The sequence below is a fragment of the Schistocerca gregaria genome, chromosome 11 (genome assembly GCF_023897955.1).
Source record: "Schistocerca gregaria isolate iqSchGreg1 chromosome 11, iqSchGreg1.2, whole genome shotgun sequence".
NCBI lineage: Eukaryota > Metazoa > Arthropoda > Insecta > Orthoptera > Acrididae > Schistocerca > Schistocerca gregaria.
The window spans coordinates 135,531,394-135,759,176 of NC_064930.1; the positions used below are offsets into that span (position 1 = coordinate 135,531,394).

At 44.0% G+C, this 227,783-nt stretch overlaps 1 protein-coding gene and 1 pseudogene across 1 annotated transcript; one reads left to right on the forward strand and one right to left on the reverse strand.

Moving 5' to 3' along the window:
* Positions 1 to 75,282: 75,282 nt before the first annotated feature.
* LOC126295061 (lateral signaling target protein 2 homolog) lies at positions 75,283 to 209,422 on the forward strand. The gene is made up of 6 exons (XM_049987308.1): positions 75,283 to 75,478; positions 76,480 to 76,646; positions 140,775 to 140,983; positions 150,660 to 150,987; positions 170,312 to 170,492; positions 209,235 to 209,422. The coding sequence occupies exons 1-6, from the start codon at positions 75,283 to 75,285 to the stop codon at positions 209,420 to 209,422; spliced, it is 1,269 nt and encodes a 422-aa protein (XP_049843265.1).
* LOC126295542 (5S ribosomal RNA) lies at positions 90,964 to 91,081 on the reverse strand (annotated as a pseudogene).
* Positions 209,423 to 227,783: the final 18,361 nt, after the last annotated feature.

The following is a 227,783-nucleotide window of genomic DNA, read 5'->3' on the forward strand; positions in this document are numbered from 1 at the left end:
CAATTGTTCCCTTATGCTCTCTCTGAAACTCTGTACAACCTCTGGTTCTTTCAGTTTATCCAGGTCCCATCTCCTTAATTTCCCACATTTTTGCAGTTTCTTCAGTTTTAATCTACAGGTCATAACCAATAGATTGTGGTCAGAGTCCACATCTGCCCCTGGAAATGTCTTACAACTTAAAACCTGGTTCCTAAATCTCTGTCTTACCGTTATATAATCTATCTGATACCTTTTAGTATCTCCAGGGTTCTTCCACGTATACAACCTTCTTTCATGATTCTTAAACCAAGTGTTAGCTATGACTAAGTAGTGCTCTGTGCAAAATTCTACCAGGCGGCTTCCTCTTTCATTTCTTAGCCCCAATCCATATCCACATACTACGTTTCTTTCTCTCCCTTTTCCTACTACCGAATTCCAGTCACCCACGCCTTTTAAATTTTCATCTCCCTTCACTATCGGAATAATTTCTTTTATTTCATCATACATTTCTTCAATTTCTTCGTCATCTGCAGAGCTAGTTGGCATATAAACTTGTACTACTGTAGTAGGTGTGGGCTTCGTATCTATCTTGGCCACAATAATGCGTTCACTATGCTGTTTGTAGTAGCTTACCCGCTATTTTCCTATTCATTATTAAACCTACTCCTGCATTACCCCTATTGGATTTTGTGTTTATAACCCTGTAGTCACCTGACCAGATGTCTTGTTCCTCCTGCCACCGGACTTCACTAATTCCCACTATATCTAACTTTAACCTGTCCATTTCCCTTTTTAAATTTTCTAACCTACCTACCCGATTAAGGGATCTGACATTCCACGCTCCGATCCGTAGAACGCCAGTTTTCTTTCTCCTGATTACGACATCCTCCTGAGTAGTCCCCGCCCGGAGATCCGAATGGGGGACTATTTTACCTCCGGAATATTTTATCCAAGACTACGTCATCATCATTTAATCATACAGTAAAGCTGCATGCCCTCGGGAAAAATTACGGCCGTAGTTTCCCCTTGCTTTCAGCCGTTCGCAGTACCAGCACAGCAAGGCCGTTTTGGTTCATGTTGCAAGGCCAGATCAGTCAATTATCCAGACTGTTGCCCCTGCAACTACTGAAAAGGCTGCTGCCCCTCTTCAGGAACCACACGTTTGTCTGGCCTCTCAACAGATACCCCTCCGTTGTGGTTGTACCTACGGATTGCAGTTTCTGCAGACAACCCTAACACCAATTTTGGTGGTAAGCAGAGGAAAGGAAAAAAAACAATTTGTTCTATAAACTGCGACAGAACACAGTGAATAATATAGTAGGAGTTGGCTGTCCAGCACGTGTGGTGCACAATTCCTTACAAACTGGCTGTAAAATATTTGCTTATTTCAAAAGTAAAACCATTAACATTTAAAAACATGATTCATTTGGTGGAGTTTTTTCTGGCAATTCCTGTGTCAAGTGCTGCTGCGGAACGTGTGTTTTCGTTAGTGAACTCTTTGTGGTCAGATGAAAAGAACAAAAAAAAAAAAAAAAAAAAAAAAACAGAATGAAAGTTGAGACAGTGAGGGCCTTGCTCTTTGTCAAAACACACTTTAATGCTGTATCATGTACTGACTTTCATGTTACAATTTCAAACGAAAATGCACTTCCTGATAAAGCACATAAAAGTGAAAAGTACGGTGTGGCAGAATAATTGTAAAAAGTGATCTGGGATCTTCTGAGTGCACGTTGTAGGGGTAAACTTGTATGTGTTTTAAATTTACTGAATAGAATATTTAAGTCCGGTTTTTTTCTTCATTGTCCCAGGTTTTTCTCTAATCTATTTTAAATGTCCCTTTTTTCAGTGAAAATGAAATGGGCACCCTAACCAGTGTTAATGAAACGTTGCGCTACACAATCAATAAAGTCGCCATGACACAGCACTCGATAATTCGGCACACCCGGTAGCCCGGAACGCATCTGATTTTTTTTCCCCCGTTGTTTTCAGCTCGGCGCATTTCGAAGCGCAGTCGGGCACCTTGGACAAACATCGGGATCGACACTGACAAATATTTAGCTACCGATGAAGCGCTGACTCGCGGCGTGATAATACAAGGTGTTTTCAACCCATAGTGAAAGATCCCCTTTGAAAAATTAATGAACTTCTGTGCTGGTAAATGCCTAACGTTATTTGATTTTCAAACAGCTGAGCAAAACTGAAAGTACTCAGACATTACTCTCTTTACTTGTTCTGATCAACACTAAACTGACATACAATATTTTTAACGCAAAGCAATCTGACTTTCAGTAGTCCCTACAAAAGAATGGCCCTCACTAACAATAACCTATACCTTTCATGAATTCTTACCTCACAGAAATCTTCGTTGCTCGAACTACTGCAATACAGCGAGCGCCAATACTGCCAGCTACATAAAAGTTTCTAACTACTGAAGGCACTAACTACTGAAAGGCATAGTTAGCAAATGAAAGATTCCGACAGAGAACAAATAATGAATTTACCTTAATAGTGTTCAAAAGTCATTATATATACATATATATATATATATCAGTTCATGACATCCAGCCTTACAAATTTACTCTCCTTAATGGACACACGTCCAGATCGTCCGCTCTCTAAACTCCGCCATCTCTCTCCCCACATCCACCACTGCTGGCGGCTCACCTCCAACTGCGCAACGCTACGCGCTGTTCACATCCAACTGCCCAACACAACAATAGCGACTATCCCAACAATGCAAAATTGTAATAACAATGCACTGTTGTCTGAAACGTGTTCCTCAGTGCTATTCGGCAGTGCATTTGAACCGCCAATATTCAAATTTTGAAAAGCAGAAAATGTGTCTTGACTTATTTGAGAAAACGGTGAGGACGCAAAACCTGAATTTACAGTATTTGCAACATTGTGTCCTGTGATTTCGGATTCCTGAGGTGAGCTGTTGCCGACCGATCGATCGATAATGCTTCCCTGTTCAATAATTGTTTCACTGTCTACATCATTATTTATTGCCTGATCCATTTCCCTATGCACAATTACCAAATTACTACTTTGAACATTAGTTAATTCATTACATAGTGGCGCTAACACCCTACTCTCGTCTTCACCGTCATTTCTCAACTTACTTTGCAGCCTAGTGTTACGTCTTTCACACTCCATAATTGTCACAATATTTCACACGATAACACAGAAAAGCACAATTTGAAGAGCAGAAAGAGAAAAAACATTAAAATAGCACTGAAAATAATATCCAATTAATTGGAAGCGCGGCTGCGAAATACTTGGTGCAGATCTACATGCATGCCACAACTGTTTTACTATACAACAATGAAAAACTACAACTACAAAGGAAATTCTGTCTATAATTACGCGCTAGCAATAAACAAAATCTACATTAATTACACAAACTACAAGAAAAAATCAGAAGATTCCAGTGAGGTACCCTCGGCTAAGGGTCGACATATGAAACGTCCCCTTAGAAAAATTAATGAATTACTGTGCTGGAAAACTCTTACGTTATTTGATTTTCAAACAGCTGAGCAAAACTCAATGTACTCAAACAGTTTTCTCTTGACTTTTTCTTATCATCACTAAACTGAAACACAATACATTTAGCGCAACGGAATCTGACTAAATAATCGCTACAAAAGAATGGCCCTCACGAACAATAACCTCTACCTTTCATGAATCACTTACCTCACAAAAATCTTCATTACTGGAACTACTGCAATAGAGAGAGCGCCAATACTGCCAACTAAATAAAAGATTCTAACTACTGAAGGCACTAACTACTGATAGGCATAGTTAGCAAACGAAAGATTTTGACAGAGAACAAACAATGTATTTACCTTAATAGTCTTCAAAAGTCATAATATATATATCCAGTCTTACAAATTTACTGTCTCTGATGGACGCAGGTCCAGATCATCCGCTCTCAAAACTCCGTCATCTCTCTCCCCACATCCACCACTAGTGACGGCTCACCAACTGCTCAACGCCACGCGCTGTTCACATCCAACTGCCCAACACTACAATGGCGAATATTTCAACAATGCAAACTGCACAAAGCGCAGTCAATGATTTTCATACAGAGCGCTACGTGGCGTTACCAGCATAAAAACCTAAACAGCCTACTTACATAGCCCCTATATTCCCCACTAAAAATTTTACAAATTGTTCTGGGCAATGGCCAATAATGATTGGATAAAAGTTTTATATTTACAATAACAAAGATATCAAATCCACACACTTATTGATGCAATGTTGGTCAAAAGCTAAAATTGTTCTCATAAAGACAGTCCTCATCATTCATCACAATAGTAATTACAGTTTTCTTTTTTTTCTCAATCTTAGCAGTAAAAGAAAATGCACACAGAAGTAGTGGATTTCCATGCAGTCTTGAGGAAGTAGTGTTGTCCTTCCAACGGAAAGACAGTGCTGACTCTTGACATCCAGCCAGGTAATGGGCCACAGCAAAGCAAACCCACAGCAGAGTCAGTCGAAGTTTTGAAGAATATCGGTAGGTAGGTCATCACAGAGTAGACCCACTGTAGTCCTGGTAGAGATTACGGTATTGGTGGGCCACCAGAGGTGCAGACTCACTGCAGTCCTTGTAGAAATAATGGTATTGGTGAGTCATCAAAGGTGCTGACCCACTGTAGTCCTTGTAGAGACGGCCAGCAGCCATCTGTTGCGACAGTGCAGGTGCACAATCACCATCGAAGAGTCTTGCAGACAATATAGCAAGTCCATAAACCACCACTTGTGCACTCACAATTTTTTTTGTTTTGAAATGTCGTTAGAACCAGCAATGCTGTTAACCATTCTCTTGGTGACTTATCAACACACTTGCAAACACCAACAGTCCCAACTTTTCGTATATTGTGCATATACTATGACCAACAGAAATATGTGCACTGAAATGAATGCTTACAAGTTACTTAATTTGATGAACTGGTGTTGGGGTTGGGTTGTTTGGGGAAGGAGACCAGACAGCGGGGTCATCGGATTAGCGAAGGATGGGGAAGGAAGTCGGCCGTGCCCTTTCAGAGGAACCATCCCGGCATTTGCCTGGACCGATTTAGGGAAATCACGGAAAACCTAAATCAGGATGGCCGGACGCGGGATTGAACCGTCGTCCTCCCGAATGCGAGTCCAGAACTGGTGTCAATTACAATTTTATAACATGAGAATACAATTACAAAGGTACAGAATACATCATTAAAAACATAATAATACTGATAACATTTGTAGTAATACAGGCTTTACAATCAGTTCATAATATCCAGTATTACAAATTTACTCTCTCTGATGGACACACGTTCAGATCGTCCGCTCTCAAAACTCCGCCATCTCTCTCCCCACATAGAACACTGCTGGCGGCTCACCTCCAACTGCGCAACGCTACGCGCTGTTCACATCCGACTGCCCAACACTACACAAGCGAATATTCCAACAATGCTAACCAGCCACAGACTGCACACAGCACAGCCAGTGATTTTCGTACAGAGCGCTACGAGGCGTTACCAACATAAAAACCTAAACAGCCTGCTTACAAGTGGACGCTGGATACCTCGGACCAAGGAGAAACGCCTGCACCTTACGTGTCATGGGCTGAGGCTTCAGAAGCCTTACACACTTTAGTGAAAATCGCCAAGAGTACTCAGCAATACAACCCATCTGAAGTTGTGACTCTGCAACATCGTACAAAATAATTTTTATGAAAAAAAGAGCTCAATCCAAGAAACAGTTAACATTTCCACAGTGTTGCTGACGGGCTGTGTGTTCTATTCGTAACGACAGTGATTCAAATTAAGTGTAGCAAATTCTCGGTAACATTTTTTATTAATTAGTTTCTTCTCGGTCTTTTCAAATCAGTAATGATTATTTTATGTCTTAACTGACTAAAAAATGTATTTGTATGTATTGAAATTTTCTAAAACTTGGAACCTTAAAATTATTTACTAGAGCATTACAGTATTCGACTTTTAATTCAATTTTTTTTACAGGGAAGTAATACATACTTTTAATTTTTTGATACTGGATGCTGTAATCTCTCCTGTTGTATTTAATAAATAACAGTCGCTTGTTTTTGTGCGTTAAAACTGCAGGATTTCCTTATATTCCATTTTTAAATCGACGTTTTTAAAAATAACCTTCATAAAACGGCATATTCGATAACCTGGAACTGACAGGTCCCCGAGTATGTTTGATTAGCAAGATACTACTGTATATAAAAGTACGAATTTGCTGTACAAATTTCAAGTAAATAAGTATTATAGACATGGCCAAACAGTTAAAAAATTTAGAGAAGGAAAAAAGAAGAATAACTCGAAAAGCGTTGGGTCCCAAGTACGGTATTTGGAAATTTAGAAGCAACAAGGGAGTGTATCAAAACATTGAGTATATAATATACGCACCTAAAAAACTTTTGCATCACCTCGGTTTCGAGAGTTCCGGAACCTGTACATAAAATTGGAATAGAGATCAAAATAAATATCATTTCCACCCTTTTTATTGCTCATGAAAACCACACATTGCATGTTGCACCACCATACAGCGAGATCTTCAGAGGTGGAGGTCCAGATTGCTGTACACACCGGTACCTCTAATACCCAGTTGCGCGTCCTCTTGCATTGATGCATGCCTGTATTCGCCATGGCATGCAATCCACAAGTTCATCAAGGCACTGTTGGTCCAGATTGCTGTACACACCGGTATCTGTAACACCCAATAGCACGTCTTCTTGCATTGGTGCATGCCTGTATTCGTCGTGGCATACTATCCACAAATTCATCAAGGCACTGTTGGTCCAGATTGTCCCACTCCTGAATGGCGATTCGGCGTAGATCCCTCAGAATGGTTGGTGGGTCACGTCGTCCATAAACAGCCCTTTTCAATCTATCCCAGACATACTAAATTTTTAATGCTTTCGTGGCCACTTGTCAACAAACTGCCTATTGGGTTCTGTCTCAGGTTCTTCGGCCGACGTTCATCTAATGATTTCACTAACGTTTCCCCAGCACGAGTGGCTATCATTGTCAAAGCTTTACCCCTCCAGTTCACCACCGGCTATGGAGGGTGAAGCTTTGACAATGCCATCCACTCGTGCTGAGGAAACGTTAGTGAAATCAATAGATGAACGTCGGCCGAAGAACCCGAGACAGAAGCCAATAGGCAGTTTCTTACCCCAGACATGTTCGATAGGATTAATGTCTGGAGAACATGCTGGCCAATGTAATAGAGCGATATCGTTATCCTGATGGAAATCATTCACAAGATGTGCACGATGGGAGCGCGAATTGTCGTGCATGAAGACGAATTCCTCGCCAATATGCTGCCGATATGGTACCTATCGGTCGGAGGATGGCATTCACGTATCAAACAGCGGCTACTGTGCCTTCCATGGCCATCAGCGGCGTACGTCGGCCCCACAGAATGCACACCATAACAGCGGGGAACCTCCACCTTGCTGCACTCGCTGGACAGTGTACTAAGGCGTTCAGCCTGACAGGGTTGCCTCCAAACACCTCTCGGACGATTATCTGCTTCGGGGCATAAGCAACAGTCATCGGTGAAAGGAACGTGATGCCAATCCTGAGCAGTCCATTGGGCATGTTGTTGGGGTCATCTGTACCGCGCTGCAAGGTGTCGTGGTTGCAAAGATGGACCTCCCCATGGACGTCGAGAGTGAAGTTGCCCATCATGCAGCCTATTGCGTACAGTTTGAGTCGTAACACGACGTCCTGTGGCTGCACGAAAAGCATTATTCAACACGGAACCATAATCCGTAGGCAGTGGTCATCAACTGCAGTAGTAGCCCTCGGGCGGCCTGAGCGAGGCCTCGACGGTTCCTGTCTCTCTGTATCTCCTCTGAGTCCGAACAGCATCGCTTTGGTCCACTCCGAGACGCCTGGACACTTCCCTTGTTGAGAGCCCTTCCTGGCACAAAGTAACAATGCGGACGTGATCGAACCGCGGTATTGACCGTCTAGGCACGGCTGAACTACAGACAACACGAACCGTGTACCTCCTTCCTGGGGGAATGACTGGAGCTGATCGGCTGTCGGACCCCCTCCGTCTAATAGGCGCTGCTCGTGCATGGTTGTTTACATCTTTGGGCGGGTTTAGTTGCATCTAATGGCTCTGAGCACTATGGGACTTAACATCTATGGTCATCAGTCCCCTAGAACTTATAACCTAACTAGCCTAAGGACATCACACACATCGATGTCCGAGGCAGGATTGGAACCAGCGAAGGTAGCGGTCACGCGGTTCCAGACTGAAGCGCCTAGAACCGCTCGGCCACACCGGCCGGCTTTAGTGACATCTCTCGACAGTCAAAGGGACTGCGTCTGTGATACAATATCCACATTCAACGTCTATCTTCAGGAGTTCTGGGAACCGGGGTGATACAAAAATTTTTTTGATGTGTGTAGATTCATAGAGAAATCGGAAGATTACATTTTGGGCCCAGTTACAAATAATAGATAAAAAAACATTTAGCATCTTCGACAAAAATTCATAAACTCGAATTTCATGTTTTATGTAAGTTAAGAAGGATCTACCGGGGAACACACAAAGACATAGAAAACAGGCACGAGTGCAGCGAAAAGGTACAAAAGATCAAATGTTTCCAGAAGGAACCACAATAGGAGAGAGTTAGAGAATAGCAGAAATCAATATTTAAGAAGTACTGGGAAGCCAAACAAAAGGGGAAAGAGGTTGCATCTTAAATCGTCTGTTTTACCTCGTGCTGAGTTGGCCAAATTCGGGTAGCAATAACAGTTAACAGATTTTGTGAGGCGTGAACGGAAGGTGTGCACGAAGAAGGAATCTTGAATAATTAAGGAAATAAGAGTGTATCATCAGCCTGTGAAGTTGCTTTTCACAATAGTGCAGCGATCCACGTACACAGAGAGAAAGTGCAGGTGCTTTGAGTCTTGTCCGTGGATACTGTCTTCAAAATGGGTTCCGTACAGGACTTCGTGCTGAAATTTGGTTGCGTGATCGGCAAAAAAATAGTACTCTATAAACTATTTTCTTTCCGACATTTTGTGTTTCCTGAAGGATTGAAAATGTGAGTAAAGTTTTCTGGAAATCACTCAGGGCTCCCATTCTCAAATATAATGCGAACAAAGTGCGGAACGTGAGCTGGGTGTGTCAATGCCAAACACTTTAAATTTCATGCAATGGCCCTACCTCACCCACGTCTGTGGGGAACTGAACTGCAATTTTTTGTGGGTATAAGGTATCAGATGGTATGCCACATCCTGTACACAATGTTATCCACTTGTCTTTTGAAAACAGTTCCGCGATTTAGATTGCGATCAACTATTGAACATCAGTCTGTGTCACGATCTTTGGGTGTGTCATGCTAGGTGATAGCTTTTATCCCAGAAAACATGACAGTTCAGTTTGCTTGGCGAATAGCCACTCTGTGAAATTTAAACTCTATGGTGGAAGCATATATACGATGTTTCTAACTTCAGTGCTTGAACTATTGCGTTTAACCTTCAAAGTGTCAGCCCTCTGAGCTGACTGGTTTGCAGCGGGCGCGGGTTCGATTCCCGGCCGCTGTAGTGTCCTTTTTGCAATATTCACCATTATCGAGGTGAAACATAAATAAAAATGACTGTATGTGACTCAAAGTGAACTGCAAACATCGATTTATCTGCGGAAGGTGATAACACTAACTGTAAAAATATACAATATAGATCGATAGATGCAGAAAAGACATTATTTTTATTGTATGAGATTATAATGTGTAAGTAATTAAAAGAAGTATTATTATCTTTGTAAGACCATGAAACACAATGCAACGCTCATTCTTCTGTCAGGTCTGTTTTGTTCTGTTCGTTCTGGTGTTAGCTGGAACAAGGTACGCAAGCTAGTGTGCTGAATTAGCATCTGTTTCTGTCGTAACGTAATTGCAAATATTTAATGGTGTAAACTGTGTCCTAGTAAGAATATATTAGTATAAAGTGATCTCCGTGTGTTATTTCAAGAACCTACGCCACATTTATCTGATGAAAAAAATTGAAAATTATTTAGCACGTTTCCAGCTACTGCGGAGCGAGTAACAGTGATCTCTGACTGTTAACAATTAGCCGCCATTACGCGGTACATTTAAAAATATTTTCTCACAGCACAATGTCTGATAGCCGGAGCGGAAGAAATTATCTAAAAATATTCAGTGAGATTAACTGAAGGAATCCAGTGAAATAATTTTATTAAAACTTGTCTATTTCCTGTGATAGTGATAATTTCAGATCAGTGAACTGGAGCTGAGTAATACTTCGCTATTGCATTTACAGTAATTTATAGGGAGCCTGGCGCTCGATAAAACCAGATATAATACGTAATTGGCAACCTACTAAATTCATTATTTTGCTTATTATATCTCTTTCGTAATTTTTTGAAAGCTAAACGTAAAAACTGACGATAAATCAAAGGACAAACAAATTTAGTAGGAGAGTGTTTCCTCTAAATAAACAGTTATATCTTTTTAAGAGATATAATACCGCGTCGGAAGTATTTTCCGCTCCGGGTCTCGGGGTTGAGCTGTCCTCGTCGTGACTGCATCATCATCAACACGCAAGTCGCCCAATGTGGCGTCGACTGAAAAGACTTGCAACGAGGCGGCCGAACTTCCCCAGGTGGGTACTCCCGACAATCATTGCCACTTCACCTTCAAACTGAGAGTATACCAATTAATCAGTAGCTGAATTTTAGGAGGGCACGAGGGTGTCCACAATGAGGAAATCAAAGAAAAACTGGGAATGAACTCTATAGATGTAGCAGTCAGGGCGAACAGGCTTAGATGGTGGGGTCATGTTACAAGCATGGGGGCGAACAGGCTTAGATGGTGGGGTCATGTTACAAGCATGGGAAAAGCAAGGTTACCCAAGAGGCTCGTGGGTTCAGCAGTAGAGGGTAGGAGGAGTCGGGGCAGACCAAGGAGAAGGTACTTGGATTCGGTTAAGAATGATTTTGAAGTAATAGGTTTACATCTACATCTACATGACTACTCTGCAATTCACATTTAAGTGCTTGGCAGAGGGTTCATCGAACCACCATCATACTATCTCTCTACTATTCCACTCTCGAACAGCGAGCGGAAAAAACGAACACCAAAACCTTTCTTTTCGAGCTCTGATTTCTCTTATTTTATTTTGATGATCATTCCTACCTATGTAGGTTGGGCTCAACAAAATATTTTCGCATTCGGAAGAGAAAGTTGGTGACTGAAATTTCGTAAAAAACGTCTATGCTTTAATGACTTCCATCCCGACTCACGTATCATATCTGCCACACTCTCTCCCCTATAGCGTGACAATACAAAACGAGCTGCCCTTTTTGCACCCTTTCGATGTCCTCCGTCAATCCCACCTGGTAAGAATCTCACACCGCGCAGCAATATTCTAACAGAGGACGAACGAGGGTAGCGTAAGCTGTCTCTTTAGTGGACTTGTTGCATCTTCTAAGTGTCCTGCCAATGAAACGCAACCTTTGGCTCGCCTTCCCGATAATATTATCTATGTGGTCCTTCCAACTGAAGTTGTTCGTAATTTTAACACCCAGGTACTTAGTTGAGTTTAACATCAGAAGAGGCACCAATATTAGCACTGCATAGGGGATCGTGGAGGAATTTTATAAGGGGAGCTATGCTGCAGACTGAACGCTGAAAGGCATAATCAGTCTTAAATGATGATGATGATGATGATGAATTTTAGTAGAATTTATTCGAACTGGCCACGAACAATATAAAATCACGATTTCCCCTTTTAAAATAGAGCAAATTAAGTAAACGAATAACAAAAGCTAATTACACTGAAGAGCCAAAGAAACTAGCACACTTGGCTAATATTACGTAGCGCCTCCGCGAGCACTCAGAAGTGGCGCAGCACCACCTGGACTCATGTCTGGAGTGGTGCTGGAGGGAACTGACACCATGAATCGTGCAGGGCTGTCCGTAAATCCGAAAGAGTACGGCGGGGTGGAGATAACTTTTAAACAGCACGTTGCAAGGCATCCCAGTTAACCTCGAATAATGTTCATGTCCGGGGAGTTTGGTGGCAAGCAAAAGTGTTTAAACTCAGACTGAGTGTTCCTGGATCCACTATGTAACAATTCTGGGCGTTTGGGATGTCGTATTGTCCTGCTGGAATTGACCAAGACCGTCGGGATGCACAATGGACACGAATGGATGCAGGTGATCAGACAGGATGCTCACATACGTGTCACCTGTCACAGGCGTATCTAGACATATTAGGGGTCCCGTATCACTCCAACTGCACACGCCTCACACCATTACGGAGACTCGATCAGCTTCAACAGTCCGCTGCTGATATGCAGGGTCCATGGATTCATGAGGTCGTCTCCATGCCCGTACACGTCCATCCGCTCGATACAATTTGAAGCGAGACTTGTGCGACCAGGCAACATGCATCCAGTTGTCAACAGTCGAATGTCGGTGCTGACTGTCCCAGGCGAAGAGTGAAGCTTCGTGTCGTGCAGTGATCAACAGTAAACGTGTCGGCCTTCGGCTCCAAAGCCCATATCGAGGATGTTTCGTTGAATGGTTCGCACGCGGGCATTTGTTGATGGCCCAGCATTGAAATCTACAGCAGTTTATGGAAGGGTTGCACTCCTGTCACGCTGAAAGGTTCTCCTCGGTCGTCGTCCATCCCAGATACAGGCTCCCAGGTAGATGCCGTTTTCCTTGACTTCTTGAAGGCGTTCGATACAGTTCCGCTGATAAATAAAGTAAGAGCCAATGTAATATCAGACCATCTGTGTGGCTGGATTGAAGAGTTTTCAGCAAACGGAACACAGCATGTTGTTCTCAATGGGGAGACGTCTACAGAAGTTAAAGTAACCTCTGGCGTGCCACTGGGGAGTGTTATGGGACCATCGCTTTTCACAATATATATAAATGACCTAGTAGATAGTGTCGGAAGTTCCGTGCGGCTTTTCGCGGATGATGCTGTAGTATACAGAGATGTTGCAGCATTAGAAAATTGCAGCGAAATGCAGGAAGATCTGCAGCGGATAGGCACTTGGTGCAGGGAGTGGCAACTGACCCTTAACGTAGACAAATGTAATGTATTGCGAATACATAGAAAGAAGGATCCTTTATTGTACGATTATATGATAGCGGAACAAACACTGGTAGCAGTTATTTCTGTTAAATATCTGCGAGTACGCGTACGGAACAATTTGAAATGGAATGATCGTATAAAATTAATTGTTGGTAAGGCGGGTACCAGGTTGAGATTCATTGGGAGAGTCTTTAGAAAATGTAGTCCATCAACAAAGGAGGTGGCTCACAAAACACTCGTTCGACCTATACACGAGTATTGCTCATCAGTGTGGGATCCCTACCAGGTCGGGTTGACAGAGGAGATAGAGAAGATCCAAAGAAGAGCGACGCGTTTCGTCACAGGGTTATTTCGTAACCGTGATAGCGTTACGGAGATGTTTAGCAAACTCGAGTGGCAGACTCTGCAAGAGAGGCTCTCTGCATCGTGGTGTAGCTTGCTGTCCAGGTTTCGAGAGGGTGCGTTTCAGGATGAGGTATCGAATATATTGCTTCCCCCTACTTATCCCTCCAGAGGAGATCACGAATGTAAAATTAGAGAGATTTGAGCGCGCACGGTGGCTTTCCGGCAGTCGTTCTTCCGCGAACCGTACGCAACGAACAGGAAAGGGAGGTAATGACAGTGGCACGTAAAGTGCCCTCCGCCACACACGGTCGGGCACACAGTTTTAATCTGTAGGAAGTTTCATAAAGGTAGATGCAGATGTAATCCTACAGGATCTTTTTTAGGCCGCAGCGATGTCGGAAATTTGACATTTTACCGATTCCTGATATTCACGGTGCACTCGTGAAATGGTCGTACGGGAAAATCCCCACTTCATCGCTAACTCAGAGATGCTGTGCCCCAACGCTCGTGCGCCGACTGTAACACCACGTTCAAACTCACTTAAATCTTGACAACCTGCCGTTGTAGCAGCAGCAACAGATCTAACAACTGCGCCAGACACTTGTATTATACAGCGTGTTACAAAAAGGTACGGCCAAACTTTCAGGACACATTCCTCACACACAAAGAAAGAAAATATGTTATGTGCACATGTGTCCGGAAACGCTTACTTTCCATGTTAGAGCTCATTTTATTACTTCTCTTCAAATCACATTAATCATCGAATGGAAACACAGAAACAGAACGTACCAGCGTGACTTCAAACACTGTGTTACAGGAAATGTTCAAACTGTCCTCCGTTAGCGAGGATACAGGCATCCACCCTCCGTCGCATGGAATCCCTGATGCACTGATGCAGCCCTGGAGAATGGCGTATTGTATCACAGCCGTCCACAATACGAGCACGAAGAGTTTCTACATTTGGTACCGGCGTTGAGTAGACAAGAGCTTTCAGATGCCCCCATAAATGAAAGTCAAGAGGGTTGAGGTCAGGAGAGCGTGGAGGCCACAGAATTGGTCCGCCTCTACCAATGCATCGGTCACCGAATCTGTTGTTGAGAAGCGTACGAACACTTCGAGCGAAATGTGCAGGAGCTCCATCGTGCACGAACCACATGTTGTGTCGTACTTGTAAAGGCACATGACCTAGCATTACAGGTAGAGTATCCCGTATGAAATCATGGCGGTGAATCGAGGAAGTATAGTACATACTGACGAAACTAAAATGAGCTCTAACATGGAAATTGAGCGTTTCCGTACACATGTCCACATAACATGTTTTCTTTCTTTGTGTCTGAGGAATGTTTCCTGAAAGTTTGGACGTACCTTTTTGTAACACCCTGTATAGGCGTTGCCGACTGCAGCGCCTTATTCTGCCTGCTTAGATATCTCTCTACTGGAACACGCATGCCTGTACCAGCTTCTTTGGCGCTTCAGTCTATGCGCAAAGTAGCAAGCGGCTTTATTCAAAGAGTTTCTGACGAACGTCCCTTTTGTTTCACAACTACTCTAGACAGCCGATACACGTATTGTTGACATCTCTATCATCTGTGAGTCTTTAGCATCTGGCAATCTTTGTGTTCCAGATTATAGTGTCCGAGCTTTTAGCGTTTGGGTCGGGAGCATTCGCGTCTCCTAAGTTCACGCGTTGCTCTGTAAAATAGGTAACTTTATTGTAAGCCGGACTAATTAAAAGTAAATTTCTGTATGTTTAATTTATTGTCAGAAGTACTGACAGAACTCAGATAAAGCTAACATCCAGCGGACATCTCAATCGATAAAAGAATGATATCATTAATTTCAGTTTAAGAACTTCAATTGTTGCCGGACTTTCTAATACATCCCGTCGCAACTTAGATTTTCGATCATAGACCCTGTTTGAACTTTTATTATCGCGGTAAGGTGTGACCACTCAGAGTAGTGAATCATATCAAAGACTCTGTGTTAACAAAGACCGAGTAAACGAAACACGATAGCATCCTACGATTCCGAAGAGAGTCTTACGAGACGTGAACAACGTATTGGATTGTCTCTGGACAGTAATAATAATAATAATAATAATAACACAGCCACACATCGATCAAGACGCATCCAACACATGGCTAAGGAAAGGCAATATATACAATGAGACGGAAGGATTCATGATTGCAATACAGGATCAAACAATAAACACCAGATATTACAACGAGCATATTATTAAAGATCCCAATACCACAACAGATAAATGCACACTTAGCAAACAACAAATAGAAACAGATCACATCACAAGCGGATGTACAATACTAGCAAATGCAGAATACCCCAGAAGACATGACAATGTAGCAAAAATAATACATCAACAACTTGCCATACAAGATAAACTAATAAAACAACACGTTCCCACATACAAGTATGCACCACAAAATGTACTGGAGAATGATGAATACAAATTATACTGGAACAGAACCATTATAACAGGTAAAACAGCACCATATAACAAACCTGACATCATACTCACCAGTAAAAAGAAGAAATTAACACAACTAACCGAAATATCCGTACCCAATACAACAAATATACACAAGAAAACAGGAGAAAAAAATTGAAAAATACATTCAACTGGCTGAGGAAGTAAAGGACATGTGGCATCATAATAAAGTTGACATTATACCAATTATACTATCAACTACAGGAGTCATACCACACAATATCCACCAGTACATCAATGCAATACAGCTACATCCAAACATATATATATATATATATATATATATATATATATATAGAGAGAGAGAGAGAGAGAGAGAGAGAGAGAGAGAGAGAGAGAGAGAGAGAAATATGTAATTATTGATACATGTTCAATTACACGAAAGTTCTTAAATGTAATGTAACATACACCGTACAGTTAAAAGGAAGTCACGGGTGATCAAGGTCCGCGTCACTTTCCATTTTTAACCAGACATAACCTCTGAGAAAGGAAACGTAAAAAGAACGCCCATATAGTACTAGGAACAGAAAGTTAGCTGAAACAAGACGTAAACAGTAATGAAATCCTAAACTCGGAATGGAATGTATACCGCAGAGATAGGCTGGACAGTGAAGGGGGAGGCGTGTTTATAGCGATAAGAAGTGCAATAGTATCAAAGGAAATTGACGGAGATTCGAATTGTGAAATGATTTGGGTGAAGGTCACGGTTAAAGCAGGCTCAGACATGGTAATTGGGTGTCTCTATAGGCCCCCGGGCTCAGCAGCTGTTGTGCCTCAGCACCTGAAGAATAATTTGGAAAATATTTCGAGTAGATTTCCCCACCATGTTATAGTTCTGGGTGGAGATTTTAATTTGCCGGATATAGACTGGGAGACTCAAACGTTCATAACGGGTGGCAAGGACAAAGAATCCAGTGAAATATTTTTAAGTGCTTTATCTGAAAACTACCTTGAGCAGTTAAACAGAGAACCGACTCGTGGCGATAACGTATTAGACCTTCTGGTGACAAACAGACCTGAACTATTTGAATCAGTTAATGCAGAACAGGGAATCAGCGATCATAAAGCGGTTACTGCATCGATGATTTCAGCCGTAAATAGAAATATTAAAAAAGGTGGGAAGATTTTTCTGTTTAGCCAAAGTGACAAAAAGCAGATTACAGAGTACCTGAGGGCTCAACACAAAAGTTTTGTCTCAAGTGCAGATAGTGTTGAGGATCAGTGGCCAAAGTTCAAAACCATGGTACAATATGCGTTAGATGAGTATGTGCCAAGCAAGATCGTAAGAGATGGGAAAGAGCCACCGTGGTACAACAACCGAGTCAGAAAACTGCTGCGGAAGCAAAGGGAACTTCACAGCAAACATAAACATAGCCAAAGCCTTGCAGACAAACAAAAATTACGCGAAGCGAAATGTAGTGTGAGGAGGGCTATGCGAGAGGCTTTCAATGAATTCGAAAGTAAAGTTCTATGAACTGACTTGGCAAAAAATCCTAAGAAATTTTGGTCCTATGTCAAAGCGGTAGGTGGATCAAAAAAAAAAAAAATGTCCAGACACTCTGTGACCAAAATGGTACTGAAACAGAGGATGACAGACTGTTGTTGTTGTTGTCATCAGTCCTGAGACTGGTTTGATGCAGCTCTCCATGCTACTCTATCCTGTGCAAGCTGCTTCATCTCCCAGTACCTACTGCAACCTACATCCTTCTGAATCTGCTTAGTGTACTCATCTCTCGGTCTCCCTCTACGATTTTTACCCTCCACGCTGCCCTCCAATGCTAAATTTGTGATCCCTTGATGCCTCAAAACATGTCCTACCAACCGATCCCTTCTTCTAGTCAAGTTGTGCCACAAACTTCTCTTCTCCCCAATCCTATTCAATACCTCCTCATTAGTTACGTGATCTATCCACCTTATCTTCAGTATTCTTCTGTAGCACCACATTTCGAAAGCTTCTATTCTCTTCTTGTCCAAACTAGTTATCGTCCATGTTTCACTTCCATACATGGCTACACTCCAAACAAATACTTTCAGAAACGACTTCCTGATACATAAATCTATATTCGATGTTAACAAATTTCTCTTCTTGAGAAACGCTTTCCTTGCCATTGCCAGTCTACATTTTATATCCTCTCTACTTCGACCATCATCAGTTATTTTACTTCCTAAATAGCAAAACTCCTTTACTACTTTAAGTGTCTCATTTCCTAATCTAATTCCCTCAGCATCACCCGATTTAATTTGACTACATTCCATTATCCTCGTTTTGCTTTTGTTAATGTTCATCTTATATCCTCCTTTCAAGACACTGTCCATTCCGTTCAACTGCTCTTCCAAGTCCTTTGCCGTCTCTGACAGAATTACAATGTCATCGGCGAACCTCAAAGTTTTTACTTCGTCTCCATGGACTTTAATACCTACTCCAAATTTTTCTTTTGTTTCCTTTACTGCTTGCTCAATATACAGATTGAATAACATCGGGGAGAGGCTACAACCCTGTCTCACTCCTTTCCCCACCACTGCTTCCCTTTCATGCCCCTCGACTTTTATGACTGCCACCTGGTTTCTGTACAAATTGTAAATAGCCTTTCGCTCCCTGTATTTTACCCCTGCCACCTTTAGAATTTGAAAAAGAGTATTCCAGTCAACATTGTCAAAAGCTTTCTCTAAGTCTACAAATGCTAGAAACGTAGGTTTGCCTTTTCTTAATCTTTCTTCTAAGATAAGTCGTAAGGTCAGTATTGCCTCACGTGTTCCAACATTTCGACGGAATCCAAACTGATCCTCCCCGAGGTCTGCATCTACCAGTTTTTCCATTCGTCTGTAAAGAATTCGCGTTAGTATTTTGCAGCCGTGGCTTATTAAATTGACAGTTCGGTAATTTTCACAACTGTCAGCACCTGCTTTCTTTGGGATTGGAATTATTATATTCTTCTTGAAGTCTGAGGGTATTTCGCCTGTCTCATACATCTTGCTCACCAGCTGGTAGAGTTTTGTCATGACTGGCTCTCCCAAGGCCGTCAGTAGTTCTAATGGAATGTTGTCTACTCCGGGGGCCTTGTTCGACTCAGGTCTTTCAGTGCTCTGTCAAACTCTTCACGCAGTATCGTATCTCCCATTTCGTCTTCATCTACATCCTCTTCTATTTCCATAATATTGTCCTCAAGTACATCGCCCTTGTATAAACCTTCTATATACTCCTTCCACCTTTCTGCCTTCCCTTCTTTGCTTAGAACTGGGCTGCCATCTGAGCTCTTGATATTCATACACATGGTTCTCTTCTCTCCAAAGGTCTCTTTAATTTTCCTGTAGGCAGTATCTATCTTACCCCTAGTGAGATAAGCTTCTACATCCTTACATTTGTCCTCTAGCCATCCCTGTTTAGCCACTTTGCACTTCCTGTCGATCGCATTTTTGAGACGTTTGTATTCCTTTTTGCCTGCTTCATTTACTGCATTTTTATATTTTCTCCTTTCATCAATTAAATTCAATATTTCTTCTGTTACCCAAGGATTTCTAGCAGCCCTCGTCTTTGTACCTACTTTATCCTCTGCTGCCTTCACTACTACATCCCTCAGAGCTACCCATTCTTCTTCTACTGTACTTCTTTCCCCTATTCCAGTCAATTGTTCCCTTATGTTCTCTCTGAAACTCTGTACAACCTCTGGTTCTTTCAGTTTACCCAGGTCCCATCTCCTTAATTTCCCACATTTTTGCAGTTTCTTCAGTTTTAATCTACAGGTCATAACCAATAGATTGTGGTCAGAGTCCACATCTGCCCCTGGAAATGTCTTACAACTTAAAACCTGGTTCCTAAATCTCTGTCTTACCATTATATAATCTATCTGATACCTTTTAGTATCTCCAGGGTTCTTCCACGTATACAACCTTCTTTCATGATTCTTAAACCAAGTGTTAGCTATGATTAAGTTGTGCTCCGTGCAAAATTCTACTAGGCGGCTTCCTCTTTCATTTCTTAGCCCCAATCCATATTCACCTACTATGTTTCCTTCTCTCCCTTTTCCTACACTCGAATTCCAGTCACCCATTACTATTAAATTTTCGTCTCCCTTCACTATCTGAATAATTTCTTTTATTTCATCGTACATTTCTTCAATTTCTTCATCATCTGCAGAGCTAGTTGGCATATAAACTTGTACCACTGTAGTAGGTGTGGGCTTCGTATCTATCTTGGCCACAATAATGCGTTCACTATGCTGTTTGTAGTAGCTTACCCGCATTCCTATTTTCCTATTCATTATTAAACCTACTCCTGCATTACCCCTATTTGATTTTGTGTTTATAACCCTGTAGTCACCTGACCAGAAGTCTTGTTCCTCCTGCCACCGAACTTCACTAATTCCCACTATATCTAACTTTAACCTATCCATTTCCCTTTTTAAATTTTCTAACCTACCTGCCCGATTAAGGGATCTGACATTCCACGCTCCGATCCGTAGAACGCCAGTTTTCTTTCTCCTGATAACGACATCCTCCTGAGTAGTCCCCGCCCGGAGATCCGAATGGGGGACTATTTTACCTCCGGAATATTTTACCCAAGAGGATGCCATCATCATTTAATCATACAGTAAAGCTGCATGTCCTCGGGAAAAATTACGGCTGTAGTTTCCCCTTGCTTTCAGCCATTCGCAGTACCAGCACAGCAAGGCCGTTTTGGTTAATGTTGCAAGGCCAGATCAGTCAATCATCCAGACTGTTGCCCCTGCAACTACTGAAAAGGCTGCTGCCCCTCTTCAGGAACCACACGTTTGTCTGGCCTCTCAACAGATACCCCTCCGTTGTGGTTGCACCTACGGTACGGCCATCTGTATCGCTGAGGCACGCAAGCCTCCCCACCAACGGCAAGGTCCATGGTTCATGGGGGGAGGGATGACAGACTAAAGGCCGAAATACTAAATGTCTTCTTCCAAAGCTGTTTCACAGAGGAAGACTGCACTGTGCTTCCTTCTCTAGATTGTCGCACAGTTGACAAAATGGTAGATATCGAAGTAGACGACAGAGGGATAGAGAAACAATTATAATCGCTCAAAAGAGGAAAGGCCGCTGGTCCTGATGGGATACCAGTTCGATTTTACACAGAGTACGCGAAGGAACTTGCCCCCCTTCTTGCAGTGGTGTACCGTAGGTCTCTAGAAGAGCGAAGCGTTCCAAAGGATTGGAATGGGGCACAGGTCATCCCCGTTCTCAAGAAGGGACGTCGAACAGATGTGTAGAGCTATAGACCTATATCTCTAACGTCGATCAGTTGTAGAATTTTGGAACACGTATTATGTTCGAGTATAATGTCTTTTCTGGAGACTAGAAATCTACTCTGTAGGAATCATCATGGGTTTCGAAAAAGACGGTCGTGTGAAACCCAGCTCACGCTATTCGTCCACGAGACTCAGAGGGCCTTAGACACGGGTTCACAGGTAGATGCCGTGTTTCTTGACTTCCGCAAGGCGTTTGACACAGTTCCCCACAGTCGTCTAATGAACAAAGTAAGAGCATACGGACTATCAGGTCAATTGTGTGATTGGATTGAGGAGTTCCTAGATAACAGAACGCATCATGTCATTCTCAATGGAGAGAAGTCTTCCGAAGTAAGAGTGATTTCAGTTGTGCAGCAGGGGAGTGTCATAGAACCGTTGCTATTCACAATATACATAAATGACCTGGTGGATGACATCGGAAGTTCACTGAGGCTTTTTGCAGATGATGCTGTGGTGTATCGAGAGGTTGTAACAATGGAAAATTGTACTGAAATGCAGGAGGATCTGCAGCGGAATGGCAATTGAATCTCAATGTAGACAAGTGTAATGTGATGCGAATACACAGAAAGATAGGTCCCTTATCATTTAGCTACAAAATAGCAGGTCAGCAACTGGAAGCAGTTAATTCCATAAATTATCTGGGAGTACGCATTAGGAGTGATTTAAAATGGAATGATCATATAAAGTTGATCGTCGGTAAAGAAGATGCCAGACTGAGATTCATTGGAAGAATCCTAAGGAAATGCAGTCCGACAACAAAGGAAGTAGGTTACAGTACGCTTGTTAGCCCAATGCTTGAATACTGCTCAGCAGTGTGGGATCCGCACCAGGATGGGTTGATAGAAGAGATAGAGAAGATCCAACGGAGAGCAGCGCGCTTCGTTACAGGATCATTTAGTAATTGCGAAAGTGTTACGGAGATGATAGATAAACTCCAGTGGAAGACTCTGCAGGAGAGACGCTCAGTAGCTCGGTACGGGCTTTTGTTAAAGTTTCGAGAACATACCTTCACCGAAGAGTCAAGGAGTATATTGCTCCCTCCTACGTATATCTCGCGAAGAGACCATGAGGATAAAATCAGAGAGATTAGAGCCCACACAGAAGCATACCGACAATCCTTCTTTCCACGTACAATACGAGACTGGAATAGAAGGGAGAACCGATAGAGGTACTCAGGGTACCCTCCGCCACACACCGTCAGGTGGCTTGCGGAGTATATGTAGATGTAATGATAATAATACGATCTGGCACTACTCACAGAAAACGAAACCACAGCAAGAAGTACTCAAAGACTGCGCGGAAAAAGTAGGGCTACCGATCTCTTCTGAAAAAACTGAAGTCTTCTGCACGAAATTAACCATTCCAATCTAAACACAAAGTATGGCAAGATGAACAGGGTCACACACTTTAAGTACCTAGGTGAAGTGCTCGAACCGACAGGAAAGGAGAAAATTGCCGAGAACACTAGGTTAGATGGCCGCAGTGGCCGAGCGGTTGTAGGGGCGTCAGTCTGGAATCGCGTGACGGCTACGGTCGCTTGTTCGAGTCCTGCCTCGGGCATGGATGTGTGCGCTGTCCTTAGGTTAGTTAGGTTTAAGTAGTTCTAAGTTCTAGGGGACTGATGACCTCAGATGTTGAGTCCCACAGTGCTCAGAGCCATTTTAAGACGTCATTGTGTCCTGACCTTCATTGCTTACATATTCCGCCCTCACAATCATATTCCGCACATCAAGGCGCTTCATTCGAACCCAAACTCGATAAGATAAAGTCAATGTTGTATGAATTCATGTAAATGATATGCAAATAACTAATAAATAACAAATAACCGCACCGTGATTGAAATACTCTAGACTGGCGTGCAAACGCGCATTCAAGACACGACAGTCACAAAAGCTATTAGTTCGGGAGAGGCAAAAACCGCACAACGGTACGCCAGTACCCTCAGAGGATGACTCAGTCTATCTATGTCGGCCGGTGACCGCCCGTAGAGCAGACAGCGGTTGCCTGAATGAAAGAAGGAACAACCCCCTGTTCGGCTTAAAAGCAAATTCCGCTACATTGTGTGGGAGCGGCCAGCCTTCGCATTCTTTACACATAGCACGCAGTTTCAGAGATTTTCACAGGAAGACAGCAAACGCCAAACGCCGATGCTACAGATTTCCAGATTAGCCGCCTTAAACGAAACGTCATTCTCCCATTTTAGAAGAGCAATGCTGATTGGCAGACAATATTCCTGACGCCTGGAACTGAAGGAGTAATGGAAGAGACTGAAAGATATACCCCTTCACGTCTGGCATGGAGAGGGCCCGTTCTGTCGTCGCTCTTGGAGCGAGAACATGTAACGAGAGCATGTGCATTCGTACATGTACTCAAAGAGCGAGGAACAAGTCTCTCCTCAGTACTTCACTGGGAGAGCAGCACTGTCGAGAGCGAATCAGAGTGCAACTATATATTGAGTCCTTGCGATGAAGTGTTGTTCATTGTGTTGGCCACCACACTTATTGTGCGTTGTGAACGGACAGAGCTATAGTTAAATGCCTGTGAGCGAATTTTTGAGTGGCATCGCGGTGGACTGGTTATCTGACCGGTGCACCACGCCAATAGTTAGACTAGGGGCGAATAGGAGTCCTAGACTTCATCAAGGCGTAGGGAGAGTTTGATGGGCGAAGGTCAATCCAGATAGAACGAGAGTTATGTTATTTGTGAGCAGTGAGCGGCGCAGAAAGCAGTCATCGCAGCTTACGGTATTGTGCGCTACAGCTCTTGCGAGCCCCATATTTCCTCCACAACAGTACACTTCACTGCATTTCACATGCGACGGCCTCGACCGTGTCTAGCAAACATTCTAAAGGATAATTATTCAAGTTGAGTAGGCGCGCCTCTCAGCCATTCTGCCAAGTTAACAACCATCTTAAACTTTGTATACAAATTTCATTAGCGAATCATATCCTCGAAAGGTAACTTCACATTCCAAAAAGAACCAGGATATAACTTGTTCAATTCATAACTAAAAGGGCCATTGTGATTTCTCAGAATTTTCGCAAAGTAAATAATAATTTTCGTTAGTTTCCTGTTTTTCTTACACTAACTAGCACTACTCCAGTACCCAAGTATCCCACTAGTTATGTAAGAAATTTTGTGAATTTTTGTGTCCTTTCCTTACAGCAGACGACTCCAGAAGATATTTATTGCTGGAAGTTTTTCAGGTATTTCTGTTTAGAGTGTTAGAAGCGTCTGTCTGACTTCTGTAGTACTGTCGGGGTGTAAATTGCATCATGCAGGAGCCACAGGGTAAAGGGTAGATCTCAGATCAATCCGTTGCGCAGAATGACAGAATAGCAACCCCACATGCTCACAGGTTGTGTAATGTGTTGTTTCTTGGTCATAAAAAATGGAAAAGTGTTTGTTGGTTTAATTAATTTGCCACCAGAGAAATCTTCCTCTACCGATCTAAATACTCCTCATAGGGAAAAGTGACATTGGGGGAAAATATTTGTTTTGGTGTCCCCTACAACCTCCCAGAGTTTGTCGGTTTAAATACTTCTCACCCTGTATAACCAAGCGGAACTTTCATCTACATCTACATGACTACTCTCCAATTCACATTTAAGTGCTTGGCAGAGGGTTCATCGAACCGCAATCATAATATCTCTCTACCATTCCACTCCCCAACAGCGCGCCGGAAAAACGAACACCTAAACGTTTCTGTTCGACCTCGGATTTCACTTATTTTATTTTGATCATGATTCCTACCTATGTAGGCTGGGCTCAACAAAATATTTTCGCATTCGCTAGAGAAAGTTGGTGACTGAAATTTCGTAAATAGATCTCGCCGCGACGAAAAACGTCATTGCTTTAATGACTTCTGTACTAGAGTGGGGGTGGAAATTGCATCTTGCAGGAGCTACAGGGTAAAGGGTAAATCTCAGATTAAGCCGTTGCGCAGAATAGCGGAATAGCACATCAACCCCACACACCACAGACTATTTGAACTATTTTTTGAACACTATGTTATTGAAAGTGAAGAGAGCCCTATACAAAACACAGGGTATTTACAACAAGAAATGTCTGTCCACCTCCACCAAAATTCGTTACTACAACACTGTAATCAAACCTGAGGTGTTATACGCCAGTGAGACGCTGATGTTACACACAAAGACCGACCTTGAGAACATTCTCACACAAGAAAGAAAAATTACTAGGAAAATTGTTGGACCAAAACTCACGGATGAAGATATAGGCTTCACTCCAGGGACACCACAGAGAGGTTCTCCAACATCGCAGCAGAAATTAGAAGCACTCCGTCGTCAGGTAACGAGTGGCCTACCGGGACCATCCGACAGCCGTGTCATCCTCAGTTGAGGATGCGGATAAGAGGGGCGTGTGGTCAGCACACCGATCTCCCTGTCGTTATGATGGTTTTCTTGAACGGAGCCTCTACTATTCGGTCGAGCAGCTCCTCAATTGGCATCACGAGGCTGAGTGCACCCCGAAAAATGCCAACAGCGCATGACAGCTTGGATGGTCACCAATCCAAGTGCCGACCACGCCCGACAGCGCTTAACTTCGGTGATCTCACGGCAACCGGTGTAGCCAGTGCGGCAAGGCTGTTGCCGGACATTAGAAAGAGGCGACTAAAATTTTACGCGCACATCAGCAGATTCCCAGAGACCAGATTAACCAACAGAATCCTCAGATACTCAAGACCACTACACCTTGGATGACGCAAGTCACAATTGCTCTGGAACGAGCTCAGATAGATCCAGCATAGACAGAGGCGTCTATATACACAAGGTGTACAAGTGGGAAGTGATGTCAGGGAAAAAGCAGATAGAAATCAAAGGCGAAAGTGGACTGAAGAAAGGAAGGACCCTTTAGTGAACGAATGAAGGAATACGGGAAGAACAGCAAGAACAAGTAGTCATGAATGTTTCGCGTGGTTTCATAAAAGGCGTGTAACGTGCGTAATAATAATAATACACTACTGGCCATTAAAATTGCTACATCACGAAGATGACGCGCTACAGACGCGAAATTTAACCGACAGGAAGAAGAAGATGCTGTGATATGTCGAATTGTAGCCTATCGCGATTCCGGTTTATCGTATCGCTACATTGTTGCTCGCATCGGTCGAGATCCAATGACTCTTAGCAGAATATGGAATCGGTGGGATCAGGAGCGTAATACGGAACGCCGTGCTGGATCCCAACGGCCTCGTATCACTAGCAGTCGAGATGACAGGCATCTTATCCGCATGGCTGTAACGGATCGTGCAGCCACGTCTCGATACGTGAGTCAACAGATGGGGACGTTTGCAAGACAACAACCATCTGCACGAACAGTTCGACGACGTTTGCAGCATCACAGACTATCAGCTCGGAGACCCTTTCTGCGGTTACCCTTGACGCTGCATCACAGACAGGAGCGCCTGCGACGGTGTACTCGACGACGAACCTGGGTGCACGAAAGGCAAAACGTAATTCTTTAGGCTGAATCCAGGTTCTGTTTACAGTATCATGATGATGGATCCGTGTTTGGCGACATCGCTGTGAACGCACATTGGAAGCGTGTATTCGTCATCGCCACCTCTTGTTCGCATTTACGGCACTTTGAACAGTGGACGTTACATTTCACATGTGTTACGACCCGCGGCTCTACCCTTCATTCGATCCTTGCGGAACCCTACATTTCAGCAGGATAATGCACGACCACATGCTGCAGGTCCTGTACGGGTCTTTCTGGATACAGAAAATGTTCGACTGCTGCTCTAGCCAGCACATTTTTCAGATCTCACACCAACTGAAAACGTCTGGTCAATGGTGGCCGAGCAACTGGCTCGTCACAATACGCCAGTCGCTACTCTCGATGAACTGTGGTATCGTGTTGAAGCTGCATGGGCAGCTGTACCTGTACACGCCATCCGAGCTCTGTTTGACTCAATGTCCAGGCGTATCGAGGCCGTTATTGCGGACAGAGGTGGCTGATCTGGGTACTGATTTCTCAGGATCTATGCACCCAACTTGCGTGGAAATGTAATCACACGTCAGTTCTAGTATAGTATATTTGTGCCGTGAATACCCGTTTATCATCTGCTTTTCTACTTGGTGTAGCAATTTTAATGGCCAGTAGTGTATTAATAGTAGTAGTAGTAATAGATTATTCCACATTAACATTAAACGGAATAATTTTCAACCGAAAAAACACAGTGCTGTGTTAAGCGAACTCCGTCAGTTTTGAAGGAATTAATTCGGTGTACATGAGCTCCGCAAGGCAAAGATATCAATTTATTTTGAAACGCGAATCGGACGCCTAGTAACTGTGAACCCGCATATTTGGCGGCAACCGCTAAAGAATGCAGCTAACACATAGTAATATTTTGAGTCTAAACTTATTAATAAGAGAGTCTGACTCAAATTAGTACAAAAAGCGGATATTATAAATAAATATTGACTGTAATAACAGACAGTGCGGTGTCGCTTGGCTTTCACGTATCTGTACCGGGTGAATACTGGCTGGGCATAGAATAAGGACATTGCACTTCAGCTCCAGTAGAGAGCAGCAGGAAACCTGACATTGGGTACACTACTGGCCATTAAAATTGTTACACCAAGAAGAAATGTAGATAATAAATGGGTATTCATTGGACAAATATATTATACTAGAACTGACATGTAATCACATTCTCACGCAATTTGCGTGCATAGATCCTGACAAAGCACTACCCAGAACAACCACCTCTGGCCGTAATAACAGCCTTGATACACCCGGCCATTGAGTCAAACTGAGCTTGGATGGCGTGTACAGGTACAGATGCCAATGCAGCTTCAACACGATACCACAGTTCATCAAGAGTAGTGACTGGCGTATTGTGACGAGCCAGTTGCTCGGCCACCATTGACCAGACGTTTTCAGTTGGTGAGAGATCTGGAAAATGTGCTGGCCAGGGCAGCAGTCGAACGTTTTCTGTATCCAGAAAGGCCCGTACAGGACCTGCAACACGCGGTCGTGCATTATCATGCTGAAATGTAGGGTTTTGCAGGGATCGAATGACGGGTAGAGCCACAGGTCGTAACACATCTGAAATGTAACGTCCACTGTTCAAAGTGCCATCAATGCGAACAAGAGGTGACCGAGACGTGTAACCAATGCCACCCCATACCATCAAGCCGGTTGATATGCCAGTATGGCGATGAGGAATACTCGTTTCCAATGTAAATTCAGCGTGATGTCGCCGAACACGGATGCGCCCATCGTGATTCTGTGAACAAAAACTGGATTCATCCGAAAAAATGACGTTTTGGCATTCGTGCACCCAGGTTCGTCGTCGGGTACACCATCGCAGACGCTCCTGTCTGTGATGCAGCGTCAAGGGTAACCGCAGCCACGGTCTCCGAGCTGATAGTCCGTCCTGCTGCAAACGTCGTCGAACTGTTCGTGCAGACGGTTGTTGTCTTGCAAACGTCCCCATCTGGTACGCATTTCTCCTCCTTACACAACAACGTTTCACCAGGCAACGCCGGTCAACTGCTGTTTGTGTATGAGAAATCGGTTGGAAACTTTCCTCATGTCAGCACGTTGGAGGTGTCACCACCGGCGCCAACCTTGTGTGAATGCTCTGAAAAGCTAATCATTTGCATATCACGGCATCTTCTTCGAGTAGGTTAAATTTCGTGTCTGTAGCACGTCATCTTCGTGGCGTAGCAATTTTAATGGCCAGTAGTGTAGATATGTTCACTGCAGCCAACCACACGTAGCTGTCCGTGAAACGACAGGGCGGTGTGAACCTGCGACTTACGGAACTGTCATTTGCAATCGGTCTTCCTTGGTCTCTTTGTGATTTACGTCCCCTAGACTGCAGATGTAGATGACGATAACGCCGGGTCCCCGACCTAGAGGGGCGATTACGTGTGTGTGTGTGTGTGTGTGTGTGTGTGTGTGTGTGTGTGAGCGCAGCGGAGCGGCGCCGGCAGTGGAGCGTGGCGGAGGGTGGTTCGTGCGGTGCAGGTGTGTGGCGAGCTGCGGTGGGGTCGGCGGGCCATCTGCCGTTATCTGCGAGGCGTGACCCCTGACCCCTGACCCCGGCCGCACGCGATACACGCCAGGGGGAGCGCGGGGCGGGATGTACGTGGGCCTATCTGTATCCACTGTCACTGTCCACTGGCAGTTGTAAGAGTAGAGGGACATGAAAGGGACGCAGTGGTTGGGGAGGGAGTGAGGCAGGGTTGTCTGTATATTGAGCAAGCAGTAAAGGAAACAAAAGAAAAATTCGGAGTAGGTATTAAAATCCATGGAGAAGAAATAAAAATTTTGAGGTTTGCCGATGACATTATAATTCTGTCAGAGACAGCAAAGGACTTGGAAGAGCAGTTGAATGGAATGAACAGGAGGATATAAGATGAACATTAACAAAAGCAAAACGAGGATAATGGAATGTAGTCGAATTAAGTCGGGTGATGCTGAGGGAATTAGATTAGGAAATTAGACACTTAAAGTAGTTAAGGAATTTTGCTATTTGGGGAGCAAAATAACTGATGATGGTCGAAGTATAGAAGATATAAAATGTAGACTGGCAATGGCAAGGAAAGCGTTTTTGAAGAAGAGAAATTTGTTAACAGGAAGTCGTTTCTGAAAGTATTTGTATTGAATTTAGCCATCTATGGAAGTGAAACATGGACGATAAATAGTTTGGACAAGAAGAGAATAGAAGCTTTTGAAATGTGGTGTTACAGAAGAATGCTGAAGAGTAGATGGGTAGACCACATAACTAATGAGGAGGTATTGAATAGAACTGGGGAGAAGAGACGTTTGGGGCATAACTTGACTATACCCCCGCTGGCGAAACATTGCACTTGACAGTTCGTTTTTTGTCTAGTTAGGTTGGCTATACTGTAATAGCGATGTTGCAACAGCAGCCTCTATACACACAGCAGACGATACAGTTTTCCGTCCCGTCTCGTGAATGCAAGCGATTGAGCAATTACAATGTATATAAAAACTCGTTTTTAGTTGTACTAAAATGACAGGAAGTAAACAACCGTATAATAATGCATGTAAAAGCATAACAATGCGCACCCTTTCGTTAACGGAGCAAAGAAATACAAAAAACAAGCATCTGACGACTGGTACTTTAAAACCAATAATGTACGTAGTTTACAAAATAAATAATAACCGAGACTGCAATAAATAACCAATATTAGAATTTTTTCACTCACCAATTTACAGCGATAATGGCGCAATTCCATCCAGCTCGCCATCGTCACTGTTGTCCGATTCATCGCTAAAACCGTCTTCATCGTCGTCATCGGCAAGACAAATCATTAATTGTTCATGGCCACTGATAATGCCTTCTATTGTCTGTGCTGCTCGTATAAGCTTCTCGACGTGCTCTACTTTTTTTCTCCATGAGGCTGCATCCACAGTCACAAGAGCTTTACGCAACAGCTTTTCCACCTCTGTTATTGTAAAGAACTTGTTGTTGTTCCTTACATACATTTTTACATCACTCCATACTAACTCAATAGGGTTGAAATGGCAGTGATATGGTGGCAGCCTTATTACAGTATGACCCTGCTCCTTGGCAATTTCGTCTACTACGTATGTAGGTGTCGTAGGCTTATTTTCTTTAACAAGAGAATATAACAGAACCTTTCTCATACCCATATCCGCTGCAATATTTCGAGCCTGTAACCACTGCACCATAATTTCTTTCCGATCATTTGTAGTTGGGGCTTTGTTCTGTATCACTGAATGATATGGAGCATTGTCCATTACAATTGTTGTAGGGACAGGAAATTGTTTTAAAAGGTTCCTGAACCACTCAACAAATCGTGTGTGATCCATATCTTCATGGTAATCACCAGTCTTTTTTGATCTAAAAACTAAAAGTGCGTCAGGGACAAAACCACTGCAGGAGCCTGCATGGACCACAATTAATCCAGCTCCTCTTCCCGTCGGCTGATGGCCGCTACTGCTGGGTGTGTTATCCGTCCAACATTTACTGACAGCTTCCCCGGCATTAACCCACGTTTCGTCTAGCCAAATTATGGAATGAATGTCTCTGCCCATAATTTTGTGCAAGAAAATGCTACGAGCGGTAACAATACGTGCCCTCTCTAACAGTACTTTGCGTCCGTCTAGCGTTTTGTAACGGAAACCCATATTTTTTAGCACAATTTTTAGTGATGTTTTACCACCCCTGAAGAGTTCACTTTCTTTTAAAGAGATTAATAACTTAGCTACAGTCGGATACTCTTTTCTGCTGTAGTAAGCATAAACGTGCCTACGAACTGCATCAGTCTGGAAAGAATCTAAATCTGTGATAGGACTACGCCGCTTTTTCTTCTTTCCCGGGGTTGATAAAAATGTATTATTTGATCCAGACAGCTCGGAATCATTACGGCTCACTTCAGTATCTTCCAAGTTTTGTAGTAATACTCCCTTACTTACTACCGTTCTTGCACTAATACCAAGAGTTTTCGACGTACGTTCCACCACTTTGTCGGCAGGAATTGATGGCTGTCCATGAATGCTTACGTAGTTTTTCTCCTGCTCGTAAAACTCACGAGTTCTGCGTAGCAACTCCAGTGCCTGGCTGTTTAGCGGTACCCCTCGACGCAAAGGATTGTCACTAGGTGAACGAAGTCTTTTTGGTGGCATTTTCCAAGTACGTAAACTCACAACGTAACAAAAGTCACAACGATATAGCACACAGTACAACGAAAACACGCGGTAAACAACACACAACTCACGTTGTATACACATTCACTAAACAAAGCCGGCAACGCGGGAACTCTGACGTCACAGCACGTGAGTAACAGCAGTGCTCACTGCGCTGTGATTGGCTGGCGCCCCACGCTGAACGCCTAGCGCCTATCGTTCTTCACATGTTACTCTGTTACGCTGCCAACTTCATACGCAAACGTCAAGTGCAATGTTTCAGCGGCCCGGGTATAGAAGAAGGGATCGGTTGGTAGGACATGTTCCGAGTCATCGAGGGATCACAAATTTAGTATTGCAGGTGGGTGCCAACAGAATGTTTTCGCAATCGGAGGAGAAAACTAGTGACTGAAATTTCATGAGCAAGATCCCGACGCAACGAAAAACTCATTGTTGATGGTGTTAGGACAGCAACCATTCACAAATTTACTTTCAGTTCCTTTATTCGAAGGGTACCGTTACCGGTTTCGAATCGTTGTGATTCATCCTCAGACGGTTTATGACATGTGGTGTGTTTTTTATAGCTTAATTGTCCTAAAATATAAATAATATATAATTATAAACACGCCACAACCAGATGGTTGCGTTACAGATTTTCGTTGCCTGTCACTTACGTGAAACGTCGGTTTTGAGTGTTTGTTTTCATAACATTCGTCCAACACATGTGAATACATTCCCACTGCATTCTTATTGTTACACACGTAAATTATTCTCACTGAGTAATTTAGATTTGTCCCTGAGAAGATTTCTACCACGCACCACATGTTTTGACACATACAAAGAGCTTACAAACATGTGAGTATCAAAGATGCTACGATATATCTTAACATTTGACAATGATGTCCTATGTTTGGAAAGGATGATATATTCATTTACGCAATTGAAATGCCTTTTAAGCTAGTACAGAGACATTGAATTTTTGAGTTGATATTGTTAAATTAATTATAAAGTTTCTTTTTTCTTTTTTTGATACTCATATGTTTGTAAGCCCCCCCCCCCCCCCCCCAAGAACCATGGACCTTGCCCTTGGTGGGGAGGCTTGCGTGCCTCAGCGATACAGATGGCCGTACCGTAGGAGCAACCACAACGGAGGGGTATCTGTTGAGAGGCCAGACAAACGTGTGGTTCTTGAAGAGGGGTAGCAGCCTTTTCAGTAGTTGCAGGGGCAACAGTCTGGATGATTGACTGATCTGGCCTTGCAACATTAACCAAAACGGCCTTGCTGTGCTGGTACTTCGAACGGCTGAAAGCAAGGGGAAACTACGGCCGTAATTTTTCCCGAGGGCATGCAGCTCTACTGTATGATTAAAATATTCCGGAGGTAAAATAGTCCCCCATTCGGATCTCCGGGCGGGGACTACTCAAGAGGATGTCGTTATCAGGAGAAAGAAAACTGACGTTCTACGGATCGGAGCGTGGAATGTCAGATCCCTTAATTGGGCAGGTAGGTTACAAAATTTAAAAAGGGAAATGGATAGGTTTGACTTAGATATAGTGGGAATTAGTGAAGTTCGGTGGCAGGAGGAACAAGACTTCTGGTCAGGTGACTACAGGGTTATAAACACAAAATCAAATAGGGGTAATCCAGGAGTAAGTTTAATAATGAATAGGAAAATAGGAATGCGGGTAAGCTACTACAAACAACATAGTTAACGCATTATTGTGGCCAAGATAGACATGAAGCCCACACCTACTACAGTAGTACAAGTTTATATGCCAACTAGCTCTGCAAATGACGAAGAAATTGAAAAAATGTTTGATCAAATAAAAGAAATTATTCAGATAGTGAAGGGTGACGAAGATTTAATAGTCATGGGTGACTGGAATTCGAGTGTAGGAAAAGCGAGAGAAGGAAACGTAGTAGGTGGATATGGATTGGGGCTAAGAAATGAAAGAGGAAGCCGCCTGGTAGAATTTTGCACAGAGCACAACTTAGTCATAGCTAACACTTGGTTTAAGAATCATGAAAGAAGGTTGTATATGTGGAAGAAGCCTGGAGGTACTGACAGGTTTCAGGTAGAGTATATAATGGTACGACAGAGATTTAGGAACCAGGTTTTAAATTGTAAGACATTTCCAGGGGCAGATGTGGAATCTGACCACAATCTATTGGTTATGAGCTGTAGATTGAAACTGAAGAAACTGCAAAAAGGTGGGAATTTAAGGAGATGGAACCTGGATAAACTAAAAGAACCAGAGGTTGTACGGAGTTTCAAGGAGAGCATAAGAGAGCAATTGACAGGAATGGGGAAAAGAAATACACTCCTGGAAATGGAAAAAAGAACACATTGACACCGGTGTGTCAGACCCACCATACTTGCTCCTGACACTGCGAGAGGGCTGTACAAGCAATGATCACACGCACGGCACAGCGGACACACCAGGAACCGCGGTGTTGGCCGTCGAATGGCGCTAGCTGCGCAGCATTTGTGCACCGCCGCCGTCGGTGTCAGCCAGTTTGCCGTGGCATACGGAGCTCCATCGCAGTCTTTAACACTGGTAGCATGCCGCGACAGCGTGGACGTGAACCGTATGTGCAGTTGACGGACTTTGAGCGAGGGCGTATAGTGGGCATGCGGGAGGCCGGGTGGACGTACCGCCGAATTGCTCAACACGTGGAGCGTGAGGTCTCCACAGTACATCGATGTTGTCGCCAGTGGTCGGCGGAAGGTGCACGTGCCCGTCGACCTGGGACCGGACCGCAGCGACGCACGGATGCACGCCAAGACCGTAGGATCCTATGCAGTGCCGTAGGGGACCGCACCGCCACTTCCCAGCAAATTAGGGACACTGTTGCTCCTGGGGTATCGGCGAGGACCATTCGCAACCGTCTCCATGAAGCTGGGCTACGGTCCCGCACACCGTTAGGCCGTCTTCCGCTCACGCCCCAACGTCGTGCAGCCCGCCTCCAGTGGTGTCGCGACAGGCGTGAATGGAGGGACGAATGGAGACGTGTCGTCTTCAGCGATGAGAGTCGCTTCTGCCTTGGTGCCAATGATGGTCGTATGCGTGTTTGGCGCCGTGCAGGTGAGCGCCACAATCAGGACTGCATACGACCGAGGCACACAGGGCCAACACCCGGCATCATGGTGTGGGGAGCGATCTCCTACACTGGCCGTACACCTCTGGTGATCGTCGAGGGGACACTGAATAGTGTACGGTACATCCAAACCGTCATCGAACCCATCGTTCTACCATTCCTAGACCGGCAAGGGAACTTGCTGTTCCAACAAGACAATGCACGTCCGCATGTATCCCGTGCCACCCAACGTGCTCTAGAAGGTGTAAGTCAACTATCCTGGCCAGCAAGATCTCCGGATCTGTCCCCCATTGAGCATGTTTGGGACTGGATGAAGCGTCGTCTCACGCGGTGTGCACGTCCAGCACGAACGCTGGTCCAACTGAGGCGCCAGGTGGAAATGGCATGGCAAGCCGTTCCACATGACTACATCCAGCATCTCTACGATCGTCTCCATGGGAGAATAGCAGCCTGCACTGCTGCGAAAGGTGGATATACACTGTACTAGTGCAGACATTGTGCATGCTCTGTTGCCTGTGTCTATGTGCCTGTGGTTCTGTCAGTGTGATCATGTGATGTATCTGACCCCAGGAATGTGTCAATAAGGTTTCCCCTTCCTGGGACAATGAATTCACGGTGTTCTTATTTCAATTTCCAGGAGTGTACAATAGAAGAAGATAGGGTAGCTTTGAGGAATGAAGTAGTGAAGGCAGCAGAGGATCAAGTAGGTAAAAACACGAGGGCTAGTAGAAATCCTTGGGTATCAGAAGAAATATTGAATTTAATTGTTGAAAGGAGAAAATATAAAAATGCAGTAAATGAAGCAGGAAAAAAGGAATACAAACGTCCCAAAAATGAGATCGACAGGAAGTGCAAAACGGCTAAGCAGGGATGGCTAGAGGACAAATGTAAGGATGTAGAGGCTTATCTCACTGCCTACAGGAAAATTAAAGAGACCTTTGGAGAAAAGAGGACCACTTGTATGAATATTAAGAGCTCAGATGGAAACCCAGTTCTAAGCAAAGAAGGGAAAGCAGAAAGGTGGAAGGAGTACATAGAGAGTCTATACAAGGGCGATGTACTTGAGGACAATATTATGGAAATGGAAGAGGATGTAGATGAAGATGAAATGGGAGATACGATACTGCATGAAGAGTTTGACAGAGCACTGAAAGACCTGGATGGAAACAAGGCCCCCGGAGTAGACAACATTAGATTGGAACTACTGACGGCCTTGGGAGAGCCAGTCATGACAAAACTCTACCATCTGGTGAGCAAGATGTACGAGACAGGCGAAATACCCTCAGATTTCAAGAAGAATATAGTAATTCCAATCCCAAAGAAAGCAGGTGTTGACAAATGTGAAAATTACCGAACTATCAGTTTAATAAGTCGCAGCTGCAAAATACTAACCCGAATTCTTTACAGACGAATGGAAAAACCAGTAGAAGCCGACCTCAGGGAAGATCAGTTTGGATTCCGTAGAAATGTTGGGACACGTGAGGCAATACTGACCCTACGACTTATCTTAGAAGCTAGATTAAGGAAGGGCAAACCTATATTTCTATCATTTGTAGACTCAGAGGAAGCTTTTGACAATGTTGACTGGAATGCTCTCTTTCAAATTCTGAAGGTGGTAGGGGTAAAATACAGGGAGCGAAAGGCTATTTACAATTTGTACAGAAACCAGATGGCAGTTATAAGAGTCGAGGGACATGAAAGGGAAGCAGTGCTTGGGAAGGGAGTGAGACAGGGCTGTAGTCTCTCCCCGATGTTATTCAATCTGTATATTGATCAAGCAGTAAAGGAAACAAAAGAAAAATTTGGAGTAGATATTAAAATCCATGGAGAATAAATAAAAACTTTGAGGTTCGCCGATGGCATTGTAATTCTGTCAGAGGCAGCAAGGGAAGGAGTTTTGCTATTTGGGGAGCAAAATAACTGATGATGGTCGAAGTAGAGGATATAAAATGTAGACTGGCAATGGCAGGAAAAGCGTTTCTGAAAAAGAGAAATTTGTTAACATCGAGTATAGACTAAAGTGTCAGGACGTCTTTTCTGAAAGTATTTGTATGGAGTGTAGCCATGTATGGAACTGAATCATGGACGATAAATAGTTTGCACAAGAGGAGAATAGAAGATTTCGAAATGTGGTGCTACAGAAGAATGATGAAGGTTAGATGGGTGGCTCACATGACTAATGAGGAAGTATTGAATTGGATTGGGGAGAAGAGAAGTTTGTGGCACAGCTTGACCAGAAGAAGGGATCGGTTGGTAGGACATGTTCTGAGGCATCAAGGAATCACCAATTTCGTATTGGAGGGCAGCGTGGAGGGTAAAAATCGTAGAGGGAGACCAAGAGATGACTACACTTAGCAGATTCAGAAGGATGTAGGTTGCAGTAGGTACTGGGAGATGAAGAAGCTTGCACAGGATAGAGTAGCATGGAGAGCTGCATCAAACCAGTTTCAGGACAAGACTACAACAACAACAACATGTTTGTAAGCTCTTTGTATGTGTCAAAACATGTGGTCCGTGGTAGAAAACTTCTCAGGGACAAATCTATTCAGTGAGAACAATTTACGTGTGCAACAATTAGAATGCAGTGGGAATGTATTCACATGTGTTGGACGAACGTTATGAAAACAAACACTCAAACCCGACGTTTCACGTAAGTCACAGGCAACGAAAATCTGTACCGCAACCATCTAGTTGTGGTGTGTTTATAATTATATATTATTTATATTTTATGAAAATTATTCTTTAAAAAGCACACCACATGTCATAAAGAAATCGTATAAACCGTCTGATGATGAATCACAACGGTTCGAAACCGGTAACGGTACCCTTTGAATAAAGGAACTGAAAGTAAATTTGTGAATGGTTGCTGTCCTAACACTATTAACATTTGTCTTCAAACAACAGCCACGGTCTCCATCATGTCATCATGAGAAAAACTCTTTTATTTTAATGATTGCCATTCCAATTCACGTATCATGTGTTTGACACTTTCTCCCCTATTTCGCGATAATACAAAACGAGCTGCCCTTCTTTGTACTTTTTCCGTCAGTCCCACCTGATGCGGATCCCACACCACACAAGAGTACTCCAGAATAGGGCGGACAAGCGTGGTGTAAGCAGTCTCTTCAGTAGACCTGTTGCACCTTCTAAGTGTTTTGCCAATTAATCGCAGCCTTTGGTTTACTCTACCTACAATATTATCTATGTGATCGTTCTAATTTAGGTTATTTGTAATTTTAATCCATATGTATTTAGTTGAATTTACAGCATTCAGATTTGAGTGGCTTATCGCCTAATCGAAATTTAGCTGATTTCTTTTAGTAGTCGTGTGAATAACTTCACACTTTTCCTTATTCAGGGTCAATTGCCACTTTTCTCACAATATAGATATCTTATCTAAATTATTTTGCAAGTTCTTTTGATCATCTGATGACTTTACAAGACGGTAAACGATAGCATCATCTGCAAACAAGCTACTCAGATTGTCTCCTATGTCGTTAATATATATCAGGAACAATAGAGGGCCTATAACACTTCCTTGGGGAACGCCGGATATTGCTTCTGTTTTACTCGATGACTTTCCCTCTTTTACTTCTAACTGGGACCTTCCTGACAGGAAATCACGAATTCAGTCTCACAACTGAGGCGATACTTGCTAGGCACGCAGTTTGGTTAGAAGATGCTTGTGGGGAACGCTGTCGAAAGCCTTCTGGAAATCTAAAAATATGGAATCAATTTGACATCCCCTGTCGATAGCACTCATTACTTCATGAGTATAGGGAGCTAGTTGTGTTTCACAAGAACGATATTTTCTGAAACCGTCCTGTGTGTCAATAAATCGTTTTCTTCGAGGTAGTTCATAACGTTCGAATACAGTTTATGTTCCAAAACACTACTCCAAGTCGACGTTAGTGATATAGGCCTGTAATTCAGCGGATTACTGCTACTTTCCTTTTTGGATAATGGTGTGACTTGAGCAATTTTCCGGTCTTTAGGTACGGATCTTCGTGTGAGCGAGCGGTTGTATATAATTGCTAAATATGGAGCTATTTTATCAATATACTCTAAGAGAAACGTGACTGGTATACAATCTGGACCGGAGGCCTTGCCTTTATTAAGTGATTCAAGCTGCTTCGTTACTCCGAGGGTATCTACTTCAATGTTTCTCATCTTGGCAGTTGTTCTTGATTGGAGTTCAGGAATATTTACTTCGTCTTCTTTGGTGAAGGAGTTTCGCAAAATCGTGTTTAATAACTCTGCTTTGGTGGCACTGTCATCAGTGACTTTACTGTTGTTATCGCGCAGTGAAGGTATTGACTGCGTCCTGCCACTGGTGTGCTTTGTGTATGACCAGAATCTCTTTGGGATTTTTACCGGATTTCGAGACAGAATTCCGTTGTCAAAATTACTGAAAGCATCTCACACTGAAGTGCGCGCTATATTTCGAACTTTGCCAAGTGGCGCCTGTCTTGCTTGCTTAAACAAGGGGAGCTTGAATTTATGTAACAGAATGTTAATCTTTGCGTCCTATGCCGAGTGCGAAACCTAAGTGACATTTCTATAGTTTGTCTCGTGTAAACCAGCGATATATGGACCCTAAAGTAAAAATCCCCAGGAAAATTTAAGTTACTTGTGTAAGAACCAGAACCGATACAGTAGAATTCGCATCCGAGTTAGTTCTAAATGTTCTTGCGCTACCGCCAGCGCTAACAGAAGCAAAGAATACCACATGTTAAAATATAAACTAAATATTTGACTCAGAACACAAGAAAAAAGAAAACTAAACACTGCGCTGAATTACTGAATAAAATGAGAATACTCTCATTTCAGTTCACTACGTAAAATTAAACATTGCTGACTGACTTAAAATATCAGTACACAGGATTCCATAGTTTGACAGGCAGTGGTATGGATCAAAACAAGACAAAAATGTCCAGTATACATTGCCCTTCAATGTTAAAAGTTTAAAGAAATTTCGGGTTCCATACAAAACTAATCAAATTGATAGAACTTACCTTAACCAACACTGTATCAAAAGTCAAGTTGAGGGGGGAACTCTCTGAGCGATTCATCAAAAAAAAAAAAAACAGTTTTAAGACAAGGAGATTTCTTGGCACCCGTGCTGTTCAACTGTACTTCAGAATACACAATGAGGGAATGGTACAAGACCAACACAGAGAACATCCAAACTGGAAGACCCAAAGACAACATAAGTTTAAATTGTCTAGGATTTGAGGATGATCTTGCTCTCTTGTCCAACAGTATTCAGGAAACCAAACAAGTTATCTCATTAGAGGAAATAGCACAGAAAATTGGTCTTGGAATACCCATTCAAAAAATAGTCATCATATTATCTGACGCACCACTCATAAACAAAATTGCCATAGGAAAGAAAGAAATGAAAATTGTAGATACATTTAAATATCTGGGAGAAATCATAACATATAACCTCAATGAAAAACCAACATAGCATTGCGGAATAAACAAATTGACTAGAGCATAATATGTCACCAAGAACACCTACAACGAAAAGAGAATACAAAACAGTCACTCAAACAGAAATAACATACGCAAGTGAAACCATCTTCAAAACAACTAACACTGCACAAATAGAGCAAATACTCAAAGTACTAGACTGGAAATGGCAAGGAAAGCGTTTCTGAAGATGAGCTATTTGTTAACATCGAGTATAGATTTAAGTGTCAGGAAGTCGTTTCTGAAAGTATTTGTGTGGAGTGTAGCCATGTATGGAAGTGAAACATGGACGATAAATAGTTTAGACAAGAAGAGAATAGAAGCTTTCGAAATGTGGTGCTGCAGCAGAATGTTGAAGATTATATGGGTAGATTACGTAACTAATGAGGAGGTACTGAATAGAATTGGGGAGAAGTGTTTGTGGCACAACTTGACTAGAAGATGGGATCGGTTGGTAGGGCATCTTCTGAGGTATCAAGTATTTAGTATTGGAGGGCAGCGTGGAGGGTAAAAGTCGTAGAGGGAGACCAAGAGATGAATACACTAAGCAGATTCAAAAGGATGTAGGTTGCAGTAGGTACTGGGAGATGAAGAAGCTTGCACAGGATAGAGTAGCATGGAGAGCTGCATCAAACCAGTCTCAGGACTGAAGACCACAACAACAACAACAACTCAAAGTAGAGAAAAGAATAATCAGAACGTGCATCAACAAATCGTACCAGAAAGATGGACACTGGAGAGTAGAAACAGTGTACAAGAAACAGAACTGGTAATGAGTACAATCAGGAACAAAAGCATTTTATTTTTCTGACATCTAATCAGAACAGCAGAGAACGGGATCATCAGGAGAATAACAGAAAAATGTGGAATAGTAAGTTCAACAGTAAGTGGACTATAGAAATGAAGGAAGATATGGATGAGCTGCAGATTGCATTGGAAGACCTAAAAAACAAAACTGACAAAATCAGTAAACTCACAGAGAAACAAACCAGAGTGCAAACGAGAATCAACAAACAGACAATAGGAAGGGTGATTTCTGATGAAGAAAGAAGGATGAGATCCGAGAGAATGAAGAAGTACTGGGTTGACCGGAAACTGAAAAATTCTTTGTATAAAGTTAGCTAGAGTGGTCCAATGAAGGCCATAAAATGTAAATAAATAAATAATAAATACATTGCCCCAAAAATGCACACCTTAATAGCAATAAGCACTTCATCAACGTAGATTAAAACTGAGGAAACTGCAGAAAGGTGGGAATCTAAGAGAGATGGGCCTGGACAAACTGATTAAACCAGTGGTTGTACAGAGTTTCAGGGAGAGCATAAGGGAACAATCGTCACAAATGGGGGAAAGAAATACAATAGAAGAAGATTGGGTAGCTTTGAGGGATGAAGTAGTGAAGGCAGCAGGGGATCAAGTAGGTAAAAACACGAAGGGTAGTAGAAATCCTTGGGTAACAGAAGAGACACTGAATTTAATTGATGAAAGGAGAGAATACAAAAACGCAGTAAATGAAGCAGGCAAAAAAGAATACAAACGACTCAAAAATGAGATCGACAAAAAGTGCAAAATGGCTAAGCAGGCATGGCTAGAGGACAAATGTAAGGATGTAGAGGCTTATCTCACTAGGGGTACGATAGATACTGCCTACTGGAAAATTAAAGAGACCTTTGGAGAAATGAGAACCACTTGTATGAATATCAAGAGCTCAGATGGAAACCCAGTTCTAAGCAAAGAAGGGAAAGCAGAAAGGTGGAAGGAGTATATAGAGGGTCTATACAAGGGCGATGTACTTAAGGGCCATGTTATAGAAATGGAAGAGGAGGTAGATGAAGATGAAATGGGAGATACGATAGTGCGTGAAGAGTTTGACAGAGCACTGAAAGACCTAAGTCGAAACAAGGCGCCAGGGGTAGACAACATTTCTTTAGAACTACTGACAGCCTTGGGAGAGCCAGTCCTGACAAAACTCTACCATCTGGTGACCGAGATGTATGAGACAGGCGAAATTCCCTCAGACTTCAAGAAGAATATAATAATTACAATCCCAAAGAAAGAAGGTGTTGACAGATGCGAAAATTACCGAACTATCTGTTTAATAAGCCACAGCTGCAAAATACTAACGCGAATTCTTAACACACCAATTGAAAAACTAGTAGAAGCCAACCTTGGGGAAGATCAGTTTGGATTCCGTAGAAATACTGGAACACGTGAGGCAATACTGACTTTACGACTTATCTTAGAAGAAAGATTAAGGAAACCTACGTTTCTAGCATTTGTAGACTTAGAGAAAGCTTTTGACAATGTTGACTGGAATGCCCTCTTTCAAATTCTAAAGGTGACTGGGGTAAGATACAGGGAGCGAAAGGCTATTTACAATATGTACAGAAACTATATGGCAGTTACAAGAGTCCAGGGACATGAAAGGGAAGCAGTGGTTGGGAAGGGAGTGAGACAGGGTTGTAGCCTCTCCCCGATGTTATTCAGTCTGTATATTGAGCAAGCAGTGAAGGAAAGAAAAGAAAAATTCGGAGTAGGTATTAAAATCCATGGTGAAGAAATAAAAACTTTGAGGTTCGCCGATGACATTGTAATTCTGTCAGAGACAGCAAAGGACTTGGAAGAGCAGCTGAACGGAATGAAGAGTCTTGAAGGTAATTCTGTCAGAGACAGCAAAGGACTTGGAAGAGCAGCTGAACGGAATGAAGAGTCTTGAAGGTAATTCTGTCAGAGACAGCAAAGGACTTGGAAGAGCAGCTGAACGGAATGAAGAGTCTTTAAGGTAGGGTATAAGATGGACATCAATAAAAGCAAAACAAAGATAATGGAATGTAATCGAATTAAGTCGGGTGATGTTGAGAAAATAGACTTGGAAATGAGACACTTAAGGTAGTAAATGAGTTTTGTTCTTTGGGGAGCAAAATAACTGATGATGGTCGAAGTAGAGAGGATATGAAAGGTAGACTGGCATTGGCAAGGAAAGAGTTTCTGAAGAAGAGAAATTTGTTAACATCGTGTATAGATTTAAGTGTCAGGAAGTCGCTTCTGAAAGTATTTTTATGGAGTGTAGCTATCTATGGATGTGAAACGTGGACCATAAATAGTTTAGGCAAGAAGAGAATAGAAGCTTTCGAAATGTGGTGCTACAGAAGAATGCTGAAGATTAGATGGGTGGATCACATAACTAATGAGGAGGTATTGAGTAGAATTGGGGAGAAGTTTATGGCACAACTTGACAAGAAGAAGGTACCGGTTGGTAGGACATGTTCTGAGGCATCAAGGGATCACAAATTTAGCATTTGAAGGCAGTGTGGAGGGTACAAATCGTAGAGGGAGACCAAGAGATGAATACACATAGCAGATTCAGAAGGATGTAGGTTGCAGTAAGTACTGGGAGATGAAGAAACTTGCACAGGATAGGGTATCATGGAGAGCTGCTTGAAACCAGTCTCAGGACTGAAGACAACAACAACAACAACTTCATCAACTTCGCTACAGCGAAACACACGTCTAGTACCGCAAGCTCTTTGTATTACAAATGATCTAAACGATGGAGTAAACAAATGAGGACACGTACGTCTATTGTTGTGAACTGGGGAAACCAGTGGACGACAATGCGAAATAAGGGTCGTGTTAACAGACTTTGCTGGCTGCACCGTCACCTAATGATCGCGTCCGCGCCGTATTTAACGCACTAGAAGCTCTAATGTTTCAAAGTAACAGAATAATCTGTTTTTATGGGGTCACTCATATATTTTTAGTGTATTCTCAGAGTTGTTCGTAATAGTGAAGATTGTGGAATAGAAGAGACGTGTACCACAGTAGGCACATAGTACAGGCGTGGACAAAACGAGCGAGACCGCTCCCCTTTTCGTTATGCTGACCCGCACAGCTTTAAAGTCTGCTACACAGCGTAACAGGCAAGGCGACCAAGTGCTACCAACATACTACGCACAGGCGTCAAACTGAAAAAAACTATCCGAAATTTGTCAGACTGTTTTCGGTCATGTGTAAGACTATATTAATGCTGATTAGTGTGTTAACCGCAACACCTAAATATAAGATATAAATGAAAGAAAAAACTTTCATTACTATGAACTGTACTAATAAAAATGATTTTCAGCTTATCGAGATAAGGTAACTGTTTTAGTAAGACAAAATACCCCAGATCGTTACGAATTAGCAAAAATTATGTGCATTCGGCTGTGAAACGGTCTGTGTCAGCCTTCAGACCAGCCACACTGGATTAGCTTTCCTGACCTAGCATGAAAGTGTGCAAATATAGCAATGCGCGAAGATTCATAACGAAATTCAGTTAAAAATCACTCAGTGCCGCACGTAAGTCAATTCAGTTATTGACAGAATCGGGAAAAGGAAGACAGTAACGAGTATGAAATTCTACAAGAGGTTCATATTGACATCCACAGAGCGCCAGTACAGAATAAATACAGAAATAAAACGTATTGAGGCGCTAAAATTTCTTAAAATAATCTGCCTCCATCGAGATTAGAACCGAAAACAAACCACATTTCCCTTGCAGTAGCAAACACCTTTCACAACGCTAGCAGACAACCCAGGTAAACAGTACTCCATTATTATCCCAGACATGAATAAGCCAAAAATTTCGCAATGAAAATGTCAAAATGATCTGCACATTCTGTTGCATAGAGCTTTCGGGACTCAAAAATAAGAATTTTCTACTTTTATGTCACCGCTTATGTTACAATCATTCGGGATCTTTATCGAAATAACAAAATACTGTTATTAGCGAGTAAATTTAGTAGGATAATTCGGCACCACCACAGGAAATAATCGGATACATAGCTGTCAAACGTATTCTACAATGTTTCGAATTCTCCATTAGACTCGCCATAGCCATAAGACGTTCATTGCCGAAGTTTTTTTAGCAATGGGAATGCTCCCATTTCTAAAACACGGTGGCGTTAATACTGGGATCTGAATTACCACGTGTATAGCCAAATGGATTTTATTTGCATTCCTGTAAACCTGATTTGGATCGAAAGCGTAGCTACGAGTAATATGCTGATGTATCGATTACAACTAGAACATTTCCAATAATGAGTAGGCGGAATTATTTATGCGGCCCTTAAGTTCAGTAACTGTCGTAGCCATTTTCGTTGTTAGGTTTTCGTCACCTACACCTACATTCAGTTTACGAGACCGGAGGTGCTACTTCTCAGTCAAGTAGCTCCTCAGTTTGCCTCACAAGGGCTGAGAGCTCCCCGCTCGCCGCCAGCGCTCGGCAGACCGGACGGTCACCCATCCGAGTGCTAGCCCAGCCCGGCAGCGCTTAACTTCGGTGATCTGACGGGAAGCGGTATTACCACTGCGGCAAGACCGTTATAAAGTGACAGACTAGGAGAAATAGGCTGTGATGTTTCTCCGTTATCATCTGGGAACTCCATGTTGTAGTACCGAACACATGCAATTTTTTTAAACGTAAAATTCGGTCTGAGGTGTAACATTAGTTTTGCATTATTTCAATTTCACGTAAGTAAAACTATCAATATTCTTACTGGCCCATAAAGTTCTTTTCCTGTGAGCGACGTGCTGTAGCAGGAAACAGAATGAAACCATCGCAAAAATGCTCCTGGCTGAGAAGGGAAAAGAAAGACGAATATGCTCCCGTTTATTTAAAAGAGTCTGACTGTTAAACGGGGTACCAGCTCCCTCGATCTACCTTCCTCAGCACCTTCAAAGATTTTCCCAAAGTTTTGGCATGAGAACATATTCGCGCTTTTTTATGCTAAGAGAGAAGAATACAGAGACAGTGGCAAAGGGACATAAAAGTAATAAATACTGGAAGACAGTAGAGAGGGGTTGTGCTATGCAGTGCTCAAAACAATTGGGGGATCGGGTGAGATATCATACACAGTAGACATATGGTAACGTATTTTATTCAACTATCTACATCTACATGGATACTCTGCAAATCACATTTAAGTGCCTTGCGGAGGGTTCATCGAACCACCTTCACAACAATTCTCTATTATTCCAATCTCGTACAGCGCGCGGGAAGAAAGAGCACCTTAATCTTTCCGTACGAGTTCAGATTTCCCTTATTTTATCTTTGTGATCGTTCCTCCCTATGTAGGTAGGTGTCAACAAATCGGAGGACAAAGTTAGTGATTGGAATTTCGTGAGGAGATTCCGTCGCAACGGACAACGCCTTTCTTTTAATGATTTCCAGCCCAAATCCTGTATCATTTCTGTGACACTCTCTCCCATATTTCGCGATAATACAAAACGCGCTGCCTTTCTTTGAACTTTTTCGATGTTCTCCGTCGGTCCTGTCTGGTAAGGATCCGACACCGAGCAGCAGTATTCTAAAAGAGGACGGAGTAGCGTAGTGTAGGCAGTCTCCTTAGTAGGTCTGTTACATTTTCTAAGTGTCCTGCCAATAAAACGAAGTCTTTGGTTAGCCTTTTCCCACAACATTTTGTATGCGTTCCTTCCAATTTTTGCTGCTCTGTCTCTCATAGTAGAACTAAAATGATCGAAATCGCAATATCAGGGGCTTCGTAATAGAATAGCTGTGATTTATTTCTGCCTTATAAATTGCCATATCAAGCTAAGCTCAAACGTTAATCCGCCTAAGTCAGATATTTCTGTTACTAAATGTAGTGCTGAGGTAAAATTGAAGGTTAACACAAATGGATCTTATCAAAAGTTTGTCTGCTGAAAATGTTCGCATCTTAATTTAATTTATAAGTGGATCTGCAGCGGCGCTTCCGGCCAAAGTACGTACAAACAAAAGTTTACCAAAGCAAACCAGGCCGTCACCTTCTAGATTAGAATCCAATTTTTTTCACGAGAGTCCTGAAACTACTCATGAGGAAATGGAATACATTGAGTAGCAAGTCAAAAATCTTGCCCTTTCGAAAAGATAGAGGATGGAAAACAATTTGAAACCTGCCCTTAGAAAATTAATGAATTACAGTGCTGATAAACCCCTTACGTTATTTGATTTTCAAACAGATGAGCTACACTGAACGTGCGCAGACGTTTCTCCCTTTTTCTTATTTAGATCAATAATAAACTGACATACAATATTTTTAGCACAACGCAATCTGACCATCAATAATCTCTACAAAAGAATGGCCCTGACTAACAGTAACCTATACCTTTCATGAATCACTTACCTCACATAAACCTGCGTTACTCGAATTACTGCAATACAGCGAGCGCCAATACTGCCAGCTAAATAAAAGATTCAGACTACTGAAGGCACTAACTACTGACAGGCATAGATAGCAAATGAAAGATTTTGATAGAGAACAAACAATATATTTACATTAATAGTGTTCAAAAGTCATAATATATATAGCAGTTCATGACATCCAGTCTTACAAATTTAATGTCTCTGATGGACACACGTCCAGATCGTCCGCTCTCAAATCTCTGCCCTCTCTCTCTGTCTCTTCCCACGTCCACCACTGCTGGCGGCTCACCTCCAACTGCGCAACGCTACGCGCTGTTTACATCCAACTGCCCAACACTACAATACCAAAATCCAACAATGCAAACCAGCCACACCACAGTCAGTGATTTTCATTCAGTGCGCTACGTGCCTTTACCAACATAAAAACCTAAACAGCCTACTTACAAATTGCGAATTTCTTTCCGTCTTGCTTATACCATGATAGACGGTAAACTTCACGTATAATATGTCTACTCAACTACGCTATTTATGCAATGCAACTTGAAAAGAATTTAGCAATATCGACACAATTTTAGGAAAGGATGTCTGTGAAGAACATCTACAGTTCGGCTGTCAACATTCCATGTGTTGGTACGGTTTCTCGAATGCTGTTTCCGTGTAGCATATAAGCTTGGAATTAAAACCTGGCAAGCGCGTAGTGAGAAAGGATAGGAACAAGTAACGAGCGGATAACCTAGCATACAGAAGGGTTTCCTTATGGAAGTAGGTCTGATATGATCTGGTTTGGATAGTTCGAATGATGGGAATACCGCTCGAAGAGTTTTCAAAAACTCAAGCATTTCTGATGCTTGACAGGGGTAGTTGAAGACTTGGTTAAGCGTTTCCGTGTGATATTGCAAACAATCTCGAGAGGTCATGAAATCGATTTCATAAAATTCCAAGATTATGGCTTAGTCCATGAAGTGTGTGTACGAGTGGTTCTCCTGTTTTCGAAGATGCCAGTAAAATGTTTCTGACAATCCGTGTAGCGGACCACCACATTAATCATGAGCGACCGTCGGTTAACTGTTCGCACGATAGCGGATGAAATACAGACGAACCGTGAATCCGTGCAATAAGTCCTTAAGCCTTCTGCACACGGACCGTGCATCCGAACGTTGAGCGTGTCGAGTTTCTGACGTCATAGCGTGGAATAGCACGTTCGGGAGCCTTTGCGAACGTGCAGAGCGATATCTGACGTGTCAGATATTCTGAGGGTGCGTCTGAGCGTTAACCAACGAGATGGCACAACGCCACCTACGTCACACGCACTCTGTCTCCCTTCGGTACAGAGTTGTGAGGCGCCATATTGGCAAGCCTATACGTATATATGCCGTTTCTGGGCACCAGCAAATTGAGAATCACCGGAAAACCCGCTGTTAACTGTGTGATTCGTTCCAATAAAATAATGACAAACATCATATTCGTGGCAAAAGAAGTATTGTAATTTGCGTATTATGAGAGTAGGCTATTTGAAGGCAGCGACGCACTGACGATCCACCCAAAACGCATTGTTCTTGGTACAACTTCCTATAATTAAATTTCAGTTATTAACATATCTACGATTAAGGTGTTCAGCAACGGTTAAGATAAAATAATTGGAAATTGGTCGAATGTTGTTTGTGTAGCGTAATGAGTAGCGACAGAGTCTTCAGTTAAGATAATACATGGGGCGGCGGTTCGCGCCTCGACACTTCCGTACTTTTTTTTTTTTTTTAAATTGGGCTCTGATACTTTATCATTAGTTTAATATAAGTATATATTATAATATTTCATATTATGTAAACCACTTTTTGAGGGGTGACTTTGTTCGATTGGCTTAATCTACAGAGCTGCTTGCGCTACTTGTATAAAGATATTTTGCGCCTTTTTCTTTTACGCTTCGTAATTCACATGTTGCAAAGATTCTGCAACTGGGGGGTAGGAACAGTCCTCATGTAAGACTGACCTTCGGGTTTTACTAAAATGTGGGATTCGATGAAATAACCAAGAACCAAATTTGTACCGCACTGTTTGTAACGGAACTTTTATAAGCCTGTGTCCTTATTTATTGGACATGGTACTTTCCTTTTCGTGGACCATGCAGGAAATGTGCGTTTTAATGTAGCTAACGTGGGGAATTTTACGCGCGTCCCTTCGGTAAACAGTGTGATTTACGAACTGGAAACATGCCACAACTGCCGCTGGAGTGCGTCGCGATCGCGTACACCACGTTGGGGCCCACGTACAGTGTGTACAAGTGGAAACGTTCCTGAGCGTTCAGCGGCACGCTGAACTCGGCACGCTCAGCGTTCACGTTCGACAGCACGTCCCGTGTGACGACGGCTTCAGGCAGGAGTTAGAGAAGAGGAAAACGTTTTGTCGTCACGTGCCTCTTCACTTGACTGACAATCAGAAGCCGCCACGTTTTACACTTCACAGGATTTTGTCCAAACAGAGTATGCGACGCCCACTTTCTTGAACCGTATTGTCACTCAGGATGAAACCCGGTGTCTCCGGCACGCCCCTGAAACGTTCAAAAAATGTTCAGATGTGTGTGAAATCTTATGGAACTTAACTGCTAAGGTCATTAGTCCCTAAATCTTACACACTACTTAACCTAAATTATCCTAAGGACAAACACACACACCCATGCCCGAGGGAGGACTCGAACCTCCGCCGGGACCAGCCGCACAGTCCATGACTGCCGCGCCATAGACCGCTCGCGCCCCGGAAACGAAACAGCAAAACATGGAATTGCGTTCTCCGACATCACCTCGTCGGGAAAATGTCAGAGCCGAAAAACCTCGCATCAGAACGACGCTCATCACATCACCTTTTGCGATAGTCATTATTCACAAGGAATTTCTACCTGGGCGAACTACGCTAAACGCTGCACGGTACGTTGAAATTTTCACCCGTTTCGCGCAACTTGTACGCATGGTATGACCCCAGTGTCGGAAGTTCCGTGCGGTTTTTTGTGGATGATGCTACAGTATACAGAGAAGTTGCAGCATTAGAAAATTGTAGCGAAATGCAGGAAGAATTGCAGCGCAACAAACACTGGTAGCAGTTACTTCTGTAAAATATCTGGGAGTACGCTTACGGAACGATATGAAGTGGAATGATCATATAAAATTAATTGTTGGTGAGGCGGGTACCAGGTTGAGATTCATTGGGAGAGTCCTTAGAAAATGTAGTCCATCAACAAAGGAGGTGGCTTACAAAACACCCGTTCGACCTATACTTGAGTATTGCTCATCACTGTGGGATCCGTACCACGTCGGGTTGACGAAGGACATAGAGAAGATCCAAAGAAGAGCGGTGCGTTTCGTCACGGGGTTATTTGATTAAGGGTGATAGCGTTGCGGAGATGTTTAGCAAACTCGAGTGGCAGACTCTGCAAGAGAGGCGCTCTGCATCGCGGTGTAGCTTGCTGTCCAGGTTTCGAGAGGGTGCGTTTCTGGATGAGGTATCGAATGTATTATTCCACCCTGCCTATACCTCCCGAGGAAGTCACGAGTGTAAAATTAGAGAGATTCGAGCGCGCACAGAGGCTTTCCGGCAGCTGTTCTTCCCGCGAACCGTACGCGACTGTGACAGGAAAGGGAGGTAATGACAGTGGCACGTAAGTGCCCTCCTCCAGACACCGTTTGGTGGCTTGCGGAGTATAAATGTAGATGTAGATGAACAAGGTTCCTGCTTTTTTTTGTTCACTACAACGGTCGCCCACACACAGCCAACATCGTCAAAAACGGGGCGGTGCAACAACCTCCAGACATATCCCTCAACTCAAACTCGCTTTGAAAGGACAGAGATTTGAAGATTTCCTGACATACAACGAAACGTGATGCGGCTTTTGAACGCCATCCCAAAGGAAGAATTCCTGCAAAGTTTCCAGGACACGTATTGCAGAGGTTATTGGTGCATAGTTGTGGGAGGTGACTATTTCAAATGACAGCAAGGTAACTGTAGTTCATAGTTCATCTACGTTAATGTTATGTGACTATTCACCGAACTTTATTCTCAAAGGCTGTATTTTCTGCTTTTATAGCAATTTAATGGGGAACTGCAGGGCGACGGACGAAAATATTGTTGAAATTCAGTTGTTTTTTTCTCTCCGTAGTGGAGTGTAGTCAACAAATGGGGTTTCCTGCAATTAACAAAGCACACGCTGAAGTTTTTATTGATGTTTTTATTGAAAAATACTAGTATCTTCAGTGTGTATTTCTGATTTTCGCGAGGCAGTTCTGAAAGGAGGTAGACCGACGGTTATCTCTGTATAACTCCGATTGTGGTTATCTTAACAACAAATCCACATATGACTTTGATCCTTACAGTTATAATAATTATAGTTCATCGCTGGGATTACCAAAAAAATTGTTTACGAAATTATAGAAGTTTTTTTAAGAAATGGCCGTTTTAGGATCCTTCTTTTCTGGCGGAAAAAATACTTAATGTCAACATAAAAACATAGATTAAGAATCATGAAAGAAGGTTATATACGTGGAAGAACCCTGGAGATACTAAAAGGTATCAGATAGATTATATAATGGTAAGACAGAGATTTAGGAACCAGGTTTTAAGTTGTAAGACATTTCCAGGGGCAGATGTGGACTCTGACCACAATCTATTGGTTATGACCTGTAGATTAAAACTGAAGAAACTGCAAAAATGTGGGAAATTAAGGAGATGGGACCTGGATAAACTGAAAGAACCAGAGGTTGTACAGAGTTTCAGAGAGAGCATAAGGGAACAATTGACAGGAATAGGGGAAAGAAATACAGTAGAAGAAGAATGGGTAGCTCTGAGGGATGTAGTAGTGAAGGCAGCAGAGGATAAAGTAGGTACAAAGACGAGGGCTGCTAGAAATCCTTGGGTAACAGAAGAAATATTGAATTTAATTGATGAAAGGAGAAAATATAAAAATGCAGTAAATGAAGCAGGCAAAAAGGAATACAAACGTCTCAAAAATGAGATCGACAGGAAGTGCAAAATGGCTAAACAGGGATGGCTAGAGGACAAATGTAAGGATGTAGAAGCTTATCTCACTAGGGGTAAGATAGATACTGCCTACAGGAAAATTAAAGAGACCTTTGGAGAGAAGAGAACCACGTGTATGAATATCAAGAGCTCAGATGGCAGCCCAGTTCTAAGCAAAGAAGGGAAGGCAGAAAGGTGGAAGGAGTATATAGAAGGTTTATACAAGGGCGATGTACTTGAGGACAATATTATGGAAATAGAAGAGGATGTAGATGAAGACGAAATGTGAGATACGATACTGCGTGAAGAGTTTGACAGAGCACTGAAAGACCTGAGTCGAAACAAGGCCCCCGGAGTAGACAACATTCCATTAGAACTACTGACGGCCTTGGGAGAGCCAGTCATGACAAAACCCTACCAGCTGGTGAGCAAGATGTATGAGACAGGCGAAATACCCTCAGACTTCAAGAAGAATATAATAATTCCAATCCCAAAGAAAGCAGGTGCTGACAGATGTGAAAATTACCGAACTATCAGTTTAATAAGCCACGGCTGCAAAATACTAACGCGAATTCTTTACAGACGAATGGAAAAACTGGTAGATGCGGACCTCGGGGAGGATCAGTTTGGATTCCGTCGAAATGTTGGAACACGTGAGGCAATACTGACCTTACGACTTATCTTAGAAGAAAGATTAAGAAAAGGCAAACCTACGTTTCTAGCATTTGTAGACTTAGAGAAAGCTTTTGACAATGTTGACTGGAATACTCTTTTTCAAATTCTAAAGGTGGCAGGGGTAAAATACAGGGAGCGAAAGGCTATTTACAATTTGTACAGAAACCAGATGGCAGTAATAAGAGTCGAGGGGCATGAAAGGGAAGCAGTGGTTGGGAAAGGAGTGAGACAGGGTTGTAGCCTCTCCCCGATGTTATTCAATCTGTATATTGAGCAAGCAGTAAAGGAAACAAAAGAAAAATTTGGAGTAGGTATTAAAATTCATGGAGACGAAGTAAAAACTTTGAGGTTCGCCGATGACATTGTAATTCTGTCAGAGACGGCAAAGGACTTGGAAGAGCAGTTGAACGGAATGGACAGTGTCTTGAAAGGAGGATATAAGATGAACATTAACAAAAGCAAAACGAGGATAATGGAATGTAGTCAAATTAAATCGGGTGATGCTGAGGGAATTAGATTAGGAAATGAGACACTTAAAGTAGTAAAGGAGTTTTGCTATTTAGGAAGTAAAATGACTGATGATGGTCGAAGTAGAGAGGATATAAAATGTAGACTGGCAATGGCAAGGAAAGCGTTTCTGAAGAAGAGAAATTTGTTAACATCGAATATAGATTTATGTATCAGGAAGTCGTTTCTGAAAGTATTTGTTTGGAGTGTAGCCATGTATGGAAGTGAAACATGGACGATAACTAGTTTGGACAAGAAGAGAATAGAAGCTTTCGAAATGTGGTGCTACAGAAGAATACTGAAGATAAGGTGGATAGATCACGTAACTAATGAGGAGGTATTGAATAGGATTGGGGAGAAGAGAAGTTTGTGGCACAACTTGACTAGAAGAAGGGATCGGTTGGTAGGACATGTTTTGAGGCACCAAGGGATCACAAATTTAGCATTGGAGGGCAGCGTGGAGGGTAAAAATCGTAGAGGGAGACCGAGAGATGAGTACACTAAGCAGATTCAGAAGGATGTAGGTTGCAGTAGGTACTGGGAGATGAAGCAGCTTGCACAGGATAGAGTAGCATGGAGAGCTGCATCAAACCAGTCTCAGGACTGAAGACAACAACAACAACAACTATGAACTAAACGGAATTTGCTTCAAGGGAGACCAAAAATCGTTAAAATCGGATGAAAATTGTAGCGTGGGCGACGACAACCATACCAAAAAAATTGGTTTCGAGAAAGACGCGTTTAAAGATGTAAATAGGCTGTTTAGGTTTTAATGCTGGTAACGCCACGTAGCGCTCTGTATGAAAATCACTGGCTGTGCTGTGTGCAGTCTGTGGCTGGTTTCCATTGTTGTAATATTCGCCATTCTAGTGTTGGGCAGTTAGATGTGAACAGCTCGTAGCGTAGCGCAGTTGGAGGTGAGCCGCCAGCAGTGGTAGATAGGGGGAGAGAGATGGCGGAGTTTCGAGAGCGGACGATCTGCACAGAGACAGTAAATTTGTAAGAGTGGATGTCATGAACTGATATATATATCTTTAATGATGATCAGAATAAGTAAAGAGAGTAATGTCTGAGTACGTTCAGTTTTGCTCAGCTGTTTGAAAAGCAAATAACGTAAGCGGTTTTCCAGCACAATAATTCATGAATTTTTCTAAGGGGACATTTCAAAGTTTGACAAGTATCTATCGTATAAGAAAAACGGACAAAGGTTGAAAATTAGGAGGTATCATTGGTGCCTGGTCCATAGTAACGATCGCCTCGGTAAGTGGATGGCTGCTTCTGTTATTTCGAACTGATAATCCCTCGTCTTCGTCCTCAAAGCCCTTTTCGTCGCTGAGTGCATTGCCGCTGGCGTCTCTGTCTTCATAGAATCGGCGCATTTCATCCCGGACTTTGATATGAGGGGCATTTGCCACGTGCATTAATGCAGTATGGCCTATACGGGAAACTCGGCAACAATGTTGACAATTTCGCTTCGGGTTGATGTTATTTTTGGATCGCATCTCCACCCAATGAGATTATTGACACTGTCGTTCACATTTTGCGTGAGACCGCCCAAACAGCCCTCCAGCACATTAGGTTTACTGAGAGCGGTCTAAATAGGGGTGTCGGCATCGATAATGAGTTTTGGTTCGACTTCAAACGCTCGCAGAAATGTTACTTTTTGGAGCTCGCGCATATTATTTTGGAAAACAATTTTTCAATGTATATACATTCGAATTCTGTAATAAAAATACTTTAGAGTTTTTTCAACCGTCACTTGTCGTTCCCCCTTAAGAGCCTAGGTCTTGTTATGTACACTGAATGTGACTGCTTTAATGAGACCCACTTGATGGCTGAAGCTTAACGACTGATGCCAGTAAAAATTGTAAAATCTTAACTTCCCATTCTCCCCCCTTGCTTTCGCAAAATCACAGCGTAAAATGTCTCTGGAACTTGATTTGTTGTGTAAAATATTCTTCTTGGACAGAGGGGCCCAAACAATTTATTCTGTTGACGAATCAGTTTCGTGTCTAACAGATAGGCGTACAAATTGTTGCGTCAGACGTAGCATTTTTGATGATTTTAATGCTTTTGATTACATCTACTTAAATTTTCAGAATTATGCAGATTTAGTTCATTCCAGATTACATGAAGTTGTAGAAAGGAAGAAAAACTTTTGAATATAGTTATCAGAAACCGTCGTTATCTCACGAGTTCTGGCCGTTGTCCTAACAACCGCCGGTAATGTTTGAGCGAGATGATCAAAAGTACCCGGACACCCTCAGAAACATATCTTTTTAATATTAGGTGCATTGTGCTGCCACCTACTGCCAGGTACTCCTTATCAGCGACCTCAGCAGTCATTAGACATCGTGAGAGAACAGAATGGGGCGCTCCGCGGAACTCACAGATTTCGAACGTGGTCAGGTGTTGGGTGTCACTTGTGTCATACGTCTGTACGCGACATTTCAACACTCCTAAACATCCCTAGGTCCACTGTTTCCGATGTGATAGTGAAGTGGAAACGTGAAGGGACACGTACAGCACAAAAGCGTACAGGCCGACCTCGTCTGTTGGCTGACGGAGACCGCTGACAGTTGAAGAGGGCCGTAATGTGTAATAGGCAGACATCTATCCACACCATCACACAGGAATTCCAGACTGCATCAGGATCCACTGCAAGTGCTATGACAGTTAGGCGGGTGGTGAGAAAACTTGGATTTCATGTTCGAGCGGCTGCTCATAAGCCACACATCACGCCGGTAAATGCCAAACGACGCCTGGCTTGGTGTAAGGAGCGTAAACATTGGACCGTTGATCAGTGGAAAAACGTTGTGTGGAGTGACGAATCACGGTACACAATGAGGCGATCCGATGGCAGGGTGTGGGTATAGTGAATGCCCGGTGAACGCCATCTGCTAGCGTGTGTAGTGCCAACAGTAAAATGCGAAGGCTCTGGTGTTACGGTGTGGTCGTGTTTTTCATGGCACTATCACATGTTTTAAGCACCTTCTTGCCCTTCACTATTGATGACCAATTCGGGGATGGCGATTGCATCTTTCAACACGTTCGAGCACATGTTCATAATGCACGGTCTGTGGCGGAGTGGTTACACGACAATAAACCTTCCAGCACCTGACTGAACGTATGCCTGCGAGAGTGGAAGCTGTCATCAAGGCTAAGTTTGGCCCAACACCATACTGAATCCCAGCATTAGCGATGGAGGGCGCCACGAACTTTCAGCCAATTTTCAGCCAAGTGTCCGGATACTTTTGATCACATAGTATAACTTACGTCGGCAGCTTCCAACATTGCTCCGTGTTTCACGTTACCAGCATTTGTGAAGTGACGCGACGTGTTTACGTTTCGCCAGCAAGCGAGCGGTATGCGACACCCGATGTAGCGGCAAGTGACACAGATGAGCTATCAAGTAATTTCAGTCGAACTATACAGGGTGTTACAAAAAGGTACGGCCAAACTTTCAGGAAACATTCCTCACACTCAAATAAAGAAAAGGTGTTACGCGGACATGTGTCCGGAAACGCTTAATTTCCATCTTAAAGCTCATTTTAGTTTCGTCAGTATGTTGAAACGTCCCCTTAGAAAAATAATACAAGACTGTGCTTCAACTGACACACAATATTTTTAGCGTAACGCAATCTGACTTCCAAAAATCCCTACAAAAGGATGGCCCTGACTAACATTAACCTATACGTTTCACAAATCACTTACCTCACAAAAATCATCGTTACTCAAGCTACTGCAATACAGCGAGCGCCAATACTGCCAGCTAAATAAAAGATTCAAACTACTGAAGGCACTAACTACTGATAGGCATAGTTAGCGAATGAAAGATTTTAATACAGAACAAACAATGTATTTACCTTAATAGTCATATATATCACTTCATGACACCAATTCTTACAAATTTCAAAACTCCGCCATCTCTCTCCCCACGTCCACCACTGCTGGCGGCTCACCTCCAACTGCGCAACGCTACGCGCTGTTAGCATCCAGCTGCCGCTGCCCGACACTACAATGGCAGACAACAATGCAAACCAGCCACAGACTGCACACGGCACAGCCAGTGATTTTCATACAGAGCGCTACGTGTCGTTACCAATAAAAAAAATCTGAACAGCCTACTTACAATGTACGGTACTTCCTCGATTCACCGCCAGTTGGCCCAATTGAAGGAAGGTAATGTTGACTTCGGTGCTTGTGTTCCCATGCGCCTCATTGCTCTACAGTACTAGCATCAAGCACATCAGTACGTAGCATCAACAGGTTAGATACCCATTTGATGTATCGATTAGCACGGGGCAATAGCCGTGGCGCGCAGTCCGGAACCGTGCGACTGCTACGGTTGCAGGTTCGAATCCTGCCTCGGGCATGGATGTGTGTGATGTCCTTAGGTTAGTTAGATTTAAGTAGTTCTAAGTTCTAGGGGACTAATGACCACAGCAGTTGAGTCCCATAGTGCTCAGAGCCATTTGAACCAATAGCCGTGGCGCGGTACGTTTGTATCGAGACAGATTTCCAGAACGAAGGCGTGCCGACAGGAAGACGTTCGAAGCAATTGATCGGGTCTTAGGGAGCGCGGAACTGGGGAAGACCTAGAACGACGAGGACACCTGCAATGGACGAGGCAATTCTTCGTGCAGTTGACGATAAGCCTAATGTCAGCGTCAGAGAAGTTGCTGCTGTACAAGGTAACGTTGACCACGTCACTGTATGGAGAGTGCTACGGGAGAACCAGTTGTTTCCGTACCGTGTACAGCGTGTGCAGGCACTATCAGCAGCTGATTGGCCTCCACGGGTACACTTCTGCGAATGGTACATCCGACAATGTTCTCTTTATGGATGAGGCTTCATTACAACGTGATCAAATTGTAAATTTTCACAATCAACTTGTGTGGGCTGACGAGAATCACGTCATCAACACAGATTTACTGTGAACGTTTGGGCAGGCACTGTTGACGATGTCTCGATTGGGCCCAACGTTCTTCCACCTAAGCTCAATGGAGCACGTTATCACGATTTCATACGGGACACTCTACCTGTGCTGCTAGAACGTGTGCCTTTACAAGTACGACACAACATGTGGTTTACGCACGATGGAGCTCCTGAACATTTCAGTCGAAGTGTTCGTACGCTTCCCAGAAACAGATTCGGTGACCGATGGATTGGTAGAGGCGGACCAACTCCATGGCCTCCACGCTCTCCTGACCTCAACCCTCTTGACTTTCATTTATGGGGGCATTTGAAATCTCTTGTCTACTCAACGCCGGTACCAAATGTAGAAACTCTTCGTGCTCGTATTGTGGACGGCTGTGATACAATACAATACAATTTTTCCTGCATCAGCGCATCAGGGATTCCGTGCGACGGAGGGTGGATGCACGTATCCTCGCTAACGGAGGACATTTTGAACATTTCCTGAAACAAAGTGTTCGAAGTCACGCTGGTACCTTCTGTTGCTGTGTGTTTCCATTTCGTGATTAATGTGATTTGAAGAGAAGTAATAAAATGAGCTCTAAGATGGAAAGTAAGTGTTTCCGGACACATGTCCACATAACATATTTTGTTTATTTGTGTGTGAGGAATGTTTCCTGAAAGTTTGGCCGTAACTTTTTGTAACACCCTGTATATATACACAAGATCAGTTGGCTCTACTGAGAGATTCATCAATGGAGTAGAAGCAATTGACCACCAATAAATCCTTGAGGCATCTCTGAAACTGAATTTCATTGGTTGTTAAACTTTTTATGGCTGCTGGCAAATTATCGAAAATGTCTGCTCCTGAATAATGCACAGCTTTTGTGCAAGTGAATTTAAATCCTTGTGAAGATTATTCTTACTTCTAGTATTGATTCCATGAAATGAGCTATTGGTTTGAAAAAGTGATATACTGGGTGATCAAAAAGTCAGTATACATGTGAAAACTTAATAAACCACGGAATAATGTAGATAGATAAAAACTGACAAACATACTTGGAATGACATGGGGTTTTATTAGAACTAAAAAAAAAAAAAAACGAAGTATTGCTAGACGCGTGAAAGGTCTGTTACGAGCGTCGTTTGGTGATGATCGTGTGCTACGGATGCTGGAAGACAACATCCGACGCCAATGCCTCACCATAACTTGAGTTCTTGAGTTCACACCACATATAACTCTTATTGCACTTTTTTGTGCCCGGAAAAGTTTAGCTTGGCTTGCTGAATTACCCCAGAAAATAATCCCATATTACATTATCGAGTGATAGTAAGCATAGTATGCCAGCTTTTTCATTTTTATATCCCCTATGTCTCACACAATTCGCATTGCAAATAGAAATTTGTTTAGACACTTCAGCAGTTCTGTGGTATGTGCTCCTCCCTTCGATGTTGTTGTTGTGGTCTTCAGTCCAGAGACTGGTTTGATGCAGCTCTCCATGCTACTCTATCCTGTGCAAGCTTCTTCATCTCCCAGTACCTACTGCAGCCTACATCCTTCTGAATCTGCTTAGTGTATTCATTTCTTGCTCTCCCTCTACGATTTTTACCCTTCACGCTGCCTTCCGATACTAAATTGGTGATGCCTTGATGCCTCAGAACATGTCCTACCAACCCATCCCTTCTTCTGGTCAAGTTGTGCCACAAACTCCTCTTCTCCCCAATCCTATTCAATACTTCCTCATTAGTTACGTGATCTACCCATCTAATTTTCAGCATTCTTCTGTAGCACCACATTTCGAAAGCTTCTATTCTCTTCTTGTCTAAACTATTTATCGTCCATGTTTCACTTCCATACATGGCTACACCCCATACAAATACTTTCAGAAAAGACTTCCTGACACTTAAATCTATACTCGATGTTAACAAATTTCTCTTTTTCAGAAACTCTTTTCTTGCCATTGCCAGTCTACATTTTATATCCTCTACTTCGACCATCATCAGTTATTTTGCTCCCAAAATAGCAAAACTCCTTCCCTTGCTGCCTCTGACAGAATTACAATGCCATCGGCGAACCTCAAAGTTTTTATTTCTTCTCCAAGGATTTTAATATCTACTCCGAATTTTTCTTTTGTTTCCTTTACTGCTTGCTCAATATACAGACTGAATAACATAGGGGAGAGGCTACAACCCTGTCTTACTCCCTTCCCAACCACTGCTTCCCTGTCATGTCCCTCGACTCTTATAACTGCCATCTGGTTTCTGTACAAATTGTAAATAACCTTTCGCTCCCTGTAATTTACCCCTGCCACCTTTAGAATTTGAAAGAGAGTATTCCAGTCAACATTGTCAAAAGCTTTCTCTAAGTATACAAATGCTAGAAACGTAGGTTTGCCTTTCCTTAATCTTTCTTCTAAGATAAGTCGTAGGGTCAATATTGCCTCATGTTTTCCAGTATTTCTACGGAATTCAAACTGATCTTCCCCGAGGTCGGCTTCTACTAGTTTTTCCATTCGTCTGTAGAGAATTCGTGTTAGTATTTTGCAGCTATGGCTTATTAAACTGATAGTTCGGTAATTTTAACATCTGTCAACACCTGCTTTCTTTGGGATTGGAATTATTATATTCTTCTTGAAGTCTGAGGGTATTTGTCCTGTTTCATACATCTTGCTCACCAGATGGTCGAGTTTTGTCATGACTGGCTCTCCCAAGGCCGTCAGTAGTTGCAATGGAATGTTGTCTACTCCGGAGGCCTTGTTTCGACTCAGGTCTTTCAGTGCTCTGTCAAACTCTTCATGCAGTATCGTATCTCCCATTTCATCTTCATCTACATCCTCTTCCATTTCCATAGTATTGTCCTCAAGTACATCGTCCTTGTATAGACCCTCTATACACTCGTTCCACCTTTCTGCTTTCCCTTCTTTGCTTAGAACTGGGTTTCCATCTGAGCTCTTGATGTTCATACAAGTGGTTCTCTTTTCTCCAAAGGTCTCTTTAATTTTCCTGTAGGCAGTATCTATCTTACCCCTAGTGAGATAAGCCTCTACATCCTTACACTTGTCCTCTAGCCATCCCTGCTTAGCCATTTTGCACTTCCTGTCGATTTCATTTTTGAGACGTATGTATTCCGTTTTGCCTGCTTCATTTACTGCATTTTTGTATTTTCTTCTTTCATCAATTAAATTCAATATTTCTTCTGTTACCCAGAGATTTCTACTAGCCCTCGTCGTTTTACCTACTTGATCCTCTGCTGCCTTCACTATTTAATCTCTCAAAGCTACCCATTCTTGTTCTACTGTATTTCTTTCCCACATTCCTGTCAATCGTTCCCTAATGCTCTCCCTGAAACACTCTACAACCTCTGGTTCTTTCAGTTCATCCAGGTCCCATCTCCTTAAATTCCCACATTTTTGCAGTTTCTTCAGTTTTAATCTACAGGTCAAAACCAATAGATTGTGGTGAGAGTCCACATCTGCCCCTGGAAATGTCTTACAATTTAAAACCTGGTTCCTAAATCTCTGTCTTACCATTATATAATCTATCTGATACCTTTTAGTATCTCCAGGGTTCTTCCATGTATACAGCCTTCTTTCATGATTCTTAAACCAAGTGTTGGCTATGACTAAGTTGTGCTCTGTGCAAAATTCTACCAGGCGGCTTCCTCTTTCATTTCTTAGCCCCAATCCATACCCACCTACTACGTTTCCTTCTCTCCCTTTTCCTACACTTGAATTCCAGTCACCCATGACTATTAAATTTTCATCTCCCTTCACTATCTGAATAATTTCTTTTATTTCATCATACATTTCTTCAATTTCTTCGTCATCTGCAGAGCTAGTTGGCATATAAACTCGTACTACTGTAGTAGGTGTGGGCTTCGTGTCTATCTTGGCCACAATAATGCGTTCACTATGCTGTTTGTAGTAGCTTACCCGCATTCCTATTTTCCTATTCGTTATTAAACCTACTCCTGCATTACCCCTACTGGATTTTGTGTTTATAACCCTGTAGTTACCTGACCAGAAGTCTTGTTGCTCCTGCCACCGAACTTCACTAATTCCCACTATCTCCAACTTTAACCTATCCATTTCCCATTTTAAATTTTTAAACCTACCTGCCCGATTAAGGGATCTGACATTCCACGCTCCGATCCGTAGAACGCCAGTTTTCTTTCTCCTGATAAAGACGTCCTCTTGAGTAGTCCCCGCCCGGAGATCCGAATGGGGGACAATTTTACCTCCGAAATGTTTTACCCAAGAGGACGCCATCATCATTTAATCATACAGTAGAGCTGCCTGCCCTCGGGAAAAATTACGGCCGTAGTTTCCCCTTGCTTTCAGCCGTTCGCAGTACCAGCACAGCAAGGCCGTTTTGGTTAATGTTGCAAGGCCAGATCAGTCAATCATCCAGACTGTTGCCCCTGCAGCTACTGAAAAGGCTGCTGCCCCTCTTCAGGAACCACACGTTTGTCTGGCCTCTCTACAGATACCCATCCGTTGTGGTTGCACCTACGGTACGGCTATCTTTATCGCTGAGGCACGCAAGCCTCCCCACCAACGGCAAGGTCCATGGTTCATGTGGGGGGATACGTGATAAATCAGTCAAATCTAAAGGCCGTAAATTCAAATAGATACATAAGAATTACAATGACGAACAACCTCAGTTGGGAAGAACTCGTGGAAAAGTTTGTGAGAATGCGAGTTATTGGCAGGACACTCAGAAGATGGAACAGATCTACTAAAGATTCTGCCTACACTACGCTTATCCGTCCTCTTATGGAGTAAGCCTAGTGCTGCGCGGTGTGGGATCCTTACCAGAATGCGTTAGATGAGTATGTGCCAAGCAAGATCGTAAGAGATGGAAAAGAGCCACCGTGGAACAGCAACCGAGTTAGAAAACTGCTGCGGAAGCAAAGGGTACTTCACAGCAAACATAAACATAGCCAAAGCCTTGCAGATAAACAAAAATTACGCGAAGCGAAATGCAGTGTGAGGAGGGCTATGCGAGAGGCTTTCAATGAATTCGAAAGTAAAGTTCTATGTACTGGCTTGGCAGAAAATCCTAAGAAATTTTGGTCCTATGTCAAAGCGGTAGGTGTATCAAAACAAAATGTCCAGACACTCTGTGACCAAAATGGTACTGAAACAGAGGATGACAGACTAAAGGCCGAAATACTAAATGTCTTTTTCCAAAGCGGTTTCACAGAGGAAGACTGCACTGTAGTTCCTTCTCTAGATTGTCGCACAGATTACAAAATGGTATATATCGAAATAGACGACAGAGGGATAGAGAAACAATTAAAATCGCTCGAAAGAGGAAAGGCCGCTGGACCTAGATGGGATACCAGTTCGATTTTACACAGAGTACGCGAAGGAACTTGCCCCCCTTCTTGCAGCGGTATACCGTAGGTCTCTAGAAGAGCGAAGCGTTCCAAAGGATTGGAATAGGGCACAGGTCATCCCCGTTTTCAAGAAGGGACGTCGAACAGATGTGCAGAACTATAGACCTATATCTCTAACGTCGATCAGTTCTAGAATTTTGGAACACGTATTCTGTTCGAGTATAATGTCTTTTCTGGAGACTAGAAATCAGCACGGGTTTCGAAAAAGACGGTCGTGTGAAACCCAGCTCGCGCTATTCGTCCACGAGACTCAGAGGGCCATAGACACGGGTTCACAGGTAGATGCCGTGTTTCTCGACTTCCACAAGACGTTCGATACAGTTCCTCACAGTCGTTTAATGAACAAATTAAGAGCATATGGACTATCAGACCAATTGTGTGATTGTATTGAAGAGTTCCTAGATAACAGAACGCATCATGTCATTCTCAATGGAGAGAATTCTTCGGAAGTAAGAGTGGTTTCAGGTGTGCCGCAAGGGAGTGTCGTAGCACCGTTGCTATTCACAATATACATAAATGACCTTGTGGATGACATCGGAAGTTCACTGAGGCTTTTTGCGGATGATGCTGTGGTATGTCGAGAGCTTGTAACAATGGAAAATTGTACTGAAATGACGGAGGATGTGCAGCGAATTGACGCATGATGCAGGGAATGGCGATTGAATCTCAATGTATACAACTGTAAGGGCTGCGAATAGATAGAAAGAAAGATCCCTTATCATTTAGCTCCAAAATAGCAGGTCAGGAACTGGAAGGAGTTAATTCCATAAATTATGTGGGAGTACGCATTAGGAGTGATTGAAAGTGGAATGATCATTTAAAGTTGATCGTCGGTAAAGCAGATGCCAGACTGAGATTCATTGGAAGAATCCTAAGGAAATGCAATCCGACAACAAAGGAAGTAGGTTACAGTACGCTTGTTCGCCCACTGCTTGAATACTTCTCAGCAGTGTGGGATCCGTACAAGATAGGGTTGATATAAGAGACAGAGAAGATCCAACGGAGAGCAGCGTGCTTCGTTACAGGATCTTTTAGTAATCGCGAAACCGTTACGGAGATGGTAGATAAACTCCAGTGGAAGACTCTGCAGGAGAGACGCTCCGTAGCTCGGTACGGGCTTTTGTTAAAGTTTCGAGACCATACCTTCACCGAAGAGTAGAGCAGTATATTGCTCCCTCCTACGTATATCTCGCGAAGAGACCGTAAGGATAAAATCAGAGAGATTAGAGCCCACACAGAACCATACCGACAATCCTCCTTTCCTCGAACAATACGAGACTGGAATAGAAGGGTGGTTCTAGGCGCGCAGTTCGGAACCGTGCGACTGCTACGGTCGCAGGTTCGAATCCCGCTTCGGGCATGGATGTGCGTGATGTCCTTAGGTTAGTTAGGTTTAAGTAGTTCTAAGTTCTAGGGGACTGATGACCACAGCAGTTGAGTCCCATAGTGCTCAGAGCCATGTGGAATAGAAGGGAGAACTGGTAGAGGTACTCAAAGTATCCTCTGCCACACACCGTCATATGGCTTGCGGAGTATGGATGTAGATGTAGATGTAGATGTAGAAAGGATTAACGGAGTTCCCGTGGTTAGCGTGAGCAGCTGGAGAATGAGAAGTCCTTGGTTCAAGTCTTCCCTCGAGTGAAAAGCTTTATACTTTCTTTTCAGACAATTATCAAAATTCAGGCACTCACACATTATCAGCTTCGCTCTCCAAAATTCCAGGACATGTTCAGATTTGCTTGGACATATGCAGGATTTGACGGTCTAGAGACGGAAAAATTTGAAAACGTTAAAAACATGTGTTTTGACAGAGCACAGGGAAAACTGTGCGACTGTGAAACCGTTGCATTCATTTGTTACAGTTTACGTGACAAACTCTTATGTTTTCATCACTTTTTTGGGAGTGATTATCACATCCACAAGAAAACCTAAATCGGGCAAGGTAGAAGAATCTTTTTACCCATTCGTCAAGTGTACAAGTTAGGTGGGTCGACAACATATTCCTGTCATGTGACGCACATGCCGTCACCAGTGTCGTATAGAATATATCAGACGTGTTTTCCTGTGGAGGAATAGGTTGATTTATGACCTTGCGATCAAATGTTTTCGGTTCCCATTGGAGAGGCACGTCCTTTCGTCTACTAATCGCACGGTTTTGAGTTGCGGTCGCAAAACACAGACACCAAAATTATTACAGAGACGTCAATAAACGAACGGACAGATCATAACTTTGCGAAAATAAAGAAACTTTACACTCGGGGGAAGACTTGAACCCCGGACTTCTCATTCCGCAGCTGCTCACGCTAACCACGGGACCACGGCGCTCCTGAGCTCACTGTACCCTTGATGTTACTTATGTTGCGCATGGACTACTCAGTTTGTATATATTGCTTATTTCTTTCATAGTTCCACACAACTTCTTCCTGTTTTCTCGATTGATCTGTGTTCAGTTTTTCAAGGCCTATTGACTGTGTCAACTTATAACCAAATCTGAGGGGGGGTGCGATGGGGAGGTTCCCTTGTCAGTTGATCCCGCAGTTAAGAAAAGTATTGATATGTTGTTGTTGTTGTTGTGGTCTTCAGTCCAGAGACTGGTTCGATGCAGCTCTCCATGCTCCATGCTCTCCGAATAGGTATTACAACCTACATCCTTCTGAATCTGCTTAGTGTATTCATCTCTTGGTCTCCCTCTACGATTTTTACCCTCCACGCTGCCCTCCAGTACTAGATTGCTAATCCCTTGATGACTCAAACATTGTCCTACCAACCGATCCCTTCTTCTAGTCAAGTTTTGCCACAAACTCCTCTTCTCCCCAATTCTATTCAATACATCCTCATTAGTTATGTGATCTACCCATCTATTCTTCGGCATTCTTCTGTAGCACCACATTTCGAAAGTTTCTATTCTCTTCTTGTCTATACTGTTTATCGTCCATGTTTCATTTCCGGCTACACTCCACACAAATACTTTCAGAAAAGTCTTCCTGACGCTTGAATCTATACTCGATGTTAACCAATTTGTCTGTTTCAGAACAGCTTTCTTTGCCATAGCCGGTTTACATTTTTTATCCTTTCTACTTCGACCAGCATCAGTTATTTTGCTCTCCTAATAGCTAAACTCATTTACTACTTTAATTGTTTCATTTCCTACTCTAATTCCCTCAGCATCACCCGAGTTAACTCGACTACATTCCATTATCCTCGTTTTGCTTTTGTTGATGTTCATCTTGCAACCTCCTTTAAGGAAACTGTCTATTCCGTTCAGCTGCTCATCCAGGTCCTTTGCTGTCTCTGACAGAATTACAATGTCGCCGGCAAACGTCAAAGTTTTTATTTCTTCTCCGTGGATTTTAATTCCTACTCCAGATTTTTTTGTTTTGTTTCCTTTACTGCTTGGCCGGCCGGTGTGGCAGAGCGGTTCTAGGCGCTACAGTGTGGAACCGCGCGACCGCTACGGTCGCAGGTTCGAATCCTGCCTCGGGCATGGATGTGTGTGATGTCCTTTGGTCAGTTAGGTTTAAGTAGTTCTAAGTTCTAGGGGACTGATGATCTCCGAACTTAAGTGCCATAGTGCTCAGAGCCATTTGAGCCTTTACTGCTTGCTCTCAATACACAGTTTGAATAACATGTGGGATTCATACAGGCTAAAAATAACGCTGTTAATTTCTTGCGAAATTTTTTTTGCCAGGATTAGGGCCAGACATCGAGGTGGGCGTGGCCATCGAGACGATGTGGTGGGGGCAGCCAGCACAGAGACGTCACCCGCGACCGATCAATATTGGGTGCAGTGGCGCTTGGACCGTCGCTATTGGCCAGCGGGCGGACCAATGGCAGACCAGCGGCTCTAACCCTCACCACCCCCCTCGGCCTGTTATGGAAATTGTCGTACGACGCATGCGCGCCCGGCATTTCACTGCCTGCGGGGCTAGACGTGAATCTGGCGGGCAGTGCGGTCGTGGGTCGCGGGTCGTGAGGGAGGCGCGCTGCGCGGTCGTGGGTCGTGACGGCGCGAGCACCGTTCTCTCCGTCCCCAGGGCAGTCTGCGTCCTCCAGCTGGCGGAACTGGAGGGGGCTGTTCCAGCGGCACGTTCTCCAGCACTGCTGTGGGAAGACCGCCTCGGATACTGGTCCGTGAGGTGAGTGTAGGCCGTGATAACGCTGGCCTCTGTTCTACATAGTCTTCCCCTCTGTACCACCTGCTCCCGCTGGCGAGTGGGCAGTCTGTGGCGGAGCGTGTTTCTACACCTGCAGCCGTAAGCGTCCGCTCTGGAACCTGAGTGAAGGCTTTTTAGCGATTACAAAATTATCTTCAATGTCTAGCACAGACTCTATGATCAGAATGAGATTTTCACTGTGCGTGCGCTGATATGAAACTTACTGGCAGATTAAAACTGTGTGCCGGACCGAGAATCGAACTCGGGACCTTTGCTTTTCGCGGGCAAGTGCTCTATCGACTGAGCTACCCAAGCACGACTCACACCCCGTCCTCACAGCTTTACTTCCGCCAGTACCTCGTCTCCTACCTTTCACTTGCCCGCGAAAGGCAAAGATTGCGAGTTCGAGTCTCGTTCCGGCACACAGTTTTAATATGCCAGGACGTTTCACTGTCTGTGCTGCTGCTAAAACCGCAAATTAAGGTTGCCCAGCGCAATTGCCAGTAGGGCACGGACGGCCTGAAGTATGGAGCAGATTTTGGAGGTCTCAGTGACGAAAAATAAAAAAATAAAATAAAATAGAAACGTTAGGAACATTTTTGTAGCAGATGGCAGTTATGAGAGTCGAGGAGTATGAAAGGGAAGCAGTGGTTGGGAAGGGAGTGAGACAGGGTTGTAGCCTTTCCCCGATGTTATTCAGTCTGTATATTGAGCAGTCAATAAAGGAAACAAATGAAACGTTCATAGTAGGTATTAAAATCCATGGAGAAGAAATAAAAACTTTGAGGTTCGCCGATGACATTGTAATTCTGTCAGAGACAGCAAGGGACTTGGAAGAGCAGTTGAACGGAATGGACAGTGTCTTGAAAGGAGGATATAAGATGAACATCAACAAAAGCAAAACGAGGATCATGGAATGTAGTCGAATCAAGTCGGGTGATGCTGAGGGAATTAGATTAGGAAATGAGACACTTAAAGTAGTAAAGGAGTTTTGCTGTTTGGGGAGCAAAATAACTGATGATAGTCGAAGTAGAGACGATATAAAATGTAGACTGGCAATGGCAAGAAAAGCGTTTCTGAAAAAGAGAAATTTGTTAACATCGAGTATACATTTAAGTGTCAGGAAGTCGTTTCTTAAAGTATTTGTATGGAGTGTAGCCATGTATGCAAGTGAAACATGGACGATAAATAGTTTAGACAAGAAGAGAATAGAAGCCTTCGAAATGTGGTGCTACAGAAGAATGCTGAAGATTAAATGGGTAGATCACATAACTAATGAGGAGGTATTGAATAGAATTGAGGCGAAGAGGAGTTTGTGGCACAAGTTGACTAGAAGAAGGGATCAGTTGGTTGGACGCGTTCTGAGGCATCAAGGGATCACCAATTTAGTACTAGAGGGCAGCGTGGACGGTAAAAACCATAGAGGGAGACGAAGGGATGAATACACTAAGCAGGTTCAGAAGGATGTAGGCTGCAGTAAGGCCTTGGAGATGAAGAAGCTTGCACAGGATAGAGTAGCATGGAGAGCTGCATCAAACCAGTCTCAGGACTGAAGACCACAACAACAACAGCTCGACATTCATAGGTGACGAATGGCCTGAAGTATAGAGCAAATTTCGCAGATCTCTTTGATGAAAAGAAAACAAAAACTTAGAAACGTTAGGATCATTTTTGTAATAAAATTTGCAAATGAAGATGGCCCCACCCTGGTTTAACAGCACAACTCGGAGAATGGTCTGGAAGCAAAGAAAGTTGCATTCGCGGGCGAAGAAAGATCGGAAGAATGAGGACAGGCAAAAGTTAGTAGAGATCCGTGCTGCTGTAAAAAGAGCGATGCGCGAGGCATACAACCACTGCCACCGTCATACCTTAGCAAAAGATATTGCTGATAACCCAAGGAAATTCTGGTCTTACGTAAAATCGGTAATCAGGTCGAAGGCTTCCATCCAGTCACTCACTCATCAGTCTGGGCTGGCAACGGAAGACAGCAAAACGAATGCTGAAATTTTAAATTCAACATTTGAGAAATCTTTCACGCAGGAGGATCGTACAAACATACCGCCGTTTGGGTCTCGTATAGATTCCCGTATGGAGGACATAGTGATAGACATTCCTGGGGTTGTGAAGCAGGTGAATGGGCTGAAAATAAATAAATCGCCAGTCCTGATGGGATTCCAATTCAGTTTTACGAAGAGTTACTGCATTGGCTCCATACGTAGCATGCATTTATCGCGATTCTCTTGCCCAACGTAAAGTCCCGAGCCACTGGAAAAAAGCGCAGGTAACGCCTGTATATAAGAAGGGTAGAAGGACGGATCCTCAAAATTACAGACCAATATCCTTAACATCGGTTTGCTGCAGGATTCTCGAACATATTCTCAGTTCGAATATAATGAATTTCCTTGAGACAGAGAAGTTGCTGTCCATGCATCAGCACGGCTTTAGAAAGTATCGCTCCTGCGAAACGCAACTGGCCCTTTTTTCACATGATATCTTGCGACCCATGAATGAAGGGTATCAGACGGATGCCATATTCCTTGACTTCCGGAAAGCGTTTGACTCGGTGCCCCACTGCAGACTCCTAATAAGGTAGGAGCATATGGGATTGGTTGCCAAGTATGTGAGTGGCTCGAAGAGTTATTAAGTAATAGAACCCAGTACGTTGTCCTCGATGGTGAGTGTTCATCGGAGGTGAGGGTATCATCTGGAGTGCCCCAGGGAAGCGTGGTAGGTCCGCTGTTGTTTTCTATCTACATAAATGATCTTTTGGATAGGGTGGATAGCAATGTGCGGCTGTTTGCTGATGATGCTGTGGTGTACGGGAAGGTGTCGTCGTTGAGTGGATACAAGATGACTTGGACAGGATTTGTGTTTGGTGTAAAGAATGGCAGCTAGCTCTAAGTATAGGTAAATGTAAATTATTGCAGATGAATAGGAAAAAGAATCCCGTAATGTTTGAATACTCACTTAGTAGTGTAGCGCTCGGATCAGTCACGTGGATTAAATGTTTGGGCGTAACACTGCAGAGCGATATGAAGTGGGACAAGCGTGTAATGGCAGTTGTGGGGAAGGCGAATGGTAGTCTTCGGTTCAGTGGTAGAATTTTGGGAAAGTGTGGTTCATCTGTAAAGGAGACCGTTTAGAAAACACTAATACGACCTATTCTTGAGTACTGCTCGAACGTTTGGGATCCCTGTCAAGTCGGATTGAGGGAGGACATATAAGCAATTCAGAGGGGGGCTGCTAGATTTGTTACTGGTAGGTTTGACCATCACGCGAGTGTTACGGAAATGCTTCAGGAAATCGGGTGGGAGTCTCTGGAGGAACGGAGGCGTTCTTTTCGTTAATCGCTACTGAGAAAGTTTAAACAACCAGCATTTGAGGCTGACTGCAGTACAATTTTACTGCCGTCAACTTACATTTCGCGGAAAGACCACAAAAATAAGAGGGATTAGGGCTCGTACAGAGGCATATAGGCAGTCATTTTTCCCTCGTTCTGTTTGGGAGTGGAACAGGGAGAGAAGATGCTAGTCGTGGTACGAAGTACCCTCCGCCACGCACCGTATGGTGGATTGCGGAATATGTATGTAGATGTAGATGTAGACATAAATTAATGTCCAGCGTGTCCCATAGAGAACGTAACTTTTAATTTAATAATAAGACAAATAACTTATTTGAAAATTGCTAGTATTATTATGTCAGTATGAAACTCGGATACTGCCATTAAACATGAAACGAAATTTCTTACGTTCTGTTGGGCCCACAGTGCAGTATACCTCGGTATAAGACATTATGGAAATGATTGGTCCGTTTCACCTGCAATATGGTAATATATTTTTTAATATTTCACACGACAAGCCTGTTTCTACTTATTAATCTTATCAGGTGACGTCTAGTTGGAAGTGATAACCACGCTACGTCTATGGTAATGTCCTCCTGTCATGTCTCGGTAAGTACAATAGTTCTTGTAGTTATCGAAACGTAGAAACTTAAAAAAAAGTGTCAAAATATCTGACAAAGACGTCTCTTTACGATTCGGTAATTACAAGAACTACTACACTTATTGAGACGTGACAGAAGACATTACTCTGTATGCAATATGATCGTCACTCCAAACTATACGCCACTTTATAATGGCAATAAGTCGAATTAGGCCTGTAGTGTAAAATAAAAAAGAAATTACCTTATTGTAGCTGGTTTCGTGCATTCATTTCCATAATGATATCTTCTACGTCTTCGTCTGCACACACCCACTTTTTGGAAAATATTTTCGACGACTCTAGCGCAAAGTTCGGCTCGAATTTGACCCATGACACGTCTAATTCGTGCCTTGAGTTGAGGGGCTGTTAGTGGGCCGTTCATATAAACACAAGACGTGGCACACTCCCGAGGTCACAGGTTAGACGGTGAAACGACTCTGTGGAGTCTCATTGGAGTCTGTGCATCCTAATCTGCTCACCGCCTGGTTGCGGTTTAATTTATTAACTCTCCCAGAAAGACTGGGCAATCAAAGTAAGGCTTATTAAATGATATTATGTTTGACTTTTTATGTTCTATAGGAAATCATGAGCTGCATTTATTACGTTTTTCCCTTCACCCTACCCTGTGGGTGTGTGCGTGAATGTGACTGAATGAATGTTTTTACGAGTGGTTTCGGGTTTCTTTTGTGGGGGACGCTGAGTTGGTTCGTCACATAAATATTGACATTTTTAGCGGTTGTATATCGTAGTTTACGTATTTTATGAATAGAATTAGTGTAAAAGATGTAGTTAATGTTCTTGAAACAACTGATATGCAGCGATAGCATCTTTATTTAATGTCTATGAAAATAAAAAAGGATCGACAGAGACGAGATTGTGCGGCCAAGGAGGAAGGACGTATTTTGTGGTACACACACTGTTTTGTTTCTCTATACGGAAGGCAGCCATTGAGCTGCTACACATATTCTGTGTAAGTTATTCATATTTCTGCTAAAATAAAATTGTTATTATTATTACAAAATGAATTTCTTTGTAATAGTTATCACCTCTAATGCTCGCAGTGGCTAATTATTTTTAATAAGCATTTTTTCAGTAATTGCGCTGCGAAAAGCTCATCTTCCGGTGCAGGCTCTCGACGGCCATTACGCGCCGAACTATTAATTTATCTATCAAAGTGTTAACAGTAACTGTAAATACGAGAGATTTCGTTATAAGAACCTTTCTAAATTGCAACAGATAATTAATTTACGTTAAAGTTCATGTTTTTAAACTATTCAGATTCCATGAATTCAGTAAGTTTCATCTTGGCCGCTCCACGGCAACAATCGAAATTCTCTCGAGCCTTGCTTTGCAATCAATAAATAGAAATTAACAAAATTACATTCAATTCAGTTAACGGCAGCTATATTTTAGTCATCACGTTCAAAATCTAAAGTTGGTACATGAATAACTGAGGCCCTTTAAGACCCCGTTTCATATTTACTTATGCACGTAAGTAAAAGTGATAACAAAAGACAATATCCCTGAGAGAAAGAATCATGCTGATAAATTAAAAATAAAATTATATATAAAATATATATGTAATAATTTGTTTGTGACGTCACGAGTGACAACGGACGTCACAAGTGACGTCACAAGTGGCTCCCAACCTGGGGCCACTTTTTCCCGTCACCCTACCCTGTGTGTGCGTGAATGTGACTGAATGAGTGTTTTTACGAGTGGTTTCAGGTTTCTTTTGTGGGGAACGCTGAGTTGTTTGTCGTCTGCTAGGAGCAGGTGACGTTTGCTTCTCGTTTGGAGGGCAGCACAGGATGACCAACTTCGGATTCCAGTACCTAGACCCTTTTAGGCTGAGGTTAGTTTGTCTGTCAGGTTGGTGGCGGAAGTCTACCCATCTGGTAGCTTCAGTTGCACCGGTAGTTCGGCGAAGCTCGGTGGAGAAAGGACACTCTGTAGCTAGTGGTGGGTGAGTGCAGTTCGTAGCTCCTAGAGAGGGTTTCTGCTGATACGAAGTACAGTAGAACCCTTCTAATCCGACCTTGGATGGTCCGTCGCTCCGGTTAGTCCGACTATGCTTTGGCTCACGAGCCTGTGCCGACTCGTCACTGACTGGACGCCTGTCGGGCCACTGTTGCTGTGTCTATCGCTGTGCACATTGTTATACTGTACGTTATTGTGTAGTTTTATCCTTTGTTGGCATTAAAAAACGTCGTTGTTTGCTTTATTCCGTGTTATCTACAGTACTTATTACTGTAGATTCATTGTGTACTGTTGTCTGTTTTTCAACATGTCTAGATTCAAACGTAACTCTTTGACAAATTGAAAAATTAGCAGTGCTACAAAGACTGGACGAAGGAGAATCGCTCCAAAAATTTGCAAAGGAACTGCATGTAGGCGTTACGACAATTAAGGATTGGAGAAAGAATCGCAAAGACATTGAATCCTGTACAGCTGCGATTGACGGTGAAAACATTCTGAAGAATCTCAAAACATTAAAAAAGCCTAAACTTGACCTGCTTGATAACGCATTATGGATGTGGTTTTGTCAAGAAGGGAAGGAACTCCAATATCCGGGCCAATTCTCAAAGAAAAGGCGATAGTTCTGCACAAAAAAACTGGAAGTCGAAAGTAAATTTGCTGGCAGTGAAGGCTGGATTGATCGTTGGAAAAGTCGTCATGGTGTCCGATTTGTTTCTGTTTCCGCTGAAAAACTATCTGCCGGTTCCGCAGCTGCTACGGAGTTTTCTGTTAAGTTTCAAGAAATTGTAGAAGAAAATGAACTGTTACCCTGCCAAGTGTATGACATCGACGAGACAGGGCTGAACTTTAAAATGTTGCCAACAAACACGCTCGCAGCTTCAAATGAATCCGTGGTAGGAACGGAACTTATAAAAGATAGAATAACAGTCATTACTTGTAGCAATCCAGGTGGTACGCACAAGCTCCCCTTGTTCGTCATTGGCTGCAGCATGGGATGAACTGAATCCTGACACACTGTGGAAATCGTGGCGTAAGCTTTGGCCACAAGTTATGACTGAAAGTGAGCAGACCGAAGATGAGCAAAACAACGACGCACTGGAAAACGATGAAGATCTACCAACTCTGGAGCCGAACGTCCCTCCCAATGAAGTTGAAGAGTGGACCAACGAATGCGACAAAGACTGTGAGACTTTTGAAGAGCTCAGTGACCACCAGACTGTTGCCGCTGTTAGCCAGGAAACTGTGAGTGAGAACTTGGACGCCGAAAGCGAACCCCCCACCCGGATTTCACACAACGATGGAAGAAACACTTTTGACATCCCCTTCAATACATCGAGCAGAATCCAACTTCCATTCCAATGGACGTTTTGTGGATAAAAAAAATGGAGGGACACTGCAGCTAAACAAAAATGTATCACTGACTTTTTTCCAAGTAATTTGTTTTCGTATTTACTGTAAAAACAATACATACAGTATAATCATTTCTTAGTTTATACATACACTATTTTATTTCTTTGTACAAAAATTCTTTTTTATATACAGTGCTATAAACATTATTTAGTTTACAGTATATATCGTTTATACGTTATTAAGCACAGTACAGTACTATAATTTGTTTGTCGTTTTTCCTTTTAAAACCAATACATATTATAGTGTGTGTAGACGTATTTTAGTTAATATATTGTTTAACACCGTGTGAAGAACATCTTTTTATATTGCTGTAGACGTCTTTTATTTCTTAAATCGTTCAATTTTTTGTACTAAATGTCTATTTATACTTTTGGAAATAAATATTAGATATTTCGGATAATCCGACCTCTTTTTCGTTCCGACTGTGGTCCCGGTCCCGAAGGTAGCGGATTAGAGGGCTTCTGTTGTAGGTAGAATTAGAACCACGCAATGTTAAACTCATGGAATATTTAAGTACTTCAGCTTAAGTAAATAGTGCATTCAAGGAGCAGGGGGTCGAAGCGTGGCTAAGGTTCTATTGCGCGAAAATGGCTGCTATAGCAAAAGGATTGCGGTGTGTCTTGGCGAGAAACGTGTGTGCCTTTACGACTTGGCCTAGAATGACAGCAATTTGTGTGCGGCAAAAGTATTTACACCAAAACAACCTGTCAGACGCAGTTCAAAGGCCAAAAATACTTTCCGGCCAGGGTTTCTGGCAGGAGGGACATGTCCGACACTTTGCCGAGGCAAAGCCAACAATGGACAAGATTCCTGAAAGAGTGCTTAAACTTTGTGCAGCTTATGACAAGGTCACTGCAGACAAGCTCACCTTGGATTCCCATTTTATGAATGATCTCGATTCGGACTCTCTTGATCACGTAGAAGTCATAATGGCGATGGAGGACGACTTTGGATTTGAAATTCTAGATTCAGATGCGGAGAAACTAGAGAGGCCCGCTGATGTTGTAAGATACACTACGGAGAAAGAAGATGTATATGAGTGAAAGTGTCCTTTGCTTACACCGTGTATATGTATATTGTACCGTAGACTGCCCGCCAGTGATTGGATGGAATTTAGATTGAAATTTGAAGATGCTAGCCATCACTTTTAATTTTTTTAAGTTTTTGTTGGCAGAATTCACTCAATAATTCAGTCGCAAACACTGTACAATAAGTACAAATAAGTGTTTAGGACATTTGTGATGTGGAGGAACATTATATGTGAACTAAGTGTGATACTTTGTTTCAATCTGATCAGGTGTTACTGTTGAGGTAAACTGCCATTTTGGCTAAAAAAAAAAGCGTTGTAGTTATGTATTTCCGGAATGTCGCATAATTATTTTGTTAAAAATGATGATGGTGGTTGAAATTAAAAGTGTGGAAGTTGCTTCGTTCCTTTCGGACAGTCGTGGGTATATAGATGGAATGATTGAATTGTTGTGTTTCCACTTCCCTTTTGGGTGTTTTTCCTTTGTAATTGAGCGATTCTACTGTTTTTTGCGAATTATTTAGTTAAACGTTCTTATTCAGGCACCAGCCAAGTGTATTCATAGGATGTGCATCAAATTCATTAATCAAATAAATGAGCTAAGTAAAAAATAAACTCTGCGTCCTTTATCTTTCTCATTGATGCCAGTTTTCAAATTAATATTCTATTCCCTGATTTTTGCTTGTGATGGAGGAAAAATCGAAGTGAACTGTGTACTGTCTCAAAATTACGAAATTACCACATTTAATTAAACAATACGACATACAATGGTGTTCATCTTGTTGTTGTTCTTGTTTTCAGTCCTGAGACTGGTTTGATGCAGCTCTCCATGCTACTCTATCCTCTGCAAGCTCCTTCATCTCCCAGGACCCACTGCAGCCTACATCCTTCTGAATCTGCTTAGTGTATTCATCTCTTGGTCTCCCTCTACGATTTTTACCCTCCACGCTGCCCTCCAATACTAAATTGGTGATCCCTTGATGCCTCAGAACATGTCCTACCAACCGATCCCTTCTTCTGGTCAAGTTGTGCCACAAATTTCTCTTCTCCCACAATCCTATTCAATACTTCCTCATTAGTTATGTGATCTACCCATCTAATCTACAGCATTTTTCTGTAGCACCAGATTTCGAAAGCTTCTATTCTCTTCTTGTCCAAACTATTTATCGTCCATGTGTCACTTTCATACATGGCTACGCTCCATACAAATACTTTCAGAAACGGCTTCCTGACACTTAAATCTATACTCGATGTTAACAAATTTCTCTTCTTCAGAAACGCTTTCATTGCCATTTCCAGTCTACATTTTATATCCTCTCTACTTCGACCAACATCAGTTATTTTGCTCCCCAAATAGCAAAACTCCTTTACTACTTTAAGTGTCTCATTTCCTAATCTAATTCCCTCAGCATCACTCGACTTAATTCTACTACATTCCATTAGCCTCGTTTTGCTTTTGTTGATGTTCATATTATATCCTCCTTTCAAGACACTATCCATTCCGTTCATCTGCTGTTCCAAGTCCTTTGCTGTCTCTGACAGAATTACAATGTCATCGGCGAACCTCAAAGTTTTTATTTCTTGTCCATGGATTTTAATACCTACTCCGAACTTTACTTTTGTTTCCTTCACTGCTTGCTCAACATATAGATCGGGGAGAGGCTACACCCCTGTCTCACTCCCTTCCAAACCACTGCTTCCCTTTCATGTCCCTCGACTCATATAACTGCCATCTGTACAAATTGTAAATAGCCTTTCGCTCCCTGTATTTTACCCCTGCCACCTTCAGAATTTGAGAGAGAGTATTCCAGTCAACATTGTTCCATCTTGTTAGTGTCTTTAAAAAAAAGCCATCTTAGAATTAAATTCTTAATTGAACTGATAATTCCCAGTTCGGTCTTTTCTTAATTGTTAGGAAGGGCTGGGGCTGGTGGCGAGCCTGTAATTTTTAAATTTATGATTGTCCTCGTGAAGTGGTTTAACCAGAAATTGCGCACAGTCTGCATTATTCTTGGTACATAACGCATGTTGAGCCTCGGATAGCATCCGTTTCCAGTACTACATACATACTTTACAACGTTGCCCGGTCACAGGATGTCGGTGGCCAGTTCTGACTGCCATTGCGAGAGACGAGAGGAGGAGGGAATCTTTCTGTTAGCAACCTCATTGTTTCAACGGACAGTGTGGGCAGGTTACCCTACCCTGCTGGAAGAACATGTTTTTCCACATTCATTTCTTGAACTGTCCCCATAGAAACTGTGTTATCACGTGGCGATAACAGTCACCAGTTACTATCACTGCTTCTTCTGTCTCATCTTCAAAAACGTACTGCCCAATTAGTTCGCCAGCCCTTAAACTACACCACTCGTTGTGGACGAAGGCACTTGCCACGGATCATGCGAGGATTCTGTGCGCCTCACATCCGGCAATTTTGTTTACTCGCAGTTCAAAAATGGCTCAAATATTTCTGAGCACTATGGGACTTAACATCTGAGGACATCAGCCCCCTAGAACTTAGAACTACTTAAACCTGACTAACCTAAGGACGTCACACACATCCATGACCGAGGCAAGACTCGGACCTGCGACCGTAGCAGCAGCGCGGTTCCAGACTGAAGCGCCTAGAACCGCTCGGCCACAATGGCCGGTTCAGTCGAAGTGTGTCTCGTCGCTAAAGATTAAATTTCTCATGAAAATCACTATCAAATTTCTGTTTGTGCATACCAAATCGGGAAATCTCAAGATCTTAAACATGGCTGAAACAGCATCTGTTGAAATTCTTCACGATAAAGGATGACAGCCAAAACAATTGCAGGATAAACATTTATTAAAATTCTTGACCAAGGTTTCGATATATATAAATATACCTTCATCAGAAGTAAAAAATCTAAAATTACATCATGCAATGGAGATTAATAAATCAATTGACGACGCCTTTGGCGCAATTGTTTTATTAATCTCCATTGCATGATGTAGTTTTAGTTTTTTTTACTTCTGATGAAGGAATATTTATATATACCGAAACTTTGGACAAGAATTTTAATAAATTTTTATCCTGCGACTGTTTTGGCGGTCATCCTTTATCGTGAAATCGGGAAATGTTCGGCACTTCAAATGGTCCATCGGCTTCAGCTTATATCGTCGCTCTCTTTTGGTATTAAGATGTTTTGATACATCTTACGAATAAGAAAGAATAAGCAGTCCTTCTTCTTTCCTTCGATGGCACATCGCACATCATCGATCGAATCGAAGATTTGAGATGTACAGTATATCGAATCACACCTTTCAGATGTCTTTCGAGATTGTTATTTTATTGGGCTCTCAGTTTCGGCGATATATTACAACATCTTCAGGTCCCCTGACCGACGTGTAGGAAGATTGGGCCAGCGTTCAGAGACTGGTATGTGAAGATATCTGAAGCAACGATGACTTCAAACATCATCTGCTCCTAATTTGGCCGGAACCGAGGTTGAAATCTTCCTACGCGTCGGTCAGGGGGCCTGAAGATGGAGTAATAAATCGCCGAAACTGGTAGACCAATAAAATAACAATTCTAAAAGACGGCTGAAAGTTGTTTGATTCGATATTCCGTACTGAACAGCCGAGGTCTCGAACCATCCCTGAAAATGTGGACGTGCAGAGACATTTAAATGCGGTGCTACAGAAGAGTGTTGAAAATTAGGTGCACTGGTAAGGTAAATAATGAGGAGCTGTTTTGCAAATAGGGCGAGGAAAGAAATATGTGGACCATATTGGTAAGGAGAAGGGGACAGGGTGATGGAACATCTGTTAAGACATCAGGGACTGACTTCTTTGGTTACAGAGGGAGCTGTAGAATACAAAAACTGTAGAAGAAGATGGAGATTGGAATACATCCAGAAAATAACTGAGGGCATAGGTTGCTAGTGCTATTCTGAGATGAAGAGGTTGACACAGGAGAGAAATTCATGGCGGGCCGCATCAAATCAGTCAGAAAACTGAAAACAAATGAGGTATCTTACAGATGAGAATAAGTTGGGCTTAATTGATATCTATGTCAGGGTAATGAGTCCTGAAACGTATGTCAGAATGGCGAACCAGAAATTCGAAGAGCCAATTTCTGCAGCCATTTTAATTTTGTTGTGGAATGGGTACGGGCATTCGTTTCGCTTTTCCGAGATAATGCGCTTATCTGAGCAGGTCTTTCGTATTCATACCAAAACGTCGCTTTTCGAGTTCCTTAATATACTTGACAAGTTCTAACTATCGCTTCATCTACGTTTACACTCCGCAAGCCACCCAAAGGTGTGTGGCGGAGGGCACTTTACGTGCCACTGTCATTACCTCCCTTTCCTGTTCCAGTCGCGTATGGTTCGCGGGAAGAACGACTACCGGAAAGCCACCGTGCGTGCTCGAAAATCTCTAATTTTACATTCGTGATCTCCTGAAAGCACACTATTATTTTCCGCAGGTTTTGACAGCTATTGAAAGGGGCTAATCTTTCCCCATTTTTAAAATAGTCAAAAACATGACAAATTGTTGTCATCGCCTCGTTAATTACCGATACAGCAGCTCGTTCCATGTTTTTAGCGGACCAATTATTTGTCTCCGTTTTACGTACACTGTGTGACCAAAAGTATCCGGATACTTGGCTGAATTACAAGTTCGTGGCGCCTTCCATCGGTAATGCTGGAATTCAGTATGGTGTTGGCCCACCCTTAGCCTTGATGACAGCTTCCACTCTAGCAGGCATACGTTCAATCAGATGCTGGAAGGTTTCTTGGACAATGGCAACCCATTCTTCACATAGTGCTACGCTGAAGACAAGTATCAATGTCGATCTGTGAGGCCTGGCACGAAGTCGGCGTTCCAAAACATCTCAAAGGTGTTCCGTAGGATTCAGGTCATGCTGCACAGGCCAGTCCATTACAGGGGTGTTACTGTCGTGTAACCACTCAGCCACGGGCCTTGCTTTATGAAAAGGCGCTCGATCGTATTGAAAGATGCAGTCACCATCCCCGAATTGCTCTCCAACAGTGGGAAGCAAGAAGGTTCTTAGAACACAACTATAGGCCTGTAGCCGGCTGGAGTGGCCGAGCTGTTCTAGGCGCTGCAGTCTGGAACCGCCCGACGCTACGGTCGCAAGTTCGAATCGTGCCTCGGGCATGGATGTGTGTGATGTCCTCAGGTTAGTTAGGTTTAAGTAGTTCAAAGTTCTAAGGGACTGGTGACCTCAGAAGTTAAGTCCCATAGTGCTGAGAGCCATTTTGTAGGCCTGTGCCGTAATTGTGCAACGCAAAACAACAAGGGGCGCAAGCCCCCTCCATGAGAAACACGACCACAACATAACACCATCGCCTCCGAATTTTACTGTTGGCACTACACACGCTGGCAGATGACGTTCACCGGGCATTCGCCATACCCACACCCTGCCATCGGATCGCCACATTGTGTACCGCGATTTGTCACTCCACGCAACGTTTTTCCACTGTTCAATCGTCCAATGTTTACGCTCTTCACATCAAGCGAGGCGTCGTTTGGCATTTACCGGCGTGATGTGTGGCTTATGAGCAGCCGCTCGAACATGAAATCCCCGTTTTCTCATCTCCCACCTAACTGTCATAGTACTTGCAGTGGATCCTGATGCAGTTTGGCATTCCTGCGTGATGGTCTGTACATATGTCTGCCTATTACACATTACGGCCCTCTTCAACTGTCAGCAGTCTCTGTCTGTCAACAGACGAGGTCGGCCTGTACGTTTTTGTGCTGTACGTGTCCCTTCACGTTTCCACTTGACTATCACATCGGAAAAAGTGGACCTAGGGATGTGTAGGAGTGTGGAAATCCCTCGTACAGACGTATGACACAAGTGACACCCAACACCTGACCACGTTTGAAGTCCGTGAGTTCCGCGGAGTGCCCCATTCTGCTCTCTCACGATGTCTAATGACTACTGAGATCGCTGATATGGAGTACCTGGCAGTAGGTGGCAGCACAATGCACCTAATACAAAAAATGCACGTTTTTGGGGGCGTCCGGATACTTTTGTTCACATAGTTTATATAATGACAAAGAATCTGCTAACGAGAAATGCAAACCTTGCGGTAGTAATCGTCAAACGAAGGATAGAAGATGACCGGGAAGGAACGGACTAAACCAGTAGACGAATCGCCCCAACTGCTTATCCATTGACAAAATATTCAGCAACCACCGTAAACAGTTTCTTTCGAATTGATTTGTACATAAAGATAGCAAAGAACATGTTGGTTTAGCTGGACTAAACGTTGAATGAGAAGAAAAAAAGAGACAGACTTACCTTTGTTGTAAATGGTCAGGTATGTCATGACAGAACAGTGAATACGCTCGGTCTTACAGGTGGACTAGATAACTGGAGCGCAACAGCAGCTACAAACAGTTTAGTTTGTAAATTTTATATGAAATTTAGGTACCTTGACCACATTTCATTCTCAACATTGTGGCAACTAAAATCGACCATACGGAAAGTGTACGCTACGGACTTTTACCTCTGGAAACTCTTCAAAATTTCGTGCAGTGGTTTACTACGTTTAATGCTGCACAATAACTGCATTGAACATCGAAACAAAATTAAGTCATTTATGGGAAAGAAGAAGTGTAAAAATAAAATTTTTGGGCCAAATAGTTTTTGTTAAATCGAATGTGTCTAAACTCGGCCGCCGTCATAAATGACGCACACTTTAGTTGTACTTAAGCTGGATAACTGTAATGCTAGACAAAGCGGCATACTTCTTTAAGCAGGCTTCAAATCCCCCACCTGAAATTCTTCAGTGGGGAATTGTCTACGTCCTATTACATTTTTGCACGCTCTTACGAAAACGCACTGTATATACTAAAAATATTCTTCAAAAAGTTTCGCGCCCTTGTTGCGTAACACGGTCTCAATAGTAGACTACCGTATTTCTGCAGACGAAGAAGACAAGCGATGGGTTGCAGATTCTACATTCAGTTTCACACGGTAGAGCTATTGCATCGGACTTAGGGAATACAGTCGTCTCTACTTAATCTGCGAGTCCAAAAGCTACAGTCGAAACAGAAAATCTCACTTTATGCAGTAATAGCGAAACAAACATGCCAAATTTAAACACGCAAAAATCCCCAAGATTGGTCAACTTTTACAGAAGCTCGAAATTTATCGAAGACTTCAATGCGAGACGCCTATAACAGTTTCCATAACGAAACTTTGTCTCTAAACATGGCAGGAAATCCAAAGCGGTTGTGGTCGTATGTGAAGTATGTTAGCGGCGAGAAACAATGGAGATACTATCGAAGACAGTGCTGCCAAAGCGGAGTTACTAAACACAGCCTTCCGAAATGCCTTCACAAAAGAAGACTAAGTAAATATTCCAGAATTCGAATCGAGAACAACTGATAACATGAGTAACGTAGAAGTAAATATCCTCGGAGTAGTGAAGCAACGTAAATCACTTAATAAAAGCAAGTATTCTGGTCCAGAATGCATACCAATTAGGTTCCTTTCAGAGTATGCTGATGCATTAGCTCCATACTTAACAATCATATACAACCGTTTTCTCGACGAAAGATCCGTACCCAAAGGGCCATATCGTTAACATCGATATGCAGCAGAATTTTGGAACAGATATTGTGTTCGAGCGTTATGAATTACCTCGAAGAAAAGTCTATTGAGACACAGTCAACATGGGTTTAGAAACTATCGCTCCTGTGAAACACAACTAGCTTTTTATTCACATGAAGTGTTTAGTTTTGTTGACAAGGGATTTGAAATCGATTCCGTATTACTGGATTTCCGGAAGGCTTTTGAAACTGTACCACACAAGCGGCTCGTACTGAAATTGCGTGCTTTTGGAATATCGTCTTACTTATGCGACTGGATATGTGATTTCCAGTCAGAGAGGTCACAGTTCGTAGTAATTGACGGAAAGTCATCGAGTCAAACAGAAGTGATTTCTGGCGTTCCTCAAGGTAGTGTTCTAGGCCCTTTTCTGTTCCTTATCTATATAAACGATTTGGGAGACAATCTGAGCAGCCGTCTTCGGTTGTTTGCATATGACTCTGTCGTTTATTGACTAATAAAGTCATCGCAAGATCAAAACAAGCTGCAAAACGATTTAGAAAAAATATCAATGGTGCGAAAAGTGACAGTTGACTCTAAATAACGAAAAGTGTCAGGTTATCCACATGAGTGCTAAAAGGAACTAGTTATACTTCGGTTACACGATAAATCAGTCTAATCTAAAAGCCGTAAATTCAACTAAATACCTAGGAATTACAATTACGAACAATTAAAATTGGAGAGAACACACAGAAAATGTTGTGAGGAAGGCTAACCAAAGGCTGCATTTTATTCGCAGGACACTTAGAAAATGCAACAGACCTACTAAGATGACTGCCTATATACACTACCCTTGTCCGTCCTCTTTTAGAATACTGCTGCGCGGTGTGGGATCCTTACTAGCTAGGACTGACGGAGTACATCGAAAAAGTTCAAAGAAAGGCAGCACGTTTTGTATTATCGCGAAATATGGGAGAGAGTGTGACAGAAATGATACAGGATTTGGGCTGGAAATCATTAAAAGAAAGGCGTTTTTCGTTGCGACGGAATCTTCTCACGAAATTCCAATCACCAACTTTCTCCTCCGAATGCGAAAATATTTTGTTGACACCGACTTACATAGGGTGGAACGATGACCACCATAAAATAAGGGAAATCAGAGCTCGTACGGAAAGATACAGGTCTTCATCGTTTCCGTGCGCTATACGAGATTCGAATAAGAGAGAATTGTGAACGTGCTTCGATGAACCCTCTGCCAGGCACTGAAATGTGATTTGCAGAGTATCCATGTAGATGTAGATGTAGATCCTGAAAGCACGAAACCGAATCATTGCCAAATAACAAATTGCTAGAAAATTTAAGGCTATGAGAAAGTTTTAACAAGGGGGGGGGGGGAAATGAAATTTTCATTATTCTCCCACAGTCTATTTTATATTTATTTACTATCGCTTTGAAAAACGCATGATGGATTCAAAAGACACAGTTAATCAGTTTGCACAATTTATAGGCGAGAACATATCACTTCCGTTGCAATTAGACCAAATTTGACTAATTATGTTGCAACATCTATGGCGATAGATCGCATGTTAACATTGGTGGAGTGCTGAATGATAAAAGTTGTCAACTTCTGAACTGCGATTTTAAACTATGACAAATCGCAACCAATAATTGCAGTTGCCGAAAAGTAGCATTCAAAGAAATCACTGACATCGAAATGTTGTAAGATTATGTGATTGCCTTATCATTTCAAATCATTCAGTAATCAAGCAGTCGCTCGGCAATAGATACAGTTAGCAAATAATGTTGCGAGAATGTAAAAGGTGGACGACCTGTGACGTAACGTCTTTATTGTCGAAGCGTCGTCAGAGATGCACTGAGTTATTGACTTTGAAAACAGCGGCGCGAAAAACGGACAGAAGAACACTTTAACACATTCTTTTGATGTACAAGATATTCTCGATGAACAGTTACTCATTTTTTCTCTTGTCACTTGTAACTGGTGTCGGACGCGCATGTCTTGCCGCCTTATTATTATCGTTAAAAATAATATTATTTTAGTCTAAAGTAAAGTGCAATACTAAAAGTGCAATACTGCATAGCAGTAGATTTATTGTGCGACGTGTATGTGAAAACGTTAAAGGAATTATTTTCATTACGAGAAGGGAAGTGCCAGTCAAAACGGCATCCATGTTAAATCCCTCATTGCAATGTTAAGTTCATCTATCAATTGCCATAAATTCAGAGTTGAATGGAACTGGTGTATGGACTGTTTATTTAGTATAGAATCTATGTCTCACTCCTTCATGAAGTTATTTAATTTTCTTTATGTTTCTGCCAAATAGAGAGTTCACAGTCACGAATTCCTTCGTCGAAATCGGACGGAAGTTTCATGCTGCGAAATATTCTACTGGTAAATGCGTGATAAACTGCTGTCCCTTAGGAAATTCATGTTGAGCTATCCGAAAATAATAAATATTTTGAACAGGCATTTACTCTCCTCTGCAAAGCAACTTCCGACTGATCAGACGATCCAACAAGAAAAAGCCGCACACGGTCGGCTTTCGCAAACATATTTCCACCTCTGATTATAGCTATATGTTACAGCGCAAAAGTAAACATATTCTTATAATTAGCGACTACGAACGGGGACATTTATAGCTGTGTGCCGGCCTGACTGCCGTGGGGCTCTAGGCGCTACAGTCCGGAACCGAGCAACCGCTACGGTCGCAGGTTCGGATCCTGCCTCGGGCATGGATGTGTGTGATGTCCTTAGGTTAGTTAGGTTTAATTAGTGCTAGGTTCTAGGCGACTGATGACCTCATAAGTTAAGTCGCATAGTGCTCAGAGCCACTTAAACCAATTGAACTATAACTGTATGTTTCTGTATACACATTACGTAAACATATCGTTATAATGTCGACGCTTAACCCATCATAGAGGTGGCCCCCTTTTGTACGTTTCCAAGGAGCGTATCGATGAGCGTTGGTGTTCCATTGTCTCCAAACAACTTCGTATCACGGTTCGAAACAGTGATGTTTTATTCCACTCAGTCTTGTGTCAGATTTGCGATTCATCAGGAACGGAACTGTATCGTCGTGTCATGTTCAGCTGTTGCAATACAACACTTTTTTCACTACACATCTGTTCGGAACGGAACTGCTACACTGAAATAGTAGTGTTTGACTTTGGCAGCTCTTGGAAGGGGTTCGGGCTTCGCACCAAAACCTAACATGACACGCGAGAGCATGCAGATTAAGACTACCGGAAATGAAGTTTCGTTTCTAACTGACAGCCGTGCTCTGAAATGACATTGCTGACTTATAAACACTGTTGATTTTGTTGTTGTGGTCTTCAGTCCTGAGACTGGTTTGATGCAGCTCTCCATGCTACCCTATCCTGTGCAAGTTTCTTCATCTCCCAGTACCTACTGCAACCTACATCCTTCTGAATCTGCTTAGTGTATTCATCTCTTGGTCTCCCTCTACGATTTTTGCCCTCCACGCTACACTCCAGTACTAAATCGGTGACCCCTTGACGCCTCAGAACATATCCTACCAACCGATCCCTTCATCTAGTCAAGTTATGCCACAAACTCCTCTTCTCCCCAGTTCTATTCAATACCTCCTCATGAGTTATGTGATCTATCCATCTAATCTTCAGCATTCTTCTGTAGCACCACATTTCGAGAGCTTCTATTCTCTTCCTGTCCAAACTATTTATTGGCCATGTTTCAGTTTCATACATGGCTACACTCCATACCAATACTTTAGAAACGACTTCCTCACACTTAAATCTATACTCGATGTTAACAAATTTCTCTTCTTCAGAAACGAATTCCTTGCCATTGCCAGTCTACATTTCATATCCACTCTACTTCGACCATCATCAGTTATTTTGCTCCCCAAACAGCAAAACTCCTTTACTACTTTAAGTGTCTCACTTCCCTCAGCATCACCCGACTTAATTCGACTACATTCCATTATCCTCGTTTTGCTTTTGTTGATGTTAATCTTATATCCTCCTTTCAATACACTATCCATTCCGTTCAACTGCTCTTCCAAGTCCTTTGCTGTCTCTGACAGAATTACAATGTCATCGTTGAACCACAAAATTTTTATTTCTTCTAAATGGATTTTAATACATACTCCGAATTTTTCTTTTGTTTCCTTTACTGCTTGCTCAATATACAGATTGAATAACATTGGGGAAAGGCTACAACCCTGTCTCACTCCCTTCCCAACCACTGCTTCCCTTTCATGTCCCTGGACTCTTATAACTGCCATCTGATTTCTGTACAAATTGTAAATAGCCTTTCGTTCCCTGTATTTTACCCCTGCCACCTTTAGAATTTGAAAGAGTATTCCAGTCAACATTGTGAAAAACTTTCAAGCTTTCTCTAAGTCTAGGTTTACCTTTCGTTAATCTATCTTCTAAAATAAGTCGTGGGGTCAATATTGCCTCCCGTGTTCCAACATTTCTACGGAATCCAAACTGATCTTTTCCGAGATCGACTTCTACCAGTTTTTCCATTCGTCTATAAAGAATTCGCGTTAGTATTTTGCAGTTGTGACTTACTAAACTAATAGTTCGGTAATTTTCACATCTGTCAACACCTGCTTTCTTTGAGATTTGAATTATTATATTCTTCTTGAAGTCTGAGGGTATTTCGCCTGCTTCATACATCTTGCTCACCAGATGGTAGAGTTTCGTAAGGACTGGCTCTCCCAAGGCTATCAGTAGTTCTAATGGAATGTTGTCTACCCCCTGGGCCTTGTTTCGATTCAGATCTTTCAGCGCTCTGTCAAACTCTTTACACAGTATCGTATCTCCCATTTCATCTTCATCTACATCCTCTTCCATCTCCATAATATTGTCCTCAAGAACATCGCCCCTCTATATACTCCTTCCACCTTTCTGCTTTCCCTTCATTGCTTTGAACCGGGTTCCCATCTGAGCTCTTGATGTTCATACAAGTGGTTCTCTTATCTCCAAAGGTCTCTTTAATTTTTCTGTAGGCAGCATCTATCTTACCCCTCGTGAGATAAACCTCTACATCCTTACATTTGTCCTCTAGCCATCCCTGCTTAGCCATTTTGCGCTTCCTGTCGATCTCATTTTTGAGACGTTTGTATTCCTTTTTGCCTGCTTTACTTACTGCATCTTTGTATTTTCTCCATTCATCAATTAAATTCAGTCTCTCTTCTGTTATAAACACTAACTAACAATAAAATAATTAGCACTATTTGGATTGAAAACTATAAAAGTTAAATTTCTCACCTCTTATATCAAATGGCAAGTCAATTCAGTCTTTATCCCTCCAATTTCCAGGTGGGGGAGAGGAGGGCGACAGCTTGGGGGTTTCCCAGAGGAGCGTGGGTTAATTAATTAGTCAATCGAATTGATATCAAAAATGTGCTTGTATCGGCAAGAAGAGTTCTCTGACGGGTGCGGAAGGAGGTGGGGGTGGGGTGTTTGTTGCTTGGGAGAACGGACTATCCCCAGGGGGTCATAATCTTCAAAGCAAAACAATAGGTTAAGGACCTGTCAGTCAAAAAAGAGCAGTAGGTATGCCTCTGAATGTATGCTTGCCCCTGATGTAGGGAAACCACACTGACAAACAGCTGATTCTCTCTTTACCTTATCACTCACGTGCAATAATCAAATTAAAAAAACCCAGATAAGTGCAGTTTGGACTGACACACAATGAGGGTACCATGCAGACTTATTGTGTATAGGGTCGTCCATTGATAGTGACTGAGCCAAATATCTCACGAAATAAGCGTCAAACGAAAAAACTACAAAGAACGAAACTCGTCTAGCTTTAAGGGGGAAACCAGATGGTGCTATGGTTGGTCTGCTAGATGGCGCTTCCTCAGATCAAACGGATATCAACTGCGTTTCTCCTAAATAGGAACCCCCATTTTTTGTTACATAGTTGTGTAGTACGTAAAGAAATATGAATGTTTTAGTTGGATCACTTCTTTCGCTTTGTGATAGATGGCGCTGTAATAGTCACAAACGTATAAGTACGTGTGGTATTCTCACTCCACTTGGACACTGTGGACCTCGGAATATTGAACTCCGTAACGATTTCCGAAAAGGAACGTCCTATGTTTCTAGCTGCAACAACCATTCCGCGTCCAGAATCTGTTAATCCCCGTCGTGCGGCCGTAATCACGTCGGAAACCTTTTCACGTGTATCTCCTGAGTACAAATGACACAGCTCTGACAATGCACTGCCCTGTTTACGCCTTGTGTACGCCAGACTACCGCCATCTGCATACGTGCATATCGATATGTGATGACTTTTGTCAGCGTAATGTAGAAGAAAGGTGCCTAATATGAGACACACTTTGGTAAACCCATTTGATAGAGCTAAAAGCAAGAGCAATTGTATTTGTTATGATGGTAATAAGATCTTACCCTTATTAATCTTATCATACAATTATCATATTTGCAATAATAAACAATCTTTCAGAGCAGTTATTAAATCTTCACAAAGAAGGCATTTCATAGAAATGAGATCAAGGTCTCCTAATATGAGCACTCCGTCTTCAGGCCACATGTGGCCCATCGGGACCATCCGACCGCCGTGTCATCCTCAGCTTGGGATGCGGATAGGAGGGGCGTGTGGTCAGCATACCGCTCTCCCTGTCGTTATGATGGTTTTCTTCGACAGGAGCCGCTACTATTCCCTCGAGTAGCTCCTCAATTGGCATCGCGAGACTGAGTGCACCCCGAAAAATGTCAACAGCGCATGGCGGCCCGGATGGTCACCCATCCAAGTGCCGACCACGCCCGACAGCGCTTAACTTCGGTGATCTCACGGGAACCGGTGTATCCACTGTGGCAAGGCCGTTGCCCCCTAATAAGAGACAGCAATAATATTTTGCATTAATTATTTTATTACATAGTAATGACGTATGAATACACAATTTTTACATGTTCATTAATTTCTGTTATCCTTCACTCATTTCACACTATTTAGGTTTATATTTACGACATCCGGGGCAAACAAAATTGTCTCCTGTGACACCGCAATCTTCGTGAGCCCAGCCATAACATTTCGTGCACTGCGCCCATTTCTCCCCGTGTTTGCCTTCAGAAAAGCCCCCAGTACAGGACAGACACTCTGCGTCATCGTAATCACTGCTGTCTGAATCCCCACTGTCATCAAGATGGACATCGGATGGCGAGTCACTAGACGAACCTTCTGCTTTAGGTCTACGATTGGTAGATTTTCCACTCTTCTCCCCAAATAACTTTCTCGCTGCTTTCTTAGCTTCAGCCTCAGATTTCTTCTGTTTAGATCCTTGCAATTGCTTCACATAAGGAGTTGAAGTTAGTAACGCTGCAGAGCAAGAACGCGATGTTTGACCTATTTGACTAACTGCAGGCGGTTTTGCGATGTGTGGGAGAGGTCTGATGTCTGCCGGGCTGACAGCTTGACCATCACCGTCAGTAGTTTCATTTTCGTTCTTGGCATCTCTTTCTTGAAGAGCTTCAGCATGGCGATGAATTCAAAATTCATGTTCCCTAAAGATGTTTCTGTTGCATGGGATGAGACCTGTATTTTTTCTGAAGACATTCACAGATGCTTCCATTTTTGTTGCTCGGTTGTAAGCTGCCTCAAATAACTTGGCTATCAATAATGGGGTGATAACACGACCTGGGTTACTTGCCAACCACGTTTCTATATCTTGGGCATAGTAGGTTTTCAAAGGCCCCATAAATCCGACGTCAAGCGGCTGCATTTTATGCGTTGATTGAGGTGGCAAACATACAATATGAACATTATTTTCAAGTGCTCTATCTAACACATCGAGATTCTTTGTGTGGGAATAATGCCCATCAAGAATCAAAATTACAGGGTCATTTGAAGATAGCTTTACATGACTCACAAAATGAGTTTTGTATCCAGCCACTTGAATGACAAGCTGATATTGATCCTGCAGGTGCACCGTCCGTCAAGTTCCAGAAAACATTCCAATTTCTGATCATAAGACTAGTCAAAGTAATCCCTGTTTGTGATAATTTAATCGAATTAAAATAAAGACACCGTGTTCTTCCATTGTTGTGTACCATCCTTGTCCTTTGGCCTTCGAAAAGAATGGGTACTTAAACAAAGAAATTAATAGAGTTTTAAGACCTAATTACAGCAGGCCAAAGGACAAGGATGGTACACAGCAATGGAAGAACACGGTGTCTTTACCTTTCATTAGTAAGGTTACAGATCGAATCGGCAAAATCTTGCTGAAACATAAAGTGAAACTGGTATTGAAATCTACCAGAAAAATGGGACAAGTACTTCGTTCTGTTAACGGTAGAAGGCCACCATTATTATCTAGCGGTGTGTACAAAATTCCGTGTACTTGCGGCAAGGTCTATATTGGTACTACGAAAAGAAGTGTGAATACGAGGGTAAAGAAGCATAAAAGTCTTTGCCGACTGGGAAAAATAGATAAATCGGCCGTTGCGGAACATGCACTTCAACCCGTGACCGTGTAGTTAAGTTTTCTGAAACTACATTTTTAAAAGCTACCACGAACTATTATCTACGACTGTATAGGGAGGCTATTGAAATTTATAAACATGAAGATAATTTTAATAGAAAAGAAGAGGCGTTGAGATTAAGAGAGATATGGACAGTGGCGTTACAGAATCGATAAGTGATTTTTATCTATGGCGGACTATTATCGATAGTTACATTTTCTCTTTGACTAGTTTTCTCTCTGCTACTATGTGCAAGCTACACCACGCCCGCTTTCCTCGGTATTTAAGCTGCTCTCCGACGCCCGACTCGTCTGTCGGCAGGACTCAACAGGACCAGCCATACCTCTGAAGATGTCCAACGTAGTATTGGACGAAACATTAGGGATGAAGTGTTTGTTGGTTTAATTTGCCGCCAGAGAAATCTCCCTCTACCGGTTTAAATACATCTCATAGGAAAAAATGACATTAGGAAAAAATATTTGTTTTGATGTCCCCTACAACGTCCCAGAGTTTGAAGGTTTAAATACTGTTGACCCTGTATGGCCACTGTGTCCCCCATCCTCAGAGATCCGCGGGGGGAAAATTTTTGGTATGTTGTTCTTGACAATTACCCCTATGACTTTACAAAAAAAATTGCGACTACACGATTTTTCTGCCCTGTTCGATCTTTCTTGTCCTTCGTTGACTGGGTTTATATTGCCCGGCGACACTGTAAAAAAAAGGGTTTATACAAGGGCGATCTACTTGAGGACAATATTAAGGAAATGGAAAAGGATGTAGATGAAGATGAAATGGGAGATATGATACTGCGTGAAGAGTTTGACAGAGCACTGAAAGATCTGAGTCGAAACAAGGCCCCGGGAGTAGACAACATTCCTTTAGAACTACTGACTGCCTCGGGAGAGCCACTTATGACAAAACTCTACCATCTGGTGAGCAAGATGTATGAGACAGGCGAAATACCCTCAGACTTCAAGAAGAATATAATAATTCCAATCCCAAAGAAAGCAGGTGTTGACAGATGCCAAAATTACCGAAGTATCAGTTTAATAAGTCACGGCTGCAAAATACTGACGCGAATTCTTTACAGACGAATGGAAAAACGAGTAGAAGCCGACCTTGGGGAAGATCAGTTTGGATTCCGTAGAAATATTGGAACACGTGAGGCAATACTGACCCTACGACTTATCTTAGGGAGAAGCTACATTAGGGAAAGGCAAACCTACGTTTCTAGCATTTGTAGACTCAGAGAAAGCTTCTGACAATGTTGACTGGAATACCCTGTTTCAAATTCCGTAGGTGGCCGCGGTAAAATACAGGGAGTGAAAGGCTATTTACAATTTGTACAGAAACCAGATGGCACTTATAAGAGTCGAGGGACATAAAAGGGAAGCAGCGGTTGTGAAGGGAGTGAGACAGGGTTGTAGCCTATCCCTGATGTTATTCAATCTGTATATTGAGCAAGCAGTGAAGGAAACAAAAGAAAAATTCGGAGTAGGAATTAAAATCCATGGGGAAGAAATAAAAACTTTGAGGTTTGCCGACGACATTGTAATTCTGTCAGAGACAGCAAAGGACTTGGAAGAGCAGTTGAACGGAATGGATAGTGTCTTGAAAGGAGGATATAAGATGAACATCAACAAAAGCAAAACGAGGATAATGGAATGTAGTCGAATTAAGTAGGCGATGCTGAGGGAATTAGATTAGGAAATGAGACACTTAAAGTAGTAAAGGAGTTTTGTTGTTTGGGGAGCAAAATAACTGATGATGGTCGAAGTAGAGAGGATATAAAATGTAGACTGGCAATGGCAAGGAAAGCGTTTCTGAAGAAGAGGAATTCGGTAACATCGAGTATAGATTGAAGTGTCAGGAAATCGTTTCTGAAAGTATTTGTATGGAGTGTAGCCATGTATGGAAGTGAAACCATGCATGGACGATAAATAGTTTAGACAATAAGAGAATAGAAGCTTTCGAAATGTGGTGCTACATAAGAATAGTTAAGATTAGATGGGTAGATCACATAACTAATGAGGAAGTATTGAATAGAATTGGAGAGAAGAGAAGTTTGTGGCACAACATGACTAGAAGAAGGGACCGGTTGGTAGGACGTGTTCTGAGACATCAAGGGATCACCAATTTAGTATTGGAGGGCAGCGTGGAGGGTAAAAATCGTAGAGGGAGACCAAGAGATAAAAACACTAAGCAGATGCTGAAGGACGTAGGTTGCTGTAGGTACCGGGAGATGAAGAAGCTTTCACAAGATAGAGTAGCATGGAGAGCTGCATCAAACCAGCCTCATGACTGAAGACCACAACAGCAACAACAACTGAAAAAATGCGGTGTGCCACAGCCGCATAGCGGCAATGCTCATCACAACACTACTGCGGCCACACATTGCAATACAATATTGTTCCTTGTGAAGGTACGTTAACGTCGTGTGTTTTTAATTTGGCGCAAAATGTTCTGACCGGAAAAACCGCTCCGCTACGGGCGCTGACCCCAAGCTGCTGCCAAGTGGTTGGATGCGATGTCGTATACATGGTCACGTGTGGGGCACGCGCCATCCACGTGCGAGAGCTGCCGCTGGCTAAGGGCGCGCACGTGCGCTGGGCTTGACAGTGGAGCCACGTGCCTTGCCCCCCTCCCTCCCCCCCCCCCCCCCATCGCGCTGTCACTGCGGCTTGCACCCTCCGCCACGACTGCCCAACGTGCCCCACTCAACAACTGGCCAGGTTATCTAGGCGAGCATCTACCAGGGACTAGCTGGATCCCCTCTGCCCAATGCCGCTCGCGTGACAGAAAAGGAAGAGAGAGAACGTGGGTTAGCTTTCGTCCCCTGCCTGCCAACTGATAAACTGCTCCGGGCTCCACTGTCTTCTCCTAACAAAAGTTCCGTCACCACCACGCATTCTCGCTTTTGCTCGTAATGTGTACTTGTTTATATCTTTACTGTACTCTGTTCATCGCAAAAATGAACCTGGTGTACACAAACACAATGATTGGTCAGAAGCCGTAGCACACGTATAAGTCTGTATGTAGACTCAAGAGCAAGCAGCGCTTTTGGTGGGGGAACTGGCCTTTCCCTGAAGAACGCTGCCACCGGTCTACAGGGCGCCCAACATCTGTTGTCCCTTACCTGTCTAGCGGCGTAGGTCGGCGTGCAATGAAACCCGTCGCTTCTGTTCATATCATCTTACAAGGGAACCACCGCATCGCACCCCCCCCCCCCCCCCCCCCCCCCCAGATTATAAAATGGCACAGTGGATAGGCCTCGAAAAACTGAACAAAGATCAATCGGGAAAACAGGAAGGAGTTGTGTAGAACTAAGAAAAAATAAGCAAAATATACAACCTGAGTAGTCCATGTCCAAGATACGCAACATCAAGGAGAGCGTAAACATAGTAGTGGCGTGGTCCCGTGGTTAGCGCGAGCAGCTGCGGAGCAAGAGGTCCTTGGTTCAAGTCTTCCCTCGAGTGAAAGGTTTACTTTCTTTATTTTCGCAAAGTTATGATCTGTCCGTTCGTTCATTGACGTCTCTGTTCACTGTAAAAAGTTTAGTGTCTGTGTTTTGCGACTGCACCGCAAAACCGTGCGATTAGTAGACGAAAGGACGTGCCTCTCCAATGGGAACCGAAAACATTTGATCGCAAAGTCATAGGGCAACCGATTCCTCCACGGGAAACACGTCTGATATATTCTATACGACACTGGTGACGGCATGTGCGTCACATGACAGGAATATGTTGTCGACCCACCTAACTTGTGCACTTGGCGAATGGGTAAAAAGATTCTTCTACCTTGCCCGATTTAGGTTTCCTTGTGGGTGTGATAATCACTCCCAAAAAAGTGATGAAAATACAAGTTTGTCACATAAACTGAAAATAAAAAATTCACTCGAGAGAAGACGTGAACCAAGGACCTCTCGTTCCGCAGCTGCTCACGCTAACTACGGAATCACAGCGCTCCTGAGCTCAGATGTCCTTGATATTGCCTATCTTGAGCATGGACTACTCAGTTTGTATATTTTGCTCATTTTTTCAATAATTCCACACAACTTCTTCCTGTTTTCGCGATAGATGTGTGTTCAGTTTTTCAAGGCCTATTCACTGTGCCAACTTATAACTAAATCTGAGGGGGTTGCGATGGGGAGTTATCCTTGTTAGTTGCCAGATTCAGTCAGTTAGCTTTGTATACTTACTGATGGGTAATCGCGCAGCATTGCAAGAAAATGTGCAAAAGAGGAGGTATTTGCGGAGTAACGAGCGTTAGATCGTCTCTAATGTTATTACATCGTGCATTAAAGAGGCAATCCAAACATAACTGTTGACTAATATTACCAGTCCCAATCAATGGGCTGCAACTTATGCGAACGTCAGCCGCGTCCAAAAGGGCGCATAAGGAAGGAACGCGAAAATAAGCCGCATGGTTTAGTGGAATCGCCACGAAGGAAAACGAATAATCTTGGGAAGAAACCGATCGTTATAGACGGTTTCAAAATAACATAAAACCTTTGTTGCTTATGGAACACTAAATCTCTATCTCGGTCGCTATTCACCTGACTCTGAGACACATCGCTTGAAATTTGTGCGCAATAGCTATTCTAAACACTGCTGAAATTTTCTCCGAGACATGTACATCGATTCTGAACTTCTAAGCAAAAAGCTTGAAAAAAATTTATTTGTTAATCTACAACAATGTTGTTGTTGTTGTGGTCTTCAGTCCTGAGACTGGTTTGATGCAGCTCTCCATCCTACTCTATCCTGTGCAAGCTTCTTCATCTCCCAGATCCTACTGCAACCTACATCCTTCTGAATCTGCTAAGTGTATTCATCTCTTGGTCTCCCTCTACGATTTTTACCCTCCACGCTGCCCTCCAATGCTAAATTTGTGATCCCTCGATGCCTCAGAACATGTCCTACCAACCGATCCCTTCTTCTAGTCAAGTTGTGCCACAAACTTCTCTTCTCCCCAATCCTATTCAATACCTCCTCATTAGTTATGTGGTCTAGCCACCTAATTTTCAGCATTCTTCTGTAGCACCACATTTCTTAAGCTTCTATTCTCTTCTTGTCCAAACTATTTAACGTCCATGTTTCACTTCCATGCATGACTACACTCCATATAAACACTTTCAGAAACGACTTTCTGACACTTAAATCTATACTCGATGTTAACAAATTTCTCTTGTTCAGAAACGTTTTCCTTGCTATTGCCAGTCTACATTTTATATCCTCTCTACTTCGACCATCATCAGTCATTTTTCTCCCGAAATAGCAAAACTCCTTTACTACTTTAAGTGTCTCATTTCCTAATCTAATACCCTCAACATCACCCGATTTAATTCGACTACATTCCATTATCCTCGTTTTGCTTTTGTTGATGTTCATCTTATATCCTCCTTTCAAGACACTGTCCATTCCGTCCAACTGCTCTTCCAAGTCCTTTGCTGTCTCTGACAGAATTACAATATCATCGGCGAACCTCAAAGTTTTTATTTGTTCTCCATGGGTTTTAATACCTTCTCCGAACTTTTCTTTTGTTTCCTTTACTGCTTGCTCAATATACAGATTGAGTAACATCGGGGATAGGCTACAACCCTGTCTCACTCCCTTCCCAACCACTTCTTCCCTTTCATGTCCCTCGACTCTTATAACTGCCATCTGGTTTCCGTACAAATTGTAAATAGCTTTTCGCTCCCTGTACAATGGCAGACAGCAATGCAAACTAGCCACAGACTGCACACAGCACAGCCAGTGATTTTCAGAGAGCGACGTGGCGTTACCAATATAAAAAACCTAAACAGCCTACTTACAAGGTAGAAGAGTCTTTTTACCCATTCGCCAAGTGTACAGGTTAGGTGGGTTGACAACATATTCCTGTCATGTGACGCACATGCCGTCACCAGTGTCGTATAGAATATAGCAGACGTGTTTTCCTGTGGAGGAATCGGTTGACCTATGAGCTTGCGATCAAATGTTTTCGGTCCCGATTGGAGACGCACGTCCTTTCGTCTACTAATCGCACGTTTTTGCGGTGCGGTCGCAAAACACAGACACTAAACTTATTACAGTGAACAGAGACGTCAATGAACGAACGGACAGATCATAGCTTTGGTAAAATAAAGAAAGTGAACTTTGCACTCGAGGGAAGACTTGAACCTAGAACCTATCATTCCACAGCTGCTCACGCTAACCTGCGCTGCTAAGCTTACACACTGGATGTTGTCTTTCTTGCGCATGGACTACTGACTCTGTATATTTCTTATTTTTTCATAGTTCCACACAACTTCTTCCTGTTTTCTCGATTGATCTGTATTCAGTTTTTCAAGGCCTATCCACTGTGCCAAAATATAACTGAATCTGAGGGGGGTGCGATGAGGAGGTTCCCTTGTAAGTAGGTTAAATGAAACTTTAACACAGTCTAATACATTAACAGCCATCAACGTTGTTCTTAATCACGCTTGAGCTATGTAGTTTTTATCTCAGAAATCCTGTACAGTCACAGCACTCTGATTGTCCCGATGTCGGTACGCAGTACGAAACTGGCTTAGGCTCCTTCCTGCTCCGTAGTGAAACACGCGTGTTACGGCAAGGGAAAAAAAAAAAAGGAACAAAAGTGAGTTAGCGTTAATACTTTCATCATCCTTCTTTATCCCCGGGTTCCCGGGTTCAATTCCCGGCGGAGTCAGGGATTTTCTCTGCCTCGTGATGACTGGGTGCTGTGTGCTGTCCTTAGGTTAGTTAAGTTTAAGTAGTTCTAAGTTCTAGGGGACTGATGACCACAGCTGTTAAGTCCCACAGTGCTCAGAGCCATTTGAACCTTCTTTACCTGCTCTGCATTACTGCAGACGGTGCGTCACTGAGCACATTTGTACTGTGCATGCGGTACACGTGAGGTGCCTAATTGTTTCCACTGCCCTGTGTGGAGGATACGTAAGTTCTTGTACACTTCACTAACCTGCTGTCTTCATGAGGATGATGTCTCCAGCGCAGAAAACAGCGCGCAGGTCGTCGATTCTTTTTTCTTGAGGCTGAAATTAACTTCGCAAGGAACTGCTGCTACGAATAAAGTATAACTCATTTGGGATGCCACTCGGGTTTTTATTGATATAGACACGAGAAACTGTTCTTGATCACAACGTACTGAACATATGTTTCCACAGTCATTATATCTGGCTAAAATAACATGAAATACATCCTGCCGCAGACAACATGTCTGTCTACTGGTACCGTCAGAACTAGAGACGGGCAGACTCGTTCATTCTTGGGAACTAGTTCACTGCTGATCGTTCTTTTTTGCGAACCGTTCATTTTTACTCGTTCACCGTTCATTTGTGCTTGGTATATGGTTCTTATGAAAATCTGAAAACTATCAGTGTAGGTGACTGAAGGATGGAGGGCACCAAGAGGGGGCACTTGCCTCCCCCTGTAGTACAGAGTTTTTGTTCATTACAGAATTCTTGCACACTTTCACAAGTAATTGCTGCGATTCTGCAGAACCTCTCGTTTAGCCAACTGTAGCCTTGTGTGGCTGATCGCAGGCGAATAATATAGGGTGTCGCACGGAAGACCGGCCCCGAATACAGACTGCTCGCCAACTACGGACGATGTGTTGTCCGTTACGAACACATACAACAAACAGACAAACATGTAATAATTAGGCAGTGAAGAAATAACAAGCTAATGCAAGAAACAATTGCGAAACAATCGATGACGATGTGTAGAGAGCTGAGGAAGAGAACATGAAAATCTCACGCGACACGCATCGGCTATAGCTCATGTAGTCTTGTAAACATGTTGGTGGCTGTTTCCCAACTTAATAGACCACAAGTGTCTTGTATGAAGTTCTTCGTTTCGACTTACACTACATAACTGTGCTACGCTGTAAACAATCATTTACACCCTATATATATATACTTCACAGTGTCTCTGAGTTCGTAGGCGAAGTAGAGACTTCATGGAAGCAAAAAATTAAATGTGCTTTTCTCATCATAGTTGCGTCACACGCTTAGTAAAAATAAGGTTTCGATGTTGCATTATTGCCGGCCGCGGTGGTCTCGCGGTTCTAGGCGCGCAGTCCGGAACCGTGGGACTGCTACGGTCACAGGTTCGAATCCTGCCTCGGGCATGGATGTGTGTGATGCCCTTAGGTTAGTTAGGTTTAAGTAGTTCTAAGTTCTAGGGGACTGATAACCACAGCAGTTGAGTCCCATAGTGCTCAGAGCCATTTTTTTTGTTGCATTATTAAAGTTCATGCTGCAATAATAATAATAATAATAATAATAATAATAATAATAAAGTTCGCAGTAATAAAGTTTTTGGTTTGAAAGCTCCTTCTGAATAAAGGTTTTTGAGATAATAAGTAAATACGATTCTATGGCAATCTATGTCTTTTCAAATGGAATGGCACCGCTTTTCCTACTGAGGCAAAATGACCCACAACCTACATTTTTTTTCTCAAAGAAACTAAACTAGGAGGTAATGCAAATTGGAAACAACCCTTCTTAAAAATAATTAGAATCTTCCTAAATGTAATGTCTTGTACATGAAAGATACACGAAAATCGTTTTATATGAATTTTCTTGCACTAAAAATTAAGCAAATTATTGAAAGTTAGCTGCTAAATGAAGTCGATGAAACCAAAAAATACACTCCTGGAAATGGAAAAAAGAAAACATTGACAGCGGTGTGTCAGACCCACCATACTTGCTCCGGACACTGCGATAGGGCTGTACAAGCAATGATCACACGCACGGCACAGCGGACACACCAGGAACCGCGGTGTTGGCCGTCGAATGGCGCTAGCTGCGCAGCATTTGTGCACCGCCGCCGTCAGTGTCAGCCAGTTTGCCGTGGCATACGGAGCTCCATCGCAATCTTTAACACTGGTAGCATGCCGCGACAGCGTGGACGTGAACCGTATGTGCAGTTGACGGACTTTGAGCGAGGGCGTATAGTGGGCATGCGGGAGGCCGGGTGGACGTACCGCCGAATTGCTCAACACGTGGGGCGTGAGGTCTCCACAGTACATCGATGTTGTCGCCAGTGGTCGGCGGAAGGTGCACGTGCCCGTCGACCTGGGACCGGACCGCAGCGACGCACGGATGCACGCCAAGACCGTAGGATCCTACGCAGTGCCGTAGGGGACCGCACCGCCACTTCCCAGCAAATTAGGGACACTGTTGCTCCTGGGGTATCGGCGAGGACCATTCGCAACCGTCTCCATGAAGCTGGGCTACGGTCCCGCACACCGTTAGGCCGTCTTCCGCTCACGCCCCAACATCGTGCAGCCCGCCTCCAGTGGTGTCGCGACAGGCGTGAATGGAGGGACGAATGGAGACGTGTCGTCTTGAGCGATGAGAGTCGCTTCTGCCTTGGTGCCAATGATGGTCGTATGCGTGTTTGGCGCCGTGCAGGTGAGCGCCACAATCAGGACTGCATACGACCGAGGCACACAGGGCCAACACCCGGTATCATGGTATGGGGAGCGATCTCCTACACTGGCCGTACACCTCTGGTGATCGTCGAGGGGACACTGAATAGTGCACGGTACATCCAAACCGTCATCGAACCCATCGTTCTACCATTCCTAGACCGGCAAGGGAACTTGCTGTTCCAACAGGACAATGCACGTCCGCATGTATCCCGTGCCACCCAACGTGCTCTAGACGGTGTAAGTCAACTACCCTGGCCAGCAAGATCTCCGGATCTGCCCCCATTGAGCATGTTTGGGACTGGATGAAGCGTCGCCTCACGCGGTCTGCACGTCCAGCACGAACGCTGGTCCAACTGAGGCGCCAGGTGGAAATGGCATGGCAAGCCGTTCCACAGGACTACATCCAGCATCTCTACGATCGTCTCCATGTGGAGAATAGCAGCCTGCATTGCTGCGAAAGGTGGATATACACTGTACTAGTGCCGACATTGTGCATAGTCTGTTGCCTGTGTCTATGTGCCTGTGGTTCTGTCAGTGTGATCATGTGATGTATCTGACCCCAGGAATGTGTCAATAAAGTTTCCCCTTCCTGGGACAATGAATTCACGGTGTTCTTATTTCAATTTCCAGGAGTGTATATGAATAAGAAAAACACTTGCCTTGTTATAAGTATGTGTTGTGCTGTTCATCAATGTAATGAAGTGAGCTGATAAGCCCTTTTGTTACCTGAAAAGGCGTACCTATTAGAGTGCTGCAACGCTCAATGTTTGACCGGTCACGGCTCACCTGTTGACGGCTGGACCGAGCCGCTAGAGTCCGGCTCCACGCGACTCGGCTCTGCCACGTGCTCGCCCCGTGTCTGATGACCGGGTTCCGGACACCCGTTACAACCGAGCATGACCGGTCACCGCTGACGTCTCACCTCTCATCGCCCCGGTTCGCCGCGCTCTACTGTACGAATGCAACGCCTCTCTCTCTCTCTCTCTCTCTCTCTCTCTCTCTCTCTCTCTCTCTCTCTCTCTCTCTCATTTAACACAAAAGGAACGTTTACTAGAATGGGTACGTGACACAGCTAAATTCATACAGCGCTTGGAAAGTGAAATTATATTTCAATACAATCACGGATAGATGACGACTCTCATTTCGAAACAGACGATATGTTCTTCCTTTCATTAACAGGAAACATTGAATAAGTGCTGTCCCTGTAATCTGGAAGACAACCATCTTCAGAAAGAAAGCATACAAACAACGTTCAACTTTTACAGACGTAACTTGTCATACTTTTCACTTGTTTGTAACAGAAACAAAATTATAGTTGTTGTTGATCAGCAAATCACCAACGCGTTCCGGGTTTTAACTGGCTGACGTCTGCCACGTTAACTTCTCTATAACGCGCACTTAGATGAATTCTTGGCCTAGTTCTCTGAAACCCTCACCGGAATCAGTATTTAAAGATTTCATATCGTTAGCGCACATTGCAACACACTTTGCTCTAATACCATTTCTTATTACTGCCGACTTATCTTAGAAGAACGATTAAGAAAAGGCAAACCTACGTTTCTAGCATTTGTAGACTTAGAGAAAGCCTTTGACAATGTTGACAGGAATACTCTCTTTCAAATTCTAAAGGTGGCAGGAGTAAAATACAGGGAGCTAAAGGCTATTTACAATTTGTACAGAAACCAGATGGCAGTCATAAGAGTCGAGGGGCATGAAAGGGAAGCAGTGGTTGGGAAAGAAGTGAGACAGGGTTGTAGCCTCTCCCCGATGTTATTCAATCTGTATATTGAGCAAGCAGTAAAGGAAACAAAAGAAAAATTTGGAGGAGGTATTAAAATTCATGGAGAAGAAGTAAAAACTTTGAGGTTCGCCGATGACATTGTAATTCTGTCAGAGACGGCAAAGGATTTGGAAGAGCAGTTGAACGGAATGGACAGTGTCTTGAAAAGAGGATATAAGATGAACATCAACAAAAGCAAAACTAGGATAATGGAAAGTAGTCAAATTAAATCGGGTGATGCTGAGGGAATTAGATTAGGAAATGAGACACTTAAAGTAGTAAAGGAGTTTTGCTATCTGGGGAGCAAAATAACTGATGATGGTCGAAGTAAAGAGGATATAAAATGTAGACTGGCAATGGCAAGGAAAGCGTTTCTGAAGAAGAGAAATTTGTTAGCATCGAGTGTAGATTAAGTGTCAGGAATTCGTTTCTGAAATTATTTGTATGGAGTGTAGGCATGTATGGAAGTGAAACATGGACGATAACTAGTTTGGACAAGAAGAGAATAGAAGCTTTTGAAATGTGGTGCTACAGAAGAATGCTGAAGATTAAATGGGTAGATCACATAACTAATGAGGAGGTATTGAATAGGATTGGAGAGAAGAGAAGTTTGTGGCACAACTTGACTAGAAGAAGGGATCGGTTGGTAGGACATGTTTTGAGGCATGAAGGGGTCACAAATTTAGCATTGGAGGGCAGCTTGGAGGGTAAAAATCGTAGAGGGAGACCGAGAGATGAGTACACTAAGCAGATTCAGAAGGATGTGGGTTGCAGTAGGTACTGGGAGATGAAGCAGCTTGCACAGGATAGAGTAGCATGGAGAGCTGCATCAAACCAGTCTCAGGACTGAAGACAACAACAACAACAACATTACTGCCGGTATCCCTGAAGGAGCTGTAACTTTGTGAGGTTTCTTGAAATTGTGTTTCTTTAAATGCGTGGCTCCCGACTGGAAAGACAATAATGTGGAGCAGTTTATGCACGATACAACCCAGTAGACGCACTGTTTTCGTCTTCAACCAACAAAAATTTACTCCATACTTGGCTGATTAGACCTTCTGTTTGTTCATTGTGCAAACATTGGTTTCGATCTTACGTCCTACTGCACTGGCTTCCTTGCGCTGCATGATTACAGAGAGAGACACACCACAAATGAGAAGCCCGTACTGGCTGCAGTCTCACAGGGATGTGTCTGAAGTTACGTGCTACGTATTCGGTCACGGCATCTGTGCTCCGTAACAAGGACTCGTGCGGGCAGCCTATCCAGTTAGGGTGTGCTCGCCCCATCTCGTATTTTGTGCTCGCTTACTCGGTCATGCAGAACTCTAATACCTATTACATACAACGTGATTTTTATGTAATTTACGTAACTATGAAATACTTTTTGATTGCCGGTCGTGGACGCTGAATAGCCAGACCCGAGTGCAAGAACAGTTTGGAAGAGATGTGAAACGGTCGACCGCAGTGAACGAAACGGACAACTGCATGCTGAACTAACTAGGTGCAGTTGGCAGTGGAACAGAGACAGGAGGTCATGTGGAGAACGACGAGTGCGGCCGAGGGAGGCCGAGGCTGAGGCGAGCACGCGACCGAGGCTCGAACGAGAACTGCCCGAGTGAACTATGAACCGATCGTTCCTTGAAATTCGTCCCTCGATCCTTTCGTTCACCTTCGTGCACCGTTCCTCTGCACCCGTTCGTTCGCGAACTACCCATCTCTAGTGAGAACTGGAGAATAAAATCACATGAATCTAATGCTACCATTACAGACAACATGTCTGTACCTAGCGACGGTCGGAACTGTAGTAAATAAAACGGCATGAAACAAATACTGTTACAACAGAGAAGATGTCTGTCTGCTGGAACGGTCAGAACTGGAGAGCCGGAGACACTTCGCGCGTCGAGCCAGCAAGGCGTGACCCGAACGCCACCGAAGTGTATCGGCTGTAATGTCGTCAGCCTTTTGTTTCAGTAATACTTTGATTTTTAACAATTTTCAAATGCCTGTTCGATAGATGACTGTTGAGAGATGTTTATTTTAAAAAATTAAGTAACTTGGATGACAGGTTTAATTAATAATAGCGACTAAAGTTTAACGTTTTGGCGCCCTACCGCCGAACACAGCAGCCAATCACAGATCAGCAGCATCATGCAGGCGGTCTTTCTCACGGGAACGGTACCGAATCCAACATCTGTCACCGGTACCTCATCCCTCATTGCGTCATCTCTATGCTTCTTGGATCTCCACTGCCCTGGGAATAGCTTCCTGGAGCCATGCCCGAGGCAGGATTCGAACCTGCGACCGTAGCGGTCACGCGGTTCCAGACTAAAGCGCCTAGAACCGTATGGCCACACCGGCCGGTATAATTTGTCTCGATTGGAAAAATGTTTATTCACATGACCGGTTTCGGTTCCTCAAGAACCATCTTCAGATCTGCAAATTCGGTTACAGGAGTAACCCGACCACATACAGCAATCTTCACATGGCTCACACCAAGGTGAAATTGCAGATCTGAAGATGATTCTAGAGGAACCAAAACCGGTCACGTGAATAAACATTTTTGCAATCGAGACGAATTATAAGTAACATTGTGAAATGTATTTCTCGGATTCAGATATGGTAGGAGCTAAGAGATTACCAGACAACTGATTGTAATTAATACCTCCGGTGGAGAAATACCTGCAGAATGCGTTTGCATGACACACAGCTTGCTCAGAAAAATTACCCCGTGTTTAAGTTACAAATTTTGATTTCTCTTGTTTGTAATTTGAATACTATGTTAAGTGGCAGCGAGAGCACTTTGTGCTTCTACTTTGGTCACCTAAGAAGCGTGCGGCTGTGCCGGAGTTTTGCCGAATATTATTTCATTCTCTTTAAAAGCCAAATGGCATTCGAAGCTACATTGTTTCTTTGTTCGTCTCTTACGTCTGAACTGCAACAGCTCACATCGTTACAGGTTAGTTGGACCGCTGGCTGGTCCAAGTTTAATGCGCCGGTTAAAAGCAGTGAGCTATCTGGGGAAGTTAACTTGCATTACTGAGCAACTGTTTCACCAGGTATCCAGTCTAGCTTACCAAATTCCCAACGAGACTAGCATTAATTATAATCTTTTAGACCGGTGATATATATATATATATGACAATTCAAATTTATTTAGATTGTGAAAGTGTGAGTTTGTAATCTTACGGAACACATCAAATATGGAGCCAAGATTGGGAGACTGCATACAATACTGCATTCATAAAATAACACACGAAGAACGTTGAAACATATGCAAGAGGAAATTAACCACAACGAACCGATTCAATTTTCACCCAAAGAAGTTACGTTCGTAGCGCAGTCCTGTCAGTCATGAAATTACCGCACACTGGTATACTAAATTCATACTAACTGTCTGTGAAATCTTCCCGAAAGGAATAGCTGAGGGCTACTTTGATGTTTACACCACATGCTTCACGTTTACACAACTTGGTTTACACAAAGAGTGTAACTCAACAATAATTTTGATAATCAAAATAAATTACATCGAAACGCAATTTACAAAAGAAAAAAACCTCGAACTGGTTACTATCGTCTTACTGTTAACCTGATGGGTCAAACAATTGTATAAGCACGTGATAGTGGTCACACAAAGTACACCCCACGTGGGTTGAACATAAAGAAAAGTTGCTATATTGAAAAATGTTGTCAAGACGAGGCGTTATAATCTCACGCACATTCGCATTTAAGATTGATGATCTTAGTTACTGTTACGGATCATCCACACGTGGTTCGACTTTACTCACAAAGTAGTGCAAAGCAACTACTGGAAGATATTCTGAACTTCACACTCGAATTACACTGCGTTGCAATTTAAGATAACATTAGATATTTTAGATCTAAACCTGAAATAAATGTGAATAAATTATCAGTTAGGCTGAACTTAAGAAACCCATTGTCCTACGGACTTAGCAGACGCGCGCTTAGCCGGAGATCTTACCACTGGCCCGCATGTCGTGGTCGTGCGGTAGCGTTCTCGCTTCCCACGCCCGGGTTCCCGGGTTCGATTCCCGGCGGGGTCAGGGATTTTCTCTGCCTCGTGATGGTTGGGTGTTGTGTGATGTCCTTAATTTAGTTAGGTTTAACTAGTTCTAACTTCTAGGGGACTGATGACCATAGATGTAAAGTCCCATAGTGCTCAGAGCCATTTGAACCACTCTTTTTTGTTGTTGACTGTATGTCAATAGACCGTTTTGTTCGAGGTAATTCATAATGTTGGAACACAATATATATTCCAAAAACCTGCTGCATATCGACGTTAATGATACGGGCCTGTAATTAAGTGGATTACTCCTACTGCCTTTCTTGAATGTTGGTATGACCTGTGCAACATTCTAGTCTTCGGGTACGCATCTTTCGTCGAGCAAACGGTTCTATGTGATCGTTAAGTATGGAGCTAATGCATCAGCATACTCTGAAAGGATACTAACTGATATACTGTCTGGACCAGAGGACTTGCTTTTTTTAAGTGATTTAAGTTGCTTCACTACTGCGAGAATATTTAGGTTAGTTAAGTTTATTTAGTTCTAAGTTCTAGGGGACTGATAACCATAGATGTTAAGTCCCATAGTGCTCAGAGCCATTTGAACCACTCTTTTTTGTTGTTGACTGTATGTCAATAGACCGTTTCGTTCGAGGTAATTCATAATGTTGGAACACAATATATATTCCAAAAACCTGCTGCATATCGACGTTAATGATACGGGCCTGTAATTAAGTGGATTACTCCTACTGCCTTTCTTGAATGTTGGTATGACCCGTGCAACATTCTAGTCTTCGGGTACGCATCTTTCGTCGAGCAAACGGTTCTATGTGATCGTTAAGTATGGAGCTAATGCATCAGCATACTCTGAAAGGATACTAACTGATATACTGTCTGGACCAGAGGACTTGCTTTTTTTAAGTGATTTAAGTTGCTTCACTACTGCGAGAATATTTAGGTTAGTTAAGTTTATTTAGTTCTAAGTTCTACGGGACTAATAACCATAGATGTTAAGTCCCATAGTGCTCAGAGCCATTTGAACCATTTTTTTCTTACCACTTCAGACGCTCGCCGCGGACAGGCTGCTATGGTCCCTTCCCGAGGTTGCCTCACAGATACAAACGGAAGTGACCAGAGAGGCAGCTTCCTATACCAACATGACAAGGGACGGACAGGACCACACTAAGAATAGAAACCTCTCTGCTTTTAGAAAGCGTAGCTACCTGTTCCGACGTTGGTCCTACTGTTCTCTAGCAGACAGGCTTGTCTGCTACCATCAAGCATGCAACTGGAAATACGTTTGCTCATTCATCCTCTCACACAGAAGGGAAGGGGGATGACAGAATCTTATCGTATACAGTATATAAAAGAAAGCGGATGTAGGTTCCGTATGAGACTGTGTGACATGAATTACATATAAGCTGTGTTTTAAATTGTAGTAGTGTGACAGATCGTTCTTGTTTATGTGTAAAAGTAACACCTTTCACTGCTCAGTCTCCTCCCAGAAACACCACAGTAAATTTAGAAGAGGAATTTACGGTGTAAATGATAACAGATTTAAGAAACTAACATGAAAGGAATCCAACAGAGACCTTTGAACGTGTTCCGATGACGTCATCTGCTAGGGCAGTAATGCGATTAGTTACCGGCGCACGGCTACTGAAGCCCTTTTTAAACGGAGGCCTCGCTCCCCGGGCGTTACGTGCAGTGTGTGACACGTGTCTCCCGAACAGGCCGGCTCTGTAGCGAGGCGCTGGGCTCGTTCTCCATTGGGGGGACGGATTAGCTGGGATTCGGGCCGGATGGGTGGCTGAGGGGGTTGTAAAGCGCGCCGTGACAGTGGTGGGGTGGAGCAAGTGTTACTGCGGGCCGCCAGGCACTTGGCGAGTGTCGGGGATGGCGCCCGGCACGTGCTGCCCGCGTGGTCGGGGGATGGAGAGGTCCGCACCCAGCCCGGGGAGGCGACGAGAGCGAAACCCGGCGCGTCGCGGTTGCGGTCGACGGTCGGAAGCGTCGGTGTAAGAGTGCGCTCGTAATGGCTCCGATATCGGTGGGATCCGCCGACGACCGACGTTGGCCGAATATGGCCGATCTTTTCAGATCCGTGTGTCACTGCGTGCCACACTACAGCCGATCGTAGCTCCCGAACGCACAGACTTCGGGCGATGATCGGTGAAACTCAAATTCAGTTTTCTTTGGTCAGTCGACAGACGTTCTCGCACACGTAACGTGGACCGTGAAGAACTCTCACATTTACTTATATGGATATGGTGTCTGTTGTTTCGGACATGCCCAAAAGAACAGACACCATGTCAATAAACACTACTTAATGGCCACTAAAATTGCTACACCAAGAAGATGGTTCAAATGGCTCTGAGGACTCTGCGACTTGACTTCTGAGGTCATCAGTCACCTAGAACTTAGAACTAATTAAACCTAACTAAGGACATCACACACATCCATGCCTGAGGCAGGATTCGAACCTGCGACTGGAGCCGTCAATCGCCTCCAGACTGTAGCGCCTAGAACCGCACGGCCATTCCGGCCACCACACAAAGTAGAAATGCAGATGATAGACACGTATTCATTGGACAAATATACTAGGACTGACATGCGATTACATCTTCACGCAGTTGGGGTGCATAGATCCTGAGAAATCAGTACCCAGAACAACCACCTAGGGCCGTAATAACGGCCTCGATACGCCTGGGCATTGAGTCAAACAGAGCTCGGATGGCGTGTACAGGTACAGCTGCCCATGCAGCTTCAACACCATACCACAGTTCATCAAGAGAAGTGACTGGCGTATTGTGACGAGCCAGTTGCTCGGCCACCATTGACCAGACGTTTTCAGTTGGTGAGAGATCTGGAGAATGTGCTCCCCAGGGCAGCAGTCGAACATTTTCTGTATCCAGAAAGGCCCGTACAGGACCTGCAACATGCGGCCGTGCATTATCCTGCTGAAATGTAGGGTTTCTCAGGCATCGAATGAATGGTAGAGCCACAGGTCGTAACACATCTGAAATGTAACGCCCACTGTTCAAAGTGCCGTCAATGCGAACAAGAGGCGACCGAGACGTATAACCAGTGGCACCCCATACCATCACGCCGGGTGATACGCCAGTATGGCGATGACGAATACACGCGTTCACCGCGATGACGCCAAACACGGAAGCGACCATCGTGATGCTCTAAACAGTACCTGGATTCATCCGAAAAAAATGACGTTTTGTCATTCGTGCACCCAGGTTCGTCGTCGAGTACACCATCGCAGGCGCTCCTGACTGTGATGCAGCCTCATGGGTAACCACAGCTACGGTCTCCGAGCTGCTGCAAACGTCGTCGAGCAGATGGTTGTTGTCTTGCAAACGTCCCCATCTGTTGATTCAGGGATCGAGACGTGGCTGCACGATCCGTTACAGCCGTGCGGATAACATGTCTGTCATCTCGACTGCTAGTGATACGAGGCCGTTGGGATCCAGCACGGCGTTCCGTATTACCCTCCTGAACCCACCGATTCCATATTCTGTTAGTAGTCATTGCATCTCGACCACCGCGAGCAGCAGTGTAGCGATACGATAAACCGCAATCGCTATAGGCTACAATCCGACCTTTATAAAAGTTGGAAACGTTATGGTACGCATTTCTCCTCCTTACACGAGGCGTCACAACAACGTTTCACCAGGCAACGCCGGTCAACTGCTGTTTGTGTATGAGAAATCGGTTGGAAACTTTCCTCGTTTCAGCACGTTGTAGGTGTCGCCACCGGCGCCAACCTTGTGTGAATGCAAAAAGATAATCATTTGCATATCACAGCATCTTCTTCCTGTCGGTTAAATTTCGCGTTTGTAACAGGTCATCTTCGTGGTGTAGCAAATTTAATGGCCAGTAGTGTAGGTTCTGATACGTTCTTATAAGTTTGATAGAAGAATATCCCATAATATAAATCATAGGAGACGTGTCTAGTACGCTTGTAGCCATAGACCATATTTAACGTAGACCGCGCATGTCCCTATCGCTACAGTGTTAACGCGTCTAAGTCACGTGACTCCGTGCACAAAGGCGAGCTCCCGTCATTAAGCGCTACGTGAAGTGGAACTGACAGTTACACTTTCTCGCATTTATAGCTGAAATTTTGACAATTCAGCGAACTACTGACTGCTTTTACACATGTTATAGTCTAGTTAACCAAATTTCTCCGAAATTCCTGATAATAAAGTAGTGGTTACCGTTTTTACATCTGATCAAGCTCTACATCTACATCTACATCCATACTCCGCAAGCCACCTGACGGTGTGTGGCGGAGGGTACCTTGAGTATCTCTATCGGTTCTCCCTTCTATTCCAGTCTCGTATTGTTCGTGGAAAGAAGGATTGTCGGTATGCCTCTGTGTGGCCTCTAATCTCTCTGATTTTATCTTCATGGTCTCTTCGCGAGATATTCGTAGGAGGGAGCAATATACTGCTCTACTTGACTCATCGGTGCCGGCCGCTGTGGCCGAGCGGTTCTAGGCGCTTCAGTCTGGAGCTGCACGACCGCTACGGCCGCAGGTTCCAATCCTCCTTCGGGCATGGATGTGTGTGATGTCCTTAGGCTAGTTAGGTTTAAGTATTTCTAAGTTCTAGGGGACTGATGACCTCAGATTTTGAGTCCCATAGTGCTCAGAGCCATTTGAAACTTTTTTTTTTTTTTTTTAAACAAGTCGGACTTGCCTTTGCCCGCCGGACAGCAGTGACTCAACGTGGGATGGACTGAACAAGTCGTTAGACGTTTCTCGCGGAAATATTGAATCATGCTGCCTCTATGGCTGTCCATAATTGCAAAACTGCGCTGCCAGGACTTCGTGCGTGAACTGACCTCTCGATTACGTCCCGTAAATGTTAGATGCGATTCATGTCGGGCGACCTGGGTGACCAGACAGTTGGCCCGAATTGCCCAGATTGTTGTTGCAATCAGACGCTGACTCTGTGACTTGACACTGTTGATCGGGAACATGTAGTCAGTGAATGGTCTCCAAGTAGCGAAACATAACCATCGACTCAGACGGACCAGAGGATTCAATCCGTTCCGTGTGAGCACAGCCAACACCACCTAGACTACAGGCCTACACGCACACTTGTGACGTCACATACTGATGGCCGGGTCTGTATCGGAGCGCTCCTGTTAAGCACTCTGCAGCTATACGAACTTCACGAGTTTTAGAGCTGAGACTGTATAGGGATTCTCGTGCTTTCCTGTTCTACATGGCCTTGTAATGAAAGTATGGAAATTTATACCATTGCGTTAAGTAACTGAACAAAACTGCCCTATGTTATTTCAAGATGTAAATTTATTTTGACAATTTGCCTTAAATACGAGTTTCTAGGCTTGAACACAAACTGTAATTTTAAATTCTTTTACCTCAGGAGCTACGTTTCCTTGAAGTAAAAAATCGGCAATGTGCAACAACAAGCAGACGTTTTCGGTTTTAAATAAAGCAGATGGAGAATTTAAGAATTTGTTTCCCTGGTTATTTTCGTAAATTTTCCTCTCGACTTCAAAATTTGCTGACCTCACACTGTAATGGTACTTGAATTACGTAACCATTACGGCAGCTCACCTGAACCTCTCGATACCAGTAATATTCTACTGCGTTCCTGTAAAGTAGTTGACATATTTCTGAGACAACATTCATATTTGATTTCATTAATGTAGAGGTACTTTGATACATCTATATGTTTATGTTGCAATGATATTATTCTTATGTGTATTCTTTCTTTTGTCACTATGATCTTTGACGTACTTGCAACTCTTGATGTTTGGACGCGTAAGCAGTTAGTTAGAGAGTTAGAGACTGAAAAGTCACGTGTTGGACGTCCTGTTGGAAAGACGCATAACGTAGTCAGCTTATAAAATCTGAACTTTAACAGTGAGGAAGATGTTTCCAAATATGTTTTATATTGTGAAGTGATGTTTTGGAACGAGTTACGTGATACTGCAAGAAAAGTAATAAAAAAGAAGTGTAACTTAAATTCGGAGAGATGATTATTTTTTACATCAAGAATAGTTTGTGAAGTACATTTATAAAACTTTTGAATCTCGCAGAATAAAAACCTAGGCCTTTTTTGCATCTGAGCTTGGAATCATCACCACCTAGATTTTCGACGATTGAGCCACGAGTTCACAAAGAGACCAGCGTGGGAAACACGAAAAGATGAGTGCCTAATTTATTCATTATTACATGAAATGACTTTATTAACTGTGCTCTAATGACACCTGCCACATAATACAACTTTGTTGTTGCCTGAAAATGCAGTATTTAGCAGCGTCAGCAACACCACAATCGTTATTAAATTAAGACCTTTCTTGTGGTAGCGTTGTTAGAACACGAAACTCAAATCATTCGGCGAAATGGAGCACCTCCTGATATAATGTTTAATAAAAGAAAAAACCCGAAAAAATATTTTATTTCCCTGTTTCTCCAGAAATTTAGAACCTTAAACATGAAAAGACTGTTTCTCCTATATCCTTGACTGAAATTCGTCTCACAGAGTGCTGTTAATTTAATCACAAAGCACTTAGATCGAAATTCTGCTTTCTATACTGCTTAATCTGTAGAACACTGAATTCATTAAAGCAATTTTCTAAGATAGTTTACTCAAATTGAAATTATTTCCAAATAACTGTATATGTAAAACTGAACAAAATCATTCTGCAGCTCTTCCAAATGAAAGTACTGGAACCTCAGTAATCTGATAGGAATGATAAGGAATACTAAACAGTTTCGAGCCACACTAATTAATGTAACTATTCTGTGTGACAATAGTTACATGTGAGAGACATTTCACATTTCACATTTCGTATTAACCTCGCAGCAATGGTCCAGAATTAAGAAACAAATTATACTGGTACATGATACATAACTGATTTTAAAAACAATTGGCAAATGTGGTGCAATGGAAACAAATAAGACACTATAATTTTTTTGTCATTTACTTACCCTTGAATGATATCCTGTCTGGGAATAGCTCCAATCCAGCGATTTCTCAACTTCACACATTTGGGAAATCGAAACATGTGCACTTTCATGCGTTTTTGGGATTTATGATTTCCCTGGCAAAAGGTAACGCAGCACTTGTATCCCATACTTCGAAGAACTGACGGCGAATACCGCACGAAATATATATCACTTTCGCGTGGCACACACTTTCAACGCAACATACACGCCAACAGCACTGCCGACTACAGGTAAGATGGTCAACAGTTTGTGACGTCACGTGCCAATATGGCCGCTGTTCGTAGGCCTTGGATCTAGAAGGCTTTGGCACAGCCCACACTATTGTGGAGTCAACGCCAGGTCGCGCAGTACCTTCTCCGCAGGTTGGGTCAATGGCTTTGTGCGGTCTAAAAAAAAAAAAAAATAGTTCAAATGGCTCTGAGCACTATGGGACTTAACATCTGAGATCATCAATCCCCCCTAGAACTTAGAACTACTTTTCTGGAGACTAGAAATCTACTCTGTAGGAATGAGCATGGATTTCGAAAAAGACGATCGTTTGAAACCCAGCTCGCGCTATTCGTCCACAAGACTCAGAGGGCCATAGACATGGGTTCCCAGGTACATGTTGTGTTTCTTGACTTCCGCAAGGCGTTCGATACAGTTCCCCACAGTCGTTTAATGAACAAAGTAAGAGCATATGGACTATCAGACCAATTGTGTGATTGGATTGAACAGTTCCTGGATAACAGAACGCAGCATGTCATTCTCAATGGAGAGAAGTCTTCCGAAGTAAGAGTGATTTCAGGTGTGCCGCAGGGGAGTGTCGTAGGACCGTTGCTATTCACAATATACATAAATGACCTTGTGGATGGCATCGGAAGTTCACTGGCGCTTTTTACGGTTGATGCTGTAGTATATTGAGAGGTTGTAACAATGGAAAATTGTATTGAAATGCAGGACGATCTGCAGCGAATTGACGCACGGTGCAGGGAATGGCAATTGAATCTCAATGTAGACAAGTGTAATGTGCTGCGAGTACACAGAAAGAAAGATCCCATATCATTTAGCTACAATATAGCAGGTCAGCAACTGGAAGCAGTTAATTCCATAAATTATTTCGAAGTATGCATTAGGAGTGATTTAAAATGGAATGATCATATAAAGTTGATCGTCGGTAAAGCAGATGCCAGACTGAGATTCATTGGAAGAATCCTAAGGAAATGCAATCCGAAAACAAAGGAAGTAGGTTACAGTACGCTTGTTCGCCCACTGCTTGAATACTGCTCAGCAGTGTGGGATCCGTACCAGATAGGGTTGATAGAAGAGATAGAGAAGATCCAACGGAGAGCAGCGCGCTTCGTTACAGGATCTTTTAGTAATCGCGAAAGCGTTACGGAGATGATAGATAAACTCCAGTGGAAGACTGTGCAGGAGAGACGCTCAGTAGCTCGGTACGGGCTTTTGTTGAAATTTCGAGAACATACCTACCTTCACCGAGGAGTGAAGCAGTATATAGCTCGCTCCTACCTATATCTCGCGAAGAAACCGTGAGGATAAAATCAGAGAGATTAGAGCCTACACAGAAGCATACCGACAATCCTTCTTTGCACGAACAGTACTAGACTGGAATAGAAGGGAGAACCGATAGAGGTACTCAGGGTACCCTCCGCCACACACCGTCCGGTGACTTGCGGAGTATGGATGTAGATGCAGATGTAGAACCTAAGGACATCGTACACATCCACGCCTGAGACAGGGTTCGATCCTGCAACCGTAGCAGCAGCGCGGTTCCGGACTGAAGCGCCTAGAGTCGCTCGGCCACAGCGGCCGGCTCGTGCGGTCTGCGCCACACTCGGACGTACTGGAAGCTGTTACCAACCGAAATCGTAGCTCACCTGACCAGGCCACCGTTTTCCAGACGTCTAAGATCCGTCCCAGGGGATGTCGTACTCTTAGGAAAGGCACTCGCATTTGTCATCTCCTATCTCCTGCCATACCCCATTAACGCCAAATTTGGCGCTCCGTCCTAACGAGCGGCGTGGAGCAGCGGTTAGCACACTGGACTCGCATTCGGCAGGACGACGGTTCAAACCCGCGCCCGCCCATCCTGTTCTAGGTTATCCGTGATTTCCCTAAATCGCTTCGGGCAAATGCCGGGATGGTTCCTCTGACAAGGCAAGGCCGACTTCCTTCCCCATCCAGCCCTAATCGGAAGACCTCGCCGTTTGGTCCGCTCCCCCAAAGCAAGCAACGAACGGATACGATCGCCTAACGTCCCGCATCCACTCCTGGGGTTATTTTCTGCAGTGTTGCTTGCCTGTTAGCACTGACAACCGTACGCAAACGCCACTGCTCTCAAGTGCGGCCCCGTCGGCTACTGCATTCTCCGTGGTGAGAGGTAAAGCCTGAAATGTGCTATTCTCAAGACACTCCAGAATGAGATTTTCACTCTAGCGAAGTGTGCGCTGATATGAAACTTCCTGGCAGTTCAAAACTGTGTGCCGGACCGAGACTCGAACTCGGGACCTTTGCCTTTTGCGGGTAAGTGCTCTACCAACTGAGCTATCCAAACACGACTCACGCCCCGTCCTTACAACTTTACTTCTGCCAGTACCTCGTCTCCTACCTACCAAACTTTACAGAAGCTCTCCTGCGAATCGATATGAAACTCAATTGGTAGAGCACTTGCCCGCGAAAGGCAAAGGTGCCGAGTTCGAGTCTCGCTCGGGCACACAGTTTTAATCTGCCAGGAAGTTTCATATCAGCGCACACTCCGCTGCAGAGTGAAAATCTCATTCTGTAAACATCCCCTAGGCTGTGGCTCAGCCATGTCTCCGCAATATCCCCTCTTTCAGGAGTGCTAGTTCTGCAAGGTTCGCAGAAGAGCTTCCGTAATGTTTGGAATGTAGGAGACGAGGTACTGGCAGAAGTTAAGCTGTGGGGTCGGGGCGTGAGTCGTGCTTGGGTAGCTCAGTTGATAGAGCACTTGCCCGCGAAAGGCAATAGTCCCGTTTCGAATCTCGGTCCGGCACACCGTTTTAATCTTCCAGGAAGTCTCTAGACACTGTGCATTTTTTTTATCCGTCTCTCTGTCTCTCCCCCTGCTGAGACTCCTTTTTCTCGTAAACAGGAAGGCGTATCAAATTTACGTCACTAAGCTCTATGGTCCTTTAGTGCTGTAAAAACAAAATTTAAGCTTCTTCTAAGTCAATGCTAGCAAAGGATTCGACCATGTGTGTCATATTTTGATACTCGAGAACTCTGTAACCAAATCCTGTAGGGTACTTCCTGTTGATGTATAATTATGAAATTTGGTAAGAAGCTAGGTTTTGCAGTACTAGCTCTCCGTCTTCAGGCCACAAGTGACCAATCGGGTCCATCCGACCGCCGTGTCATCCTCAGCTCAGGACGCACATAGGAGTGTCGTGTGGTCAGCATACCGCTCTCCCAGTCGTTATGATGGTATTCTTGACTGGAGCCGCTACTATTCGGTCGAGTAGCTCCTCAGTTGGCATCACGAGGCTGAGTGCTCCCCGAAAAAAGGCAACAGCTGATGGCGGCCCGGATGGTGACCCATCCAAGTGTCGGCCACGCCCGACAGCGCTTAACTTCGGTGATCCCATGGGAACCGGTGTACCTACAGCGGCAAGGCCGTTGCCTTTTGCAGTACCAGGAAAGTAGAAAAATCTGACAATTGTTAAACTTTAATTGTATCACTTTTTTGGCATTAGAATGTGCATCACATTCATCATCCATGAAAAGCGTAGTAGACGAACATTACAGCGTGGAAACATAAAACGTAAGTTGTCCAAGATGCTTTTCCAGGCGGGTGTAAAATGAATGTGCGCAATGGAAAATAATAAACGCTAAAATGAAGATTTGACCCTGTCTGACTATCCCTGAAGCAGATCTTAGGATCTATTAGTTGTACAAATTACAATCTAAACATACATGAAAGATGAAGGCAACTAATCCTACTAAATGATAAACGTTGTTCCTGCTTATATATTGTAGATTAAAAAAACAACCTTTATATTACAATTTTACATTTCCTAAGTAAAATTGCTCATCAATTGCCCAACTGTGTCCCTTATTATGACTGCCCGATCTAATATCACTAATACGAAATGACTGACATCATCTACGTACCAAACACTAGAAGATGATCTACAGTGGTGTGGAACCTCAGTGGAAATAAACTAACGTGATCAAAATCTAAACATTCATGGTGGTGTCTGTTTATTCTATATCGTGTCTCCCTACCACTATCGCGCAACGACGCTCTGAGCGTGTTTTTTATGGAATCGACTAGTTTGAACCTGGGACCTGTTGCTGGTAAGGAGACGCCAGACCACACATGACATGTAGAATTCGGAAGCGTTCAGTGAGACTAGCGATGATATAACCAAATACTTAATGATCTCAGCGTCGGCTCCACTGCACTCCGTGTAAAAGAATCTTAATACTAACTAAATTTAGTGGAAGGGGTTCAAGGCTTTCCTATTTTTAGTTAACTGATAAAATAACGTCGAAAAAGCAGTTAAGTTTACCATTGGAAATTTTATTCTACTCACAAAACATTGTTTATAAATTGCGCTATTGATAAAAGGAAGTGTTTTAATACAGGATGGTAAAAACCAACTGCGTTCAACAAAAATGTGAACGAATATTCCCTGAATGGGTTTGCAAGTTCTACAATGGATCGAAGGATGACCTATGCCATATCACATCTATAATCTACGTTTAAATTAAGTTTCACAAGAGAGAAAAGTATCAAAGCGGTCTACAGTGACCCTCAGTTATCTTTAATTAGTTATCTAACTTGTCGTAAATTATAGTGGCTGATGTGGCTTCTCAATAATTATATAACACAGAAATCATCGCGTTTCAGATTTTTACTTCAAGTGGAAAATGTGAACACCATGAGCTTTAATTTGCGATCGACACTAGTATTGCGCAAAAAAGGAGGTGTAACAGATGAGACTTCTGCAGTGAAGCCTTATGCGCTCAAAAATGCGGCATCGCGTGCGTTCATTACCTTGTCGGTGTTTAGGCAGCGTCAGGGCAGCGGCGGGCAGCACAGTTCCGCTCACCTCGCCATCTCGGAACTAACTCTCTCTCTAACTTCTCCTTACTACAATTCACCGAAGTTGGTTTAAAAAAAACTATCTGGCTATGTTTTCATCTGACCAATCAGGGTCTCAATGTTAACCTTAAGCTCCGCCTAGAAAAATTCTGTCGATCCGATGAGAAACGTTATACTTTTCGTGGTGGGGCAATGTTTTTTAAAGTTTGCAACGTAACAGACACGCGAAAAAGTCTCGCTAAAACTTGCGGATGGTAGTGGCCCTTTTTGTGTTATCTTAAGATCTATAATGTTTTTCTGGAAGGCTCTATCTTTTAACATGGGCTGGGGGGGTGGTCCTAATGTAACAGACACGCGAAAAAGTCTCACGCTAAAACGTGTGGGTGGTGTAGTCTTAGCGGTAGGCTGGCGACGTGGGTGTCCAGTCCGTCCCTTATCGTAGGGCCTTCTAGCTTAACACGGTTCTGCTCTCGGCTTCTGTTTTCGTTTCTCCCCTCGGAACTGCGTCTGTCTCACGGTGGGAAGGTACGACATGCATTTAGGCATTCTTGTGTTAGTCTGTGGTATTCCATTTGCTCACTCGTTACTCGTATTACTTTGGTTAATTTAATGTCTACATCTACATCTACATGACTACTCTGCAATTCACATTTAAGTGCTTGGCAGAGGGTTCATCGAACCACAATCATACTATCTCTCTACTATTCCACTCCCGAACAGCGAGCGGGAAAAACGAACACCTAAACCTTTCTGTTCGAGCTCTGATTTCTCTTATTTTATTTTGATGATCATTCCTACCTATGTAGGTTGGGCTCAACAAAATATTTTCGCATTCGGAAGAGAAAGTTGGTGACTGAAATTTCGTAAAAAGGTCTCGCCGTGACGAAAAACGTCTATGCTGTAATGACTTCCATTCCAACTCGTGTATCATATTTGCCACACTCTCTCCCCTATAACGCGATAATACAAAACGAGCTGCCCTTTTTTGCACCCTTTCGATGTCCTCCGTCAATCCCACCTGGTAAGGATCCCACACCGCGCAGCAATATTCTAACAGAGGACGAACGAGTGTAGTGTAAGCTGTCTCTTTAGTGGACTTGTTGCATCTTCTAAGTGTCCTGCCAATGAAACGCAACCTTTGGCTTTCCTTCCCGACAATATTATCTATGTGGTCCTTCCAACTGAAGTTGATCGTAATTTTAACACCCAGGTACTTAGTTGTATTGACAGCCTTGAGAATTGTACTATTTATCGAGTAATCGTATTCCAACGGATTTCTTTTGGAACTCATGTGGATCATCTCACACTTTTCGTTATTTAGCGTCAACTGCCACCTGACACACCATACAGCAATCTTTTCTAAATCGCTTTGCAGCTGATACTGGTCTTCGGATGACCTTACTAGACGGTAAATTACAGCATCATCTGCGAACAGTCTAAGAGAACTGCTCAGATTGTCACCCAGGTCATTTATATAGATCAGGAACAGTAGAGGTCCCAGGACGCTTCCCTGGGGAACACCTGATATCACTTCAGTTTTACTCGATGTTTTGCCGTCTATTACTACGAACTGCGACCTTCCTGACAGGAAATCACGAATCCAGTCGCACAACTGAGACGATACCCCGTAGCTCCGCAGCTTGATTAGAAGTCGCTTCTGAGGAACGGTGTCAAAAGCTTTCCGGAAATCTAGAAATACGGAATCAACTTGAGATCCCCTGTCGATAGCGGCCATTACTTCGTGCGAATAAAGAGCTAGCTGCGTTGCACAAGAGCGATGTTTTCTGAAGCCATGCTGATTACGTGTCAATAGATCGTTCCCTTCGAGGTGATTCATAATGTTTGAATACAGTATATGCTCCAAAACCCTACTGCAAACCGACGTCAATGATGTAGGTCTGTAGTTAAATGGATTACTCCTACTACCCTTCTTGAACACTGGTGCGACCTGCGCAATTTTCCAATCTGTAGGTACAGATCTATCGGTGAGCGAGCGGTTGTATAAGAGTGCTAAGTAGGGAGCTATAGTATCAGCGTAATCTGAAATGAACCTAATCGGTATACAATCTGGACCTGAAGACTTGCCCGTATCAAGCGATTTGAGTTGCTTCGCAACCCCTAAGGTATCTACTTCTAAGAAACTCATGCTAGCAGATGTTCGTGTTTCAAATTCTGGAATATTCCATTCGTCTTCCCTGGTGAAAGAATTTCGGAAAACTGCGTTCAATAACTCCGCTTTAGCGGCACAGTCGTCGATAACAGTACCATCGGCACTGCGCAGCGAAGGTATTGACTGCGTCTTGCCGCTTGTGTACTGTACATACGACCAGAATATCTTCGGATTTTCTACCAAATTTCGAGACATTGTTTCATTGTGGAACCTATTAAAGGCATCTCGCATCGAAGTACGTGCCAAATTTCGCGCGTCTGTAAATTTTAGCCCATCTTCAGGATTTCGCGTTCTTCTGAACTTCGCATGCTTTATCCGTTGCCTCTGCAACAGCGTTCGGACCTTTTTTGTGTACCACGGGGGATCCGTTCCATCTCTTATCAATTTATGAGGTATGAATATCTCAATTGCTGTTGCTACTATATCTTTGAATTTGAGCCACATCTCGTCTACATTCGCATAGTCAGTTCGGAAGGAATGGAAATTGTCTTTTAGGAAGGCGTCTAGTGGCACTTTATCCGCTTTTTTAAATAAAATTATTTTGCGTTTGTTTCTGATGGATTTGGAAGAAATGGTATTGAGCCTAGCTACAATGACCTTGTGATCACTAATCCCTGTATCAGTCATGATGCTCTCTATCAGCTCTGGATAGTTTGTGGCCAAGAGGTCAAGTGTGTTTTCGCAACCATTTACAATTCGCGTGGGTTCGTGGACTAACTTCTCGAAATAATTTTCGGAGAATGCATTTAGGACAATCTCGGAAGACGTTTTCTGCCTACCACCGGTTTTGAACAAGTATTTTTGCCAACATACCGAGGGTAGGTTGAAGTCCCCACCAACTATAACCGTATGAGTGGGGTATTTATTTGTTACGAGACTCAAACTTTCTCTGAACTGTTCCGCAACTGTATCATCGGAGTCTGGGGGTCGGTAGAAGGAGCCAATTATTAACTTAATTCGGCTGTTAAGTATAACCTCCACCCACACCAATTCCCACGGAGTATCTACTTCGACTTCACTACAAGATAAACCACTACTGACAGACACAAACACTCCACCACCAATTCTGCCGAATCTATCTTTCCTGAACACCGTCTGAGACTTCGTAAAAATTTCTGCAGAACTTATTTCAGGCTTTAGCCAGCTTTCTGTACCTATAACGATATCAGCTTCTGTGCTTTCTATTAGCGCTTGAAGCTCAGGGACTTTTCCAGGGCAACTACAACAATTTACAACTATAATTCCGACTGTTCCTTGATCCAAGCACGTCCTGTAATTGCCATGCACCCTTTGACTTGCAGCCCACTCCGTACTTTCCCGAGGCCTTCTAACCTAAAAAACCGCCCAGTCCACGCCACACAGCCTCCGCTACCCGTGTAGCCGCCAGCTGAGTGTAGTGAACTCCCGACCTATTCAGCGGAACCCGAAACCCCACCACCCTATGGCGCAAGTCAAGGAATCTGCAGCCAACACGGTCACAAAACCGTCTGAGCCTCTGATTCAGACCCTCCACCCGGCTCTGCACCAAAGGTCCGCAGTCGGTTCTGTCAACGATGCTGCAGATGGTGAGCTCTGCCTTCATCTCGTAAGCAAGACCGGCAGCCTTCACCAAATCAGATAGTCGTTGGAATCCAGAGAGAATTTCCTCAGACATGCCGACATGTGCCACCACCTGCAGCTGGCTGCACCCTGTGCTCTTCATGGCATCCGGAAGGACCCTTTCCACATCAGGAATGGCTCCTCCCGGAATGCACACGAAGTGCACACTGGATTTCTTCCCCTCCTTAGCCGCCGTATCCCTAAGGGTCCCCATTACGCGCCTAACATTGGAGCTCCCAACTACCAGTAAGCCCACCCTCTGCGATTGCCCGGACCTTGAAGGCTGAGAATGATCCTCTGAAACAGGGCAGGCAGCTACATCTGGCTCAGCCAGAGACAGTGCCTGAAACCGGTTTGTCAGACGCACCGGGGAGGCTTTCTGATCAGCCTCCGGGGACGCCTTTCGCTGCCTGCCACGCCTTGGAACGACCTCCCAATCAACCACAGGCGAGGGCTCAGCCCCACTGCGGACAGCAACCGGGGCAACCACAGCGGCGGACCGATCTGGGGACAGACGGGACGAGGTTGACATCCCCGTGATACCCGAGTCCGGCTCCCCACAGTGGTGCCCATTGGCAACAGCCTCAAGCTGCGCGACCGAAGTCAGCGCCGATTGCAGCTGTGAGCGAAGGGATGCCAAGTCAGCCCTCATCCGAACACAGCAATCGCAGTCTCTGTCCATTCTAATCGATGTTTAACAACAGTTACCGAAACACGAGTCCGTGCCTAGATAACGCAAGCGGAACACGCAAAGAATGTATCAACTAACCTGTACAAATGCCTAACGACTGCGCTACAATCTGCTGAATTTACGATTACAGTAACTAAAACTCGAAATTGCACCTCCTATACGAAACTAACACGCAATTTAAAAAAGAATCTACGAAGTAAACAGTAAAGCGCGGTGCTACAACTGTCAAATACTATAATACGCCCGAAATATATGAATTAAACAATGCAAGTACCCAAAAACACGCAAAGAAATTAATTAAACTATCTAAGAAATAAGTAAGCTATGGTTCTACGACTTGCTGCTGCAGCTGCTTATCCGACGGCGGCAGGGAGCACACTGACTGACTGACCAACCGACACTGGCCGTTCACAACAAAAACAGATTTATGTCACGATTTATTCGGAGCTATGTGACATACTACTGGATTTGCTTATCATGTCAGGGTTTTCATGGAAGGTGTTGGATTTGCCTGACACCTTACAACAACTGTTTTTAGCTTCATAGCCCTAATAAGCTGAAGCAATTTGCGACATCACGGTGTGTACTGCGTCTGGTGCGTCGAAGTGATGGTTCTCGTACTCGTCTGCGACGATGGAAGAACTCCAGCCACAAATAAACTCTGTCAACCACTAGGTTACGACCCACGACCTCTCGTCACATCCTTACTTCTGCCAGTACCTCAACTCTTACCTTCCAAACTTCACAGAAGCTCTCCTGAAAACCTTGTAGAACTAGCACTCCTGAAAGAAAGGGTATTGCGGAGACACGGCTTAGCCACAGCCTGAGAGATGTTTCCAGAATGAGATTTCCACCCTGCAGCGGGGAAGTGAAGCTGTGAAGAGCGGCCGTGATTCGTGCTTGGGTAGCTCAGATGGTGCCGGCACGGTGGCGCAGCGTGTTCGGTCAGACGGTTAGCTGCCCTCTGTAATAAAAAAAGTCAGTTAGTCGATCAACAACGAACTTCAACGGATGTCCGCCCCAAGCAGATGCAACGAACGCAGGATACAAAAGTGAGATTACCCCCCCCCCCCACACACACACACACACACAAAGAAGGTAGAGCACTTGCCTGCGAAAGGCAAAGGTCCCGAGTTCGAGACTCGGTCCGGCACACAGTTTTAATCTGCCAGGAAGTTTCATATCAGCGCACACTCCGCTGCAGAGTGAAACTCTTATTCTGGAAACGAAGCATATTTTATCAAATGTTATGTATCTAGATAAAGGGTAATTTTTTTCCACCGTGGAGAAACTCTAGGGATTGATCAATGAGAGAATACGGAACAAAAATGTCTATTGAACGTATGTGCGGAAATGCATTGTTTCCATGCCAGAGACCATCTATTCAGTCGTACATTGTACCAGAGACACTGTACCATCAACGAACTCCAGTGGCAGAGGCGTTGTGCATCACAGAGAGGATTACTGTTGAAATTTTGAGAGAGTACGTTCAGGAAAGAAACAGCCAACACATTACTTCCTCCCACCTACATCTCGCGAAACGACCACGACGAGAGACTTCCAGAAAGTCGAGCTAATGCAGAGACTTACCGACAATCAGTGTTCCCAAGCGCCATTCGCCAGTGGAGTAGGGGCAGAGCGACCAGTTAGTGGTACCAAAGTACCCTCTACCACACACCATCGGCTGACTTGTGGAGAACAGTTCGTTGGGGTTGGGTTTTTCGGGGCAAACAGCGAGGTCATCGGTCTCATCGGATAAAGGAAGGACGGGGAAGGATGTCGGACGTGTCCTTTCAAAGGAACAATCCCAGCATTTGCCTGGAGCCATTTAGCGAAATCACGGAAAACCTAAATCAGGATGGCCGGACGTGGGATTGAACCGTTGTCCTCCCGAAAGCGAGTCCAGTGTGCTGACCACTGCGCCACCTCGCTCGGTGGAGAACTGTTGTAGCCGACCATTCCGTCCCAGCGGTTCTAGGCGCTACAGTCTGGAAGCGCGCGGCCGCTACGATCGCAGGTTCGAATCCTCCCTCGGGCATGGGTGTGTGTGATGTCCTTAGGTTAGTTAGGTTTAAGTAGTTCTAAGTTCTAGGGGACTGATGATCTCAGATGTTAAGTCCCATAGTGCTCAGAGCCATTCGAAGTAACACATGGAAGTTGGGACTGCAGGGTGTATGAGGAAGAACAAACAGTCCAATGATGTTTTATGAGCTCCTCTTTGGTGCGCAAACGTGCGTGTCACGCAGCAGCGAAGCGTTTGTGATCTGTTTCTAAAGGAATTCACATTGGGGTAGTGGCCGGTATTAAACACGAATAAAATGTATTACTGTAACAGAGACGGTTAACTACCACCTACTACTGAATCGAAAGCGATGTTGTAAATAACTTGTATCTATTGTAAATTATCTCACCATAGAAATTAGATCATACTGAACAAATCACGAATAGAAAGAAATGAAACAAATTGTACAACGTTCTTAGATATACTACACTGGTAAGATTGGCTCTCAGCTCTTAATGTTAAGTTGATGCAAAGTTAGATTTAATTATGCCCCTGGATAAGCAAATGGTAAATGCGATCCGACTGCGTTCCTATAAGGTCTTTTGTGTCTGAATTAATACGCACTTCGGACACCACCACCAAGAAACAAACCAAACAACATGCAAAAAGACAAGTAACCCATAAAGAATCGTAAGCAAAACTGCACGGGTGCTCAGTGGATGGCAAGAACACGATCCAACAACTATTTCCGAACTTTATTGTCGCTGCAAGTTTAACAATACCGTCTCCCAGCGTGCTGGCTCCGTCGATACTGCTGGGGCGACGATTGCAGCTGAATTAGGATAAGTCTCTCAAATATTTTTTCCATGAGTTATCCCACCTACAGTGACTTTGCCAGCCTCCCCTTCGCATACCCATTGAGGTGCAGACCATGCCTAGTGAAACCTGATCTACTGATAGACCCAACTGGCACCACTGAAATGTGACCCACGCCCTCTGCCATCAGTGCCCTCCCCATCTCCACGTCAACACCCTGACAGCAGCCTCAAGATGAAGCCAATCATGACCATGTAACAGCTGCACGAAATGCACATTAGTGCCACCACTTTGAGTAGCTGTCTTTACCAGGCCAGCGGAATAAACTACTCAGAAACTGCTAGTACCACAAGCCCTATATTCCTCTAAATGGTATACAAGGCTCAACAACATTTAGGGTGCAGCCCAGTGTGTCTTCTACTATCGTGCAATACTAGTATGATAGTTCCGTGCACTGGCTGGCTACGTTCAGTGGTGACTGCCAGCCTACAAGGCGGAATCAACTGCAATTGTACTAGTAGTCAATGCAATGCCTGTCGTGGACCCTGGTGTCCTACTGTGGCTGCAGAGTCTAGATCACACACAGCACAGTCTCCAGAATCTAAGTCCCTATCTCAGAGCTACCGAACTTTGCGACCGTCTGCTTTCACGGCACAAGACGTTCCCCCTCCTGTCACTCTCTGCACGATGCTCTTGCGACAATCTTCCCGCCAGACTGTAATCAGCCAATCCCGACACTGCAAAGGCCTCCCACATCTCCCTCGCGGAGTGATACAGTTCATCCAAAAATTTCTCTGTTCAAACAGCGGGCGTTGGCCCCCAGCGTCCCCCGCACTTCCTTATGAACTGCCCAAGCAGGGCTCAGCCCATTTGCCGCTAAAACGCTCTCTGTCTGCTCGACATTCCCCTCTCTATCTCACCTGCCAGTGGCCGCATCCCCTGGGACCCACGGCGCTCGCCGGCCTTCACCTCCCCGCCACCACTGGCAAATCCACTTTGCTTACACCTACAGCATGCAACTACACTCCTGGAAATGGAAAAAAGAACACATTGACACCGGTGTGTCAGACCCACCATACTTGCTCCGGACACTGCGAGAGGGCTGTACAAGCAATGATCACACGCACAGCACAGCGGACACACCGCAAACCGCGGTGTTGGCCGTCGAATGGCGCTAGCTGCGCAGCATTTGTGCACCGCCGCCGTCAGTGTCAGCCAGTTTGCCGTGGCATACGGAGCTCCATCGCAATCTTTAACACTGGTAGCATGCCGCGACAGCGTGGACGTGAACCGTATGTGCAGTTGACGGACTTTGAGCGAGGGCGTATAGTGGGCATGCGGGAGGCCGGGTGGACGTACCGCCGAATTGCTCAACACGTGGGGCGTGAGGTCTCCACAGTACATCGATGTTGTCGCCAGTGGTCGGCGGAAGGTGCACGTGCCCGTCGACCTGGGACCGGACCGCAGCGACGCACGGATGCACGCCAAGACCGTAGGATCCTACGCAGTGCCGTAGGGGACCGCACCGCCACTTCCCAGCAAATTAGGGACACTGTTGCTCCTGGGGTATCGGCGAGGACCATTCGCAACCGTCTCCATGAAGCTGGGCTACGGTCCCGCACACCGTTAGGCCGTCTTCCGCTCACGCCCCAACATCGTGCAGCCCGCCTCCAGTGGTGTCGCGACAGGCGTGAATGGAGGGACGAAGGGAGACGTGTCGTCTTCAGCGATGAGAGTCGCTTCTGCCTTGGTGCCAATGATGGTCGTATGCGTGTTTGGCGCCGTGCAGGTGAGCGCCACAATCAGGACTGCATACAACCGAGGCACACAGGGCCAACACCCGGCATCATGGTGTGGGGAGCGATCTCCTACACTGGCCGTACACCTCTGGTGATCGTCGAGGGGACACTGAATAGTGCACGGTACATCCAAACCGTCATCGAACCCATCGTTCTACCATTCCTAGACCGGCAAGGGAACTTGCTGTTCCAACAGGACAATGCACGTCCGCATGCATCCCGTGCCACCCGACGTGCTCTAGAAGGTGTAAGTCAACTACCCTGGCCAGCAAGATCTCCGGATCTGTCCCCCATTGAGCATGTTTGGGACTGGATGAAGCGTCGTCTCACGCGGTCTGCACGTCCAGCACGAACGCTGGTCCAACTGAGGCGCCAGGTGGAAATGGCATGGCAAGCCGTTCCACAGGACTACATCCAGCATCTCTACGATCGTCTCCATGGGAGAATAGCAGCCTGCATTGCTGCGAAAGGTGGATATACACTGTACTAGTGCCGACATTGTGCATGATCTGTTGCCTGTGACTATGTGCCTGTGGTTCTGTCAGTGTGATCATGTGATGTATCTGACCCCAGGAATGTGTCAATAAAGTTTCCCCTTCCTGGGGCAATGAATTCACTGTGTTCTTATTTCAATTTCCAGGAGTGTATATATTATCATTACCAAAGCCCGTATTATTTCAGACATGTGTCTGATCATCACGTAACTCTCTTTATAATCCACCTAGTAAGACTAATTAACCATTACACGGGCTTTATCTACTCCAAATATGCAGAATGATCTGCGAAATGAATGTCACAAACGAAAGCCACCTTTCACGTTCATCACCTCGAATAAGAGAGTCCGCACGTTCCAACACTGCAGCAGCCACAGCTGCGTGCGGCGGGCCGGCAAGCGGCCGACCCGACAGGGTTGCGCTACCTCGCTGTGATGCTGACAGACGCTTCGCCCAACGACTCAACGTGCTTTTGTTCAATGCCAGGCCTCCACAGACGTTTCTGTATGCTCCTATCTGCGATGCACTGGTGTTCTGCCAAAGGAAACTCAATGACAGCTCTGTGCTCAGAGAGCAACTCCGTTAGAGACACCATTTTGAACGTTACATATAGTGGATTGGGGCTAAGAAATGACAGAGGAAGCCGCCTGGTAGAATTTTGCACAGAGCAAAACTTAATCATAGCTAACACTTGGTTTAAGAATCATGAAAGAAGGTTGTATACATGGAAGAACCCTGGAGATACTAAAAGGTATCAGATATATTACATAATGGTAAGACAGAGATTTAGGAACCAGGTTTTAAATTGTAAGACATTTCAAGGGGCAGATGTGGACTCTGACTACAATCAATTGTTTATGACCTGTAGATTAAAACTGAAGAAACTGCAAAAAGGTGGGAAATTAAGGAGATGGGACCTTGATAAACTGAAAGAACCAGAGGTTATACAGAGTTTCAGGGAGAGCATAAGGGAACAATTGACAGGAATGAGGGAAAGAAATACAGTAGAAGAAGAGTGGGTAGATTTGAGGGATGAAGTAGTGAAGGCAGCAGAAGATCAAGTAGGTAAAAAGATGAGGGCTAGTAAAAATCCTTGGGTAACAGAAGAAATATTGAATTTAATTGATGAAAGGAGAAAATATAAAAATGCAATAACTGAAGCAGGCAAAAAGGAATACAAACGTCTCAAAAATGAGATCGACAGGAAGTGCAAAATGGCTAAGCAGGCACGGCTAGAGGACAAATGTAAGGATGTAGAGGCTTATCTCACTAGGGGTAAGATAGATGCTGCCTACAGGAAAATTAAAGAGACCTTTGGAGATAAGAGAACCACTTGTATGAACATCAAGAGCTCAGATGGGAACCCGGTTCAAAGCAAAGAAGGGAAAGCAGAAAGGTGGAAGGAGTATATAGAGGGTCTATATAGCAGCGATGTAGTTGAGGACAATATTATGGAAATGGAAGAGGATGTAGATGAAGATGAAATGGGAGATACGATACTGCATGAAGAGTTTGACAGAGCGCTGAAAGATCTGAGTCGAAACAAGGCCCCGGGAGTAGACAACATTTCATTAGAACTACTGACAGCCTTGGGAGAGCCAATCCTGACGAAACGCTACCATCTGGTGAGAAAGATGTATGAGACAGGCGAAATTCCCTCAGACTTCAAGAAGGATATAATAATTCCAATCCCAAAAAAAGAAGGTGTTGACAGATGGTTAAATTACCGAACAATCAGTTTAATAAGCCACAGCTGCAAAATACTAACGCGAATTCTTTACAGACGAATGGAAAAACTAGTAGAAGCCGACCTGGGGGAAGATCAGTTTGGATTCCGTAGAAATACTGCAACACGTGAGACATTACTGACCTTACGACGAGAAAGATTAAGGAAAGGGAAACCTACGTTTCTAGCAATTGTAGACTTAAAGAAAGGTTTTGACAATGTTGACTGGAATTCTCTCTTTCAAATTCTAAAGGTGGCAGGGGTAAAGTAAAGGGAGCGAAAGGCTATTTACAATTTGTGCAGAAACCAGATGGCAGTTATAACAGTGGAGGGACATGAAAGGGAAGCAGTGGTTAGGAAGGGAGTAAAACAGGGTTGTAGCCTCTCCCCGATGTTATTCAATCTGTATATTGAGCAAGCAGTAAAGGAAACAAAAGAAAAATTCGGAGTAGATATTAAAATCCATGGAGAATAAATAAAAACTTGGAGGTTCGCCGATGACATTGTCATACTGTCAGAGACAGCAAGGGACTTGGAAGAGGAGTTGAACTGAATGGATAGTGTCTTGAAAGGAGGATATGAGATGAACATCAACGAAAGCAAAACGAGGATTATGGAATGTAGTCGAATTAAGTCGAGTGATGCTGAGGGAATTAGATTAGGAAATGAGACACTTAAAGTAGTAAAGGAGTTTTGCTGTTTGGGGAGCAAAATAACTGATGATGGTCGAAGTAGAGAGGATATAAAATGTAGACTGGCAATGGCAAGGACAGGGTTTCAGAAGGAGAGAAATTTGTTAACGTCGAGTATAGACTGAAGTGTCAGGAAGTCTTTTCTGAAAGTATGTGTGTGGAGTGTAACCATGTATGGAAGTGAAACGTGGACCATAGATAGTTTAGACAAGAAGAGAATAGAAGCTTTCGATATGTAGTGCTACAGAAGAATGCTGAAGATTAGATGGGTAGATCGCATAACTAATGAGGAGGTATTGAATAGAATTGGGGAGAAGAGGAGTTTGTGGCACAACTTGACCAGAAGAAGGGATCGGTTGGTAGGACATGTTCTGAGGCATCAAGGGATCACAAATTTAGCATTGGAGGGCAGCGTGGAGGGTAAAAATCGTACAGGGAGTAGAAGAGATGAATACACTAAGCAGATTCAGAAGGATGTAGGTTTCAGTGGGTACTGGGAGATGAAGAAGCTTGCACAGGGTAGAGTAGCATGGAGAGGTGCATCAAACCAGTCTCAGGATTGAAGACCACGACAACAACAAAGAACATATAGTGCTGCCACCTATGGGAAGTTACGAAACTGCAGGGTCTAAAACGGGAATATTCCACGGTGTCCCACAACAAATTCCGAATTTTTTCAACCTAAACTGGCCGAGAAAAAGAATGTTCTCAATTAGTAACTGAATATCCCCCATAGACAGCTCTTTGAAACTTGGACCATACACTGAAAGATGTGCTACAGTATAGTACTGAAATTAACTGAGAGAAGTATGCTATGAGACGAAGAGAAATGACACTGTTATTAGCAGACAATAATTAAACCGAAGCCACCGCTATTCACGATGGTCCGCTGAACATTGCAAAAAATGGGACATGGTTCTTAATATGGTGTGTGATGACCACTCCTATGGTGGGCAGAAGTTTGCCAAGAAGTTCTTGTGGTACATTGTTCCGTTCTCTACCACTGCCCATATAATAACCGTTTTTTTTGTTATCAGTCCTCTGACTGGTTTGACGCGACCTGCCACAAAATCCTCTTCTGTGCCAACCTCTTCACCTCAGAGAAGCACTTGCAACCTACGTCCTCAATTATCTACTGGATGTATTCCAATCTCTGTCTTCCTCAACAGTTTTCTTCCCTCGACAGCTCCCTCTCTAGAACCGTGGAAGTCATTCCCTGATGTCTTAACAGATGTCCTATTATCCTGTCCCTTCTCCTTATCAGTGTTTCCCATATATTCCTTTCCTCTCTGTCCCTGTACAGAACCTCCTCTTTCATTACAATACCTAATTATCAACATTCGTGTGTAGCAGGACATCTCTTACGCCTCGATTCTCTTCTGGTCTCGTTTTCCCACAGTCCACGTTTCGCTACCTTACAATTCTGTGCTCCAAACGCAGATCCTCAAACCTTTCTTCCTCAAATTAATGCCCATGTTTGCGACTGGTAGACTTCTATTGGACAGGAATGCCCTTTTTGCTGTTGCTAGTCTACTGTTGATGTCCTTCTTGCTCCGTCCGTCATTGGTTATTTTGCTGCCTACGTAGCGGGATTCCTTAACTTCGTCTTCTTTGTGACTACTAATCCTGTTGTTAAGTTTGTAGCAGTTCTCATTTCTGCTACTCCTCATTACTATCGCCTTTCTCCGGTTTACTCTCAAAGCATGTTCTGTACCCATTACACTATTCATTTTATTCAGCAGATCAAGTAATTCTTCTTCGCTTTCAGTCAGGGTAGCAATGTCATCAGCGAATCGTATCACTTATCCTTTCACCTTGAATTTTCATCCCACTCGGCGTTTTATTTCCATCGTCACTTGTTCGATGAGTTATGGTGACGTCGTAACTGGACTGTATGTTCTCTGATTAACTTTGCCCGTTGTGTGAATATAGGTTTAGGCCCACCTAAAATTTGGGGAACAATCCCTTAGGAGATTGAGTTTGAGAAGGTCGCAACGGATAACGCAATGATTTACTATGGGGCAGTCAGAGAACACTACGTCCCGTTAGCTACACTTGTTCCAAGAACTAAGTATTTTAGTTGCATGATTATCAATGAAACAAAAGTGACACTATTTTTTGCCCTATAGGAAACAATAAATTAAACGAACATGGAAATAGCTTCAAATGAAATGTATATTTTGGTTAAGTTTTCACATGTTAACAGTCAAATGATGAAATGTTCATTTTGGCTAAGTTTTCGCATGTTAACAGTAGTCTTTTGCATTTAATAGATAGACAAAACATTGTTGATACATTTTTATAAACGAGCGTATGGCCTCACGTTCACCTTAAGCTGGCGAGTCCTGTGGGATGGGAATATCTGGGGAGCACGTGATCACTGCTCAGTTTCGAAACACACACACACTCACGTGCGCTAAATACGCATGCCAAACAAAACGTTGGTAGCGTTTTTGTAAGAAGTATTGTATGTACCTTGTGGTTGGCATCGAGCAGGATTTTGGGTGGCTGCATAGCCTTGCGTGAAGCGCTTCGAATTAAATCGTCTCATTGTTTGGCAATTGTACGCTCGACACAATTTTACTGATAATTTAAAAGTCCACCACAAATAAAATAATACCGCAAGCTGAAATTGTTAAGGCTTGGGCTACGATTCGAGTCTATAGACCGCGTGGTCGCTCCTAACGGAAATCATCTTATTATCCCACTGATTAACTGAACCAAAAATTGTAACCAGACGCTAAATGGTAAGACTGAGAGGCGCCCACATGCCTCGCTCGTACTGTGGCGTCAAGCAGTCAGGCCTGCAAGATGAGTCGCCTGCCAAGCGAGTGGACTCATTCTTATTTATCGCAAAAACATGAACTCTCGTACTCACAATTAAGTTACAAGTTATTCTCCGGAAACGGGTAACGCACATCTGACTATTAGTAATTTACACAACTCGGATTGTTCACTACGCACTGACAATACCACATTCTCTTTCTTACCCAACGGCTTCGACCAACACGTGGCCATCGCACTGAATATGAATGGCGCACGCATTATAAATTCTGGATATCATGACAACATACAATTCGAAGGAAAAGGCCACCAATCTTTTTCTTTTCACTATGTTTTTTAATTTCGATAAAGTCTATAACCTGAACACACCATTACATTTTTTACAACAATTGCACATGAGAAACCCCGCCCAGAGAGCATGGACTTACATTGGTGGTTGTCTGTCTGAAGGTCTCGTAATTATCTAACACTACAGTGCACTTCCTGGATAGGATGGTGGATCTTTTGCTATATCTCACACTTCGACTCTCACACCCATCATCACCAAAAATTTCCTCCAGACCGAGCGGTACAAAAAGGAACATGCATAACCCACTACCTCCGAAACTATCTTGTTACTCTCCCTTGCAAACCACACATACTTAAATTTCATGAAATACATCACACTGGCAACATACAATACTTCACAAAGAATAGTCACAACGTTATAATCACATCACATTCATCTTTCCCACTTCAATTAATGTTCATCCCAGTTTCACACGACACTGCCCCACTTCGTAACTTTCCTTTCCTACTACGAACTCTGGAGGATGTATGCACGTCTTCTTGTGCAATGCAAGCCAATTGGCGTTGATGGATAGACGGCTGACTCACCTTGCTTCACTCTCAGAGTATTAGAGTTTGAATCTAACGTCACACGGAAACATAGCACTCAAAGTAATATTAAGAACATATTCGTCACACACGCGAGTCCTCAACTGATACCTTGGACAAGTACTTCTCTTTATCCTTTGTCTCATACGCAGATTGAGACTCACACATCACTCACCACGTGGAAGTACTCGTCTCTAATTACAAGTACTACGCACGCCGTTTCTTAAATATTTCCAATTTATGGTACACACGACAGTAATTCACTCGGAAGTATTTCAACTTAGTACTAGCACTCGCAAGTATTCCAACTTATTGCTACACATGGTTTCACTGTGACCGTTGGTCACTTCCGAAGATTACTACGATCCCCTTAATATTACCTGCCTGTCATTTAATTCTCCCTCATTAAGTTCCTGAAATAGAGAAATTATTATTCCAAACTACTCTTAAGTATTTCACAAGCATACCATTTTCTCCACTCTTTTGTTTTTATGGAGTACACTTAAGACAGGTCTTACCAACACAAGATCCAGCGCCAGAGTGCTGACACATTTCCGGTGCTCAAAGCTCAGGTAAATTTCATCTCTTTGGTTCCACCAAAGGTGACCAAAGGACCGTCTCAAAGGTGATCATATATTGCACATTCACTATCTGCGGTTAGCAGACGGCGATACATTCATTCATGTCACACATCTCACCAAATTCGATGTAGGGATTTATTTTGTGGGAGTGGACATGCGATCAATTAAGTAAATACACTCCTGGAAATGGAAAAAAGAACACATTGACACCGGTGTGTCAGACCCACCATACTTGCTCCGGACACTGCGAGAGGGCTGTACAAGCAATGATCACACGCACGGCACAGCGGACACACCAGGAACCGCGGTGTTGGCCGTCGAATGGCGCTAGCTGCGCAGCATTTGTGCACCGCCGCCGTCAGTGTCAGCCAGTTTGCCGTGGCATATGGAGCTCTATCGCAGTCTTTAACACTGGTAGCATGCCGCGACAGCGTGGACGTGAACCGTATGTGCAGTTGACGGACTTTGAGCGAGGGCGTATAGTGGGCATGCGGGAGGCCGGGTGGACGTACCGCCGAATTGCTCAACACGTGGGGCGTGAGGTCTCCACAGTACATCGATGTTGTCGCCAGTGGTCGGCGGAAGGTGCATGTTCCCGTCGTCCTGGGACCGGACCGCAGCGGCGCACGGATGCACGCCAAGACCGTAGGATCCTACGCAGTGCCGTAGGGGGCCGCACCGCCACTTCCCAGCAAATTAGGGACACTGTTGCTCCTGGGGTATCGGCGAGGACCATTCGCAACCGTCTCCATGAAGCTGGGCTACGGTCCCGCACACCGTTAGGCCGTCTTCCGCTCACGCCCCAACATCGTGCAGCCCGCCTCCAGTGGTGTCGCGACAGGCGTGAATGGAGGGGCGAATGGAGACGTGTCGTCTTGAGCGATGAGAGTCGCTTCTGCCTTGGTGCCAATGATGGTCGTATGCGTGTTTGGCGCCGTGCAGGTGAGCGCCACAGTCAGGACTGCATACGACCGAGGCACACAGGGCCAACACCCGGCATCATGGTGTGGGGAGCGATCTCCTACACTGGCCGTACACCTCTGGTGATCGTCGAGGGGACACTGAATAGTGCACGGTACATCCAAACCGTTATCGATCCCATCGTTCTACCATTCCTAGACCGGCAAGGGAACTTGCTCTTCCAACAGGACAATGCACGTCCGCATGTATCCCGTGCCACCCAACGTGCTCTAGAAGGTGTAAGTCAACTACCCTGGCGAGCAAGATCTCCGGATCTGTCCCCCATTGAGCATGTTTGGGACTGGATGTAGCGTCTTCTCACGCGGTCTGCACGTCCAGCACGAACGCTGGTCCAACTGAGGCGCCAGGTGGAAATGGCATGGCAAGCCGTTCCACAGGACTACATCCAGCATCTCTACGATCGTCTCCATGGGAGAATAGCAGTCTGCATTGCTGCGAAAGGTGGATATACACTGTACTAGTGCCGACATTGTGCACGCTCTGTTGCCTGTGTCTATGTGCCTGTGGTTCTGTCAGTGTGATCATGTGATGTATCTGACCCCAGGAATGTGTCAATATAGTTTCCCCTTCCTGGGACAATGAATTGACGGTGTTCTTATTTAAATTTCCAGGAGTGTAAATTGTCCTCCTTTCCTACACTGGTATCCGACTTCGGTGTGTTAAGTGAAATCGAGTTATTATTACAAAAAATATGTTGTTTTGTCAAGACTAACGAAGAATGTTGTACCTATTTTCAATGTCGGGCGGTACTGTACCCTTTCACCACAAACACAACTAGGAAAAGAAATTGATGAGATTAGAAACTAACAACACATTCAAATACCTGTTTGTCCTTCGTTCGACACATCCGTTGTGAAGGAACAAAATCGGGACAAAGGACGTGCATGTAAGACTGAAAAGAAATGCGTCGACCCATACTGTTTTTCCAGGGATGCAGTTGTTGGAGCAGAAATTAATTAGTTGCATGAAGATTGATTTAATTTTATAATTTTGTATGTCGGGCAGTATGGAGATTTGTTTTGGCACTCGTTTAGTCATCTAACTACACCTACTGTGGTGTTACAACGCGACGCCATCTGACGTTACCGCGTGTACAGTAGCTTACTTAGTCAGCATCACTCACCATTACAGAATGCCCAGAGACTGGATGTTTGTGTTGTCCTCAACATTTCGTCATCATTATCATCATTCGTGACGGTGGCTAGATTGGATTGGGTAAAAAAGCTGGACTGTAGTATCAACATTGGGACTCTGTACGGACTTTATATGAGCGCGCAGCTCAGCGTCCCCCAAACTGAACATCGTCATCATAAAACCATAGCTTGTGGTAGGCCTGGGGAACTTTCGCGTAACCGCTAGTTCATTGCGTAAAGCGTGGTCCATTGATCGTGACCGGCCAATATCTCACGAAATAAGCGTCAAACGAAAAAACTACAAAGAACGAAACTCGTCTAGCTTGAAGGGGGAAACCAGATGGCGCTATCTTTGGCCCGCTAGATGCCGCTGCCATAGATCAAACGGATATCAACTGCGTTTTTTAAAATACGAACCCCCATTTTTATTACATATTCGTGTAGTACGTAAGGAAATAAGAATGTTTTGGTTGGACCACTTTAATCGCTTTGTGATAGATGGCGCTGTAATAGTCACAAACATATGGCTCACAATTTTAGACGGACAGTTGGTAAGACGTAGGTTTTTTAAATTAGAATACAGAACGTACGTACGTTTGAACGTTTTATTTCGGTTGTTCCAATGCGGAACATATACCTTTCTCAACTTATCATTTCTGAGAACGCATGCTGTTACAGCGTGATTACCTGTAAACACTACATTAATGCAATAAATGCTCAAAATGACGTCCGTCAACCTCAATGCATTTGGCAATACGTTTAACGACATTCCTCTCGACAGCGAGTAGTTCGCCTTCCGTAATGTTCGCACATGCATTGACAATGCGCTGACGCATGTTGTCAGGCGTTGTCGGTTGATCACGATAGCAAATATCCTTCAACTTTCCCAAAGAAAGAAATCCGGAGATGTCAGATCCGGTGAACGTGCGGGCTATGCTATGGTGCTTCGACGACCAATCCACCTGTCATGATATATGCTATTCAGTACCGCTTCAACCGCACGCGAGCTATATGCCGGACATCCATCATGTTGGAAGTACATCAGCATTCTCTCATGCAGTGAAACATCTTGTAGTAACATCGGTAGAACATTACGTACATCAGCATACATTGCACCATTTACATTGCCGTCGATAAAATGGGGGCCAATTATCCTTCCTCCCATAATGCCGCACCATACATTAATCCGCCAAGGTCGCTGATGTTCAACTTGTCGCAGCCATCGTGGATTTTCCGTTGCCCAATAGTTCATATTATGCCGGTTTACGTTACCGCTGTTGGTGAATGACGCTTCGCCGCTAAATAGAGCGCGTGCAAAAAATCTGTCATCGTCCCGTAATTTCTTTGTGCCCAGTGGGAGAACTGTACACGACGTTCAAAGTCGTCGCCATGCAATTCCTGGTGCTCAGAAATATGGTACGGGTGGAATCAATGTTGGTGTAGCATTCTCAACACCGACGTTTTTGAGATTCCCGATTCTCGCGCAATTTGTCTTCCACTGATGTGCGGATTAGCCGCGACAGCAGCTGAAACACCTACTTGGGCATCATCATTTGTTGCAGGTCGTGGTTGACGTTTCACACGTGGCTGAACACTTCCTGTTTCCTTAAATAACGTAACTATCCGGCGAACGGTCGGGACATTTGGATGATGTCGTCCAGGATACCGAGCAGCATACATAGCACACGCCCGTTGGGCATTTTGATCGCAATGGCCATACATCCAGACGATATCGACCTTTTGCACAATTGGTAAACGGTGGATTTTAACACGGGTAATGTATCACGAAGCAAATACCGTCCGCACTGGCGGAATGTTACGTGATACCACGTAATTACAGGTTTGTGACTATTATAGCGCCATCTATGACAAAGCGAAAAAAGTGGTACAACTAAAACATTCATATTCCTTTACGTAGTACACGAATATGTAATAAAAATGGGGGTTCCTATTTAAAAAAAAAAACGCAGTTGATATACGTGTGACCTATGGCAGCGCCATCTAGAGGGCCAACCACAGCGGCATCTGGTTTCCCCCTTCAAGCTAGACGCGTTTCGTTCTTTGTAGTTTTTTCGTTTGACGCTTATTTCGTGAGATATTTTGCCCGGTGACGATCAGTAGACCACCCTGTATAGGCCAGCTGCCGACAGCATTCGCCACTGTGTCGTGTCTTCTTGCAGCGCGGCACGGATGCTGCACTTCCCCGTGCTGGGCGAGGCGGCGCCGCCCCCGCTGGCGCCCGGCGCCGCCCCCGCCGCCCCCACCGGCGCGGTGCCGCCCCCGCTGTCCGCCCCCGGGCCGCTGTCGACGGGTGGGTCCTGCTCGTCGACCACGTCCTCCACCGCGGACCTCTTCCTCTACGACGACGACATGGACGACGACGCTGACGACGACGACGACGACGAAGACGACGAGGAGGAGGAAGAGGACGACGACGACGCGGCGGGGGGCGGCGGGGAGGCGGGCTCCTCGGCCGCGTCGTGCGACGCTTTGAGGCGGAGGGCGAGGCGTGGGGGCGGACAGCGCCGCGGCGCCGACGACGCGGACGTCGACGACAGCTCGTCGAGCAGCTGCCACAGCGACCAGGAGAACGCCCACTCGCGGTTCCTGCTGCTGCCCGCTCACAGGTACCTGCCACGACTAGCCTAGACCAGCCTAGCCCAGCATAGACCAGACCAGCCCAGCATAGACCAGACCAGCCCAGCATAGACCAGACCAGCCCAGCATAGACCAGACCAGCCCAGCATAGACCAGACCAGCCCAGCATAGACCAGACCAGCCCAGCATAGACCAGACCAGCCCAGCATAGACCAGACCAGCCCAGCATAGACCAGACCAGCCCAGCATAGACCAGACCAGACCAGACCAGACCAGCCCAGCCCAGCATAGACCAGACCAGCCCAGCATAGACCAGACCAGACCAGCATAGACCAGACCAGACCAGCATAGACCAGACCAGCCCAGCATAGACCAGACCAGCCCAGCATAGACCAGACCAGCCCAGCATAGACCAGACCAGCCCAGCATAGACCAGACCAGCCCAGCATAGACCAGACCAGCCCAGCATAGACCAGACCAGCCCAGCATAGACCAGACCAGCCCAGCATAGACCAGCCCAACATAGACCAGCCCAACATAGACCAGCCCAGCATAGACCAGCCCAGCATAGACCAGCCCAGCATAGACCAGCCCAGCATAGACCAGCCCAGCATAGACCAGCCCAGCATAGACCAGCCCAGTGTAGACCATCCCAGCCTAGACTAGACCAGCCTAGACCAGACCAGCCTAGTCTAGCCTTTGCACCACTCACTACTCAATTCCCATACAAACAAATTAGGATGTTTCTGCGAAAGCAACATTAGTTTTAAACGCACTCACTGCACCGCTGACAAACAGAAATAATGCGAAATGAAAGCAGCTGTCAGAAGGACAATGAGAGACTCTTTTATCGAATTTAAAAGCATTATTTTACCTCCATATTCCAAAAATAACACCAAAAAAATGTTGGTCATATGTAAAATCTATGATTGCTACAAATAATTCAATACCTTTTCTTGGTGACACTACGGGTAATGTAACTGATGATGATAAACAGATGGCCGAAATTCTAAACCTGGCTTTCTAAACCTCGCTTACGATAGAGGACTGCAGCACCATTCCCCCTTTCAGTTATCTAACAAACGCAAGGATGGCTGACATAGCGTTTACTGTATCTGTGATTGTAAAACAGTTAAGATCCTTAGACGCTAGGAAGGCATCTGGCCTGGACGGTATCCCGGTAAGATTTTATGTTGACTATGCTACAAATGCCGGTAATTACGTGCATCCGATGTTCTACCCATGGAGATGAAATAAAAACTTTGAGATTCGTCGATGACATTGTAATTCTGTCAGAGACAGCAAAGGACTTGGAAGAGCTGTTGAACGGAATGGATAGTGTCTAGAAAGGAGGATATAAGATGAACATCAACAAAAGCAAAACGAGGATAATCGAATGTAGTCAAATTAAATCGGGTGATGCTGAGGGAATTAGATTAGGAAATGAGACACTTAAAGTAGTAAAGGAGTTTTGCTATTTAGGGAGTAAAATAACTGATGATGGTTGAAGTAGAGAGGATATAAAATGTAGACTGGCAATGGCAAGGAAAGCGTTTCTGAAGAAGAAAAATTTGTTAACATCGAGTATAGGAGGAAGTCGTTTCTGAAAGTATTTGTATGGAGTGTAGCCATGTATGCAAGTGAAACGTGGACGATAAATAGTTTGGGCAAGAAGAGAATAGAAGCTTTAGATGGGTAGATCACATAGCTAATGAGGAGGTGTTGAACAGAATTGGGGAGAAGAGGAGTTTGTGGCACAACTTAACTAGAAGAAGGGACCGGTTGGTAGTACATGTTCTGAGGCATCAAGGGATCACCAATTTAGTATTGGAAGGCAGCGTGGAGGGTAAAAATCGTAGAGGGAGACCAAGAGATGAATACACTAAGCAGATTCAGAAGGATGTAGGCTGCAGTAGGTACTGGGAGATGAAGAAGGTTGCACAGGATAGAGTAGCATGGAGAGCTGCATCAAACCAGTCGCAGGACTGAAGACCACAACAACAACAACAACAACAACAACAACAACAACAATATGCTACAAATATAGCACCATTCTTATCCATCATCTACCAGAGATCATTGGAACGGCGTAAAGTTCCACGGGACTGGGAGAAGGCCCAGGTCATAGCAATCTATAAAAGGGTAAAAAAATAGGATGCACATAATTACCGGCCAATTTCACTGACATCGATTTGTTGTAGAATCATGGAGCATATTTTGTGTTCAGACATAATGACCTTTCTAGACTCTGAAGGGCTCATCTACAGAAACCAGCACGGTTTTAGGAAACAGCGGTCATGCGAGACACAGCTGGCCCTCTTTGTGCATGATATATAACAGGCTCTAGATACCGGCTCCCAGGTGGATGCCATATTTCTCGACTTTCGAAAGGCGTTCGACTCAGTTCTGCACTGTCGCTTGCTACAAAAAGTGCGCGCTTTCGTTATATTCGATGACATATGCGGTTGGAAAGAAAGTTTTCTAACAGACAGTGAGCAGTATGTCGTCTTGAATAGGGTGACTTCAACAGAAACAAGCGTACCTTCAGGTGTGCCCCAGGGCAGCGCAATAGGTCCTCTGCTTTTTACGATTTACATAAACGATCTGGTTGATGGTGTTGACAGCGTCCTGAGACTGTTTGCCGACGATGCTGTAGTCTACAGGAAAGTAGTAGCACACGAAAGTTGCGAACAGATCAATGAGCATTTGCAGAAAATAAATGCATGGTGTAATGACTGGCAGTTATCTCTCAATATTAACAACTGTAACGTACTGGGTGTAACAAGGCGAAAATGCCCACTGATATACGAGTACAAAATAAATGCCCAGTCTTTGGAAGCGGTAACATCAGAGAAGTACCTGGGTGTGACTATTCGAAATGATCTCAAATGGAATGATCAGAGCCGGCCGAAGTGGCCGAGCGGTTCTAAGCGCTACAGTCTGGAACCGCGCGACCGCTACGGTCGCAGGTTCGAATCCTGCCTCGGGCATGGATGTGTGTGATGTCCTTAGGTTAAGTTAGGTTTAAGTAGTTCGAAGTTCTAGGGGACTGATGACCTGAGAAGTTAAGTTCCATAGTGCTCAGAGCCATTTGAACCATTTTGAATGATCAGATTACACAAGTAACGGGTAAGGCGAACTCTACATTGCGGTTTATTGGTAGAATCCTGAAGCGATGCAGTCCTTCAGCAAAGGAAATAGCTCACAGTACGTTAGTTCGTCCAGTCTTGGAGTACTGTTCGTCTGTATGGGACCCTTACCAGTTGGGTCTGATTCAAGAGACTGAGAAGGTCCAAAGAAGAACGGCAAGATTCGTGACTGGTACATTCAGCGAGAGCGACAGCGTTACAAATCTTATAGAAGGTTTGAAGTGGGACACTCTTGCAGATAGACGGTGCGCTAAACGGAAGGGGCTGCTCGCTAAATTAAGAAATCCGATCTTCGCCGAGGAACGTCCAACTTTCAGATCGCGAAATGATCACCATCCAGATATAAGGAAAATAAGAGCTCGTACTGAGGTGTTCAGGCACTCGTTTTTTCCTTCGCGCGATCTGCAAATGGAATAGAAGCAGGGGGGAGGGGGGTGGGGGGGAATATGTCTTTGGCGACAATTGTACCCTCCGCCACACGCCGCTTGGTGGCTAGCGGACTCTACAGGGTGTTACAAAAAGGTACGGCCAAACTTTCAGGAAACATTCCTGACACACAAGTAAAAGAAAATATGTTATGTGGACATGTTTCCGGAAACGCTTAATTTCCATGTTAGAGCTCATTTTAGTTTGTTCTTCCACCTACGCTCAATGGAGCACGTTATCATGATTTCTTACGGGATACTCTACCTGTGCTGCTAGAACATGTGCCTTTACAAGTACGACAACATGTGGTTCATGCACGATGGAGCTCCTGCACATTTCAGTGGAAGTGTTCGTACGCTTCTCAACAACAGATTCGGTGACCGACGGATTGGTAGAGGCGGACCAATTCCATGGCCTCCACGCTCTCCTGACCTCAACCCTCTCGACTTTCATTTATGGGGGCATTTGAAAGCTCTCGTCTACGCAACCCCGGTACCAAATATAGAGACTCTTCGTGCTCGTATTGTGGACGGCTGTGATACAATACGCCATTCTCCAGGGCTGCATCAGGGCATCAGGGATTCCGTGCGACCGAGGGTAGATGCATGTATCCTCGCTAACGGAGGACATTTTGAACATTTCCTGTAACAAATTGTTTGAAGTCATGCTGGTACGTTCTGTTGCTGTGTGTTTCCATTCCATGATTAATGTGATTTGAAGATAAGTAATAAAATGAGCTCTAACATGGAATTTAAGCGTTTCTGGACACATGTCCACATAACGTATTTTCTTTCTTTGTGTGTGAGAAATGTTTCCTGAAAGTTGGGCCGTACCTTTTTGTAACACCCTGTATATGTAGATTTCGCGATGAAAAATGATACAGAGTTTCAGGGTTGATACAGAAGGGTAAACGTATCGATTTGAGGTAAGTGACTCCAATCCAGAAACGGCAGAGTCGAAAGGTATACTCCAAAATTTACTCAAGTTCCGGCTTAAGCCGTCGTCACACGGACCGTGCATCCGGACGTTGACCATGCCAAGTTTCTGACGTCATAGCGTGGAATAGCACTTTCTGGAGTCTTTCCGAACGTGCAGAGCGATACCTGGCATGTCATACATTCTGAGCGTGCATCTGAGTGTTGACCAATGAGATGGCACAACGCCACCTACGTCACACACACGCCGTCTCCCTTCGGTACAGAGTTGTGAGGCGCCATATTGGCAATCCTATACGTATATATGCCGTTTCTGGGCACCAGCAAATTGAGAATCAGTGGAAAACCCGCTGTTAACTGTGTGATTCGTTCCAATAAAATAATAACAAACATCTTATTCGTGGCAAAAGAATTATTGCAACTTGCGTAATATGACTGTATGTCATTTGAAGGTAGCGACACAGTGAGGATCCACCAAACACATAGTTCTTCGTACAATTTATTATAATTAAATTTCAGTTAGTAACATATCTACGATTAAAGCATTTGTTGTTGTTGTTGTTGTTGTTGTTGTTGTCTTCAGTCCTGATACTGGATGTAGCTCTCCATGCTACTCTATCCTGTGCACGCTTCTTCATCTTCCAGTACCTACTGCAGTCTACATCCTTCTGAATCTGCTTAGTGTATTCATCTCTTGGTCTCCCTCTAACATTTTTACCCTCCACGTTGCCCACGAGTACAAAATTGGTGATCCCTTGATGCCCCACAACATGTCCTACCAACTGATCCCTTCATCTAATCAAGTTGTGCCACAAACTCCTCTTCTCCCCAATTCTACTCAATACCTCTTCATTAGTTATGTGATCTACCCATCTAATCTTCAGCATTCTTCTATAGCACCACATATCGAAAGCTTCTATTCTCTTCTCGTCTAAACTATCTATGGTCCACGTTTCACTTCCATACATGGCTACACTCCATACAAATACTTTCAGAAAAGACTTCCTGACACTTAAGTCTATACTCGATGTTAACAAAGTTCTCATCTTCAGAAACGCTTTCCTTGCCATTGCCAGTCTACATTTTATATCCTCTCTACTTCGACCATCATCAGTTATTTTGCTCCCCAAACAGCAAAACTCCTTTACTACTTTAAGTGTCTCATTTCCTAATCTAATTCCCTCAGCACCACCCGACTTAATTCGACTACATTCCCTTATCCTCGTTTTGCTTTGTTGATGTTCATCTTATATTCTCCTTTCAAGACACTGTACATTCCGTTCAACTGCTCTTCCAAGTCCTTTGCTGTCTCTGGCAGAATTACAATGTCATCGGTGAACCTCAACGTTTTTATCTCTTCTCCATGGATTTTAATACCTACTCCGAATTTTTCTTTTGTTTCCATTACTGCTTGCTCAACATACAGATTGAATAACGTTGGGGATAGGCTACAACCCTGTCTCACTCCTTTCCCAACCACCGCTTCCCTTTCATGTCCCTGGACTCTTATAACTGCCATCTGGTTTCCGTACAATTTGTAAATAGCCTTTCGGTCCCTGTCTTTTACCCCTGCTACCTTCACAATTTGAAAAAGAGTATTTCAGTCAACATTGTTAAAAGCTTTCTGTAAGTCTACAAATGATAGAAATGTAGGTTTGCCTTTCCTTAATCTTTCTTCTAATATAAGTCGTAGGGTCAGTATTGCCTCACGTGTTCCAACATTTCTACGGAATCCAAACTGATCTTCCCCGATGTCGGCTTCTACCAGTTTTTCCATTCGTCTGTAAAGAATTCGCGTTAGTATTTTGCAGCCGTGACTTATTAAACTGGTAGTTCAGTAATTTTCACACCTGTCAATGCCTACTTTCTTTAGGATTGGAATATTTATATTCTTCTTGAAGTCTGAGGGTATTTCGCCTGTCTCATACATCTTGCTCACCAGCTGGTAGAGTTTTGTCATGACTGGCTCTCCCAAGGCCGTCAGTAGTTCTAATGGAATGTTGTCTACTCCGGGGGCCTTGTTTCGGCTCAGGTCTTTCAGTGCTCTGTCAAACTCTTCACGCAGTATCATATCTCCCATTTCATCTTCATCTACATTCTCTTCCATTTCCATAATATTGTGCTCAAGAACATCGCCCCTGTATAGACCCTCTATATACTCCTTCCACCATTCTGCTTTACCTTTTCTCCACCACACACCGTCAGGTGGCTTGCGGAGTATGGATGTAGATGTAGATGTACCTTCTCTGCTTAGAACTGGGTTTCCATCTGAGCTCTTGATATTCAAGTGGTTCTCTTGTCTCCAAAGGTCTCTTTAATTTTCCTGTAGGCATCATCTATCTTGCCCCTCATGATAGGAGCCTCTACATCCTTACAACCTGACTGGTGTACAATCCATGCCATGTGTCAATAAATCTTTTTCTTCGAGGTACTTCATAATCTTCGAATACAGTATATCTTCCAAAACCCTTGCTGCAAATCGACGTTATTGATATAGGCCTGTAATTTAGTAGATTATTCCTACTTCCCTTTTTGGGCATTGGGTGACTTGAGCAACCTTGCAGTCTTTAGGTACGAATCTTTCTGTGAGCGATTGTTGTATATAATTGCTAAATATGGAGCTATTTTAGCAGCGTACTCTGAGAGGAACCTGACTGGTATACAATCTGGACCGGAGGCCTTGCCTTTATTAAGTGATTTAAGCTGCTTTGTTACACTGAGGATATCTACTATGTTTCTCATCTTGGCAGTTGTTCTTGATTGGAATTCAGGAATATTTACTTCGTCGTCTTTGGTGCAGGAGTTTCGGAAAATCGTGTTTAATAACTCTGCTTTGGTGGCACTGTCATCAGTGACTTTACTGTTGTTATCGCGCAGTGAAGGTATTGATTGCGTCCTGCCACTGGTGTGCTTTATGTATGACCAGAATCTCTTTGGGTTTTCTGCCAGGTTTCGAGACAGAATTTCGTTGTGGAAATTATTAAAAGCATCTCGCATTGAAGTACGCGCCGTATTTCCAACTTCTGTAAAACTTTGCCTATCTTGGGGATTTTGCGTTCTTTTAAATTTGGCATGCTTTTTTCGATGCGCTAAAGACAAGACACATTCCCATGCCCAAGGGAGGAATGGAACCTCGTACAGGGGACGCCGCGCGAACCGTTACCAGGCGCCCAAGACCGCGCGGCTATCCCGCGCAATGTACCAGCACTTCACATTTGCGATGCCTTACCTGGCGCTTGCATTCACCTGCGATGTTGCGCTGTTAACCACTGAAACATGTTACCTACACTACTGTCCATTAAAGTTGCTACACCACGAAGATGACGTGCTACAGAACCGAAATTTAACCGACAGGAAGAAGATGCTGTGATATGCAAGTGATTAGCTTTTCAGAGCATTCACACACGGTTGGCACCGGTGGCGACACCTACAACGTGCTGACATGAGGAAAGTTTCCAACCGATTTCTCATACACAAACAGCAGTTGACCGGTGAAACGTCGTTGTGATGCCTCGTGTAAGGAGGAGAAATGCGTACATCACGTTTCCAACTTTTATAAAGGTCGGATTGTAGCCTATAGCGATTGTGGTTTATCGTATCGCTACACTGCTGCTCGCGGTGGTCGAGATCCAATGACTACTAACAGAATATGGAATCGGTGGGTTCAGGAGGGTAATACGGAACGCCGTGCTGGATCCAAACGGCCTCGTATCACTAGCAGTCGAGATGACAGACATGTTATCCGCACGTCTGTAACGGATCCTGCAGCCACGTCTCGATCCCTGAATCAACAGATGGGGACGTTTGCAAGACAACAACCATCTGCACGAACCGTTCGACGACGTTTGCAGCAGCATGGACTATCAGCTCGGAGACCGTAGCTGTGGTTACCCATGAGGCTGCATCACAGTCAGGAGCGCCTGCGATGGTGTACTCGACGACGTACCTGGGTGCACGAATGACAAAACGTCATTTTTTTCGGATGAATCCAGGTTCTGTTTACAGCATCACGATGGTCGCATCCGTGTTTGGCGTCATCGCGGTGAACGCGTGTATTCGTCATCGCCATACTGGCGTATCACCCGGCGTGATGGTATGGGGTGCCACTGGTTACCTCTTGTCACCTCTTGTTCGCATTGACGGCACCTTGAACAGTGGTCGTTACATTTCAGATGTGTCACGACCTGTGGCTCTACCATTCATTCGATGCCGGAGAAACCCTACATTTCAGCAGGATAATGCACGGCCGCATGTTGCAGGTCCTGTACGGGCCTTTCTGGATACAGAAAATGTTCGACTGCTGCACTGGGCAGCACATTCTCCAGATCTCTCACCAATTGAAAACGTCTGGTCAATGGTGGCCGAGCAACTGGCATGCCACAATACTCCAGTCACTACTGTTGATGAACTGTGGTATCGTGTTGAAGCTGCACGGGCAGCTGTACCTGTACACGCCATCCGAGTTCTGTTTGACTCAATGCCCAGGCGTATCAAGGCCGTTATTACAGCCAGATGTGGTTGTTCTGGGTAGTGATTTCTCAGGATCTATGCACCCAAATTTCGTGAAAATGTAATCACATGTCAGTTCTAGTATAATATATTTGTCGAATGAACACCCGTTTATCATCTGCATATCTTCTTGGTGTAGCTATTTTAATGGGCAGTAGTGTAGACAAACGTATTGCCCAAATTTCTTTACTTTATTGTTTGCTGCTGCATTTCTTTTTCCCCATCAATGTATACAGATTAGGAGCTAAAAATATAGCTTCCAGAGGATAAAATAATTTTACAGCTCAAGCGAATTTCAGAATGAGGTTTTCACTCTGCAGCGGAGTGTGCGCTGATATGAAACTTCCTGGCAGATTAAAAATGTGTGCTGGACCGAGACTCGAACTCGGGACCTTTGCTTTTCGTGGGCAAGTGGTGTACCAACTGAGCTACCCAAGCACGACTCACGCCCCGTCCTCACTGCTTTACTTCCGCCAGTACCTCTTCTCCTACCTTCCACTTTGCCCGCGAAAGGCAAAGGTCCCCAGTTCGAGTCTCGGTGCGGCACACAGTTTTAATCTGCCAGGAAGATTCAAGCGGTTCTATTTCTCAACTTAATTGCTGTATTTGAAACGTGACGTGTGCCCCTGGTATGTGAGTCTGCTGCCGCTGTAGACGTGATAACCACCCCGCCCGTGTGAGTGCAGGCCGCACCAATACAACCTCCACCACCATGGCTGCAGACACCACCACCATCACCACCACCACCACCACAACCACCACCACAACCACGCGACGTCTCCGGCCTCGGGTGGCGGCGGCGGCGGCGGCGGGCCCTTGGAGGCGGCGTCGCAGTCCGGGAGGCGGCGCTGCAGCTCCGGGGCCGGCGGGGGCGGTCGCTGCCCCCAGCAGCAGGTGCAGCAGCGGCAGGCGGCCAACCTGCGCGAACGGAGGCGCATGCAGAGCATAAACGACGCGTTCGAAGGGCTGCGCGCGCACATCCCCACACTGCCCTACGAGAAGCGGCTGTCCAAGGTGCGTGCCAAAACCACACAAGTCTGTGTCGGTCCGCTGCGGTCCGGTACCAACTACCTGTTACGACGATAACGGCCTACCACACTGCGACATTTGAAACCATCGCGTGCTTCGCCGCAAGTGCTCGCAGGCTAACAAGACAGTTGCAAGAGGAGGTCAGCGTGGTGCAGGGGCGGGCAGGAATCCTGCACGTGTGCCGTGGACTTGCACGTGTGCAGCTAACAGGTGTTCTGCGTGCACACAGGGGCAAGCTGGCCACCCGCTTATCTCCCCCACCCCACCATACCTTCTGTCCGCTCCTTCCTCTGCAGTGCGTTTTGTTTCCTAGCTTGCTTTACTGAACGAAGGAATAAGATTAGTGGGAGTGCTTGAAAGATAGCGTGGTTTGAAAGAGTACCCGCTACCTACGATACGTTTTATTTAATTATCACAGGTGGAGTGGAACAAAATTTCTACATACAGACAAACACAAACAGTTACTTAAATTTTCCATCACTGATGTTTGCTCCTAACCGACACTTACTAATTCAGCAAATGGTTTTCCAGCTCTCGCTATATTAAGCGCAATCTTATGACTTGCACGTACCGCCGCGCTATTATTGTTGTCGTCCTGAAAAATTGAAAACGGTGCTCCATAAACTGTTGAATCAGTTAGACGAGAGACATGACGAAAGGAAGTCGCAGATCTCTCGTGACCACAGCAACCACGACAGATTCATCTAGTATCGTTACGTCGCTTTTCTTAAGCTCAGTCAATTTCCCCATCCGCTCAGAATCCGACAATAAATTCTACTCGTCCTTGTCAAATTTGTCATAATGGCCTTTAATACTAAACTTCCGCTAACCAGCGAGAATACTGCCACATATTAAACATTTCGAATTTTCACGTTTTTGCACAAAGAAAAAACGATTCTCCCATTACTTTTCAAAAGATAGCAAATCTCCACTTCTCCATTTCCTTGTTTCACTCTGCATTTTCCGGTTCTTGAAACACAACGTTCATTACGTAGTGGTCGCTTCGCATCAACGTCTGCAGCTTACAAGGGGGGGGGGTGGGGGGGGGGCGCCAATTGTGAAATTCAGATTCGATTCAAACTGCCCATAATAAAAGCTCATGGCCGGAGGTGTAACGTGGCAAAGCACCAAAATGCACTTACCAGCAGCTGTCGAGAAAATTGACAGTTTAAAGAAGCCGTTGTGGTGAAATACTCTCTACGATTAATAATTTTCTATAGCGTCGTGGCGCAGCGGTAAGCGCTCGGGTTCGTAATCCGAAGGTCGCCGGATCGAATCTCCCGCCATGAAACATTTTTTTATTTTTATTTTTATGTAATTCTGTAGTCATGTCCTAGTTCATGAACCACGGGCAACGTATGAGTGGCCAAGCAAGTGGTCCCGACAGTCGGGATACCAGTTACTTTGGAATAAGGCTGGGCATCTCGGACGTATTCTGAGTCGTGGTCACCTTTGTGCTCATACCGCAAAGACTACCAAATCCACCGGTTAGTCCCTCAACCGTTAGGGGTAAAACCCAATGGGATTCGGGGCAAGTGAGGCTAGCAACGTGCTTCCCTGGTACTTTAAATATGATGCTGGCAACAATCAGAGCAAAATGCCTCGCACCTTTGGAGGTGACGGAGTCCCACCTCTAACTGACAAACCAGGGACTCCTAAGATACGACTTGGCAAACAAATGGTAATGAGATGGGGAGCTATTAATATCAATGGGGGCTACTCTGGGAAGAAGGTAGAGCTGGCAGAAGCTGCAAGTAAGATGGGGCTGGACGTTTTAGCTGTTAGTGACATTCGGGTAAGGGGTGAGCAAGAAGAGGAAGTGGGAGAATACAAGGTCTACCTGTCAGGAGTCAAAGCAGAAATAGCACAATGGGGTGTAGGGCTTTACATCAGGAAAGAAATGGAACCCAGCGTAGTTGCAGTAAGGTATGTAAACGAACGACTGATGTGGATAGATTTGACAGTGTATAGCAAGAAAATTAGGATTGTGTCAGTATATTCGCATTGTGAAGGGACAGATCAAGATAAGATTGAGGCACTCAGTGATGTAGTTGTTAGAGTAGAGGACAATGACAGTGTTCTGCTCATGGGTGATTTTAATGCCAGGATTGGAAATCGAACAGAAGGGTATGGAAAGGTTATGGATAAATTTGGAAGTTCTAAGGAATGACGAGATACGTTTGAAGTTCTCTAACACTATAGATACAGCAATAAGGAATAGTGCAGTAGGCAACAGAGTTGAAGAGGAATGGACGTCTCTAAAAAGGGCCATCACAGAAGTTGGGAAGGAAAACATAGGTACAAAGAAGGTAGCTGCGAAGAAACCATGGGTAACAGAAGAAATACTTCAGTTGATTGATGAAAAGAGGAAGTACAAACATGTTCCCGGAAAATCAGGAATACAAAAATACATGTCGATGAGGAATGAAATAAATAGGAAGTGCAGGGTAGCTAAGACGAAATGGCTGCAGGAAAAATGTGAAGACATCGAAAAAGATATGATTGTCGGAAGGACAGACTCAGCATTCAGGAAAGTCAAAACAACCTTTGGTGACATTAAAAGCAACGGTGGTAACATTAAGAGTGCAACGGGAATTCCATTGTTAAATGCAGAGGAGAGAGCAGATAGGTGGAAAGAATACATTGAAAGCCTCTATGAGGGTGAAGATTTGTCTGATGTGATGGATAAGAAACAGGAGTCGATTTAGAAGAGATAGGGGATCCAGTATTAGAATCGGAATTTAAAAGAGCTTTGGAGGACTTACGGTCAAATAAGGCAGAAGGGATAGATAACATTCCATCAGAATTTCTAAAATCATTAGGCGAAGTGGCAACAAAACGACTATTCACGTTGGTGTGTAGAATATATGAGTCTGGCGACATACCATCTGACTTTCGGAAAAGCATCATCCACCCAATTCCGAAGACGGTAAGAGCTGACAAGTGCGAGAATTATCGCACAATCAACTTAACAGCTCATGCATCGAAGCTGCTTACAAGAATAATATACAGAAGAATGGAAAAGAAAATTGAGAATGCGCTAGGTGACGATCAGTTTGACTTTAGGAAAAGTAAAGGCACGAGAGAGGCAATTCTGACGTTACGGCTAATAATGGAAGCAAGGCTAAAGAAAAATCAAGACATGTTCATAGGATTTGTCGACCTGGAAAATGCGTTCGACAATATAAAGTGGTGCAAGCTGTTCAAGATTCTGAAAAAAAGTAGGGGTAAGCTATAGGGAGAGACGGGACATATAGAATATGTACAACAACCAAGAGGGAATAATAAGAGTGGACGATCAAGAACGAAGTGCTCGTATTAAGAAGGGAGTAAGACAAGGCTGTAGCCTTTCGCCCCTACTTTTCAATCTGTACATCGAGGAAGCAGTGATGGAAATAAAAGAAAGGTTCAGTAGTGGAATTAAAATACAAGGTGACAGGATATCAATGATACGATTCGCTGCTGACATTGCTATCCTGAGTGAAAGTGAAGAAGAATTAAATGATCTGCTGAACGGAATGAACAGTCTAATGAGTACACCGTATGGTTTGAGAGTAAATCGGAGAAAGACGAAGTTAATGAGAAGTAGTAGAAATGAGAACAGCGAGAAACTTAACATCAGGATTGATGGTCACGAAGTCAATGAAGTTAAGGGATCCTGCTACCTAGGCAGTAAAATAATCAATGACGGACGGAGCAAGGAGGACATCAAAAGCAGACTCGCTATGGCAAAAAAGTCATTTCTGGATAACAGAAGTCTACTAATATCAAATACCGGCCTTAATTTGAGGAAGAAATTTCTGAGGATGTACGTCTGGAGTACAGCATTGTATTGTAGTGAAACATGGACTGTGGGAAAACCGGAACAGAAGAGAATCGAAGCATTTGAGATGTGGTGCTATAGACGAATGTTGAAAATTAGATGGACTGATAAGGTAAGGAATGAGAAGGTTCTACGCAGAATCGGAGAGGAAAGGAATATGTGGAAAACACTGATAAGGAAAAGGGACAGGATGATAGGACATCTGCTAAGACATGAGCGAATGACTTCCATGGTACTAGAGGGAGCTGTAGAGGGCAAAAACTGTAGACGAAGACAGAGATTGGAATACGTCAAGCAAATAATTGAGGACGTAGGTTGCAAGTGCTACTCTGAGATGAAGAGGTTAGCACAGGAAAGGAATTCGTGGCGGGCCGCATCAAACCAGTCAATTTGGAGAGGATATGGAGGCCAACAGCAACGGGAAACAACTCTTCGATTTCTGTGCCAGTATGGGCTTAGTAATCACAAACTCCTTTTTTAAACATAAGAACATTCACCGGTATACATGGGAAAGAGGGGAACCAGATCTGTCATTAATAATATAATAACAGATCAGGAATTCAGGAAGGCTGTGTGGGACACACGTGTATTCAGGGGATTCTTTGATGACACTGATCATTATTTAATCCGCAGCGAAATTGGGATTCAGAGGCAGAAAGTGCAGGAGGTCAGGTCAATATGTAGGAGGATAAGAGTGGAGAAACTTCAGGATAAGGAAATCAGGCACAAGTACATAACAGCGATCTCAGAAAGGTACCAGTTAGTTTAATGTAGTCAATTACAGTCACTGGAAAAGGAATGGACAAGGTACAGGGACACAGTACTAGAAGTGGCTAAAGAATGTCTTGGAACAGTAGTGTGTAAAAGTAGGATGAAGCAAACAGCTTGGTGGAATGACACATTCAAGGCAGCCTGTAAAAGGAAAAAGAAGGCCTATCAAAAATGGCTACATACTAGAACTCAGGTAGACAGAGAAAGTTATGTTGAAGAAAGAAACAAAGCCAAACAGATAACGGCAGTATCCAAGAAGAAATCTTGGGAAGACTTTGGAAACAGGTTGGAGACTATGGGTAAAGCTGCTGGAAAACCATTCTGGAGTGTAATTAGCAGTCTTCGAAAGGGAGGTAAGAAGGAAATGACAAGTATTTTGGACAGGTCAGGAAAACTGCTGGTGAATCCTGTGGATGCCTTGGGCAGATGGAGGGAATATTTTGAAGAGTTGCTCAATGTAGGTGAAAATACGATCAGTAATGTTTCAGATTTCAAGGTAGAATGGGATAGGAATGATGATGGAAATAGGATCACATTTGAGGAAGTGGAGAAAATGGTCAATAGATTGCAGTGCAATAAAGCAGCTGGGCTGGATGAAATTAAGTCGGAACTCATCAAATACAGTGGAATGTCAGGTCTTAAATGGCTACACAGGATAATTGAAATGGCCTGGGAGTCGGGACAGGTTCCATCAGACTGGACAGAAGCAGTAATCACACCCATCTTTAAACATGGAAACAGAAAAGATTGTAACAACTACAGAGGTATCTCTTTAATCAGCGTTCTGGGTAAAATCTTCTCAGGCATTGTTGAAAGGAAAGTGCGAGTATTAGTTGAGGACGAATTGGATGGAAATCTGTGTGGGTTTAGGCCTCTTAGAGGCTGTCAGGACCAGATCTTTAGCTTACGGCAAATAATGGAGAAGTGTTATGAGTGGAACAGGGAACTGTATCTACGCTTTATAGATCTAGAAAAGGCATATGACCGGGTTCCTAGGAGGAAGTTATTGTTTGTTGTACGAGATTATGGAATAGGAGGCAAACTTTTGCAAGCAATTAAAGGTCTTTACATGGATAGTCAGGCAGCAGTTAGAGTTGACGGTAAATTGAGTTCATGGTTCAGAGTAGTTTCAGGGGTAAGACAAGGCCGCAACCTGTCTCCACTGTTGTTCATATTATTTATGGATCATATGTTGAAAACAATAGACTGGCTGGGTGAGATTAAGATGCGTGAACACAAAATAAGCAGTCTTGCATATACGGTTGACTTAGTCTTGATGCCAGATTCGATTGAAAGTTCGCAAAGTAATATTTCAGAGCTAGATCAGAAATGTAAGGACTATGGTATGAAGATTAGCATTTCCAAAACGAAAGTAATGTCAGTGGGAAAGAAATATAAACGGATTGAGTGCCAAATAGGAGGAACTAAGTTAGAACAGGTGGACGGTTTCAAGTACTTAGGATGCATATTCTCACAGGATGGCAACATTTTGAAAGAACTGGAAGCGAGGTGCAGCAAAGCTAATGCAGTGAGCGCTCAGCTACGATCTACTCTCTTCTGCAATAAGGAAGTCAGTACGAAGACTAAGTTATCTGTGCACCGTTCAATCTTTCGATCAACTTTGTTGTATGGGAGCGAAAGCTGGGTGGATTCAGGTTACCTTATCAACAAGGCTGAGGTTACGGATATGAAAGTAGCTAGGATGATTGCGGGTACTAGTAGATGGGAACAATGGCAGGAGGGTGTGCACAATGAGGAAATCAAAGGAAAACTGGGAATGAACTCTATAGATGTAGCAGTCAGGGCGAACAGGCTTAGATTACCCAAGAGACTCATGGGTTCAGCAGTAGAGGGTAGGAGGAGTCGGGGCAGACCAAGGAGAAGGTACCTGGATTCGGTTAAGAACGATTTTGAAGTAATAGGTTTAACATCAGAAGAGGCGCCAATGTTAGCACGGAATAGGGGATTATGGAGGAATTTTATAAGGGGGCTATGCTCCAGACTGAACGCTGAAAGGCATCATCAGTCTTAAATGAGGATGATTTTTATTATATGTGTCAACTATCAATGAATTGCTTCTGCACGTTGGTGAAGGCGGATCGCTCTCCAATTGTACCGCCTCCGTTTTTCCGTTTCTTTAACAGGGTGTACCAAAGCTCTGACGTCCTCACAGATTTTCTACGATGTTATAAGTTGCGCTAGGGACCGGATGAACCTTCATTCGAAGTTAGCAGGCAACTACGCTGTTACGCGGCGGCTCGTTTCGGCCCATTCAACATCTGTCCTTTAAGTGCAACGAGCGAGTAACGGGGTTTATATTTCATACGTATCACAGCAAATTTGTGTTCGTGGGGTCTCTATTCTAATTCGAACATTTGACTTACGCTATACGTATTCGTTTCGGAATATCGTTTCTACGTCTTCCGTTAACTATACGTGGTTAACATTATGAAGACAATTAATAACATTTGTGAAATGCAACTTTGTTTGCGGAAAACATAATGATGTTCGAAGTCGCCAGTTTTTCCACGACAAACGACTTTCAACAACTCATTATATATGCATAATTGTTGCAACTGATTGCCGGGAATTATATATATATATATATATATATATATATATATATATATATATATATATATATATGAGTGTGTGTGTGTGTGTGTGTGTGTGTGTGTGTGTGTGTGTGTGTGTGTGTACACACATTTGAATTACAAAAAACAAATACTAAAAGAAAAGGTTGCATGGCGCGAGATTCGATCCGGCGACTTTCGGATTACGAACCCGAGCGCTTACCGCTGCGCCACGACGCTGCAGAAGATTATGAATCGTAGAGAGTATTTCAAAAAATGGCTCTGTGCACTATGGGACTTAACATATGTGGTCATAAGTCCCCTAGAACTGAGAACTACTTAAACGTAACTAACCTAAGGACATCATACACACCCATGCCCGAGGCAGGATTCGAACCTGCGACCGTAGGAGCCCCGCGGTTCCGGACTGCAGCGCCAGAACCGCTCGGCCACCGCGGCCGGCTGTCAATCATATGACCAATTCTATCAAACCTGATGTCTGGTATCACTCTCCACTGACTTGATGGGTGTTCCATTGGACGTCCAATATTCGGTCTTCCAGTGTCCAATTTCCGGTATGTAACTGTAACAGCACGTCTGAAATCCAGTAAATCCTGTGCATTTTCCCCATGTACTAGTCTGTAGAAGAGTCGGACATTTACGAGGGCCATTTCCAGCAAGCGTGTAATAGGACCCAGTACCATTTTTCCCTCTAATTACACGTCGCATATTTTCCAACTAACCAGTCACGGTAATCAACACCTCCCATGCACGCGTTATACGACTTCAAAACGGCAGGTTGTTGCACTTCCGTCTTCTTACTTGCTTGTCTATTGTGTACCGCGTAGCTGCTCACAAAGGTACAACTTGTTCAAAATTTGTATCAATTGTAACGCATCTGTTGTCGTGCCATCGAACAAATAAGACTTCACCATTCCTACCGAACTGGTACTCATAATTTCCTCGAACTGTATTTTTCAGTTAGTTGCTGCTCAGTATTGGACAGTCACCGACTCGATTCTCTCTGACAGTCCCAGTTGCTCGAAAACCCGAATTCCTCAGATGAATCAGAAGGTCTCTACTAGTGAAGGCATTGTCAAAGTACACACACACAATGATTCTCGTGTTTTTCAATGCAGTCCAACATGTTTAGGACTACTCTTGATCCCAATAGCCGGCCATCCCATGCAGTATCTTCTGGATGCTTTCCACAGTATAAATCAAAGTTGAAACAGTAGCCACTTGCTCCACAAAGAGACCACAACGTATAGCCAAATCTAATAAGCTTGCCTCGGATAAACTGTCCATCTGGAACTGTATTATTTACTAATGGGAAAGATATTCATAAGTATACTTACATAATACACTGTAAATTTCAAAGTAACTTCATATCCTGTAATTTATATATGAAAGAGGGGTCGTTACTTACCTCAGCAACAAAATCTGGTAAAATTACCACGTTCTAAAATGAAAATACATCAGCAGTAGCAGAGTTTCATTCATATTGGAACGTGCAGCAATACAAATAACTGAAATGATAACACCAAGTCCCAGTGTCCTATTTCAAGTATACAAAATTTTATAACAATGGTAAACAATGAATATAACTCCAATTGAGCTATCAGTGTAAGTAGTTTAAAAGACACATTGTTGACTATAAATAATTGCAAAAAGATCTTTGCCACATATTTGAAATATTTCTAAATTGTCGATAAAGTAAATACCTGTAATAACGAAAATAGTACCTTAGTATTCAATAATCAATTAATGGTAGGATTTATTGCTTTTAATTTTCTCTAAGCATACATTTGTTATAAAAAGCATCGACAAATGACGTAGAAAAGTAGTAGGTGCAAATTAATAATTTATTGTGTATTTATAAATCATTATGTACTCTGTCCTCAAAATAAGACACTGGTACTTAATGGGTTAAGTGCCGAAGAATGCCATTCTTCTCTGCTGCGTGTATTTGGTGAAGCTTCCCCTTCTAGGGCCACAGTTGGAAATTGGTTTCGCGAGTTTTCAAGGGGTCGGCAGTCAGTTGAAGATGAACCTCCTCCCGGTCGGCCAGCAACAGCTGTGACTCCTGAACACATTGATGCTGTGAGGAAAATGATCAAAGAAAGTCCACATCTTACATTTTGAGACATTTAAGGGACCCTAAATATTGGATCGACAGCAGTACAGACCATCGTTCATAGTCACGTAGGCCTTGCTAAGAGATGTGCCCGTTGGGTGCCACATTCCCTGACAGAAAGCCAAAAGGAGGGTAGAGTGGATTGGTGTCGTTTCACGCTCGAAAAATTCAATGGAGGGAAGTCCCAAGACACCTACAATATCGTCACATGTGATGAAACGTGAGTCTATCATTACGACCCTGAAACGAAGAGACAGTCTTCTGTGTGATGCTTTTCAGGGGAGGAACCACCCACAAAAGTTCGAGAGGTTCGGAGCTCTGGAAAAAAGATGGCAACTTTTTTCACAAAGATCGCGCATCTCGCCTCTGTGACCTTGGACACGCATCGTACAGTCAATGCTGAATGGTACGTGAACGATTGTCTTCCAAAAGTCATCGCCACATGGAAGTCACAGCATCCAAAGTCCAAGAGTGTGCACCTTCTGCTGCATCACGGCAACGCATCTGCGCACAGGGCTGCCAGAACGATGGGCTTTCTGGAGAAGGAAGATGTACGAGTGTTACCCCATCCCCCCCCCCCCCCCTACTCACCTGACCTCGCCCCTTGTGACTTCTTCCTGTTCCCTAAGACTAAGGGAAAAAATTGGAGGGCAGCGGTTTTCATCAGATGAAGAGGCCATTGCAGCGTACGAGAGTGCACTAAGTGACATTCCAAAAGAAGCTTGGATTGACACATTTTCTAATTGATTTCAGAGAATGGAAAAAGTATACATGCTAATGGAGAGTATTTTGAAAAGTTGTAAACGTTTTTTTGCAAATAATTTTTTGCACACATTCTGCTAAAAACTTTCGGCATAGCCCACGTAGACATAGCAATACGTTATAGAGCTGCACTTTACTGGCTTAAGAGGTACAGGGTCGATAAAGACACCGAAATTACGGGAACAAACATTAGGAAGAAAACACAAATGAAACAATGGTGGATTCGAACATGGCAGAGAGGGTGGGATGCATGCGATAAGGGTCGCCGAGAACACACTTTTTTTCCTGATGTGCACGAAAGATTACAACTGAAACATATCGACCCAAGCCGGGGTATGGTCCATTTGCTGACACGCCACGGGTCGTATCCGGCACATTTAAGCGGTATGGGACTATTATTTATTTCAAGTTTCTGCTACCAGTCACTTTTTATTTTATGTTTAATCTAACATAACGCAACGCGTTTCGAACATATTTTGTTCATTTTCAAGCGTTTGTACATACATATATACATCGAGAAATGTTACTTAAAATAAACAATTTCAAATTAGATTAATCTAGAACACTTTGTTTTTTACTGTAGCTGCTGGTGTGGCAGTGTATATATAGAGATCGAAGTCAGTGATGTCTTCTGCTGGTTTTCTTCTCTGTTGTTGGTTATGTATCTCACAGCCTGGTATCGGATGCAGATAGATTTGCATCAGTTATGTGTTACGAAAATAGTGTGAAAGGCTTTTATATGGCAGTTGATCACTTACAGTTACATCCTCTTGCTGCTTCACTTGTATCACTGGTGTAATGGCGGAGCTGTTGATAGACATCACACTATTGCACATTATTTTGTCACTGAATGTCACTGCACAAATTGCTTCGATGTTGTACACACAACACAAGATGGCGGACTGTAGCATGTGAGTCTGTATCGATTATCAAGGGTTTGTATCGATGTTCTTGGTTCTGGTAGATTATTTACATCGACATTTCGTGAATCTATTGAGTTAGAACTGGCTTGAGACTGTTGAAGAATTCTGAGTTTTTGAACACGGTTATTTCATTAAGAATGTTATCTCCATGCTTTGTGTTATGTATGAAAATTTCCATTTCTTCCATGATATCCATTCTTTTACTTTTTCGTATTTTTTGTAAAATTTCGAGGTTGTCTTCTATTTTCAGAGGGTGGCCTGTGTCTTTAATGTGAGTTGCTACTCCTGATTTGTCACATTTATCAAGCCTGTAGCAGTCTAAATGTTCTTTGAATGGGGTTCTGAAATTTCTGCCTGTTTGGCCGATATAAGAAGACAACACCAAACTTGAAATAAATAATTTTCCCACACAGTCACGGTATACAAACATTAGCCATTATGGCTGAAAATAAATAGGTATGGGACTAACTGACGACGAAATATGAGTACTCGGAGAAACTGGGACACCGGAACACGTCACACGGCCGTCCAACACGCCAGCACAAGTGAGACCTGTACAGAATGACAGTGACATCTCCAGAATAATAGTAATCCCGGCGGCTGGAACACAATAGATAGCGCCAAAACCCATGTGGAAGGAGGCGTAGAGAAGCTCAAAGTGACTAGAGTAACTACTTTTGAATACATCATGGGAGAGAACAGTGATCAAAGTGTTACAAATATTTACTATCAAAAACCGTCTCGCGCAGATTCCCGTAAGGACGACATAGTGACAGACATCCCTGGGGTTGTGAAGCAGCTGAATGGGCTGAAAATAAATAAACAGCCAGGTCCTGACGGGATCCCAATTCGCTTTCACAGAGAGTACTCTACTGCATTGGCTACCTACTTAGCTTGCATTTACCGCCAATCTCTTGTCGAACGTAAAGCGCCGAGAGACTGGAAAAAAGCGCTGGTGACGCCTATATATAAGAAGGGTAGAAGGACGGATCCTCAAAATTACAGACCAATATCCTTAACATCGGTTTGTTGCAGGATTATCGAACATATTCTCAGTTCGAATATAATGTAAGTAGGCTGTATAGGTTTTCATGTTGGTAACGCCACGTAGCGCTCTGTATGAAAACCACTGACTGTGCTGTGTGCAGTCTGTGGCTGATTGGGATTGTCGGAACATTTGGTATTGTAGTGTTGGGCAGTTGGCTGTTAAGAGCGCGCAGCGTCGCGCAGTTGGACAATTACAGTAGTTACAATTGTCAACAACAGATGCCACTGCGGTCTGGGAAACTCTATAGTACGATATTTTCCACATATCCACCATGCGTAGCAATAACATGGCGTAGTCTCTGAATGAAATTACCCGAAACCTTTGACAACGTGTCTAGCGGAATGGCTTCACATGCAGATGAGATGTACTGCTTCGGCTGTTCAATTGATTCTGGATTCTGGCGGTACACCTGGTCTTTCAAGTGTCCCCACAGAAAGAAGTCACAGGGGTTCATGTCTGGCGAATAGGGAGGCCAATCCACGCCGCCTCCTGTATGTTTCGGATAGCCCAAAGCAATCACACCATCATCGAAATATTCATTCAGAAAATTAAAGAAGTCGGCCGTGCGATGTGGACGGGCACCACCTTGCATAAACCACGATGTGTTCGCAGTGTCATCTAAGGCAGTTTGTACCGCCACAAATTCACGAAGAATGTCCAGATAGCGTGATGCAATAATCGTTTCGGATCTGAAAAATGGGCCAATGATTCCTTTGGAAGACATGGCGGCCCAGACCAGTACTTTTTGAGGATGCAGGGACGATGGGACTGCAACATGGGGCTTTTCGGTTCCCCATATGCGCCAGTTCTGTGTATTGACGAAGCCGTCCAGGTAAAAATAAGCTTCGTCAGTAAACCAAATGCTGCCCACATGCATATCGCCGTCACCAATCCTGTGCACTATATCGTTAGCGAATGTCTCTCGCGCAGCAATCGTAGCGGCACTGAGGGGTTGCCGCGTTTGAATTTTGTATGGATAGAGGTGTAAACTCTGGCGCATGAGACGACACGTGGACGTTGGCGTCATTTGGACCGCAGCTGCAACACGGCGAACGGAAACCTGAGGCCGCTGTTGGATCACCTGCTGCACTAGTTGCGCGTTGCCCTCAGTGGTTGCCGTCGCTTTTCGGTCTTTTGGTTACATTAAACCTCCGTTAAAAACTTCGTCTTGTTGCAACAACACAGTGTTCTACGCGGTGGAATTCCAACACCAGAAAAATCCTCTGTTCTAAGGAATAAACCATGTTGTCCACAGCACACTTGCACGATGTGAACAGCACATGCTTACAGCAGAAAGACGACGTACAGAATGGCGCACCCACAGACTGCGGTGTCTTCTATATCTTTCACATCACTTGCAGCGCCATCTGTTTTTGAAAATCGTAACTACTGTAATTTCGAAAGTTTGTCCGCCTGAAAATGTACTGTTGTCCCAAGCATATTGCAACAAACGGTGTATTTCTATCGTTCCTCGTTTAGTGTATATATATATATATATATATATATATATATATATATATATATATATACTCTTTTGAACACTATTAAGGTAAATACATTGATTGTTCTTTATCAAAATCTTTCATTTGCTTACTGAGCCTATCAGTATTTAGTGACTTCAGTAGTCAGAATCTTTTATTTAGCTGGCAGTATTTTCGCTCGCTGTATTGCAGTAGTTCGAGTAACGAATATTTTTGTGCGGTAAGTGATTCATGAAAGGTATACGTTATTGTTAGTCAGGACCATTCTTTTGTAGAGTCAGATTGTGTTGCACTATAAATATTGTGTCATTTTAGTGATGATCAGAATAAGTAAAGAGAGAAATGTCTGAGTACGTTCAGTTTTGCTCAGCTATTTGAAACTCAAATAACGTAAGGGGTTTACCGGCACAGCAATTCACTAAATTTTCCAAGGGGACGTTTCAATAATGAATTTCCTTGACACACAGAAGTTGCTGTCCACGCATCAGCACGGCATTAGAAAGCATCGCTCCTCCGCAATTCAACTCGCCCTTTTTTCACCTGATATCTTGCGAACCGTGGATGAAGGGTATCAGACGGATGCCATACTCCTTGACTTCCGGAAAGCGCTTGACTCGGTGCCCCACTGCAGACTCCTAACTAAGGTACGAGCTTATGGGATTGGTTCCCAGGTACGTGAATGGCCCGAAGACTTCTTAAGTAATAGAACCCGGTACGTTGTCCTCGATTGTGAGTGTTCATCGGAGGTGAGGGTATCATCTGGAGTGCCCCAGGGAAGCGTGGTAGGTCCGCTGTTGTTTTCTATCTACGTAAATGATCTTTTTGATAAGGTGGGTAGCAACGTGCGGCTGTTTGCTGATGACGCTGTGGTGTAAGGGAAGGTGTCGTCGTTCAGTGACTGTAGGGGGATACGAGATGACTTGGACAGGATTTGTGATTGGTGTAAAGCATGGCAGCTAACTCTAATACAGAGAAATGTAAATTAATGTAGATGAACAGGAGAGAGAATCCCGTAATGTTTGAATACTCCATTAGTAGTGTAGCGCTTGACACAATCATGTCGATTAAATATTTGGGCGTAACATTGCAGAGCGATATGAAGTGGGACAAGCATGTAATGGCACTTGTGGGGAAGGCGGATTGGCAGAATTTTGGGAAGATGTGGTACATCTGTAAAGGAGACCGCTTATAAAACACTAATACGGCCTATTCTTGAGTACTGCTCGAGCGTTTGGGATCCCTGTCAGGACGGATTGAGGGAGGACATAGAAGCAATTCAGAGGCGGGCTGCTAGATTTGTTACTGGTAGGTTTGATCGTCACGCGAGTGTTACGGAAATGCTTCAGGAACTCGAGTGGGAGTCTCTAGAGGAAAGGAGGCGTTCTTTTCGTGAATCGCTACTGAGGAAATTTAGAGAACCAGCATTTAAGGCTGACTGCAGTACAATTTTATTGCCGCCAACTTACATTTCGCGGAAAGACCACAAACATAAGAGAAGGAGATTAGGGCTCGTACAGAGGCATATAGGCAGTCATTTTTCCCTAATTCTGTTTGGGAGTGGAACAGGGAGAGAAGATGCTTGTTATGTACCCTCCGCCACGCACCGTATGGTGGATTGCGGAGTATGTATGTAGATGTAGACAATGTATTTCTTACGGTGACCAGTTTGGACCACTACTCTGGTCATCTTGAGACCAATGACTCGGGACCTCCTTGTGCTGGAGAATCACTCAGTAGGAGGAGGTGCTTACTCATTGGTCTGAACATGACCACAGTAGTAGTCGAAACTGGTCACCATAATAAATACAATCCTGGAAATTGAAATAAGAACACCGTGAATTCATTGTCCCAGGAAGGGGAAACTTTATTGACACATTCCTGGGGTCAGATACATCACATGATCACACTGACAGAACCACAGGCACATAGACACAGGCAACAGAGCATGCACAATGTCGGCACTAGTACAGTGTATATCCACCTTTCGCAGCAATGCAGGCTGCTATTCTCCCATGGAGACGATCGTAGAGATGCTGGATGTAGTCCTGTGGAATGGCTTGCCATGCCATTTCCACCTGGCGCCTCAGTTGGACCAGCGTTCGTGCTGGACGTGCAGACCGCGTCATACGACGCTTCATCCAGTCCCAAACATGCTCAATGGGTGACAGATCCGGAGATCTTGCTGGCCAGGGTAGTTGACTTACACCTTCTAGAGCACGTTGGGTGGCACGGGATACATGCGGTCGTGCATTGTCCTGTTGGAACAGCAAGTTCCCTTGCCAGTCTAGGAATGGTAGAACGATGGGGTCGATGACGGTTTGGATGTACCGTGCACTATTCAGTGTCCCCTCGACGATCACCAGAGGTGTACGGCCAGTGTAGGAGATCGCTCCCACACCATGATGCCGGGTGTTGGCCCTGTGTGCCTCAGTCGTATGCAGTCCTGATTGTGGCGCTCACCTGCACGGCGCCAAACACGCATACGACCATCATTGGCACCGAGGCAGAAGCGACTCTCATCGCTGAAGACGACACGTCTCCATTCGTCCCTCCATTCACGCCTGTCGCGACACCACTGGAGGCGGGCTGCACGATGTTGGGGCGTGAGCGGAAGACGGCCTAACGGTGTGCGGGACCGTAGCCCAACTTCATGGAGACGGTTGCGAATGGTCCTCTCCGATACCCCAGGAGGAACAGTGTCCCTAATTTGCTGGGAAGTGGCGGTGCGGTCCCCTACGGCACTGCGTAGGATCCTACGGTCTTGGCGTGCATCCGTGCGCCGCTGCGGTCCGGTCCCAGGTCGACGGGCACGTGCACCTTCCGCCGACCACTGGCGACAACATCGATGTACTGTGGAGACCTCACGCCCCACGTGTTGAGCAATTCGGCGGTACGTCCACCCGGCCTCCCGCATGCCCACTATACGCCCTCGCTCAAAGTCCGTCAACTGCACATACGGTTCACGTCCACGCTGTCGCGGTGTGCTACCAGTGTTAAAGACTGCGATGGAGCTCCGTATGCCACGGCAAACTGGCTGACACTGACGGCGGCGGTGCACAAATGCTGCGCAGCTAGCGCCATTCGACGGCCAACACCGCGGTTCCTGGTGTGTCCGCTGTGCCGTGCGTGTGATCATTGCTTGTACAGCCCTCTCGCAGTGTCCGGAGCAAGTATGGTGGGTCTGACACACCGGTGTCAATGTGTTCTTCTTTCCATTTCCAGGAGTGTACATTGTGATCAAGACAGTTTTTGATAGTAAATATTAGCGACTAAAGTGAGTATCCTGCGCATCTCCTCCCTTTGCATCTGGTCTCCCAATCTGCGAACGTGGAAGTGCATCCGCAATTACATTTGTTTTTCCCCGGGACATGGGTGTTGCGGAAGTCAAATTGCTGGAGGAATAAAACCCACATTGTCAACCTATCGTGTCTCAATTTTGCCGACAGCAGACATTCCAACGCTCTGTGGTCTCTAAAGACATGGATCTAGTGTCCAGACAGGAAATATTTGAATCTTTTGAAAGCCCACACGATAGGCAGTGCCTCCACTTCAGTTACTGAGTAATTCCTTTCGCACTCTGTAGGGACCCGGCTCCGGAATGATATCGTGTTGTTTACTTATGTCCCCTCTTCCATAATTTGTTAGAATACTTCTACGCAAAGCAGGGGCGCATCCAGGATCTCGGTCAGGGAGGGGCAAAGTTTTTGGTACCTGCCTTACAAAAAATTAATTGCAAACAAAACCATTAATACTCTATACGCGAGCGCGCGCGCACACACACAAACACACAAACACCCACTGTAAGGTGTCATGCAAATCCAACCCCTTCCATGAAAACCCTGACATGATAAGCAAATCCAGTAGTATGTCACATAGCTCCGAATAAATCGTGACATTAAATTAACCAAAGTAATACGAGTAACGAGTGAGCAAATGGAATACCACAGACTAACACAAGAATGCCTAAACGCATGTCGTACCTTCCCACCGTGAGACAGACGCAGTTCCGAGGGGAGAAACGAGAACAGAAGCCGAGAGCAGAACCGTGTTAAGTTAGAAGGCCCTACGATAAGGGACGGACTAGACACCCACGTCGCCAGCTAACCAGTAGTACGACACCACCCGCAAGTTTTAGCGTGAGACTTTTTCGCGTCCCTGTTACGTCAAGGACCACCTCCCAGCCCATGTTAAAAGCTAGAGCCCTCCAAAAAAACATTATAGGTCTTAAGATAACACAAAAAGGGCCACTACCACCAGCAAGTTTTAGCGAGACTTTTTCGCGTGTCTGTTACATTAGGACCACCCCCCAGCCCATGTTAAAAGATAGAGCACCCCAGAAAAACAGTATAGATCTTACGATAACGCTGAAAGAACCACACCAGCTGCAGGTTTTAGCGTGATACTTTTTCGCGTCTATGTTACGTTGCAAACTTTAAAAAACATTGCCCCACCACGAAAAGTGTAACGTTTCACATTGGATAGACATAATTTTTGTAGGCGGAGCTTAAGGTTAACATTGAGACCCTGATTGGTCAGATGAAAACACAGCCAGATAGTTTTTTTTAAACCAACTTCGGTAAATGGTAGTAAGGAGAAGTTAGTTAGTTCCGAGACGGCGATCTGGATGGCTGCTGCGCTGACGAACACCGACAAGGTAATGAACGCACGCGATGCCGCATAACAGCGCATAAAGCTTCACTCAGAACTGCAGAAGTCTCATCTGTTACACCCCTTTTCGCGCAATACTAGTGTCGATCGTCAATTAAAGCTCATGGTGTTCACATTTGCCACTTGAAGTAAAAATCTGAAACGCCATGATTTTTCTGTTATATAGTTATTGAGAAGCCACATCAGCCACTGCAGTTTACGACAAGTTAGATCAGTAATTAAAGATAATTGAGGGTCACTGTAGACCATTTTGATAATTTTCTCTCTTGTGAAACTTAATTTAAACCTAGATTATAGATGTGATATGGCATAGGTCATCCTTCGATCCATTGTAGAACTTGCAAACCCATTCAGGGAATATTCGTTTACATTTTTGTTGAACGCACTTGGTTTTTACCATCCTGTATTAAAACACTTCGTTTTATCAATAGTGCAATTTATAAACAATGTTTTGTGAGTAGAATAAAAGTTCCAATGGTAAACTTAACTGCTTTTTCGACGTTATTTTACCAGCTAACTAAAAATAGGAAAGCCTTGAACGCCTTCCACTACATTTAGTTAGTATTAAGATTCTTTTACAGGGAGTGCAGTGGAGCTGACGCTGAGATCATTTAGTATTTGGTTATATCATCGCTAGTCTCACTGAACGCTTCTGAATTCTACATGTCATGTGTGGTCTGGCGTCTCCTTACCAGCAACAGGTCCCAGATTCAAACTAGTCAATTCCCTAAAAAACACGCTCAGAGCGTCGTTGCGCGAAAGTGGTAGGGAGACACGATATAGAACAAACAGACACCACCATGAATGTTTAGAACACACACACACACACACACACACACACACACACACACACACACACACACACACACACACACACACACATATATATATATATAAGTATTCTGTTTTTAGTTTAATTGTGTTTAATGAAATAACTTACTGCATTACCTGAAAAATATTCTTCAAATACGACACGTGTACTTGGAAAACTCTGTGATTGTCTGCTAATGTAAAATAATGTATAAAAATGCTAATGTTCATTTGTTTCCATTCTTAAATCTTCGATATTTGTTCACCAATTGCTTTCATTTGGCAGAACGTTGGCATCGAATTCTATTGACAGGTGGACACGCTGAAATTAGCCATCGGCTACATCAACTTCCTGAGCGAGTTGGTGGCGTCGGACCGTGCGGGGGCGGCAGGTGGCGTCGGCGGCGGCGCCGGGGGTGGAGTCGGCGGTGGCGGCTTGCGCGGCGTGGGCCACGGCCCGCTGCGGGATCAGCCCAAGAAGGTCATCCTCAGGGGTCGGTACACAGCCTGCCTCACTCTCACGTGCAAGAGTTTAGATCCACCTGTCTCTGTCATCCCTTTCACTGCCAGTTTAATCAACATAAATTATGTGGTTCCAGACATCTTTTCAAGTATCGGAGATTTATGATGTATAAGGTTGTTTCCGTAAGAGCATGCAAAAGTTTAACAGGACATAGAGGATGCTCCAGTGAACTTAGAACCACTTAAATCTAACTAACCTAAGGACATCACACACATCTGTGCCCGAGGCAGGATTCGAACCTGCGACCGTAGCAGCAGCGCGGTTCCGGACTGAAGCCCCTAAAACAGCTCGTCCACAGCGGCCGCCTTGCGTTGAGATAATTAAAAACAGAAAAATATAGCAAAACATTTGGGTGATAGGGCTTTGTTATCAATGTACAGTAGCTGAGGCTACGATAAGTCATACCAACATTTCCGATGCACAAATATTAAAAGCACTAGCTTGGCAGGGCACACATCTAGTAGGACCCAATGCTAGATGCAACAGGTGGTGTTACGATCAGAAAAGATAACAGCAGTAACCTCCCTCGGTGCCTGTAGAAACACCAAATGATCCGCGTGGGATTAGCCGAGCGGTCTGGGGCGCTGCAGTCATGGATTGTGCGGCTGATCCCGGCGGAGGTTCGAGTCCTCCCTAGGGCATGGGTGTGTGTGTTTGTCCTTAGGATAAGTTAGGTTAAGTAGTGTGTAAGCTTAGGGACTGATGACCTTAGCAGTTAAGTCCCGTAAGATTTCACACACACACACACACACACACACACACACACACACACACACACACACACACACACACCTGAGGTCGAAGAAACGAGCTTAAGTAGATAATAGGAATAAAATCTCATTACTGTGTCCATCTCAATTAACATTAGTTACAGTTAACTGCAAATACGATCACTGACACAATTAATGCACCATTTGTACTCTATCTTAGGAAATGCGCTGAAACTGATGGTCATCAAGCTCAATGCAGGCACTGCATCGGCGAACACAATTCTGACACTCCCTGACAAGTATCCCTGGTGTGCTTCGAGTCACGTCACAGGCAGTACAATTCTGGCATCTCTACTGACCCTACGACGTATGTTGGAAAATAGATTAAGGAAGGACAAACCTACATTTCTAGCATTTGTAGAGAAAGCTTTTGACAATGTTGATCGGAATACTCTCTTTCAAAAACTAAAGGTTGCAGGGGTAAAATACAGGCTGTTTACAATATGTACAGAAACGAGATGGTAGTTATAAGAGTCGAGGGGCATGAAAGGGAAGCAACGGTTGGGAAGGGAGTGAGACAGGATTGTAGCCTCTCCCCGATGTTATTCAATCTGAATATTGAGCAAACAGTAAAGGAAACAAAAGAAAAATTCGGAGTATGTATTAAAGTCCATGGAGAAGAAATAAAAATGTTGAGGTTCGCCGATGGCATAGTAGTTCTGTCAGAGACAGCAAAGGATTTGGAACAGCAGTTGAACGGAATGGACAGTGTCTTGAAAGGAGGATATAAGATGAACACCAACAAAAGCAAAAGGAGGATAATGGAATGTAGTCGAATTAAGTCGGGTGATGCTGAGGGAATTAGATTAGGAAATGAGACACTTAAAGTAGTAAAGGAGTTTTGCTATTTGGGGAGCAAAATAACTGATGATGGTCGAAGAAGAGAGGATAAAAAATGTAGAGTGGAAAGCGTTTCTGAAGAAGAGAAATTAGTTAAAATCGATTACAGATTTAAGTGTGAGGAAGCCGTTTCTGAAAGTATTTGTATGGAGTGTAGCGTTGTATGGAAGTGAAACGTGGACGATAAGTAGTTTAGACAAGAAGAGAATAGAAGCTTTTGAAATCTGGTGCTACAGAAGAATGCTGAAGATTAGATGGGTAGATCATACAACTAATGAGGAGGTATTCAATAGAATTGTGGAGAAGAGGAGTTTGTGGCACAACTTGACCAGAAGGAGGGATCGGTTGGTAGGACACGTACTGAGCCATCAAGGGATCACCAATTTAGCATTGGAGGGCAGCGTGGAGAGTAAAATTCGTAGAGGGAGACCAAGAGATGAGTACACTAAGCAGATTCAGAAGGATGTAGGTTGCAGTAGGTTACTGGGAGATGAAGAAGCTTGCACGGGATAGAGTAGCTTGGAGAGGTGCATCAAACTAGTCTCAGGACTGAAGACCACAACAACAACAACAACAACAACAACCACAACGACGAGTACTTGCAGTGGCCTCCGCTACAACACGTCCCACCACCTGCTCTTCAGAAGCGGGCGTGGGAGTAAACCTCATGTTGCCACGTCCCTCGTGTCTTCTTTCCAACGAACCAGTCTCCCACATTCGTCGATGACACAAACACTTGTCGTGACAGATGATGCCTGTTAGGAAATCGTTCTCTGTACAGCCTTTCATAAGCGAGAGCACTGCAGAATGTACTTCCTCATATACAAGGTGCCTGAAAGTCAATTCTGCGAAACTTCGCTGGTGGTGCTGCATCCTAGTGTACTGTGCGTCTCCGAATACCGCTAACAAGGGAACCTCCCCATCGCACAGCCATCAGATTTAGTTATACGTTGGCACAGTGGATAGGCCTTGAAAAACTGAACACAGATCAATCGAGAAAACAGGAAGAAGTTGTGTGGAACTATGAAAGAAATAAGCAATATATACAAACTGAGTAGTCGATACGCATGATAGGCAACAACAAGGAGGGTGTGAGCCCAGGAGCGCTGTGGTCACGTGGTTAGCGTGAGCAACTGCGGAACAAAAGGTTCTTGGTTCAAGTCTTCCCTCGAGTGAAAAGTTTATTTTTCTTTATTTTCAGACAATTATCAAAGTTCAGGCGCTCACAATAATCAACTTCGCTCTCCAAAATTCCAGGACATGTCGACATTTGCTTGCACATATGCAGGATTTGACAGTCTACGCACGAAAAAATTTGAAAACGTTAAAAACATATGTTTTGACAGAACACAGGGAAAACTGTGCGACTGTGAAACCGTTGCATTCATTTGTTACAGTTTACGTGACAAACTCTTATGTTTTCATAACTTTTTTGGGAGTGATTATCACATCCACAAGAAAACCTAAATCGGGCAAGGTAGAAGAATCTTTTTACCCATTCGTCAAGTGTACAAGTTAGGTGGGTCGACAACATATTCCTGTCATGTGACGCACATGCCGTCACCAGTGTCGTATAGAATATAACAGACGTGTTTTCCCGGGAGGAATCGGTTGACCTAAGACTTTGCGATCAAATGTTTTCGGTTCCCATTGGAGAGGCACGTCCTTTCGTCTACTAATCGCACGGTTTTGAGGTGCGGTCGCAAAACACAGACACCAAACTTATTACAGTGAACAGAGACGTCAATGAACGAACGGACAGGTCATAACTTTCCGAAAATAAAAAACTAAACTTTTTACTCGAGCGAAGGCATGAACCAAGGACTTCTCGTTCCACAGTAGCACACGCTAACCACGGGACCACGGCGCTCCGAGTTCGCATCGTTAATGATGTTGCTTATTTTGCGCATGAGCTACTAAAATTGTATATTTTGCTTATTTTTTCCATAGTTCCACACAACTTCTTCCTGTTTTCTCGATTGATCTGTGTTCAGTTTTTCATGGCCTACCCACTGTGCCAACTTATAACTAAATCTGAGGGGGGGGGGGGGGGGGGGGAGGGTGCGATGGGGAGGTTCCCTTGTGAGTAATAAATGGGTCCGTCGCTGATTCATAGCACATTCTGCCATGGAACAATGTAAATGGGGTACAACAGAGCGACTATATGGACAAGTGAAGTAAACAAAACCTGCATCTCGTCTTTCCACTAATTAGGCTCGCCATCCTCGTTCCCTTGACGGAAATAAACAATTTACGTGTAAATAAACTTGCACGCATGTGAGCGTGAATAACGTATGAAAAAAGTAATGCTAGAGAAAGCGGTAGACATGTTTACTTGCACATGTCCTTAAGTTGGCTTCTCCGACCTCAGTTTCCCTACTTCAAATTGTTGAGTGGAGCATTTTCTACGTCCTGTCACATTTTTGCACGGTCTTACGGAAACTGCAGACTGAAGTGACAATGAAAACTTGTATCAAGGCAAGTGGTCAAACCACTTGTTGGTGTGAGCACTTAAACATTACGTTCTTTACGTACAGTGTGCTGGGTTCTTTTTTATTGTGGAAAATGTAAACACGTAACGTTTAACTGTTAATACAAAGAAACGTGTTTAAGTTATAGATAGATGTTTCGTCATGTTTCCCTTCGGATTGTTACCTAATAATTGTACTGCGTCACGCCTAACTCCATTCCTCAGGCAGAACTGGATGATGTGCACTGAAATCGTCGGAGAATGGAAACGGTACGTTTCCTGACATGGGCTGCTATCCAGAACATTGTGTACTCACACCGCGGTACATGTCATAGAAGTTTGTAACGGGAATTTCCGAACACTCTGTACATCGCTTGCTTATTTATTTTTAAGAGATGCAACCCCTTGCACTGCCACATCGCAAAGATGGCCAACACAGGTCTACTGCCATCTCTTTGTATTGGTTAGTCTTCACTGAGCTCTCGTCAGATATGTGTACTGCGATGTGTGCATACGTCTGGCTATGATTAACCATTAATACCCGCTCATCTGGCGATATATTGGGTCCGAAGTTGAACCAAGGGTAGCGGTTAGAGAGAGCAGAGGGGCAAAAAGGTGCCAAGTCAAGAGCCAATGTAAAAAAGACCTGTGCGATAGTTGTGTCGTGTTGTGAGAGCAGTATTGGATTTCTTGCTGCCTTCGACAGGTCATGGTTTGTTAGGAATGCCGGACATTTTCCACGCAGGACATTTGCCACACTTGCCCCTTCGACAGGTAGCGATCCGTCAGGTAAGGGACGCCCTTCCTCGAACTTCTTCTGTCCACTTTCAAACCGCCGTCACCACATCTTACTCGATACAACCAGTACGTAAGGGACCTTCTTCTTCGACATCTTGGCCAAATACAGAGCTTGTTTTCCGAAGTCGAAGTATTTATATCTTTTGGGAAACGAAAGCAATACCGACGATTATGTCAGTATGTAACTAGTTCTGCCAAGTACAAATATAGTTCCATCTGTCTGTACGGTAGCTTCCTTTCACGCTTAAGTGATTGCGATAGAAACAGTCCATCGCCATGGGAGCAACAAGGAAGGAACGATGTAACGAGTATTCATATGTAAGCTAATCATTTCTTTTTGACTGCATTTGTGCCTACTTTAATTACTACAACTACATACCCTAAAGACAATAAGGAAAGAAGAAACGGGTATGTGAATGTTTGGAAAGAAGAACGACATACTCCATATTAATTTAGTCTCTAAAATGCGATATCCCTTGCGGCGAAACAATAGTTAATAAAGTGTAGCGGGACAATGTTCAAAACATGACTGAAAATACGTTCACTAAATGTAGATAAGATCATCTATGATTGACATGTCATCTAAAGTCGACGTACAATTTTAAAATGTTGGAAATAAGGAAATGAAGTAATACAGAAAGCTATGCTTGTAACGTACGTTGTTATTCTACGTTGTTTAGCTGTGGTATTTACAGGGTCACTGAGCAAGCATCCTAGGTTTTTGGAGCCGGCCGGAGTGGCCGTGCGGTTCTAGGCGCTACAGTCTGGAACCGAGCGACCGCTATGGTCGCAGGTTCGAATCCTGCCTCGGGCATGGATGTGTGTGGTGTCCTTAGGTTAGTTACGTTTAAGTAGTCCTAAATTCTAGGCGGCTGATGACCTCAGAAGTTAAGTCGCATAGTGCTCAGTGCCATTTGAACCATTTGAGCCTAGGTTTTGGAGGGAAAAGCCGTAATTGCAATGATCTGCACTACAACAGAAACAAGAAGCACAACTTAAGGAAAAATAATGTAATGTGTGTTCCAGTTCAAAAGCGACATTGAAGCACCTGTATCTCTAACGTCGATCAGTTGTAGAATTTTGGAACACGTATTATGTTCGAGTATAATGTCTTTTCTGGAGATTAGAAATCTACTCTGTAGGAATCAGCATGGGTTTCGAAACAGACGGTCGTGTGAAACCCAGCTCGCGCTATTCGTCCACGAGACTCAGAGGGCCATAGACACGGGTTCCCAGGTAGATGCTGTGTTTCTCGACTTCCGCAAGGCGTTCGATACAATTCCTCACAGTCGTTTAATGAACAAAGTAAGAGCAAATGGACTATCAGACCAATTGTGTGATTGGGTTGAAGAGTTCCTCGATAACAGAACGCAGCATGTCATTCTCAATGGAGAGAACTCTTCCGAAGTAAGAGTGATTTCAGGTGTGCCGCAGGGGAGTGTCGTAGGACCGTTGCTATTTACAATATACATAAATGACCTTGTGGATGACATCGGAAGTTCACTGAGGCTTTTTGCAGATGATGCTGTGGTATATCGAGAGGTTGTAACAATGGAATATTGTACTGAAGTGCAGGAGGATGTGCAGCGAATTAACGCATGGTGCACGGAATGGCAATTGAATCTCAATGTAGCGAAGTGTAATGTGCTGCGAATACATAGAAAGATAGATCCCTTATCATTTAGTTACAAAATAGCAGGTCAGCAACTGGAAGAAGTTAATTCCATAAATTATGTGAGAGCACGCATTAGGAGTGATTTAAAATGGAATGATCATATAAAGTTGATCGTCGGTAAAGCAGATGCCAGACTGAGATTCATTGGAAGAATCCTAAGGAAATGCAATCCGAAAACAAAGGAAGTAGGTTACAGTACGCTTGTTCGCCCACTGCTCAGCAGTGTGGGATCCGTACCAGATAGGGTTGATAGAAGAGATGAGGGAGAGCAGCGCGCTTCGTTACAGGATCATTTAGTAAACGCGAAAGCGTTACGGAGATGATAGATAAACTCCACTGCAAGACTCTGCAAGAGAGACGCTCAGTAGCTCGGTAGGTGCTTTTGTTGAAATTTCGAAAACATACCTTCACCGAAGAGTCAAGCAGTATATTGCCCCCTCCTACGTATATCTCGCGAAGAGAACTTGAGGATAAAATCAGAGGGATTAGAGCCCACGCAGAAGCATACCGACAATCCTTCTTTCCACGAACAATACGAGACTGGAATAGAAGGGAGAACCGATAGAGGTACTCAGGGGACCCTCCGCCACACACCGTCAGGTGGCTTGCGGAGTATGGATGTAGATATAGATGTAGTTAGTTTCTGTGATTTAGTATGGACATAGGTTATACTCGATAACGGGAATAAATTAATAACTGGCTCCTTTTACCGACCACCGGTCTCAGGTGAAACAGTTGCTGAACTTTTTAAAGAAAAATCGAGTCTCATTGCAAATATGTACGCTACTCATACAATTATAGTTGGCAGTGACTTCAATCTACCTTTCGCACGTTGACAAAAATACATTTTTAGACCCTATTGTAGATAGAAAACAACTTCCGTAATTGTTCTAAATGCTTTTTTAAAAATTATTTTGAACAATTAGTTCACGAGGCCATTCGGATTGTAAATGGTTACGAAAACACACTTGACCTCTTAGACACAAATAATCCTGAGCATCACGATGGATACAGGGATTAGTGAACACACAGTCGTAGCGAGGCTCAATTCCGTAACAAAGAAATTCAACAAAAGTAAACGTGAAATATATCTGTTTTTAAAAGCAACTAAAAATTCGGTTGAAGTCTTTCTGAGAGACAGTCTCCAATCCTTCCGAACTATGTAAGTGAAGACCGTATGTGGCTTAAGTTTAAAGAAATAGCGTCAGCAGGACTCGAGAGATTCATACCAAATAAATTAATAAGAGATGGAACTGATCCCCCATGGTACACAAAACAAGACAGAAAGCTGCTGCAGGAGCACCGAGAAAGGCACGTATAATTTAGACGAGCGCAAAATCTCCAAGATTGGCGAAGTTTTACTGCGACTCGAAATTTGGTGCGGATTTCAATGCGAGATGCATTTAATAGTTTCCACAACGAAACTCTCTCTAGAAATGCGGCGGAAAATGCAAAGATATTCTGGTCCTATGTTAAGTAAACCAGCGGAAAGGCTCAGTAAGTGATGAGAGGAGGAGGGTGAGACAAGGGCCTCAACCCTTCGGAGCGGGTAAAACCGTGGCAAACGTCCGGCGTGGCAGATGTCTGCACACCGTTCGTTAGTGGAGGGTATCGTGCACGCGCATACCTTTGACGTCATGAGGCGTTGTTACTTGCCGGCTGCAGCTGGGTACCGGGGTTGACTTCCCCAGCAGCGTCAGCATACCTGTAACATCTACATCTACATGGATATTCTGCAAATCACATTTCAGTGCCTGGCAGAGGGCTCATCGAACCACCTCCACAATTCTCTATTATTCCAATCTCGTGCAGCGCGCGGAAAGAACGAAAACCTGTATCTTCCCGTACGAGCTCTGATTTCCCTTATTTTATCGTGGTGATCGTTCCTCCCTACGTAGGTCGGTGTCAACAAAATACACTCCTGGAATTTGAAATAAGAACACCGTGAATTCATTGTCCCAGGAAGGGGAAACTTTATTGACACATTCCTGGGGTCAGATACATCACATGATCACACTGACAGAACCACAGGCACATAGACACAGGCAACAGAGCATGCACAATGTCGGCACTAGTACAGTGTATATCCAACTTTCGCAGCAATGCAGGCTGCTATTCTCCCATGCAGACGATCGTAGAGATGCTGGATGTAGTCTTGTGGAACGGCTTGCCATGCCATTTCCACCTGGCGCCTCAGTTGGACCAGCGTTCGTGCTGGACGTGCAGACCGCGTCATACGACGCTTCATCCAGTCCCAAACATGCTCAATGGGGGACACATCCGGAGATCTTGCTGGCCAGGGTAGTTGACTTACACCTTCTAGAGCACGTTGGGTGGCACGGGATACATGCGGACGTGCATTGTCCTGTTGGAACAGCAAGTTCCCTTGCCGGTCTAGGAATGGTAGAACGATGGGTTCGATGACGGTTTGGTTGTACCGTGCACTATTCAGTGTCCCCTCGACGATCACCAGAGGTGTACGGCCAGTGTAGGAGATCTCTCCCCACACCATGATGCCGGGTTTTGGCCCTGTGTGCCTCGGTCGTATGCAGTCCTGATTGTGGCGCTCACCTGCACGGCGCCAAACACGCATACGACCATCATTGGCACCAAGGCAGAAGCGACTCTCATCGCTGAAGACGACACGTCTCCATTCGTCCCTCCATTCACGCCTGTCGCGACACCACTGGAGGCGGGCTGCACGATGTTGGGGTGTGAGCGGAAGACGGCCTAACGGTGTGCGGGACCGTAGCCCAGCTTCACGGAGACGGTTGCGAATGGTCCTCGCCGATACCCCAGGAGCAACAGTGTCCCTAATTTGCTGGGAAGTGGCGGTGCGGTCCCCTACTGCACTGCGTAGGATCCTACGGTCTTGGCGTGCATCCGTGCGTCGCTGCGGTCCGGTCCCAGGTCGACGGGCACGTGCACCTTCCGCCGACCACTGGCGACAACATCGATGTACTGTGGAGACCTCACGCCCTACATGTTGAGCAATTCTGCGGTACGTCCACCCGGCCTCCCGCATGCCCACTATACGCCCTCACTCAAAGTCCGTCAACTGCACATACGGTTCACGTCCACGCTGTCGCGGCATGCTACCAGTGTTAAAGACTGCGATGGAGCTCCGTATGCCACGGCAAACTGGCTGACACTACGGCAGAGGTGCACAAATTCTGCGCAGCTAGCGCCATTCGACGGCCAACACCGCGGTTCCTGGTGTGTCCGCTGTGCCGTGCGTGTGACCATTGCTTGTACAGCCCTCTCGCAGTGTCCGGAGCAAGTATGGTGGGTCTGACACACCGGTGTCAATGTGTTCTTTTTTCCATTTCCAGGAGTGTATGTTATCGCCACGAGTCGGTTCTCTGTTTAACTGCTCAAGGTAGTTTCCAGACAAAGCACTTAAAAAAAATTTCGCTGGGTTCTTTGTCCCTGACACCCGTTGTGAACGTTTGAGTCTCCCAGTCTATATACGGCAAATTAAAATCTCCACCCAGAACTATAACATGGTGGGGAAGTCTACTCGAAATATTTTCTAAATTAACCTTCAGGTGTTCTGCCACAACAGCTGCTGAGCCAGCGGGCCTATAGAGACATCCAGTTACCATGTCTGAGCCAGCTTTAACCGTGACCTTCACCCAAATCATTTCACATTTCGGATCTCCTTCAATTTCCTTCGATACTATTGCACTTCTTATCGCTATAAACACGCCTCCCCCTTCACTGTCCAGCCTGTCTCTGCGATATTCATTCCAATCTGAGTTTAGGATTTCATTACTGTTTACATGTGGTTTCAGCCAACTTTCTGTCCCTAGTACTATATGGGCGCTGTGACCGTTTATTAATGAGAGCAATTCTGAGACTTTTCTATAGACTCTCCTGCAGTTTACTATTAGCACATTAATATTGGTATTCCCTGTTGCATTTTGCCTACTCCTGCCTTGCCGCTTCTCAGGAGGCGCCTTGTCGGGCCTAGGGAGGGAATTCTCTAACCTAAAAAAAAACCCATGTGCACTCCACACGTACTCCGCTACCCTTGTAGCCGCTTCCGGCGTGTAGTGCACGCCTGACCTATTCAGGGGGACCCTACATTTCTCCACCCGATAGCGGAGGTCGAGAAATTTGCACCCCAGCTCTCCGCAGAATCGTCTGAGCCTCTGGTTTAACCCTTCCACTCGGTTCCCAACCAGAGGACCGCGATCGGTTCTGGGAACGATACTACAAACAGTTAGCTCTGATTCCACCCCGCGAGCGAGGCTTCCCGCAGTCACCAACTCCGCCAACCGCCTGCACGAACTGGGGATGACCTCTGAACCCAGACGGCAGGAGTCATTGTGTGTGTGTGTGTTAGCTCGCCATAGCTAATGCAGTTTCAGCCAAACTATGAAGTGAAGCTTGGGATAGCATCTTATGGCACCAAAGCCATAAATGGTTATGCCCTAGCTAGCAGTGTCTTCGGCCTGTTATTCTTCCACCTATGATTGTGATATTTCGGTTGCTAAGCTACAGCGGTCTAATGTCAAAATTGCGGTTGAGTAAAAGCTGGGAACCAGAACGAAAAATGCTCGTATCGTAGCACAAAAATAGGCGAATATGTCCCTGACAGAGATAGGGCTGTAGAAGAAGCGAACTTATCTGGCAGATTGAAAGACATTTCAATGAAAAAATCTTGATATGCTCCCTCTTTTTTACGAGTTGACCACACTTTCCCAGCGCAGTGAGCTTATAATACTAACGTGCCGTGAAGCACACTAATGGTACCCTCTCAGAGGATTTCAGAGTTCGACCGTGCGTGTGTCTGATAGAAATGGTTATCGGGCTGTAATTTCGAATTTTGTGAAGTTGACAGTAAACCCAAACGGGCCTTAACCTTGGGAGTTAACAGAAGTGGTAAAATTTTGAGTGAATGAAAAAAAATGAATGGTCTCCGGCCTACTTAGGCACATTAATTTGGAAACATATATTTGAGAAAATTGGATACTACTTACTGAAGCTACTTTTGTTGAGATTTCCCTTTGAATAGCAACCAGGATACAAACTGACACAGTGCTGTCTGTACTGTGTGTAGCAGCAGTTACCAATAACACACACACACCAGTATATGGTGGGGAGCAAAACTGCACCGAGTTCATAGTAATGGTAGCCACACTCAGTAGCATTACTTAATAGAAACACTGAAACATCACACGGAGTGCAGAACTAATTTTGGATATGAGGGGCTTCTATCTTGACTGACATGAATGACACAAATAAAGACGAAAGCTCCTCTGCATGTAGCAGTTTTCCTGACAAGGGAACCTACCCCATGGGCACCCCCTCAGATTTAGTTATAAGTTGGCACAGTGGATAGGCTTTGAAAAACCCGACACAGATCAATCGAGAAAACAGGAAGAAGTTGTGGGGAACTATGAAAAAAATAAGCAAAATATACAAACTGAGTAGACCATGTGCAAGAAAGGCAACATCAAGGATATGTAAGCTCAGGAGCGCCGTGGTCCCGTGGTTAGCGTGAGCAGCTGCAGAACGAGAAGTCCTTGGTTTAAGATCTCCCTCGAGTGAAAAGTCAATTTTTTTATTTTCAGTTTATGTGACAAACTCTTATGTTTCCATCCCTTTTTTGGGAGTGATTATCGCATCCATAAGAAAACCTAAAATGGGCAAGATAGAAGAATCTTTTTACCCATTCGCCAAGTGCAAAAGTTAGGTGTGTCAACAACATATTCCTGTCATATGACGCAGATGCCGTCACCAGTGTCGTACAGAATATATCAGACGTGTTTTCCCGTGGAGGAATCGGTTGACCTATGACCTAGCGATCAAATGTTTTCGGTTCCCACTGGTTTTTAGGTGCGGTCGCAAAACACAGACACTAAACTTACTACAGTGAACAGAGACGTCAATGAACGAACGGACAGATCTTAAGTTTGCGAAAATAAAGAAAGTGAACTTTCCACTGGAGGGACGGCTTGAAACAAGGACCTCTAGTTCCGCAGCCGCTCACGCTAATCACGGGATCACGGCGCTCTTGAGCTCACACTCCTTCATGTTGCCTATCATGCGTATCGACTACTCAGTTTGTATATATTGCTTATTTATTTCATAGTTCCACACAACTTCTTCCTGTTTCCTCGACTGATCCGTGTTCAGTTTTTTAAGGCCTATCCACTGTGTCACCTTATAACTAAATCTGAGGGGGGTGCGATAGGGTGGTTCCCTTGTAAGAGGCGTGGCACTACACTTCGGCGATCGGCAATGTAAAATTGTTCGATATTCTGAGGAAAATTGGGGTAAGCTATAGGGATAGTCGGGTAATATACAATACGTAGGCGGCCTGGGTGGCCGAGCGCTTCTAGCCGCTACACTCTGGAACCGCGCGAACGCTACAGTCGCAGGTTCGAATGCTGCCTCAAACATGGATCTGTGTGATGTCTTTACGTTAGTTAGGTTTAAGTAGTTCTAAGTTCTAGGGGACTGATGACCTCAGAAGTTAAGTCCCAAAGTGGGCAGAGCCATTTTGCCTCAGATTTCCTCGAAGATATGTTTTAGATATCAAACTCTACAAAATGGTTCAAATGGCTCTGAGCACTATGGGACTTAACATCTATGGTCATTAGTCCCCTAGAACTTAGAACTACTTAAACCTAATAGAACCGCGAGACCACCGCGCCCGGGGAGGGGGAGGGGGGGGGGGGAGGGCGGGCGCCAATATCAAGTTTCTGCCCCTGTTCGGGAAGAGCATAGATCAGCAGCTGGGTTTGCGTAGCGTACAACAGTCTGGAATTTCACGCCGTTTTTAGATTCTTTTTGTGGTGTGCGTACTGTAAGACTGAAACGTCCCCTTAGAACAATTATACACGACTGTGCTTAAACTGACACACAATATTTTTAGCGCAACGCAATCTGACTTTCAATAATCCCTACAAAAGAATGGCCCTAACTAACATTAACCTATACCTTTCACAAATCACTTACCTCACCAAAAATCTTCGTTACTCAAACTACTGCAATACAGCGAGCGCCACTACTGCCAGCTAAATAAAAGATTCAAACTACTGAAGGCACTAACTACTGATAGGCATAGTTAGCAAATGAAAGATTTTAATAGAGAACAAACAATGTATTTACCTTAATAGTTATAATATTAATATATATATATATATATATATATATATATATATATATATATATGTTCATGACATCCATTCTTACAAATTTCAAAACTCCGCCATCTCTCTCCCCACGTCTAACACTGCTGGCGGCTCACCTCCAACAACGCAACGCAACGCTACGCGCTGTTAACGTCCAGCTGCCCAACATTACAATGGCAGACAACAATGCAAACTAGCCACAGACTGCACACAGCACAGCCAAAGATTTTCATACTGAGCGATACGCGGCGTTGCCAATATAAAAAACCTAAACAGCCTACTTCTAAGACCTACGGTACACACACCGTCAGATTATTTGACTTGTTGCTCTAATGAAGTAGGTGAGTGTCAGCAATATGTCTCGTGGTCTTATCGTGGCGTGTTTATCTTCTGCCATTAGGTCAGACGATAGAAATGCCACTTGCACGCTTAGAGTAGAGGACTGACGGTGACCAACTTTAAAGAGAACTTGATTAATTTTCACACACATTTATTAAAATAATAAATAGCATAGAAATAACTAAAGTTGGTTGTGGATGCTATTTACTACTGACAATCTGAAGTTCCTTTGGTCTTGGTACAGTAATCTTGTTCTCACATATCTCTGATACTTGACAAAGTGTCTATTCACATATCTTCATGGCTATGTACAGGAATATGATAATCTTATTAGGCACAGTCTGAAACTCGACTGCAGACTAATGCAGACTGACTAATTGGAGGTCTGTACACTCATTATAATACATCGAGCGTTCAGGTATCACTGCACGAGTGTGATCCGCGAGGAGAAAAGGTTCTATGTTAGCAGCAATCTCGTTGGCTGCGTTACGTCTTAATACGCGGATCTGCGGAAGCAGAATTTGGCCCGTCTCTAAGGCAGCGCCAGCGACGGACGAGCGCTGCGCCTGCGCTGTTGTGCTCAACGGGGCGCGCTCTAGTGGGAAAGTTGTGTACGCGCTGACTACGCGGAACTATGTACACAACACTTTTCACACTATTGTATTTTTCGTACAGTGACTGAGGATCTTGGACATGGACACACACAATCTGGGCGAGGACCGCCTTTCACCCCCCCCCCCCCCCCCAGCGGCCTCAGGCCAGGTTCAGCGCCGTGCGGTCATCCGCTACCCAACAGCGTGTCCACCCTCTACGCGGTCCCCGACAATTGGCACCTTGTGGCGGCAGCACCTGCCACGGACAGGACGTGGATCCTGTATTTATCACCGCGGACCCCCACGCGACGGCTGCGCCTGACTGCACACGCACGGGCAGCCATATGGGGCCGCAGTTCGGACCTCAGCGGACCTCCGCTTTGTTCTTCCGGTTACAGCTGCTTAGTCACTAATGAGGCGTCAGTCGCGGCGGCTACACTTAGCGCGACACCAGCTGTTCCCCACCGCCTCGCTTCCCACGCACCGTCGCCAGATTTTTTCCAAACAAAGACGGCAATTTTTTTGCACAGCTGCCACTTCTAACAAGGGAACCTCCCCACCGCACCCCCCACAGATTTAGTTATAAGTTGCCACAGTGGATAGGCCTTGAAAAACTCAACACGGATCAGTGGAGATAACAGGAAGAAGTTGTGTGGAACTATGAAAAACATAAGCAAAATATACAAACTGAGTAGTCCATGCGCAAGATATGCAACATCAAGGATAGTGAGAGCTCATAAGCGCCGCGGCCCCGTGGGTAGAGTGAGCAGCTGCCGTACGAGAGGTCCTTGGTTCAAGACTTCCCTCAAGTGAAAAGATTATTTTTTTATTTTCAGACAGTTATCAAAGTTCAGGCACTCACACATAATCAACTTCGCTCTCCAAAATTCCAAGACATGTTCAGATTATCTTGAACATATGCAGGATTTGACGGTATACACAGGGAAAAATTTGAAAACGTTAAAAACATGTTTCGACAGAGCACAGGGAAAACTGTGCGACTGTGAAACTGGTGCATTCATTTGTTGCAGTTAATGTGACAAACTCTTAGGTTCCCATCACTTTTTTGGGAGTGATTATCACATCCACAAGAAAACCTAAATCGGGCAAGGTAGAAGAATCTTTTTACCCATTCGCCAAGTGTACAAGTTAGGTGGGTCGGCAACATATTCCTGTCATGTGACGCACATGCCGTCACCAGTGTCGTATAGAATATATCAGACGTGTTTCCTGTGGAGCAATCGGTTGACCTATGACCTTGCCATCAAATGTTTTCGCTTCTCACTGGCGAGGCAGGTGCTTTCGTCTACTAATCGCACGGTTTTGCGATGCGGTCGCAAAACGCAGACACTAAACTTATTACAGTGAATGGAGACGTCAATGAACGAACTTTCCTGAAAATAAAGAAAGCACGCCTTTCACTCGAGGGAAGACTTGAACCAAGAACCTTTCGTTCCGCATCTGCTCACGCTAACCACGGGACCACGGCGCTCCTGAGCTAAGATTGTCCTTGATGTTGTCTATCTTGCGCATGGACTGCTCTGTTTGCATATTTTGCTTATTTGTTTCATAGTTCCACACGACTTCTTCCTGTTTTCTCGATCGATCTGTGTTCAGTTTTTCAAGGCCTGTCCACAGTGCCAACTTATAACTAAATCGGAGGGAGGGTGCGATGGGGAGGTTCCCTTGTAAGTTACACTCCGGATATTTGCCAGACTGGCATCTTTAATCTTTTGTATACAGGGTGCGACACTAACTACTGCCACCCGGCCGGGGTGGCCGAGCGGTTCTAGGCGCTACAGCATGGAGCCGAGCGACCGCTACAGTCGCAGGTTCGAATCCCGCCTCGGGCATGGATGCGTGTGATGTCCTTAGGTTAGTTAGGTTTAAGTAGTTCTAAGTTCTAGGGGACTGATGACCACAGATGTTAAGTGTCATAGTGCTCAGACCCATTTGAACCATTTAACTTTTGCCACCTACAATAGCTCCGAAAGTATGATAGCAGCTGAAACGTTTTTGTGACAGAAATGTTGCATGGGACAACGGGGGCTGTAATACGACGTTGGTTTTTTGATGGTACGTGGGGTCGCGTCGGAGATACAAAGTTCAACTATGTTTTTTTTTTTTTAATGGCGTGCTATACATAGGTACTTTTTTCTGATCTACATCTTCATCCATACTCCGCAAGCCACCTGACGGTGTGTGGCGGCGGGTACCTTGAGTACCTCTGTCGGTTCTCCCTTCTACTCCAGTCTCGTATTATTCGTGAAAAGAAAGATTGCGGTATGCTTCTGTGTGGGCTCTAATCTCTCTGATTTTATCCTCATGGTCTCTTCGCGAGATATACGTAGGAGGGAGCAATATACTGCTTGACTCCTCGGTGAAAGTATGTTCTCGAAACTTTAACAAAAGCCCGTACCGAGCTACTGAGCGTCTCTCCTGCAGAGTCTTCCACTGGAGTTTATCTGTCATCTCCGTAACGTTTTCGCGATTACTAAATGATCCTGTAACGAAGCCCGCTGCTCTCCATTGGATCTTCTCTATCTCTTCTATCAACCCTATCTGGTACGGATCCCACACTGCTGAGCAGTATTCAAGCAGTGGGCGAACAAGCGTACTGTAACCTACTTCCTTTGTTTTCGGATTGCATTTCCTTAGGATTCTTCCAATGAATCTCCGTCTGGCATCTGCTTTACCGACGATCAACTTCATATGATCATTCCATTTTAAATCACTCCTAATGCGTACTCCCACATAATTTATGAAATTAACTTCTTCCAGTTGCTGACCTGCTATTTTGTAGCTAAACGGTAAGGGATCTTTCTTTCTATGTATTCGCAGCACATTACACTTGTCTACATTGAGATTCAATTGCCATTCCGTGCACCATGCGTTAATTCGTTGCACATCCTCCTGCATTTCAGTACAATTTTCCATTGTCACACCCTCTCGATATACCACAGCATCATCTGAAAAACGCCTCAGTGAACTTCCGATGTCATCCACTTGGTCATTTACGTATATTGTGAATAGCAACGGTCCTACGACACTCCGCTGCGGCACACCTGAAATCACTCTTACTTCGGAAGACTACTCTCCATTGAGAATGACATGCTGCGTTCTGATAGTAGCTATCGAGACGAATCCAAAGATGTGTAACAGTAAGGTCTTTGAAGGTCGCCGAAGGTTAAAAAGGTGGCATGAACGTCCATTTACAGAGGTGCTCGAAGTGATGAACCATTGGTATCAATGCAGTGCTGCAACCTTCTTATTGTGGACTGAGTGGTCATTCCTTAGCACTTTGTCACTTATCAAAGCACATTCTCTGACAATTGTCTCTCGTATATCGTGTAAACAGTCACCGAATACGGCGTATCCATCTACATCTACATGACTACTCTGCAATCCACATTTAAGTGCTTGGCAGAGGGTTCATCGAACCACAATCATACTATCTCTCTACCATTCCACTCACGAACAGCGAGCGGGAAAAACAAACACCTAAACCTTTCTGTTCGAGCTCTGATTTCTCTTATTTTATTTTGATGATCATTCCTACCTATGTAGGTTGAGCACAACAAAATATTTTCGATTCGGAAGAGAAAGTTGGCGACTGAAATTTCGTAAACAGATCTCGCCGCAACGAAAAACGTCTCTGCTTTAATAACTTCCATCCCAACTCTCGTATCATATCTGCCACACTCTCTCCCCTATTACGTGACAATACAAAACGAGCTGCCCTTTTTTGCACCATATCGATGTCCTCCGTCAGCCCCACCTGGTAAGGATCCCACACCGCGCAGCAGTATTCTAACAGAGGACGAACGAGTGTAGTGTAAGCTGTCTCTTTAGTCGACTTGTTGCATCTTTTAAGTGTCCTGCCAACGAAACGAAACCTTTGGCTCGCCTTCCCCACAATATTATCTATGTAGTCTTTCCAACTGAAGTTGCTCGTAATTTTTACACCGAGGTACTTAGTTGAATTGACAGCCTCGAGAATTGTACTGTTTATCGGGTAATCGAATTCCAACGGATTTCTTGTGAAACTCGTGTGGATCACCTCACACTTTTCGTTATTTAGCGTCAACTGCCACCTGCCACACCATACAGCAATCTTTTCTAAATCGCTTTGCAACTGATACTGGTCTTCGGATGACCTTACTAGACGGTAAATTACAACATCATCTGCGAACAACCTAAGAGAACTGCTCAGATTGTCAGCCAGGTCATTTATATAGATCAGGAACAGCAGAGGTCCCAGGACGCTTCCCTGGGAAACACCTGGTATCACTTCAGTTTTACTCGATGATTCGCAGTCTGTTACTACGAACTGCGACCTTCCTGAGAGGAAATCACGAATCCAGTCGCACAACTGAGACGATACCCCATAGGTCCGCAGCTTGATTAGAAGTCGCTTCTGAGGAACGGTGTCAAAAGCTTTCCGGAAATCTAGAAATACGGAATCAACTTGAGATCCCCTGTCGATAGCGGCCATTACTTCGTGCGAATAAAGAGCTAGCTGCGTTGCACAACAGCGATGTTTTCTGAAGCCATGCTGATTACGTGTCAATAGATCGTTCCCTTCGAGGTGATTCATAATGTTTGAATACAGTATATGCTCCAAAGCTCTACTGCAAACCGACCTCAATGATATAGGTCTGTAGTTCGATGGATTACTCCTACTACCCTTCTTGAACACTGGTGCGACCTGCGCAATTTTCCAATCTGTAGCTACAGATCTATCGGTGAGCAAGCGGTTGTATATGAGTGCTAAGTAGGGAGCTATAGTATCAGCGTAATCTGAAAGGAACCTAATCGGTATACAATCTGGACCTGAAGACTTGCCCGTGTCAAGCGATTTGAGTTGCTTCGCAACCCCTAAGGTATCTACTTCTATGAAACTCATGCTAGCAGCTGTTCGTGATTCAAATTCTAACGTGGCACTGGCATGTAAACACCACTCGACGGTTTCGCAATACAATGCTAATAGGAGCGGTAAGATGCAAATGTGAATGAGCTATTCCTTCCCAGAAAAAGTCGGTATGATCCTCATTTACGGAGAATGCCATCGAAATTCGGCCAGAAGTAGAGACTTATGCATTGGAAGACATCCTCGACGTTCTGACCATACACGTCGTACATTTAAATATGTGTATGATGAATTGAGAACAATTGTAACTTTAACGCATCGGAAACATATCCGGCAAAGGAAAGTTACTAACGGGGAAACGGAAATTGGTACTCTTGCCACTGTGGTTGGCGATCCTTGTGTCAGTTGGCGTCAAAACGCAAAGGAATCCGGCATGAAACACAGTGGTGTTGTTCGTGATCTGCATCGCCATAAATATCATGCTTACCGTATCAGTCTCCACCAAGAAATAACTGCTGCTGATTGTAAGCGTTGCACTGAATTCTGCCGATGGGCTCAACTTCAGATTCAGAGCGACCACACATTTATTGATTTTATTTTATTTACCGACGAAGCTACAGTCACGAACCATGGAAATGTTAATTTGCATAACATGCATTATTGGGCAACTGAAAATCCATGTCGACTGCGGCAAGATGCACACCAAAAATTGTGGTCGGTGAATGTATGGTGTTGGATTCTGGAGGACGGGATTATAGGCCCCTATTTCTCCGAATGAAACCTCAATGGTAAGAAGTATACCACATTCCTGCAAGAAACATTAGGTCTGTAATTAGAAGAAATAACGTTAGGAACAAGGAACAGAATGTTGTATCAACACAGTGGGTGTGCAGCACATTTTTTGCCGATTGTTAGAAATTAATTGCGGAGACAATTCCCGAATCATTGGATTGGATGCGGAGGAGATGTGTCGTGGCCGGCTCGTTCGCCAGAATTGATGCCTCCGGATATTTTGTTCTGGGGATTCGTAAAAGACATTCTGTATAAAGACGTTCGAACTACACCTGAAGATATGCGAGATAGAATTGTCAGAGCATGTGCTTCCATAAGTGCCGAAGTGATAAGGAATACCTCTCAATCCATGATAAGAAGCTTGCAGCACTGCAACTCATACCAATGGTCATCACCTCGAACGCCTTCTGTAAGTGGACGTCCATGCTACCTCTGTGACCTTCGTTGTCGTTCAAAGACCTTACCTTACTGCGTACACATCACTTAATTTGTCTCGATAGCCGCTCTCGAAAAATAAGTACCAAACTATAGCAGCCCACCTAAAAAAAATAAACTTGACCTTCATATCTCCGAAACGACCCCACCGAGCAACAAAAAACCAGCGTCGTATTATGGCCCTTGTTGTCTCATGCAACTTTTGCCTCTCAAACTTTTCAGCCCCTATCATACTTTCGGAATTATTCTTGGTGGCAATAGTTAGTAACTCACCCTGTATATGGCACTAGAGCACCTTAAGGGAACTCATTTACTTGCGTAAACTGTTTTATTTTTGATATTACCGCCTTACGTCACGATTTAGCTGTTACCTATTTTAGTCCCCTTGTGCGTTGTCTAGCATACTCTGTAACTTGCATCACTGTAGAAAGTTTCAAGCATGTAGCACCACGTATCGTAGACATCTGTGTTGGTGCAGGCAACATGTCAGGCGGCCTTAGCAATGGATTCTTGGAACTGTGGTAGCTAAGGGCACGGCTATTTCAGATGTGAAGTAAGTACGTAAAAAGTGAAAACTCCAACCATCAAAGTGCAAGAATTAGAAAAGATGCAAAGCTGCGCATATAGTCTTCCGCCCCTGCTGTTGAATCTATAAATTGTATCGAAGAACCAATCCTTTTAAGGTTAAGGAGTGGGATAAAAATTCAAGATGAAGGGTATCAATGATAAGATTTCGTGATGAAACTGCTGTGCTCAGAGAAAGTGAAGAAGTATTACAGGACATGTGGAATGGAATGAACAGTATAATGAGTGCAGAATATGGGCTGAGAGGTTACCCTTTTTTTTATATGAGGTCCTGTGCGGCTTGTGTATGAACGCCAACAGCTGTATAACATACTCCTAGATTTTCGTAAAGCATTTGACACGGTGCTACTCTGCCGACTTTTAAACGAAAGTTTAGGCTCCGAGGTATGCAATTGCCTCGGAAACAAGTAATAGAATCCAGTGTGTTGTCCTCGACGGCGTGTGTTCATCGGAGACGTGGTTATCGTCAGGAGCGATCCAGGGAAGTGTGATAGGACTGCTGTCGCTCTCTCTATATACAGGGTGTTACAAAAAGGTACGGCCAAACTTTCAGGAAATATTCCTCACACACAAAGAAAGAAAAGGTGTTATGTGGACATGTGTCCGGAAACGCTTAATTTCCATGTTAGAGATCATTTTAGTTTGGTCAGTATGTACTGTACTTCCTCGATTCACCGCCAGTTGGCCCAATTGAAGGAAGGTATTGTTGACTTCGGTGCTTGTGTTGACATGCGACTCATTGCTCTACAGTACTAGCATCAAGCACATCAGTACGTAGCATCAACAGGTTAGTGTTCATCACGAACGTGGTTTTGCAGCCAGTGATATGTTTACAAATGCGGAGCTGGCAGATGCCCATTTGATGTACGGATTAGCACGGGGCAATAGCCGTGGCGCGGTACGTTTGTATCGAGACAGATTTCCAGAAAGAATGTGTCCCGACAGGAAGACGTTCGAAGCAATTTATCGGCGTCTTAGTGCTCAGAGCCATTGGAAAATTTACAATTCGATAACGTTGGAATGAAGCCTCATTCGTAAAGAGAACATTTGCACTGAAATGAGGATTGGCACATTGTTGGATGAACCATTCGCGGAAGTGTACCCGTGGAGGCCAGTCAGCTGCTGATAATGCCTGTACACGCTGTACACGGTACGGAAACAACTGGTTCTCCTGTAGCACTCTCCATACAGTGACGTGGTCAACGTTACCTTGTACAGCAGCATCTTCTGACAGTAGGGTTATCGTCAACTGCACGAAGAATTGCCTCGTCCATTGCACGTGTCCTCGTCGTTCTAGGTCTTCCCCAGTCGCGAGTCACAGGCTGGAATGTTCCGTGCTCCCTAAGACGCCGATCAATTGCTTCTAACGTCTTCCTGTCGGGACACCTTCGTCCTGGAAATCTGTCTCGATACAAACGTACCGCGCCACGGCTATTGCCCCTTGCTAATCCGTACATCAAATGGGCATCTGCCAGCTCCGCATTTGTAAACATCGCACTGACTGCAAAACCACGTTCGTGATGAACACTAACCTCTTGATGCTACGTACTGATGTGCTCGATGCTAGTACTGTAGAGCAATGAGTCGCATGTCAACACAAGCACCGAAGTCAACATTACCTTCCTTCAATTTGGCCAACTGGCGGTGAATCGAGGAAGTACAGTACATACTGACCAAACTAAAATGTACTGTAACATGGAAATTAAGCGTTTCCGGACACATGTCCAGATAACATCTTTTCTTTATTTGTTTGTGAAGTATGTTTCCTGAAAGTTTGGCCGTACCTTTTTGTAACACCCTGTACATACATGATTTGGCGGAGAGGGTGGGCAGCAATCTGCAGTTGTTTGCTGATCAGGCCGTGCTGTACGGTAAGGTGTTGAAGTCGATAGACTGTAGGAAGATACACAATGGCTTAGACAAAACTCCTAGTTGGTTGTGATGAGGGGCAGCTACCTTCAAATGCAGAAAATCAGATGAATGGGAAGAACAAACCGGTAATTCCTATAGTCCTACCTGACACAGTTGTTTAAATAATTGGGGCGTAACGTTGCAAGCCGATGTGAAATGGAACGAGCACATGAGAACTGTGGCAGGGAAGGTGAATCGTCGACTTCGGTTTATTGTGAGAATATTAGGAAAGAGTGGTTCACCTGTAAAGCAGACCGCATATAGGACGCTGGTGCGACCTGTTCTTGAGTACTGCTCGAGTGTTTGGGATCCGTACCATGTCGGATTGAGGGAAGACGTCGAAGTAGTTCAGAGGCGGGCTGCTACATTCGTTATCGGTAGCTTGGAACGACACGCGAGTATTGCGGACGTGCTCCGGGAATTCAAATGGGAATCCCTAGATGGAAGGCGACGTTCTTTTCTAGGAACGGAAGTGAGAAAATTTAGTAAACGGGGATCTGAGATTGACTGCAGAGTGATTCTACTGCAGCTCCACATGTCGAGTAGGGGCCATGAAGGTAAGACTAGATCAGGGTTCGGACGGAGGCATACAGACAGCTGTTCCTCCCTCGCTCTGTTTGCGAGTGGAACAGCAAAGAAGTGACCAGTAGTGGTACAGAGTTCTGTTGTGTTGGCTGAAGAGCCAACGCCGTATTACTAAAGGAGGCCGAAATGCACGCGTTTTAGCTCACGCAGGCTGGCGTGACGTCTGGAACATGAGGAGGAATGAGAATTCCGAAAGCAGACATAATTACCAGAATGAGATTTTCACTCTGCAGCGGAAATATAGCTGTGAGTACCGGGCGTGAGTCGTGCTTCGGTAGCTCGGATGGTAGAGCGCTTGCCCGCGAAAGGCAAAGGTCCCGAGTTCGAGTCTCGGTCGCGCACACAGTTTTAATCTGCCAGGAAGTTTCAGACATAATTAGTTTGATACTTTACTTTAATTCATTAATTATGAACGTCCCTCTTGGCAGTACATGATTCACACTACCAATAGTAACTGAATATGGCGCCTTGCTAGGTCGTAGGAAATGAAGCAGCTGAAGGCTATGCTAAACTGTCCTCTCTGCATATGAGAGCGTATGCAGGCAGTGAACCATAGCTAGCAAAGTCGGCTGTACAGCTGGGGCGAGTGCTAGGGAGTCTCTCTAGACCTGCCGTGTGGCGGCGCTCGGTCTGCAATCACTGATAGTGACGACACGCGGGTCCGACGTATACTACCGGACCGCGGCCGATTTAAAGGCTACCACCTAGCAAGTGTGGTGTCTGGCGGTGACACCACAGGTACCCTCAGCCACGCACCACTGACTGACTTGCGTAATATGTATGCAGATGTAGCTGAAGACGTAGATGTAGGGTAAAGCGAAGAAAGACGGAAGTAATCGGGAGTAGGGCGAACGAGACTCGCAATAAATTTCATACGAAAAATGGTGTCCGCGAAATAGAGGAAGTTAAAAAGACTTCTGTTACCTTGTAAGCTAAGTAACAAGTGACGGAAGGTAGTTGGAGGACGACACGAAAACCAAATTAGCACAGCCCAAGAGTACATTCCTGGTAAAAAAAAAAAAAAAAAAGCGGTCGCGAGTTTCCAGACTGAAGCGCTTAGCAGTTAATTCCATAAATTATTTGGGAGTACGCATTAGGAATGATATTTAAAATGGAATGACCGTATAAAATTAATCATCGGTAGACTGGATGCTAGACTGAGGTTCATTGGAAGACTCCTAAGGAACTGCAGTCCGACAACAAAGGAAGTAGGTTACAGTACTCTTGTTCGCCCACTGCTCGAATACTGCTCAGCAGTGTGGGATCCGTACCAGATAAGGTTGAGAGAAGAGACACAGAAGATCCAACGGAGAGCAGCGTCGCTTCGTTACATGATAATTTAGTAATCGCGAAAGTGTTACGGAGATGATAGATAAACTCCAGTGGTTTCCCACTTTTGCTCTGTGCAGTTCAACTCTTCGATACCGTGCCTCTTGATACACAACAGTTCGGCTTCCCAGGCTGCGAAAGCACCCACCACAGGTGTAGTAACACTTTGTCCAAGTTCGACTTCATTTAACTCTTCCACACTGCTCTGACCGGATAGCGAACAGGGCATGGGTACCATTTGTGGTCAAACACAACAGCGCAACCTCCCTGTAGTCAATTCAAAATGACTCTAGTGTTGACAGGTGCGACGGAAGTGGCAGGCAGGAGGCGGCGCTGGAGGCAGGGATCGGATTCAGCCAATCCCGTGATGGCTGTAGCTGCAGCCCATCCTGAGTTGCCAAATCTCAGTCCACAACAGGTCCGCTTGTGCCGCGATTTAGTTGTAGTGAGTGCTGTAGCGACCCTTTTTTCTATCCCGACTTCCGTATCTTGCATGAAAGTAGGCATGTTAATTTATCTGGTATTGAGGGGTTTTTTTTTATCCCGGCTAGTTCTTAAATTAACCACAGTGAATCACTACACGTATTATCTTCCCAGTTTTGAAGGAGAAAAAACCGTAAGTAAATTAATTCTAGTGTTTTCAATAGATTCTCGTTCACTTGTTTCAGTTACTAGTCTGCAGTTTATTCTTGGTGAAAATTACGTAACCTAATTATTTACGATTAGAACTACTGACAGCCTTGGGAGAGCCAGTCCTGACAAAACTCTACCATCTGGTGAGTAAGATGTATGAGACAGGCGAAATACCCTCAGACTTCAAGTAGAATATAATAATTCCAATCCCAAAGAAATCAGGTGTTGACAGATGTGAAAATTACTGAACTATCAGTTTAATAAGTCACGGCTGCAAAATACTAACACGAATTATTTACAGACGAATGGAAAAACTAGTAGAAGCCGATCTCGGTGAAGATCAGTTGGGATTCCGTAGAAATATTGGAACACGTGAGGCAATACTGACCCTACGACTTATCTTAGGGAGAAGCTACATTAGGGAAAGGCAAACCTACGTTTCTAGCATTTGTAGACTTAGAGAAAGCTTTTGACAATGTTCACTGGAATACTCTCTTTCAAATTATAAAGGTGGCAGGGGTAAAATACAGGGAGCGAAAAGCTATTTACAATTTGTACAGAAACGAGATGGTAGTTATAAGAGACGAGGGACATGAAAGGGAAGCAGTGGTTGGGAAGAGAGTGAGACAGGGTTGTAGCCTCTCCCCGATGTTGTTCAATCTGTATATTGAGCAAGCAGTAAAGGAAACAAAAGAAAAATTCGGAGTAGGTATTAACGTTCATGGAGAAAAAATAAAAACTTTGAGGTTCGCCGATGACATTGTAATTCTGTCACAGACAGCAAAGGACCTGGAAGAGCAGTTGAACGGAATGGACAGTGTCTTGAAAGGAGGATATAAGGTGTAAATCAACAAAAGCAAAACGAGGATAATGGAATGTAGTCAAATTAAGTCGGGTGATGCTGAGGGAATTAGACTAGGAAATGAGACACTTAAAGTAGTAAAGGAGTTATGCTATTTCGGGACCAAAATAACTGATGATTGTCGAAGTAGAGAGGATATAAATTGTAGACTGGCAATGGCAAGGAACTCATTTCTGAAGAAGAGAAATTTGTTAACATCGAGTATAGGTTTAAGTGTCAGGAATTCGTTTCTGAAAGTATTTGTATGGAGTGTGGCCATATATGGTAGTGAAACATGGACGACAAATAGTTTAGACAAGAAGAGAATAGAAGCTTTCGAAATGTGGTGCTACAGAAGAATGCTGAAGATTAGATGGGTAGATCACATAACTGATGAGGAAGTATTGAATAGGATTAGGGAGAAGTTTGTGGCACAACGTGACTAGAAGAGCGGATCGGTTGGTAGGACAATGTTCTGAGGCATCAAGGGATCACCAATTTAGTATTGGAGGGCAGCGTGGAGGGTAAAAATCGTAGAGGGAGACCAAGAGATGAACACACTAAGCAGATTCAGAAGGATGTAGGTTGCAGTAGGTACTGGGAGATGAAGAAGCTTGCACAGGATAGAGTAGCATGGAGAGCTGCATCAAACCACTCTCAGGACTGAAGGCAACAACAACAATTATTTATGAACCTAAATCGAAGTAAAGTTCAAGACGAATAGTCAATTTCAAATTAACGCGTTATTTTATTTAACAATAATTATTAATAAATCAGTTGATTAACAGGATCGCATCCAAAGGGGTTCTTTGAATAAGTATCTAATCTGGAATCCCGTCAATATCAGAGATACGAAACAATGCTCTGTCACTTTCGATAAAAAGATTGTTCCCGTTTAATATCCATAAACTATGACGAACTATGATTACTAGTAGCGTGAAGTAAAGCTTTTCTACTATCACAAATCGAAGTCCGAATCTGTCCAATAATCGTTAATTCCGTAAAATATTTAGATCTTCACACGAAGTCACAAAGTCAGAGAGATTATTGATCACCTCCCCGTTCCTCTAATATGACAAAAGTTCTAACTCTTGTCTGAAATTAATGCTTCCCAAAAAACAATCTCGTTGCGATTTATTCTTGCGCCCTGGTTTAATAAAGCTCCTATTGTTGCATCCTAAAGCTGTACGTCCTAATTGACTTCGAACAGACTAGAGGATAGATACTGGAGTATCATAATTGCATTTAATGTCTATTTATACTTTAGTAAAAGCTATTTTTGGTGTTCAAGGCCTACGTTCTGTGACTATAATATCGATTTTCTCATATATAAGAATAACTAATAATTTAACCATTTCTATCGCTTTTCCCCCTCCCATGCTTCCAAAATTTATGATTAAAATTCCTTTCTTTTTCTATTAATTTTCTACTATAGATTTCCCTCTATTTGTCTCTTATTTCTATTCCGTAAATTACTACTTCTGGAGGGGCTTGGGACATTTTCTGGATTTATATTTCGAGGGCATGGGAGCTAATTTGGGAGCTATTTTGGTTTATTAACATTGAGAGGCGTTGTAGGTGTTACAGTGAATCCGTGCGATCGCTGCGCGCTGTGTTTGTTTCGTTGCAGTTGAGGAGTTACCGTATTGTTTCTGTGACAGTCATTTGTTGTGTCTTATTTATCATGTCAGAAGTACATCGAAAGTTAGAAGTGGAAAGGCTCGCTGTCGTTCTCGTGGACAGGGGACTTTTTTTTTTTCGAAGACCGCGTAGAGCAATGGTTTGTTCCTTAAGAGCTGACTTTGAGAGTGAGAAACTTAATGGTGGCGCACTACACTCCGTTAGCAACATAGTAGATAGAACGGCTTCAGCCCTGAATATCAACAAAAACACTGTCGTAAAAACTGGCAAGAAGCTGTTTGAGACAGAAAAGGGAGAACCATCCAAACTTGGTACTGCCGGGAAGAGACGTTCTATGGATAAGCGTGTTACGAATTTAGATGCATCTGCAGAGGATGCAGTTCGTCGACATGTTTACGATTATTACCACAGAAAGGAAAAGCTCACTCTCTCAAAGCCGGCCGGAGTGGCCGAGCGGTTCTAGGCGCTACAGTGTGGAAGCGCGCGACCGCTCCATTCGCAGGTTCGAATCCTGCCTCGGGCATGGATGTGTGTGATGTCCTTAGGGTACTTAGGTTTAAATAGTTATAAGTTCTAGGGGACTGATGACCTCAGAAGTTAAGTCCCATAGTGCTCAGAGCCATTTGAACTATTTTTGAACACTCTCAAAGTCATTGGTCACACTTGAAGAATCAGGACTTTTTCAGGGCAGTCGAAAATCGTTACTCACTGTTTTGCACAACGTAGGATTTCACTAAGGACAATTTTGCGGCCGTAAGTTGTTGATGGAAAGAAAGGATATTGCTGCATGGCGATGCCGATTTTTAAGACAAATATTTAGCGCAAATGTTGATGAAGTGGTTTGGCTCGATGAAATTCTGGTCGTGTAGTTAATCAGGCGTGGACAGACAACACAATTAAAGGAACATTGCAGATGCCATCTGGTAAGGGGGGAGGGGGGCAGAATGATTCTACTGCGTGGAGACAACTCGCAAGGTTTCGTACCAAACTGTCTCCTTCTCTTTAAATTGAGGAAGACAGGAGATTATCATCAAGATATAAACCACATTACATTCACAAAATGGTTCGTAGGAGGTTCTACGACCCAATCTACATAAACCATCAACAATTGTTTTAGACAATGCTCCACATCATTCAGTTGTTGTTGATAAAGCGCCTACCACGGAAAAGCGAAACGAGGAAATGATTAATTGGCTTGAGCATCGTAACGCAAATGTATCTGATGACCTTAAGAAGGTACAGCTTACGTAAAAAATAAATTTCCATAAACCGCAATTTTAGAAATATGAAATCGACGAACTGGCAAAAAAATATGGGCATACAATCGTCAAGCTGCCACTGTAACAATACAACTTCAATCCTATAGAGTTGATTTGGGCCCAAATTAAAGGTTACGTTGCCAGAAACAACCGAAAACTTACGCTCTCTACAGTAGGAGCAAGCACTAAAGAAGCTATCACTCACGTTACCGCTGAAGACTGGAAGAAAGCCATCAAACACATACACATCATTATGGAAAGAGCATGGCTGGATGAAGATGTTTTGGAGACTTCAGTGGAAGAGATAATTATCTCTTTAAATGACAATAGTGACACCGAAACTTTGCCTGTAATACCGACGAGAGTGATGTCTACATCTACATCTACATCCCTACTGCGCAAGCCACCTGACGGCGTGTGGCGGAGGGTACCTTGAGTACCTCTATCGGTTCTCCCTTCTATTCCAGTCTCGTATTGTTCGTGGAAAGAAAGATTGCGGTATGCTTCTGTGTGGGCTCTAATCTCTCTGATTTTATCCTCATGGTCTCTTCGCGAGATATACGTAGGAGGGAGCAATATACTGCTCGACTCCTCGGTGAAGGTATGTTCTCGAAACTTTAACAAAAGCCCGTACCGAGATACTGAGCGTCTCTCTTGCAGAGTCTTCCACTGGAGTTTATCTGTCATCTCCGTAACGTTTTCGCGATTACTAAATGATCCTGTAACGAAGCGCGCTGCTCTCCGTTGGATCTTGGAGTTTTACCATTATCCACATAGAGATGCAGCTCAAACGGATTCAGCTACACGTTTGGAGTGCGCAGTTTGCGGTTGTAAGTAATCGCATAACAAAATTAATTCAGGCTAAGTTTCGAAATTTTAATATGGCGGTATTATCAAATATTACTTCCAAAGAAAGTACATGTCCAGAATTCAATCTGTGCATAGATATTACAGTATACAAAATAATGTCTGCAATACATTCGCCGTTTTATTTATTGTTTTTGTTTCTCAGAACAGATGTTGCCCGATTTAAGGTAAAAAACAAGCATTATTTTATTTTTTTCTTGTGTTGGAAATAAGGATGCATATCAGAAATATATCAGGTCTTTACAAACATAGAGACCTGTTGCCTATCGTTACTGTACACGAGCAAACGTTTGCGCATCATATTATTTACAGTCCAGTATCTCGCGTTAGAGATCTTTGACACAGTGAGGTTTGAACCAGATGGAAATTTGATGTTTTCTTGACATTTCATTCGCATAATGTGTACACCAAACTTCAATAACAAAAAACTTTCTCATATGTCGAAAATTTGATAACGCCGTTGGAAAGTTGTTTCTCAAAAACTGTCATTTTATTGTCTACATAAACATTTAAAAAAATAAAAATGAAACCATCACATAGTGAAACTATTTCACAACGAATTACAGTCGGCTCCACATTTAAAGATCAAGAAGTTAGCTTGTGTGAGCGAGTTGAATGAAATATGAGATAACGCACGAGTTCCGTGCGGGACTTGGCAACTCTGTTCCACGCTCACCTGCGCTGCTTCCGAAATGTCAATCCTAAACTAACTCTGAATGCACTATAGCATCGCCGGCCGGAGTGACCGAGCGGTTCTAAGCGCTTCAGTCTGCGATCGCACGTTCGAATCCTGCCTAGGGCATGGATGTGTGTGATGTCCTTCGGTTAGTTAGGTTTAAGTATTTCTAAGTTCTAGGGGACTGGTGACCTCAGATGTTAAGTCCCATAGCGCTCAGAGCCATTTGAATCATTTGAACCACTGTAGCATCTACCTTTATCATGTATATACTCAGACTGAAGCGACGAAGGTAAATTTGTACCAAGGCCGGGATTCAAACCTGGGCTTCTGTTCACTAGGCAGATACAGTAACCACTACGCCACCCTGGCACAGGTGCTTTGCACAACTGCGTGAACTACCCTAGCACGCCTCGCACTTCAGTCCAAACTCTTATCCACTCTCCAACCCACTAAGCATCCCCCCTATACTGGAACAACATTGCAAAGACTCTCCAACTCTATTGGAACAGCACATCAGCATCGAACTAAACAGTAGATTCTGCCTGAAAACTAGGCATAGGCGCTTTTATCAAATGAGACTACATGGTTGCAGGGACCTTATCATGCCTCATTTATGATGTATATACCCAGACTGAAGTGACGAAAGAATAATAGTACCAAGGTCGGGATTCGAACCCAGCACTACCACTCACAAAGCAGATGCACTAACCACTATGCCATCCTGGCACAGTCGATTTGCACAACTACATGGAATATGCTAGTACGCCTCCCTTCTCAGTCCAATCCAGTCCCGGGATTGGTAGATATTTTCATTTGTCACTTCAGTCTGAATATACCGGGTGATCGAAAAGTCAGTATAAATTTGAAAACTGGATAAATCACGCAATAATGTAGATAGAAAGGAATAAATTGACACACATGCTTGGAACGACATGGGGTTTTATTAGAACCGAAAATGTCCGACAGATGGCGCTTCATCTGATCAGAATAGCAATAATTAGCATAACAGGGTAAGACAAAGCAAAGATGACGTTCTTTACAGGAAATGTTCAATATGTCCACCATCATTCCTCAACAATAACTGTAGTCGAGGAATAATGTGAACAGCACTGTAAAGCATGTCCGGAGTTATAGTGAGGCATTGGCATCGGATGTTATCTTTCAGCATACCTAGAGATGTCGGTCGATCACGATACACTTGCGACTTCAGGTAACCCCAAAGCCAATAATCGCACGGACTGAGGTCTGGAGACCCGGGAGGCCAAGCATGACGAAACTGGGGGCTGAGCACACGATCGTCACCAAACCACGCGCGCAAGAGATCTTTCACGCGTCTAGCAATATGGGGTGGAGCGCCATCCTGCATAAACATCGTACGTTCCAGCAGGTGTTTATCAGCCAGGCTGGCGATGATGCGATTCTGTAACATATCGGCGTACCTCTCACCCGTCACGGTAGCAGTTATAAAACCAGAATCACGCGTTTCCTCGAAGAAAAAAAGCTCGATAACGGTAGATGTGGTAAATCCAACCCATACCGTGACTTTCTCGTCGTGCAATAGTGTTTCCATGACAGTTCTAGGATTTTCGGTAGCCCAAATTCTGCAGTTGTGGGCGTTGACAGACCCTCGGAGCATGAAATGAGCTTCGTCGGTCCACAACACGGTACTCAACCAATCGTCATCTTCCGCCATATTTTGAAACCCCCACACCGCAAATGCCCTCCGCTTCACTAAATCACCAGGTAACAGTTCACGATGCCGATGGATTTTGTACGGATAGCATCGGAGGGAACGCCTAAGTGGCAACCCAAAGTCGTGTATGGAATGTTGGTGCGACGTGCGACTGCACGAGCGCTGACTTCCCGTGCATACACCAACCCGCTACAGTCTCCATTTCTTCCTGAACTATAATGTTACTTAAAATCGTCTTGATTGCAAATATTTTTATTCATATGACCGGTTTCGGTTCATTCAGAACCATCTTCAGATCTGATATTTCAGTTACAGGAGTAACCCGTCCAAATCCAGCAGTCTTCACATGCTACGTCACATGCTACATGATGTGACGTAGCATGTGAAGACTGCTGGATTTGGACGGGTTACTCCTGTAACTGAAATATCAGATCTGAAGATGGTTCTGAATGAACCGAAACCGGTCATATGAATAAAAATATTTGCAATCAAGACGATTTTAAGTAACATTATAATTTCACTGATTACTGTTGTCCCAAAAGACATTATGTCTGTTTTTGCAAAAATCTTCCTGAACTGTCTCGGCAGCATTACGCCTTGTGATCAGTCGGCCACTAAGGGGTCTATCGACTAAACAACCCGTGGCTTCGAACTTCGAAATCAATCTCGCCACAGCTGCGTTTTTCAACGGGCCTTTACCCGTTCGAATCCCCTTCCTATGGCGATAGGATCGTAACGCTGAACTAGCACATTCCCTATTCTGATAATACAGCTTCACTAGAAGCGCCTTTTCAGGTAACGTCAACATGCTGCGACTGCTGGCGCATCTGATTCTCTCCCTCATTGCAGTTCCTTTTATACACGATTGTCATGGGCAGTCACTGACGTTTTGCTGTCCAGCGCCATCTGTCGGAAATTTTGTGAGCTTGTTTTTTTTTTTGTTCTAATAAAACCTCATGTCATTCCAAGCATGTGTGTCAATTTGATAGGTATGTGCTGAGATTCGATCAGGATAGAGCCCACTGGCTCGATAGTTCCTAACCGCAAGGTTGGCGAGTAGTACATCTTCGAGTAGTAAGACCTTTGACAGCTAACAGAGCTAGGTGCACGCAGTAAAAGCTTGAGTGGTGGTGAGGAGATGCGCAGAGACAACAGACGTGTTTCGAGTCGGAGTTAGATGCCTGCAGGAGGTAGCCGGGTCGTGGCAGCATCGAAGTAAGAATTGGCGATACGCACATAATAAGCTATATATTGAGCTAAGCTCGGCATATACCTCGGGAAACTATAAAGAATAATTCATAAAATAGGTTTTCTTTGGTTAAATAATGTCTAAAAGCTAGATAGAAATTCCATTGTTGACGCAATAAGCGTTTTGTGAAACTTTTTTTAAAAGTTTTTTTTAGTTTTTACATGTGCCTTAAAAGTTTGAACAATAAATAATTTTTAGATAAAAAAACTTCTATAGCATGGATTTACGAGAAAGTTTCACGAAAAGCTTATTGCATCAACAATGGGATTTCTATCTAGCTTTCAGACATTATTTAACCAAAGAAAACCTATTTTATTAATTATTCTTTCTAGTTTCCCCATGTATGTGCCGAGTTTCGCTCAATATCTGGCTTATTATGTGCGTATCGCCAATTCTTACTTCGATGCTGCCACGAGTCGGCTGCCTCCTGCAGGCATCTAGCTCCGACTCGAAACACGTCTGCTGTCTCTGCGCATCTCCTCACCACTGCGCAAACTTTTACCGCGTGCACCTAGCTCTGTTAGCTGTCAAAGGTCTTACCACTCGAAGATGTACTACTCGTCCAACCTTGCGGTTGGGAACTATCGACATTTTTCACTGGCTCTATCCTGATCGAATGTCAGCACATACCTTTCAAATTTTTTCCTCTCTATCTGCATTACTCCGTGGTTTATTAAGTTTTCAATTTTATACTGACTTTTTGATCACCTGGTATACACTGATCACGCAGAACATTAAGACCACCGGCCTACCAACGATATAAACCCGTCCAGGCGATGGCAGCGTCACCTGACGCGGAATGACGGCTAGTCAAACACGTATACTGTGTGTATAGTATCACTGAGCAGCTGTCCACGTGTAGAATGGGGAAGGCGTGCAGTCTGTCTGACATTGAGCGAGGGCGAATTGTAATGCCTTGGGGGATCGGCACGAGCATTTTCGAAACTGTACAACTTCTAGACTGTGGTGACTGTCTTGCACAGGTGACGAAACCAAGGTGAATCCGCCGGCCGGGGTGGCCGAGCGGTTCTAGGTGCTACAGTCTGGGACCGCGCGACCGCTACGGTCGCAGGTTCGAATCCTGCCTTGGGCATGGATGTGTGTGATGTCCTTAAGTTGGTTAGGTTTAAGTAGTTCTATGTTCTAGGGGGCTGATGACCTCAGAAGTTAAGTCCCATTTGAACCAAGGTGAATCCACATCCAGATGATGTAGGGTTGGGTGGCCACCCGTCATTACAGATGTTGGATGCCGTAGGCTGGGCAGACTGGTAAAACAGAGGACAGGGAGGCGAACTCTGGGGGTCTAACATCAGACTTTGACGTTGGGCAGAGTACAAATGTGCCTGAACACACAGCGCACCAGACACACTTAATGGTGGGCCTCCGTAGCCAATGACCTGTGCATGTGGCTATGTTAACACTACAACTTTGGCAACTATGACTGAAATGGGCACGTGACCATCGGCTTTGGACATTGGCGCAGTGGCAGAGCAGTGCACGGTCTGATGAATCCCGATATCTTCTTCCTTGTGCTGATGGGAAGGTCCAAATCCGTCGTCTTCCACGGGAGCAGCTACTCAACACCTGTACTGTGGGACAGAGACCAGCCAGAGGCTGCTCCATTATGCTCCAGAGAACACTCAGGCATGCACCCATGGATGCAATGGAGTTTGTGCAAGGCACCATCACAGCCGAGGGGTATCGTACACTGGTTGCAGACCACATACACACTTTCAAGATGATCACGTGTTCCTGACAGTATTGGCATTTTTCAACAAGATAATGCACCATGTCACAAGGCCAGAAGTGTGATGTGGTTCAAGAAACACAGTGGTGGGTTCCAATTTATGTGCTGCTCACCCCACTCGCCATATCTGAACTCGATCAATCTGGGGTGTGATTGAATGTGACATCAGAGCTCATCGCCACCCTCACCAGTTTGGTGACTTGTGTGAGTAGGTGTGGTGCCAACTACCTCCAGCAACCTACTGAGGTATCACTGCTTCCACACCACGATGTGTTGCCACTGTTAGCTGTGCTAAAGGTGAACATACTGGTTATTAGGTAGATGGTCATGTCTTCTGGCTGATAAGTATACGAGCGGGGTTTGGAAAGTCCGTGCAAATTCCAAGAGATGGCACCACCAGCGCGTATCGAGGTCATACTTAGTAGCATCTGTGGAAAGAACCATAGAGTAAATATCTCTGGAGTAGGCATTGCGTTCTGTGCGCGTTGTCAACATTAAACTAGGATTATCTCGTGTTATCAGGACTTCGCTGTGCGTGTGTGCTTTCTGCAGCGTTTGAAGTTTGTAATATCAAGAGCTTTTGTTGTTTTTCACCGTTTCTTGATAGTGTAATAGCGATGGTGAATTACTGTTGTTGCTATGGATGGAGAGAAAAATATGTGAAACGAGGGATAGTAACTTGTCATGGCTACGTACCATGTAGCTCTAATTATAGTTATCATATCTGTACATGTTAAAAATTTCGAGACGCACTATAATTAAGGCTTGATTCTGTAGACCTATTTTTCTATGATTTTATGACTATATAATAAATATTACGGCTCGTACAAAAGCTTACAAACAATCGCTTCCTCTCATAAATTTGCTAGTGGAACAGGAAAGGGAATGGTTAATTGTTTCAGCAAATACTATCCTCCATGCATTTATCAGTGACTTTTAGATTATGTTCATAGATTACTCAGTCTACTATTTATTTAATAAGCAAGTACGTAAAATGCATTAAATAAATACTTCAAAGTGTCACCAGTAAGAAAAACTGCGATTTAGGTCGCAAAAACGAGAAAATAAATACGCAGAAATGTCAGAAAAAAGGACGAATTAGCAGGGATATAACCGGTAATGTGTGGCAAATCCGGTGTTTTTCAGACACTTGCAAAAGTACTAGCGTACTGTCAAGCCGTTTTGCAAGACTGTCCCTGCAAAAATGTATGCCAGGCTCTGTAATAGTATAAAGTGCACCGAAAACTACCAAAAATCGATTGCATCTGAACTTTGACACCTATCGCAAAGAAGCAGACTGCAATATCACTTGCCATTAAAAGTTATTCCCGGTATCAAATGGGTACTGTTAAAATGTCTGCGCAACATATATAAATAATGCACGACACGTACGAAAAGAATCCGTCTGTACTAGGGATGTAGTGACATTCGAAATATACAGGGTGCTATACGGACACACACACGACGTCCCGAGAACACGTGACCAGACTGGCAATGTATGTTGCAACACAAAATCTGTTCTGCGTACGTGAATGCTCACTCCAGAGATATTTACTCTGTGGAAAGAACGCACACCAAGTTTCATCCATATTGGTCTATTTCTTTGTGTTTCGCATTCGTATGAATCAAGGATGTCAAGTGATTGTCAAAAAGTGGGCGAAAAAGAATTTCGTTCGTCATTAAACATTAGTTTATCAAAGGCAAAACGCCTCAGGAGACTAAAGGGAAGCTTGATAAACTTTAAGGTGACTCTGCACATTCGATCAGAACAGTTTACAAGTGGTTTCAAAATTTTGAAGAGTGGCCATATGAGGACAAGTGATGCTGAACGTTCTGGACGCCCTGTGGAGGAATTTATTCCGGACATTGGCACGAAGTGATGAAGGACTTTCCTCCATCACCTCTCCTTCCCTTGCCGTCCAAATACTGGCCGTGAAAATTCCATCACCACAAGGATTCGAACCGGCTTACTTCCGGAATTGATAAAATCCATGATATGGTGATGGGTTAGCGAAGAGTTAAGGTGCGTCAGATTGCTAGTGCTGTGGGCATCTCGAAGCCAGCCAGAACGAGATTTTCACTATGCAGCAGAGTGTGCGCTGATATGAAACTTCGTGGCAGATTCAAACTGTGTGCCAGACCGAGATTCGAAACTGGGACCTTTGCCTTTTGTGGGCAAGTGCTCTACCATCTGAGCTACCCAAGCACGACTCACGCTCTGTCCTCACAGCTTTACTTCTGCCAGTATCTCGTCTCCTACCTTCCAAACTTTACAGAACCTCTCCTGCACACCTTGCATAACTAGCACTCCTGAAAGAAAGGATATAGCGGAGACATTGCTTAGCGACAGCCTGGGGATGTTTCCAGAATGAGATTTTCACTCTGCAGCGGAGTGTGCGCTGATATGAAACTTCCTGGCAGGTTAAAACTGTGTGCCGGACCGAGACTCGAACTCGGGACCTTTGCCTTTTGCGGGCAAGTGCTCTACCAACTGAGCTGTGAGGACAGGGCATGAGTCGTGCTCTTTGTGCCGGACCGAGTTTCAATCTGCCAGGAAGTTTCAAATTAGAACAGCGTTGGACGAAGTGTATAGGCCTAAAAGGAAACTATGTCGAAAAATAAGAAAGATTAACCCAAAACACATGCGTGGTTTTTATTTTTGCACAGACTTTTCAAACGCCCCTCGTACATCATATATGTCCGAGACTTGAAAAGGTCTGTGGAACCATATAGTTTCATTTGATCTCCATTTATGTCAAAGAATGCATTTCTCAAGGTGTTTTCCATAGTACTGTCGAGTCTCAGGGTTTGCTGTGACCTAGGTGTTAGTGTTTGTATGTGCGTCTGTGTGGTAGGGGAGGTGGAGTGGATGGGAGGTTTGATCCCTCACATGTGAGTGGGAACACAGTAGCGAAGCAGTGAGACCCCTTATAATAAGTGCGCTGTGTGATCTGCTGTACCTTGCAGGAGGCTTCGGCTGCCCGTTCACGGCGCACTCGCTATCGTGGTCCAGCAGCCGGTCGGAGCGCACGCCCACGGCTGCCGGGCTGATGTTCGCCAAGGTGTGGACTCCAGAGGACCCCAGGGCTGCCAGCAAGGCAGCCTCGGCTGTCCCGGCCGGCGACGCCCCCACGGCGGCGCCGCAGCGCTTCTGACACCAGGTAGCCAGCCGCCTGCCCAACTCCTGCCTCAACCTCTCACTCTCCGCCTCCTACTCTCCTCACTCTCATTCACACTGCCACTGCCACTCTCTCTCTCTCTCTCTCTCTCTCTCTCTCTCTCTCTCTCTCTCTCTCTCTCTCTCTCTCTCTCGTCCTTCTCTCACTGTTACTCACCTCCTCTCTCTCTCTCTCTCTCTCTCTCTCTCTCTCTCTCTCTCTCTCTCTGATACCCATCTAGTGGCAGAAAGGGTGAAACTACAAAAGTTAGCAAACACATTATCTGTGCACCAGACTTCGACCATAGATACTATAGTTCAGTTCCTTTATCTTGGCACTTTGTGCATGTCCGCCCAGACGCGGGAGATTGCTGCGTTGCCAGTTGCACGTGCCAAGAGAACCTGCGCCATAGTATACAGAGTGTTACAAAAAGGTACAGCCAAACTTTCAGGAAACATTCCGCACACATAAAGAAAGAAAATATGTTATGCGGACATGTGTCCGGAAACGCTTACTTTCCATGTTAGAGCTCATTTTATTACTTCTCTTCAAATCACATTAATTGTGGAATAAAAACACACAGCAACAGAATGTACCAGCGTGACTGCAAACACTTTGTTACAGGAAATGTTCAAAATGTCCTCTGTTGTATATACAGGGTGTTACAAAAAGGTACAGCCAAACTTTCAGGAAAGATTCCTCACACACAAATAAAGAAAAAATGTTATGTGGACATGTTTCCGGAAACGCTTAATTTCCATGTTACAGCTCATTTTAGTTTCGTCCACCTACGCTCAATGGAGCACGTTATCACGATTTCATACGGGATACTCTACCTGTGCTGCTAGCACATGTGCCTTTACAAGTACGACACAACATGTGGTTCATGCACGATGGAGCTCCTGCACATTCAGTCGAAGTGTTCCTACGCTTCTCAACAACAGATTCGGTGACCGACGGATTGGTAGAGGCGGACATATTCCGTGGCCTCCACGCTCTCCTGATCTCAAACCTCTTGACTTTCATTTACGGGGGCATTTGAAAGCTCTTGTCTACGCAAACCCGGCAGCAAATGTAGAGACTCTTCGTGCTCGTATTGTGGACGGCTGTGATACAATACGCCATTGTCCAGGGCTGCATCAGTGCATCAGGGATTCCATGCGACGGAGGGTGGATGCACGTATCCTCGCTAACGGAGGACATTTTGAACATTTCCTGTAACAAAGTGTTTGAAGTCACGCTGGTACGTTCTGTTGCTGCGTGTTTCCATTCCGTGATTAACGTGATTTGAAGAGAAGTAATAAAATGAGCTCTAACATGGAAAGTAAGCGTTTCCGTACACATGTCCACAGAACATATTTTCTTTCTTTGTGTGTGAGGAATGTTTCCTGAAAGTTTGGCCGTACTTTTTTGTAACACCCTGTATACAAAAAGGCGCGTATGTGCAGACGGCTTAAAGTTTTTCCGTTTCAGGGCCTGTGTCCAAAGCTGCCTTCGGTTTTCATCCTTAGGGAACCTATGAGTAGGAACGAGAAACAGTTATACTTACTTCTGTATCCGAATTATCACAGATACTTTCCAAAATGTAATATGAGTCTGACTTTACACTACAATTTACGTGATACTCTAAGTCAAGTGTAAAAAGTATATAAAAGTCACTGCACCAGATTTCAATAAACGAATCTGCACTATCATAGAAACACACGTGACATGTAATGCCATTTCCCCCGACAAAACGATGAGTACAGCCGTAAGCGCAACACGAAACAACCAAAATTCACGTGACTTTAGCCCAGAGATGTTGGAGCCACGAAAATGACGTCAGGGCCAGTCTACTATATTTATGCTCGAAGGCACCAGAATAGAGAGCAGATCTAATCTCCCGTGAATCCATGCATGCGCACCAAGCAGCGATAACTCGCGCATGCGCAGAAGGGGGTACCACAAAGCTTTCTGCTTGTTATTTGGTTATTGTTAGGTGGCTGGTGGCTAATATCAGATTTTCGTGTAGCGAATTTTTCCACATGTTTTTCAGTAAATAGGTTTCATAAACACAGAAATTTTTTTTGCCAGTAGACTTTCATACTCGCGGTTTGTGAAAGCATTTTTCTATCCATTGCTACGTACTCTAGAAATGGTGCGAAGAAGTGTCAGGTGTCTTAGGGGGAGATCGTGCCTTACATACGAGGGTCACTCCAAAAGAAATGCACACTGTTTCTGTAAAAATATAGTTTTCATTGTGCATCTAAATCTACATCTAAATTTATACTCCGCAAGCCACCCAACGGTGTGTGGCTGAGGGCACTTTACGTACCACTGTCATTACCTCCCTTTCCTGTTCCAGTCGCGGATGGTTCGCGGGAAGAACGACTGCCGGAAAGCCTCCGTGCGCACTCGAATCTCTCTAATTTTACATTGTGATCTCCTCGGCAGGTATAAGTAGGGGGAAGCAATATATTCGATACCTCATGCAGAAACGCACCCTCTCAAAACCTGGACAGCAAGCTACGACGCGATGCAGAGCGCCTCTCTTGCAGAGTCTGCCACTCGAGTTTTACGGATCCAACACCGATGAGGAATACTCGAGTATAGGTCGAACGAGTGTTTTGTAAGCCACCTCCTTTCTTGATGGACTACATTTTCTAAGGACTCTCCCAATGAATCTCAGTCTGGCACCCGCCTTACCGACAGTTAATTTTATATGATCATTACACTTAAAATCGTTCCGCACGCATACTCCCAGATATTTTACAGAAGTAACTGCTACCAGTGTTTGTTCCGCTATCTTATAATCATACAATAAAGATCCTTCTTTCTATGTATTCGCAATACATTACATTTGTCTATGTTAACGGTCAGTTGCCACTCCCTGCACCAAGTGCCTATTCGCTGCAGATCTTCCGGCATTTCGCTACAATTTTCTAATGCTGCAACTTCTCTGTATACTACAGCATCATCCGCGGAAAGCCGCACGGAACTTCCGACTCTATCTACTAGATCATTTATATGTATTGCGAAAAGCAATGGTCCCATAACACTCCCCTCTGACACGCCAGAGGTTACTTTAACGTCTGTAGAGGTCTCTCCATTGATAACAACACGCTGTGTTCTGTTCGCTAAAAACTCTTCAATCCAGCCACACAGCCGGTCTGACATTCCGTAGGCTCTTACTTTGGATATCAGGCGACAGTGCGGAACTGTATCGAACGCCTTCCGGAAGTCAAGGAAAACAGCATGTACCTGGGAGCCTGTATCTAATATTTTCTGGGTCTCATGAACAAATAAAGCGAGGTTGGTCTCACACGATCGCTGTTTCTGGTATCCATGTTGATTCCTACAGATTCTGGGTTGCCAGAAATGACACGATACGCGAGTAAAAAACATGTCCTAAATTTCTACAACAGATCGACGTCAGAGATATAGGTCTATAGTTTTGCGCGTCTGCTCGACGACGCTTCTTGAAAACTGGGACTACCTGTGCTCTTTTCCAATCATTTGGAATCTTCCGTTCCTCTAGAGACTTGCGGTACACGGCTGTTAGAAGGGGGGCAAGTTCTTTCGCGTACTCTGTGTAGAATCGAATTGGTATCCCGTCAGGTCCAGAGGACTTTCCTCTGTTGAGTGATTCCAGTTGCTTTTCTATTCCTTGGACACTTATTTCGATGTCAGCCATTTTTTTCGTTTGTGCGAGGATTTAGAGAAGGAACTGCAGTGAGGTCTTTTTCTGTGAAACAGCTTTGGAAAAAGATGTTTAGTATTTCAGCTTTACGCGTGTCATCCTCTGTTTCAATGTCATCATCATCCCGGAGTGTCTGGATATGCTGTTTCGAGACACTTACTGATTTAACGTAAGACCAGAACTTCCTAGGATTTTCTGTAAAGTTGGTACATACAATTTTACTTTCAAATTCACTGAACGCTTCACGCATAGCCCTCCTTACGCTAACTTTGACATGGTTTAGCTTCTGTTTGTCTGAGAGGTTTTGGCTGCGTTTACACTTGGAGTGAAGCTCTCTTTGCTGTGTGAAAGTTTTACAGTGAGTATATACATCCTTTCCGCTTGTTTTCAAACTTAGTTCAACCTGATCCCGCGAATGGCGCCGTCACAGCACGTCTTCAAGATGGCTGCTACACTTGACGTTCGTCAGAAGCAACGTGCTGTCATAGAATTCCTGTGCTGTGAAAACGAGACAGAGGGAAACATCCATAAGAGGTTAAAAAGGTGTACGGAGATGCTGCTGTCGATCGCAGTACAGTTAGTCGGTGGGCGAGCAGGTCACGTGACGAAAGCGGGCACGGCAATATTGAGGATTGTCCCCGCAGCGGCAGCCCTCGTACTGCACACACTGCAGACAATGTACAGAGAGTTAACGAACTGGTAACTGCTGACTGCTGACAGACGCATCACAGTGAACAAATTGTCACACTACGTTGGGACAGGGGAAGGAAATGTTTGCAGAATGATGAAAGTGTTGGCGTTAAAAAAGGTTTGTGCCAGTTGGGTTCCCAGGATGTTGATAGTGGCTCACAAAGAAACAAGAAAAACGGTATGCAGCGAACTTTTGATACAGTACGAGAATGGTGGAGATGAATTTCTTGGAACAGTTGTGACAGGTGATGAAACATGAATGGCTCCATCATTTTTCACCAGGGACGAAGAGGCAATCAATGGAGTCGCATCATGCAAATTCACTCGAGAAAAAAAAAAAAAAAAAATCGAAACCACACCTTCTGCTGGTAAAGTTATGGCTATGGTGGTTTTCGATTCTGAAGTACTCTTGCTTGTAGACACCGTGCCAAGTGGAACCACCATACATTCTGTTGCATATGTGACGACACTGAAGAAACTTCAAGCTCGACTGAGTCGTGTTCGACCACATCGGCAAAAGCAGGATCTTTTGCTGTTGCACGGCAATGCACGGCCACATGTCAGTCAAAGAGCCGTGGAAACGATCACAAACTTCGGATGAACAACACTGAAACACTTGTCTTACAGTACTGACCTGGCTCCGTGTTACTATCACCTCTTTGGGAAACTGAAAGACTCTCTTCGTGGAACAAGGTTTGAAGATGATGACTCCCTTGTGCACGCTGCCAAACAGTGGCTCCAACAGGTTAGTCCAGAATTTTACCGTGTTGGTATACAGGCGCTGGTTCCGAGATGACCTAAGGCAGTTGAGAGGGATGGAAATTATGTGGAGAATCGAAAATATTGTTCCTAAAGGATATGTCTACACACTGTAAAACTTTCAAACAAATAGAATAGAATAGAAGATGGACTTTTTAAAAAAATAGTGTGCATTTCTTTTGGAGTGACCCTCGTACTTACAATGTTAAATTTGTCAATGACAACGTTATAAAATTTTAATGGCTTGTGGAGGAAGAGTCTCTCTCCATTGACCTATTTTTGTATATGAGTCACTTGCATAATTTAATTTTTAGAGAATTTTTTGCGAGTTGTAAAATTTTTTCCACATATTTAAGGTGCATCAATTCGTAATTAATATTAAACTGAACTTCTTTTAAATATACATCATTGATGTTCAGCCCAGTTTCTGTAAGTTGTGGAAGTTTCACTGCTCTACGACGGTAAGTTTCTGAAAAAAATGTACCTAATCATTAAAAAAGTAAAGTGTCGGGAATCCGGCTTTAAATGAGAACATAGTTTGTTGCTGACCTCAGAAGATACCAGCACTATATCCTTAGTGAACTGCATTTTCTTCATCCTCCCTGGCTCTCTTAGCACTCCTTGAGTGCATTCTTGCCTTCCAAGCTATCATAGACCCTTCATAGTCTGCTTTCTTCACACGGACAGCATGCAATTCGGAACATGCCATCACCATATTTTCCGCAGGTTGTACGCCTATCTTTTGAAGCAGCCTAACTCTCCCCACATTGTCACCATTAAATGAAAGAACTGCTTCGTAAACCCCAAATTCAATGTATCGTTACCTACAAATACAGTTTCAAGAATTCTAGACCATATGACACTGTTCAATGGTTCATTTGGGTTCTGGAAGGACAAGAAACAAGTGAATGTAACGCGCGAACAGAGCAGCCAATTGTGAGCACGAAATATTTTCACAAATCAGCAAATTAGGTTTTTGAAGTTCAAGAAGCTGACAGAAGGCAAATGGGGGCGTGGCCACATGTGCTGCCCTTAAAGTAAATAAATATTTAAAGCCTTTGATGGCTAAAATACCCTTAGAAAACATATTTCTCTAGTAAAATACACTCCAAGGAATGTTTATGAGCAAAAAAATTTCTTTTATATTTTGTCGCCTACGAAGGTACAATCTCCCCTTAATTCAGGCATACAACGAGGAAAGGTGTATGTATGACCCATTGTATCATAAAAAGGTACGTCGGTAATCGTTTCTTTCTGAGTAATATGCATATAACGTTACACGGTGAATTTCGATTTGTATTGTAATGCCGTCATTATCAGAAGAAAGAAAACTGGCGTTCTACGGATCGGAGCGTGGAATGTCAGATCCCTTAATCGGGCAGGTAGGTTAGAAAATTAGAAAAGGGAAATGGATAGGTTAAAGGTAGATATAGTGGGAATTAGTGAAGTTCGGTGGCAGGAGGAACAAGACTTTTGGTCATGTGAATACAGGGTTATAAGTACAAAATCAAATACGGGTAATGTGGGAGTAGGTTTAATAATGAATACAAAAAATAGGAGTGCAGGTAAGCTACTACAAACAGCATAGTGAACGCATTATTGTGGCCAAGATAGATACGAAGCCCACGCCTACTACAGTAGTACAAGTTTACATGCCAACTAGCTCTGCAGATGATGAAGAAATTGATGAAATGTATGATGAGATAAAAGAAATTATTCAGGTAGTGAAAGAAGACGAAAATTTAATAGTCGTGGGTGACTGGAACTCGAGAGTAGGAAAAGGGAGAGAAGGAAACATAGTAGGTGAATATGGATTGGGGCTAAGAAATAAAAGAGGAAGCCGCATGGTAGAATTTTGCACAGAACATAATTTGGTTCAAGAATCATGAAAGAAGGTTGTATACATGGAAGAACCCTGGAGGTGCTGGAAGGTTTCAGATAGATAATATAATGGTAAGACAGAGATTTAGGAACCAGATTTTAAATTGTAAGACATTTCCAGGGGCAGATGTGGACTCTGACCACAATCTATTCGTTATGAACTGTAGATTAAAACTGAAGAAACTGCAAAAAGGTGGGAATTTAAGGGGACGGTACCTGGATAAACTGAAAGAGCCAGAGGTTGTAGAGTGTTTCAGGGAGAGCATTAGGGAACGATTGACAGGAATGGGGGAAAGAAATACAGTAGAACAAGAATGGGTAGTGAAGACAGCAGAGGATCAAGTAGGTAAAAAGACGAGGGCTAGTAGAAATCCTTGGGTAACAGAAGAGATACTGAATTTAATTGATGAAAGGAGAAAATACAAAAATACAGCAAGTGAAGCAGGCAGTGCAAAATGACTAAGCAGGGATGGCTAGAGGACAAATGTAAGGATGGTTCAAATGGGTTCAAATGGCTCTGATTACTATGGGACTCAACTGCTGTGGTCATCAGTCCCCTAGACCTTAGAACTACCTAACTAACCTAAGCACATCACACACATCCATGCCCGAGGCAGGATTCGAACCTGCGATCGTAGCAGTCGCAAGGTTCCGGACTGCGCGCCTAGAACCGCGAGACCACCGCGGCCGGCAAATGTAAGGATGTAGAGGCTTATCTCATGAGGGGTAAGATAGATACTGCATACAGGAAAATTAAAGAGACCTTTGGAGAAAAGAAAACCACTTGCATGAGTATCAAGAGCTCAGATGGAAACCCAATTATAAGCAAAGAAGGGAAAGCAGAAAGATGGAAGGAGTATATAGAGGGTCTATGCAGGGGCGATGTACTTGAAGACAATATTATGGAAATGGAAGAGGAGGTAGATGAAGACGAAATGGGAGATACGATACTGCGTGAAGAGTTTGACAAAGCACTGAAAGACCTAAGTCGAAACAAGGCCCCGGGAGTAGACAACATTCCATTAGAACTACTGACAGCCTTGGGAGAGCCAGTGCTGACAAAACTCTACCATCTGGTGAGCAAGATGTATGAGACAGGCGAAATACCCTCAGACTTCAAGAAGAATATAATAATTCCAATCCCAAAGAAAGCAGGTGTTGACAGACGTGAAAATTACCGAACTATCAGTTTAATAAGTCACAGCTGCAAAATACTAACACGAATTCTTTACAGACGAATGGAAAAACTGGTAGAAGCCGACATCGGGGAAGATCAGTTTGGATTCCGTAGAAATGTTGGAACACGTGAGGCAATACTGACCCTACAACTTATCTTAGAAAATAGATTAACGAAAGACAAACCTACGTTTCTAGCATTTGTAGACTCCAGAGTCGGTGTGAGCTCTGCAAGATCCATATACTAATTTATATTTACGTGACAAACCCTAATTCCAAGGCTATATTTCAATTTCGACAAATGGATCTATGCCGACATTTGTAAAAACGGCGATGGTACATCAGTCCTTACTATTGTAAAACTGCCACCTTCTGAAGAAGACAAATTTATATTTGTCGAAACCTAGATAAAGAATTCTTTATCCATTGCAACTGGTCGGCTATTTATAATTTTAATACAGATCATCATTATTTTTTTAAAAAAATGGTCTCAATGACATTTACGAAATTAATAAATCTGGTGGTTAAAAACAGACAGGACAAAGAATAGCGAAAGATTATTTTCCTGAGACGTTTGCAACAGCATGTAGGACACTAATCACAATGCAGGTATGGCACTGGAATAATTTACAACTTAAAATTCATCCATTACTCATGCAAATACTAATAAAATATGGCATAGAAGCAAATATCTTACTGCTTTCATTAGGCATTTCTACTTTATGGCATTCTTATATTCTTTAATTTTTGTGAGCTAGTATGAAGGCCTACATAAACAAAACGACTTTCACTTATTTCTATATAACGTTGATTTTAGGCAACAGAGTTAGTCGACTGCATCCGTGGCTTTACTACAGACATGACAGATTCAAGACCATTGTTTTCCCACTGTATGTTTGCTCTGCTGCTTCCCTCAAATAAACGTATTATAATAAGTGAATAAGTTAACGAAAATTTTAAATTTCTTATCATTACTGAATCTCATCACAGTGTAACATGTGTTGGACTGTGACGATAACAATTTTGATGTAGCTTCCAGTTTGCGGAACTGGCGGTTGTCTATGAATAGGCGTGGAGGGGGGGGGGGGGTGAAATCCTAGCGCTAAGGGCACGTCTTTAAGCGTGACCCGCGATCAAACTTCTCTCCCCAAATGACAACAAACGACTGTCATGTCGCACACAGAGTCATAGAGAATCGGATTGTTGCAATGCTGTAATGAACGCAGACGAGGAGCAACAGCGCGGACTCAGTCAGCTGCGATGGTAAAAACTTCTGTTATTTAGCTAAACAGCTGGAGTTGAAATGTACACACATAAAAAAAAAAGTTTTGTATCAACCCGGTTCCCAGAACTCCTGAAGACACACGTTGACTGGATACTGTATCACAAACACAGTCCCTCTGACTGTTCAGAGATGTCACTAAACCCGCCCAAAGATGTAAACAAACACGCATGAGCAGCGCCTATTAGACGGAGGGGGTCCGACAGCCGATCAGTTCCAGTCATTCCACCAGGAAGGAGGTACACGGCTCGTGTTGTCTGGAGTTCAACCATGCCTACACGGTCCATACCGCTGTTCGGTCGCGTTCGCATTGTTACTTTGTGCCAGGAAGGGCTCTCAACAAGAGAAGTGTCCAGGCGTCTCGGAGTGAACCAAAACGATGTTGTTCGGACATGGAGGGGATACAGAGAGACAGGAAATGTCGATGACATGCCTCGCTCAGGCCGCCCAAGGGCTACTACTGCAGTGGATGGCGGCTACGTATGGATTATCGCTCGGAGGAACCCTGACAGCAACGCCACCACGTTGAATAATGCTTTTCGTGCAGCCACAGGGCGTCGTGTTATGACTCAAACTGTGCCCAATAGGCTGCACGATGCGCAACTTCACTCCCTACGTCCGTGACGACATCCATCTTTGGAACCACGACACCATGCACTGCGGTACAGATGAGCCCAACAACATGACGAATGGACTGCTCAGGATTGGCATCACGTTCTCTTCACCGATATCACATATGCCTTCAGCCATACAATCGTTGCAGTCGTGTTTGGAGGCAGCCCGGTCAGGCTGAACGCCGTCCAGCGAGTGCAGCAAGGTGGAGGATCCCTGCTGTTTTGGGGTGGCCTTAAGGGGGGGGGGGGGGGGGGGGGGGGGGGGACGTACGCCGCTGGTGGTCATGGAAGGCGCCGTAACGGCTGTACGATACGTGACTGCCATCCTCTGACCGATAGTGCAACCTTATCGGTAGCATACCGGCGAGCCATTCGTCTTCATAGACGACAATTCGCGCCACCATCGTGCACATCTTGTGAACGACTTCCTTCAGGATAACGACATCGCTCGAGTAGAGTGGCCAGCATGTTCTCCAGACGTGAACCATATCGAACATGCCTGCCATAGATGGAAAAGGGCTGTTTATGGACGACGTGACCCACCAACCACTCGGAGGGATGTACGCCGAACCGCCGTTGAGGAGTGTGACAATCTGGACCAACAGTGCCTTGGTGAACTTGTGGTCAGTACGCCACGGCGAATACAGGCATGAGTCAATGCAAGAGGACGTGCTACTGGGTATTAGAGGTACCGGCGTGTACAGCAATCTGGACCACCACCTCTGAAGGTCCCGTTGTATGGTTGTACAACATGGAATGTGTGGTTTTCGTGAGCAATAAAAACGGTGTAAATGATGTTTATGTTGGTCTCTGTTCCAATATTCTGTGGAGGTTCCGTAACTGTCGGAACCAAGTAGACGAAAAACTTTTTTTGATGTGTGCAGGTTTCCCGAGAACCGAGAGAAAATATGTATGGTATGAGAACATTTCTCGGAAATCCGAGACGAACTGCCACCTAAAAAGTAATTTTCGGGACACCGATTTCTTTAATCTGAAACCAAGATTGTCCCGGAAAACTGTGGCATCTGGTAACCCTAGTCACAGTCTCATTTGGCCCCGGTAGCACGTGCATAAATTACTACTACCGAAAGGGGGCCAGCCAGTGCGACTTGAAATACATGTGCTGTTTTTATGCTCATAAAGTGAAGCGGCGAGTGAAAATTTGTACGAAGGCCGGGAATCGAACCCGGGTGCCCTGCTTACTATGCAGGTGCGTTATCCACTGGCACAGCAGTTCTCACAAGTGTACAGATTACCCCGGCACGCCTTCCTCCTCGATCCAAACCCTCGATGCCGCCCCAGTCTGCTTTAAATTCGGGTTCGAGTCCCGGCCGGATTGGAGATTTTCTCCGCTCCTGGACTGGGTGTTGTGTTACCGACAGCCTTCACCAACGATGGAGAGCAGCGGCGTTTGCGTATAGTTGTCAGTGCTAAGAGACAAGCAGCCGCAGATATCAATGTGGGACGCATGCGTTAGGACTGTGCAACGAAATGTGGCGTCAATGGTCTGTGGCAGCAGACGAGCGACGCGAGTGCCTTTGCTAACAGCACGACATCGCTTAAAGCGCCTCTCCTGGGCTCGTGATTGTATCCGTTGAACCTTAGACGACTGGAAAACCGTGGCCTGGTCAGGTAAGTCCCGATTCCAGGTAGTCAGACCTGGTGGTGGACTTCGAGCGTGCCGCCGACCCAAATTGTGAACAAGGCACTGTGCAGCCCGGTGGTGGCGCCGTGGCAGTTGTAAAATGCGTTTTAGACAGGTGCGCGCCGAGTAAAACTGTGAGGGACGGGGAAAACCCACCGTAGTTCAACAACAAAGTTAGGGAACTACTGCGAAAGCAAAGAGAGCTTCACTGCAAGTGTAAACGCAGCCAAAACCTCTCAGACAAACAGAAGCTAAACCATGTCAAAGTTAGCGTAAGGAGGGCTATGCGTGAAGCGTTCAGTGCATTCGAAAGCAAAATTCCATGTACCGACTTGACAGAAAATCCTAGGAAGTTCTGGTCTTACGTTAAATCTTTAAGTGGATCGAAAAAGCATATCCAGACACTCTCGGATGATAATGGCATTGAAACAGAGGATGACACGCGTAAAGCTGAAATACTAAACACCTTTTTTCCAAAGCTGTTACACAGATGAAGACCGCACTGCAGTTCCTTCTCTAAACCCTCGCACGAACGAAAAAACGGCTGACATCGAAATAAGTGTCCAAGAAATAGAAAAGCAACTGAAATCACTCGACAGAGGAAAGTCCACTGGACCTGACGGGATACCAATTCGATTCTACATCCCCAACCCCCCTTCTAACAGCCGTGTACCGCAAGTCTCTAGAGGAACGGAAGGTTCCAAATGATTAGAAAAGAGCACAGGTAGTTCCAGTTTTCAAGAAGGGTCGTCGAACAGATGCGCAAAACTATAGACCTATATCTCTGACATCGATCTGTTATCGAATTTTAGAACATGGTTTTTGCTCGCCTATCATGTCATTTCAGGAAACCCAAAATCTACTCTGTAGGAATCAATACGGATTCCGGAAACAGCGGTCCTGTGAGACCCAACTCGCTCTATTTGTTCGTGAGACCCAGAAAATATTAGATACGGGCTCACAGGTAGATGCCATTTTCCTTGACTTCCGGAAGGCGTTCGATAAACTTCCGCACTGTCGCCTGATAAACACAGTAAGAGCCTAAGGAACATCAGACCAGCTGTGTGGCTGGATTGAAGAGTTTTTAACAAACAGAACACAGCATGTTGTTATCAATGGAGAGACGTCTACAGACGTTAAAGTAACCTCTGGCGTGCCAGAGGGAGTGTTATGGGACCATTGCTTTTCGCAATACATATAAATGATCTAGTAAATAGAGTCGGAAGTTCCGTGCGGCTTTCCGCGGATGATGATGCTGTAGTATACAGAGAAGTTTCAGCATTAGAAAATTGTAGCGAAAAGCAGGAAGATCTGCAGCGGATAGGCACTTGGTGCAGGGAGTGGCAACTGACCCTTAACATAGATAAATGTGATGTATTGCGAATACATAGAAAGAAGGATCCTTTATTGTATGATTATATGATAGCGGAACAAATACTGGTAGCAGTTACTTCTGTAAAATATCTGGGAGTATGCGTACGGAACGATTTGAAGTGGAATGATCATATAAAATTAATTGTTGGTAAGGTGGGTGCCAGGCTGAGATTCATTGGGAGAGTCCTTAGAAAATGTAGTCCATCAACAAAGGAGGTGGCTTACAAAACACTCGTTCGACCTATACTGGAGTATTGTTCATCAGTGTGGGATCCGTACCAGGTCGGGTTGACGGAGGAGATAGAGAAGATACAAAGAAGAGCGGCGTGTTTCGTCACGGAGTTATTTGGTAAGCGTGATAGCGTTACGGAGATGTTTAGCAAACTCGAATGGCAGACTCTGCAAGAGAGGCGCTCTGCATCGCGGCGTAGCTTGCTGTCCAGGTTCCGAGAGGGTGCGTTTCTGCATGAGTTATCGAACATATTGCTTCCCCCTACTTATACCTGCCGAGGAGATCACAATGTAAAATTAGAGTGATTCGAGAGCGCACGGAGGCTTTCCGGCAGTCGTTCTTCCCGCGAACCGTACGTGACTGGAACAGGAAAGGGAGGTAATGACAGTGGCACGTAAAGTGCCCTCCGCCACACACCGTTGGGTGGCTTGCGGAGTATAAATGTAGATTTAGATGTAGCTGTAACGGTGTGGGCTCTGCTTGAGTGGAATGGGCTCGGTCCTGGATACAGTCGGGTACTTGGAGACCACTCGCAGCCATTCACGGACTTCATGATCCCAAACAACGCTTCGCTTTTGGTGGATAACAATGCGCCATGTAACGGGGCCACAATTGTTGGCTATTAGTTTGAAGAACATTCTGGACAATTAGGGCGAATTATTTGGTCACCCAGATCGCCCCACATGAATCCTACCTCACATTTATAGGACATAATCGGGAGATCAGTTCGAGCACAAAAATCTTGCACCAGCAACACTTTCGCAGTTATGGGCGGGTATAGAGGCAGCATAGCTCAATATTTCTGCAGGGGACCTACAAAGACTTGTTGAGTCCATGCCACGTCGAATTTCTGCACTACACCGGGTAAAAAGTCCGCACGACATTGAGAGGTATCCAATGACTTTTGTTACCTCGGTGTAAATACCATTTATTTATTTACACGTCAAGTTCCGTTGGACCAAATTGAGGACAAATGTCCTAGGTCATGGAACGTGTCAGTACATTAAATTACAACGTAAAAGTAATTACAGATAAAAATAATATGTTCAAGAGTCCGAAAAATGTCAAACCATAAGTTAGTAAACGCAGGCAACAGTAAGACAAGATTCAGTTTAATTTTTTAAGCAACTCCTCGACAGAATAGAAGGAGCGACCCACGAGGAAACTCTTCAGTTTCGATTTGAAAGCGCGTGGATTACTGCAAAGATTTTTGAATTCTATTTGTAGCTCATTGAAAATGAATGTAGCAGTATACTGCTCACCTTTCTGCAGGAGAGTTAAGGAAGTGTGATTCAAATGCATGTTTGATTTCTGCCTAGTATTCTCGGGAATAAGCTAATATTGTTAACAAGAAATGACAGTAACGAACACACACACATTATATATATAAAGGCCTAATGCAATACCCTCAGCATTGTTTATTGGTCCAAGAATCAGTTTCGTTCATTGTTTGTACATGTGATATAGGACAGTGGTAAATCTAGTTGGTTTACAATACAGTAGTCATTTTTACTACATTGTTGTCATAATAAAAATGCATAATAATGTAGGTTGGTATACTACATTACTTCTACATGTGATAATAGCAGTTAGTAAGTGAGATGACAAGATAAGCACAATGTAAACTATATTATGAATAGACAGTTAGTGAAATTTGGTAAATGAGGTTTACTTATTATGATGTTCCATAAACTCAGACAAAGAATAGAATGTCAAAATACCCAAACTCTTGAACAGGGGTCGACAAGATGTTAGTGAGCTTACACCACTTATTGCCCGAACCGCCCGTTTCTGAGCGATAAATGTCCTTTTAGAATGGGAAGAAAATGGTTCAAATGGCTCTAAACACTATGGGACTTAACATCTGAAGTCATCAGTCCCCTAGGCTTAGAACTACTTAAACCTAACTAACTTAACGACATCAGACACATCCATGTCGGAGGCAGGATTCGAACCTGCGACCGTAGCAGTAGCGACGCTCCAAACTGAAGCGCCTAGAACCGCTCGGTCACAGCGGCCGGCTGAATGGGAAGAGTTACCCCACAATATAATACCATACGACATAAGTGAATGAAAATAAGTAAAGTAGGCGACCGAACACTCACTCTCCGTTCGTATAGTAAAAATGGCACAATTAACTCTTTGAAAGTGGGCGATCCACGACAGTTTACTATCTATCTGAACTCCTAGAAATTTGAGCTGTTCAGTTTCACTAATCATATGCCCATTCAGTGAAATAAAACGCCAGGTTTTAATCCATTGTGTGTTAGAAACTGTAAAAACTGAGTATTACTGTGATTTAGCTATAGTTTATTTTCTACAAGCCATGAACTTATGCCATGAACTGCACTATTTGGAACCTACCCAGCGTTGCACACAACATCCTTTACTAACAAGCTAGTGCCGTCAGCCAACAGAAATATTTTGGAGTTCCCCGTAATACTAGAGAGCGTATCATTTACATAAATCGGCAACAGGAGTGGCCCCAACATTGATCCCTGGGGCACTGACCACACTGACTGTTTCAGTTTTCACAATGTCTATGCTCTTCCACATACCGACGAAATATTCCATCAATGTTATACTACCGTTGCCTGTTAGTTTTTAATGTGCACATACCCTATTGTTATACAAATTGATGAACGTAATCTCATGGATTTTTTTACTCTCTTTTTTCAGGTTGCAGTTTCACACATTCTCTGACTGAATTACGGAGTCAGCCCTCGCGTCGCTGTGCAGTGTGGACTCCTTGTCTCACAACTGGCTGGGAGATCACTGCAGAGATTGAAAGAAGTGGCAGATTTGACACGCCTTCGGCAGTGTTGTTCACGGCCGTGGTTTCAGCTCAAGTTAACCCTCTAAGGGACAGTGTGCATTCTGTTTTGGTATACCGTCATCATAAATTGTTCAGCTCTCTGAATAATGGAAGGGATGTACCAAAGGAGAAATGTTACGAAGGTCTTATTGTGGCAGTGAATGGGTAGCAGCCAGTGAAGAGAGAGAAGCAACGTCTACAAACACTGAAACCTCTAGTCACACGTACCGACAAATTACCTAGGATGTTTTGCTGCTCGATCTGTCGTGTTCAGAATTCATTGTCTCCACTGGCTTGTTACTGAGCGGTCCCCAGAATTGTTGACTGGTTGCGAGTACAAAGTTTCCACATCTACATCCATATTCCATGAACCACCTAATAGTGAATGGTGGAGGGTACTTTTGTTGCCACTATCATTTCGCACCCTTCGCTCGTGTGTTCGCGAACGCCGCGTGGGAAGAATGATTGTCAGTAACCTTTCTGTATGTCCTTTTTATTAGTATTGAGACTTTCCCCGTGTATTTCTTAACTGTAAAGTACTTTCAATACAGTCATATTCATGCACTTGTCTGTTCAAGCCAGCGACCTTATCGCAGTGGTAATACCGGTCAGATCACCGAAGTTCAGCGCTGTCGGGCTGGGCTAGCACTTGGATGGGTGACCATCCGGTGTGCCGAGCGCTGCTGGCAAGCGGGGTGCTCTCAGCCCCTGTGAGGCAAACTGAGTAGCTACTTGAGGGGCAAGTAACGGCTCTGGTCACGAAAGCTGACAACCGCTGATCGTGTGCCCCTGTGTATCCGCATCCAGTGACACCTGTCGGTGAGGATGACACGGCGGCCGGCCGGTCGGTGCCGTTGGGCCTTCAACGTCTGTAAGGACGGTGTTTAGTTTATTTGTCTGTTCAAGGGCAGGTTGTGCTGTACCCTTATTACCATCGCGTGCTTCTCTCGCATACTTTCCTACACGAGCTACATGTCGTTATGGCTTTTGCTGCCTAGCAACACGTTTAACCACGTTAATAAGAAAGAAACAGTGGCGGCCGGTGCAAACTTCTACAAGTGTGCTGCAATATTATGAAAATAAACAGAAAACAAAATCATAATAAATTTATTACAATAAAAACTAGTGCTCAAGACAAAAAATGAAGTCTGGTACAATTCTAGTGTCCGATTCCACTCGTCGGCTTTGAGCAATGACGTCAGAGACGCCACATAGAGGCAATCTTTGAAAGCAACGGATCATATTACTAAACAAACGAATGTAGCACACGATAAAATCACAAGCACAGTTCACGTGATTAATTACTTGGCCGCAAATTATACCGACAAGAATTAAAAGTAGCGAAAGGAAATCAGAATGGAAAAAGAGAAGTATACAAGTACATTATCGTAATTTATGTGAGTAAGAAAAGCACAGAGAATCTTTACATCTAGTACAGTTTAGTGCATTGTGAAGACATTTTATGAAACCCAGTTAACTTTCAATACTAATTGTTAAATCTAACGGGACGAGGACAAAAGTAACGAAAATTGACAATAACTAAGGTCTAACAAATACTGGAACTGACCTATATATTGTAGGTTAATTCTATTTACCGAGTCCACCCATTCCATGGTTCGTTATTTAGATCGTTGTAACGACAAATTTGTGCAATGAAGTGTTATAGGATTTCTAGATATGGTATTACTACCTTCATCACTTGAAAAAGAGAAAAATTTGAAAGCTGTACCTACAATATTTATTATTTTTTCGTAGTAGCTCTGAGATCAACAAAAAATCTAGAAATCCTACAAAGACATAGTCGACAGAAGATTGCAAAAATGTCCAAAATTATGAAGTACCAAAAAGTTGGAAGCGCCAACTAGAATTCACCTCCTATATAGGTCAAGTCTGGTTTCCGCTTCTAGCCATTCGATGCTTCATTAATTAGATCGTTTTTTCAGTATGTGTGTGCACTAAAATGTAGGCTAATATGATTTCTGCGTTTGTAATTGCTCTCTGAACTACGGCAAAGAAGCTACTAATACTGGAATCGGTAACTAGAATTGACCTTTTTGTAGATATTCGTTTGTCATGTACTGGCTTTTCTTTTAGAATTTCGTGAGTCGGTTTATCCACATTTTATGCAACTGTTTCGTATTTGTTGTCATCCATTTAATCTTCCAGTTTTTCTGATAAATTTTAGTTTCTCCCCACCAATAACTCTCGCTT

What these genes read in the sequence shown, in the direction of transcription:
- LOC126295061 (XM_049987308.1), top strand. Translation starts at nt 75,283, where the DNA reads ATGACTGAAAGTGAGCAGACCGAAGATGAGCAAAACAACGACGCACTG. An exon ending in TAGAGAGGCCCGCTGATGTT is followed by an intron (nt 76,647 to 140,774) that starts GTAAGATACACT and finishes GACGACGAGGAG; the next exon opens with GAGGAAGAGGACGACGACGA. An exon ending in CTGCTGCTGCCCGCTCACAG is followed by an intron (nt 140,984 to 150,659) that starts GTACCTGCCACG and finishes GTGTGAGTGCAG; the next exon opens with GCCGCACCAATACAACCTCC.